Source organism: Oncorhynchus mykiss, chromosome 24 (assembly GCF_013265735.2).
Source record: "Oncorhynchus mykiss isolate Arlee chromosome 24, USDA_OmykA_1.1, whole genome shotgun sequence".
Lineage (NCBI taxonomy): Eukaryota > Metazoa > Chordata > Actinopteri > Salmoniformes > Salmonidae > Oncorhynchus > Oncorhynchus mykiss.
The window spans coordinates 16914964-17196343 of NC_048588.1; the positions used below are offsets into that span (position 1 = coordinate 16914964).

Consider the following 281380-nt stretch of genomic DNA (forward strand, 5'->3'; position numbering starts at 1 on the left):
AACTCGTCATCATGCAAACGGCCAGACAAGTGAAAATTATGGTCAGTAATGAAAACTTTAAGCTCGTCTCCCAATTCAAAAACATGTGTCAGTTCTTTGCCCCTTGATAACCAGCGCACTTCTTTCTGTATGTTGTAAAAGCGTTACATGGTCGATGCCCATATCATTGCATAATAATGCAGAAAATACACGAGAGTTCAGGGGCCTTGCTTTAACAAAGTTAACCATTTTCAGTGTAGTGTCCAAAATGTCTTTCAAGCTGTCAGGAATTCCCTTAGCTGCAAGAGGCTCTCGGTGGATGCTGCAGTGTACCCAAGTGGCATCGGGAGCAACTGCTTGCACGCACGTTACCACTCCACTATGTCTCCCTGTCATGGCTTTTGCGCCATCTGTACAGATACCAACATATCTTGACCACCAAAGCCATTTGATGTCACAAAGCTGTCCAGTACTTTAAAAATATCCTCTCCTGTTGTCCAGTGGTTTGCAGAAGAGGATGTCTTCCTTAATTGAGCCCCATAAACGTAATAGACATATACCACCAGGAGCTGTGCCAGGCCCGCCATGTCTGTTGTCTCATTCCGTTGTAACGCATAGAATTCACTGGCTTGTATGCGAAGCAGTAATAGTTTCAAAACATCTCCTGCCATGTCACTGATTGCATCGTGAAACAGTGTTGTTTGATGGAGACATTGTCTGTATAGTTTTTGGGCCTTTCCCCCAGCATTGTCCCAGCCATATCCACAGCAGCAGGAAGAATAAAGTCCTCCACAATAGTATGGAGCTTGCCTGTCCTAGCCACTCAGTAGCTCACCATATAAGACACTTCTAGTCCCTTCTTATTAATGGTATCTGTTGCTTTAATACATGTCTAACTCCTCAAGTAGTTTTAAATCTCGCTCAAAAAACTCATGTGGCTTATTTTTTGTTTCTAAATGTGCGCAAGACTGAAGGTTTCATTGAGTTGTGAGATAGTACTTTTGCACATATAACACACTGTGGCTGAGGAGAGGCACTACTACCAATATAAGGGAACCCCAAATCAATGTAGTTCTCATCATATTTGCGCCTCTTTGATGGTCCAACATCCCTGTCTGTTGTTCAGTGCTTTCCCGGCTGCATCAGATTCACAACTGTCAGTGTCCATGCTAGCTGGGCTAACAACAAATGTAGAATTACTGATGCTAGCATTGGATGTGCTTGTGGAAGCAGAACAACTTGTGTCGTCGACAGGTGCAGGTGTAGTACTGCTGGTAGTAAGAGTACTACCAGTAGAGCTGGTATATGTCTCTATGGGCCTTACTTTTTTTTAACCATTTATCCATTTTGGAGCAAATGGAATGAGCAGCAGCTATGTTTGGCTACATACGGACCGTGCAATTCCCGCGAGAGAGTAACGGTTAATGTGATTGGATGTTAATTATTTGACTAGGCTACCTGTATTTAACATTGTGTTGTTATTTTGCTGAACACCAGATGGTTTCATTTTATTTTTGGCATTGAAACAAAGCTACTCAGGCGAGAGAAAAAAACTCACCCAAATGTATAGCCCCGTTTGAAAATGTGAAGAAACAAAATAATAATACATATATATATATATATATATATATATATACACACAGTTGAAGTCGGAAGTTTACATATACCTTAGACAAATACATTTAAACTCAGTTTTTCACAATTCCTGATATTTAATCCTAGTAAAAATTCATTGTCTTAGGTCAGTTAGGATCACTACTTTATTTTAAGAATGTGAAATGTCAGAATAATAGTAGAGAGAATGATTTATTTCAGCTTTATATCTTTCATCACATTCCCAGTGGGTCAGAAGTTTATATAATTAGTATTTGGTAGCATTGCCATTAAATTTTTTAATTTGGGTCAAATGTTTCGGGTGGTCTTCCACAAGCTTCCCACAATAAGTTGGGTAAATATTGGGCCATTCCTCCTGATTGAGATGGTGTAACTGAGTCAGGTTTGTAGGCCTTCTTGCTTGCGCACACACCTTTTCAGTTCTGCCCACACATTTGCTATAGGAAAGGAGGTCAGGGCTTTGGTGAAGGCCACTCCAACACCTTGACTTTGTTGTCCTTAAGCCATTTTGCCACAACTTTGGAAGTATGCTTGGGGTCATTGTCAATTTGGAATACCCATTTGCAACCAAGCTTTAACTTCCTGACTGATGTCTTGAGATGTTGCTTCAATATATCCACATAATTGTCCTACGTCATGTGCCATCTATTTTGTGAAGTGCACCAGTCCCTCCTGCAGCAAAGCACCCCCACAACATGATGCTGCCACCCCCGTGCTTCACGGTTGGGATGGTGTTCTTCAGCTTGCAAGCCTCCCCCTTTTTCCTCCAAACATAACAATGGTCATTATGGCCAAACAGTTCTATTTTTGTTTCATCAGACCAGAGGCCATTTATCCAAAAGCACAATCTTTTTTTATGGCGGTTTAGGACTAGTGGCTTCTTCCTTGCTGAGGGGCCTTTCAGGTTACGTCGATATAGGACTTGTTTTACTGTGGATATAGATACTTTTGTACCTGTTTCCTCCAGCATCCTCACAAGGTCCTTTGCTGTTGTTCTGGGATTGATTAGCACTTTTCGCACCAAGTATGTTCATCTCTAGGAGACAGAACGCATCTCCTTCCTGAGCGGTGTGACTGCTGCGTGGTCCCATGGTGTTTATACTTGCGTACTGTTGTTTGTACAGATGAACGTGGCACTTTCAGGTGTTTGGAAATTGCTACCAAGGATGAACCCAACTTGTGGAGGTCTACAATTACATTTTTGAGGTCTTGGCTGATTTCTTTTTATTTTCCCCATAAAGTCAAGCAAAGAGACACTGAGTTTGAAGGTTGGCCTTGAAATACATCCACAGGCACCTCCAAATGACTCAAATGATGTCAATTAGCCTATCAGAAGCTTCTAAAGCCATGACATAATTTTATGGAATTGTCCGAGCTGTTTAAAGGCACAGTAAACTGTGTATGTAAACTTGACTCACTGGAATTGTCTGTAAACAAATGTCTGTAAACAATTGTTGGAAAAATTACTTGTGTCATGCACAAAGTCGATGTCCTAACCGACTTGCCAAAACTAGTTTGTTAAAAAGAAATTTATGGAGTGGTTGAAAAACAAGTTTTAATGACTCCAGCCTAAGTGTATGTAAACTTCCGACTTCAACTCAGCAAAAAAAGAAACGTCCCTTTTTCAGCACACTGTCTTTCAAAGATAATTCGTTAAAATCCAAATAACTTCACAGATCTTCATTGTAAAGTTTAAACAGTTTCCCATGCTTGTTCAATGAACCTTAAACAATTAATGAACATGCACCTGTGGAACGGTCGTTAAGACACTAACAGCTTACAGACGGTAGGCAATTAAGGTCACAGTTATGAAAACTTAAGACACTAAAGAGGCCTTTCTACTGACTCTGAAGAACACCAAAAGAAAGATGCCCAGGGTCCCTGCTCATCTGTGTGAACGTGCCTTAGGCATGCTGCAAGGAGGCATGAGGACTGCAGATGTGGCCAGGGCGATAAATTGCCATGTCCGTACTGTGAGACGCCTAAGACAGCACTACAGGGAGACGGGACGGACAGCTGATTGTCGTTGCAGTGGCAGACCACGTGTAACAACACCTGCACAGGATCGGTACATCCAAACATCACACCTGCGGGACAGGTACAGGATGGCAACAATTGCCCGATTTACACCAGGAACGCACAATCCCTCCATCAGTGCTCAAACTGTCCGCAATAGGCTGAGAGAGGCTGGACTGAGGGCTTGTAGGCCTGTTGTAAGGCAGGTCCTCACCAGACATCACCGGCAACAACGTTGCCTATGGGCACAAACCCACCATCGCTGGACCAGACAGGACTGGCAAAAGTGCTCTTCACTGACAAGTCCTGGGTTTGTCTCACCAGGGGTGATGGTCGGATTCAAGTTTATCGTCGAAGGAATGAGCATTACACTGAGGCCTGTACTCTGGAGCAGGATCGATTTGGAGGTGGAGGGTCCATCATGGGCTGGGGCAGTGTGTCACAGCATCATCGGACTGAGCTTGTTGTCATTGCAGGCAATCTCAACGCTGTGTGTTACAGGGAACACATCCTCCTCCCCCATGTGGTACCCTTCCTGCAGGCTCATCCTGACATGACCCTCCAGCATGACAATAACACCAGCCATACTGCTCTTTCTGTGCCTGATTTCCTGTAAGACAGGAATGTCAGTGTTCTGCCATGGCCAGCGAAGAGCCCGGATCTCAATCCCATCGAGCACGTCTGGGTCATGTTAGATCAGAGGGTGAGGGCTAGGGCCATTCCCCCCAGAAATGTCCAGGAACTTGCAGGTATCTTGGTGGAAGAGTGGGGTAACATCTCACAGCAAGAACTGGCAAATTTGGTGCAGTCATGAGGAGATGAGATGTGCTGCAGTACTTAATGCAGCTGGTGGCCACACCAGATACTGACTGTTGCTTTTGATTTTGACCCCCCCTTTGTTCAGGGACAAATTATTCAATTTCTGCTAGTCACATGTCTGTGGAACTTATTCAGTTTATGTCTCAGTTGTTGAATCTTATGTTCATACAAATATTGTATTTATTTGCTGAAAATAAACACAGTTGACAGTAAGGATGTTTCTTTTTTTGCTGAGTTTATATTATGTTAATCACATTTTTATTTGCCATACCCCTGACGGCATTGCACGTATGTACCCCCAGGTGGGGAATACCTGGTCTAGTTGTGTTGACATATTATAATGACTGCTTCTTTATAATTTTGTACTTATTTAACCTTTATTTAACTAGGCAAGTCAGTTAAGAACAAATTCTTATTTACAACGATGGCCTACCCCAGCCAAACCCTAACCCGGACAACACTGGACTCCCAATCACGGCCGGTTGTGATACAGCCTGGAATCGAACCAGGGTCTGTAGTGACACCTCTAGCACTGCGATGTAGTGCCTTAGACCAGTGTGCCATTCGAGAGCCCCATTTCCTTTAATGAATATTAAATCACTTAATTTATCCGTACTTGATTAGTTATCCCATTAATAAATCAATCTTGTTCAGCTACAGTAATCAGGTCTTGAATCTAATCAAGACCTGATTACTGTAGCTGAATAGGATCTGTTAGAGCAGGACTGGAACAAAAGCCAGCACAAACAGTGGCTTTCCAGGAAGAGGCTTGGCCACCTCTACTGTGTAGGAAAATATAACTTGTTGGTTGAAGAGAAAACAATGTTTTTTCAGCTATTCAGTTAATTTGAAATGAGTTAATTCTTGAGAGCAAAAGCTAAATTCATTCATCACAATGCTGAAGTCAGTAGCCTACTTAACTTCAGTGAGAAAGTTAAAGGATTTCACTGAGGAGGTGACGACTGCTTTAGTTGTAGCATCGTCACAGGCCGGCTCATAGCCTGTGGCAAAAATGAGGGGACACGAACAACAGGTATAGGCCAATCAAAAAGGTTCTTTATTATAAACCAAACTATTAACTTCAAACAAAGAAAAAGGAATGAGGTGTGAAAGTATCATAATGTAAGGTGCATGTAAAGTGCAGGGATGCGTGAATCTGTGTGTGAATGACTGAAAACTATGCAAAACTACAAAGGAACAAACAAAACCAGATCATACCTGGAGGAGCAGAGAGAGAGATTAGTGAAGCAGCAGTTTAAATACCCTGAGCCCAGGTGACTCCAATCACTAACGACCCTCCTCTGCCTGCAGGAGGAACCGCCCCCTGCACTGCAGAGGAGGAGCCGTGACATCATAATCATCTGGGGTTGGTCAAATCAAATCAAATGTGTTATTGCGGGTGTAGCGAAATGCTTGTGTTTCTAGCTCCAACAGTGCAGTAATATGACAAATATTATCTAACAACAGATACAATCTAAAGTAAAGGAATTAAGAATATAACAAATATTTGGACGAGCAATGTCATAGCGGTATAGACTAAGATACAGTAGAATAAGACAGAATACAGAAGGGTTGAAAGGTGGGTCCTCCAGAGCTGCCTGTCCTCCATTGTAGACACAATCTCCTCCTACTCCAGTAGTACTCTTTTATATAGTAGTCATATCAAATGTAAAGGATATAAATAACCATACAATAAATGACACACAGGCCTCTAATTTCATTAAAAGAGCAACACATTTATTCCAGCTGTGATGAAATAGTGGTCTCCTAGGGTTCTCAATGTTCACGTTCAGGATTAAAGTGCAGAATAGTTCACAGCTTGTGTACATTTAAAAAATATATATAAAGTAAATCAAATAAACCACAATCCCTAAGATATCAAAAATGATGGAGAAGTATGGAAAATATAAATATGATACAGAACAAGCGGAACGTCTCATCAAAATAAAACAAAATGTCAGCAACGATGTTAAATCCATTCATTATCATCAGGCTTGCACTTGAATTTTATACAAAAAAATCTGTTCAAACAAACGTGTTGAGTCTAGTTGTTGGCAAGGCTAGCTTTAAACAAAGGCACAGCATATTGTTCAGCAGTAAGGATTCTTTGCAAAGAAGTGGTGCGGAAAACATTCTCATCCATGTGGCTTTGACAGACATGGTGATACATACGCACAAACATGGCAAAGTCCTATACATACTTAAATTAAATTCCCATTATGCCCATTGATTAACACATTAGCAGAAGATGTACATAAGAAAGATATATTTTTCGGTACTTATTTTATACTTTGACAGGTAGGTAGAGGACTTCATGCTCATTGGAGGCTTATTGTACTACTGCGATTGTGGAGATTGAATAGGCCAGTAAGTATAACCTTTTCACATTACTGAGCCATGACAAGCCAAATGGATTTGGTCTTGTTTCGCTTCCACCCTAGTTTCTGGAATCGTTCTGGAAAGGAAAATATCTAGCCAGCGCTATACGGTTCAGCACAATAGTGTAAAAAGGGCTTTCTTTTGATGACAGACTAACAATGCTTTAAACCTCTCTGGACATCACAGTAAGGTGGAGCAGTCAAGAAGACACAGAACTTCATTCACAAAGGATCGGTCTATAGGCAGCAGGCAGACCATGGTTATTTCATCCTCTCTGTAGCAAACTAGAATCATTTTTAATAACAAGGCTGAATAGTTCGGACATTTAAAAGGTAGGCCTGCGAGGCATCTCTTTCGTACCCCTCAAAGTTGCATGTTCCATGTTTTTAAAGTTGAGCATATGTCTGAAATGTGAACCAGTTTAGACACAGACATGCTATGACATTAGAGTTATCTAATAATCAATACCTGCAGTCATCAGAATGGCCACCTAACTCTGGTTTGCTACGAAGAAGGAAGAATTTCCCAGGACACATGTTTACAACTGAATTGAAAGGCGCCATCAGTGACTTGCATTCATATTATCAGCCAACGTCATTTTATTTCTTTATCACAAGTAATCCAACATTGAAAGTGCAAATCAAAGTACTCAAATCTATACAAAAAGATTTCAGTCGTTATATATCAAAAGAGATGCTGTGTTTTTTCTTTATTTCATCTTTTCCTTCTCCTTTGTACACTCTTTCCTTACTCTTTCTTTCTTTCCTTTCAATAACAATTTCTGTTATAAAGTGAAAATAATAGCTTGGTTTTACAGCAGAAGTGACCGCAGTAGAAAGTACACCATGCAGCTCATCTTCTAGTGCAAAGAGGAATAGAAAAAATGTTTGATGGAAAAAGAACACGAGTGAGAGAATGAGTGACAATGTGTTCAAGAGAAGAATTGACATACAGTAAAAGAGATTATTTTCAAGAGTGTAGTATGCGATGCACAACGACAGACAGACATATAATATAGATCATATTTACAGCCAGCAGTTTGTGTGTAAACAGAGGGCCTCCCATAGGGAGCTCCATGTTAGAGGAGACTAGGGTTGTGACTAGGTTTTTCTCCAGGACAGAGAGGATTGTGGTCAGACAGGCACTATGACATGTCTGTCTGTCTGTCTGTCTGTCTCCAACACTTCCCACAACATCTGTCCTGCTATGGATGACTAAAGAGCTCTATAATAACAACTAACAAATCATCCTCAATTTCTTTTGAGAGGAATAAAGCGTAAATGTGGTTTGGTATATAATGCCAAATTACATAACCTTATTTTTATGTGACTGAGTTGATTCTCTTGTTATGATTACATTCAATTGAGGCGATACCTACGGAGTAGTTATAGCCGAGGTCATTGTCAGGGCACTCTCTGGAGTCTAGACCAGATCAAAGGCTGCTGTAGACAAAATCGTTTGATATGCAGAGAGACGACGATGGGAGTAAATGGGACACATCATGTGAGAGTGCTTACACTTACAGTGAGGGTAGTTAGGGGTGAGCTAGGACCCTAAGATGCTCTATTATGTCGTATTAACTTCCTAAAATACCCTTATCTCTGTCTGTCACCATGGCATCCCGAGACAGGAAGTCATCATCACTGTTGAAAGGAATCTGCTCCATATCAGCTACTACTGACTAACTTTTTATGTTTTTCTTCTTCTCCTTAATTTCAACAGGTAGCCCAATAAAAATATAACAATGTAGCATACATTATAAGTATACAAAATATGTCTGTACATTTACAATATTTAAAACATTTACAATATTATAATATCACTGGCTACATACAGTACCAATCAAAAGTTTGGACACACCTACACATTCAAGAGTTTTTTTTCTTTATTATTTTGTACTATTTTCTACATTGTAGAATAATAGTGACGACATCAAAACTATTAAATAACACATATGGAATCATGTAATAACCAAAAAAGTGTTTTATATATACAAAATATATTTTATATTCCTCAAAGTAGCCTTTGCCTTGATTACAGCTTTGCACACTCTTGGTATTTTCTTAACCAGCTTCACCTGGAATGCCAGCTTCACAAATAGCCCTTACACAGCCTGGAGGTGTGTTGGGTCATTGTCATAATGAAAAACAAATGATAGTCCCACTAAGCGCAAACCAGATGGGATCACTGCAAAATGCTGTGGTAGCCATGCTGGTTAAGTGTGCCTGGAATTCTAAATAAATCACTGACAGTGTCACCAGCAAAGTACCCCCACACCATCACACCTCCTCCTCCATGCTTCACGGTGGGAACCACACATGCGGAGATCATCCGTTCACCTACTCTGCGTCTCACAAAGACATGGCGGTTGGAACCAAAAATCTCAAATTTGGACTCATCAGACCAAAGGACAGATTTCCACTGTTCTAATGTCCATTGCTCGTGTTTCTTGGCCCAAGCAAGTCCCTTCTTCTTATTGGTGTCCTTTAGTAGTTGTTTCTGTGCAGCAATTTGACCATGAAGGCCTGATTCACAGTCTCTTCTTAAAAATGTTCGGTATTGACTGACCTTCATGTCTTAAAGTAATGATGGAATGTTGTTTCTCTTTGCTTATTTGAGCTGTTCTTGCCATAATATGGACTTGGTCTTTTACCAAATAGGGATATCTTCTGTATACCACCCCTTCTTGTCACAACACAACTGATTGGCTCAAACGCATTAAGAAGGAAAGAAAGACACACCTGTTAATTGAAATGATTTCCTGGTGACTACCTCATGAAGCTGGTTGAGAGAATGCCAAGAGTGTGCAAAGCTGTCGTCAAGGCAAAGGGTGGCTACTTTGAAGAACCTCAAATATAAAATATATTTTGATTTGTTTAACACTTTTTTGGTTACTACATGATTCCATATGTGTCATTTCATAGTTTTGATGTCTTCACTAGTATTCTACAATTTAGAATAGTAAAAATAAATTAAGAAAAACCCTGGAATGAGTAGGTGTGTCCAAACGTTTGTTTGAATACACAAGATTTCACCTCGACGTGAATGAAATAAGGAGAAAGAGAGTAATAAACTCAAATGAAATAGAAAAATGTACAAAAGGTATGAAAGAAGTCTACCTCAAAGTGAAGTCAGTGCTGCACAGTGAGAGAAGGAACACAGTCATTCATGGACCATGTATTCTACACTACCAGGGATATCACTTTAAGAATACGTCCCAAATGGCACCCTATAATGCACTACTTTGGTAATACCCTTTGGGACCTGGTCTTAAGCAGTGCACTATAAAGGGAATAGGATGCCATTTGGGACACACATGTCATCAGTAGAGGGGGAGAGGAGGAGACAACAGACAAGGCTTACTGGACACAGACTGGGCTATTTACAGTCATGCAATGTTTAAAAAGCTTTTTGTTTATGCTCAAAAGCTTTTGCTCGATTATATTCTACATCCGGACTGTGTGTGTGCGTCTCAACTTATGTGTTTTATCCACATAAAAGGCCCCTTTCTTTAGCATTTCAAAAAGCGGTTTTGATATCGTAAAATCAAACCAAAGTCACACAGAGGAACACTTTTCAAACACGTTGTTGCACAAATACTCTGGAGGAAGGAGCCTTACCAATGAGGCTGAAGCATCCTTTCTTCTTTTCTGTTTTAGAGACGTCTGAATATGATTTAACACCATAAGATAAAGATTACATGAGTGTTAAGATGGATGATTTCACAGCTGGGATTGACTGATACTGCTAGCTAGCAGTTACCAACCTGTCATTCAGCTAAGGTACAGCAATCATCAGACTGAAGCTATGATAGTGGTAATGTTAGTCTGAGTGAGTCTCTCTTGGTTGGAGTTGAATGGGTGAGTGCCTTTAGGCAAGGCTGGCTTTTCCCATTCTCGTTTCCCCTGAGTCTATACAGCCCATCGGCAGCCCACTGTCAGCCTACATGACCACTGTGACTGCTGTGGCATGAGGAGGTACGTACAGAGCTCCTGCCCCAGCCCTCCCTGGACAGTGCAATGCAACTACTCCATTGCCACCACCATAACCCCCTCTCTCTGCCCACTCTCATGGGCTGAGACAAGCAGCATTCCGCTCTGTTCCGGATCCCTTCTACTCCGGAGTCTCGGGGTGCGGGGGTAGGCCGTTTTCAGACCGCAAGGCTGTGCAAGCCATGGTGGGGGCAGTGTGGTTTCCCCAGAATGCTTTGTGTAGCGCGTCGAGCTCGGACACCATCGGCAGGCGGATCTCGAGGTGCATCTTCAGGTTCTCCAGCCACTCCTCCAGCTTGGTGAAGGCGGGGCTATAGACAGAAGAGCCAATCAGTCTTAGGTTAGTGATGTCAACCTAGATCACATTTTATTTAACTAGGCAAGTCAGTTAAGAACAAATTCTTATTTACAATGACGGCCTAGCCCGGCCAAACCCCTAACCGGACGACGCTGGGCCAATTGTGAGCCGCCCTATGGGACTCCCAATCACGGCCAGCTGTGATACAGCCTTGAATTGAACCAGGGTCTGTAGTGATGCCTTAAACTGCTGCGCCACTCGGGAGCCCATAAATCAGTTACCATGGAAGTTATGGGACACGAGACTTATAATAAACCAAGACTCAACATATATAGTATTATCAAACAATAGTTTCCACTCATAAGTAACTTTATAGACAAATACCTGGAAAAGTGTTCCTGTATGCATCATCCATGTACAGAAGGTAAAAATCTATACCCAAAATCTCACACAGCATGGTGATACATGACTTAGGTCAGTGTCAGACACTACACACTCACCGTTTCTCAGCATCCAGGTCACAGCAGAGGACAGCCATAGGGAAGAAGGCAGGGGGGCAGTCTGGAGGACAGAAGTGCTCTAAGAAGCCTGTCACATTCAGCCCAAAGTCATGGGCCCTGGGCAAGTAGTCTGGGTCTGCATTCACCCTACCGATGATCTGGAGGGGGAGAGAGAGAGGTTCACAGTAAGGAAAGGGCAAAAGACGCTGCTGTTATAAGTTATAATACCAGTTATGAAGCTGGAACATTAGTCAAAAACTGATCAGATATCACGACTGCTTGCCAGATTCTTATTTAAACCTACAGATGTAGGATCTTAATTTGATCACTATTTTCTTTCATGCACCGTAGGAAATGCAATTGAGCTTTGTGATTTACATAAGTTCAATGAAAACCAACGATAACAGAAGGTTATATTAACAGTATTGCACTTTCCATATAGCCTGCTTTTGGCCAGCTAATGGCCTAACCACCAATCAAGCGACATTATGGACTAAACGTTCAAATCCTGTTCCTGCAGGATTATTTTGCTGTGACAATAGGTCAAATTAAGATCCTACATATGTACATCTGACTTATTGTTCTGAGACTCCAGGCCCAGGGGAAAGGCAGTCCCCAATAACAGGGTATACCAAGCATAGAGGGACTGAGGTTATGCCCAATGGGACCCAAGGGACCACCAAACGAAGCCAGATCAGCTATCTAGACCACAGGCAGCCCCTGTCCCTGTCAGTCACCCACCACATAAAGAGATCTTCCCCTCTGTAATCCTGCCTCTGTAGAGTCCCTGGCTAATGGCGTCCATGTGGAGATAGACCCACTGCATCTCTCACTGCAGATTTATTTTAATGTTTTAACAGAGCAGTTCAGCCCATTGCTGCTGTAACCAACCCTAATGGTTACCATGCTGCTTGGTTGGTCTCTCACTCTCCTTCTCTAGTTTAAGATAACTCAAAAGGATTTAATGAGGAACACATATGTTTGACTATTGTTTCCATTTTGTTTCCATATTCTGCTGTCATGGGCACTCACTTCACAAAGCATGATCCCGAAGGAAAAGATGTCCACCTTTTCATCATAGCTTTTCCCTGTGAGAGAAGACATTCCAAGTAAAACATGAGGTTATTCGTTTCAGAGTACTGACATAATGTATTACAGTATGTAGTGTTGAAACAACTGAAGAATTCACATTTTTCTGTTTAAAACCCATTTGGTTGAGTCATTCGATTTAAGTGCAATTCAAGCAATGGTGGTTAAAACAGGTCAACCCCACATACCGTGGATCATCTCCGGGGCCATCCAGTAGGGGTTGCCTACTACAGTGTATCTCTTCCTGCGGTCAGGCTTCTTCTGCAGGAGACTCTTGTCCTGGATCTTGTCTTCCACCATCAGCCGAGCCAGCCCAAAGTCTGCCACCACCACACTGTTATTCTACAGGGAGACAGAGAGGGGACAAACAGAGCAGACAGAGTCATTCATACGTGATCAGAGTGAGCAGCTGAACATTGTATGCTAGAAAAACACACAAAACCGCTATTCATTAAATACGAATACCGAACTTTTAACAGCTAGGACCTCTATTTCTTGTCTCGGAATCCTGCTTAACAGACAGGATGAAGCCTGCTTGACTGAGACGCTAAACTGCTAGCCATCAAGCTAACAAAGTTGGTACCAGATGAGTTTTGCAATAGAGCCTCTTTGTCTGGAGAAATAAATGAATGGTTCCAGCGCTGTAGGAGCTGTATCTACTACCCTTGGTTTTGAGACAAACCGGATAACTTGGAGTTCCAATGCGGCAATTGTTTACTTGCCGAGGATTATAGGCTGAGGTGGCTTCCTTGATCACCCAGGTCACTAGCCTACGTAAGATACTGGGGAAAACGCAGAGTGGAATGGTTAAATTTTCTACGCCGGTGGCTGGACAGTGTTTTCTCCGCCTTGTCGTTTGTTGTTATCAGACTGGCCAGTGTTGAACAGAGCTCCCCATCTGATAGCGGAGTCGAAGGAGCACAGCATTAGGAGCAAGGCAATCAATGATGGTCGCATGTCATGAGCCGTGTAAGCCCCAACGAGAGGCCCGGAGTGGATACAAACAACTAATAGTTTCACCGTCCTGGAGCCTGATCTTCCTGCACCTTCGTCGCTCGGGGTGCCTGTGTTTGGGCCGCAGTGCCTACTACTACAAGTTCGAAGTTGACATCGGCGGGGCTTCTCCATCTGTCGGAGGCCGGCAGCAGGCGCCAGGAGCAACGGGCTTAAGTTATCCTGCCTCTCGCTTGTCCATAAAGGGTTCTCCGAATCCTGTGAAGCGTGGGACTTGGGCAGATTTCCTCGTCCTTCTCGCCAGAAGTGATTTTGGGCAGCTCCATGGTAAGAAATATGACCGTTCCTGGTGCAAAAACAATGTCCTATCCCGGAGTTCGAGTAAATGACTTTACTAAGCTTCTCCCGGATGTACTACGTCAGGACATGGAAATCGATTCTATCGTAGGTAATGGGGGTGTTAATGACATTATGAAGAGCTGATTGACTCTCTGCTAGACACTCACAAAATACCCATCATATCTGGCCCTGTGCCCTCTCAGAATCATGGCATGGAACGCTTTAGCAGGGTTTTCTCTTCACAACTGGCTATGTGATTATTGCAGCTAAATGGGTGTAACTTTTGTTGACAATTTCGACATCTTTTGGAAACAAAACAGGTTTTATAAGGAGGATGGGATCCACCCAAATCATTTGTGTTCCTGGATCCTTTCACAGCATTATAAGGCTGTATTGAGACAATGACTTATCAATGACCCAAGCCCAGCTCAGCTAATCCCTACCATTGTGTTGCTCAGCAAATGTACATTACACCAGGGACGTTTGGTAGACACAATGTAAGTAACCTAATTTGTCCCTTTAACTGCCTCTGCTGATCCTACAGCTATTGTATGCAGTAATCATGTGCCTATGAACCAGATTTATACTGTTAGCACTGAGCCAGTGTGCCCTAGGAGGAAGTCCACTGTGTGCAGCTCACCCTGCACTAACATAAATAACATGAGCAAATGTACTTATGCTACGCTTCCCAGTAAAGCAATAAAAACAAGTAAGCATCCCAGAAGAAAGTGCTCAAAATAGACCCACGACAACATGAAATCAATCATTTGCTAGTAACAGATGACATTCATATTTTGACAATCTCTGAAACTCACTTAGGCAAATTTTCTGATGATACAGTGGTGGCAATACAAGGTTATAACATTTAAAAAGATAGAAATGCCAATGGTGGAGGTGTTGCTGTTTATATTCAGAACCACATTCCTGTAAATATTAGAGAGGATCTCATGGTAAATACTGTTGAAGTAATATGGCTACAGGTTCATCTGCCTCACCTAAAGCCCATTCTGGTGGGAAGCTGCTATAGACCACCAAGTGCTAACAGTCAGTATCTGGATATCTGTGTGAAATGCTTGATAATGTATGTGATATCAACAGAGAGGTATATTTTCTGGGTGATTTAAATATTGACTGGATTTCATCAAGCTGCACACTCAAGAAAAAGCTTCAAACTGTAACCAGTGCCTGCAACCTGGTTCAGGTTATCAGTCAACCAACCAGGGTAGTTACAAACACAGGAATGAAATCAACATGTATTGATCACATATTTACTTATGCTGCAGAAATGAGCTTGAAAGCAGTATCCAGAACCATCGGATTTGTAAGGATCGACGTTGGAAACGAGAAGCAGATACAGGGAGTGAACATTTTAATGAAACACGGACATGAAACAGAACAGGAACTACATCTGGACAGGGAGAAAATAATGACATCCATGCTGACACGGGGAACAAAACTGAGGAACAGACAGATATAGAGGGGGCAAACAGACATTGCATTTAACACATTTATGAAATTGCTTATTCAATTTACTAACAAGCATGCACCTATTAAGAAAATGACTGTCAAAACAGTTAAATCCCTGTGAATTGATGAGGAATTGAAAAATTGTATGGTTGAGAGGAATGAGGCAAAAGGAATGGCAAATAAGTCTGGCTGCACAACTGATTAGCAAACATATTGCAAATTGAGAAATCATGTGACAAACTGAATAAAAATAAGAAACTACACTATGAAACAAATATAAATAACAAAGAATAATAGTAAAATGCTTTGGAGCACCTTAAATAACATTTTGGGAAAAAAGGAAAACCAAATGATATTGCCAAATACTTCAATTATTTTTTCATTGGCAAGATTAGCAAATTTAGGCATGAAAAGCTGACACTACACATCCCAAGTATACCTGACCAAATTATGAAAGAAAATAATTCTAATTTTGAATTCTGTAAAGTGAGTGTGGAAGAGGTGAAAAAATGATTGTTGTCTAACAACAATGACAAGCCACCGGGGTCTGACAATTATTGAGGATAATAGCGGATGATATTGGCACTCCTATTTGCCATATTTTCAATTTAAGCCTACTAGAAAGTGTGTGCCCCCAGGCTTGGAGGGAAGCAAAAGTCATTCAGCTACCTGAGACTAGTAAAGCCCCCTTTACTGGCTCAAAATGGCCAACCAATCAAACTCCTGGAAAAAAATGGTGTTTGACTCGATACAATGCTATTTTACAGTAAACAAATTGACAACACATTTTCAGCACGCTTATAGGGAAGGACATTCAACAAGCATAGCACTTACAGAAATTACTGATGATTGGCTGAGAGAAATTGATGATAAAAATATTGTGGGGGCTGCTTTTGACATTATCGATGATAGTCTGTTGCTGGAAAAATGTGTATGTTATGGCTTTCCACCCCCTGCTATGTGGATAAAGAGTTACCTGTCTAACAGAACACAGAGGGTGTTCTTTAATGGAAGCCTCTCCAACATAATCCAGGTACAATCAGGAATTCCCCAGGGCAGCTGTCTAGGCCCATTACTTTTTTCAATATTTACTAATGACATGCTACTGGCTTTGAGTAAAGCCAGTGTGTCTATGTATGCGGATGACTCAACACTATACATGTCAGCTACTACAGCGACTGAAATGACTGCAACGCTTAACAAAGAGTTGCAGTTAGTTTCAGAGTGGGTGGCAAGGAATAAGTTAGTCCTAAATATTTCTAAAACTAAAAGCATTGTATTTGGGACAAATCAATCACTAAACCCTAAATCTCAACTAAATCTTATAATTAATAATGTGGAAATTGAGCAAGTTGAGGTGACTAAACTGATTGGAGTAACCTTGGACTGTAAACTGTCATGGTCAAAACATATTGATACAACAGTAGCTAGGATAGGGAGAAGTACATCCATAATAATGCGCTGCTCTACCTTCTTAACAGCACTATCAACAAGGCAGGTCCTACAGGGCGTAGTTTTGTGGCACCTGGACTACTGTTCAGTCGTGTGGTCGGGTGCCACAAAAACAGACTTTTTGAAATTGGCTCAGAACTGTCGGCACAGCTGGCCCTTGGATGAACACAGAAAGCTAATATGAATAATATGCATGTCAAATCTCTTCTGGCTCAAAGTGGAGGAGAGATTGACTTCATCACTACTTGTATTTATTAGAGGTATTGACATGTTGAATGGACCGAGCACTCTGTTTGAACTACTGGCGCACAGCTCAGACACCCATGCATACCCCACAAGACATTCCATAAGAAGTCTCTTCACAGTCCCCAAGTCCAGAACAGACTATGGGAGGCACACAGTACTACATAGAACCATGACAACATGGAACTCTATTGCACTTCAAGTAACACATGCAAGCAGTAAAATTCGATTTTAAAAACAGATAAAAATACACCTTATCGAACTGTGGGGACTGTGAAGGAACACAAACATAGGCACAGACACATGCATACACGATAACATACAGTGCCTTGCGAAAGTATTCGGCCCCCTTGAACTTTGCGACCTTTTGCCACATTTCAGGCTTCAAACATAAAGATATAAAACTGTATTTTTTTGTGAAGAATCAACAACAAGTGGGACACAATCATGAAGTGGAACGACATTTATTGGATATTTCAAACTTTTTTAACAAATCAAAAACTGAAAAATTGGGCGTGCAAAATTATTCAGCCCCCTTAAGTTAATACTTTGTAGCGCCACCTTTTGCTGCGATTACAGCTGTAAGTCGCTTGGGGTATGTCTCTATCAGTTTTGCACATCGAGAGACTGACATTTTTTCCCATTCCTCCTTGCAAAACAGCTTGAGCTCAGTGAGGTTGGATGGAGAGCATTTGTGAACAGCAGTTTTCAGTTCTTTCCACAGATTCTCGATTGGATTCAGGTCTGGACTTTGACTTGGCCATTCTAACACCTGGATATGTTTATTTTTGAACCATTCCATTGTAGATTTTGCTTTATGTTTTGGATCATTGTCTTGTTGGAAGACAAATCTCCGTCCCAGTCTCAGGTCTTTTGCAGACTCCATCAGGTTTTCCTCCAGAATGGTCCTGTATTTGGCTCCATCCATATTCCCATCAATTTTAACCATCTTCCCTGTCCCTGCTGAAGAAAAGCAGGCCCAAACCATGATGCTGCCACCACCATGTTTGACAGTGGGGATGGTGTGTGTTGCTTTTACGCCAAACATAACGTTTTGCATTGTTGCCAAAAAGTTCAATTTTGGTTTCATCTGACCAGAGCACCTTCTTCCACATGTTTGGTGTGTCTCCCATGTGTCTTGTGGCAAACTTTAAACAACACTTTTTATGGATATCTTTAAGAAATGGCTTTCTTCTTGCCACTCTTCCATAAAGGCCAGATTTGTGCAATATACGACTGATTGTTGTCCTATGGACAGAGTCTCCCACCTCAGCTGTAGATCTCTGCAGTTCATCCAGAGTGATCATGGGCCTCTTGGCTGCATCTCTGATCAGTCTTCTCCTTGTATGAGCTGAAAGTTTAGAGGGACGGCCAGGTCTTGGTAGATTTGCAGTGGTCTGACACTCCTTCCATTTCAATATCATCGTTTGCACAGTGCTCCTTGGGATGTTTAAAGCTTGGGACATCTTTTTGTATCCAAAACTTCTTCACAACAGTATCTCGGACCTGCCTGGTGTGTTCCTTGTTCTTCATGATGCTCTCTGCACCTTTAACGGACCTCTGAGACTATCACAGTGCAGGTGCATTTATACGGAGACTTGATTACACACAGGTGGATTGTATTTATCATCATTAGTCATTTAGGTCAACATTGGATCATTCAGAGATCCTCACTGAACTTCTGGAGAGAGTTTGCTGCACTGAAAGTAAAGGGGCTGAATAATTTTGCACGCCCAATTTTTCAGTTTTTGTTTTATTAAAAAAGTTTTAAATATCCAATAAATGTCGTTCCACTTCATGATTGTGTCCCACTTGTTGTTGATTCTTCACAAAAAAATACAGTTTTATATCTTTATGTTTGAAGCCTGAAATGTGGCAAAAGGTCGCAAAGTTCAAGGGGGCCGAATACTTTCGCAAGGCACTGTACGCACTATAAACACACGTACACATGGATTTTGTACTGCAGATATGTGGTGGTGGTGGAGTAGGGGCCTGAGGGCACACAGTGTGTTGTGAAATCTGTGAATGTATTGTAATGTTTTTGAAATTGTATAATACAATACTATCAACACCAGCCCAAAGTCTGCCACCACCACACTGTTATTCTTAAGGGAGACAGAGGACACACACACACACACACAGAGTCACATCTGCTGCATCACAATACTTAAAATACCATACACACTGCAAACCTACCTACAAGACTATTCATCTTACCACAGACATAAAGACACATGCCAGATAGAGAGAGGTGGAGAGAGAGAGCACACTCAACAACATAGAGAAATAAAGAGAAGAGTGTGAATACTATGACTGTTGACTTTGAGAGGTACAAACACTCTACTGTACAGTACTTTACCCTAACAAAGGTTTCTCTGTGTCTAATGTCAGTACATCGCCATTGTCACATCTCTTTCAATGAGAGACAAACCTGTATGTGATCTAGACATACAGGTGCAAACTCTTAACCCTCAAAGAAAACACGCACCCCTGAGAGAGAACACACCTTACATCTCTGTACTCACCTCTCTGACAAGACAGTTGTATGAGTTCAGGTCGCGGTGGATTATGTTCATGGAATGCAGATATGACTGGAAGACAGAGCGAAAGAGAGGGGGATGGAAAGAGAGTGAAAGAAAGAAAACAAGAGTTAGGTATTAAGTCTAAACCTCAAACCAGTGCCTAGTGGAACAAATGTGCATTGTTCTTCTTTCAGAGTATAGCCTTTGTACATTCACTAATCTACAGTCATGTGCTATATTCATCACTGTAAACCCAAATCAAAGGCAACACACCATGACTACCCATGATGCCCTAATCCAGAAGGAATTCAAGCTATACTTTTCATATAGGGAAAATCTGCTACACGTGTGAACAACACTGCTGCAACACTTCCTCTAGATCTCCACTGGAGGGCAGTGTGAGCATGGTTAGTTTGACTGCACTGTCTGTCATTCTATTCACCACCACTGCACTGCCGTTTCTCTGATTGCAGCAGTGAACCCTGGTGCCCTGGTCCCGACAAGACCCACAGTGCATACTGGCTTCTGATCTGTTTTTGGTTTTATTCTAGAGGCATTCTATACATTCCATTTGGCATGGATCATTCACTCACCATCCCTGCAGCGATGTCTTTAGCAAAGCTCACTCTCTGATTCCAAGGGTAGTTGATATCCTGTTAGTAAGACAAACCGAGGATAGAATCAGACTCTGGATGTTTCACAGAACATAAACACCAGTGATTAAAACTAAAGGGAGGCTCTCTAATCCTAATCCTGTATCCTCTGATGACTCTGAGACACAATGTACAACACGCAACTATGCACTCATGGGGACACACAGCCACCCAACCGCACACACACAATCTGGTGCAGTGGGACACCCATACAGAAGTGCACACAACAAAGTACTAAAATCCCACACAGACACACCACCGTTACCATTTTCTTAATGATCTCCCTCAGGGTTCCTCCTTTGATGTACTCTGCGATGAAATTGAGTCTCTTGTCTTTGTAGAGGACACCTATAAACTTCAGCACGTTGGGGTGCTCCAGACAACGCATCACCTTCACCTGGAGAGGGAGGAGGGTACACATTTTAAGTCTTGGAAGATACTTTAGGTTTAAATGTGGGATTTTTGTTAGTTATTGAACCCATTTTTAGAGCTACAGTCTAGGAGCTGTCCTAGTCCTGACTCCTCATAAAGACCAAACATCTAGGAGCTGGTGGGAGTGGTTGTGTTGTGTGGGTTTAGTGAAAGCAGTAGTTATATGAACTGGGTGGGTAGCTACATAATTAGTGAAAGACCTCCTTGTCTCCCGCCCTGAGGGTCTCTGTGAGATGGACATTCCTCCTTCTAGACTTTGATTTTAGTCTATAACCATTTCCTCCTGGTCTAAACACATAAGATGTCTCCTCTCCTGTCATTAACTTGACATAATTGTAACAAGAAACAGGAATAATACGTGGTTATTACAGCTTCCCAAAGAGAGAAAAACTGATTAGGTCCTAAAGGAGGTAAACATTACATAAGCTACTCTGAAGTCAAGGGAAGGGAGGGAGAAAACTATTTTGAAGGCTTTGATTTAAAATGGGCACCAAGGCTCAAAAGGCCAACGGTTTTAAAAAGGACTACCATGTCTCTAACATAAAGGCAAGACTCCAATCCATCAAACAACTTAAAAAAACATCTTGAACTTAGGAACTCAGGAAACCATTCCCAAGGCGGTGTTTGTGATGTGTGATTAGTTTGCGAGAGAGCTGAGCCCTTCCTTTGTAATTGGAGTGTTATGCAGGCAGGGCACTAATAAAAACAGTTATAAAACAAACCTCAGTCTGCATTCCTCTGTTTGTTGGTGGGCGGTCATGGCCTGTTGTTTTAACTGCTTACAGAGTTATTAAAGGACTACGGGTGTTAACCTGCACACCTCAGTGTTCACACATTGTTTCCTGAAGAGGAGAGTAGAATGCAGGGTAGAATAGTGTATTTGTATGTGTGCACATGTGTGGCGAGTGTGCATTTGATTGTCGATGTGAGTGTCTGTGTATCTGGGTGGGATGTGGCAAAGGGTATATACCTGTGTATTCCTCTAATGACTGTCTGTCCACCCCTCACAGCCTAATTAGGGTGGGGTACTTTTTACGAGGTGTAGTGGTGTGTATTACTGTCATCTAAACATGACATTCCGAGCTTGATAAACTACACTCTATGGTAAACCTAGACTAGCAGTGTTAACAATAGAGGCCAGGGTTGGAAACATGGTCTGTGATCTCTGTCACTGAACTATGCCCAAGCATTGTTCTTGACGATACATGTTCTGTAGTACGTAGCACACGATTGTACTGTCCTTAGAAGAAGTGGGAGCTCTTTGGGACAAGCACAGAGATTGTCATTGTGTGTGGTGTTTCAAATCATTGGAATAAAGGAAAGAGATGGATGGTGTACCTTCATAAACCTTTAATATATAAGGCTTATCTAAAATCATTTATAAGCAAATTGAATTTAGAATTTCAATGTATCTCCTGATTTGACCTTGTTGAACCATGATGGTGACACATCAACAAAGGCAAAATAAGTCAAGTTTGAAAGAGTGGTCACCCACTTCTTTTAGGAATGACCTCTGCGTCTCGTCATCGAAACGAATCAGCTCCTTCATCACCATCACCTCCCCTGTCTCTCTGTGGGTCACCTGCAGAAACACACACACCGTGATTTCATCAGTCTGCGCCACGGGGAATGGGGGTACTTTCCGTTCAAAGCTAATTTCACCCCAACAGGTAAACTCTGGGAATCTGGGAATAAAAACCCTGGATATATGTGGTCTCCCTCTCAAAGCAGATATTTACTCCCTGCTTGAGTGCATCTTCCAAGCAGCAAATGCACATATAGGCTACTGTACTTTCTGGTTTCATCTGAGGCCATTCTGTAAAGCATCTCAATGCTGCCATCTTCTGGAACTTTTGAACACAGACTATACTGCTCCTACGCAGTAACATTTGACACATTCACGCGTGTGAAGTGGGATTTTTAAAACCTTTTTGGGATAGGGGGCAGCATTTTCACTTTTGGATGAATAACGTGCCCAGACTGAACTGCCTCCTACTCTGTCCCAGATGCTAATATATGCATATTATTATTAGTATTGGATAGAAAACACTCTGAAGTTTCTAAAACTGTTTGAATGATGTCTGTGAGTATAACAGAACTCCTATGGCAGGCAAAAACCTGAGAAGAAATCCAAACAGAAAGTGAGAAATCAATTTTCAAAACAGTGCCTATTGAAATCCCAGTGAGATATGAATGAGGATGCACTTCCTAGGGCTTCCACTAGATGTCACCGTCTTTAGAAACTGGTTTGAGGATTCTACTATAAAGGAGGGGCTCATAATAGCTCTGAGTGAGTGGTCTGGCAGAGAGACTCGGTCTTGCTTCTGTTGACGCCAAAATGGCGGATATTCCTCTGGCTGTTTTGGGTTCTGAGCGCCGTTCTCAGATTATGCTTTTTCCGTAAAGTTTTTTTGAAATCTGACACAGTGGTTGCATAGAGGATACGTCCATCTTTAATTCTGTGAAAAACACTCACCGGATGTTTTGGAATTAAAACATTACTGCACGTAACGTGCCAATGTAAACTGAGATTTTTGGATATAAATATGCACATTATCGAACAAAACATACATGTATTGTGTAACATGATGTCCTATGAGTGTCATCTGATGAAGATCATCTAAGGTTAGTGATTAATTTGAACTATATTTCTGCTTTTTGTGACTCCTATCTTTGGCTGGAAAATGGCTGTGTATGTTTTTGTGACTTGACTCTGACCTAACATAATCATAAGTTGTGCTTTTGCTGTAAAGCATTTTTTAAATCGGACACGATGGGTAGATTAACAAGATGTTTATCTTTCATTTGCTGTATTGGACTTGTTAATGTGTGAAAGTTACATATTTCAAAAAAATTGCGCGCTGCCTTTTCAGTGGAATGTTGTCGAGCCTGCCCTAGAAAGGTTAAGGTGTTGGAATTGTCCCCCAAAATTAAATGGTTTTCCATGGTCATCTTTAACAGAGAGGACAGTTGAACAGACAATGTCCACATCATACCCAAGTCATCATGTTGGTGTGTTTACCTTGATGGCCTGTCCAAAGCAGCCTTTTCCCAGCACCTCTCCATGGATGAGGTCTGAGGGCCGGAAGATCCGGTGCATTCGACTGTTGGAGACGACTCGCAGTGACTCAGAGCGGTTAATGTCCTTCCTCTGAGAGAGAGGGGACGCTGCGTTACTGGAGCACGGAGACTTATCAATACTGTAGCTCCGTCTGGAGAGAGAGGGGGAGAGAGGGAGAGAGAGATAAAAGAAGGGAGTGAGAGGTGGAGAGAAGGAAAAAGAGAAAGATGGAACAGACGAAGAAAAATAAATCATCAGTCTCACAGGATCACTGATGTGCATCCATACTGCCCTTCACAGTGTTAAACGACGTTGCCAACCCTGTCATAAGGCATCAGTCTAGCATCTACTACCGTTATATACTAATTATGAAATTGGAGCGACAGCGTAACTGCAGTTAGACATTGCTCATCCATTTCACTGAAGAGCTGAAATAATGTAATGTGTGTCAGCCCACACATTTGCACCAATAAAATGTAATTCATGTAAGCTAATTATGTCTAAAATGTGTTTAGTACACATTGAATGCTTTTATTTATGCATACATTCATTTGGCTGAAGATTTGATATAAATCTGTATTTTGTCACGTATTTCTTTCATTTTCTATCCTATTCATACTGTACTTGAAATAAACCAAAACACCATGTCTAAAACAGCATGTATTTGTGCGTCTGTAAATAGCACTGAGATTAGTCCTTACGTGATCATGCGTGAGCGTAGGTTATTGATGTCTGGGTGTGGGGGTTGGGTGATGGGGAGGATGGGGCTGGGACCGCCAGACAGAGGAGTGATCAGGGGTCCGTCCACCGTCTCCCCCTCTGAACCCCCCTGGTCGTGGGGGTCGTGCTCTATGGTCAGCTGGAGCAGACGACTGGTCTCCTGGATGAGCAGGTCAATCTGGTGGAGCGGAGGAAAAAGATGATCAGTTTAGCATTAGAATGTAACATAACATGTAGAATCTAGCATAGCATGTAGCATGGCTAAGAGTGTTCATGTTTTGGTGGAGTGAATGAGATTGCCTTCTAGTGTCTGTCAACTCCATTTCTGTAGATTAAACATGAGTGAGGACTTAAACTTAGATCTTCTAACATCAAGCCTTGAATTTCATTTAACATCTCACTAATATCAATGTCATTGATGTCTAACAGCAACACAGGTAGAAGAGATGTCAGTTGGTTACCTCATCGAGAGGAACGTTCCTGATGGGTGTTCCGTTGATCTCCAGGATCCGGTCTCCGACATGTATGGAGTTCTTCACATCTGGACTGATCAACTCAGAGTCCACCCTGGAGAAGGAATGAGAGAACAGCGATAAGCAGTTGGACACACATTTAACCTCGATATCCATCTTTCTGCCATTACATTAGCCGAGTGGTTACATCATAAGTCTAGGAAGTATGACAGAGTGAGACTTTAGAAAATCTACCATGTACAGAATGATATACTGGTCAACTGGAAAGATAAAAGACCGGACTGCTTATATACTGCTTGATCCTATCCATCCCTTTTGTTGTACAAGGACATGGGTATAGTATTTAATCTACACTGGATTTAAATAACAATGTCCTCACCTTCCCTAACTTCCAGTCTGTGATTTTCTTTGACTTCCATGTCTTCTGTTCATTCATCTCCAATCCTTCTGTTAGCCTCCCCATCCATTCCCTTCTCCCCATCCATCCCCCCTCCCTTCTCCCCTCCCTCCCCCAATCCATCCCTCCCTTGGTGTATTTATTACAATTCTATTCCATTTTTAATTCAACTAGGAAATCCCACTAACATAAGGAATCATCTTTCCCTCTTTCGCTCCCCCCCCTCTCTTTCCCAATCCCTCCTTATCTCCACCCTCCCATTGCCTACCTACCCCCCTCTCTCACCTTCCATCCCTCCTACCCCCCTCATCCTTCCTCTATACTCACTGTGACACCCTGACCGTGTGTTCAGGGCCGTAGCCGTTGGGACTGAGAGGGCTGAGAGGCTGGTCGATGGCGACTGAGATCCCTCTCCGCCCGTCTGTGGAGGCTGGGATGGACACCAGGGTCACCGTGTGGGGGATCCTGGAGCATGGTGAGTCTGACAGGGACACAGGCGTCACAATGGTCTGGTAGTAACAGTGGCCACTGTGGAGGGAGAAGGGGCAGAGACGCAGGGGGAGGTCAGCATAGATAGAATAGACAAGTGTATGAATATCCGTAATGCTATATTAATACAGAAAATACAGAAAAATAAGAATGCAAATGCAATTTGTTCTTATACACAATGGCATTTTTACTCCATTAAAATAACATAAAATTGGTCAGAAATACAGGGTAGACATTGTTAATGTTGTAAATGACTATTGTAGCTGGAAACGGCAGATTTTTAACGAGGACAAGTACATTAATGTCTAGTTTGAGAAACAGACGCCTCAACTGGCAGCTTCTTTAAATCGTACCCTCAAAACACCAGTCTCAACGTCAACAGTGAAGAGGCAACTCCGGGATGCTGGCCTTCTAGACAGAGTTGCAAAGAAAAAGCCATATCTCAGACTGGCCAATACAAATTAAAATATTAAGATGGGCAAAAGAACACAGACACTGGACAGAGGAACTCTGCCTGGAAGGCCAGCATCCCGAAGTTGCCTCTTCACTGTAGACATTGAGACGGGGGTTTTGCGAGTACTATTTAATGAAGCTGCCAGTTGAGGACTTGTGAGGCGTCTGTTTCTCAAACTAGACACTAATGTACTTGTCCTCTTGCTCAGTTGTGCACCGGGGCCTCCCACTCCTCTTTCTATTCTGGTTAGGGCCAGTTTGCGCTGTTCTGTGAAGGGAGTAGTACACAGCGTTGTACGAGATCTTCAGTTTCTTGGCAATTTCTCACATGGAATAGCCTTAATTTCTCAGAACAAGAATAAACTGACGAGTTTCAGAAGAAAGGTCTTTGTTTCTGGCCATTTTGAGCCTGTAATCATACCCACAAATGCTGATGCTCCAGATACTCAACTAGTCTAAAAAAGGCCAATTTTATTGCTTCTTTAATCAGAATAGTTTTCAGCTGTGCTAACATAATTGCAAAAGGGTTTTCTAATAATAAACTTGCATTAGCTAACACAGCGTGCCATTGGAACACAGGAGTGATGGTTGCTGATAATGGGCCTCTGTATTATTACATAAAAAATCAGCCGTTTCAGGGGCCTCACGGGTGGCGCAGTGGTCTAAGGCACTGCATCGCACCAGAGACTCTGGGTTCGAGCCCAGGCTCTGTCGCAGCCGGCCGCGACCGGGAGGTCGCACAAGGGAGGGTTTGGCCAGTGTCTCATCGCGCACTAGCGACTCCTGTGGTTGGCCGGGCGCAGTGCACACTGACTAGGTCGCTAGGTGTACTGTGTTTCCTCCGACACCTTGGTGTGGCTGGCTTCCGGGTTGGATGCGCACTGTGTTAAGAAGCACCTTGCTCGACCTTGGTCTCTCCCGAGCCTGTACGGGAGTTGTAGCGATGAGACAAGACAGTAACTACTAATAATTGGATACCACGAAATCGGGGAGAAAAATAGGGTTAAAAAAATAAAAAATAAAACAAAATTACAAAAAAATCAGCTGTTTCCAGCTACAATAGTAATTTACAACATTAACACTGTATTTCTGACCAATTTGATTATTTTAAATGGACAAATGTGCTTTTCTTTCAAAAACAAGGACATTTCTAAGTGACCCCAAATGGTAATTGAATGGTAATGTAAGTGATCATTTACATTTCTGTGAGCATCACCTGATAGAATGAAATGATATTCTAACATCGTGCCAGAATGTCAGACGGCAGAATAATGATCTAGTCAACCTCCCATCACACACACTGACACTTCCATTCAGAGCTCACAGGACAATGACTGCTTGCATTTCAACATCCCTTCCTCCCTCCTCGTGTCAGGGTGTGTGTGTGTGTGCGTGTCATACAGTACCCCCTTCCTTGCTTCATGTCCGTTGCTTCTCTATCCACCACTACCGTTATTTCCACATTTCTATTTCTGTTTGGGCTACAGTGGCCAGGCTGCACAGCACTGGTATTACTGTAATAACGTTATGAACAAATTATAACCTCTCGTCTCCAAGACAAATAATGACCTTCCCTTTAGTCTGCTGAATCTCTACACCCTACTCCCTATTAGCACTGACTAAAATATATGAGGATCATTTTATAAATAAAGTTGTATGATCACTACAATGTACCAGTATAGTTTGGACCTCTCCACCAGTGCGTAGGTGTCTCCATCTCCGATGAAGGCTCTGCAGTTCAGACAGGTGAAGCATTCTGGGTGGTACTTCTGTTCCCCTGCGACCTGGAAGACACACGCAGAGGGAGGGTCAGGGAGGGAGGGTCAGAGTAGGATTACTAGGTAGGGTTAAGAGTCAGCTAAACAACTTATTTTCATCTTTTTATTCAACCTTTATTTCAGCAGGCCGGTCAACTGCAAACCAAATTATTCTCTTGCAATGACCACCTGTCTGACCAAGACGGAAAAGCAAGGCAAAGAGAAATCTACAAAACAACACAATGACAGGTCAAACATTAAACAAAGCAAAGAGAATGTACTACAAGTCTACTATATGTTCACTATTTGTTCAGGTCAGTAGATGCATCACATCGCAATAACAGCAACAAATGGAGAAACAAACTAGGGCAGATGCAGGTTAACCAGTGCAAGGAGGGCTAGATTGCTGTGGCTGATATCAGCGTTGTTAGCTTCAGGCTGGTTTCTATCTAGCTCAATCCAATCACTGGCAGAAGCAGGTAGCTGAGAATTGAATTGCGGCTCAAAACAGCAGAACCAGTTAAATTACCGACCACGACTAGATTTGTAAACAAACAGATACTACAATCACACAGGCTCAACATAGTAACCAGGCAAATTGGTCTAAATGGTGCCACTTAAGAAAGCTTTTGGCAAAAGGTTTCCTTATAGCTTATATGTATGGTAATTTACTGAAGGATGTAAAACCACTAGGGCTTGACTTACACATGGAATGCTAATCTATACATAGAACCCACACAGGTAGAATTACCTTAAATGCAAATGGAAAACATTCCTGGTTGGATAGGGCTAATCAGGGCTTTACTTAAACAAGAACCTGGTGACCTTGTAGCTCCTCAAAGACAGGTTGAAGATCTGATTAGACCTCCCCCCTCTCTAGATCCCTCCCTCTTCTCTCTCTCTTACCCATTTCCTTCTCTCTCCCGCTTTCTTTCTCTCTCATTTTCTGCACTGATCAGCAGAGGGTTGGGCTTGAGGTGGGTGTGGTAAGCACTCTAGAGCTGCAATGATCTGCAATTCAAATTTCACTGAGGGGGAGTTTTCAGGGATGTGAGAGATGGGGGGAATACTGAACAAAGAAGAGTAATCTATGAAATATGAGAATAAAGAGAAAAAAATGACTGTTCTTATGACTCCCCCCCCCCATCTCGAGGCTTCCACTGCTGCAAGCCTCATAAAAAAAGTGTGGCACTAGCAACTTCCTTTAAGAGTGGCACAGTGCTTTTAAATGGTCGATAATATAGATACCAACAACAACAAAACAGCCCTGTCTGCTGCCCCCCCCCCCCCCAGGGAGCATTCCCATGGAAACCAGAGAACCCACACTGAGAGAGTACCCTCGGGCTGCTTGGAGGAAGTCAATGGAACACATTAAGGAATTAATCAATAATAAGTCATTAACATGAGCGGCTCATCCCAGCCACAGGAAAAGCTATGTCTGATTTCGAGCATCTACTGATGCAGAAAGGAATGGAGAGAGAGTGAGAATAAAAAAGAAAGGGAGAAATGGGTTGACTCCATGATCTATGTTTGTACCTTTTTAACCTTGATTGTTCATGTTAACAACAGAGCAGAGGGACTCAGAGAGCGAATGAGAAGAGAGAGAGGAGAGAAGGTAATGACTGTGTAATTGGCTTCCATTTGAGCTCTGGAGCAGAACATGAAATGAGTTGGTCAAGAAAAGCAGCCTCAATGGCTTGGTGAGTCACAGTCATTGTGTTTTGGAGTGGAGTAGGGAGGGTAAAACAATGATAAGTGGCTGACATCTTTATGTCAGTTATGATCACAGTACGTGTAAACACCACATCACAGAGACTCAGAGGGAGGGAGATGAGATTATAATTATAGATACATTAGAGCGTGTGCCGCATTGAGAATGAAGTACAAAAAATTAGGAAAGATAGGGGTCAAAATGTCTTCTATAGAATAAAGTCAGATAGTAGAATATGCATGTGAGCGTGAGTGAGTGAGTGTGTGTGCGCCTGTACAGCAAATTGGCCAGTGTTACCTAGTGTTGATTATTGGGGCGGCAGGGTAGCCTAGTGGTTAGAGCGTTGGACTAGTAACCGAAAGGTTGCAAGTTCAAAATCCCCGAGCTGACAAGGTACAAATCTGTCGTTCTGCCCCTGAACAGGCAGTTAACCCACTGTTCCTAGGCCGTCATTGAAAATAAGAATTTGTTCTTAACTGACTTGCCTAGTTAAATAAAGGTAAAACATTTTTTTTTTTTTTATCAATAAATAAAAATTCTGTGTAATATTTCTAGTGGGGATTCAGGTGTTAAATGAACTCTGTAAGTGAACCCCAGTGTTGGTCTTAATAACCCATGTTAAACCAAAACCACACCCATCATTATAATATTTCCCAGCATGCTCTATTGCAGGTTGATTTTTAGAATTGTTTGTTTCAATATCTATGTTTTTGCATGTTCACTGATTGATTAATTAATCTTATGCTACTCAAATATAAATAACATACATTTTTCTAAACTAATCCAATCTGTTACTTTGTTGCACCAGTTATTGAAATGGTTGATCCAGTTTAGATGGTTTAGGTAGTCCATATCTTAGTCTTCCCAACCCGGCAGTCAGTCTGAATACAGGTTGCGACTGAATAAAAATGTCAAATGTTGGATAACCCCACTCTGGTTAGATTCCAGTAGGAATTACACATCACTTTGCTAGCCAAAACAATGTGACTTGAAGGCCTGAAAACCAAGAGTTTCAGGCCACTCACTGTATAGGGTAAAACTAGGCCTTCAAAATAAGGCCTTATTAAATACTTGTTGTATTGTGTTAAATAATACATTTTTAATGATAAAATATTTGCTTAAGATCTCACTTGATGAAGGTTTCAGGACTGAAAATGGATGATATCAACAACCATGTCTTTGTCATTAACAAATACAGTCATGGGTGTTAACGCTACAATTCACTTGAAATGCATTCTGGGTAATACGCAAATAAGGCTTTACACTAAGCAGTGTGTTAATTTAACACTGAAAAGTGTGGACCTGTATAGACACTTGACCAGTGTTAAATTTAACACTGTCAGTGTTGATTTAACACTGTAGATTTTGCTGTGTGTGTGTGTGTGTGTGTGGGTGTGTGTGCGTGTGTGTGGCAGGCAGTGGCCAGTCTCAGGTGTGAGCCCCCGTGGGGAGGAGAAGAAGGACAGCTGGATGGAGAGGAAGAGACAGTGTGATGCCTGTCACACTGACACTGTGGCTGCTGCCATTTGTCGACCTCCGCCCCCTCCTTTCCTACACACTCCACCCCACACACTCTTCTCTCCAACCACATCTGACAACTGACAGCTGCTGCTGCACACGCACAAAGAAAAGACTCCTACATCAAAAGCCTGAGGGACAGAGCAGAGCAAGTGAGAGAGAGAGGAAAAGGGAGAGGAAGAAAGAAAAGTTAGAGAAGCTAACAATAACCCTGTACATCTCTCATAGGTGGAACGTACCTTTGTACCTTTGTCTCACTGATAATTGTGTTAGTTCACAATAACTCAGAATGAAACTATGTAGCATGAGAAACCTGCCAAAAAGTTGGTTAAAAAGCTTCAATTTACAATGAGTGGGGATAACTTTCAGAATATACTGTAACTACCCACAGCTGGTCTCTCTCTCCCCCTACCTCTCGCTCTCTTTCCCTCTCTCTCTGTATGTAAGAGAGCAGTGTGGCTTGGTCATGTGGCGCACACAGGACCACTGTCCACAACAATCCAAATCATCAGCACGTTTCCTTTGGGAAGAGTGAGGTCGCCATGGAGAAGCATCTGGAAACAGTGTGTTACCATGGTGAGCTGGAGGGAGGCGGTCACATATTAAGCATGATCCTATAATGAACAATGACTGCACCAGCTGGGGACTTGTGATGAAGATAAAAAGGTGAGAAATGCAATTCATCTGGAAATAGAAAGCAGGAAGTTGCCTGGAACTACTCATGTATGCAACCAGACAAATCTTTAAAATTGGCTTTGTCCAATAACTCATCTCCTCTTCCTAAACTCTAAACCAAATCATTGCAAATATATTGAATTTCTTTGAGGGCTTTCCCAAAGCACAAGTGATAATGCAAATGAGTTCACAAGAATGAGGAAATATCCCTGGTGATATTATGATGACACAGCCATTCAAAGGCTGTCATTTCAGTACTTAAATGTGTCAAAGTTTCAACTTTAAGTGTTTGACGACCCAAACATTATGATGATAAGTTGGGAGGCTAATCCATTTAGTGGTGTGTGTGTGTGTGTCTGTTTTTAGAAGGCTGTGGAATGTGTATGGCCCCTGTTGGACCAATCAGAGGTATTTATGACCCTCTGGTTTCACAATGACACTCAGGTTCTCTAGTGTAAACAACAGATGAGGGGGAGGGAGGGAGGGAGGGGTGGGGGGTAGGGAAGTTAGGGAGTCTCCATATTGAGTTTAGGACATTTTCTGTTCACAAAACTATTGCATCACTTTCATTTTTGTTTTAGGATTAATTATAAAAAGTTTAGTCCAACCATGTAAACTAGGTGAATTGGAGCCAATGCTACAGTATATTCTAATATCCATACTAGCATTCCACTTAGAATGCTTGCCCATTGCCCACTACATTGCTTATTAGTGTGGTGGATATTGGAACTTTAGCAGGTTGTTCACTTATGTTTCCTGTATGGACTTCCAGTTATACTGATGCATTGTGGGCCTGTGGAGGGTCTTGCCGATATAGTGATATGGATAATGTGTGGAGAGTAATGGGGACTATAAAACACTAGCAACATAAGGTATGACCCCTTACGTCAGTTAGCCTGATGTAAACACTACACCATGCATGCACACAGTCACACGCATGCACACGTTGTCATTTAAACTGATATTAGCACACACTGCCATGACTTCACTAACCCATCCCAGGCAGGATAAATCTATTACAATGACCTAATCCTAACACACCATGATGTGATGCAGAGCTGGTACAGAGGGGATCCGGTTGGTGTAACTAACCACATTATGACCTGGAGATGATTAGTTATTCCAGTGACCTATTGAGGTTCAATGGAACTGCTGCAGTAGTAAAGCTCAGGGCTTCTCAACCTTTTCTGTTTTTGAGGCCTTCTGAGACTGACAAGTACACATAAAACCAATAAACCACCAGCAAGAATTCACACAAGAACTATGACAGAAACCAAGTACTTTCATGCTACACAAGCTGATGTCGACATCAGGAATTGGTTACATCAGCAGCACATTCAGCAGGTAACAGATACTCCCGATACCCCCATGAGAGTGAATTCTAGGTCAAATTCCAAAAAAGCTTAATGGGGGATTCCAAATTCCAAAGCCATTTGGACCATGCATGTTGAGGTGCTGGAGGATCAGGATCAGTCAAATCTCCATATAACAAATGGATAGAATGTCTATAATATAGAATCCTGCATTTAAATCAATTCATCAAGCAATGAAATTTGGCTTTTCAATTTCCAAACCAAAACCCAAACTGTGGAAAGAAGAGAAGTGGAGCATGGCCTGGATCTTGAGTAGAAAAAGGACATCACCTCTATCTTATCCACACTCAGAAAAAAGGGTTCCAAAAGTGTTCTTTGGCTGTCCCCATAGGAGAACCCTTTTAGGTTCCAGGTGAAACCCTTTTTGATTTCAGGTAGAACCCTTTTTGGTTTCATGTAGAACCATGTGTAGAAAAGAAAGGGTTCTACCTGGAACCAAAAAAGGTTCTTCAAATGGTTCGCCTATGGGGACTTAAAGGTTCTAGATGGCACATTTTTACCCCTAAGAGTTCGGCAGCTCCAATCACCAGTTGGCTTCCCTCCTGTTCACTGCCTTCCTTCCTACTTAGATCTCACTTGGCAACACAGGCTTTCATTTTGTTTCTGAGTCCGACTCATTTAGAAAGAATAAACGGGGCAAATATGATTAGACCAGACCAAGTGGCAGAAACAGCACCCAGCAACCCCAAACACGGCTTGGATTCATGCCTGTTCACTGGAAAACCCCTTTTTACCACTTAGCCAACAGCATGTTACGGCCATCCTGTAGCATCAACAGCATGTTACGGCCATCCTGTAGCATCAACAGCATGTTACGGCCATCCTGTAGCATCAACAGCATGTTACGGCCATCCTGTAGCATCTACAGCATGTTACGGCCATCCTGTAGCATCTACAGCATGTTACGGCCATCCTGTAGCATCTACAGCATGTTACGGCCATCCTGTAGCATCAACAGCATGTTACGGCCACCCTGTAGGATCAACAGCATGTTACGGCCATCCTGTAGCACCAACAGCATGTTACGGCCATCCTGTAGCATCAACAGCATGTTAAGGCCATCCTGTAGCACCAACAGCATGTTACGGCCACCCTGTAGCATCAACAGCATCATGATGAGCCACAACTGCTTTAGGGCTGCTGTTAATGAAATCAACATGATACTTCATGGTCAGTCAATGAAGCTTTGAGTTCCATCTGATAGATAGGTGGACATACGGTAGAGGCTCAGAGAAACCACTGTACATGTGTGTGACTGCGTATACATGGGCCTGTGTGTTTATATTGTGCATATGTACAGTGCAGGCTGCAGTCATCTCAGCACTACAATCAATCTTTAACAAGCCTAGCCTACTGTAGCTGGGGCTCAAAGTATGCTTTATCTAGGGCAGGACCTACTCTAAATATAGACCATGTGACCACCTAGGCTTATGTCTATTTCATGAAACAAAAATTCTTAAATAAAAAATGTATATGTCATGGACCCAGTTTCTTAGAGATCATTGCAACCATTTCAACATGAACATAAACATCTCTTAACAAGATCATTTTAGGGACAATACAATATCAATATTGATGTTCTATTTCTACTTAAAACATGCAATAGAGAGAGAGATGGAGACCTAAAACACAAACACAGCAGAATCAGGCCTGCCTACTCAACACAAGCCACTTGAGACAGCCCGACTGCCACCCCGCCAATCAACCGGCTGAAGCTAGCCAAGCCCTTTCACTCCATCACAGTCTACATAGGGAAAGCCATCTTACCTTTCTGTCCCTTTTCCACAGCTTGAGACAGCAAAATCCCCAGAAAAATAAATCTGACACCATGACAGCCTCCCTGCTGCTGCTTTCCTATACAGTCCACTCTACTCCCGGCAAGACTAGTTCATTCTGGTGAGCCCACACTGCTGTCACAACAACACAGAGGCAGAGGCCAAATGAGAGAGAGAGAAAAGGATGAGGCAGAGAGCGAGAGAGAAAGAGAGGAGCTGTCCACGCCTTTGCCACTGAGCTCATCTCTGAAACGATGTCACAGGCTGCTCATTCCCCTCCCTCCCTCGTTGCCCCTCTCTCTCTCTTTCTCTCTCTCTCTCTCTCTCTCTCTCTCTAACAAGCGGCAGCCGCTCTCGCTCTCTGTTTCTATGACCTCATCGTTTCCTGCCTGGTCCAGCCCACCCATGAGCCTGCTGGCTGTGTCTCCTCTCTGATGTCTTCAGAAAATACCCCCCTCTTATATTTCTCCCTCTTTCTTCCCCCATCCCCCTTTCCCTAGTCCCCCCTATTCCAAACCTCCTGTAGCTCAGTCACAGCTGACAGGCGATCATATTTAATACTCTGTCGGAAATGTCAAATAAATAAGTGGGCCAGCCAAAGCCCTCACGCAACACCACCATGTCATCTAACATCACTTGCATTAAAGGGCTTACTGTACTAGTGGGGAGGATGACAGACTGATTATACAAATGTAGGATCTTAATTTGAGCCAGTTTGCTACAGCGGGAAAATAATCCTGCAGCAACAGGAAATGTGAATTATTATGTGGATTATAATTCATGGACATTTTTAGTAGGGGTTGATACATTTTACATAAGGGAAAATTAAGTCTGAAATTTCAGTGGAAATTACAAAATTCCGAAGCCTTTTTAAACCTCAAATAAACTACACGTTTAACATTTCCTGGGCGATCAAATTAAGATCCTACATCTGTAAAAGCACATATTGGAAGATTAGAGTACAAACATACTTTTAAAAAACTAAACACAATCTACTATACAAACCACCTGGAACATCAAACACCTAAGAGGAAGATGACCAAAACTCAACACCATGAGGTAATAAAACCTTATATTTGGGGTAATGATAGGGTAAGACAGTTGTACTAAGCTCATGAGGCTGTTATAATTTTTTTTGCTCTTCAAGAATCAAATGGGTAACTTACAGGTAGGTAACTGCCAACATAAAGGAACTCTGTTGGCAGTTACATGTATATCATTAATTGAAATGGCCATTGGTAATATCCCAGATTGTGCCTTTAAGAACACAGTAATGGTTAATATTCTCTGCTCTTTAAATGTAAAACATGAAGCAGAGGAACACAACGCATCACCGCATCACACCATAACATGATAACGTGATAACTTGCTGAACACAGTGACCATTGTGGAGTGCCAGAAAAGGCCAGGGCGTGGCGGTGGTGTGTTTACATGTTATTTAGGGAACTGTAGCATCAGTGATCCTGTCCAGGTGCTACAGTCACAGACAGACAGCGATCTTGGTTTCAGGCTGGATGACGGTCCCTGCTGTCCCATGTGTTTGCTCACTCTATTATGTCTCTAGCTCTCTCCTTCTCTTACTCACCTTTTCTCTCTGTGTCAGACTTTCCCTCTTTCTCTCACCTCAGTCCATCGCTCGCCCCCCTTCCTCTATCCCCCCGCTCTCTTATACCAGCTGCTGCCTGGGGCCATCTGACTCGGCAGATGTTAATAGAGAAAGGCCGGGGCACCTGCAGTGTCTGATGGACCTCCCATCAAAAACACACACAACCGATTGAGGATGTGTCTGAAATGGCACATATGGGCCCCGGTCAAATGTAGTGCCTCCATTTCAGACTCAGTCTAATGCAGCCTGAGTGCTTCAGAGCATCCCAGCCAACCACCCAAAAGGTGACAGGACAGATAACGGGTCCATTGAACAGTCACATCACCTACATGTAACCAGGCGGTCACAACCAGACAGCCGAATCTAATAAGGCATCTAGGCTAAAACTAACCAGGCGACAAGACTGGCTGACTGTTATGAAGCTTTATTGTCTATATCTGAAAGGCCTGGTAGAGAGGCTAAGTCTTACCATGGAGTAAAAAGGCTACTACCCAACTGATTGACTCATTCAAAGAAGTATCCATACTAACCCAAACCAGGCAGTTTAAATATAAATACCAAATGTATAAAGCAGTCTGAAAACCACTGGTAGTCATGTTTTTTCATTGAATCCGTTCCTTCCTCTCTGCACTGCGACAGCCTAAGGAGTGACAAAAAGTGTTTAAAAAAGGAGTCAAAACTTAAACACTACAGAGAGCCTGTGTCTTCAGGAGGGAAGACAGACAGATGTCGATGGTGGAGGAGACAAGCGCTGGACAATGTTATTGATGCTCTCCTTCAAAATGGAGCTTCGTGGAGGACTAAAATGTAGCTGTTTGAAGCTAACAAAGACAACCCACTGAGACCAGTCACATAACAAACCATGTTTGGGAAATTTCACTAGTAGGGGAAGAAAAAAAACCCATGGAGGTGTTTTTTTAAATGAAGTTGTTTGAAACAGGTTTCTACTGGGGAGGAATGTGAATGTGCCACGACACATAAGATCATTGGAAAACCCCAATAAAAAGCTAAGAATATTGAATCTGAAAAGGTACTCAAATGTCATAAATGACGGCGGTCTCATTGAAGACGCTCATCAGTGTCAGACCAGGTTGAAGTTCATATTGTTATGCGTGGATACGTGTGAATATGCAAAGATCTCTCCATTCTATGGTGTGGGATGGAAAATGTTGACAAAGTCATTGTAGGCAGGCAAACAAGACAAGGCAGGGAGGTCATGGTAAGTCAATTCCATCTCACTATAACCTTACACTTCCTTCCTGCTAAGCCCCCTTTCTGTATTTCACACACACTCCTGCTACCACTGTTGCTCAACCTCTATGTTGACATGCTGAAACCCTTACAGTAACTCTAGCCTACTTTCCAACAAACCCCAGGCATATCTGATCAGACACAAACAAAACAACTTCCACCCAAACTTCAGAATATGACACTTTTGTTCACTGACTATTGCTCAATCACCATGGTCACAAACTGAACATCTTACAGTCTTAATGTCTGAAAGTGAGTGTCTTTCCCAACAGATACTCAAGGCTAATCAGACCATAGAGATGATTATGAGACACTTAGAAAACAACATTACTCCCACCTAAACAATGTGCTGTCACACCAATGGCAGTTGTTATAAGATGTTGCTAAACTGGGATTATCTGTGAAAGGGAGGGACATTTCATGTACTGTAAAGTATCTTGAAAATATGTCTATTTCCCAATATCCATCCACTGATAACAATAGTGAAATTGATCCTGGCCTTCAAATGTATTATTAACCACCAAAGGGAGTTAATTATCTTGGAGTTGTGGTTGTCATGCTTGCCTTGGGGTCATGAATACCCCATTAGAATACCTGCAGGGGCATAGCCTGCCTACTCCCAATGGACACTGCAACACTATACCAGAGCGGAAGGAATTAAACTAAGCTGTTTGAGAAATTGATCATTTCTCAATTATCCATTCTGAGGCTCTAGACTCATCGAAGGCAGAGGCACAGTGACATGGTGAGAAATGTCTCTATTCATGTCGTTCTCTTCTCGTACCCAAACGACCTAATCAATTTAACATTTCAATCAGCAGGCAGACTGAGTCATACCCACATTGCATCACACTATTTTAGAGTGCTTCTATGTCCCGGCTCCAACAACCAAAACACTACCCTCTTTCAGAGGATGCATTTTGTGGGCTGAAGAAAAATGCAGTCTGCCCTGTTTCGCTGGCCGGATGCCAAGGGTGGGCAGTGTGGGATTGGACTGCATCACGCCACACGTCCAGAGTGTAGGGGATGAAAATAAGCAGAGGAAATTGACCTCGTCTGCCATTCAGTTCAGTTGGTCAGTCCGTCCGTCTATAACACCATTGGTCTGACATTTTTGTGTAAACGTGATTGCCTGACCGTCTTGGTTGAACTGAACCGCGGTCAGACGTCAATCAATAGCTGATGTCTTTGCACTGTAATGGGAATGTGACTGATACATCTGGCCCTGTAGAGGACTAGGTAATGGGTAGCAGGGTAGGGTGAGCGCTATCTGCCATCTCTGATTCACTTTGGACTCTGCTGGTCTCCACTGGGTGGGTGGTTCATTACTGACCTTGCACTGCAGAGGGCTGAGTGTAATGACACACATACTTGCACGGACACATAGATACACGGACGCTTCCAACTCATCCATATATTTATATGTACATATTCTCATTCACCCCATTATATTTGTGTGTATTAGGTAGTTATTGGGGAATTGTTAGTTTACTTGTTAGATCTCACTGCAGTGTCAGAACCAAAAGCACAAGCATTGCATTAATTACACTTGCATTAACATCTGCCAACCATGTGTATGTGATAAATAAAATTATGAAATAACACATATGGAATCATGTAGTAACCAAAAAAAGTGTTAAACAAAAAAAAAGTGTTAAACAAATCAAAATAGATTTTATATTTGAGATTCTTCAAAGTAGCCACCCTTTGCCTTGATGACAGCTTTGCACACTCTTGGCATTCTCTCAACCAGCTTGATGAGGTAGTCACCTGGAATGAATTTCAATTAACAGGTGTGCCTTCTTAAAAGCTAATTTGTGGAATTTCTTTCCTTCTTAATGCATTTGAGCCAATCAGTTGTGTTGTGACAAGGTAGGGGGTTATGCAGAAGATAGCCCTATTTGGTAAGAGACCAAGCCACAATGTACAAAATAGTACAAATAAAGAAAAACCCTAGAGTGTGTCCAAACTTTTGACTGGTACTGTATGTATGTGTTGGGTTGAAAACGGAGGTCAAATTTTGGTAGGACCTTGTATGCAATTGACTAATAAAGTGATCTTAGTGAGTTGGGATTGGCCAATAGAAACCCTACATGATAGTGCAGTGTGGTGGGATTGGATCTGTCCAGAAGTCAGGTCAAAGATGCCAGTGAAAAGGCTTATGGGAGATTGAACAAATACAACAATAAAGGACTGAGAAAGGGAAAGAGAGAAAGTAGACTAGACAAATCTATTTCTGGTGAGAGGTTTTTTCAGACCCAGAGATCATGAAACGAGAGGAGGTGACATCATGTAACGGAGAAACTTAGCAGGCTTAATGTGAAATCAACCAGGCTCAAATGTTGTCATCTTTAACATATTTCTCAATATCACCCTTATTTTAACCCAGGGCCCAAACAACTCACTCTTACAGTTTAACAACAAGCACAAGATGTACTCTCCTACCACCACCCTGCTATCAAATATAAAATCAGACAGACATTATATGAAAGAGGATGTCAGATTAGAAAAGTGTAGTGAATTAGAGGTGTCTCAGTAGATCATAAAATAAAGGATATTCTAAGGTGAGAGTTTAGAGGGCTAATTGGTTCAAGAGGCAAAATCCTAGAGGAAACCCTGGTTCAGTCTGCTTTCCACCAGACACTTGGAGATGAATTCACTTTTCAGAAGAACAATAACCTAAAAACACAAGGCCAAATCTACACTGGAGTTACTTACCAAAAATATAGTGAATGTTCCTGAGTGGCTGAGTTCCCATTTTGATTAAAATTTACTCTAAATCTATGGCAAGACCTGAAAATGGTTGTCCAGCAATGATCAACAACCAATTTTGACAGAGCTTGAAAGATTTTGAAAATAATAATGGACAAATGTTGCAGGTCCAGGTGTTGAAAGCTCTTAGAAACGTACCCAGAAAGACTCACAGCTATAATCGCTGCCAAAAGGTGCTTCTACATAGTATTAATACTTATTTAAATGCAATATTTCTGTATATTTCTGCACTAAAATTTCAAAAAATTATGTTTTCACTTTGTCATTTGTGTGTATATTGTTGAGAAATAAAATCGATTTAATCCATTTAGAATTTAGGCTGTCATTTTATTTTATTTTATATTATTAGGAACCCCATTAGCTAACGCCGTTGCGCTAGCTAATCTTCTGGCGTCCAACACCAATTATCGAGACATTACAAACCACAACAAATCAAGACTTCACAATCATTCAACAAGTAGACAATACAGACAATTAAATTACCTGACAGGAAACACATTTAACATTCAGTTGATACTTTCTATTTCCTGTCCAGTCCTTAGATGTTCTTTTATTTTTTTCTTGAACGTTGATTTACTTTTTGCCTGAGAAATATGGATTGGTAAAGAGTACCATTCAGCTACGGCCCTATATAAAACTGTAGATTTAAGGCGATTTGAGCTTGGCATGGGTTGTCTTTGCTGCCCTGAATTTGCCGGTCTGGTTTGGTGGTTATGCATGTTGCTAGTGTGTACTAATTGGCCTGAAAAATATATATATATATTTTTTATATAACATTCCTAAAGAAAATCAGAAGACTGGAGAGTAATTTGTTTTTAAAGTGAAGCCATGAGAGATTCTGATGCATTTGGATAATATTCATACAGATAGAGCAATGAAGAGCTCATCTGGCAGCCCTGTTTAGAGCAATGAAGAGCTAATCTGGCAGCCCTGTTTAGAGCATTGAAGAGCTAATCTGGCAGCCCTGTTTAGAGCATTGCAGAGCTAATCTGGCAGCCCTGTTTAGAGCAATGAAGAGCTAATCTGGCAGCCCTGTTTAGAGCAATGAAGAGCTAATCTGGCAGCCCTGTTTAGAGCAATGAAGAGCTAATCTGGCAGCCCTGTTTAGAGCAATGAAGAGCTAATCTGGCAGCCCTGTTTAGAGTATTGAAGAGCTAATCTGGCAGCCCTGTTTAGAGCATTGAATAGCTAATCTGGCAGCCCTGTTTAGAGCAATGAAGAGCTAATCTGGCAGCCCTGTTTAGAGCAATGAAGAGCTAATCTGGCAGCCCTGTTTAGAGCAATGAAGAGCTAATCTGGCAGCCCTGTTTAGAGCAATGAAGAGCTAATCTGGCAGCCCTGTTTAGAGCAATGAAGAGCTAATCTGGCAGCCCTGTTTAGAGCAATGAAGAGCTAATCTGGCAGCCCTGTTTAGAGCAATGAAGAGCTAATCTGGCAGCTCTGTTTTGAGCCATTTGGAGATTTTTGATATCTGTCTTTGCTGCAGAGTGTGATAGATGTGATAGGACCAGGGATTGAATCACCTGATTCAGTGTGCTAGATGTTACATGCTCTGAACATGTTCTTGTAACAGCAATTCCCTTACCCATCTTAATAAACAATATTATCTATGTGTTCTGTAGTTTATTTTTTTTATTTTTAATTGCTCTAAATGCATTCTATTCATCGACAAATACAATTGGGGATCATCAGCAAGTATACTGTATATCTTGAACCAAATACAATACATTTAGTTTTAGGAATGTTCAATGCCAATTTATTCATATCAACCCACTCAGACACCATTCTTAGTTCACTGCTCAGTAGGGTTGCAAAGGGTCATAAACTTTCCACTAAAATTTCCCAGACATTTTCCATGGGAGGTTAAGCCCGGGAATTTTGCTTAAATTCATCAAAAAAATTTGCTTATAACAGTGAACCTTTTTTTGTGGGATACACATAAGGCAATTCTAGGTCTTGTGGCATATTTTGGTTTAACTATCCCCAATTCAATGGAATTGCAACCCTCTGCATGCACAGTGCACTCTTCCATCACATGTACAGCTGATTCTCAAGATCTTGCACACTAATGAGATGCTATTGAGCCCACACTACTACAATGTCTGAGCCAAGGACTGCATGCTTTCTGGTAAATTTTGATTACAATACTGGGTGTGGTGAATATATTTTATATGACATACATTTGGGTTTGAGCTTGCTTGAACCTGCTAACTGGGGTGTTAATTCACCTGTTTCCATACATGTTTCATTTTAAAACATGTATCTTACAAAAGGAGTTGTTTAAACTAACTGCTTAACTATTTATCTGTACATGGAATTGTATGTTTTTTTTTTAAACTTTTTTTTCTAATCTTTACAGGAAAATGCCACAGGCACTATCTGATGCGTGGAGACATTTCACTGCAGCTAATGTAGAAGGAAAAGCTGTGTACATTTGCAAATACTGTGCCAAATCATATGTGAAGAATGCAACAAAGATGCAGAATCATCTGGCCAAGTTACCTCAGGACTCACAACAACCAACCTCTGACAAAAGTCCCTCTACCTCTATTCAAGGTGAAAATTATGAATCAGACACTTTAATGATAGCAACAGCTCATGGTCCTCCGGGAATCAGAAGTGTTTTTTGACTCAATGGAGGAACGTAGTCAGAGAAATGCTGATGAATGTCATGCTTGAGCTGTGTATGCAACTGGTTCACCCCCGATGCTCACAGGCAATGTGTATTGGAAGAGATTTCTGAATTTCCTTTGCCCAGCATACACTCCTTCAACCAGACATGCTTTATCTACTCATTTGGTGGATTCAGAGTTCAACAGAGTTCAAGTGAAGGTCAAGCAAATCATAGAGAAAGCAGACTGTATTGCAATCATCTCTGATGGGTGGTCAAATGTTCGTGGGCAAGGAATAGTTAACTATCATCTCCACCCCTCAACCAGTATTCTACAAGAGCACAGACACAAGGCACAACAGACACACCGGTCTCTACATTGCAGGTGAGCTGAACGCAATCATCAATGACCTGGACCACAGAAGGTATTTGCACTGGTGACAGACAATGCTGCGAACATGAAGGCTGCTTGGTCTAAACTGGAGGAATCCTGCCTTCTAGGCAGAGTTGCAAAGAAAAAGCCATATCTCGGACAGGCCAATAAAAAGAAAAGATTAAGATGGGCAAAAGAACAGACACTGGACAGAGGAACTCTGCCTTGAAGGCCAGCATCCCGGAGTCACCTCTTCACTGTTGACGTTGAGACTGGTGTTTTGCAGGTACTATTTAATGAAGCTGCCAGTTGAGGACTTGTGAGGCGTCTGTTTCTCAAACTAGACACTAATGTACTTGTCCTCTTGCTCAGTTGTGCACCGGGGCCTAAGACTCTTTTTTCTATTCTGGTTAGAGACAGTTTGCGCTGTTCTGTGAAGGGAGTAGTACACAGCGTTGTACGAGATCTTCAGTTTCTTGGCAATTTGTCACATGGAATTGCCTTCATTTCTCAGAACAAGAATAGACAAGAATAGACTGACAATTTCTTTCTGGCCATTTTGAGCCTGTGATCAAATCCACAAATGCTGATGGTCCAGATACTTAACTACGTAGTCTAAATAAGGCCAGTTTTATTGCTTCTTTAAATCAGCACAACAGTTTTCAGCTATGCCAACACAATTGCAAAAGGGTTTTCTAATGAACCATTAGCCTTTTAAAATTATAAACTTGGATTAGCTAAAACAACGTGCCATTGGAAGGTAGATTACCTTAGGGCCAGCCTTTGGTATTTTAGTTTCCTAGTGAGTGCAACCAAGTTATGATTACTGCAACCCAGTGCCACTGATACAGGTTTAGAACAATGTTCAGCCATGTTAGTAAAATTGTGATCGATACAAGTTGATGATGTGATACCGGACCTATTAGTGAACGTTCTGATTGGTAATGTCACAACTTGGGTCAGGTTACATACATTGGCAACAGAAATACGTTTTTTTCTCATTGGACAGTTGGTGTTCAAAAAAAAAATCTATATTCATATCTCCCCAAAAATATATTTCCCTATTTTCATCAGATACCTTATCCAACATTTCACAAATTACATCGAGATATTTCACATCAGCATTAGGAGGCTAATAGCAGCAACCAACTAGTATAGGTTTCAAATGTGGTCAATGCACCTGTACCCATTGCGCCTCTAATCCAGTCAACATTAAGTCCTTACGTTGTTTTGCTGGAATATGACTCTGGATCTAAACTGCAACCCACACATCTATTTCTGTCCCTCCTGAACAAATTGTGTCCGTGTATAGAGATCTCAGCATCCTCAATAGAAGAGTCAGAGTGAGTCTCTGATATTGCCAATAGATGAATGTTGTTTGATGCGCTAGACAGCATATTTCATGAATTCTGTTCCTTAAACTGCATATATTCAAGTGAGCAATTAACAGACCTTTCTTTGGTAGATTTACAGTATTTAAATGTCCAATCATGAATCAGAAGTTGGAATCTCAGTCAGTCAGTCAATGTTAGCGTCAGTCAGTGTGTGTGTGTGGCTGGAATTACTTGTGTATGTCCCCTTGGGAGGGTGGGTGAACAATCAATTGGTCATACATCAGATATGTCATGTCACCTCGTTCTCTTGCAGCCTTCATAGCTGGTATTAGTTCCTTTCTTCTTTGACGGACTGCATCGGAGATGATGAAGATGAAGGACCATTTAAGGCATTTGGCTTTTTCAAGGACTGCAAGCTTATCCTTGAACCTGAGGAATTTCACTACAGTTGGCCTTAGTCTGGTTCCATTGGTACCACTAGAGACCCCTGGCTTCCCAGACAGGTGAGCACGTTCCAGTTCAACATGTTGATCCGATTGTAGCTCCTCAGAAAACAGCTTTTGAACTTTGTCCTCTGATTCAGCTCATATCTCACTTTGGCTCTCCTGGATACCATCTATTACAAGATTATTTCTCCTCAATTTTCCATCCAGGTAATCAGCATTCCCAGACATGTTCTGGAGGCCCTCCCTGACTGTGGTGATTTCATTCTGCCTTCCCAGACATGTTCTGGAGGCCCTCCCTGACTGTGGTGATTTCATTCCGCATAGAGGAACAGTTTCTGGAAAGTGTATCTTGTGTGGTCTTCAATACATCCACATCCTTCTGTGTGAACTGAAGGCTTGTTTTAATGTCTTGTATATCTTTAGTAAGGTAGTCCAGCCGTTTGTTGGTAGACTCCATTATCATTTGTACGAAGCTTTTAAAGTTATTGTCCTGCTGAAGTATAATTTACTTATAGGAAACTCTTCTCCAAGAGTTAATGTACCTGCCCAGCAGAGATGTGATCCTTCGTCTTTTTTCAGAGGCATGACAGTACTAATTGTATGACGAGTCCACTATTCACTCCGTGAAATGAGAGACGCCGGCAGTAGAAAACTCTGTAAATCAGTACTCCTAAAACCGAGACAAATAGCGCGGCCCTAGCCACAAGGGCTAACCGCTTAGCGTGCTTGGTATCCGTCAATAGTAGACCAGGTTGCCTAGCTTGATAGCTAGCAGCTAGGCTAGCTGCTCCGGCAATGTAGTACCACCTTGTTTGAGCACGGATCCCGGGACATATATCAGCGGTCCCAGCGTTAACGCGAACTGCGTCCCAGGATCCAGATATGAATAGGAAAACTATTGTAAACTTTTATAATCTAACTAGGTAGTTTGTTGTTAAAAAGTGAAACAAACCGAGTCCCTAGTCTTGTACTGCGCAACGTGACATCAACACGTTGTGCTGTCTAGTATACACATACACATGTAATAACACCAACTGTGGAATAAGTCAAGGGCTATGAATACTTTCTGAAGGCACTGTAGCCTATAGTTTAGGCCTACTCTACGTGCTCAGCCATGCATTGAACTGTCTTTTTTGCAAACAGTGATTGAGTTATATTATTAGCCAAAATTATGACTATCCAATCTACTCATCACATTAGGAATAGTAGGCTATCTTACATAAGTCTGCAAAAGTGATGATGAATGGAATGCTTTATTATAAAAGTGTATTTATGGTGAAAATTAGCTTCCCCAAACTTGACACTCATGTGCCGCCTATGCCGCCTGCCTACGGCTGATTTGCAATACAAAATACCTATTTCCATTTCTATCCATCTGCGTGGGCAACCCTTATGGCATACTGAACACAACATAGCTCATAAACATGGATTAAGTCACCACAATATTTCACCCATTTTGATATACTAAAGAGAGAAACCAGGTGAAATCCCACTTCAAATGGCATGATGGTAATATACCACATTTCAAAGTGTGACATGCTACTGCTGGGGAGAATGCAAATGGTTACCGCACAATTAACAATATTTCTCACAGGCTACACTCACGTTTTTATCTGCTCTTTATGCAATGCAGGCGTGTCTTTTTCACAATGTAGACGTTGACATATTTCCAAGTACTCTTGGCAGAAGCTTTAATATTATCTGTCTGGTGGCTGAACCCTGCTCTAGTGACTAGTAAAGTTATTAAACCCATTTCAGAACAACCCAACACCCCTGATCAGAGAAGGGAAAATCATAGAGTATGTCCATCCTCCACATGTCCTTTCACCACCTCTCAGACTGTTCTCTTTACTTAAACAACAGTTAATGACTCTCCCTGGAAAGCTTACAGGGATGTGTAAAGCATATGGTATAATTACAGGTACTGTAAAGTGGAGACCAGTGTCTGTGTGGATGTTGTTGGGGAAACCATATCCGACAGACTGTAACAGGAGTGTCGTATCAAGTCTGTGGCTGATTAGAGAGATTGACTGGTGAAGACAGAGAGGAGAGGGATACCTAGTACTGTAGTCAGGAGGATCTAGTTACTGTGCTGTTTGTGGTGGAAGACTATCTTACCATGATCAGGCCGGTTGTGATGGGGTCGTTGCATCCATGGCACAGCTCTCCGAACTTGGCCCAGTAATCCTTCTTGCAGAAGAGCCGGCCCTCCTTCTGATAGTACCAGTGGGACAGGGAGGCACTGCACTGACAGCATCTGAACAAGGAGAGCGAGAGGAATTATGTGCATGTTTGTAAGTATATTTGGCAGAGCTGACTTCATAAAACTGAAAATGCCAGCTTGAAAATGCCTTTCAAAGTTCTTTCCTCGTTGCATCAATCCTGGCAGTGCTGGATTTGGCCTCCCCCTCTGCACAACATTTAACTTCTCGTTGAAAGTTAGTCTTGAAAATGACGATGCTAACAAATTAGCCACCACATCCTCCTCAATAACATCTGCTACAGTTGCCACCATTGTCACACAGACTACAACAAAAGCATGGGAAAACTAGCCTACTGCTCACCTATTGGCTCATCAGTAGTGACATGCCTAGGCCTTCATGTTTTTTTCCCAAATAGTCCCACCCATTGCACCCAAATGCGATTGGTTCATTCACTTGTCACTCCAAATGTCTGCTCTAATAAAGCTTCTAAAGATGATTTTTCTACCCAGGGAAAGTATTCTCTTTCCAACAAACTGAAGAGATGAAATCAGAAGATCATAAAAATTATTCCAAATATTAAGTTGAAATTAAAGCAACATTTTATTTAAAATAAATTATCTGAAGGCCTAGAAGGCCCTCAGGCTCACCCACTGATTAGAGCCCATCAACGGGCTAAACCACTGACATGTGTCTTACTGAAGGTAATGCATCAGAGATCTGAAAGTGATGAAAGTTACATTTCCTTAACCACTAAGACTAAAGCAACACTCCCACATACATTAAGTGCTAGACCAAAGTGAGATCACAGATAAGACACCTACACATGGCAATGCTGTCCAAACACAACATCCAACTGTAACAACATGGTTGTTTATCCAGTGGCTTTTGATCCACAAAACTAGTTTCACACACACAGACACACACACAGGGGAATGCCAAGGTAAACATTACATCACCATTATAATGTCGACTACGATTGAAAAGTGATTCTATACATTCCAATAACATTTGATTTAGAATAAAACATCTCAGATATATAACCACATGTATAAACCATGTGGTTCAAGCCCTGAATGCTGACTGGCTGACAGCCATAGTATATAAGACTGTATACCACGGGTATGACAAAGCATTTATTTTTACTGTTCTAATTACGTTGGGAACCAATTTATAATATTAATAAGGTACCTCGGGGGTTTGTGGTATATGGCCAATATACTACGGCTAAGGGCTGTATTCCAGGCCCTTAGCCATTGCTTATTGGCCATATACCACACCCCCTCGGGCCTTATTGCTTAATTATATCATAGACATAAGGGGCTATCTGCATGTTGAGATCTTAAGGAATGGACCTACCGCTATCAGTAACAGTACATTAAGAGAACTGATAGTGAGATATCTCTCGCAGGGAGAGAAGAGGAGAGAACAGGACAGAGCTGAATGATTTGGTAGTGATGTCAGGCAGATAGAGATCATTGGCTGATAGACAGGGTTGAGTACTTAGGAGTGAAGGGGAGAGGCGAGGAGATGACAACACAGACGACAACACAGTCACTAATCACAAAGACACACACACCAGAGGAGGCTGATGTTAGGAACTATAGTCGGACGGTATCAAATACATAAAACACTCCGTTCCACTGATTCCATTCAGGTCATTACTAAGAGCCCATTCTCCTATAGCTCCTCCCATCAGACTCCTCTGACAAACAGACACACACTTCCATCAGCCTTCCTGGTCCCTTGTCTCCTCTCTGGCCTTCCTCTGCCAAACAGCCAGTGATCAATAGGAACAGACCTGGGGGAGTCAGGGGGACTGTTGGTCATTAATCCCCATCTGCTGCCTCTCTGCTGGGCTACAGTACATCCAGACCAGAGGCCTAGAAGGGGAAAGGAGATGGGGCAGTGGGGTAAGGGTATGGGGTGGTGTAATGTTAACAAATGAATCTTAGGGGCCTAGGGACTGTGGGGAGGGAAGCCTAGGGAGAGGGAAATGGGAACGGGACCAGAAGGGGAGTGGGGATGAGGGCATTGGGGTACTGTAAAGGATGATGGGGGGGAAAGTGAGTGGAAACTCATTGAGGCACTGGAGGGGACAGATCATTTCCCATGGGTTTCTGCAGTTATCATCAGTCTTCTTTAAGTCTATCCAGGACACACATGCATGCACCCCTGCAGAAACACACACAGACACTAAATTTACAAACACTGACATGTACTCACTGAATTGCACACACAGTGAGTGAACATGTGAGTGTAATGGTCAAAGACAGAGCTCCCACTACTAGACCCTGATCCTGCTGCATGCAGTATGCTGAGCATGTGGTGTGACGATAGGAGGCAGAAATGGGTCAAGGGTAGCCAGAGGACAATCCCAGCCACACTACTCTACCTAGTCAGCAGTCCCGTCTTCCAGCTGCACCTCCCCCTCTCTACTGCAGAGTCCCTGCAGCCTCCTGCAGAGTCAAAGTCATAATTGGGCCTTCTCTACACACACACACAGGCATATCAGTACACAAAGGGCTTCAACGCTATCGAGCTAAATCCAAGCTGGTCACTTTATCAGGGAAGGGCATGTAGCGCTGAACTGTACTGTAGCAGAACACCATATGAATATGTTACCCACAGTAGCAGGCAATAGTAGTAGGATTACATGCGAGTAAAAGTGTGAGTGTATGTGTTTGTGGGATACCCTTTGGATTTGTGCCTGTGTGCACACGTCCATGCCTGTGTGTGTGTGCGCGCATGCGTGCGTGTTTGCATTACAGGGGGCACATAAGAGGATTAACTGTTTGAAAGACCCAGAGAGAGACTCTCTAACCCATTGTACCAAATACCCCGCTGGATGACTAAGAGCTTGCCCTGAGTTCAGTACTACGACTTCTTATACACCAAGGGCGCAACTGTGGGGGGACATACACTACATGACCAAAAGTATGGACATCTCATTCCAAAATCATGGGCATTAATATGGAGTTGGTCCACCATTTGCTGTAACAGTGCTTTCGAAAAAGTATTCAGACTCAGACTTTTTTCACATTTTGTTACATTACAACCTTCTTTTGAAATTCCTTATCAATCAACACACAATACCCCATAATGACAAGTCAAAAACAGTTTTTTTGAAATGTTAGCAAATGTATAATAAATAAATACACTGCTCAAAAAAATAAAGGGAACACTTAAACAACACAATGTAACTCCAAGTCAATCACACTTCTGTGAAATCAAACTGTCCACTTAGGAAGCAACACTGATTGACAATACATTTCACATGCTGTTGTGCAAATGGAATAGACAACAGGTAGAAATTATAGGCAATTCGCAAGACACCCCCAATAAAGGAGTGGTTCTGCTGGTGGTAACCACAGACCACTTCTCAGTTCCTATGCTTCCTGGCTGATGTTTTGGTCACTTTTGAATGCTGGCGGTGCTTTCACTCTAGTGGTAGCATGAGACGGAGTCTACAACCCACACAAGTGGCTCAGGCAGTGCAGCTCATCCAGGATGACACATCAATGCGAGCTGTGGCAAGAAGGTTTGCTGTGTCTGTCAGCGTAGTGTCCAGAGCATGGAGGCGCTACCAGGAGACAGGCCAGTACATCAGGAGACGTGGAGGAGGCCGTAGGAGGGCAACAACCCAGCAGCAGGACCGCTACCTCCGCCTTTGTGCAAGGAGGAGCAGGAGGAGCACTGCCAGAGCCCTGCAAAATGACCTCCAGCAGGCCACAAATGTGCATGTGTCTGCTCAAACGGTCAGAAACAGACTCCATGAGGGTGGTATGAGGGCCCGACGTCCACAGGTGGGGGTTGTGCTTACAGCCCAACACCGTGCAGGACATTTGGCATTTGCCAGAGAACACCAATATTGGCAAATTTGCCACTGGCGCCCTGTGCTCTTCACAGATGAAAGCAGGTTCACACTGAGCACATGACAGACGTGACAGAGTCTGGAGACGCCTGCCTGCAACATTCTGCTGCCTGTAACATCCTCCAGCATGACCGGTTTGGCGGTGGGTCAGTCATGGTGTGGGGTGGCATTTCTTTGGGGGGCTGCACAGCCTTCCATGTGCTCACCAGAGGTAGCCTGACTGCCATTAGGTACCGAGATGAGATCCTCAGACCCCTTGTGAGACCATATGCTGGTGCGGTTGGCCTTGGGTTCCTCCTAATGCAAGACAATGCTAGACCTCATGTGGCTGGAGTGTGTCAGCAGTTCCTGCAAGAGGAAGGCATTGATGCTATGGACTGGCCCGCCCGTTCCCCAGACCTGAATCCAATTGAGCACATCTGGGACATCATGTCTCGCTCCATCCACCAACGCCACGTTGCACCACAGACTGTCCAGGAGTTGGCGGATGCTTTAGTCCAGGTCTGGGAGGAGATACCTCAGGAGGCCACCTCATCAGGAGCATGCCCATGCGTTGTAGGGAGGTCATACAGGCACGTGGAGGCCACACACACTACTGAGCCTCATTTTGACTTGTTTTAAGGACATTACATCAAAGTTGGATCAGCCTGTAGTGTGGTTTTCCACTTCTATTTTGAGTGTGACTCCAAATCCAGACCTCCATGGGTTGATAAATTTGATTTCCATTGATAATTGTGTGTTTTTGTTGTCAGCACATTCACGTATGTAAAGAAAAAAGTATTTAATAAGAATATTTCATTCATTCAGATCTAGGATGTGTTATTTTAGTGTTCCCTTTATTTTTTTGAGCAGTGTACATGAAATATGACATTTATGTAAGTATTCAGACCCTTTAATCAGTACTTTGTTGAAGCACCTTTGGCAGTGATTACAGCCCTGAGTCTTTTTGACGCAAACAAGCTACAGATCCTCTCAAGTTCTGGTTCCAAACTTCTTCATTTAAGAATGATGGAGGCCACTGTGTTCTTGGGGACCTTCAATGCTGCAAACACTTTTTGGTGCCCTTTCCCAGATCTGTGCCTGGCATCCTGTGACCTCAATTCCTTTGACCTCATGGCTTGGTTTTTGCTCTGACATGCACTGTCAACTGTGGGACCTTATATAGACAGGTGTTTTCCTTTCCAAATCACGTCCAATCAATGGAATTTACCACAGGTGGACTCCAATCAAGTTGTAGAAACATTTTAAGGATGATCAATGGAAGCAACTGAGCTCAATTTCAAGTCTTATACCAACGGTTTTGAATACTTATGTAAATAAGGTATTTCTGTTTTTTATTTGTAATACATTTGCAAACATTTCAAAAAACCTGTTTTCGCTTTGTCATTAAGGGGTATTGTGTGTAGATTGCTGAGGAAAATGTTTTATTTAATCAATTTTAGAATAATGCTGTAACATAACTAAATGTAGAAAATGTCAAGGGGTCTGAATACTTCCCGAAGGCAATGTATAACATTCTCCACTCTACTGGTAAGGCTTTCCACTAGATGTTGGAACATTGCTGCGGGGACTTGCTTCCATTCAGCCACAAGAGCATTAGTGAGGTCGGGCACTTATGTTGGCCGATTAGGTCCGGCTTGCAGTTGGCGGTCCAATTCTCTGTGGAGGCCAGTCAAGTTCTTCCATACCGATCTTGACAAACCACTTCTGTATGGACCTCGTTTTGCGCACAGTCATGCTGAAACAGGAAAGGACCTTCCCTAAAATGTGGCCACAAAGTTGGAAGCACAGAATTGTATAGAATTTCATTGTATGCTGTAGTGTCCCTTCAATGGAACTAAGGGGCCTAGCCCGAACCATGAAAAACAGCCCCAGACCATTTTTCCTCATCCACCAAATTGGCACTATGCATTGGGGCAGGTAGCGTTCCCCTGGTATCGGGCAAACACAGATTCGTCCATCGGACTGCCAGATGGTGAAGCGTAATTCATCACTCCAGAGAACGCGTTTCCACTGATCCAGAGTCCAATGGCGTCGAGCTTTACACCATTCCAGCCGATGCTTGGCATTGCACATGGTGATGTTAGGCTTGTGTCCGGCTGCTCGGCCATGGTAACCCATTTCATGAAGCTTCCAACGAACAGTTCTTGTGCTGATGTTGCTTCCAGAGGCCGCATGGAACTCAATAGTGAGTGTTGCAACTGAGGACAGATGATTCTGTGAGCTTGTGTGGCATACCACTTTGTGGCTGAGCCGTTGTTGCTTCTAGACTTTTCCACTTCACAATAACAGCACTTACAGTTAACCGGGAAAGCTCTAGCAGGCCAGAAATTTGACGCACCTACTTGTTCATATGACCGTGCCATGTTGAAAGTCACTGAGCTCTTCAGTAAGGCCATTGTACTGTCAATGTTTGTCTATGGAGATTGCATGGCTGTGTGATCGATTTTAAAACACCTGTCAGCAACGGGCGTGGCTGAAATAGCCAAATACCCTAACTTAAAGGGGTGTTCACATACACTATATATACACAATTATCTACATGTTAAACATGAACAGGCTGAACTGGCCCAGTAGCCCACCATCCACCACACAGAAAACACAATGGTAAATATAGACGTGATAACGTGAGATGAGTAATGGTCTGTGGTGAAGACCAGAATGAGATTAAGGGCTGCGTGTCAGATACACATAACCAAAATATTCGGAGACAAAATGATGATCTGAACCAAAGGAATGGTTCCAGAGAAAGTGTTTACTGGATATGATACTGATATGAACTACAAGGCAGACCTCTTATCTATTCATATCAAATGGTCATGCTTTTGTCTTGCCCACGCAGCACAGGGTTAGCTAAGTGCAGGGTTCGCTGAAAGCATTGAGAGAAAGAAAAGAGATATGAGAAAAAAGAGGAGGGAGGACATGCTGTTGGAAGCGTAAGGGTGGAGTTAAGCAGAGGAGAGAGAAGAGGTTTAGCTCTGCTGAAAGAGATAGAAGGAAAGGATATGTCAGGACAGGGAGAAGAGGCGCAATGCTTAAAGGACAGAGAAAGAGGACGGTAGAGGCAGGGAGATGAGCTATGCCAAAAGGATGGAAGGAAAGGGATAGATGGGTTTTTACTTGATGATTTGAGTGACAGGTCCCCAGGGCTCTGTCATCAGGGTCAGAGGGTAGAGAGAGAGGGTAGGAGAGAGAGGCACTGAAAGGAGGGATGAGCTGAGGGAGAAGTGGAAGGATGGAAAGAGAGATGAACAAGAGGCTGACAAATGACTGTTCCATAAGCAAACAGACAAGCAACGAGGAAAGATCCCAGATTCTGAGATGCCAGACACCCAGCTGCAACCACCTAGGAGAATATAAACATCTAAAGAAGGGGGGAGAGGTGAGTCACAAAATCTGGAGACCCCTCTTTCACCCCTTTATTCCCAAATGGAATCAGCCAAAGTGCCTTGTAATAAAATGTATTAATTAATTAAATTAATTATCCTTGACCCCCCCCCACCCAGCAAAACCCATGTTATATTAAATCACCACTCACATAGAGACAGGGAGACAGACTGATCAAACCACTGTATTCATACAGAGACAACTGTTTGACCAAAACACCGGATTCATAGAAAAAGTGAGAATTAACTAATCCATTCACTTCATATATATTAAAAAAATTATATGTAAACTCTGTGTAATCAACATAGTTTGCCTATTTTTTTTGCATAGCATTGTGATCACAGTTATTATCATAGATTCAGATATTATCGCATTAGACTGATGTTCGTATACTTTAGTTATCTTATTTACAGCCTTTTGGGGACCCTCTGGGAGATTTGTCACCCTGGGGCAAAATATTTTAGTGGCCACTCTCTTGAAGGTGGAGAGAGAAAAAAAAAGTCAATTCTACACATTTTTCCATGGGTTGGAGAGAAAACGTAGCAATTTATGTATAATATTCCAGTTTTACAGCTAATTTCCTGCAATTCTACCCCTTTGGCCATGGGGTGGGGAGAATTTTTATCAGTTTAAAATGCCCACATGAGCTGAAAGACAATGCCCATACTTACCCATGATGTTGCACAACAATTTAAGTCAAAACATCATAGTTTTAGTCAAAGTATGATATATTTGGGGTTGATGTGGAAAATCCGAAGCGGTAACTTCTGATTTTTTTCGTGACAAGGCTATGTGTTTCCTCTGATATGACATGCTAATACTTTTCAGTCTACGTTTATTTTCAGGGCTTGGTTTTATTTGAATGTTACCACCCACCAGCATGTCATTATTTATTAAATCAGAAACACCTGCAAAGTCCTTCTTTCATGAGTCGCGACTGAGCTGAGCAATATAATACCAAACAGCTTTTTGCAGTAGACGCCTGAGCCATGGAGCAAATTAAAATAGAGGGTGCAAACTTATGTTTTTACACCTCTACTTTTTACCAGCAAATTATCATAATCCATTTTAGTCATTCAGCGGACACTCTTATCCAGAGCCACCTACAGCAGTGAGAGCATACATTATCGTACTTTTTTCGCACGGTTAGGCAGTGCAGTTAGGCTATCCATATTACCGGAGCTTCATCTTATTATTTTTATCTAGATGGCGGATTTGTGGTTGCAATTTATGGAACATGCCAAAATTTTGGAGATAACAACAGATGGCAAAGTCAAATATACTGGCTTCCCCTATCCATCCGTGGCAAAGTTTTCCCTAAATACTTATGACAAATCCAGAACCAGCCATAGCCTAGTCAGCTGGCGAATCTTTTCAATACGGTGTAGCAACAACAGATAACATTAGGCAGAGGAGGTTAGCATACTCGGTATCTACACTGACAGCTATGTTGTTATTTATCCACTACACCTGGAAAATGTTCCCACCCCCAATCATGAATATGTATTAGCAGCCTGCGCCATTCTTTGGAGGTGGAACCTGAATGAGAATTTCGGTTATAGGACAGGAATTTCCTTTGAAATATGGGCAGCATTGCCCTTTGGTGGGGGCCTTAAGCTAAATTCCCCAAATTCTACACATTTTTCCATGACTAATGCCATGTTAAGATCATATCTGCGTGAGAATGCCTAACACAATCAATTGGGGCCCACTGGAGGTCAGGGCCCCTGGGCACATGCCCTGTGTGCCATGATCACTACAAGTTTAAATAGCTGGCTAGACTAACTATCAATCAAAAAATATATGGCTAATTTCTAATTTCCTAGTGGACAAGGGGCCCTAAGCGACCAGCTTATGTTGCTTATACCTGGAGCCGGCCCCTCTGCTTTACCATGCAAACCATTTGACCCAGGTCAATATCTGACCCAGATCAACAGCTTCCAATGATTTTAAATGGATATCAAAGCAAAGGATTAATGAATATAATAATTGTGTTTGTTTACATTAATGAAAGTATGCCAATTTGACCTGTCACTACGGTAGGTCGCTCTTTGATTTAGCTAAAGGTAGAGGTATTGATCAGGAGGAGTCACACACACACACACACACACACACACAGCATATTTATTTTACTATCCTTGTGGGGGGCTTAAATTAATTTCCATTCAAAATCATATTTCCCCTAACCTTAACCCTAAACTTAATTCTCACCCTAATAGTAACCCTAACCCTAAACATAACCCCTAAGCTTAAAAGAGAATTTGTCCTCGTGGGAAACGTCCCATAAGGGATCATTTTCAATTTTTTACTTTCCCTGTGGGGAGTTTTGGGGATTTCCAGTAGCCACGAGAATAGTAATACAAGCCCACCCACAAAGGTTTCAGACTGAGTAGACAGCGGTTTCCCCAGTTCTCCAGGGGACAGACACATATAGCTGGAAAGTTTCCCCACATGGTGTAGGAGTTAGAACCACTACCTAACATGCCATAGCTGTGTACTATGATCTATTGGTCACCCTGTAAACCAGTACCATAGTCTCTAACTAAACAATAGCAATACTGTAAACTGTTTTTTCTGTTTCTAGGATTAATGTTACTGCAGCACTCACATCACATACAATGTGTTGATTCCACTGATAACCCCTCACATCACTGAGTTGAATGGAGTATTGCTTGAGATGACATTTCAACACAAAAATTGGCATCACAAGTCAACCGTGCAAACTATAGAATGTTCACGGTAACCTAAAATACATAGTCTATGTAACAATCAGACTCTCTGGTGGGACTCTTCAAAATGTCAGTCTCGTCATCCTTTTTCTCTGTCTGGATGACAGAGGTCATGGTATGACGTGGGCAGAGACACCTCTGAAGGAAGCGGGTCATGTCTACAGGAAGGGCTCTCTGTACTGGGCAGGGGCGGAGAGGACAAGAGGAGAGAACCTCCAACAAGGTGTTGACCGATTTTAAGGTTTAAATATTTTTTAAGATGCAGCATTATGAAAAGCGCAATAAATCATGTGCCACACATGTAGCCTCCCATTTCTCTCTCACACAAACACAGAATAATCTATTTTGCGTGTCCAATGATCCATCCTCTGTCCAATTCCATACATCTAAAAAGATGTCAGACATACAGTAAACCGTGTGGTCAATCAATCAATATTCCACAATCCACAGTTGAACGAGCAATAAATTGCACTAAAGAAATGAGACAACATTATTAATTAGTTAGCATGTCTATTGAATGCTGATGTATTTTAGAAACAAATTACAATTTGTTTTTAATCAGTTGGTTGATCAGTATCTAAAATGTAATTTGTGTCTATATTACATCCAGTGCTTGGTAATTTGTGTCTATATTACATACAGTGCTTGCTGTTGTTGTGAGTGGGTATTGCCAGCAAGACTGCAACCCACGTCCGAGCATGTGACTATGAGGAAATATGACCTAAGTCTTATGAGAGGGGGCCGAGAAAGAGAGGGTGAGAGAAAGAGAAAGAATGAGAGTGAAAGATATACAGAGAGAGCGACAGAGTATGTAATGGAAAACAAGATGAGGAAACGACAGCGTCAGGGAGACCAGGGAGACACCTCTCCTGTTCGCATCTTGTCAACAAGCCAGTAACGTTTCCACTGGAAGGGAATACCAAGACAGGGATAGAGGGGGAATTCCTGGCAGGGGGCCAAGTTCTACCAATCTTCTTCAGTGGAACAAAAAAAAAGTTAGAAAGAGAGAGAGAAACCCACACAAGGGCGACAACCAACAAAATTAGATACATTCATCACAATCCCAACCAACCTCCCCCTCTCTGCACCCCCTTATTGTCATTCCGCTCTTCTTTATCATTCCTTCGTTGCCGTCTCCCCAGACACCCTTCACCCCAGGGCAGAGCAGTTCCCAGACCATGATGTCACACCCCTCACAGAAAAAGCATGACCTAATCCTCTCGGTGGCCCCTCCCCATTGGGTGTTTTCAAATCCTCCCAGGAAATCCCGTAGCCAATCAGACACAGGCCGAAACCCCTCGCCTGCAATTGCAAGCTCAGCAAAGAGCACGCATAAACCCTCTCAGTGCCGGGCTCAGCTATCCCTGGGTCAGCCATCCCCAGCTCTCAAGAACAAAAAGATCAGGGAAAAGATAGTCTGTGCATTTTCATGTGGTGGAAAAAACACAGTGGTTGGCTGGGTTGAGTTCTAAGATGGCTGCTGAACGCCCGGTAGCTTTTGTCAATGGGGAACAGTTTTTGTTGTAGCACCGGCAGTCTATTGGTCTATTAAGCAGGGGCATTGCAGGTAACGGAGCTTTGTTGAGCTGTGTGGTGGCTGTATGCTGGGGGATAAATAGTATGGCGGCTGGGGGTGAATAGTGTAGATGGAGGCAGTTTCCTTTGTGCTCGCTAAACCCTGTGTCTGTCTGGCTTTCAGCAAAGCTATCTATGCACATTCTGTCTGTCTGGGGCAGACTGGACTGGAAAAAGAGAATGGCCGGTCATTCTTCAATGTTCCACGACCATGGGCAAAACAAGACATGAGTGATGGAGACTATCAGGTGCCAACAACATTGGCCTCTGGTCCTGTCCTAGTATCAGTGAGTAGTCACTGTTCAGAGGACCACAATGAATAGAAGTAAAAGTACAACTTTTTGTGTTCAGCATACAAATATGTTGAGTCCTGGATGTTGGGCAATGTTGGACTGATATAACTGGTAAAGTGAATGACAAAGTGTAGAAGTGAAATAGTGAATACATTCTATAACTGTAACACTGGGATAAGGGAGGTCAAATATCATTTCTGGAAGTCTGATAAAAGGCTTGTATTACAAGGCCAAAAGTTTAAAGCTTGGGAGTGGGATTTTAATCAAAAGAAAGAACCTACATGTATAGACAGACTCCCTTTTCCTTTGTAAATATCAGATTAACAATGGAAAGTTAGTCGGTGTGCAAAAAAACTTTATTAAACAGAACTGCATGTTCTTGGTTCTGGAGACAGAACAGAGACACAGTGTCAGTCAGTGATCTGTCTAAATACAGAGTGTGGGGGGGGGGGGGGGAATAAACCTGGCAGCACTTGATGACTTGAGAACAATTTCCTCAATAATCCCTAAATCCACAAACCAGATGAATTCCTGAAGTCGACCATTTTATAAGGAGCTTTCGAGCAAGCTAGCCCTGAGCCATTTTTGTATTTTTTTTTTAACTTAACAAGGCAAGTCAGTTAAGAACAAATTCTTGAACGAGGCAATTCAGTTAAGAACAACGACGGCCTACCAAAAGGCAAAAGACCTCCTGCGGGGACAGAGGCTAGGATTAAAATAAATAAATAACATAAATATAGGACAAAACACACATCACGACAAGAGAGCCAACACTACATAAAGAGAAACCTAAGACAACAACATAGCAAGGAAGCAACACATGGCAACACAGCATGGTAGCAACACAACATGGTAGCAGCACAAAACATGGTACAAACATTATTGGGCACAGACAACAGCACAAAGGGCAAGAAGGTAGAGACGACAATACATCACGCAAAGCAGCCACAACTGCCAGTAAGCGTGTCCATGATTGAGTCTTTGAATGAAGAGATTGAGATAAAACTGTCCAGTTTGAGTGTTTGTTGCAGCTCGTTCCAGTCGCTAGCTGTAGCGAACTGAAAAGACGAGCGACTCAGGGATGTGTGTGCTTTGGGGACCCTTAACAGAATGTGACTGGCAGAACGGGTGGGTGTTGTACGTGTAGGATGAAGGCTGCAGTAGGTATCTCAGATAGGGGGGAGTGAGGCCTAAGAGTGTTTTATAAATAAGCATCAACCAGTGGGTCTTGCGACGGGTATACAGAGATTACCAGTTTACAGAGGTGTATAGAGTGCAGTGATGTGTCCTATAAGGAGCATTGGCGGCAAATCTGATGGCCGAATGGTAAAGAACATCTAGCCGCTGGAGAGCACCCTTACCTGCTGATCTATAAATGATGTCTCCGTAATCTAGCATGGGTAGGATGGTCATCTGAATCAGGATTAGTTTGGCAGCTGGTGTGAAAGAGGTTTGATTACGATAGAGGAAACCAAGTATAGATTTAACTTTAGCCTACAGCTTTGATATGTGCTGAGAGAAGGACAGTGTACTGTCTAGCCATACTCCCAAGTACTTGTATGAGGTGACTACCTCAAACTCTAAACCCTCAGAGGTAGTAATCACACCTGTGGGGAGAGGGGCATTCTTCTTACCAAACCACATGACCTTTGTTTTGGAGGTGTTCAGAACAAGATTAAGGGTAGAGAAAGCTTGTTGGACACTAAGAAAGCTTTGTTGTAGAGCATTTAACACAGAATCCGGAGAGGGGCCAGCTGAGTAGAAGACTATCATCTGCATATAAATGGACAAGAGAGCTTCCTACTGCCTGAGTTATGTGGTTGATGTAAATTGAGACGAGTGTGGGCCTAGGATTGAGCCTTGGGGTACTCCCTTGGTGACAGGCAGTGGCTGAGACAGCAGATTTTCTGACTTTATTACACTGCACTCTTTGAGATAGGTAGTTAGCAAACCAGGCCAAAGACACCTCAGAGACACCAATATAACATTCCACAAGAATGGAATGGTCTACCGTATCAAAAGCGTTGACCAAGTCAATAAAAATAACAGCACAACATTGCTTAGAATCAAGGGCAATGGTGACATCTTGAGGACCTTTAAGCTGAGCAGAAACCAGATTGCATACCAGAGAGAATACTATAGACACCATAGACCATAACCTGAGCAGAAACCAGATTGCATACCAGAGAGAATACTATAGACATCAAGAAAGCCAGTCAATTGATAATTGACAAGTTTTTCCAACACTTTTGATCAACAGGGCAAAATAGAAATAGGCCTATAACAGTTAGGATCAGCTTGATCTCCCCTTTAAATAAAGGACGAACCGTGGCTGCCTTCCAAGCAATGGGAACCTCCCCAGAAAGGAGAAACAGGATAAAAAGTTTTGGCGATAGGCTTGGCTATGATCGGGGCAGCAACCTTAAAGAAGAAATGGTCTAAACCATCTAAACCATTGGGGTCAAGTTTCAGGAGCTCCTCTAGCACCTCGGACGTAGTGACTGCCTGCAGGGAGAAACGTTGTAGCGGGGCAGGGGAAAAAGAGGGAGAAGCATCGGGGATAGTTGCATTAGAAGGGGTGGGAGATGAGGAAATGTTGGACGGGCAAGGAGGCATGGCTGAGTCAAATAGGAATCCTGATTTAATGAAGTGGTGATTAAAGAGCTCAGCCATGTGCTCCTTGTCAGTAACAACCACATCATCAACTTTAAGGGACATGGGCAGCTGTGAGGATGGTTTATTCTCCAGGTCTTTAACCGTTTTCCAGAACTTCTTTGGGTTAGACCCACAGAGAGAGAACTTTAAAGTAACTAACATTGGCCTTCTCGGATAGCCTGAGTGCACTTATTTCTCAGGCTGAGCCAGTCAGTCTGAGTATGCGTGTGCCGAGCCTTTCGCCAAATGCAATTCTTGAGGTGGAGTAACTCTGCAAGATCACGGTCAAACCAGGGGCTGAACCTGTTTTTTTATTCTAATTTTCTTTATGGGGGCGTGTTTGTTAACAATACCACTGAAAATATCAAAAAAGAAGGTCAAAGAGTATTTGACAGAGGGGATCAAGCTGATTCTATACCATTTTACAGAGGCCTGACATGAAGGAAGGCTTGCTCATGAAGGTTTTTTAGCAAGCGTCTATATGACAAATCAGGACAGGTCGTTTCACTGAGCAGCCATAGCCATTACCAGAGCCCTAAGAATAGCCAACTGCAACTGCCAAAGCTAGCCATTGGCCCTCTAGATAAGAACTGTGGGGAAAGCTAGGCCTAGGCTAGGAGATAAGCCAAAAGCTAACAAAGAATTCATTTGAAATTTGCTCTGGACTAATATAATATATTCAGGTGAGAAAAGCCAGAGAAAGGAAACAGACAGTGTCTCTGACCCCTACAAGCTCCTCAAGGACAACTAGATAAAAGGATGACAGAGAGTAATAGCAGAGGAGGAGGAGGAGAGAAAGAGTGATTGAATGATGGAGGAGGAGGTTGAAGAGAGAAAAGAAAATGGTGATAGAGTGATGGAGGATGAAGAGAAGGAGAGGAAAGAGGGGAAGGAGGGAGGAGAAAAGAGAAGCACCCAGTATCCACCCTTTAAGAGTAATTTCCCTTCCTCCTTTATTCAACATCTGTCTAACAAATCTCCACATCCGTCCTCGACAGCCTTTCATTTGTACACAGCCTGTTCCTCCTGCTGCTCTACAGAAATGAAACACAGAGATGAAACACAGAGATGAAACACAGAGATGAAACACAGAGCAGGCCGGTGAGCCGGAGGAGTCAGGCAGATTTAATCCTGTCGGGAGGATGTGATGTTTAATTTCTTCAGCCTCTCTGATGATGACATTGGTCGTCTTAGTATAAACCAGGTTACTGTCTGCCCACACACCTGCTGTATGCGTGATCTCCTCTCCTCTGTTACACTTTCACTTATCCTCTCTTCTCTCACCTCTCCTCACCACTCTTCTCCTCCACTCACTTACCCTCTACCCATCTCATCCCTCTTCTCTTCTCCTCTCCTCCCACAACCATTTTAAGGTGGCTAACAACACATCCATTACTTCCTGCCTGGTGTTAACTATCACTGAAACAATACCACATTCAGTTACATCTAAAGTAGACACCTTACATAAAGTATAGTTTCATAACCTTACAATATCAATGTTACACAGAAATGTATAGAAGGGGATTTATTGTACTGTACATGGAGGTGTACATTTTATGATCTGATCAGGTTTCGGCTCCTATTCGTGTCTACTTCAAAAGGAATGCACCTGTTGTATCAGAGTGTATGATGTGATTTAAATGAGGAAGCTCCTGCAAATGCTCACTATTATGAACATTCCAACCACACCTAATTTAGCCTACCTCAATCACACATTAAAAGAAAACTCCACAAAAAAACAATATTTTGGTATTTGTTTCATTAGCCATTGTTGATATAGTCCCAAATGTTTTGCATGTCAGCAATCAAGTTTAAGATAATTACATTTCAAAATACAGAACTCTGTCCTGCATTATTCACTTTGCATCATATGATTAGAAATGCTAAAGAGTATTTAAACAACAAGTCTGCTTTATGTAAAAAATAACTAATAAGCTACAGTTCACCATAGTATTCTCCAAAAGCCATGGAAGACACCCATTCACAGCTTTGTGATTATAGGACCCGCTATTTATAAATTGTGAACAATTTCCCCTAAGAGGGTCCTGGCTGTCGTTGGATAACATGCTTATCTGACAACTCACACAAGGCAGGCACACACATACACGCAAACATAGAGAGGAAAGCTGGAGTCAGTGAACACAGGCAGAGCACTGTATCACAGCGACACTGAAAGCTTCTCTACATCCCTAATCTAGTTGATTCATACTGTGGCGTACTCTCTGTACACTGCACCCAGGCTACATAGAGCCTGACACACTGCAAACAGAGCAGTCACATAGCAGAGAGGCTGGGAAATCATGCTTAGGGTGGACAGGGAGTTATGATCAAAGTCAGACATGGGGAGTTAGAGAGACACAGGCAGAGTGAGGGAGAGTCAGTACTGTGACAGCCTGAATACAGTCAACGTGTGTACTAGACTAGTGTGTATGTACACTTCTGCACACTGGGTGAGGGGTAGACAAACAAACATAGATTGTATAGAGCACCACACCAGTAAACACATACTGTCACATTAAAGGGACACACAGTAGAGACACGGTCTAAGTTCATAAACACATAGCCTGACAAGCATTGTTCAAATTCATTCTGGACTAAGTCATCTGTAATATTTCTGGTCACGAAAGTGAGAAAAGCAGACATGGTAACGAGGTTTAAAAATCAGGAAGTGATTTCACAGGCCCACCCAAACCACCCTTCTGTCTAGTCTGTGATGCTAACAACATGCTATCTGCTATCACTTTTCCATTAGTAAGCAAATACATCCAACTCTAGTCGAGTGAACGGTATTCATGACTAAACTGCGAATTTTAAGCAAGTTGTTTCAATGAGTAGATGTAGAAATACAGGAACATAGTTCTGGAACTGCAACCAAGAGGAACCAAGTACCCCAACGACTCCACTACAGACCACACAACTGCCCATCCTAGCCTTTACGTACATCCATCCAACAAAAGGACTTACTTCTTGCCCTTGATGTGATTCCTGTATTGCTGGTCCCTTCGTAACATGTTTCCCTTCAGAGACAGGGCCTTGCTATGACAGTCAGGAAACAGGCTCATCTTAACAGCAGCGTATTGAACAGATAATCTATAGAGTAGAGAGGAAACCTGTCGCTACTAAACCACACCACCACACAGCAACACTGTCACAACCATGAATATCTTCCTCTCTTTCTCTCACACTGCAGCTGCATTCTGGGGCCTCTTTTTTTCTTTTTTAGTCATGTGTTTCCTGTCCCTGCCCTCGCTCTCCCAGCTTCCTTTGGGAGTGGTGGTGACCCTGTGACATCATAGCCTTTCCCTTCCCTCCTCCTCTTCTCTCCCTTCATCCCTCTGTCTGCCAGACGGCTGGCCTCTCAGTCAAATACAACTGGCTTCTCACAGCCAGTTAACTACAGCCAGCTTTGCATATTCAACCAAAGTGGGATAAAGGGGCCCCTATCTTCCTAGCCAATACTACTCAATAAAGGGTCCCCCATCTACCTTACTCATTTCCATGTTACGCTATCTGATACCGCACACAAACACATATCCTATTCATCAAAGACAATACAGGCTAGCAGAAAGTACATTTTTTAATCGATTAAAACCCCTTAATAGTTTCTGTTTCAGTTTACCAACCTTTTCCTGCGACTCTGGTTCCATTCCATTTTGGATGGAGGAGGGAGGAGATGGAAGCCCCTCGGCAAATCAGGTGATGGTTTAGAAGGAGATAACATTTCCTTTAGCCAATTAAGACGATCCTTGAAGAGGAGTCTGTTTCCTAATAGGAATCCTAACAATTCAGGTGATCTTTACAAAGGAAATGGTGTCTCTTTGTTAAGAGCCTCTGAGCCTCTGAGCCTCTTGTAGCTACCGCAGCACAGAAAGAAAATGTTTTAGGCAGGACACAGAACAGACCTATGAGGATGAGCATACTAGTCTAGCACTGGTACTTTCAAGTTTCACTTCCTTACAGATCCCCCTACAAAATCCCTACTTTCAAAACACAAGTTTCACATCAGTAGCATGGTCAGGAGGGAAAGGCCACAGAGCCTAACAATTCAAAACAAAGAGAGTGGGTGTCTTAAATAGTTGCCACAGAGCCATACAGTACAGCTATAGTATACGCGATTATATAATACATCATTATGTAGTGTTAAGGATTTAATCTGCTGTGCTATCCATCAGTTACGACAGATCATGTCACATGAGCACCATTATACCACATCAGTAAGATGAAAAATAACACTGATGTCTAAGGCCATGCAACGAACAGCTTGAATCCTCTTTCTAACTCCCTTCTGGCACATCTTTTAAGATAAGTCTAGTGGTTAGAAATATGGTGTATGGCTATTTACAATGAATGCATCAATTTTAAACAGGTCTTTTAAGAGGAGTCCTCATCTTAAAGAGGCAGAGACAAAGAGAGACAGAGAGACAGAGACAGAGACAGAGAGAGAGAGAGAGAGAGAAACAGAAATGAGAGGCAGAGAGAAAGAGAAAGAGAGAAGAATGTGCCTTAAGAATGGAAAGGCTCTGGGGGGTTTCTGTTGCATGTCCTTGAGAAATTGACTTCTTTCAGCCTTGGAGGAGTGTGTGTGCGTACAGGAGTGTGTTAGTGTGTGTGTCTGTGTGCATATACTGTATGAGCATACGTCTGACCAGCCAGGTATTGATTGAACCTGGGTCATCCGTGTGGCAGTACTGTACAGTACAGTACTGTATAGTATTTGTGTGTGTGACCTGCAGGGTTGCCAATGTGCTGACACAACAACAGAGCTTGCTGTATGTTTTTTAGCCATTGGGGGCAGCAGAGCAAGCTGGCAGAAACAGTTACAGGACCTCGCTCTCTCAAGAGAATATCATTTGTCTGACTTTTGATAGACCATGAACTGATAACTCCTATGAATGAGTATGCGAGTAATTTCGTTCTATTAAAAAAAAAAGAAGTTATGACATTAAAAAAAAAGTTAATACTCGCAAAGAAGGTTACTTTCAAAACAGGTAAATGATGATAGCATTGTGTGTATGAAAAGCATATGTTTTTGTTGACCCCTGTAAAGAGACATACCATGTTACCATACCATGTTATTGTTCCTGCTGAGTCAATATATTTCTACTGTACACCTGCGGTGTGCGTTCCCAACTTCCCAAGTGTCAAATGTCAAACACTAAACTCACAACATCTACATTACATTCAACAAAGGGCATCCAATCCACCCAGGAGCAAATTCTCCTCAAAGTCCTTCCACTGAGGGCCATCCAAAGAGTCAAGTAGTAGAGATCCAATTCTTGAGGGAGAACTGAAACATCAGTCAATGCCATGGATGCCTGCCTAACAGACTCAGTACACTACCAGAAGGAAACTTGTAAACTGGACTCTTATCATCGATTGTAACATAAAACGCCTCTCTCGGAGTTCTGGGAGTGGGGTCAAAAGCAAAATCTCCTTACCGGCTTTTAAAAGCATGAATGAAAACTCAATAAAGCTAAACACATGGTTTTGAGCAGTAGGCTTTGTGGTCTCTGGTTTCTCATGGTGAGCCCTGGGACTGCCCCATGCTGAGAGAGTTGGAGGATTGACTAATAGGAACAGGTTGCTCCGTGAGAGCGCCACAGTATTTTCCCATGAAGCTGCTGTTCCTGCTGCCGCTGGCTCTGTGAACAGCGCGCACACACACACACACCACTGGCGTTCTGTGAGGACCATGGAATTTTTCCACCCCTGAGAATCCCAACAGCCTCCAAATAATCCATTCCAGCTATTTTCCCCAATTTAGTTTATTTTTATCTGCCATTCTAGCACTCACTGAGCTTTCAGTTCTACTTGGGGACCAACTAGCTGACGGGATGGTTGGAGTGTGTTTTCGTGATTTTCTTATATTTAGCCCTAACCCTCTTTTTCCTTCTGTGTTGCTTGAGGGGAGTAGGGGGACGCAGGCGGCTTTCCATAGTCTCAGATCAGGAAAGCCATCTTAACCCCCCCTTTTTCCTTTACCATGACAATCCCTTCCTCCCCAAGGGAAGGATCAGAAATCTATTACCTCCATATTCTAGACAGACAGGGAGAATTAGAATGTGACAGCATGCATGTTAGCCCTTAGCTATTTTTATTTGTTGTGTTATTGAACAGATAGGACAGTGAAGGGAAGACAGGAAAGGTAAGAGAAATGCAGTCAGAAAGGCAGTGTGTGGAAGTCGACAAGCCACACGTTACACAGTGGTAGTAGTGGTAAAACGTGTCTGACTTGTTTGTCCCAACAGGGTCGATGACAGCCAGGTCTTCTCAAAGTAACATTCAGTAGAGAAGGAGTTCCTACATTCCACCCACACAGGGCTCAGGTGTGAATTACATTTGTGTGAGAGAAATGTGACCTCTTTTCTGTTCTAGCCTCTTCGCAACATACATATTATGAACACACACACACACACACCCTACCGCCTCCCTTACCCCCCATCGAAAGCCAGCACTGTGGAGTAGCCAGATGTGTCTCTCCCTCTCATCTCTGGCCCATCTGTATACTCTCTGACTGTCACACACACACAAACGCACGCACACACAAAAAACTCCAAAACCCTTTTTCGCCTCTCTCCAGTGACCCAGATGTCCTCATCCTCAGATCTCCCGTTGGGTCATCCAGCAGAGCTGTGAGTCACTAACGCAACACCAAGCACCCAGGCCAATTTTCCACACAGAAAAGAGAAACCCCACTAGCAGACTTAGCAGAATGAGAACAGTGGATAAAGGATCCAGGGGACAGTTTTTACAGAGAGAGCCAGGTTCTGACTAATGGATGACACACTGCTGACTACCAGCAAAGGGATTCAAATGGACACAGATCACATGCACAAGACCTATGTGCATGTATAGCCCATACATATAGCACAACAAAACACAAACAACTACAAGTGCATGGTATAGTTAGCGATATGGGCCAGTTTCCAAGATCCAGTAATAGGTGTCCTGTAAACCGTCCCAAAATGGTCTACTTATGAGGTTAATAAGCGGTGGTAGAACCAGGTAAATAACAGTGCCTGTGTGGGTCATTTTTAATGATTTCTAAATGAGAAACATATCAAAGAGATATCCTCTGAGTGTGACAGGGTGATCTGATCTCCTGCTTCCTGAAACTAGGTTCGTCATCCCAAGAACACAGAGTGTAAAACCGAAAATAAACTAAAGAGACAGGGTGGGAGCAATTATGTAAGCAAGACGACGACAACAACAGGCAGTGTCCTATTAATAACATCCCAATCTCCAGCGGGCACACTACTTTCTGGGAAAAACTGTCTGGTTTTCAAGCAGAGTGAAACAACTTCACCAGCTCCTGGATTAATTAGTTAGTCAGTATAAAGGGGAGTTGCACAACCAGGGAGGGCTGATGTTTGTCATGGTCTGTTGCATCACATACTGTACATACAGAACAGCAGCATCATTGGGCAGAGGGAGGTTCTGTGGCCATGTTAAGTTCAAGTTTAGGTCAGTGATGGGGTGGGGTGTAGATTAACTCATTTACAACTACTCTCGTTACTGTAATTGCGTAGCTTTTCTGAAAACGTGTACTTTTTTTTGTATTTTTCAGCCAGTAATTTGACTTCTACTTTTTACTTCTAAATTTCATTAAAATAACAGTACTTCTACTTGAGTAGGATATTTCAGTACTTTTTACACCACTGGAAGAGGGCGATTGAGAGTGAGGTGAGTGAGTGAGGAAAAGAGGGAGTGAGTGAGAGAAAGAGTGTGAATGGGTGAGTGAGTTAATGTCAGCCAGTCCCATGGACAAGTAACAGAGGGGTGAATGAGGGATTGAATGGGTGAAGAGTCTGAAGTATATTGAAGTCTGGCAGATGTACTGTTTATACACTTCATTTTGTATTGCTTTTTTATTTATCAATACATGTGTATTGCTTTGTATGTTTGACTTATTTTTTAAATGTTAATAATATATTTTTGGCAAATCCTTTTTAACATACAGATGTGCCTTGTTGCAACTCATAAAATAACTGAACTTAGTTTCTGCTGTACATTTATTTCCTCTCTTCCTTTTTCAATACAATGCATGGAAAAGATCATGTGTAACAACGTTCAGGTAACCTTAGAAAAATTAGATAATTATCAAGGTCAATGTTGCTATTTTAAAATTAACTACATTTTTAATTCAATTTTAAAATGTAAAATCAATTTAAATGCACGGTGTTTCCTCCGACACGTTGGTGCGGCTGGCTTCCGGGTTGGATGCGCGCTGTGTTAAGAAGCAGTGCGGCTTGGTTGGGTTGTGTATCGGAGGACGCATGACTTTCAACCTTCGTCTCTCCCGAGCCCGTATGAGAGTTGTAGCAATGAAACAAGATAGTAGCTACTAAACAATTGGATACCACAAAATTGGGGAGAAAACGGGGTAAAAAAAAAAAAAAATATTAAAAAAAATTCCAAAACTGGTCATTATGAATAAGACAAGTAGCATGAACATCAGTTGTCTGTCAAAAGATTGACAGGAGAAGAGACTGACTGATCAGTGAGAGGAGACTGTTTAAGCAGCACTCACCTGAAGCATACAGTGTGCCAGTCATTGTTGAGTGCCTGGAGATACTGTTCATCATAGATCCGTTGTCTGCATCCCGCACACACGGGCAAGCTTCTGCCAGCTGTAATACATGACACACACACAGTTAGTGGACAGATCAAAGGACAACATGTGCGGACAGACCCCTTCCCTTTTTCCACATTTCCATATTCCTAAATATGATTAAATTAATGTTTTTCCTCATCAATCTACACATAATACCCCATAATGACAAAGACAAGCAATGTTTTTAGAAATGTTTGCAAATTTATACAAAATAAAAACAGAAATACCTTATTTACATAAGTATTAAGACCCTTTGCTATGAGACTCAAAATTGAGTTCAGGTGCATCCTGTTTCCATTGATCATCCTTGAGATGTTTCTACAACTTGATTGGAATCCTCCTGTGGTAAATTAAATTGATTGGACATGATTTGAAAAAGGCACACACCTGTCTATATGAGGTCCAACAGTTGACAGTGCATGTCAGAGCAAAAACCAAGCCATGAGGTCGAAGAAATTGTCCATAGACAGGATTGTGTCGAGACACAGATCTGGGGAAGGGTACCAAAACATTTCTGCAGCCTTGAAGGTCCCCAAGAACACAGTGGCCTCCATAATTCTTAAATGGAAGAAGTTTGGAACCACAAAGACTTTTCCTAGAGCTGGCCGCCTGGCCAAACTGAGCAATCGGGGGAGAAGGGCTCCAGAATCTAATGGTAACTCTGACATGGCGCCAGAATTCCTCAGTTAAGATGGGAAAACCTTCCAGAAGGACAACCATCTCTGCAGCACTTCACCAATCAGGCCTTCATGGTAGAGTGCCCAGAAGGAAGTCACTCCCCAGTAAAAGGCACAACAGCCCACTTGGAGCTTGACAAAAGGCACCAAGGAACTCTCAGACCATGAGAAACCAGATTCTTTGGTCTGATAAAACTAAGATTGAACTCTGAATATCTGGAGGACGCCTGGCACCATCCCTACGGTGATGCGCGATGGTGGCAGCATCATGCTGTGAGGATGTTTTTCAGGGGCAGGGACTGTGAGACAAGTCAGGATCGAGGGAAAGATGAACAGAGCAAAGTACAGAGAGATCCTTGATGAAAACCTGCCCCAGAGCACTCAGGACCTCAGACTGGGGCAAAGGTTCACCTTCCAACAGGACAACGACTCTAAGCACATAGCCAAGACAATGCATGGGTTTGCTTCTGGACAAGTCTCAATGTCCTTGAGTGGTCCGGCCAGAGCCCGGACTTGAACCCGAACAAACATCTCTGGAGAGACCTGAAAATAGCTGTGCAGCAACGTAACCCATCCAACCTGACAGAGCTTGAGAGGATCTGCAGAGAAAATGGGAGAACCTCCCCAAATACAGGTGTGCCAAACTTGTAGCGTCATACCCAAGAAAACTCAAGGCTGTAATCACTGCCAAAGGTGCTTCAACAAAGTACTGAGTAAAGGGTCTGAATAGTTATGTAAATGTGATATTTCAGTTTTTATACATTTGCACACAAAAAAAATGTAAACCTGTTTTTTTTGCTTTGTCATTATGGGGTATTGTGTGTAGAATGAGGAGGGGGGGGAAAAAAACATTTGTTCCAGTTTAGAATAAGGCTGTAACATAACAAAATGTGGAAAGAATCGAGGGGTCTGAATACTTATCACTACTGGTGATGGAGTATGCCAATATATTATTGATCAAGGGTTGATAGCTCTGTTTCAGTGGAAAATGCTTTAAAAAGCCTGACAAGTACTCAAAAGCGAGTCTTCAACTATATTTCTGGTTAACTTAATTTTTTTTTCAATGCACATGTCACTGCCAGACAAACGTAATAATGTAAGATTACTGTTGACACTAAATGACACAAATACTTTCTATACAAACTAAACCATAGCACCAGTTAGACAGCTAAAAATAGTTTTCATCAAATGACCCTCAGTAGCTTCAAGGCACAAAATCACCTAATTTCATAATGGAGGGAAATTATCCTCATTTAAGATAAGCTGAGTGTTAGAAATGTGGGATATTTTCAGGGGCTTGCAAATGTGTCTTTTATCTTTTACTACAGTTCTTAGAAGCAGAGCTTTGGAGCGGTGGATTAACACAGAAGAACCACATTAATGTATTCTATGCTGCTTTTACTTGTGGGAGGATGTAGGTGTGTGTGTTTAGAATGACCACAAGAGCATTTATTTTCCCTGTAAATCCAGAATGAGAAAAGTGTGGATATGGTAATCACACAGGAACATGGTGTCAGAAAAAAATGACTATTTATTTGTAGAGGATGAATAAGATGAACCACAACATAAGATTATGTTCATATGTGAGCAATGGAAAGTTTCATCTGAGAGAGAAAGAGGGGAGAAAGCAAAGGAGTGAGAGGGAGTCAGAGAGAAATATTGACAGAGCGAGACGAGAGAGAGAACAGCGAGCAAGAGCCAGAAAGCTGCCACAAAGTGCTCGGATCTTCATAAATCGGTTTCCTCGTTTTACATTTGTCATTGTGACTTGTCACTGCCTTTTAGGGTTCAGTGAGTCCATTCAACCTTATTCCAGAGGTCTTGGCAGCCCTTAAAAAGTTATTGGCTTCATCACAAATGGCACCCTATTACCTATATAATGCACTACATTTGACCAGAGACCTATGGGCCCTATTCCCTATGTCAGTGTTCCCCAACCCTGGTCCTTGGGTACCCCCCAACAGTACACATTTTTATTGTAACCCTGGACAAGCACACCTGATTCAACATGTCAACTAATCATCAGGCCCTCAATGAGCTGAATGAGGTGTGTTTGTCCAGGGCTACAACACTAAGGTGTACTGTTGTGCTCGAGGACCAGGGTTTGGATACATTTCCCTATATAGTGCACTACTTTGACCAGAGTTCTATGGGCCCTGGACAAAACGAGTGCTCTATAAAGGGAATAAGGTGCCATTTGGGACATACACCTAGATACAGTGGGGTCCGAAATGATTGACGCCATTGATAAAGATGACCAATAGTGACTGTATAAAATAAAAAAATACAAATACTGAGCTATATTGTAAAAACAAATAACGTGGGAAATCGTGTTCTTTTATAATAATATAATTGCTCAGAGAAAGAGATTTTGTTTAACAAGTAATAATTCATACCACCATGATATGCTAACCTCTCGTTATTGGCAATGGTGAGAGGTTAGCATCTTGGGGGTAATTTTATTTGTCACATGCTTTGTAAACAACAGGTGTAGAATAACAGTGAAATGATTACTTACAGGTCCTTCCAAAAAATGCAGAGAAAGAAAATGACAAAATAATAGATAAGTAATAATAAATACACAATGAGTAATGACAACTTGGTTATATACACAGTACCAGTTAAGCATTTGGACACACCTACTCATTCAAACGTTTTTCTTTATTTTTACTATTGTCTGCATTGTAGAATAATAGTGAAGACATCAAAACTATAAAATAACACATACGGAATCATGTAGTAACCAATAAAGTGTTAAACAAATCAAAATATATTTTATATTTGAGATTCTTCAAAGTAGCCACCCTTTGCCTTGATGACAGCTTGGCACACTCTTGGCATTCTCTCAACCAGCTTCACCTGGAATGCTTTTCCAATAACCTTGAAGGAGTTCCCACATATGCCGAGCACTTGTTGACTGCTTTTCCTTCCCTCTGCTGTCCAACTCATCCCAAACCATCTCAAGTGGGTTGTCGGGGGATTGTGGAGGCCAGGTCATCTGATGCAGCACTCCATCACTCTCCCTTTTCACCATATAGTCCTCACACAGCCTGGAGGTGTGATGGGTCATTGTCCTGTTGAAAAACAAATTATTGTCCCACTAAGCACAAACCAGATGGGATATCGCTGCAGAATGCTGTGGTAGCCATGCTGGTTAAGTGTGCCTTGAATTATAAATAAGTCACTGATAGTGTCACCAGCAAAGCACCCCCACACCTCCTCCATGCTTCACGGTGGGGAACCACACATGCGGAGATCATCCTTTCACCTACTTCGCGTCTCACAAAGACATGGCGGTTGGAACCAAAAATCAAAAATTTGGACTCATCAGACTGAAGGACAGATTTCCACCTGTCTAATGTCCATTGCTCATGTTTCTTGACCCAAGCAAGTCTCTTCTTCTTATTGGTGTCCTTTAGAAGTGGTTTCTGTGCAGCAATATGACCATGAAGGCCTGATTCACACAGTATCCTCTGAACAGTTGATGTTGAGATGTCTGTTACTTGAACTCTGTGAAGCATTTATTTGTGCTGCAATTTCTGAGGCTGGTAACTCTAATGAACTTAACTCTGGGTCTTCCTTTCCTGTGATGGTGCTCATGAAAGCCAGTTTCATTATAGCGCTTGATGATTTATACGACTGTCCTTAAAGTAACTTACAAAGTTCTTGAAATGTTCCGGATTGACTGACCCCCATGATAGACTGTTGTTTCTCTTTGCTTATTTGAGCTGTTGTTGCCATAATATGGACTTGGTCTTTCACCAAATAGGGCTATCTTCTGTATACTCCCCTGCCTTGTTACAACACAACTGATTTTATAAAATGCAAGAAGGAAAGATTTTACACAAATGACCTTTTAACAAGGCACACCTGTTAATTGAAATGCATTCGAGTGACTACCGTAATTGTACAATCTTCTAAATGGCATTACTTTGGCAGTTAGTGGAAGTGCAGTTCAATGCTCCAGCTGATCTTACAATGGAAACCTGATCTTGCAGCTAAATATCTGGTCGATCTTTTATTTTTCACAAATGTTATAGTGTAGGCTATATAATTTGCCTCCCCTAAGTCATTGACAGTATTATGTGTACTCAACTTCCAAAATATAGTGCACTATAAATGGGATAGGGTGCCATTTGGGACACACACAAGATATTTGCTGGGCAATGGGTCCCTTCCCCTGCAGTGGTTCAATATTAGGAAGTCAGCGCTGGAGTAGTTGTATTGATTGTATTGGCCAACACATCTACTCTGCACTAATGGCCCTCTCCCAGCCTCTCTCTGACTGATCTGCTTTCCCTGACGACCGCTGGTGTTGCGTCTCAAGAGGGCCAGACTCCAGTCCATCACAAACTGATACACAGACACATGGAGTCAGCAGCACTAGTCAGATGCCCTGTCTCTGTCACAACTCACATAGACGCAGGCAGGCAGGCGCGCATGCACACACAAATATTATGCATGTGCATGCACAAACACACAGCGCACACACACACTTGTATGGGCGCACACACATTTACTCAGCTCTGATAAAGGATGACACTCAAGTTCGGGTGCAGTCATTCACGCTGATATGAGCTAAACATTCTGTAATCAAATCAAATTGAATGTTATTGGTCACATACACAGGTTTGGCAGATGTTATTGCGGGTGTAGCAAAATATTTGTGTTTCTAGCTCCAACAGTGCAATAATATCTAACAATTTCACAACAATACACACAAATCTAAAGGAATGGAATTAAGAATATATAAATATATGAATGGGCAATGTCGGAACAGGATTAGAGTAGAATACAGTATATACATATGAGATGAGTAATGCAAAATATGTAAACATTATTAAAGTGACTAGTGTTAGTGTTCCATTATTAAAGTGGCCAGTTATTTCAAGTCTAAGTATATAGGGCAGCAGCCTGGCTGTAACAGTCTGATGGCCTTAAATTGAAGCTGTTTTTTAGTCTCGCAGTCCCGGCTTTGATGCACTTGTACTGACCTCGCCTTCTGGATGATAGTGGGGTGAACAGCCAGTGGCTCGGGTGGTTGTTGTCCTTGATGATCTTTTTGGCCTTCCTGTGACATTCGGTGCTGTAGGTGTCCTGGAGGGCAGGTAGTTTACCCCCGGTGATGCATTGGTCAGACCGTACCACCCTCTGGTGAGCCCTGCAGTTGCGGGTGGTGCAATTGCCATACCGGGCGGTGATACAGCCTGACAGGATGCTCTCAATTGTGCATCTGTAAAAGTTTGTGAGGGTTTTAGGTGCCAAAACTAATTTCTTCAGCCTCCTGATGTTGAAGAGGCACTGTTGTGTCAATGTGGATAGGGGGGTGCTCCCTCTGCTGTTTCCTGAAGTCCACGATCAGCTCCTTTGTTTTGTTGACGTTGAGTGTGAGGTTATTTTTCTGGCAGCACACTCCCAGGGTCATCACCTCCTCCCTGTAGGTTGTCTCATCATTGTTGGTTATCAGGCCTGATGATGTGTGTCAGTGTCACACAATGCAAGGCCCAAGTGCATACCATTTTCATCTCTGAACAAAATCTGATTTCAACAACCTGTTAAGTGAACCTGCATTAGTAGGAATATACTACTAGTAATTGTACACCCTTCTAGTGGCATTACTTTGACAATTAGTGGAAGTGCAGTTTAATGCTCCAGTTGATCTTACTATGGAAACCAGATCTTGCAAAGGAATTTCTGGTCGATTACCCCTCCTGTGAGGACCCAGTAACAACATTGTCCAATTGGATATTTAGGCGCCCTATCCTGTTGATATTACTAGGCTACTTGTCATTGACAAGTTTCCCACCTAATCCTTTTTCATAAATGTTATATTGTAGGCTACATTATTTTGTATATTCAACTTCCACAATATAGGCTAGTGAGCTAGCTAAAGTATCAGTGGAACTAGTTACATTGCAACTAGGCTAAACGAGGTCATGGATTCACAGGAATGGAATGCCAAGAAAGGGTATTGATTATTTAAAATAAAGTCTAACTATCAGTTTTGAAGTTGTGTTGTTGTGGATCAGAGCAGTGCTGTGGTTTCAATGTCCCATGTAATTTGTATTTAATTAGATTGAACTAACCAAAACATTAACAGTTCTAATACCCAAATTATTATACTTCTAAACACCATCCCGGCCGTGTTATCATTATGCAGCGGGCTTGTGTTACTCGGAAATAAAATATAACGACTACCTACTTGTGTTATTGCAGCAAAACAAGGACATTCTTTATTGATCATTCTCAAAGAATACATGTCACCAATCTCACCCTCCAAAAACACCATAAACAATGTATCTATTGTGTTGTTTATTATGAATTCAGTGTAGCATCTCTGTTATCGAGCGATGAAAGGTTCACTACACTAGCTCTAATAACATCTCCCGCCCTGACACGTTTCAAGACACCCGCTATCGTCTTTCCAGAGAAAAACTGCGTATCGAAAACTTGAACTCACCTTCTTCCTCTCCCATACGTTCGTCCTTCCAGTTACAACAGAACAGCATCAACCTCATTCACTCTCCGACTCGGAGCTCTATGAGAGCCTGCCTCTGATGAACAGATAACCGGTCTAGTAGTGTTGTGTGTGTGTGTATGCAGCCCGCTGGACGCCCCTTACAGCTTGACACTACTTCGAAAGATATTCTGCGATTCATTCGAAGAAGAGAGGATGGGCGAATTAAAACATTCCGGCAGAGGACAGGAAGCTATGGGTTGGCCAACCGACAACAATCCCTGGAATTTTTGTCTGCGCAGCAAAAGCACAAGCAACTGAGGGCAGAGAGGAAGGGATGCGCAGTGCACCCATCACAGAAATGAGCTGTATCATCTAGTCTATGAGAACAGGCTGGAATAGGCTAGTTGCATTAATAAAAGACTAGCCTACGTTCAGCCATTTTAAAGTTCGTGAATAACATTTGAGCCATTGATTCATTTTGATATGTTGGTGCAGTTTTGGTGCAGATGGAAAAACGCTGATGCCTGGGCACAAATGTGTATTCATTAAAACAATTTTATTTCTTTTTTTTACTGAAGCAAATAAAAGGTCGGTATTGCTGGGCACAAGTCAAATGTGCTGTGAAAATTAAAAAGTACAAAACCCCATAATTCCTTATTTTTTTCTGTTTAAATCAGATGAATACTATCCCACGGCACAGGGCAGCGGCCCCTGACAGGTGTGGCTCACACATTTCATAAAACCATCACGGAGTAGGCTACAAGAACTGAAGAGAGGGAGAGTCATGATAACCTAGGGCTATTACTACAACATACAGTTAGTTGCCTTATTCTAGATTACACAAATCTGGAGATAGTCTACTTTTCTGACCAGAAACATTTGAAACTTGAATAATGAGAGGCAATTTGCATAAATTAAACTATAACTGCATGTGAAACTAGAATGATTCCAGATATGCATAACATTCTAGGCACTTAATCTTGGACACCAGAAAAATTATACATAATTAAGAAAACAAAATGTTCATGTCATACATACATAATGTACAATACATGCCAGAGCAGTATCGAAAGGATTTGAATTTTACTTTGACATTTTTGTAAAACCTGCATTTCTAAAAACTAAAAACATACAAATCATTTAAGAAACAAAACACACCGCATTTCAAATGATTGGTACAAACCGACACAATGTACGATATGAATATCACTAAAGATCACCTAAAAATCTTTTGAACACCTTTGGATTGATTGTCATCAGCTTTCCCACATTCAGAGCAAAACCTGCTCTTCATACTTCACAAATTTGGCGGAAATCAAGGTAAGAAGGCTGAAGATAGGCTACTTAAACCATGGCACTTAAAATAGTTACTGATGGCAGATGGACTGTGAAACCTGTGCCCACACACACCCGCTATGCCACTGCTATTTCACCCAGGGCTATAAATAGCAGCAGAGATGATAGAAAGCCAGAGGAGGCAGTTCAGCACTTTACCAACCATACCTCTTGAAGCTCAACCCTTAGTTTGACGTGTCAGTATGTGAAGATCTCCAACTTTGGTACACACAGACACTAAGCAATTGGGGATACTGCAGTAGAGGGATGTACTGTCACAGAACTGGCTGAATCTTTCACATTCTCCTATCTACCCAAACACGCACACATCTATGGCAACACGTGCAAGCGCACACGTACACACAGCCACATAGGCAAACATCCACACAAACACGCCCACACACATGCACGCACACACAACTACTGAGTAGAGCTACTAAAAGGGGAGCATCGCAGGCATGTCAGTAAGAGATGATGAGCACCATGACCACTGTAACGATAAAGGCACAATCAATAACACCAAGTCACATCAAATGTGTGCAAAAGTCTGGGTCGGTGGGTTTGTATAAAAAATATCAAATAAAGTACAACATATCTTTACATACTGTAATGGGGGATTTTGTGCATATAAAATGTACATTCTAGATAATGCAGTAGCACCATTGTTTCTTGAAATTCAACTTCTTCTCAAGAACATCCTCTACTTCCGCCTTCCACAGTATTTGCTTTGGCATCCAGCAGCAACTCCTCCTGTTCAGAAACCACATTGGAAAAGAGGATATTTTAAATGCATGCATTTGAAAGATGGTTTGGATTCATGCATTTCTACTTGGTTCGGAACCAGATTTAAGAATTGTTTTGGTCACATGCCAGAGGATGTGTGTGTGTTTTATCGTACCTGGTCTGTAGCCTCCTCCTCCTGCTCCACCAAGGAAGCTCTGGAGTGGGCCATACTTGGCTGCTTTGGCTGCGAAAAAAGTTAGACCACAAAAGCACCTGTGATTAACATTATTTTTTTTTACAGTGTTGGCAAGTAATATCCTGAACAACTCTAATGTGTTTTTCTAACCACACTGCACAGATGGGTAAACTTTATGGACATTTGTTGCTTGACCACTGCAGCCAAGAGCCCCAGCAAGCCTGGTGAGTCAGTTAGCATACGCTAACAGGTTGGCTAACAACAAACACTAACAGGTTGGCTGTCCGCATATGCTAGATACAGAGGGGCTATTGATATTCACTTGTGTTGCGACTGCAACAGATGCTCCAAATCAATAGTGTTAATGAATAATTCTTAGCTATTACAAATGTATTGATTTGAACTGCAGGTATCCTACAGTAGGTTGCAGGCTGTACTCAGAGGTGTGAGCAGTATGTGTGTAATATAATGGGAATACTACTTGATCTATGCACCATAAAGGGGCCTACATTGATAACAAGTAATAATTTATGATACTGTATTAGCACAGATAATTGGCAATAGCACATCATTTGGCATAATGTAGATTAGACATTTAGACCATTCTTGTGATAAGTGAAAACATGTGAAAGATTTAAATAGTTTTAAATAGTTATATAAAAACCCATGTGAGTGTAAGTCTTATCTACTAAAAGTAATAAGAGCTAAGATATAGCTGAAAAAGTGGATTCCAATTAGTCAAGAACATATGCTGGGTAATTTCTCCCCTGGCAGTGCCAGTATACAGTTGTGGGCTCCTAGCAAACATATGCGCTGACAGAGAAGGCTGGTGGGAGGAGCTATAGGAGGATGGGCTCATTGCAAATACTGGAATGGATTAAATGGAATGGTATCAAACACTCCGTTCCATATACGTATATTCCATTCCAGCCATTACAATGAGCCCATCTTCCTATAGCTCTTCCCACCAGCCTCCTCTGGCGCAGCACTACAGAAACAGACTGACAGTGACTGTTGTGAATTTATTTTAGGTTAATATCCCAAAGATTTCCACGCAATATCAGCACAGCACTACTGGAGTAGCACATCAAATCCTCTAAATCCTGACCTGTCATAGGTTTTATTAAACTAGCTGAGAAAAACCTGCCTTGCTTTTTGAAACATAATCCCACCGTCAGTAATCTTCCCTGTGCTCAGGAAAATTCAGATTATCAGACTCCACTAGGCATTGGTTGGTACACCATCTGCACTGACAAGTACTCACTGTTCTATCACCCCCCCCCCCCCCCATCCTCTCATTCTAATCTCATCCAAATAATCTTACGTGATGTCATCCTCCACTAAGAACTGACTGATTATAATAAAATAGGAAATGTACCAGGTGTAAGAGAAAATCTGAAAATTTCAAGCAAATCTTTCCCCCTTGCACTGGCTGTGTGGTGTAACGTTTGGCTGAATAGGACAACAGTTACTTTTCAAGAGGCGAAAGAAGGAAGACACCAGTACCTTGTTGAGGAGTCAGTGGTGCCGTCTGGCCTGCTCCATATGCTCCTAGTAAACAGACAACGTTTAAACTTAAGAAAAAGCATTTGGAGTTTGGAAGGAATGAGATGATTTTTGCTAAGGGCGATTCATGTTTAAAATAGCACAATGTAGTAGAATCTTCAAAAACTTTGATCAGAGAGTTTTTAGATAGAGGGTGAGAGAGCTAAAGACCCTTTCTTCATTGTGCATTGGAACACACAAAGCAACCAAAACACACTTGGTCAGATAGATAACCAATGGAAAGTGCCTGTGTTTTAGTGAGTCATGAACTAGAATGATCAGTATGGGACTTTCTCAGTCAAAACAGGTATAGTCATAAACACACTATCAATCTGATTAGGAAACAGCAGACATCACATAATCACAAGGGGAATTTCCCCATGTAATGATGACGTGCTTTGGAATTTATGTAAGACAAAATGTAGAGACTTTTCAAGAAAGTGCGATTATGTTTGAGCATTATCTGATAGAGTAACAACCACATGCTTTTACTAATACTGCAATAGCAAAATACCATGTTTTGGTCTCATTACTGTCTTTGTAAACAAATAGTAAAAAATAAATAGATATATAGTAAACAAGCACACTGCAAGGGTAAAGCGTTCACTGATGCCAGAAATAACATTCATCACCTGTATCTGTTTTGTCAGTAAACAGTCTGCATTTCAGACTAGACAGGAATATGCAGCAGAGCTCATTAAGTCATCCAAAAACCAATTCATTATTCCCAAGGGAGGTCACACCATTAAGACCTCCTGAATTAAATCATTATTTTTAATCATGTCAAATGTAATTAATTGGAAATGAACGGTATTTATATGTTAAAAGAAAAAAAGCTACCAATAGAGATTTGGTTCATTTCAAATATAATGCTAGACATCATCATCATGTTGCCAGACAAAAGTCATTGACAATTCAAGTTAACTCTATGTCATCAGTAATAATAGGAATTGGGACTTTTACATTTTAAGTTGTAAATTGAGGAGGTTACCAGGAGTGTTTGATGTTTTCTGTGTGTGGCCAATATTTGCACCCTGGTAGTAAAACATTAATACCTGATTTGCATGGTCAGAGTAGCTATCGAATTCACAGAAGCTACAGCAAAAGTGAGAGTAATTAGCAACTAGGGACTACGCTAAGAGAGAGAGAGAGAGAGAGAGAGAGAGAGAGAGAGAGAGAGAGAGACAGAGAGAGACCAACATTTCAAACACCACCACAATCAAAAAACAATGATGATTATTTCCATAACCATTTAAGTGCTCAGAGTACCCAATGTTCCCCCTCAATTAATTTAATTGGGGGAAACTAAAACAGGTATGGGGAAGTTGGCTGTTCCTTTCAATTGTCTCTAGATCAGTTCCCTTCTCTCTTTCTCTGGTTAGCTCTAATAGGAAAGCAACAGGCCTGAGGGTTGTCTGTCTGTCGTTCTGGGTTACTTGTCTGTCGACAATTCGGCTTTAGTCCACTTCCTGATCCAGGCAGAAACAGGGGGTAGTCATGGGCAGTGAAAGATCCACCAGCACTCTGAGTCAGGTTGAATTTTTGCTTTTTGCTTTTATATTTTGTATTTACAGTTCAGCTGGAAATGTAGAGAGGGAGACAGATAGTAGGGGCATAGACAGAGGGTGGCTGAGACAAGGCTCAAACCCCTGTTGCCAGTGGGCATATGTGGTCAGGATAATAGGTTAGGTTTAATTGACAGCTATTCTTTTGATGGTTCTGTTGAGGGGCTAGTCTATTTGACCTTGAAATAACTGTTGGCGACTATTTCTTTGTATTAAACTCAGTTTTGCAAAATTACGTCAAGTCTGTCAGAAGTCTAAACTTACGGCCAATCGACACTTTTCTACATTTACTGTAAGTGAATGATTGGGGCATGCTTACAAAGGGGAACTCAAAGTGAATGCCCTTGCTTCCGCTATCTTTACTGGATAGTAAAGATGAACAAATACAATAAATCGAACACATCTATCAAATTTGGTTCAAACCACAAGCTCTTTTTGTTCTACTTTTATCTTTATAGTTCCTGGGTCACAACATCCCATTCTCTGTAAAAAGCTATAACAGCTAAAAACTGTTTTTCTCCTTTTCCCTTTGTCTCTCTAGATGATAAATGGCTCTGTGCTGTTGTCTCTGTGGTAGTTGTGTCACGCCCTGGTCTTAGTATTTTGTGTTTTCTTATTCATTTGGTCAGGCCAGGGTGTGACATGGGTTTTGTATGTGGTGTGTTTTGTCTTGAGGTTTTTGTTAGTTATTGGGTTTGTATTATAGTAGGGGTATCTAGCATAGTCTATGGCTGTCTGGAGTGGTTCTCAATCAGAGGCAGGTGTTTATCGTTGTCTCTGATTGGGAACCATATTTAGGCAGCCATATTCTTTGAGTGTTTTGTGGGTGATTGTTCCTGTCTCTGTGTTTGTTTGCACCAGATAGGCTGTATAGGTTTTCGTGGTACGTTTGTTGTTTTTTTCATCGTCATTAAACATGTATCAAGAATACCACTCTGTGTTTTGGTCCTCCTCACCTTCACCTCAAGAAAACCGTTACAAGTTGCCACTAATAAATGGCTCTGTGCTGTTGTCTCTGTGGTAGTTGCCACTGATAAATTGCTCTGTGCTGTTGTCTCTGTGGTAGTTGCCACTGATAAATGGCTCTGTGCTGTTGTCTCTGTGGTAGTTGCCACTGATAAATGGCTCTGTGCTGTTGTCTCTGTGTTAGTTGCCACTGATAAATGGCACCGTCAGTGTTCACGATGATCCTTGGGGTTCACAATACAAAACATGCTCCTGAGAGGAAATAACCTTTATGGAAAATGACCCCCCCCCCCCACACACACACTATACATAAGAGATACTGTAACAACAACCCCATGTTTATGTACACATAGTGCATCTGATTATCACATATAGCGGTTATACACGTTACCCGGGTAGGCTTGCTGTGGGTAGCCGCCACCTTGCTGTGGGTAGCCCCGTTGTTGTGGGTAGCCACCTCCGTAATTTGGGACCGCACCAGCACCTGCAAGGGTAACACAGCAAAACTTAACAAAACAACAACACACAACAACACTACTTATACTGTATACATTGTATATACTGGTCTACATTTAGACAGGGTTACATACCCTACTGCAGCTTTGGTCTCAGACTTAACTTAAGCATGGCTTTTTCCTCAACAATCAATGGCCGAGCCCAGAACACAACCAGTCAAATTACAACATACAGCATGAACTGAGAGGTAGCATCAGGTCATTTGCATTGTGTATGCATATTTACCAGGCCAGTGTGTTTATTCAAACTATTTAGCTACAGTATTTATCAAAAGGCTAATGGTGCTGAATTCTCCTTGGGTAACAACATTTGCATACAGTATTAGCAAAGTTGTACCATATGTGATAGCATGTGAAACAGGCAATATGTTGTACTGTGGGGTGCTCTGCTCTCTGTGTCAGGGAATATTTGACCAATGGTTGGTGGATAATAGCCTGCAGGCATTCACTAGTCACTATCCGTGGAGCCTGAGGCAGAGAGCAGTCTCTCCACTGCTGGACCAGCGTGATAACATTCATCCCGAACAGCGAGGGAGAGGAGGAGAGGAGAGGATGCTGAAAGTTCCACAACTTTGGTGATACACTTCCAAGTATAATCCTGAACATAGTCAAAACCCTGCCAATGTGTCAACATAATCCTAACCATATGAAGACGTGATATGTGCCATGCTAGTCTTGCGATGTCTGACTTGTCAGAGAAGTCTTTTCATCACAGTGTTTTGACAGTGAGTCTTAGTGAGGTGACACTGTCCTGCTACTTATGTGTGTGCATTTTTACCAGTTTATGAACATGAGGATGAAACCTCACAGTTAACTACAGTAAACTACAGAAACTACAGCAGGACAGTCAGTCTCACCTGGATTATAACCAGCACCACCAGCACCCAGGTTACCATAACCTATTGAACAGGAGAGAGTGGAGCATTACTGAAGAGTTGAGATATAGTTGAACGATTTTCAAATACTATTTGAACCCAGGTCTGCTGTTGAATATGGCTAAGCTGTAGGCAGGAACATCTTGTATACAATGATGGAATCCTACTTCCCCTGGCAGAGCTCACGCAGTACTGTTATGGGCAGAATAGAACGACTCTCCAGAGGTCTGTGCTGCTAGCTCTAAACCGTCACACTTTGATGTTGCAAAAACCGTTACAAACTAACTCGGCCTCTGACGGTAATCAGTCTCCACTGGGAGTCTCCACTGGTTTCTTCTATGTCTTGCCCTACAGTACTGTACCCTGGGGGATCCAGTGTCTGGAGTTGATATGACTCAATGATCAACATTTCTTACTACTTTTACGATAACTCTACTCCAAAATAAAGATAACATCACTGTGCTATGTTGTTCATATGAGTTAGATTGGATAAGTAAGACTAAAACGTGTAATTAGTACAAAGCTGGGCTTTAAGTGTCAGGGTTTTTACCTGGGGGTTTGGGTGCTTTTTGACCTGCTCCTGCCCCTGTTCCCAGACCAACACCAGCAGGATACCTCGCACCTGAAACATGAGACTGGATTAGTTCTCCAATAGCCTCATGCCATGCCTCTAGTGGGTGAGACTAGTCCTCCACTAAGAACATGGTTGACATTTCACACACTAGGTACAGTTGAAGTCGGAAGTTTAAATACACTTAGATTGGAGTCATTAAAACTCATTTTTCAACCACTCCACAAATGTCGTGTTAACAAACTATAGTTTTGGCAAGTCGGTTAGGATATCGACTTTGTGCATGACACAAGTAATTTTTTCAACAATTGTTTACAGACAGATTATTTCACTTAAAATTCACTGTATCACAATTTCAGTGGGTCAGAAGTTTACATACACTAAGTTGACTGTGCCTTTAAACAGCTTGGAAAATTCCAGAAAATGATGTCATGGCTTTAAAAGCTTCTGATAGGCTAATTGACATCATTTGAGTCAATTGGAGGTGTACCCGTGGATGTATTTCAAGGCCTACCTTCAAACTCAGTGCTTTTTTGCTTGACATTATGGGAAAATCAAAAGAAATCAGCCAAGACCTCAGAAAAAAAAAAGTTAAAATAATCACAAGTCTGGTTCATCCTTGGGAGCAATTTCCAAACGCCCGAAGGTACCACATTCATCTGTACAAACAATAGTACGCAAGTATAAACACCATGGGACCACGGAGCCGTCATACCGCTCAGGAAGGAGACACGTTCTGTATCCTAGAGATGAACGAACTTTGGTGCGAAAAGTGCAAATCAATCCCAAAACAACAGCAAAGGACCTTGTGAAGATGCTGAAGGAAATGGGTACAAAAGTATCTATATCCACAGTAAAACAAGTCCTATATCGACATAACCTGAAAGGCCGCTCAGCAAGGAAGAAGCCACTGCTCCAAAACCAGCATAAAAAAGCCAGACTATGGTTTACAACTGCACATGGGGACAAAGATTGTACTTTTTGGAGAAATGTCCTCTGATGAAACACAAATAGAACTGTTTGGCCATAATGACCATAATGTTTGGAGGAAAAAGGGGGAGGCTTGTAAGCTGAAGAACACCATCCCAACCGTGAAGCATGGGGGTGGCAGCATCATGTTGTGGGGGTGCTTTGCTGCAGGAGGGACTGGTGCACTTCACAAAATAGATGGCGTCCTGAGGATGGAAAATGATGTGGATATATTGAAGCAACATCTCAAGACATCAGTCAGGAAGTTAAAGCTTGGTCCTAAATGGGTCATCCAAATGAACAATGACCCCAAGTATACTTCCAAAGTTGTGGCAAAATGGCTTAAGGACAACAAAGTCATGGTATTGCAGTAGCATTCACAAAGCCCTGACCTCAATCCTATAGAACATTTGTGGGCAGAACTGGAAAAGCATGTGCGAGCAAGGAGGCCTACAAACCTGACTCAGTTACACCAGCTCTGTCAGGAGGAATGGGCCAAAATTCACCCAACTTATTGTGGGAAGCTTGTAGAAAGCTACCCGAAAAGTTTGACCCAACTTAAACAATTTAAAGGCAATGCTACCAAATACTAATTGAGTGTATGTAAACTTCTGACCCACTGGGAATGTGATGAAAGAAATAAAAACTGAAATAAAAAAAGATCTCTACTATTGTTCTGACATTTCACATTCTTAAAATAAAGTGGTGATCCTAACTGACCTAAGACAGGGAATTTTTACTGGTGTTAAATGTCAGGAATTGTGAAAAACTGAGTTTAAATGTATTTGGCTAAGGTGTCTGTAAACTTCCGACTTCAACTGTAGTTATTAGCTACTAGTTATTACAGTATCTGTAGCTTTATATAATCAGCAACTGTTGATGACAGTTGAACCTATCTAGCTACACTAGGCAGTTAAGGACAAGCCATTTCCCCGGCTATGGTCAAGCTTTGTGTTGTTACAAAGCTACAACCGCATAACTTGTAGCTTTGTAACTGTTTGAGGGGAAATGAGAGTTTCAGCGGTTTGGTTTGGAAAGGGTGTTTCTAGCTCAGTTGGCAATGGGGTTTCAGACACACAGTCCCTTTGGCATCTCATTCCTGGCTCTGGTGTCTGTCACAGTCACCGCTCCTATCGCCACATTGGTCACAGGAAGTGCAAGCCAATGACATTTCCTGGACAATGGTCACTCTGAGAGGCCAGAGTGAGGTAAAAGGGAATACAATATTGAGCTGGCCTGCTTCTCCTCTCTCATACGTACCCTGTCCCTGTCCATAACCACCTTGACCATAACCATACGGGTATCCCCCTGAATCATGGTGGAAAGAAAAACAGTTTTATTCCTGACGTGATGACCTCATTGTGTAGGGAATACCAGAGATTTATGTTGCCAGATTTACAGTGCATTTGGAAAGTTTTCAGACCCCTTGACTTTTTCCACATTTTGTTCCAGTATGTTACAGCCTTATTCTAAAATGAATTCAATTGATTTCTCCCCTCATCAATCTACACAAAATACCCCATAATGGCAAAGCAAAAACAGTTTTTTTCAAAATTGTTGCAAACGTATAAAAAAATAAAAAACGGAAATATTACATATTCAGACCCTTTAATCAGTACTTTGTTGAAGCTCCTTTGGCAGCGATTAGAGCCTCAAGTCTTTTTGGGTATGACGCTACAAGCTTGGCACACCTCTACAGTATTTGATGAGTTTCTCCCATTATTCTCTGCAGATCCTCTCAAGCTTTGTCAGGTTTAATGGGGAGTGTACCTGCACAGTTATTTTCAGGTCTTTCCAGAGATGTTCGATCGGGTTCAAGTCCGGGCTCTAGCTGGGCCACTCAAAGACATTCAGAGACTTGTCCCGAAGCCACTCCTACGTTGTCTTGGCTGTGTGCTTAGGGTCGTTGATGCTGCCACCACCATGCTTCACCATAGGGATGGTGCCCGGTTTCCTCCAGAAGTGACGCTTGACATTCAGGCCAAAGTGTTCAATCTTGGTTTCATCATACCAGAGAATCTTGTTTCTCATGGTCTGAGAGTCCTTTAGGTGCTTTTTGGCAAATGTGCCTTTTACTGAGGAGTGGCTTCGGTCTGGCTACTCTACCATAAACACTTGATTGGTGGAGTGCTGCAGAGATGGTAGTCCTTTTGGAAGGTTCTCCCATCTCCACATAGGAACTCTAGAGCTCTCTCAGTGACCATCGGGTTCTTGGTCACCTCCCTTCTCCCCTGATTGCTCAGTTTGGCCGGACGGCCAGCTCTAGAAGAGTCTTGGTGGTTGCAAACTTTTTCCATTTAAGAATGATGGAGGCTACTGTTTTCTGGGGACCTTCAATGCTGCAGAAATGTTTTGGTACCCTTCCCCAGATTTGTGCCCCGACACAAACGAACACGAACTCTATGGACAATTCCCTGGACCTCATGGCTTGGTTTTTGCTCTGACATGCACTGTCAACTGTGGGACCTTATATAGACAGATGTTTGCCTTTCCAAATCATGTCCAATCATTTGAATTTACCACAGATAGACTCCAATCAAGTTGTAGAAACATCTCAAGGATAATCAATGGAAACAGGATGCACCTGGGCTCAATTTCGAATCTCATAGCAAAGGGTCTGAATATGTAAATAAGATATTTACGTATAAAACTAAAAAACGTATAAGGTTTTATAGTTTTAATAAATGTGCAAACATTTCTAAAAACCTGTTTTTGTGTTGTCATTATGGAGCATTGTGTGTAGATTGATGAGGAAATAAAGGTATTTAATACATTGATTTTAAGGCTATAACGTAACAAAATGTGGAAAAGGGGAAGGGGTCTGAATACTTTCCGAATGCCCTGTATGTAACACAATGTTATATAGAGTTGATCTGAGGTTAGGGAGTATGGAGTTACAGTAAGACATTATTGAACTTATGGGATGGGGTTTAACTCAACATGTCTCTTTGTACGGCTCCATTATGGGGACATTGTGGATGTTGACTCAGTTACACAGAAAGCTTGCTTATTTCCTAAGACGCGTACGAAACTGATCCCATACCTACACCACCACCGGCTCCAGTAAGAGGAATACCTGCTCCTCCAGCCACACCGCCTGCTCCTCCCACAACTACAGGAGAGATACAAAACACAGTGAGTGAGATTATATACAGTGATCTCCAAAAGTATTGGGACATTGACACATAGTTTGTCGTTTTGACTCTGTACTCCAGCACTTTGGATTTGAAATGATACAACGACAATGAGGTCAAAGTGCAGACTGTCAGCTTTAATTTGATTTTTTATCCATTAAGGTAAACGGTTCAGAAATTACAGCACTTTTTGTACATAGTCCCCCCATTTTAGAAGACCAAAAGTATTGGGACAAATTCACTTATATGTGTATTAAAGTAGTCAAATGTTTAGTTTTTGGTCCCATACTCCTAGAATACAATGATTACATCAAGCTTGCGACTCTACAAACTGTTGGAAGCATTTTCTGTTTTTTTGGTTGTGTTTCAGATTATTTTGTGTGCAATAGAAATTCATTGTAAATAATGTATTGTGTAATTTTGGAGTCACTTTTATTGAAAATAAGAATACTTTGTAGAGTTTGTAGAGTCACAAGCTTGATGTAATCATTGCATGCTATGAATATGGGACCAAATAGTAAACCTTTGTCTACTTTGAATACACATAAGTGAATTTGTCCCAATACTTTGGTCCCCTAATGTACATACACAAAGTGCTGCCATTTCTAAATGGTTCACCCAATTATGATGAAAATACCCTCAAATTAAAGCTGGCAGTCTGCACTTTGTATCATGTCAAACCCAAAGTGCTGGGGTACAGAGACAAAACAACAAAACATTTGTACTTTTGGAGCTCACTGTACTGTAGCTACATCTTCGATCAACACTTCTTATGACACAGTCATGCACTGACACACACCTGGAGGTTTCAGGGGCTTGGCTCCAGGAAGTTGTCCAGCTCCTGCTCCGTATGGAGCTGAGGAAATACAGAGATCATAAATGTAATCCGCACAGCCTATTTTTACTCTCTACTCCACAGTGACTGTAATGCCACAGTGACTGTATCACCAGGGATACGGAAATGTATTGAGATTAATGGACAAATACCTGAATAAAACAATTACAGTGATGGGGATTTAGTCTGAGTAGAAAGTAACCTAAGGCCACACATGGTCTTTGTGAATTAAGTTTGAGACTCCATTACAATGATGCAGATAGGGAAATTGGCTTACTTCCATAGCCTCCTCCATAGGGATATCCACCTGCACCTGTGGAGCAATATATGCCATTAAAACCCTGTGGACATAACATATGGTCGGGTGTGGGGCTGGAAGGGATGCCACTACTGTAGTGTACCATCAAAGCTGTGGGATGGGACACTGATCTGAGATGGAATTATGAATGATGGTGGAGAGGACTATACAGTACTGCTAACTACAGTACCTCCTGTCTATGCTGAATGTCACACACAAGCTTTATTGTCCTAGCTCTATCAACAATAATCTCTTCAACATGACCTTGTGATTTGATAGTGAAGACCTACAAACTGTGTGAAGCTTTTAAAGTGATGACATAAGAGGTATACTGTGAGGTCAGCCTAGAGGTCAGAGTTCATGATCTAGTACATCTGGTACAGTTCAAACTAGTGTTTGTTGTTTTCTTTCTTTGCCTATAATACTAGTTTTAAGAGGATGTGGTGGAGTGGCCTTCTATCCCCTCCTCCTCTCCCCTCCTCTCACCTCCTCCTCTCCCCTCCTATCCTCTCCTCCTCTCCCCTCCTCTCACCTCCTCCTCTCCCCTCCTATCCTCCCCTCCTCTCCCCTCCTCTCACCTCCTCCTCTCCCCTCCTATCCTCCCCTCCTCTCCCCTCCTCTCACCTCCTCCTCTCCTGTCTCATACATACCCTGTCCATGACCATACGGGAGTCGTCCTGCTGAATCATGATGGAAAGAAAAGCAGCTTTATTCCTGACAAGGGAGCACCAGCGAGTGGCTCCGTCAGGTCATGTAGCTAGCATACTAATTCCAATAAAGTTAGCCGACCCCTGCTTATATAATAAACTTTAATATCCTTTCAACATGTCAAAATATTACACAGCTTATCCCTGGCCTGGCCATACAATCCTAATTTTGATCAGATCTTTGATGCATTAATTTACAGAGGAGGGGCCTGATACTGCTGTCCATTGCATATGAATCAGTCCTATGAGTAATTGATGTGAATAAATCCTATTATTGATTAATGTAAAGAATGAGTCATGTTCCATCATTAAATCAGCATATCATAATGTATGATTAAATCAGCATATCACTCATAATGTGTGTAGTGGATTGATGAATTCTGCCTGTATAAAATACTGAATGGTGCAAGGATCTGTATTATCTGTATTATTTCCTGCAATATATGGATCAAGCCAAGGTCACATCTCAGTGAAGTCATACAGTAGTTTGAAATAAAAACAGAGATGTGTGTGTGTTTGTGTGTGTGTGTTTAAGCAGAGTGTGTCTGCTGCTAGTGCAGTGATAAGGTTGTGGTTTGCTCTTCTCCTCTCTCATACATACCCTGTCCATAACCACCATACGGGTATCCCCCTATCATGACGACAAAGAAAAGCAGCTTATTTCCTGACATGATGACCTCATCACCAGGGGACGCCAATGAATGGCTCAGTCAAAGAATGTTAGTTAAGACAATAAATGAGAACATCCTAATGCAGATTCAGTCATGCAAGGCCTTTCAGGTTTAAGACTTCAGACATTCATTTTGCGCTCTCATCTAGTTTAAGATTTGTTGGCCAATAATCATACATGGGCCTTCATTTTATGTTGTAGTCCAAATATGTATTTAAATGCTCAACAGAAATGGTTCACAAAAAATATGTACATGTAGGCCTGAATTGTTTTCTTTTTGCCTCTAGTGAAGGAGATACCCAGCTAGCTGAGACAGAGAGAACATATTCAACACATTCACAGGAGTTCAGGCAGGTTCACCCTAAAGCTTTACCTCATAAGGCAGGGGTTTCAAAAAATGCACATAACAAACATGTGAATGTATAAGGATGACTGCATCCACATGTCTAGATTCGGTCTATTCTTTTATATTACACGTCCCAACAGCACCTTATACGGCGTAGTACATCACTGGTGCAAAGCTACCTGCCATCTAGGACCTCTATATCAGGCGGTGTCAGAGGAAAGCCCAAATAATTGCCAAAAACTCCAGCCACCCTAGTCATAGACTGTTCTCTCTGCTACTGCACGGCAAGCAATACCAGAGCGCCAAGTCTAGGTCCAAAACAGCTTCTTAACAGCTTCTATCCCCAATCAAATGGCTACCCGGACTATTTGCATTGTCCCCACCCCCATTTTTACACTGCTGCTACTCTCTGTTTATTATCCATGTATAATCACTTTACCTCTACCTACATGTACTTTTACCTCAATTACCTCGACTAACCTGTGTATATACTCGCTACTGTTATTTTATTGTTGATCCTTAATTATTTGTTATTTTTCTATTTCTCTTATTTTTTATTTGTATTTTTATTTTACTTTTTGTATTTTATTGTATTGTACTTTATTTTTTACTTCAGTTTATTTGAGTAAATAGATTCTTAGCACTTACTGTATTTTTCTTACTGCATTGTTGGTTAAGGGCTTGTAAGTAAACACTTCACTGTAAGGTCTACCTGTTGTATTCGGCGCATGTGACAATTAACATTTGATTTGATTTCTAAAGGTCCAAGACTACTAGCAAATATATCTGCACCTTTTACCTTTTACAATATGCTGTTGACTTGTACTTATCTCTGTATATCTTTAATCAATATGACTGTCTTGCAATGGCTAACACATTTTAGGTATGTCAACAAAAATTGTGGCCTGGGTCAGCATTATTCATATATGATATATTACCATGGAATCATAATTCCTTTTAGTAGCAGTCTAGTCTTAATTGGATGTTTTGGTGCATTAGACCAGTGAAAAGGGCTGATGCTGCTGTTCATTGTGTGTAAACAACTCCTGCTACTGACTTACTGTACGTAAAGAAGGTAATAACATCCTTACCTGACCAATAACTAAGCATATTATTCCGAATCGTGTGTATGAGGGTTGGTACATCACTACTACATGAATGTGCATAGGGGTTAATACATCTTATATAGGCATGTAAAAGTGTTCAATCACATTATTGGATGGGTTATGGATCTGAGTTGATGGTATCAATTTGAAGTAAACAACCAGTGCTGTAATACTACTGCAATAATATAGTGTTAGTAGGGTTTCAGAATGCTTACCTGCACCAGGCGGTTTAGGAGCTTTGCCACCTGCTCCGACACCCACACCTGTAAATAATATAAAGTCGAGCGGTTAGAGCTTTGGGGCAGAAACCGAAAGGTCGCTAGTTTGAATCCCCGAGGCGACAATGTAAAATATCTGCCAATGTGCCCTCCAGCCCTAATTGCTCCAGTGTCGCCGTTGATAATGGCTGACCATGGCATTGACCCCACTCTCCAAGGGTGTCTCAGGGGGAGTTGGGATATGCAAAAAACACATTTCCAATTCACACGTGTCTATAATGCACATGTGAAATAGGACAAATATAAACACCCACCAAATTATTATTATTATTGCAATTTCCGTTTGCAACTGGAAACAAACTATTTAACAGCATTGCCTGCAGGAGTTTGTCGCCACCATGTGGCCAAACAATGTCACATACTCTGCTCCTTATAGTCCCCACTATTGAGACACCTAACCTCCAGGCTGCTGTACTCCAGTAGCAACTACATGAGAAGTATTTGAAAGAAAAACAATACATTTGAACCCAGGTCTGCTATGGTGGACACAACACTCACCAGGCTGAGCTGGGCCTGTACCAGCTGGAAACAAAGTGACACGTCTTTAACACACAGTTACAGAGGCATATATGTTCTAAGTAATGATACATCAAAACCCCTACTAATGTTTGACTGTACAGTGAATGCAAAAATAATCACAGGTCATGAACAATGAAGGTGAGCTGACAGTAAAGCCATCTAATATTGCTCTTCAAAGATAAGATAAGAAGAAAATATAAGAAAGTACAGAAAGTTTGATAGGTACAAGTAGGACACCATTTTTATGCAGAAGGAATTTTACGCTGTCAAGAGTATCTTTTTCAATGACTTACCACTAGGTTGAAGAACCCCAGCACCAACTGTGAAGGCAATCAGGTAAATTATTACCAGTTGGGTCATAATTATGACAGTTATAAAAGTTACTCCAAAATAGAATAACTTACCACTCAAAAAAATAAAATAAAATGTTCAGTGATTCTAATGACATATGTTGCAAAACTATTGAATATAAAGTATAATTGATGTTGGCTTCCTAAAAAAAATACAACAACTGTTCTGCAGTGGTAATGGTCTAATACATACCTCCTGGTAATCCTGTGGCACCTGCAGCAAACCAACAGAAAGTTAATCAATGACGTGGTATACTTATACTATGCATTTCCATGGAAATGAACAATAAAGTACTGTATCAAAGTACTCTATCCGAGATGCAACCAGACAGAGAGAAAATCAAACAGAATGAAATACCGTAAAGCTACACAAATGTTAGTTTCCCTACTGTGAAGAACACATCTAAAGCAGGGGCTCCAAACATATGTGCTGAAAGAATGACACAGTAATATGTACTTTTGTGTCCAATGTTCTCATATATATTTTTTCGAACAATGTGGTATTTAGAATACAGTACTGTAAGTAAACATCAGGTAATAGCAAGGATATGATCCCCTGCTGTAGAAGATAGAGGGAGATAGGACTTTAACTATCAAGGAGAAAGGGTGAGTGCATACAGTACGTATCTACAGGGATATCAGGCACAATCTTCATCGGAGCAATCTTTATTGTGGAGGAGAAGCTTGTCACAATACAGTCTCATACCAGTAACATTCAAGTATAAGTCAATCATGTATTGACAAGTGTCAGATTCATTTTATTTGTTAAAAAGCAAGGGAGGGAAGAGAGAGCAGAAATAGGAGACATTTCAAGCGTAGCGAGCTGCAAAGTTAGTTGGGGGACAGAGAGGCGGAGCGTTTTAAGAGGACAAACTACGTCTAGAAAATACATTGGCATCACATTATTTTGTCAACATCCACATGAGCATTACTTTACATTCCTCTACATTTTTTTTTTTAGCAGGAGGCCAAAACACTACAATGTTTTCACAAAGGAATCTAACAGAATCAACCGCTAACAACTGTCATATGGATTGAATGTTTATCAAAAGCCAATAAGTAATCGCATCAAATGTTATGAAATGCTTATGTAAGGAATTGTAAAGAACACATGTGTATACTACACTCTTCAAATGAAGTGTAACTATGTCCTTAGTCAGAAATGGTTTTATCATGCAAACACAGACAGCAGCAAGTCTTACTGGGCTCTGGCTTTGGGGCCTCTGTGGCCTGTGTGCCAATAGGTGTGGGATCTGCCAAAAGACAACAGGTTCCAGTTTCATCCATTGCAGTTGAAAACTAGCATAGAGCAGAAGCCATTATGGGGATCCTTGGCACTGCCATGGCAGGAGGGGATGGGGTAAGCTCCAGCTCCAGGTGGTGAATAGCTATTGGATCATACAATGACACTAAAGGGGACAGCACTAGCAGAACAGATATTAAGCTGTCTCTTGTTTGAGGGTCTTGGGAGAAGAGAGGGGGGCAAAGAGGTTTGGGGTTTGGGAGAAGAGAGGGGGGCAAAGAGGTTTGGGGTTTGGGAGGAGATAGGGGGGCAAAGAGGTTTGGGGTTTGGGAGGAGAGAGGGGGGCAAATAGGTTTGGGGTTTGGGAGGAGATAGGGCAGGGGACTGGCTTGCGTGATACTGCCATTGCTGTTTGATACACCTGCAGTGGAGCGCAGTTAGCCAGACAGCAGTGGTAGTGGTAGAGGAGGGGGGAGTTAGATAGGATGCTAAGCCTGTGTCTGTAGGCCGTTGATGTCCTGCTGAGGCCTGCTGGAAAAGTCTGATGGGGTTTTGTCAGGTTATACAGTACATTAAACAAAAAGGAAAACTTGCATTATAATCAGTCTCTATTATTGAATAAAAAATATATTTGTATGGCATTCTGTGGCACAGTAATTACTGCTTTTTTAACAGCTCTGTAAAATACAGTGTATATTTAAAATACAGTAACTCAGGGGTTCTCAAAAGGGGGTTTGAGGTACTGCAGGGGTCCACGGACAGATTATAATTATGATTTTTTTTTTACACATATTTTTTATTAATATTATTAACAACAACATATTAAACTAATTTTGGCCAAGGGATCCGTGGAATAAGTTTAGAAGGTGTCATACAATACAATACAATGTAATATTATTAATCTACAATGTATGTTCTTAACCTGGCGCAACATGGGCCTGTCAGGCTCACATGGATATTGGTATCCACAGTTCTCTGCCAATTACCAATCTTTTTACATGATACTTTTTGTATTCCCCCCAAATTGTTTTAACATAACTGCACTGTAATTTAAGCTTTAAAACTGTAAAGTTTTCTCTCTGCCCCATGACAAAATGTGTAGAATTGCAGGAAAATGTTCCTTCCCAGGGTCCGAGACTTGGTTCATCCGGCCATGCACTGCCAACGTCTTAGTTTACTACACTCCTTGGATGCTATTTTAACTCACTCGAGCTTTGTTATTATGATGAGGGGGTCTCTGATGAGTTTTCTGTCACAAAAAGGGTCCCTGAAAAGTTTGAGAACCGCTGCAGTAAATAACACTTACTCTGTAGCTTTTGATATACAGTATTTGCACTGATCAATGAGAAAACAGTTTAATTAAATCCAAAGTCTTGTTGAGTGCAAAACACCTGTTATGGGTCATAGTGTCACATTAGGAACTTTGTGGATTTTCTTTCAACCCTTCATTTTGGACCTAGTTGTGTAGTACTAGGAATGATCCTGAAGGAACTATCTAGGCTAGGAAAAATAAACCTAGCAAGAATCAAAGGTGAAACTAGTATCCATTTACCTGGTTTGCCTGCGATAGGTATCCCTGTGCCCACTGGTAAGTCAGTGCGCTCAATGGCAGTTCCTCCAACACCACCACCCACGCCCACACCTGGACTTGGAGTCGCTGCTGGCGCTGGCACACCTTCTCCACCGATGCCCACCCCGTTTGGCTTACCTGTGGGCAGGTTGGAACATAATCTCTTGAGCTATGGTGAAAATCTTGATTCAGCTAACAAGAGATATTAGGTACTGTACAGAGACCGCACAGAACAGACAAACAATATTGTTCTTCCACTGGTCTGCATTACCTAGACTAAAAGTTATGACAGAACAAGAGAGGCTCTTACCATATTTAGCAGCTTTGGCCGCGGGATCATATCCTGCAATCACAAGCATCACATCATTTATATTTTCACTGTATTCTGAATCACCTTGATATCTCACAGAAAGACAGACCAGACCGTGATGCTGTTGGAGCTCTTTCTGATGTCTTTACTATTCACACACATCCTCTGACGTACCTCCAGCTCCTACTCCACCCTGTACTCCTCCTGCTCCTAAGCCTGTTCCTACACCTCCTGAGACTCCTGCGTAGAGGTTCACAAGGAAATTATATGATTTCAAAACCAGAGATGTGAGCATGAATTCAACTGATGTACAAATTCTGATGTTGCTGTTTTGAGTGATCTTACCATATTTAGCAGCTTTGGCTGCAGCGGGATTATATCCACCAGCCCCAGTTACAGCCCCTCCTCCTCCTCCTAGTAATCCTCCTCCTGGTAATCCTCCTGCTCCTCCAGCTCCTATTCCTGCTCCTGCACCTCCGGGGACTCCTGTGGTAGAGGGCCACAAGAAAACAATTGGATTTTTAATGAATGTCCAGCTTCAGAACTGCCAAAGATACAGTAGACTTGTCACACCACGACTTAAGATAGACGTAAATTCAACCAATGTACCAATAATGAATGAGATTGATTGTTTTGAGTGATCTTACCATATTTAGCAGCTTTGGCCGCAGCAGGGTTATATCCTCCAGCCCCTGGTACCCCTCCTCCTGCTCCTCCAAGTCCTCCAGCCCCTGGTAACCCTCCTCCTGCTCCTCCAAGTCCTCCAGCTCCTAGGCCTGCTCCTGCACCTCCTGGAACTCCTGTGGTGGAGGGTCACAAGAAAATTATAGTTAGTTAAAAGTAGACAGAAGTTTAACTCTGTTGCTGTTTTGAGTGTTTTTTCTTACCATATTTAGCAGCTTTGGCCGCAGCAGGATTATGTCCTGACATGCAAAAAGTTAATAAATGAAAGACATCATCCCTGATTTATGAACTCACTAAAACAATTGGGGGGCGGTTAGGAGAATGCCCAATGAAAATGTTTTCTATTCCAGGATAAGTCTTCATCTCTGTCTAGGAAGCTACCCTTTACAGAGATCAACATAATGTGTAGCATATAGTACAGTACATTTACAGGGCAAAGCCAAAACGGACTCACCTCCATATCCAGCCCCGGGTACCCCTCCTGCTCTCCCGGCCACGCCAGCTCCTCCTGGAACTCCTACAGATCAGGCTCGGGATGTTATTATTTGGTGGTTTAAACAACATGTCATATCTAATGGTTGCTTCTTTGAAACCCAGTGGGAAAAAATGTCATTTATTTAGGGGGTTTGGCACCACCAATGGTGTATCAATACAGTATATTAATACAACGGTTAGGCAGTACATTTTTCAAAATCATGGAGAGGATAAAATACCATATTTAGCAGCTTTGGCAGCAGCGGCAGCCCCTCCTGCTGGTACCCCTCCATATCCTCCATAGCCTGCAATACAAAACAAATAGCAACGTTTATAAATGACCTCATAAATGGTTTGATAAGACAGACCAAAGCTCCCCAATCATAACCAACAGTATTAACTCTTCCAGATTACATTAGATTTCAACTTCTGTGCAAACCTCCATATCCTGGTCCAGCCCCAGTCCCTGGCCCTCCTCCTGCTCCTCCTAGGCCGGCTACTCCAGCTCCTAGGCCGGCTACTCCAGCTCCTGGGACCACAAGAACAAATTGTTATTATTTTGAAATAATGTCTCCATTCAGAACTGCCTAAGATACAGTATACTCTTCTTCTTCTTACCATATTTAGCAGCTTTGGCCGCAGCAGGATTATATCCTGAAATGTAAAAAAAGAATAAATTAAAAACATCACTCTTGCATCCCAAGCCTCATGATACAGTAGTATTACTAACACTAGTTTATGCTATCAATTCATGATATTACAGTATATCGAGTTGGCATCATTAGAAACGTACCTCCAGCTCCTGCCCCTCCTGCTGCCCCTCCATATCCCCCATAGCCTGTCAGTCAAAACATAGAACATCATCAACCAAGTGGCACTATAAGGCAATGTACCCCACTTTACCTTAAAACCAAACCCTCTGATCAAACACACTAACTCCACAGCTTAAACCTATATATAAAGCCAACTCTACCCCTATGCAAAGTTTACAAACTACATATAGATGTATTGTACATAGGAACAAATACATATTGTATGTGTGAACACTGCCTTTACTTCCACTCCTCCCCTTCCTTTGGTATACGTACTCCCAGGCCTGGGATATCCTCCAGCAGGCACACCCCCATATCCACCCCCTGGCCCACCAGCAGCCCCCTGACCTATAACACAGGAGACACGTCATGAGCAGACACACAGTAGTACTGTAAAACATTGACAGAAATGTGAATTTTTCTTACCATATTTAGCAGCTTTGGCTGCAGCAGGATTATATCCTCCAGCCCCAGGGACAACCCCTGCTCCTCCTCCAGGTACTCCCTGTATTCCTCCTGCTCCTCCAAGTCCTCCTGCTCCCAGGCCTGTTCCTACACCTCCTTGAACTCCTATGTGTTCACATGGAAATTATCTGATTTTAAAACCTGAAATGTCAGCATGAATTCAACCAATGTACCAACTCTGATGTTGCTGTTTTGAGTGATTTTTCTACCATATTTAGCAGCTTTGGCTGCAGCGGGATTATATCCTCCAGCCCAAGGTACACCCCCCCCTCCTCCAAGTCCTCCAGCTCCTAGACCTGCTCCTGCACCTCCTGGAACTCCTGTTGTAGAGAAAAATGATTGTATTTAAAAGTCATGTATACCATAAACCAACACTGAATGAGACTGGCCTTGTGTTTTTAGTAATATTACCATATTTAGCAGCTTTGGCTGCAGCGGGATTATATCCTAAAGCCCCAGGTACACCCCCTGCTCCTCCTCCAGGTACTCCTCCTGCTCCTGCACCTCCGGGGACTCCTGAGGTAGAAAACATCAAGATTTTGTTGTTAAGTCATGGCTAACTTAACAATTGAAAAGATACAGTAGACTTGTCACTTTTCTTCTTTGCCATATTTAGCAGCTTTGGCAGCAGCAGGATTATACCCTACAAATAAATTAATTAATAGATTTAAAAAAAGATTTTCAAAGTCACACTTTCCAAGCCACATAATGCAGAAGCATACAAAACAGTGTGAATGGATTGGAGAAGTCAAGCATCATGACTGACCTCCAGCCCCAGCTCCTCCTGCTGGTACCCCTCCTGTTCCTCCAAGACCTCCAGCTCCTAGGCCTGCCCCTGCACCTCCTGGGACCCCTATGGTCGAGGGAAAAAAACAAACATTGGATTTCAAATTCAACTATTGCATCAACACTGAATGAGTCTGGCCTGATATGGAGTGATTTTCTTACCGTATTTAGCAGCTTTGGCAGCGGCAGCAGGATTGTATCCTGAAATACAAAACAATGACAATAATTCAAAACATCACTCCTGACTTGGATAATATAACAAAACTGCATTTCCAGCTCCATATCCTGAAATGTAATAAGATCATGAGATATAAATATCACTTTAGATAATCCTGTTGCCAAGCACTGGTTTATACTATCGATTCATTAAAATTGTTATAAGCCTTAGACCATGATGAGATACCTCCACCTCCAGCCCCTGGTACCCCTCCTCCTGCTCCTCCAAGTCCTCCAGCTCCTAGGCCTGCTCCTGCACCTCCTGGTATTCCTATGGTGGAGGGTCACAAGAAAAATATCAGCATAAATTAAGCAATGCACCAACACTGAATGAGCCTGAAGTTGTTTCAAATGTGGTTTTCTTACCATATTTAGCGGCTTTGGTGGCAGGGTTGTATCCTAAAATAAAAAATAATTAAATTAACTTACATCATCCTTCCTGGCTTGAATAGCAACATTCAACTGCATTTCTAGCCCCATAAAGTAGCAGCAGACAGCACAGAGTGTCTGGAGGGTAGAAATGACTGTACATCTTAATGATTCAAATGAACTTGATCATGAACATTTGTCTTACCATGAATTTCTGAGTCTCCTCAAGCAGTAGTTTATGCTATGAATGAATTCATGAAATTGCTACAAGCGTAAGATACTTTAGTGCAATAATTAGATAAGGTACCTCCAGCCCCTGGAAAAGTCCCTGCTCCCCCAAATCCAGCACTCCCTGGAACACCTATAGGGAGGGTAACATCCATACAGTATATTACGCTATACAACATGATAATTTCTATTATTAAAAAAGACTAGTGTGAGTTGGAGCTAACTAAGCCAAAGAATGAAGCCCTTCGGTGATGGTGTGTTAACAGCATTGTAAAGTCTGTGGCCTGGGCAGCTTTGGGATGTTTTGGTTAGTTATCCTCACCATAATAGGGAGGCCTGGCTCCCGCTCCATAGCCTGTTCAGAGATGATGAAAATGGTAATGGTGTTAAGATATCTGCTACATGGAGTTTAAAGCTGCAGTGCCAATCCAGGTTAGTGCACTTGATAGAAGTCAAGACAATACAGAATTCTAATGCATATACAATGATGTCTACACGCAAAATGCACTGATTACCAACTCTCAGGTTGGGGTCTGCTTGAGCAAGGCACATCACCTTCATGCAGAGCCCAGTAGCTGGGATAATGTACAGTGGGGTACATAATTGTTGGCACTCTTGATAAAGATGAGCAAAAAAGACTATTAAATAAATAACACAAATACTGAGCTATATTGTATGCTCCAAAAAATTGTGGAATTATATTGATATTAATACAATTGACAATTGACCACCAGTGGTGGGCTTGGCATCGAAAAATGGAACTTAAGCTTGGCCGTAAGTGGATCTTCCATCAAGACAATAATCCTAAACAGACATCAACATCAACAAAGAAATGGTTAATTGTCCCCAAAATCAATATTTTGCCCTGGCCATCTCAGTCTCCGGACTGGTGGAATGGAATAAGATCCCTCCCAATGTCCAATCTCAGAAAATATTTCAGACAAAGGCTCAGTGTCGTTATCCTCGCAAGAACACTCTGAGCAATTGTATTAATATAAAATAATATAATTGCCCCATTGTTTTGAGAGCATAGGTCAATAATTGCATTGTTTATTCAGTTTTTTTTGCTCATCTTTATCAAGGGTGCCAATAATTTTGGACATGACTGTACTTTAGTTTAAGCTATAGCTAGGAAAACATACTGTAGTAGAGGTGTGTAGTATGTTCCTCCATTCAGAGGTGTTTAACCTACCTCCAGCTCCCCCTAACCCTGCGCCTGCTCCTCCTGGAACTGCTGTGGGGGAGGGTGACATGAAAACAAGGGTTGGTTAAAAGTGGACAGACATTTCAGCATGAGCTAAAACCAATGTACCAACTCTGATGTTGCTGTTACGGGTGATGTTTCTTACCATATTTAGCGGCTTTGGCCGCAGCAGGATTATATCCTGAAATGTAAAAAGTGAATTCATTAAAAAGGAAATTCCGCCAAGCCATTACAGTAGACATAGAGTAGAGTCACTACATGACATCCTGCACCCCAATGGTGCTCCTTACTGTACCTCCAGCCCCAGCTCCTGGTACTCCTCCTACTCCTCCTGCAACTGATCCAGCACCTGGAAGACCGCCTGCACCTCCTCCAGGGAGTCCTGTGTAGAGAGACACAAGAAAACCATTGGATTTCAGAAGCATGTCTAAATTCAGATATTTAACAGTGGAACTAAATTAGTTAACAGTATGAATTCAATCAATGTACCAATTCTGATGTTGCTGTTTTGAGTGATTATTTACCATATTTAGCTGCTTTGGCCGCTGCGGGATTATATCCTAAAATGCAAAAAGTTAATCACTCGTGATTTTTATAGTCTAAAAATGATTAAAGATTTTTTGTTTACAAAAAAAAATTACTAGTTTACAATATCATACCTGAATAAAGTCCTTAATCTACACAGTAAAGAGCAGCACCACTGAGATGAGATTAGTGATAAATGTGTAGTATACTTTTAGGCTCACCTGCAGCCCCAGGTACACCTCCCCCTCCTAGTACCCCTCCTGGTACTCCTCCAAGTCCTCCAGCTCCTAGGCCTGCTCCTGCACCCCCTGGAACTCCTGTGTGGCAAGACAAGACAAGACAAGACAAGACAAGACAAGAACAGTTAGTTAAAGGGATGATCTGCAGTTCAAACAATAACAAAGCAATCTAAAATGTATAGACAGCGCTACGGATGCAAGACTGACCATCCATGATATCAACATTATAGTTTTAACACTGTTTTGAGGCTATGCAGTATTTGTTTACAATAAAAAGGTTTACAAACAAAGGAGTAAAACACGTTTATTTTGGATTCTGATGGTACGACAGTTCAGCTGAACTAAGGAAGCATCTATATGTTATATTCTTCAGGAATATGTGGGTATAAACAGTATCATTAATTGATTAAAAAAAAATATGTAGCAACTGCTGTTTACCCCTTTAAATGTGAAAATAAAACATTTATGTACCACCACTTGTTTTGAGAGCTTTTTCATACCATATTTAGCAGCTTTGGCCGCAGCAGGGTTATATCCTGAAATGCAAAAGTTTATGCATTAGAAACCCAGATTTTTATAGTCAAACTGCAATCACAAAAAAATGTGGCAGAATTATGAACTAACTAAACTCACTGTAAGAGGTCTATCAGATTTTTAAATTGTACAGTTTCTTTCATATGTACCTCCAGTTCCTCCGGGTACCCCTCCAGGTACTCCTCCTGCTCCTCCTGCTACTGATCCAAGACCTGGGACGCCCCCTGCACCTCCTGGGACTCCTATGGTGGAGGGTCACAAGAAAACGACTCACATTCAGTCAAGTCTTACTATCTAAAACTCTGATATAGCTGTTCTGAGTGATCTTACCATATTTAGCAGCTTTGGCTGCAGCAGGATTATATCCTGAAACGTAAAAAAAATAAAAATAATCTGAACAGCTTTAGATAAACACTGTCAGTATAGACCACAAAAAGAGTGAAAAAGCTATATGTTTCATTTGTATCCTCTGAATATCTAGTGGTAGTAATGTTGCTGTCCTGCAGTAACTGTAGCTGTCCTGTCTAGTAGTTTTGTTTGGTGGTACTGTACACTGTCAGGTACAGTAGTAGGTCAGAGATCTCTTTCTCACACTCTCTTTCTCTCTCTCTCACCTCCAGGGTAAGCTCCTCCTACTCCAGGGTAGGCTCCACCTGCACCAGGCACACCACCCAAACCAGCACCTAGGGCTGGGTGAAGAGAGAGAGAGAGAGAGAGAGAGAGAGAGAGAGAGAGAGAGAGAGAGAGGGAGAGAGAGAGAGAGAGAGAGAGAGAGAGAGAGAGAGAGAGAGAGAGTAAACCCCTCAAGAGTTAGTAGTTGAAGTAAAGACATTTCAGTAGCCCTGTGATAGCGATCATTACCATATTTAGCAGCTTTAGCTTGAGCCTGGGCCGGGTTAAGACCTCCTGTCCCCACACCTGCAGAGAGTGGGGGAACATAGACAGAGTTACAGGTCTCATTTCAAATTCATTTAAGTAATAGAAAGCTTTTAAAATATATTTTCACATATATTTGTGTAAGTGTTCTCCAAATCCCTACCAGTTCCAATGGGGTATCCAGGCTTGGATCCAGGACCTCCTTTTCCCCCAGGAAGGCCTGCTCCACCACCACCACCACCACCAAAGCCCCCGTATCCTGAAACAAGTGGAGAGAAACATCTACCATCTACACACATACAATTACACATACATGCAGACACAATACTTAAAACATTTACATATGAAAAACTTTCTGTACCAAATGGAAGTTTGCCTCCAGCTCCTCCAGCTTTCGCTCCATAGCCACCTGTGGAAACCATGGTGACATATAAACGGAATAGAGTAAAGGTTTTGAATATCCGCTAGCACACTGTCAGAAAATCAATTACTTACTTCAATGTTTTTGAACTGTCTTTTTTTTAAGGTATTGATTTATTGCTGATTTATTCATTTCAGATCCATCCAAATACATAAAACCACACAATTACACTCAAGTATATTCAGCAGTAAACGTTAATGCGTCTAATGTAGAGGGTTAGTAGTTCTACATCATTGTTAAGGTTTGAGCCCAGTAGGTCATAGCTGAAGCAGTTTGGGTTTTTGCATGTGTAAACACAGCTACATTTGTTTCTCATCAAACCGGTGTTGATTTGATTCAGAGATATGACCTAGCCCGCTACAAACATCGAGAAACATTCTGAAAACGAAGCTACGGAACAGACAAGGAGGATTTGTCAGTCCACTCAGATCTTACTATTGCCCCTGAGTGACTACAGATCTGAGAGGAGGCTAAAGGAGAGCTCTAACCTACTGTATGCTTTTGGCTGCATGACACTCTTCCCTGTGAGGGACCACATTCGTTAAATAGATAACTAAGACCATGTTGTCTTAACACACATAATATTAACTGACATTGATTGAAGTGGTGGTCCCTTATAGGGAATGGGTGTGAAGCAGCTAACTTACATACAATACATGACAGGAGCAATCACAGTTTTAGTGGGTTACGGTTCGGAGGTATTGCACTTTTCAGATTCTCGAAGCGTCTTAGAGGGGAAGGTGGTAGATGTATTGTTCTGATTTTGAGGTCTTCCTAGAACGTGATGATGTGACTGCAACAACACATGGAGAAAAGGGTCTCATTTTTGAAAACAACTCAGTTTTGAAGAGGAAAGAAAACACCCTTGTCCCAAAGCCAGGACCTAGGCCTCAAAAAGAGAACGATTCTCAGCAGCCAATTCACAATGATAAACCCACCATACATGACCTGATGCCATAGAGGGGGGTAGCCATAGAACCGCCCGTGCATGTGGCCGTTCATGTGACCGTGGCCGTGCATGGGGCTGTGCATGTGGCCATAATGGGGGTGATGGGGATAAGACACTCTGTGCACTGGAGGGAAAGGAACTGCAACGCACGGTCAACAGTGTGTCAACTTAATTTATAGTGACTGCAAACATCTGACATTTAACATCCATTAAACACTGGGATGATTGTCGTTTAAGGACAATAGTCATAGTTGTTTTTAAATAACTAATGGAGGATTGCCACCTCCAGTTTACCTGCACACGCCAAATGACTATACACTTGTTTTAACACTAGCTACAGTGCCTTGCGAAAGTATTCGGCCCCCTTGAACTTTGCGACCTTTTGCCACATTTCAGGCTTCAAACATAAAGATATAAAACTGTATTTTTTTGTGAAGAATCAACAACAAGTGGGACACAATCATGAAGTGGAACGACATTTATTGGATATTTCAAAAAATTTTAACAAATCAAAAACTGAAAAATTGGGCGTGCAAAATTATTCAGCCCCTTTACTTTCAGTGCAGCAAACTCTCTCCAGAAGTTCAGTGAGGATCTCTGAATGATCCAATGTTGACCTAAATGACTAATGATGATAAATACAATCAACCTGTGTGTAATCAAGTCTCCGTATAAATGCACCTGCACTGTGATAGACTCAGAGGTCCGTTAAAAGCGCAGAGAGCATCATGAAGAACAAGGAACACACCAGGCAGGTCCGAGATACTGTTGTGAAGAAGTTTAAAGCCGGATTTGGATACAAAAAGATTTCCCAAGCTTTAAACATCCCAAGGAGCACTGTGCAAGCGATAATATTGAAATTGAAGGAGTATCAGACCACTGCAAATCTACCAAGACCTGGCCGTCCCTCTAAACTTTCAGCTCATACAAGGAGAAGACTGATCAGAGATGCAGCCAAGAGGCCCATGATCACTCTGGATGAACTGCAGAGATCTACAGCTGAGGTGGGAGACTCTGTCCATAGGACAACAATCAGTCGTATATTGCACAAATCTGGCCTTTATGGAAGAGTGGCAAGAAGAAAGCCATTTCTTAAAGATATCCATAAAAAGTGTTGTTTAAAGTTTGCCACAAGCCACCTGGGAGACACACCAAACATGTAGAAGAAGGTGCTCTGGTCAGATGAAACCAAAATGGAACTTTTTGGCAACAATGCAAAACGTTATGTTTGGCGTAAAAGCAACACAGCTGAACACACCATCCCCACTGTCAAACATGGTGGTGGCAGCATCATGGTTTGGGCCTACTTTTCTTCAGCAGGGACAGGGAAGATGGTTAAAATTGATGGGAAGATGGATGGAGCCAAATACAGGACCATTCTGGAAGAAAACCTGATGCAGTCTGCAAAAGACCTGAGACTGGGACGGAGATTTGTCTTCCAACAAGACAATGATCCAAAACATAAAGCAAAATCTACAATGGAATGGTTCAAAAATAAACATATCCAGGTGTTAGAATGGCCAAGTCAAAGTCCAGACCTGAATCCAATCGAGAATCTGTGGAAAGAACTGAAAACTGCTGTTCACAAATGCTCTCCATCCAACCTCACTGAGCTCGAGCTGTTTTGCAAGGAGGAATGGGAAAAAATGTCAGTCTCTCGATGTGCAAAACTGATAGAGACATACCCCAAGCGACTTACAGCTGTAATCACAGCAAAAGGTGGCGCTACAAAGTATTAACTTAAGGGGGCTGAATAATTTTGCACGCCCAATTTTTCAGTTTTTGATTTGTTAAAAAAGTTTGAAATATCCAATAAATGTCGTTCCACTTCATGATTGTGTCCCACTTGTTGTTGATTCTTCACAAAAAATACAGTTTTATATCTTTATGTTTGAAGCCTGAAATGTGGCAAAAGGTCGCAAAGTTCAAGGGGGCCGAATACTTTCGCAAGGCACTGTATGTGTCCATTTCTATAGATTCCAAGATGTCAATGCAATGACTGGAAAATTTAGCTTCATTATCAACATTTTACCTGTGAATTGATAGTAGAAAATATATCATTAGCAGTCATTAAATTGTCCGGTGACATACCTTGTGTTTTGGGAGTTTTGAGTGGGTATCCATGGAATACTCCTGGCTGCATTGGTCCTCCGTAACCAACACGACCTGAGCCTCCTGGTCCCTGTTGTCCTCCACCTGGCACTGTAGAGGACAAATCATATCAGGCAGACAGACGGACAGGCAAACACATGCAGGCAGGCAGATAGAGAAACAGACTAGACATGAAAACAATGTGATCTGTAGATGCATGCTACAGGTATCCCAATCAAATGTTACATGATTTGGGATTGAGTCCGTTCCCAGTGGCCACACCAGGCAGCACTCCACGACCACCAAACCCTGCAGACATGAAGAGGAGGGGATCAGAGATTTAGCTAGTAAATGGATTAAGGTTGAATGGCGGGATTTACCGAGATTTACCGGGATTGACCGCCTAAAACCACTCCCTTAAATTATAATAAATGATTTATATGAACAGCATGGCGTGAAATGGCGTTAAATGATATGTGATGTCTAAATCTGGCTTCCCTGCGGGCTCTGCATGATGAACACTCAGGGTGGGGACAGACAGCCCATCTCCGTATGGAGCGCAGTTCACAATGCATGTAGACCTACTTATGATCTCATCATGGCAACTTTTTTTCTTGTGACAGGTAGGCCCACATTTGGTACAGCATAGACTATGCTACAGTAACATAAATACCAAATGCGCATCTAACTTACACATCTCCATCTGGCTTTCAGGGATCCCCTTGTTTTTTAATTGTAAAGATTATTATTATCATTTTAGTTGCAGATGCAGAGTTTTACAACAGAATATCACTTGAATATCGTTGCTTTAAATCAGGGCACGTGCCAGCGCTCACTCACAGTTGTTCTCTCTCTCTTGCCATCAACTCCATTCAAAGCGCATCCAAAATAAACTATCCTGTTCTAGATTGATATATAGCCCTATATAAAGATCTCATAGCCTACCTCTTTCAGGTAATACATTCAATGCAATATTAGCCTTATATTTAGCTAATTAATTATGGGTTATGCATAATAAGCTTCTAATTTATAGCATCCGTCTCTTGCGCAATACGCACGCAGCTTTGCTCCGCTGGCCTCTCTCCTTAAAAAACGCTCCCTAGCTCTTGGAGTCTCATGCAGGATAAACTAGACTACAATAGCTTGCTGGACATAATTAAAACAATTGTTTTATACCACTAGACTATTTGAAGAGGGACACAAGCTCTTTTTAGCTGAATGTTAAATACAGCAGCCAATAGAACTCACAGGTAGTTTGAAAGGAGAGCAAATGCGCGATGGCGGTAGCCTTTAGCAGTTACTTTTTCAGACCCATAACCATTCAATCTGAAGCGAATTGAAAGCCTTCTGCATCTAATTATAGTCCTATATTACTCAAGGATGTCAATAGAATGATGAAGATAAGGAAAACAAAACTTATTTAATTAACTGTTGAAAACGAGGAAGGAATGACACAACAACAGAGAGAGAAAGTGGAGGGAGGCTAATGACATTAAGGGAAATATGAAAGGTATATATATGCATCAGCCTACTAATTATACAAATAGGCCCTATTAAATTTCAATGTTAAAATCAAATTCTCTAGCCTATTCTTGTAACTTTGTAGGCTACATGTGCTGCACCAGAATCACATGTTCTCTTCTGCTTTATCATGGTTTATATAATACAATAGAGTACAGTAATACAGTTCACACTAAAAAAGATTAGTCTACTGGAGCTAGCTGCATTTATTTACTCAAGAGAGCATATACAGTGCATTTGGAAAGTATTCAGACCCCTTCACTTTTCCCCCGACATTTTGTTCCATTACAGCCTTATTCTAAAATGTATTAAATAGTTTTTTAAATTCATCAATCGACACACAATACCCCATAATAACAAAGCAAAAACAGTTTTTTAGAAATAAAAAAACAAACAGAAATATCGTTCAGACCCTTTACTCAGTCAGTACTTTGTTAAAGTACCTTTGGCAGCGATTACAGCCATGAGTCTTCTTGGGTACGACGCTACAAGCTTGGCACACGTGTATTTGGGGAGTTTCTCCCATTCCTCTCTGCAGACCCTGTCAAGCGCTGTCAGGTTGAATGGGGAGCATCACTGCACAGCTATTTTCAGGTCTCTCCAGAGATGTTCAATCAGGTTCAAGTCCGGGCTCTGGCTGGGCCACACAAGGACATTCAGAGACTTGTCCCGAAGCCACTCCTGCGTTGTCTTGGCTGTATGATTAGAGCCGTTGTCCTGTTGGAAAGTGAACCTACGGCCACAGTTTTAGGTCCTGAGCACTCTGCAGCAGGTTTTCATCAAGGATCTGTACTTTTCTCTGTTCATCTTTGCCTCGATCCTGACAAGTCATCCCGGTCCCTGAAAAACATCCCCACAGCATGATGCTGCCACCACCATGCTTCACCGTAGGGATGGTGCAAGGATTCCTCCAGACATGAAACTTCTCATTCAGGCCAAAGAGTTCTTGGTTTCATCCAACCAGAGAATCTTGTTTCTCATGGTCTGAGAGTTCTTTAGGTGCCTTTTGGCAAACGCCAAGCGGGCTGTCATGTGCCTTTTACTGTGGAGTGGCTTCGTCTGGTCACTCTACCATAAATGCCTGATTGGTGGAGTGGTGCAGAGATTGGTTGTCCTTCGTGAAAATTATCCCATCTCCACAGAAGAACTCTGGAGCTCTGTCAGGGGGACAATCGGGTTCTTGGTCACCTCCCTGACCAAGGCTCTTCTCCCCTGACTGCTCAGTTTGGCCGGGCGGCCAGCTATAGGAAGATTCTTGGTGGTTCCAAACTTCTTCCATTTAAGAATGATGGAGGCCCCTGTGTTCTTGGGACCTTCAATGCTGCAGAATTGTTTTGGTACTCTTCCCCAGATCTGTGCCTTGATACAATCCTGTCTCGGAGGTCTACGGACAATTCCTTCGACCTCATGGCTTGGGTTTTGCTCTGACAAGCACTGTCAACCGTTGGACGTTATATAGACCCGGTGTGTGCCTTTCCAAATCATGTCCAATCATTTGAATTTTCCACAGATAGACTCCAATCAAGTTGTAGAAACATCTCAAGGATGATCAACGGAAACAGGATGCACCTGAGCTCAATTTTGAGTCTCATAGCAAAGGGCCTGTATACTTATGTAAATAAAAAAATATATTGTTTTCACTTTGTCATTATGGGGTATTGATTAAATAAATGTTTTTCCTAGTCAATGTTAGAATAAGGTTGTAATGTAACAAAATGTAGAAAAAGTCAAGGAGTCTGAATACTTTCCGAATGCACTGTAGCTAGCTACATCTATGGGATTTTGGGTGCTTGGGCTCATTTAATGTATTTAATATATGGCTCATCAGGCTAGAATTTTTTTGTAAAATATTTAACCCTAGAATGGATATCACAGCATGCAGATCCCTGAGTTACATCAACCTATATTAATCCCCAGATGGGAGGGTATGGTGAAACACTCTGTTTGATATATATTGTGATTCATGTGGGTTTGATCTGTGGACTTTCAGAAGAATAGAAGATACACACCTTGTCCTGGCACCTGGCCACCTTGGTAAAGTCCAGGCACCCCCACACCTGCAAAGACCAATAAAATCAATGATTTTATACTGGATCCAATGGCCTTCATCGGATATTGTACACATGCATAGTCACATAAACCCACGCTCACCTGGCACTCCTCCTTTTGGAGCCTTTCCTTTTCCGGTACCAAGTCCCAGCCCACCTCCAGGTAGTCCAGTCTGAGGAATAACAGGTGCTGAAAGCGATACATGGGAGAGACATTACATACTGTAGTTACAACTACTCATATACCAGTTAGTCCCCAGTCAGTATTGTGAATCGGCATAGGTACATTAAACATCTAGAGGATAATGATTAAACATTGAAAATTGTCAAGATAAAAAAGTAGGACTGGATGGCATGATTTGAGCTTTGTGTGTGTGTGTCTTACCTCCTGCAGGCACCGCAGCTCCTGTTCCTGCACCTCCAGGTCCCCCTGAGTTGGTCATCATCATCATCATCATTAACACCACAGTGATCAAAGAATATGGACAATGCTAATCTTTATCCAGAGTTGTATTGAAAGGCAGAGGTTCTATGGTACTCTAATCTGTATAAAGTGTATGTTGGGAATAGGGTGCCATTTGGGACACAGAACACAATAATGCATGGCATTCATCTTGCCTCATCAAATGCTTTATATCTTTGGCTCTTTGTTTATCCCCTACGCAGGAAATGAGCTGTCAGCTCTGGCTCTTGGGGGCTTGGCAGTCGGATGAAAAGTTTTCATTTATTTATTTAACCTTCTCTTTCTATCTTAAAATCCACCAATCCTTCTCTCTAAGGAACAGACATTACGCAGTGCCTTTAGTATGTGGTGAACAAATGAGGAGATTCAGAGAAACAAGGGAAGGCTGGCAACAAAGAGAATGGAGAGGAATGCTGCTGTTCTGTTCTATCTGAAAGGGGTTTGGATGAAATGGGATCATTTTGTTGGAATACCATGAAAAGAGTCAAGATAGGGTTGAGGAGCATTGCACAAGCGCTGTATCGGGCCTGTGACTGAGGGCCTTGTCGACTGCCAACCAATATTTAAGCACAGGCTCTTTTCCATAATGCTAAGCCATGACACCCTTCATTGAACATGTACACACATACTCCAGAACAATGTAGTTCAGGCAATATTGTTGCTTAAACTATCTAGACTATGTATGCCAACTTATAAATCATGTCAAAAGTTTGGATGCAATTGATGTGAAACATTTTCTCATAGCATGTGAGCACACAAATATATGTGTTATTTAAGGTTTTTTACAGTTAGTGAGTGCTTTTTTAGATCAGATAACCTCTGCTTTCTTATGTCTCTAGTCTATTGGGAATATCATTTAACCTCCGTTGGGTGGTTTGGGACCCTTTCCTGCAGCTCCAGTGAACAAGAGATACAGAAGGTACAGTACAGTGCCTTGCGAAAGTATTCGGCCCCCTTGAACTTTGCGACCTTTTGCCACATTTCAGGCTTCAAACATAAAGATATAAAACTGTATTTTTTTGTGAAGAATCAACAACAAGTGGGACACAATCATGAAGTGGAACGACATTTATTGGATATTTCAAACTTTTTTAACAAATAAAAAACTGAAAAATTGGGCGTACAAAATTATTCAGCCCCCTTAAGTTAATACTTTGTAGCGCCACCTTTTGCTGCGATTACAGCTGTAAGTCACTTGGGGTATGTCTCTATCAGTTTTGCACATTGAGAGACTGACATTTTTTCCCATTCCTCCTTGCAAAACAGCTCGAGCTCAGTGAGGTTGGATGGAGAGCATTTGTGAACAGCAGTTTTCAGTTCTTTCCACAGATTCTCGATTGGATTCAGGTCTGGACTTTGACTTGGCCATTCTAACACCTGGATATGTTTATTTTTGAACCATTCCATTGTAGATTTTGCTTTATGTTTTGGATCATTGTCTTGTTGGAAGACAAATCTCCATCCCAGTCTCAGGTCTTTTGCAGACTCCATCAGGTTTTCTTCCAGAATGGTCCTGTATTTGGCTCCATCCATCTTCCCATCAATTTTAACCATCTTCCCTGTCCCTGCTGAAGAAAAGCAGGCCCAAACCATGATGCTGCCACCACCATGTTTGACAGTGGGGATGGTGTGTTCAGCTGTGTTGCTTTTACGCCAAACATAACGTTTTGCATTGTTGCCAAAAAGTTCAATTTTGGTTTCATCTGACCAGAGCTTCTTCCACATGTTTGGTGTGTCTCCCAGGTGGCTTGTGGCAAACTGTAAATGACACTTTTTATGGATATCTTTAAGAAATGGCTTTCTTCTTGCCACTCTTCCATAAATGCCAGATTTGTGCAATATACGACTGATTGTTGTCCTATGGACAGAGTCTCCCACCTCAGCTGTAGATCTCTGCAGTTCATCCAGAGTGATCATGGGCCTCTTGGCTGCATCTCTGATCAGTCATCTCCTTGTATGAGCTGAAAGTTTAGAGGGACGGCCAGGCCTTGGTAGATTTGCAGTGGTCTGATACTCCTTCCATTTCAATATTATCTTTTGCACAGTGCTCCTTGGGATGTTTAAAGCTTGGGAAATCTTTTTGTATCCAAATCCGGCTTTAAACTTCTTCACAACAGTATCTCGGACCTGCCTGGTGTGTTCCTTGTTCTTCATGATGCTCTCTGCGCTTTTAACGGACCTTTGCTGCACTGAAAGTAAAGGGGCTGAATAATTTTGCACGCCCAATTTTTCAGTTTTTGATTTGTTAAAAAAGTTTAAAATATCCAATAAATGTCGTTCCACTTCATGATTGTGTCCCACTTGTTGTTGATTCTTCACAAAAAAATACAGTTTTATATCTTTATGTTTGAAGCCTGAAATGTGGCAAAAGGTCGCAAAGTTCAAGGGGGCCGAATACTTTCGCAAGGCACTGTACATATACAGAAAGTAGTTCACTAGTTCTAAAATGGCCGCTGCGACTGTAGGATTTCAATAGGTCATGGGACCTTGGGTGCCAACATGGCACTCACCTAAACCTGGCTGTAATCCACCACCGCCATAGCCTGTAGAGAAACACAGACACAATATGGTTGGATTATAGTTTGATGTGATATATGTGTATTTGGTTATTTTAAAGCTTTCCACAACATAGAGAAATCCATAGCAACATTATTAAATGGCATTAAAGTGTTCTTTGATATAGACTCTACCCACACAACTCTATAGTCTAGGGCCTGTGTTTCTCAAACATGTTGGCACCAGGGACTGGCAAGCCATGGTTCTCCTCTTTGGAGTACAGCTTTGGTTAAAAATATGACTTGAAAATGTGAGGACTTGTAAGTTATAGTATCGATCACATGGACCGCTGCATGGATTGCCCACGGAATGAGGGTTGAGAAACAGAGCTCTAAGGATCTGTCCTGTCTTGTGTAGTGTGTACTGTACCTGGCTGTAGTCCACCTGCACCATAGCCTGAAAGAAACAAAGATTTATAGCTCTGACATATTGCTCAATGTATATTGAAAAACATCTCACCTAGCTATCTTAAGATGAATGCACTATTTGTAAGTCGGTCTGGATAAGAGCATCTGCTAAATTACTCCAATGTACATGTAAACTGCAATACTATCACGGAAACCAGTGGTTCCCAAACTTTTTATAGTCCCGTACCCCTTCAAGCATTCAACCTCCAGCTGCATACCCCCTCTAAGCACCAGGGTCAGCGTACTCTCAAATGTTGTTTTTTGCCACCATTGGAAGCCTGCCACACACACTATACGATACATTTATTAAACATAAGAATGAGTGTGAGTTTTTGTCACAACCCGGCTCGTGGGAAGTGACAAAGAGCTCTCATAGGACGAGGGCACAAATAATAATATAATAATAATCAATAATTTTGCTCTTTATTTAGCCATCTTACATATAAAACCTTACTTGTTCATCAAAAATGGTGATTAACTCACCACAGGTTAATGAGAAGGTTGTGCTTGAAAGGATGCACATAACTCTGCAATGTTAGGTTGTAATGTAGAGAGTCTCAGTCTTAAATAATTTTCCACACACAGTCTGTGCCTGTATTTAGTTTGCATGCTAGTGAGGGCCGAGAATCCACTCACATAGGTACATGGTTGCAAAGGGCATCAGTGTCTTAGCTCAATTTGCCAAGGCAGGATACTCTGAGCGCAGCCCAATCCAAGAAATCTGGCAGTGGCTTTTGATTAAATTCAATTTTCACAGAACCGCTTGTTGCAATTTCGATGAGGCTCTCTTGTTCAGATATTGGTAAGTGGACTGGATGCAGGGCATGAAAGGGATAACGAATTCAGGTGTTTGTGTCGTCCGTTTCGGGAAAGTACCTGCGTAATTGCGCACCCAACTCACTCAGGTGCTTCGCTATATCACATTTGACATTGTCCGTAAGCTTGAGTTCATTTGCACACAAACAAATCATACAATGATGGAAAGACCTGTGTGTTGTCCTTGTTAATGCAGACAGAAAAGAGCTCCAACTTCTTAATCATAGCCTCAATTTTGTCCCTCACATTGAATATAGTTGCAAAGAGTCCCTGTAAACCTAGATTCAGATCATTCAGGCGAGAAAAAACATCACCCAGATAGGCCAGTCGTGTGAGAAACCTGTCATCTTGCAAGCGGTCAGACAAGTGAAAATTATGGTCAGTAAAGAAAATTTTAAGCTCTTCACTCAATAAAAAAAAACGTGTCAATGCCCATATCATTGCATAATGCAGAAAATACACGAGAGTTCATGGGCCTTGCTTTAACAAAGTTAACTATTTTCACTGTAATGTTCAAAATGTCTTTCAAGCTGTCAGGAATTCCCTTGTTAGCAAGAGCCTCTCGGTGGATGCAGCAGTGTACCCAAGTAGCGTCAGGAGCAACTGCTTGCACATGGTTTACCACTCCACTATGTCTCCCTGTCATGGTTTTTGCGCCATCAGTACAGATACCAACACATCTTGACCACCAACGTCCATTTGATGTCAGAAAGCTGTCCAGGACTTTAAAAATATCCTCTCCTGTTGTCCTGGTTTCCAGTGGTTTGCAGAAGAGGATGTCTTCCTTAATTGACCTCCCATGAACGAAACGTACATATACCAGGAGCTGTGCCAGGCCCGCCACATCTGTTGATTCATCCAGCTGTAACGCATAGAATTCACTGGCTTGTATGATGCGTCATGAAAGCGTTGTTTGATGAAGGCATTGTCTGTATAGTTTTTTGGGGCCTTTTCCCCCATCATTGTCCCAGCCATATCCGCAGCAGCAGGAAGAATTACGTCCTCCACAATAGTATAGAGCTTGCCTGTCCTAGCCACTCGGTAGCTCACCATATAAGATACTTCTAGACCCTTTTTATTAATGGTATCTGTTACTTTTATACATGTCTCACTACTCGAAAGTCATCTTTATTCTCGCTCAAAATGGTCCTGTGGCTTATTTTTCAAATGGTCTTGTTTCATTTCTAAATGTCTGCGCAAGAGTGAAGGTTTCTCACGAGAGAGTAACGGTTAACGTGATTGGATGTTAATTATTTGACTAGGCTACCTGTATTTGACATTGTGTTGTTATTTCAGTGGACACTAACTAGATGGTTTACTTTTGTTTTTGGCAGTGAAACAAGGCTACTCAGGTGAGAAAAAAACCTCACTCAAATGTATAGCCCCGTTGGAAAATATAAATGTTCTGTTTGAAAATGTAAAGAATATTGTGAATCACATTTTTATTTGGCGTACCCCTGACGGCATTGCGTTTGGGAATACCTGACGTAGACCAATGCTGGTCCACAGAAGTACAGTAGAGAAACATGGCTTTGAGAATCTATTCTGTCTGTACAGTACCTGGTTGTAGTCCAGCTCCTGCCCCATAGCCTGGTTTGGGTCCTGCCTTCTGTCCCAGACCACCTCCAGGGAAGAAGCTCCCAGCACCACCTCCTCCATAAGTCGAGCCGCCATACGGCGAGCCTCCTCCATAACCAGCTGAGGAGAGTGACGGTGGGGGGTTATTAATCCAACCCTTTTAACACTCTCAGTGTCTCATTGTGTCATATTGTGAAGCGCTCTAATGTGGCCAGGAGTGATGGGTAGCCTAAGTGGTCATTTAGCATAATATTAGCTTGAACAGGGTCAGTACTACGGGTGGGCCAAGAACTTGAAGTCACACTGCGCTACTGTACCTCCAGGCTTAGCGTATCCTCCTCCTCCTCCAAAGCTTCCTGTTCCTAGACCGGTGGCTCCAGGACCAGCTCCATATCCTCCACCACCAAGACCACCACCCCCAACACCACCAGCACCAAGGTTTCCATAACCTCAGAGAGGAGAGGAGAGGGAGGGAGGGAGGGAGGGAGAGAGAGTATGAGGCAGGGTTAAGTGAAGAACATCATTTCAGATCCACATGAAGTGCATAGGTTGTGGATAGAAGATAGAGAATGGACTTGGTTGTATATATAATGTAGTAGTTCTGCAGCAGTGCTGGTGTTGGTAATGCCAGATTGTGACCACTAGAGGGAGTCAAAGGCTGAGAGGAACAGTCTGATGTGGCAACAGTATTTTGGCACACAGCAACAGTCTCTATGGGGAGAAAAAAGTATTCTTCCCACATGGTAATCATACATAAATTAAGTCATATTCCATCTTGGGTTTCTTATTGCTGACAAAACAGCGGGAGGGGGAGGCAGGGGAGAAGAAGGTGGAACAGGGGGAAACTCAGGCAGCGAGAAATGCTCTGTCTTTTCGCCACCTTTAAATATTTCACAATCGTTAATCAGACGTTGACCTGTGGCTAAACCCTCACATTGTAATTCATTCAATTACAGACAGTAAGATTTTTATTTTATTTAACTAGGCAAGTCAGCTAAGAACAAATTCTTATTTACAATGACGGACTACCCAGGCCAAATCCGGACGACACTGGGCCAGTTGTGCGCCGCCCTATGGGACTCCCAATCACGGCTGGTTGTGATACAGCCTGGAAGTGAACCAGGATCTGTAGTGACATCTCAAGCACTGAATTGTGCCTTAGACCCCCCAAAAACCTCATCCTCCACATGACAAGATAACTAAGGAAGACATACGGAGCCAGCCACCCCTGACATTGTTACAATAGCTGTAAGAGTAATTCAGTTAATGGACACTCCTACTGTCGTGAACTTAAGTTTTAATAGGGTGATAAAACATGACCTAAACAGCATTAAATATGGTAACAGTAATCAAGAGTCATGACCTGGATATAGTTAGCATTAGCAGGTCACCCCAGTCTCTGGCCCTGGTAAGGAGGCAGTGCAGTCTAGCTGTAGACAGTAGGTACATTATTCTGCTCAGTTAGTCTCTTGTGACAGAGTTAACACATAACATTTTAAATTGAGGAGCTAGCTGAACAGAGCACACGTGAGTTTTGGGTGTCGAGAGGACTACTCAGTAAACATGACCTACTCCATGACCTCCTCCAGCTCAGAGGGGTCCTGTAGGGGACTGAGTAAGTCACTGGGAGTGTTAGTAAGATTCTTACAGTCTATTAGCAATAGCTGGGCCACTGCGTTTTACAGGGGTCGTGGTGCACTGGGTTGATGAAGTAGAGAGAACCGGCATGAGGTGTAAGCATGTACCCCTGGAGTGGACTACGACCCAATACAGGCCTACAATGTTAATACTGGACATCCCTGTAAAGCTGTGTGGCATACGGTTGGGGAATTATACAAAATCATATAATCTTAATCTATTAAAGACTAAAATTAAATTACTTCTGTGAAAGACCCAGACTAGACCAGAAGAGATCTTGGTTTGGTCTTGGTTTGAGGTGTTGTAGGCTGTGTCAAGAGGGTGAGAAGAATAGCCAACTGTGAGGCGTCTGAGAAACGAGGGAGGAGAGAGGAAAGAGAGGCGGGAGATGATTATGGAGATGGCCCAGCTGTCCGCAGAAAGCAGAGGAAAGAGGGGAGAGAGGAGTGGAAGAACGCAAGGGGAGAGAGCGATGGAACAGGACAGAGGTGTGGGGTTTCATCCTCTAGTCAAAACAATCGTGGGCAACGTCCTGCCAAGGCAGTTGACATCCCCACCACACTAAGCTAGATGTCCTTCTGCTAATCCTACCTCCTCCAGACCTCCTCCTCACCCTCCTCCACCACCCGTTGTACAACCGACAGCTGACAGGCCTCTTAGACCGTGGAGGTGATGAGGAGGAGGAAGAGGCGAGACAGACGCTAAGCTAAACAGCCTCGGACTAATCCACCTCCTTCAAACCTTTTTCTCATTCCATTGTTCAACCAACGACATTCTTTGAAATGAGGAGGTGATGAGGAGGAGGCAGCACAGGGTTGAGGAAGAGGCAAGACAGGGTCGTACATTTGTCTAAATGGTAAAGTACACTCCCTTGGCCTGGGGTTGGAGAGCCAGTCTATCTCAAAGCTTTTGGTTTTTCATAACTTTCAGAAGAGACCAAAGACCAGCACAGGGTTGGAATGTTTCACTGGCAGCTCTCTGTTTGGGAGAGGAGCACGGGTCTGAGGTGTGTGTGTGTGTGTGTATGTATATGTGTGTGAGAGAGAGACACACATACAGTATACGGCCTTGCTTTTTCTCTTTTGGCTGTGTGAGGCAAGCTCAGCACTCAGGGTTGACCGCCACCTGCTACGCTGCTCTGAACCCTCTGATCGCAGACCAGGAGACGAAAGGCAGACACCACCAACTCTTCCTGAGAGGTAACGTGTGTGTGTGTGAGTGAGAGAGAGAAAGAGAGAGAGAGAGAAAGAAAGAGAGAAAGGCAAGGAGAAAGAGAATAAGAAAGAGAGAGAGAGTGTGCAGACTCTCACACCAGGTTCAAAGACAGTAGAGACAGCAAGGCCGTCCCAGTCACCACAGGACTCCATTTTCTCTGGCTCCAACATCACTGGATCTCACTTGTATAAAACAGCTGAAAGGGAAGATACAGTAACCGTAATGCCTACAAAGTCATGTCTCTTTCTCTTTAAGGGTAAGAGAACAGAGCAACATGCTCCGTCCGGACCCTTGCTGATTGGCAACCTTCCACAGATTGTATCACCGAGACACATAAGAGCTCAGTACAAAAGCCCTTTGTTTTAGTCATATTTACTCAGAGCTGTCAGCTCCAACAAGCAGGCCTTTGTCTGAGGCCTATTATTACAGTATGTCAGTTCACACAAACATGTCTGTCTTAGCTCACACATTAACTGGTTGGAAGCGAGTGTACTGCAAGACCCAAGTTTGTTTGTTGTAATGAACCGCACACATGGAAACTCTGTCAACCTGACCTCGACTAGCTGTGAAACACACAGTTTCTTATTTGATGTTTAGACATTCAATTTGCAGATTACTAACAGGTCATTATAGTGTACGTGAGCCAAAATGGCCGTCTGTCTATGTGAGACATGCGAGCCACAGCAGAGACACCATAGGGCTAATGGAAACCAAATTGGCAGCGGACCCGAGACAGAGAGAAGCCGTGTAAAGGTCAACGACTTTAAATACAAGACAGAGAGGATAGAGAATCCTGTACAGGAGAGAGAGAGCTGCAGAGCCAGGAAATTATAAGGTGACTGATAATAATGCAGTTTAATGCATCACACTTTCCCTCTGTTTGAAACGGCACTACGTGTGGTGTGTCAAGATAGGTTGAACGTGTTAGCGTGTTTAGCAGAGAATTTCCATTCAGAAGGGACCTCTTGTTGTTGCAGCTGTGCAGTCAGTTGTACAGTATATGTACCTGGTGAGGTAGAATATGGTGTTTTTCTTGAAGCAAATTAGTATATTAGGCACAGCATACTTTCTTCATAAACTAAAATGTGATGAATGACATATTGGACCAATGTACCTATCACATACTACATCAACATTGGACTGGAGCTGGCTAGACAAACTGGCAAAACAAACGGGTGCCTTCAGGTCATCGTGTATGTTCTCGATCTGATTCTGTAGCTACAGTACGGATAAAAGAGAAGAACTCATGTAACAGAGAACAGTGGGTCTGGTTTCAATAGTGTCTCAAAGACGCCCTCCTATTCTCTCCTCTCTGTTACCACGTACAGTGGCAAGAAAAAGTATGTGAGCTCTTTGGAATTACCTGGATTTCTGAATAAATTGGTCTGAGTCACAACAATAGGCAAACACAGTGTGCTTAAACTAATAACACACACATTTTTGTATTTTTCTTGTCTATATTGAATACATCGTTTAAACATTCACAGTGTAGGTTGGAAAAAGTATGTGAACCCCTAGGCTAATGACTCCTCCAAAATCTAATTGAAGTCAGGAGTCAGCTAACCTGGAGTCCAATCAATGAGATGAGATTGGAGATGTTGGTTAGAGCTGCCCTGCCCTATAAAAAACACTCACAAAATGTGAGTTTGCTATTCACAAGGAGCATTGCCTGATGTGAACCATGCCGCAAACAAAAGAGATCTCAGAAGACCTAAGATTAGGAATGGTTGACTTGTATAAAGCTGGAGTATCTTTAAAAGTATCTCTAAAAGCCTTGATGTTCATCCGTCCACGCTAAGACAAACTGTCTATAAATGGAGAAAATTCACTCTCCATTACTCTCCATAGGAGTGGCCGTCCTGCAAAGATGATTGCAAGAGCACAGCGCAGAATGCTCAGTGAGGTTAAGAAGAATCCTAGAGTGTCAGCTAAAGATTTACAGAAATCTCTGGAACATGCTAACATCTCTGTTGACGAGACTACAATATGTAAAACACTAAACAAGAATGGTGTTCATGGGAGGACACCACGGAAGAAGCCACTGCTGTCTAAAAAAACATTCTGAAGTTCGCAAAAGAGCATCTGGATGCAAAATATTCTGTGGACAGATTAAACTAGAGTTGAGTTGTTTGGAAGGAACACACAACACCGTGTGGAGAAAAAAGGGCACAGCACACCAACATCAAAACCTCATCTCAACTGTAAAGTATGGTGGAGGGAGCATCATGGTTTGGGGCTGCCTCAGGGCCTGGACAGCTTTCTATCATCGACGGAAAAATGAATTCCCAAGTTTATCAAGACATTTTGCGGGAGAATGTAAGGCTATCTGTCCGCGAATTGAAGCTCAACAGAAGTTGGGGGATGCAACAGGACAACAACCCAAAACACAAATCAACATAAATCAACAACAAAATGGCTTCAACTGAAGAAAATACGCCTTCCGGAGTGGCCCAGTCAGAGTCCTGACCTCAACCTGATTGAGATGCTGTGGCGTGACCTCAAGAGAGCGGTTCACACCAGACATCCTATGAATATTGCTGAACTGAAACAGTTTTGTAAAGAGGAATGGTCCAAAATTCCTCTTGACCGTTGTGCAGGTCTGATCCGCAACTACAGAAAATGTTTGGTTGAAGTTACTGCTGCAAAAGTATAGTTAACCAGTTATTGAATCCAAGAGTTCACATACTTTTTGTACCGTGAATGTTTTACACGGTGTGTTCAATGAAGACATGAAGACATATAATTGTTTGTGTGTTATTAGTTTAATCAGACTGTGTTTGTCTACTGATGTGACTTAGATAAGATACAATTTTATGACCAATTTATGCAGATATCCAGGTAATTCCAAAGGGCTCAGATACTTTTTCTTACAGCCGTACATTTTACATAAGGCAATCCAATAATCAAGATTTTCAGATCTCTCTCTCTCTCTCTCTCTCTATCTCTCTCTCTGTCTCTTTCTCCCCCTTCCCCTTCTATCTCCCCTTCTCTATCCATCATCTAGTCTGGTCTGGTGAGGTCAGGTCAGGTCACAGTGGCTCTGCACATCAGGCTTGTTGAGTTAAAAGGAGCAGGCAGAGGGAGCCAAAAGAAAGATGGATCCACTCTCCCCACACTCTCTCTATCAGCCTGTCTTCTCTCTCTCTCTCTCTCTCTCTCTCTCTCTCTCTCTCTCTCTCTCTCTCTCTCTCTCTCTCTCTCTCTCTCTCTCTCTTCCCTCCTGACTTCTCTTCCCCCCCTCTCTCTTCTCTCTCAGGAACCAGCTGGGACTGGTGAAGGGTTTAATTTAAGAGAGTGGAGAATTCCATGGCAGGGTTCCACAGTAACTGACAGCAGGTGGGGTGGTGAGAGCGAGACCTGGGATAGGAGCTTCATAACCAGGACATCTCTGGGCCCTCTTACTCTCTCTCCAGTGGAGTAGAATTACCTCCCAAACATGATAAGTGTGAGACTGCAGTCACGGTAGATTATCGAGGCCAGAGATTATTTGTGTGGAGCCTAACGGAGCTAGCATACAGGACACTATAGGTTTCTACTTTCCCAGCCCTGGGTTTGTGCTCTGTTTGAGCATATTGAGCAGCCCAGTCGTAATAGAATAGATAGAGAATGTGGAAGGATGTGGACAGATGATACGGTAGGATAACCAGGCTCACAGTCAGCCATGATCTAATACCAACACTGATAATGACACAGCCAGTGAGATAGTCTGAGATTGTCCTCTGATGTTCTGACTAGGCGTGAGTCTGAAATCCTGTGGATGTCTATATCATTAAATCTACAATCCGCTCCCAAGTCCTTAGAAAGTCTGTGGTTAGCTGTGACTGGCAGGTGGACTCCAGCCTCCACTTTATAGGCCCAGTGCACATCATAATAGATGTCTTTCACTGTCATTACAGCCAATGGTATCAGTAATCAAATGATCATGATGTAGGATGATATAGTGGCTCATTTGGGTATGGTCCATTCTTGTGTTAGTAGCACACGATGATGTTGGATCAGAACAAGGAGGGGTGACTTTAGGTACTAGCAGTGATTCCAGATCGCGTGAGTGGAATACGCCGTAGCTCCCCCGTCATCTCTCTTCTCTCCTCCTTCATCCCCCTTTCTCTCCCTCTGATAACCTCCCCTGCTCCTTGTCACTTCCAGGTTTTCCAAGCCGTCAGTCATGAAGCAGCTATGCGGAGTGGATTTAAGACGCATGCTGGACTAATTAAACACACATCCTTGCGCGCACAAACACGCACACACACACACACACGGTGACAAAAATCCAGGCTCTGGGTCAGCGATGAGCCCTTTGTTTTTCTCCTTCCTTTCCATGGAGTCATCGTCAGAGAGAGGTCCCAAGTACTCCCTGCCAGAGGACCCCAAGTACTGAACTGTTAGGGAGTTTCGGCTTCTACAAACAGGCCGGGTGGTGGTGGTTTCAGGCCCAGGGCTGTTGGGCTTCTCTCATTCAGTTTGTGTCGATGCCTTCGGGCCAGTGTCCAGGCCCAAACGATTGGAATAAAAGCTGGAGAAATTGGAGTCATTTTTTGGGCCCGCCTAGCCTATTTCCTGGTTTTCCAACGTTGTTGAGGATCATTATTTTCATTTGGTCGTTATAAGAATTGGTCCGGGTTCAGATTTGTTTGTCCTGCGGTTGATGGATACTCTGCCTGGCCTCGATGCACGTTTTTGCACAAACTAGCTAATACACACCCATATACACCAAGACACACATTTACACATACACACACTCTGTGGGGGCGAGCAGCTCTTTCGAATGGCTCCAATTTACAGGCCGTCGTAAAACGATCCATTGGACTTATGTGGATTACAGTGAAACCACCGGGCCAAGCCTAACCTAGCTGAGTCCTGCCTAGCGACGTCCACACACACACACACACACACACACACACACACACAGTATATGCTTACATATGCACTTACATGCCAGTGACAACGTCAGAGCCGTCTTCTTCTAACTAACCCTCCCAACGAACCTCCATCCTCCATCTCAACATGACAACATCTGTCTAATCACATGCCTTGATGTAAAGAAGTTATCACACTTGATTACCGTTCTCATTCACACAGAGCAGTGTGAGTCACGAGTCATGACATATCCACTCATTGAGTTTGCGATGAATGACATAATTGTTTATGCCTCAATTCCTACAGTATGTCACCCGTTGCTCTTTTCCCTTTCAAACAGATCACACAGTCTCCTGCTCTCCCTTTCTATTAGCTCTCAACAGTCTTTCTTAAGGCTCTGTACGAGAGAGAGTAGAGAAAGAGATTCTGACATGCTAATATCCTGGTTCTTTTTCATCCTGGTCCAAAGGAATAGCACAGTTGCTGTGCCAGCGCTGAGCCCTACAATAGGTCAGGAGTATATCCCTAGACCCCATCTCTCATACCAGCCAACACATGTATCTGCAGGCACACACACACACACACACACACACACACACACACACACACTTTAACCACAAATACCTGCTCATTTCTGTCCATGATTTATTATGTCTGAAAAGAGCAATGGATGCAAAAACATGCAGGGAGAGAAAAACAGTGGAGCCAGTGACCATGGTATGTAAAGCTGGATATGCACATAACATCCCCCAGATGGTTCACATATGCATTTCACTGCCTGCCCGCTGAATCCCTTCTTGACAAGTCAGTGTTGAAAAATGATACTAGCATTAAACAGGTCAGTGTGTGTCTTGAACACACACTGTAGCTGTGTCCAACCTCTGCCTTGCCTTCTACTTACTAAAATGACATACTGTGTACTAATCAATCATACTACATACTAATATTTACAGCATAATGTTTAGTAAAAACATATGCAGTAACCAATAAATATCAACATACTTATCGTCCATACTGCGCCTGTTCCCTGCCAGTCCTTTATTTTTGTGGAGTGCGTCCCCTATTCTGTCAAACACAAGTGGGTGTGAAAAGATGATTATCTTCCTCAATAGTGTGCAGCCTAAATAAGTATGACATCCTGGCATTTAAAGCATATTTAAAACATACTTTAAAACGTTCTATTTTTGCATTACCAAAAAGCCTACTATTAAGAACGCAAGTATGGATATTAAGGACACAGCGCGGCTCTCTCTCTCTCTCTCTCTCTCACACACACACACACCTCGTGAGTTCAGGTTCATCATATCATATCATCCTCAAAAGCATTACGACACAATGTGTTCATAGGCCAGCCATATCAACACATGGGATAAACCCTGAGGGATTACACTGAGAGAGAAAGCTCACCTGTCAGTGATGAACAACACACTACACAATAGCACAACTGTCAGACTGTGTGCGCAACTGGTCAACTAGAGTCAGGTGCAGGAGAGCAGAGATGAGTGAACAGGCACACTTTAATTGGCAGATGCAAATCAGTTGGACGCAACAGCGTCACAACACTCCAGCCAAAGGAGAACGAGAATAGCGCCCTAGTCACACAAAATAATGTACAACAATACAATACCACGGGTTCAAAACAATACCCGGAATAAACCAGCCTGATGCATCACACAATAAACGCAACAAACAATTACACACACAGACATGGGGGTGATTAGAGGATAATATACAGGTAGAGTGATGACGGGATGTAAAACAGGTGTGCGGGAAAACAAGACAAAACAAATGGAAAATTAAAGATGGAGCGGCGATGGCTAGAACACCGGTGACCGCTGAGTGCCGCCCGAACAAGGACAGGAGCCCACTTCGGCAGGAGTCGTGCCAACAACAAATCAAGTCATAACATGATACTGTAGCAGCTAAGACACCCACAAAGCATCCTTTACAGTGAGTATAGGATAATAAACCTACCCACATTTCCTACAAGCCCATTAGGCCTATGTGTTAAAGCTTGTAACAGTACGTAGAGTTGGGAGCTGCATAATGTAACCAGCTTTCCCAAATAATAGGGTGATGTTATAGCTATTAGGCGATAAACGATGTCTAGTTAAATTTCTAGTTAAACTGTGATTGATTCATACCATGTTTTTTCCAGGCTTAATTTTCTTTCACTTGGATACTGTGCCAACAGAAGATTCAGGCCTAGGACCTAGGGTTCTGTTAAATCTCAATCGCTGAACCGATTGAGACTAAATATGCAGCATTTACCGTGAATGCAGTCTCCACTAATGCAAGAACATTGACTTTACATTTTGATCACGCTGTAACGCTGTAACGCTGTAACTGAAGTCGGTCCAGTGATGATTTAGCTTTATGGACAGCTGGGGAAATGGGAGCGGAGAGATTTCTCCATCCCTGCATAAACAACACTTAGGCCTCTCTGCCAGATGGATGCGGAGAGAGCTGCTCGCTCCAGACCAGAGCCACTGGCAGACACTGTGCAGGGGAGAGAGCTGCTCGCTCCAGACCAGAGCCACTGGCAGACACTGTGCAGGGGAGCGGCTCGGGCTGCACAGTCAGACACACTGGCAGGGTTAGGAGAGGGGAAAGGAAAGGAGGGAGGGGGTGAGGAAAGGGGAGACCGTACAGGCAGGGGAGAGGCATGCTCGCTCCAGACCCACTGGCAGCAAACCTTAAAGACAGGGGAGAGGTGGAGGCTTCAGTCCAGAACCACTAGCAGCAAACCTTAAAGACAGGGGAGAGGTGGAGGCTTCAGTCCAGACCCACTGGCAGCAAACCTTAAAGACAGGGGAGAGGTGGAAGCTTCAGTCCAGACCCACTGGCAGCAAACCTTAAAGACAGGGGAGAGGTGGAGGCTTCAGTCCAGAACCACTAGCAGCAAACCTTAAAGACAGGGGAGAGGTGGAGGCTTCAGTCCAGAACCACTGGCAGCAAACCTTAAAGACAGGGGAGAGGTGGAGGCTTCAGTCCAGAACCACTGGCAGCAAACCTTAAAGACAGGGGAGAGGTGGATGCTTCAGTCCAGAACCACTGGCAGCAAAACTTAAAGACAGGGGAGAGGTGGAGGCTTCAGTCCAGAACCACTAGCAGCAAACCTTAAAGACAGGGGAGAGGTGGAGGCTTCAGTTCAGAACCACTAGCAGCAAACCTTAAAGACAGGGGAGCGGTGGAGGCTTCAGTCCAGAACCACTAGCAGCAAACCTTAAAGACAGGGGAGAGGTGGAGGCTTCAGTCCAGAACCACTGGCAGCAAACCTTAAAGACAGGGGAGAGGTAGAGGCTTCAGTCCAGAACCACTGGCAGCAAACCTTAAAGACAGGGGAGAGGTGGAGGCTTCAGTCCAGAACCACTAGCAGCAAACCTTAAAGACAGGGGAGAGGTGGAGGCTTCAGTCCAGAACCACTAGCAGCAAACCTTAAAGACAGGGGAGAGGTGGAGGCTTCAGTCCAGAACCACTGGCAGCAAACCTTAAAGACAGGGGAGAGGTGGAGGCTTCAGTCCAGAACCACTGGCAGCAAACCTTAAAGACAGGGGAGAGGTGGATGCTTCAGTCCAGAACCACTAGCAGCAAACCTTAAAGACAGGGGAGAGGTGGATGCTTCAGTCCAGAACCACTAGCAGCAAACCTTAAAGACAGGGGAGAGGTGGAGGCTTCAGTCCAGAACCACTAGCAGCAAACCATAAAGACAGGGGAGAGGTGGAGGCTTCAGTCCAGAACCACTGGCAGCAAACCTTAAAGACAGGGGAGAGGTGGATGCTTCAGTCCAGAACCACTAGCAGCAAACCTTAAAGACAGGGGAGAGGTGGAGGCTTCAGTCCAGAACCACTAGCAGCAAACCTTAAAGACAGGGGAGAGGTGGATGCTTCAGTCCAGAACCACTAGCAGCAAACCTTAAAGACAGGGGAGAGGTGGAGGCTTCAGTCCAGAACCACTAGCAGCAAACCTTAAAGACAGGGGAGAGGTAGAGGCTTCAGTCCAGAACCACTGGCAGCAAACCTTAAAGACAGGGGAGAGGTGGAGGCTTCAGTCCAGAACCACTGGCAGCAAACCTTAAAGACAGGGGAGAGGTAGAGGCTTCAGTCCAGAACCACTGGCAGCAAACCTTAAAGACAGGGGAGAGGTGGAGGCTTCAGTCCAGAACCACTGGCAGCAAACCTTAAAGACAGGGGAGAGGTGGAGGCTTCAGTCCAGAACCACTAGCAGCAAACCTTAAAGACAGGGGAGAGGTGGAGGCTTCAGTTCAGAACCACTAGCAGCAAACCTTAAAGACAGGGGAGAGGTGGAGGCTTCAGTCCAGAACCACTAGCAGCAAACCTTAAAGACAGGGGAGAGGTGGAGGCTTCAGTCCAGAACCACTAGCAGCAAACCTTAAAGACAGGGGAGAGGTGGAGGCTTCAGTCCAGAACCACTAGCAGCAAACCTTAAAGACAGGGGAGAGGTGGAGGCTTCAGTCCAGAACCACTGGCAGCAAACCTTAAAGACAGGGGAGAGGTGGAGGCTTCAGTCCAGAACCACTGGCAGCAAACCTTAAAGACAGGGGAGAGGTAGAGGCTTCAGTCCAGAACCACTGGCAGCAAACCATAAAGACAGGGGAGAGGTGGAGGCTTCAGTCCAGAACCACTGGCAGCAAACCTTAAAGACAGGGGAGAGGTAGAGGCTTCAGTCCAGAACCACTGGCAGCAAACCTTAAAGACAGGGGAGAGGTGGAGGCTTCAGTCCAGAACCACTGGCAGCAAACCTTAAAGACAGGGGAGAGGTAGAGGCTTCAGTCCAGAACCACTGGCAGCAAACCATAAAGACAGGGGAGAGGTGGAGGCTTCAGTCCAGAACCACTGGCAGCAAACCTTAAAGACAGGGGAGAGGTGGAGGCTTCAGTCCAGAACCACTGGCAGCAAACCATAAAGACAGGGGAGAGGTGGAGGCTTCAGTCCAGAACCACTGGCAGATTGTGCATGGAAGAGAGGTTGAGGAGACCAGGCCAGGAGACACATGGAGAGTCTTCCACTGACCACAAACCACTAATAACTGTGAGAACATGGTCAGCAGAACACAGCTGGTACAGCTGGTACTGAATACAGTAACTTGTAGCACAAGGAAGTCAGCTTGTGTCACAATACAGTATTCAGTTTCATCTTTAAGATACAATAAAGCAACAGATAAAATTCCATGAGAAAACTCATCAGAATCGATAGCCCCCTGAGGGCCTGAACAGAGTGGAGTCATTCACAAAGATAACAAACAACCATAACAAACTTGTTTTCTATTTTTCTTATTTTTTCAAAACTATTTTAATAAAATGTACAAACAATATAAACATACACAGACAAAACACAACAGACTGATGCACACAAACATCAACGACATCATCTCTGCCCATCACCCCTGCTCCCAACGCCTCCATCTCCAGCACCACTTCTACATGATTCCAAACTGCATCCCTCTGCCCTTCTCTGTTGCCTACACCCTTTCAATATTCAAATAATAATGCATTTGATTCATTATTCCAAACTCACAACGATGGAGGATCATTTAATTCCAGTTTTTAAGCAATTATTATTATTTTTTACTCACCCTCAGGCCAAGGACCTACGATGTGTCCCCAAACACACACACACACACACACACACACACACACACACACACAGGGCTGTTGTGGTGACCGTATTACCGCCACACCTCCAGTCATGAGTCATGACAGCTTTAAAATTCTACATGACTGTTGAGTCATGGTAATCTCCTCTTATGTGCTCAGGCCATGCGTTGGCAGTATCCAACTCACTAATGGCCTGGTACTCAGGGCTATATTGTCCTTCTAACCACTCTGACGTCAATGCAATCGAAAATCACATCAAACACTCAAACACAGTATTGTGCTTTTAAAACTCAGATCACTGTGATTGATCAATTTGAAGAAAGAAGTTCAACAGGTTGAAACTGAATGGAAAACATGGTCATTGTGGATGTCTAACGAAATGGACAGCGATCCCATATGCATAATTAGAGCTTATACATATGCATAGGCCTATATATATGAGGCCAAGCTTGAAAAAAAAGCATAATTAAAATAATGATTATACAGTACATAGAGCATGCAGAATTTTTTTTTTTTTTTACGGATTTAAAATGTATTTAATCAGTTAGCCTATAAACATATTCTAGTAATCACTTTTGAGTGTGGACTGTATAATTATGCATACTAGATGGACTGGTTACCTTATGCTACACTCCAAAGTTGGTTCAATAGTGCATGCTGCGATGCTGTTAGTTCAATAGTGCATTTCTATCGGTTTTTGAATAGCCTGGTAGTACCCAGGGAATTTGGGGGATTTTCATAATTTCTTATATTTTCAAAATTAATAATAGGCTACAGAATATTTCACCACCGTGCGTTTCCATCTACTTCCCCTCTCTCATTCATAACTTGCTCCAGCACGCAGAGAAGAGCTGTCAACAGTTTAATGAATTATGTTTTGTTGTGAAAACATGTTACTTTCGATGTTCCCGAACAGATGTCACTTGATTAAGCACTTGTTATGTGCAGGAACAGTGTTGGGGACCCCATAGCATACAGAGTTTGGGCGGAATATCACCTGTTGCGCAGGGAGAGACTGCATGCCCCTCAAACAGTGGTTGATGCATGGAGTGAAATAACCAAAGTAGCCTATCTGAACGAACAGGCGGGAAAGCGCCTCCATTCGGTACTCGAGAGCATAGCAGGTGACGTATTTTTTCCCTGCACCTGTTCCTGCACACTTAAAAATGGGCCATTTTGAAACCAATTTAACATGTTAGTAAAGACAATACTAAATTGAGAATAGTCTGATGGGTGATAATATGATCAATTGAGGAGAGAACAGTGTGTGCAGCCTGAGGTAAGGAACAGTGTACAAGCTTTTTTTGCGACTTTCTCAAGTAATCAATAGCCTATAGCTGCATCATGCATCCCATATACAGTATGTTTTGATTTGTAAGATATTCTAAGGTTTGAATTATTAACAATTAAAGTTGCAAAATAACAATAATAATCTAGCACAGCCTATGGTATCTGTTTCAAATTATCACATGCATGCTCAACATAGCTTTCATATGCGCAATGATAAAAATATCCTTTCAATTTTATTCAGCTAAGTTAAATTATATTCTTCTTATTATAAAATCACATAATATAAAATAAGCCTATCACGTCTGCTAAATGAACAAGCCTACAGCCTATGGCATGCCGCATAGCCAGATAACATACAGTAGGCCAACTCATATTCTGTTCATCTGAAAACATTCTCTTCATATCATGTTTCTTTAGGCCTACCTAAAAAAAAGAATGGATTTATTGTTGTGGTGTTTATCAAGTTGATTTATTATACTTATTCAAATGTAGATGTTCCAAAGGCATCCACAAGCAGCTTGTATGTGTGGAGGGGTGGAGATGCTATGCTTGTTTATGTAAATGATTATTTTGCATGACAATAATCGTATGACAAAATTTAACGACTGCCACATCGCACGGACACACACGCAAGCACGCGCACGCACACACGCACGCACACACGCACACACGCACACATGCACGCACACACACACACACACACACACACACACACACACACACACACACACACACACACACACACACACACACACACACACACACGTAGTGCCATCTGGGAATTAACAAAGCCTAGCGTCCCCCAGCTCTTCTTCTGTTGGCTAAGCACTCACATCATATCTTTCACTCACTTTCTTTTTTTCTTACTCCCTCTGTCATTTTCTCACTCTTCTCCAATATTTTTTTGTCATGGTGTTCCAGTCTCTCTCATTGTTCTCTCTCAATCATCCCTCCTTCTTTCTCAACCCCATCTCGCTCAGTTCTATCCATCCTCTCTCATCTCTCTGAGTCACTCCTTCCTAGGTGAATTCAACATCCTTTCTCAAAGGATAACAATAGAGCTTTGGGTCAGCCTTTTTTTTAAATCCCAGGAAGCTCACATACAGAGAAACACCCTCCAATATTTCACTGCTTCATTTTGCAATATGATAATGTGGAGTCTTCTGAGTCGGAAGTTTGACTGGTTCTGTGAGATCATTACAGACAGATACAGACAGTAGGTCAGCCCAGCTGTGTACAGTACAGTCTGACCTGACCTGCAGCCCTGTCCTATGAGGAGTACCTGCAGGCCTGACCTATGAAGAGTGACCTGCAGCCCTGACCTATGAGGAGTGCCTGCAGCCCTGACCTATGAGGAGTGCCTGCAGGCCTGACCTATGAGGAGTGCTTGCAGCCCTGACCTATGAGGAGTGTCTGCAGCCCTGACCTATGAGGAGTGCTTGCAGGCCTGACCTATGAGGAGTGTCTGCAGCCCTGACCTATGAGGAGTGTCTGCAGGCCTGACCTATGAGGAGTGTCTGCAGCCCTGACCTATGAGGAGTGTCTGCAGGCCTGACCTATGAGGAGTGTCTGCAGGCCTGACCTATGAGGAGTGTCTGCAGCCCTGACCTATAAGGAGTGCTTGCAGGCCTGACCTATGAGGAGTGTCTGCAGCCCTGACCTATGAGGAGTGTCTGCAGGCCTGACCTATGAGGAGTGTCTGCAGGCCTGACCTATGAGGAGTGTCTGCAGGCCTGACCTATGAGGAGTGTCTGCAGGCCTGACCTATGAGGAGTGTCTGCATGCCTAACCTATGATGCTTGCCTGCAGCCCTGGCCTACACTCTTAGAAAAAAGGTGCTATCTAAAACCTAAAAGGTTATTTGGCTGTCCCTGTAGGAGAACCCTTTGAATAACCCTTTTTGGTTCCAAGTAGAACCCTTTTTGTATCCACGTAGAACCCACTGTTCCATGTAGAACCCACTGTGGAAAGGGTCCTACATGGAACCCAAGAGGGAACCAAAAATAGTTATCCTATGAAGTGTGCCTGCAGCCCTGACCTATGAAGTGTGTCTGCAGCCCTGACCTATGAAGTGTGTCTGCAGCCCTGTCCTATGAGGAGTGTCTGCAGCCCTGACCTATGAAGTGTGTCTGCAGCCCTGTCCTATGAGGAGTGTCTGCAGCCCTGTCCTATGAGGAGTGTCTGCAGCCCTGACCTATGAAGTGTGTCTGCAGCCCTGACTTATGAAGTGTGTCTGCAGCCCTGACCTATGAGGAGTGTCTGCAGCCCTGTCCTATGAGGAGTGTATGCAGCCCTGTCCTATGAAGTGTGTCTGCAGCCCTGACCTATGAAGTGTGTCTGCAGCCCTGACCTATGAGGAGTGTCTGCAGCCCTGTCCTATGAGGAGTGTCTGCAGCCCTGACCTATGAGGAGTGTCTGCAGCCCTGACCTATGAAGTGTGTCTGCAGGCCTGACCTATGAAGTGTGTCTGCAGCCCTGTCCTATGAGGAGTGTCTGCAGCCCTGACCTATGAGGAGTGTCTGCAGCCCTGACCTATGAAGTGTGTCTGCAGCCCTGACCTATGAGGAGTGTCTGCAGCCCTGACCTATGAGGAGTGTCTGCATCCCTGACCTATGAGGAGAGAGTATAAAGAGAGCCTGCAGCACATCGCTTCCTTCGCGTGTCACTCTTAACCTTGAATAAACAGACGCGGATCCCATACGACCACTGACACACTGGGCCCTGTGTGTGTACAGTATGTGTGTGTACAGTATGTGTGTGTACAGTATGTGTGTGTACAGTATGTGTGTGTACAGTATGTGTGTGTTCCTGAGAGTTTTACTTCTTATCTCTATCCAAAACATATTTTTCCCCGTAATGAAATGACAGAATTAGCAAAAACAGCAATGTTGTCCATGTTTCTTGTTATGCAGTCTCCCTGCTAACTCTTAGTGACAAGACGTTATTTAGAAAATCAAAACATTTGTAATACGTTTTTTCCAGGTTTGGCAAAGAAACAAAGAATGTAGGAGTAATCCACCTTAGCTTTAGGGGGGAATGATGAGACCAGGTCCCTCCCCCGCTCTCTGCCCACCACCTCTCACCCCTCCCCCCTCTCTCTGCCCCCGCTCTCTCTTTCTCTACCTTCTTCTCTGGTCCCGACCGACTCGTCCAAAGCATGAACACATACACGGATGCTGACAGGATTCACAATTCGTTTAGTAGTCTAGCGTTTTACAAGGCTTGGCACGCGTCTGACAATGATTCAGCTGTCACGCCACTTTGATCACCAGCTGCTGTTCTCTGTCAGGGCCAAGGTGTGTGTGGGTTTGTGTGTGTGTGTGCGTGTATATGTGTGTGTGTGTGTGTGTGTGTGTGTGTGTGTGTGTGTGTGTGTGTGTGTGTGTGTGTGTGTGTGTGTGTGTGTGTGTGTGTGTGTGTGTGTGTGTGTGTGTGTCAGGACCAGGGTGTGTGTCTGAGGTATGCAGCTGATGCTCCACTTCAAGCTTCAATCACCAGAGAGGTTATGATGAAAAGTGGGCCTCGGCAGGGGAAAGAATCCACATGAGAATTCTAGAATGCAACTGGTGTCTGGTTTAAAAGCCAATCCTCACATCTGTTTAGCCAGGATAGAATACTCTGTCAACATGTCAATGGACAGAGTAACCCTCCCCTGGCCTGAATACCTGGCGGCGTTTGTTTTCCTTAAACATTGTCCATACCTTCACAATTTCATATTAGCGTGTAGCTACAGTACCTCAGCCAACTATCAGATCACATTACCATCTACACAAATGCTAATTGATCTGTATGGATCCAAACCACCCTTGTTTTGTGAGACAACTTAGGTAAACGTTGCTCTGTGTTTGTAATGGAAACTTAATCTCTGTGTAGAAAGTTAGTTGTTTCCAGCCCAAGTACCCTCGAGTGAAACACCAAATCTGGATAGCTTCAGTCAACACCCCAGCTGTTGGAATGGATACATCTCGAATGTAAAAAAGCATGAAAAACCCTTGCTGAGCAAAAGAAGGAAGAAGGGGCATTACAATGTTGTTGTGACTACTAATATCTTGTTCTCGTTCCATTAAAATGGATTAATTCCCTCAGCTGACCCTAACAGTTCCAGCTCGACCTACCCCATATGTTTTCCCACTTTGCCTGTTTGGAGCGACTGGGAGCAGCCGGTTTCCTTCCTTCTCAATAATCACATTTCAGAGAGAGAGAGAGAGAGAGAGAGAGAGGGAGAGGGAGAGAGAGAGAGAGAGAGAGAGAGAGAGAGAGGGCAAGGGAGAGGGAGAGGGAGAGGGAGAGAGAGGGCAAGGGAGAGGGAGAGGGAGAGAGGGAGAGAGAGAGAGAGAGAGAGGGCAAGGGAGAGGGAGAGGGAGAGAGAGAGAGAGAGAGAGAGAGAGAGAGAGAGAGGGCAAGGGAGAGGGGGAGGGAGAGGGAGAGAGAGAGAGAGAGAGAGAGAGAGAGAGAGAGAGAGAGAGAGAGAGAGAGGGAGAGGGAGAGAGAGAGAGAGAGAGAGAGAGAGAGAGAGAGGGCAAGGGAGAGGGAGAGGGAGAGAGAGAGAGAGAGAGAGAGAGAGAGGGAGAGAGAGAGAGAGAGGGAGAGAGAGAGAGAGAGAGAGGGAGAGAGAGAGAGCGAGAGAGAGAGAGGGAGAGGGAGAGAGAGAGAGAGAGAGAGAGAGAGAGAGAGAGAGAGAGAGAGAGAGAGAGGGAGAGGGAGAGAGAGAGAGAGAGAGAGAGAGAGAGAGAGAGAGAGAGAGAGCTCTAACTCTAACAAAAGCCAAAGTATTATCCTTCACAATCTGAGCTCTGAGGCGCTGGTGACCCAGGCCAAAGTCAACTTCCTCCTAATATCCAATATTAGGATGCTTTTACAAAACAGATTTCTGAAACTCAATTACTTGTTTGGGAGACGGAGGAAAAAACACTTCAAGGAGCCTACAGTAAGCCATTCAAAATCTTATCAGACTTTAAGACGATTACTCCATTCCTTATCTCTCCAAGCACATAGCTGTGGTGGTGGCCTAGATGAAATCACCTCTCCTTTAGGAAATTAAATAATGGCTGAACATTGCTAATGCCCTAATACTGTGTTCCTCAATATTTACACGGCAGTATCAGTGGAAAGGACAGTGGCAAAACTTCAACAAGGAGGTTTCCAGATATTGTGTCGGCCTAACGTTACAAAACATTAATCAGCTCGGCCTAAGGTTACAAAAACAATCAGCGCGTTGGAGGGAGTTCACACTGCCAATCATCACTCAGTCTGGGACGTGTAGGGGTTGAGGAGAGGTGAAGCGATGTTGTGATGCAGGGATGGAATAGTGGCGGAGGGGTTGAGTGAGGGAGGAGACAGGGTCCCCCTGTTCTCATCAATGGATCCCAGACAGGACTTCCCAAATAGCTGCCAAACCCGGGGCGACTCAACCACGATGAAAACATAGGGGTGATAAGGGAGATGTAGCTGACAGTCCATCAAGAGAGGTAACCCCTCATTGAACTACAGAATGCTACACTACAGGTTTCGCCCATCATTGACATGCACTCTAATGCATTCTATACAGATTAGCTAATAGCTACATTACCCACCTCCTGCTCTCAATAAGAACTCTCATTTCCTTCCTCTTTAAAACACTTCAGTAAGGTTTCTTAGACAACAATGTACGAGAGGAATTTTCCTAGTTAAAAGCATAACAGGATACTCTGACTTGATACTATCAGACTAGTCTGGTACAGTACCGGTACCTGTCTTGTTCCTTCTAAAGAACTGTATAAAACAGTATAGAGTGCGAAAGAGTGAGTTGGAGCAGATAGCTTACCAGGTTTGGGGCCCTTTCCACCGACTCCTGTTGAACAAAGCACACAATAATGAATCTACAAATTATAGAAATACACTATAGTTGAATAAACATATTTAGTTCCATCATCGACACTGCACATTCAAAGAGAGTGCTATAGTTGACAGTGTAAGTGCTTTAATATAAATGTTGAAGTCTCAACTTTCAATGTTCTGTAGATAAGTACACACCTCCTCCTCCGAGGCCTCCTGCTCCTATGCCTCCAGCCCCGCCACCAGGGACCAGACCTCCAGCACCAACACCACCCCGTCCTCCATATCCTCCAGCTGGGGGAAACATAAGGTCTGGTTAGACAACAGGTCTTTGTCATTACTGTCACCATCATCTTCTTTATTGTCATTATAATCATTATCACCGTCATTGTCATCATTGTCATCATCAACACTTACTACAGTATGTAAGCCTATAAGATAACACTTCCCTTACTGCATAGCCATTCCCTGACAGCAACACAGAACACACCCACATGGAGGACAGGACAGCACGCTGTGGTTTTATAGGTGTGAGGAGAACACTCTAACTCCCTGTACACCTTGTTAAACCAGAATTAATGACAGTGGTTGTGTCTGAGCACTGTGTTGCCCAACAACAACATGTCATTAGAACCAGCACCATGACTAAACTAGTAGCTTAGCTTGTGGCCATGTGGTTGAGTGGAGGAGAAATCACACCTTGAGCTTTCTGAGATGGAACCAGGCTAAACCGTGCAAAACTATTCCTATTCTCCAGCAGTTTTGTGAAATAGCTACAGACTTAACAAGTGTGGTGGCGTGGTAGTTAACGTGGTGTACTGTAGTGGTCAGGGTGTTCAGTATGCATGCTGCTGGGTGTGTCTCTGCCATGACAGTGTGATAAGACAAAGGCCATATATAATAACCACTCTCCATATCTCTCTATGTGAATTGCTGTGCTGAGGGTGGCCTGGTGCTTGTAACCCAGTTCAGTCCCCTGGCCTACACGCAAGACAGGGAGCTCAAGCTCTGTGACAACGTTGTGGTTTTGAAAACCCTGTATCTGTAGTCATTGTTCACGGAATGACTGTAGGTCTCAACAGCAGCATACTGTAGATGCTGTCTCTATTAGTCCAGCTAAGGGACAATTATTAGAGGAGGGCTTTGCAGTAAGTGTTTTCTACTCACCACCAGTTTTAGCTGGTTTGTAGCCTGCTCCTGCAGGTATCCCACCAGCTCCTGTTGGTAAAACAAGAAAAGCACAAGAAAACAGAAGAGAAGCAGAAAAAAAGAGTTAGATTGAAAGGTTTGACGTTTGTTTTAGCTTTCCCCCTGGCTGCTCCCTCCCTCACTTCGGTCTCTGACCTGACCAGATATCTCCACACAGAGACTAGACCACTGTGGTGGGTAGGAGGCTCTAAATCTCTACATCTTTAAATCTTCTAAGTTTGAGTCCCAAATGGCACCCTATTCCCTATATAGTGTACCACTTTTGACCAGGACCCTAGTCAGAAGCAGTGCACCATGTCTGGAATAGGGTGCAATTTGGGGCACACTCTAAATCTCCAACTGTATCACAGAGACATCTTCCAACCTCAGAGTGAGGAGTGGAATGCAATGGGTCGGTGTGGCAACTCACGCTTCCTCACACTGTATTTCACTGTAATTTATGGCCTCAATGATGTTACAGTGAAAACCTACGGCACAGCTACATTATACTTATCCAGAGGGAAATGGTACAGTACGATGGGAAATAGTAAGGTGCGAGAGAGAGAAAAATTACAAGCAATATTGCGTTTTTGTGTATGACGGTAATGATTAAGAGAGCCACGTATGAGACAGACTCTTCGGACCATTCCAAGTTGCCCGGCTCGGCCTGCCCATCATTTAAGGCTCGTTTTAAGGCTGGAGGTGTGTGGTTCAACTGTCCTGGAGGTTGTTAATATTTTACATGCTGAACACAAGTGAAACCCAACAGCCAAGGTCGGCTCTTAGTGGGTTTGGAGAGGGAGAGCAGTGGTGATCGCTGGTTGGTTTGTGGTTGAGTTGGAGACTTGCAGTACTGTACACTACAGGCACAGGGCTAATGGTTAAACTGTGGGTTGCAATAATAGACTGTGACCCAACATGTGCCTTTATTTCTTCAGCAAGTAATGCTACAGTAATTTAGTCATACAGGTTTTGTGTTGTGTGCTGGGAAACATGAAAGGTGTATGTTGTATGCTGTACAATACGCTGTATGATCTACACTACATGGCCAAAAGTATGTGGTCACCTGCTCGTCGAACATCTTATTCTAAAATCATGGCCATTAATATGGAGTGGGTCCTCCCTTTGCTGTTATAACAGCCTCCGCTCTTCTGGGAAGGCTTTCTACTAGATGTTGGAACATTGCTGCAGGGATTTACTTTCATTCAGCCTCAAAAGCATTAGTGAGGTTGGCCACTGATGTTGGGCGATTAGGCCTGGCTTGCAGTCAGCGTTCCAATTAATCCCAAAGATGTTTGATGAGGTTGAGGTCAGGGCTCTGTGCAGGTCATTCATGTTCTGCCACACCGATCCTGACAAACCATTTGTGACTCGTTTCAGGAAACTAGGCGTATGTCGCGCGTCACTACTTTACAGGAGAGCCATTTGAACGCAATTTTAAAAAATCTAAATGTGTTTTTTTGCAGTAATGCCTTCTGGAACATGTGACCTTTAATGTGTCTTAATAACAAACTTGTATACCATCTGTAAATACGAATACAATTGTTAAATTACGAGCCTAGTTGGTTTAGCCACAGAAAAAGTTAGCAACCTTCCCGCTAGCCATGATTGGCTGAGATAATGACTGGACATGCCGAGAGATTGAGTTTTGAAATCAGTGGAATTAGAGTATTAGAGCACCTCCTCCCAGCTGCCCACTGCACTGAGGCTAGGTAACACGGTCACCACCGATAAATCCATGATAATCGAAAACTTCAACAAGCATTTCTCAACGGCTGGCCATGCCTTCCTCCTGGCTACTCCAACCTCGGCCAACAGCTCCGCCCCCCCCTGCAGCTACTCGCCCAAGCCTCCCCAGCTTCTCCTTTACCCAAATCCAGATAGCAGATGTTCTGAAAGAGCTGCAAAACATGGACCCGTACAAATCAGCTGGGCTTGACAATCTGGACCCTCTATTTCTGAAACTATCCGCCGCCATTGTCGCAACCCCTATTACCAGCCTGTTCAACCTCTCTTTCATATCGTCTGAGATCCCCAAGGACTGGAAAGCTGCCCCGGTCATCCCCCTCTTCAAAGGGGGAGACACCATGGACCCAAACTGTTACGGACCTATATCCATCCTGCCCTGCCTATCTAAGGTCTTCGAAAGCCAAGTAAACAAACAGATCACTGACCATCTCGAATCCCAACGTACCTTCTCCGCTGTGCAATCTGGTTTCCGAGCCGGTCACGGGTGCACCTCAGCCACGCTCAAGGTACTATATTGAAACCTCCATCGATAAAAGACAGTACTGTGCAGCCGTCTTCATCGACCTGGCCAAGGCTTTCGACTCTGTCAATCACCATATTCTTATCGGCAGACTCAGTAGCCTCGGTTTTTCTAATGACTGACTTGCCTGGTTCACCAACTACATTGCAGACAGAGTTCAGTGTGTCAAATCGGAGGGCATGTTGTCCGGTCCTCTGCCAGTCTCTATGGGGGTGCCACAGGGTTCAATTCTCGGGCCGACTCTTTTCTCTGTATATATCAATGATGTTGCTCTTGCTGCGGGCGATTCCCTGATCCACCTCTACGCAGACGACACCATTCTGTATACTTCTGGCCCTTCCTTGGACACTGTGCTATCTTACCTCCAAACGAGCTTCAATGCCATACAACACTCCTTCCGTGGCCTCCAACTGCTCCAACTGAACCTGGATGGTTCCGACCTAGAATATGTGGACATCTATAAGTACCTAGGTGTCTGGCTAGACTGTAAATTCTCCTTCCAGACTCATATCAAACATCTCCAATCCAAAATCAAATCTAGAATAGGCTTTCTATTTTGCAACAAAGCCTCCTTCACTCGCGCCGCAAACTTACCCTAGTAAAACTGACTATCCTACCGATCCTCGACTTCGGCGATGTCATCTACAAAATAGCTTCCAAAACTCTACTCAGCAAACTGTATGCAGTTTATCACAGTGCCATCCGTTTTGTTAGTAAGGCACCTTATACCACCCACCACTGCGACCTGTATGCTCTAGTCGGCTGGACCTCGCTACATATTCGTCGCCAGACCCACTGGCTCCAGGTCATCTACAAGTCCATGCTAGGTAAAGCTCCGCCTTATCTCAGTTCACGATGGCAACACCCACCCGTAGCATGCGCTCCAGCAGGTGTATCTCACTGATCATCCCTAAAGCCAACACCTCATTTGGCCGCCTTTCCTTCCAGTTCTCTGCTGCCTGTGACTGGAACGAATTGCAAAAATCGTTGAAGTTGGAGACTTTTATCTCCTTCACCAACTTTAAACATCTGCTATCTGAGCAGCTAACCGGTCGCTGCAGCTGTACATAGTCCATCGGTAAATAGCCCACCCGATTTACCTACCTCATCCCCATACTGTTTTTATTTATTTACTTTTCTGCTCTTTTGCACATCAGTATCTCTACCTGCACATGACCATCTGAACATGTATCACTCCAGTGTTAATCTGTTAAATTGTAATTATTAGCCTACCTCCTCATGCCTTTTGCACACAATGTATATAGACTCTTTTCCGCTTTTTTTTCTACTGTGTTATTGGCTTGTTTATTGTTTACTCCATGTGTAATTCTGTGTTGTTGTCTGTTCACACTGCTATGCTTTATCTTGGCCAGGTTGCAGTTGTAAATGAGAACTTGTTCTCAACTAGCCGCCTACCTGGTTAAATAAAGGTGAAATAAATAAAATAAAATAAATAGCTAAGGAGATGGAGAAAACACCAGTCTTCGTTACCTGTATACAATACATCTAGCTAGCTACATTTTCAGATATTACACGTTTCTAATATTGTCAGAAAGTCATTTTTATTTCAAGTTAAAATGTAATGTTAGCTAGCTAGCTAATGTTAGCTGGCTGGCTAGCTAGCTAACATTACATGTTTGAGCGCAGAATAACTGACACATTTACGAACACTCAACACCCATTGAATTTGGCCTTTGTCTGTAATCTTGGGCAAAAAAATGTAATTCAATTGTTGCCAGCATTACAGTTGCAGTCACCAACGCTCTGGATAACATAAAAACAGCGTAAATTACCAGCTCTGCTAGGGAGAGTAAAATGTTCAGAGTGAGCGGTTCTCTCATTTGTGCCTGGAAGTAGCTAGCAAGCTAGCCAACGTTAGCCAGGTAGCTTGGGTGCTTGACTGCTGTTGTTAGTTCAGAAAGCTTGGATCAACCTTACTCCTCGGCCAGAGAGTCCAGTGTGAGAATCGAGCCGGTTGGTCACATTTCTGAAACAGGAAAGGGCCTTCCCGAAACTGTTGCCATAAAGTTGGAAGCACAGAATCGTCTAGAATGTCATTGTATGCCGTAGAGTTAAGATTTCCCTTCACTGGAACTAAGGGCCCTGGCCTGAACCATGAAAAACAGCCCCAGACCATTAATCCTCCACTACCAAACATTATAGTTGGCACGATGTATTCGGGCAGGTAGCGTTCTCCTGGCCTCTGCCAAACACAGATTTGTCTGTTGTGCAAAGCTGTCATCAAGGCAAAGGATGGCTACTTTGAATAATCTCAAACATAAAATATATTAGGATTTTTTCAACACTTTTTTGCTTACTACATGTATGTTTTATTTCATAGTTTTGATGTCTGCACTATTATTTTACAATGTAGAAAATAGTCCCATTTTTTTTTTAGCTGTAAGGAGTAGGTGTGTCCAAACTTTTGACTGGTACTGTAAGTTATCCCATACAAGCTTTTGTGCCAAATACATTACCTTGTTACAGGTGTCAAGCCTATGGGCATGTGGTAGCAGTGCATAGGAGAAAAGCGTGAGAAGTGTGCAGAAGGGCATGAGGGAAAGGAATGTGGAGCATTGGGGAAAGTAGTGGTATGTGTTAATTGTACTGGTCCCCATGGGGCTGGGGTTCAGAAATGTCCGGTGCGAGAGAGGCAGGTTGAGGTTTCCAGAGTTAGAATAGTACAGACGTTGTTGTATGCTGAGACAGTGAAGAAGGTAGAGGAAGATGGGTCAAGGGGGAGGCATCCTGAGAGGAGTGGTATGAGTCGTAGAGCTGTACCAGTACAGGGGGATCGGCCAACAAGTCCTACTGTATATTGCATCTGAAATAGTTTTCAAAGTTGGATTTTTTAGCGAAACAAGGGGTGATAAGGGATGGAAGACCCACACCTGACATTAGGGACTTACGTCAAAGACAGAAATAATTTCAATCTGAGTGGTGTCAACGGCAGAGACTGGCTCTGTGGACAACAGTCAACAGCATCAGTTAAGAGAATATTTTCTGCACTGAAACAAATATTGATCAAGGACAACTCTCACCCCTTGTCATCATCTCCATCGTGACCGAGAGATTTTTAAAACTGAGGGTCAACAGTCAACTCCTAAGTCACTGATGTCTTTAACCAGAAGGATAGACGTCAGATGGGCGGGCTTCCGGCCTCAGACCTCACCGGACGTCGCTGTACTTTATAGAAAGAGACATGTTGTGTCATGTGTTGCGCTGTGCAGGCGTAGGTAGCTAATATGTTACCTGGGTAGAGGCCAGCACCTGGTCCAGATCCTCCTGCTCCTGGTCTGACTCCAGCACCAGCCGGCACATACACACCTGGAGAGACAGACAGGTAACATACCTGGTCAGGGACAGCTCTGTATGACTTCACGACACTAATCTAACGGTCCAACATCTAGACTGCAATCCATAGTTTTTAAATGACTATATTTCAAACCTCAGCCATGACCAACACTCTAACTTACGTACCCACAGCCTAACCCTCAACCCATTGTACAGCTAACCACTCACTCCTTATTCAAAGTAATCTTGAATCTAGACAACCAAAAATCTAGTCTCGCTTGCCTGTGGGATGAGTCAAACCCATGATGTAGTGCAAAACAAAACTATGGTACAGTAAGAGGTCAAGGCAAAGTCTCAATATCAAAAATGCCTTTGTTTTAAGCTAGCAGTGAGATGAGGTATTGCAGTTGGAGGAACAGGGAACATTTTGACCAAGTCTTAACATTGCATATTCATGTTCCCCGTCTCTACCGATTTCCTAGCCGAGGTCCAGCCCAGTCCCGAGATAGACGTTCTATAGGTCATAAATGGCTGCCTTATGTGTAGAAGGAACCCAACCGAAACAAGAAGAAACCACTAGTTGTTCTGGGACGACTAACCACACAGCTCTTCTCTGTGAGCGGTGAGCTCAGGCCTCAATTATAACATTATATATTTGAAAGAAAAACCTGGTTTGTATCACCTCAAAATGGTGTAGTGTAGAAGCTGAGGACCTTAAAATGATGTAGATTATATTTAATGACTTTTACATGTGTTGTTGTTGAAGACTAATTCATTTAAGCCACATGTCAAAGGCCCTCATGTTTTTATTTATGCAGAATATGATGTGAATGTAGGCAGTGCATTGGTATGTAGTCCACTAGGTCCAGCTATTAAGTAGTTAAGTAAAATATTACAAGTTATTACAAGGTATTTCTGTCAGTTGAATTTTGGCAGTATAGTGAATACATGAAGACGGACCTTTTCTGGTCATGTTCAGTTGGGCAAATGGGGGAAGCAGGAGGGAAAAAACCTGTGGGTATGCTGTTGCTGCATAGAGGGAGGTTTGGCCATGGTTTTACGTAACATGCTGTGACATTGTAAAAAGTTTACTGCCACCATTGCCACATCAATGTTCTTTCTCTCTCTCAGCCCCTAGGAGGAGTTTAGCATGTGAGACGTCAGTGCTACTCAACAAGGTAATCAGCAAGAACGTTTGTCTGCTACAGGCTACAGGATTCGGAAATATACTGTAAGAACCCCTTAACTGTAAGGTGGGAAGAAGGGAGAGAGAGGGAAGAAGAAAGGGAGAGAGATGTGTGTGTTAGAGAAGGAGAGTGAGGTATGAGAGAGAGAGAGAGAGAGAGAGAGAGAGAGAGAGAGAGAGAGAGAGACAGAGAGAGAGAGAGAGAGAGAGAGAGAGAGAGAGAGAGAGAGACAGACAGAGAGAGAGAGACAGAGAGAGGAATAAAGAGGGGGAAACTTATGGCATCCCCCAGCCAAAGCAAACCATGAAGGAATGGAACAAAGCACGCTAATAAGTCAGCTCATGCAGTCGTGTTTCTGGTGGAAAGTTAACATAAACTGTGAAAATCTACACTGGAGCACAACACCGCGCCTGCTGAAGCCCACACTGAGTCACTCATTTGGAGAGAAAGGTTAGCGAGGACAACAGAGTCAGTCATATTCACATAAATCACCCAAATTGCACACCAAAATCTGATTAGCAGAGAGGGAAAATATTTTGTCTATCTGGTCTGTTTTCATTTAACTGAAAATTTATTCTCAATAAAACTCAGTACATGCCAGCAGGGATTTGAATGGTTGTGCTACGGAGCTAGAATTTTTAACATGGTTTTTATGACGTTGCATGTTGTTTTAAAAACACAATGTTTAAGAGTGTAAATAGGGGTCGGTTTGAGTGAATATTTATTTGAAAGAGAGTGGCAGCCATGTCCTTGGAAAACAAATGAGCTCACAGCTGAATCGGTCCAAGATAGATCAGAGAGAGGATGCTCTCTAGTCTAACTGCTCTTAATTGAGATGGTGAGGGAGTTGGATGATGGGAAGAAGAGGCGATTGGGTTTCCTTACTGTTTGGACTTGTGGTCTTAATGGCTGGCTGAGTTGTAAGAACTTGCTAAACACACAAGGCTCAAGGTTCCAAAGGAAAAAAAAATCACATGGCTGAACATTCAGAGAGGGCTGTCAAGGGTGCCATCTAGAATCCTTTACACAGAGGGTTCTACATGGAACCAAAAAGGGTTCTACCTGGAACCAAAAAAGGTTATCTTATGGGGGTTGCCAAAGAACCCTTTTGGAACCCCTTTTTCTAAGAGTCTACAACATTTAGCAAAATACTCTGAGGATGGTGTACAGCGCCTTCAAAAATTATTCAGACCCCTTGACTTTTTCCACATTTTGTTAGGTTACAGAGTTCATCTAAAATTGATTTTTTTTTAAAAATACACGTCAATGTGCACACAATACCCCATAATGACAAAGCAAAAACAGGTTTTTATAAATGTTTGCTAATTTATAAAAAAAATATATAAAACAGATATATCACATTTACATAAGTATTCAGACCCTTTACTCTGTACTTTGTTGAGGCACCTTTGGCAGCAATTACAGCCTCAAGTCTTCTTGGTTATGACGCTACAAGCTTGGCACACCTGTATTTGGGGAGTTCTCCCATCTTCTTTGCAGATCCTCTCAAACTCTGCTGCACAGCTATTTTCAGGTCTCTCCATGTTCGATCGGGTTCAAGTCCGGGCTCTGGCTGGGCCTCAAGGACATTCAGAGACTTGTCCCGAAGCCACTCCCTCATTGTCTTGGCTGCCCAAGAGGGCTGTCATGAGCCTTTTACTGAGGAGTGGCTTCCGTCTGGCCACTCTACCATAAATGCCTGATTGGTGGAGTGCTGCAGAGATGTTTGTCCTTCTGGAAGGTTCTTCCATCTCCACAGATGAACTCTAGAGCTCTGTCAGAGGGAACATCGGGTTCTTGGTCACCTCCCTGACAAAGGTCTTTCTCCCCTGATTATCCAGTTTGGCCGGGCGGCCAGCTCTAGGAGGAGTCTTGGTGTTTCCAAACTTCTTCCATTCCTTACATAGACAGGTGTGTGCCATTCCAAATCATGTCCAATCGATTGAACTTACCACAGGTAGACTCCAATCAAGTTGTAGAAACATCTCAAGGTTGATCAATGGAAGCAGGATGCACCTGAGCTCAATTTTGAGTCTCATAGCAAAGGATCTGAATAATTATGTAAGTAAGTTATTTCTGTTTTATTTTATTTTTAATAGATTTTTAATTTGAAAAACCTGTTTTCGCTTTGTCATTTTGGGGTATTGTGTGTAGATTGATGAGGATTTTGATTATTATTATTATTAATGATTATTGATTTAATCCAGTTTAGGTTGTAATGTAATAAAATGTGGAAATAGTCAACGGGTCTGTATACTTTCCGAAGGCACTGTACTGTATGTGTGAGTGTGCAATTCAATGGATTGATTTGTGTGTGTGTGCTCTTAAATGTGTGTATGCATGCTTGTGTCTGTCCACTCCAGGCCATTTCACTACATGAGTGTGTGGTTGTGTTCCACCCTCCTCCCTCAGCTCAGTTAATGCCATGCCATGCCAGCTCCATGGCAGAGCCCCCAGGTAGTGTCCTGTACTTTACCCGCAGGGTGGAATGATTGTTCGCCACTTCAACCTGACCTGCCAGACCTGCATTTCACAATCAAAGGGAGGATTTCCTGTCTCAGGGATGAAAGGGAGGGCAGATGGAGTGAATGTAATTTCTGCTCCAATTTTCCGCTGGCCAGAAGCCCGTCCTATCATAACTACTGTACTGTAGCTACCACACCATACTACTGGGCAGAGCAGAACCCAGTAAGGGGCATTGGGTTCACAAGAACCAACCCAATTAGGTACTCATTGACATCAGCTAAGAAATGTGAACTATGCTGACCTACAGTATGAAGTCATTGGTTTCTTATCGCTCATCTTAATGTCTAGCTCAAACTCTAAGTGTTCTCTAAGAATGATTTGGTCATGGGAGTCTTTTGGAATGCATATGATTGGAAGTCATACCGGAGGCAAAGGAGACTGGCAGAATTAACCAATAAATGACCAGTAACCTGATTTAATCCCATATAGGATGTAAAGTAGTTTCTATCTGGTATTCACCGTGAACATAACATGCCATTTCCTGCATTAGCAATCTATATAGTTTATAAGTCAAACATCTGAGAATTTTTGCAAACGATTACATGGTTTCCCATGAAATGGATCTGGCTTACCTCTGAGGCACTGGAACAAACATCTTATTTAGTCTACGATGTTGAACCATGTTTTGGCATCCTCCATTAGACAATAACATTGCTCCGATTGTTTTGAGTTCAAATTGAATGGGCTCGTTTTGTCCACGAGACTTAAGCTAACAGATTTAGCCCCATAGGGCGTATCCGCGCTATGTTTAGTTTATAGTTTGCGTATCAGCCAGAGGAATAAGCACTGACATGTTTACCGACCATTAGCTGGCCATGAATTTTATTAAAGCCAGACCAAACAAATCCAAAACTAGAGAGCCGAATACAAATGAAAACCTATTTTAAAAGCCTCTATGTCTGATGGTCTGTTCATTGAAACCCTATAGAGACCTATAAGGGCCCGAGTTTATTGCAAAGTTGTAGAGCAAAAAGGACTTCTAATGACTGGATGGCAAACAAATTAGTGATTTAATAGAACTTGTTTTACAATCCAGAGCATGCCTAATTTATCCATGGTCATTGATGGTTTTTCCAATAATAACTGTGACGAGAGACATTTTCTTTAAAGGCACAGTAAAGGACATGAGTGTTTACGCCAATTAAGAGAAAGCTGGTGACTAATATAGTCACTTTGAAGACCTTGCGCTTTGGGTGTCTAATAATTGGTCCTTTTTACAGGATAATGAAACGCCTGGAAGTCTATGGAGCACATGTGCACACAGTCGCACGCGTGAACACACTTAGCTAATTGCTAGCATTCTCCACCCCTTGTTAAAAGTTCAGTGAACCATTACTCTCCCGTCTCCATCCACTGGCTCTGAGAGCTTTCACAGATCTTTAGGCTAAGCCTGAACTAGTATCTGGGCAGAGGAGGAGATGAGGAATATGACTAGTCTCCTCTCTAGCCGAGTTATCTTCCATTTATTTTCCCTTTAGACAGCTCTGCAAGCGTTATAATGTCAAAATAAGATTGTTACTTACCAAATATGGAGTTTCGCTGAGCAACTAACATAATTTACTGCCGTCACCCCCGGAATGTAACTTATTTTGTACATAATGTTTCTGCCACCGTCTCTTATGACCAAAAAGAGCTCCTGGATATCAGGACAGCGATTACTCACCTCGTACTGGACAAAGATTTTTTCTTTAATGAGTTGGATGCGAAGGATGTACTTCAGACACCCGTCAAGGCCCAAATCCTGTCATTGTATGAATAAGAGACAGAGATATCGGGGATGTAGGTCGGGGTGCCTTGTAAGAATCTGGTGGCGAGTGAGTAATCTGCCTCTACCATCAGTCCTATTATCCAACATGCAATCAGTGGATAGTAAAATGGATGAGCTCTGATCAAGACTATCCTACCAATGGGACATTAAAAACTGTAATATCTTATGTTTCACTGAGTCGTGGCTGAACAATGACATGGATAACATACAGCTGGCTGGGATTTCGGTGCATCGGCAAGATAGAACAGCTACCTCTGGTAAGACACGGGTGGCGGTCTGTGTCTATTTGTAAATAACAAAATATAATATTAAGGAAGTCTCAAGGTTTGCTCGACTGTGGTAGAGTATCTCATGATAAGCTGTAGACCACACTATTTACCAAGAGCGTTTTCATCTACACTGCTGTTCAAAAGTTTGGGGTCACATAGAAATGTCCTTGTTTTCCATGAAGACATACATGAAAGGAGTTGCAAAATGAATAGGAAATATAGTCAAGATGTTGACAAGGTTATAAATAATGATTTTTAATTGAAATAATAATTGTGTCCTGTTGCTTTTGTCAAAGAATCCTCCATTTGCAGCAATTACAGCCTTGCAGACCTTTGGCATTCTAGTTGTCAATTTGTTTGAAATCTGAAGAGATTTTACCCCATGCTTCCTGAAGCACCTCCCAATAGTTGGATTGGCTTGATGGGCAATACGGTCAATCTGCTCCCACAACATCTCAATAGAGTTGAGATCTGGTGACTGTGGTGACCACTCCATTATAGACAGAATACCAGCTGACTGCTTCTTCCTTAAATAGTTCTTGCATAGTTTGGAGCTGTGCTTTGTGTCGTCCTGTTGTAGGAGGGAATTGGCTCCAATTAAGCACCAGCCACAGGGTATGGCATGGCGTTGCAAAATGGAGTGATAGCCTTCCTTCTTCAAGATCCCTTTTACCCTGTACAAATCTCCCACTTTACCACCACCAAAGCCCCCCCAGGCCATCATATTACCTTCACCATGCTTCACAGATGGCATCAAGCACTCCTCCAGCATCTTTCATTTTTTTCTGCGTCTCACGAATGTTCTTCTTTGTGATCTGAACACCTCAAACTTAGATTTGTCTATCCATAACACTTTTTTCCAAATCTTCTTCTGTCCAATGTCTGTGTTATTTTGCCCATATTAATCTTTTATTTTTATTGGCCAGTCTGAGATATGGCTTTTTCTTTGCAACTCTGCCTAGAAGGCTAGCATCCCGTTGATGTTGAGACTGGTGTTTTGCGGTTACTATTTAATGAAGCTGCCAGTTGAGGACTTGTGAGACGTCTGTTTGTCAAACTAGACCCTCTATTGCACTTGTCCTCTTGCTCAGTTGTGCACCGGAGCCTCCCACTCCTCTTTCTATTCTGGTTAGAGACAGTTTGCGCTGTTCTGTGAAGGGAGTAGTACACAGCGTTGTACGAGATCTTCAGTTTCTTGCTTTCTTCATTTCTCAGAACAAGAAAAGACTGACGAGTTTCAGAAGAAGGTTCTTTGTTTCTGGCCATTTTGAGCCTGTAATCGAACCCACAAAGGCTGATGCTCCAGATACTCAACCAGTCTAAAGGCCAGTTTTATTGTATCTTTAATCAGCACAACAGTTTTCAGCTGCGCTAACATAATTGCAAAAGGGTTTTCTAATGATCAATTAGCCTTTTAAAATGATAAACTTGGATTAGCTAACACAACATGCCATTGGAACACACACGAGTGATAGTTGCTGATAATGGGCCTCTGTACGCCTATGTAGATCTTCCATTAAAAATCATCCGTTTCCTGCTACAATAGCCATTTACACCATTAACAATGTCTACACTGATCAAATGTATGTTATTTTAATGGACAAAAAATTGCTTTTCTTTCAAAAACAAGGGCATTTCTAAGTGACCCCAAATTTAAGAATGGTACGTTAACATTTTTATAGCTGTCTATTTACCACCACAAACCCGAAGCTAGCACTAAGACCGCACTCAACGAGTTCTATAAGGCCATAAGCAGAGGCGACGCTTCTAGGGAAACTTAAATCAGTTTGAAAACATTTCTACCAGGATGTTGCATGTGTAACCAGAGGAAAAAACTCTGGACCACCTTTACTCTACACACAGACACGCGTACAAATCTCTCCCTCGCCATTCATTTGGCTAATCTGACCATAATTCTATCCTCCTGATTCCTGCTTACAAGCAAAAACTAAAGCAGGAAGTACCAGTGCTCGCTCAATACGGAAGTGGTCAGATGATGCAGATGCTAAGCTACAGGAATGTTTTGCTAGCACAGACTGGACTATATTCAGGGATTCTTCGGATGGCATCGAGGAGTACACCACATCAGTCACTGGCTTCATCAAATGTGCATTGATGATATCGTCTCCACAGTGACCGTACGTACCCCAACCAGAAGCCATGGATTACAGGCAACATCCGCACTGAGCTAAAGGGTAGAGCTGCCTCTTTCAAGGAGCAAGACACTAACCCGGATGCTTATAAGAAATCCCGCTATGGTCTCTGACGAACCATCAAACACGCAAAGTGTCAATACAGGATTAAGATTGAATCATACCACACCGACTCTGGCGCTCGTCGGATGTGGCAGGGCTTGCAAACTATTATGTATTACAAAAGGAAGCACAGCCGCGAGCTGCCCAGTGACACGAGCCTACCAGACAAGCTAAAATACTTCTATGCTCAACACTAAAGCATGCATGAGAGCATCAGCTGTTCAGGATGACTGTGTGATCACGGACTTCATGATCATGCCGCACCAAGGTGATAAGGGTAGATAACAACACATCTGCCACGCTGATCTTCAACACAGGGTGTGTGCTCAGTCCCCTCCTGTACTCCCTGTTCACCCATGACTGCTTGGCCAAGCACGACTCCAACACCATCATTAATTTTTCCGACGACACAACAATGGTAGGTCTGATCACCGACAACAATGAGACAGCCTATAGGGAGGAGGTCAGAGACCTGGCATTGTGGCGCCAGGATAACAACCTCTCCCTCAACATGTTCTAGACAAAGGAGATGATTGTGGACTACAGGAAAAGAAAGACAGAGCACAGCCCCATTCTCATCATTGGGTCTGTAGTGAAGCAGGTTGAGAGCTACAAGTTCAAATTATCATGGTCCTAACACACCAAGACAGTCGTAAAGAGGGCACGACAACACCTATTACCCCTCTGGAGACTGAAAAGATTTGGCATGGGTCCTCAGATCCTCAAAAATTTCTACAGCTGCACCATCGAGATCATCCTGACTTGTTCCGTCACCGCCTGGTATGGCAACTGCTTGGCCTTCAACTGCAAGGCACTACAAAGGGTAATGTGTATGGCCCAGTACATCACTCGGGTCAAGCTTCCTGCCATCCAGGACCTCTATACCAGGCTGAGTCAGAGCAAGGACCTAAAAATTGCCAAAGACTCCAGCCAACCTAGTCATAGACTGTTCTCTCTGCTACCGCATGGCAAGCGGTACCGGATCGCCAAGTCTAGGTCAAAAAAGCTTCTTAACAGCTTCTACTCCCAAGCCATAAAACTCCTGAACAGCTTATCAAATGGCTACCTGGACTATTTGCATTTACGCTGCTGTTACTCTCTGTTTACTATCTATGCATAGTCACTTTACTTCTACAGTACCTACATGTACAGATTAGCTCAATTACCTCGACTAACCTGTGCCCCGCACATTGACACTGTACTAAAACTGCATTGTTAGTTAAGGGCTTGTAAGTAAGCATTTCACTGTAAGGTCGACAGCTGTTGTATTCAGTGCATATGACAAATACAATTTTATTTTATTTTATTTTTATTGTCAAAGTATAATTATGTTTTTAGATTTTTTTTTTTTACAAATTAATAAAAACATTTAAGCTGAAATGTCTTGAGTCAATAAGTATTCAACCCCTTTGCTATGGCAAGCCTAAATAAGGTCAGGAGTAAAACTTTACTCAACAAGTCACATAATAATTTGCATGGACTCACTCTGTGTGCAATAATAGTTGTTAAGATGATTTTTGAATGACTACCTCATCTCTCTACCCCACACATACAATTTACTGTAAGGTCCCTCAGTCGAGCAGTGAATTCCAAACACAGATTCAACCACAAAGACCAAGGAGGTTTTCCAATTCCTCACAAGGGAAGAGCACCTGCATCCTGCTTGCAATAAGGCACTAAAGTAAAACTGCATAAAATTGGGCAAAGAAATGAACTTTATGTCCTGAATACAAAGCTTTATGTTTGGCGAAAAATCAAAACAACATATCTCTGAGTACCACTCGTCATTTTTTCAAGCATGGTGGTGTCTGCATCATGTTATGGGTATGCTTGTCATCGGCAATGACTAGGGAGTATTTTGTCGGGATAAAATAAACGGAATAAGCTAAGCACAGTAAAAATACTAGATGAAAACCTGCTTCAGTCTGCTTTTCAACAGACACTGGGAGACAAATTCACCTTTCAGCAGGACAATAACCTAAAACACAAGGCCAAATATACACTGGAGTTGCTTACCAAGATGACATTGAATGTTCCTAAGTGGCCTAGTTACAGTTTTGACTTATATCGTCTTGAAAATATATGGCAAGACCTGAAAATGGTTGTCTAGCAAGGATCAACAACCAACTTGACAGAGGTTGAGGAGTTTTAAGAAGAATAATGTGAAAATATTGTATGATCCAGATGTGCAAAGCTCTTAGAGACTTACTCAGAAAGACTCACAGCTATATTCACTGCCAAAGGAGTTTCTAACATGTATTGACTCAGGTGTGTGAATACTTAAAATAAATAAGATATTTCTGTATTCCATTTTCAATAAATTATGGGGTATTGTATGTAGATGGGTGACACTTTTTTGTATTTAATCCATTTTGAAATCAGGCTGTAACACAGCATATATGGAATAAGTCAAGGGGTATGAATACTTTCTGAAGGCACGGTATATAACCGAAAAAAACAGTTTGTTTGTGAATTAAATCAATGACACAATGAATGATGTAATGATTACCTTAATTCAATCAATCAATCAAATGTATTTATAAAGCCCTTTTTACATCAGCAGATGTCACAAAGTGCTGTACAGAAACACAGCCTACAACCTACAAGTAATGCTGATTTAGTCCATGTGTAATAATTCTTTGAGTATTCCACAGCAATGATCATACTGGCTGGCGTATGTTCTTCTAATCCATTTTCCTTGATCGTAAGACTAATGATGCCAAGCAATTTAAACCAACTTGAACTGAAAAATAAACATATTTGTGCAAGGCTATGATTAGCCTAACCTTGGGCCTTCACTGATGCACATTTTATTTCTTCCCAGACCATATATAGAATAAGCAATTATACAAATCACATGGAGTGCTGGACATGTCACTTTGTTGATTAGCCAGTGGTTAACAATTAGACATAAAATAAGCATGCCATAAAGCATTATTAAAACTATGCAGTTACACATTCTTTCAGATTCCTCAATAAGATTTTATGAGTTATTCCCAAGAGTCTGATCCCCTGCTCCCAAGAGTCTGATCCCCTGCTCCGGTTTCCACACTTCAGTCAATGTATTTATCTAAAATAATTCATGTCCATCATCATTTTTTTGCACTGGTGTTTAACAATAAAATGCTTTCTAATGACCTTCAATAAATGGCTTGGAGCACTGTCTTAGAATCACATTTTAACATCACTTTCCCAGTTTTATGTAAAGAACTCTTCAAAATTGAGACATATTTAGATATTTCTCTGTCAGTGTTAAATATACAAAACAAATTAAATACTTTTATTCAATAACTTTTGGGGGGCCATTTTCTGTTGTTGTTGACTTTGCACATGAGCAGCAAATGCCTCTCATATGGAGGCAGTGTTTGCCACATGCGGTCAGAGCAGAACAGCATGACAATGTCAGAGTCATTCGACAGGGAAAGACTTCCCATAGCATCCATGGAAGACTCTATCGGCCTGGAACTACGTGCTCTGCAAACAAAGACTAACAACCGCAAGAATGTATGAGTACTTTCTGAAGGCAATATACTTACATCAAATATTATTGCATTACTTGCAGTGCTTGTGAAACAAGACGTTGATATGACGTTCATACTGTACACTGCAGTGGGTGATCAAATCAATGATCTTTCCAGACAATACATTTTTTCGGTTGCTTGTTCATGTTTATTTAGACCTTTTTGGAAGTACATACCGGGTGTGACAGTGGTAAATGACAATAGTTGCTCAGAGTAACAAACGTATTTTGACATTATAACGCTTGCAGAAGTGTCTAATGTGGAAATGAATGGTATTTAACTGCACAAAAAAATATGCTATTTAGAACCTAAAAGGGTTATTCGGCTGTCCCAATAGGAGAACCAGTATCACACCATCCATGCCTCATGTAAATGAAAGTGTGTCTGTGTCTGGTAAAGCCTGTGTGGCCAGCAGCAGGTCCAGGTCACCCTCCCTCCCAGAAGGGTCTCTGTAGCTCGACTAACTTAATATCAGCCTTCCTATTCTGATTGCAGTGAAAGGCTCAGTCTTAAAGGAGGCTGACATCCTGAGACCAGGATCTACAGAGCAGTGCAGCAGAGCAGAGCGGAGAAGACTCCCTGGTTCCTGGCACTAAGCAACAACAGCTATCAGACGTGTGGCGTCTGGCCTACTTTTTGTCACAGTTTAGCATTATATTTTCCAGAACACTTAGCGAGAAAAGGGAGGGGGGAGGTGGGTCAAAGAAAGACAAGAGTGAAAATAGTAAATCTTGATAGAAGAACTCTGTGCCTCTCTCCCTCCACCTTTCTTCCCCTTCTCTCCTCTCTCCCTCTGACTGAACTCAAGGCCCCAGCCCCAGCCCCAGCCGCTCTGATACACACATCTGTGGAGCAGAGCATAAATGTAAAGTATGCAAAGTCAAATAAACAAATGACACACAGACGGTACTATTTTAAAAGGAGGTGGAATTCCGATCTCATCATCGCCACTAATCTTCAGCCTTCCGATGTCTCTTGGGTGAGACAGAACCTACCTACTGTACCGGGAGGTTGACATAGTGCATGATCTCTCTCCTTCATAGGTTCAGAGAGACGATGTCTATGAAAAAAACAAGGTTTGCAACAGCTGCAAATTCCTTCCTACTTCGTAAGGTTTGAAGATTTTATAGACGATGTATTGAACATGACAGGAACGTAAGCTATGGAATGACAATCTGAACTTCACAGAGCAAATTGCATCTCGATTCTAAAGAAACTTACTTCATCACATCTTACACAATCTCTTAAAAGGACAGAGCAAAACTAAGTATGTAATTAGTAGTCTGCTCATTGCCTATGATAAGACTAGCATTTTCAAGGATACAGGTTACTTTCAGTAACCATCCAAGGTAACTTACATTTTTATGTTCAGAAAAGGACATGAATAATGAGATACAGTGCCTTGCGAAAGTATTCGGCCCCCTTGAACTTTGCGACCTTTTGCCACATTTCAGGCTTCAAACATAAAGATATAAAACTGTATTTTTTTGTGAAGAATCAACAACAAGTGGGACACAATCATGAAGTGGAACGACATTTATTGGATATTTCAAACTTTTTTAACAAATCAAAAACTGAAAAATTGGGCGTGCAAAATTATTCAGCCCCCTTAAGTTAATACTTTGTAGCGCCACCTTTTGCTGCGATTACAGCTGTAAGTCGCTTGGGGTATGTCTCTATCAGTTTTGCACATCGAGAGACTGACATTTTTTCCCATTCCTCCTTGCAAAACAGCTCGAGCTCAGTGAGGTTGGATGGAGAGCATTTGTGAACAGCAGTTTTCAGTTCTTTCCACAGATTCTCGATTGGATTCAGGTCTGGACTTTGACTTGGCCATTCTAACACCTGGATATGTTTATTTTTGAACCATTCCATTGTAGATTTTGCTTTATGTTTTGGATCATTGTCTTGTTGGAAGACAAATCTCCGTCCCAGTCTCAGGTCTTTTGCAGACTCCATCAGGTTTTCTTCCAGAATGGTCCTGTATTTGGCTCCATCCATCATCCCATCAATTTTAACCATCTTCCCTGTCCCTGCTGAAGAAAAGCAGGCCCAAACCATGATGCTGCCACCACCATGTTTGACAGTGGGGATGGTGTGTTCAGGTGTGTTGCTTTTACGCCAAACATAACGTTTTGCATTGTTGCCAAAAAGTTCAATTTTGGTTTCATCTGACCAGAGCACCTTCTTCCACATGTTTGGTGTGTCTCCCAGGTGGCTTGTGGCAAACTTTAACCAACACTTTTTATGGATATCTTTAAGAAATGGCTTTCTTCTTGCCACTCTTCCATAAAGGCCAGATTTGTGCAATATACGACTGACTGATTGTTGTCCTATGGACAGAGTCTCCCACCTCAGCTGTAGATCTCTGCAGTTCATCCAGAGTGATCATGGGCCTCTTGGCTGCATCTCTGATCAGTCTTCTCCTTGTATGAGCTGAAAGTTTAGAGGGACGGCCAGGTCTTGTTAGATTTGCAGTGGTCTGATACTCCTTCCATTTCAATATTATCGCTTGCACAGTGCTTCTTGGGATGTTTAAAGCTTGGGAAATCTTTTTGTATCCAAATCCGGCTTTAAACTTCTTCACAACAATATCTCGGTCCTGCCTGGTGTGTTCCTTGTTCTTCATGATGCTCTCTGCGCTTTTAACGGACCTCTGAGACTATCACAGTGCAGGTGCATTTATACGGAGACTTGATTACACACAGGTGGATTGTATTTATCATCATTAGTCATTTAAGTCAACATTGGATCATTCAGAGATCCTCACTGAACTTCTGGAGAGAGTTTGCTGCACTGAAAGTAAAGGGGCTGAATAATTTTGCACGCCCAATTTTTCAGTTTTTGATTTGTTAAAAAAGTTTGAAATATCCAATAAATGTCGTTCCACTTCATGATTGTGTCCCACTTGTTGTTGATTCTTCACAAAAAAATACAGTTGTATTTCTTTATGTTTGAAGCCTGAAATGTGGCAAAAGGTCGCAAAGTTCAAGGGGGCCGAATACTTTCGCAAGGCACTGTATTTACCCAAGTTTTACCCTCATTCTGGAAAGCATAAGTACTCTGTAGTTCGTTATTACACACTTACTGGGTATGAAGAAAAGCACAAAATGTGTAACTTCCAGTCTTTTCTGAACCAGAAATGTCAGCTAAGTTCGAACAGACCCCCATTACTACCATTTCATAAACTAGGCAAAAATGTATGTGGGTATGGGACCAGGTCCAAAGATGATGTACTAACTTTGGTGCTAACAAAACAACAAAGATTTATAGAACTCCTAGGTTGACATCACTTAAACCAAGACAATAATCCATGTTACTAAAAAACATCTGTCACATGTTAAGCTTGGAATTTCCTCTTAATCATTGAGTAACATTTGCAAGATTGTCCATCTATATGGTGATAAAGGAACTATTATCATAACATTGCTTTGTATTTTTATCCCTCTTTAACATGAACGAGTAACAGTATATGATTGTTTCTTATGTTACCCTCTTAATTATGCCATATGAACCATTTACCGGTGAATACCTGAGGTATTAGGAAAAATAGAAAATGCCATGAACGGGTCCTCCATAACTGGAAAATATTACATTTATTTTTATGATGCTTTATGATTGTCATAAAACAAACAGTGACATGCCGCTCCAAACATCTGGCAGATGGAACGTTTTATAAGAGCATCAGAGATGGCTGATTTGACTGAATCTTTACAAGACAGGTTCCTTTAGGATCTGCTGCATGGGGTTCATAGTAAACCTGGGAGATCAGATAATGGACAGCGGGGTGGGGGGGGGGGGGGGGGGGGGGGGGTCAAAATGTCCAATAGACTAAGGAACATTCTTGGCAAGGCCCATTTGAGAGTGTTGGCCCAGCGAGACCAACCAACCGACCGCCTCCCTCACAGCTCACAGTTTAAGGCCAGTATACCTGGGTTCAAATGGTATTCGAGGTCTTTCAAATCATTTGAGAATTTGCTTTAGCCTGCTTGGAGTGCAAGATGGATGTGGTTTGCAGCTTTGCAATTATTCTATTTGATAGTAAGAAGAAGCTGTTTTGTTAGACTTCAGTGGAACTTTTGATATAATTGATCATAACCTATTGCAAAGAGGTGTTATGGATTTGCATCCTCTGCCTTATCATGGAGAGTTACCTATCTAATAGAACACAGAGGATTTTCATTAAAGGAAGCCTAATTCAAATTCAGTTGAGTGTGGTGTACCGCAGGGCAGCCGGCTTGGGCTATTATTGTTTTCTGTATTTACTAATGACCTTCCACTGACCTTGAATAAAGCCTGTGTGTCTATGTACGCTGACGACTCAACAGTATACAAATTGGCTACCACAGTAAAATAAATAACTGACACCCAGTTTTAGAATGGACAGTTGTTATGCACATATTGTTGTTTTATTCCTTTTCCAAATGTTCTAATTGAACTGTAACATGTACATATTGTGTTTTTATTGTTCCTGGAAGATGTTTCATCATTTTTGAGACAAATCACTCGCTCAATGCTAAACCTTATTTAGATCTATTATTGAATAATGTGGAATTGTGCAAGTCAAGGAGACTAAACTGCTGTCTGTTTCCCTAGATATCAAACTGTCATGGTCAAAACATATAGACTCAATGGTTGCTAAAATGTGAAGAAGTCTCTCCATGATAAGGCGTTGCTGTGCTTTCTTGACATCTCAGTTGACCAGACAGATCCTACAGGCCCTAGTTTTGTCACACTGGGACTATTATCCAGTTGTGTGGTCATGTGCGGCAAAGACGGGAATATGTTCAATTGCAGTTGGTGCAGAACAGAGCAGCACTTAGATATACACGGAGGGCGAATGTCAGTAACATGCATGTCAATCTCTCCTGGCTCAAAGTTGAGGAAAGATTGACTGCATCACTATCTCTCTTTGTGCAAGGTGTTGATGTGTTGAAGGTACCGAACTGTCTGTTGAAGCTGTTGGCACACAGTTTGGACACTCATCAGTACAACACAAGTGATGCAATCAGAGGTCTCTTTACAGTCTCCAGGTCCAGAACAGAGGCTGAGAAACACACAGTATTAAATAGAGCCATGACTACATGGAACTCTCTGCCACCCCATTTACTCAAGTTAGCAATAAAACCAGATTAAAAAAATGGATAAAAGAACACCTTATGGCAAAATGGGGACTGTGAAGAGACATTTTTATATATTTTGTATTGTAATTTGAACTATATTATCTATGTGGCAGGCCTTGTTGAAGTCTTGACTTGTGCGAGCCGGAACGGTTCATAGGGCAGGGGACATCTCCTGTTTCTGAAGCGCAAGGCAGAGGCAGGACGTTATGTAGAGTTATGTATATTATGCATTTTATTTGTTCTTTTGTTTTCTGTTTGGACCCCAGGAAGAGTAGCCGTTACCTTGGCAGTGACTATTTGGGGATCCCAATAAAATACTAAATACTATTGATTCCATCGCAACAGTCAAGCTCAATCAAGCCCAGCTAAGGTATTGGAAAGGATTTTGAACCCAGGTTTGGGGGCCAGGCCTACTAGTCACAATGCTGTTCAGTATGGTCGGGAATGAATCATCTGGGTTAAGTAAGTGTGCTTCTTTGTTGAGCATTTGGCACCAGTAGCACGCAGACCAAACATCTTTGGGGAGATGCTTGTGTGGTTGACATTAACCCACTACCGAAACCATGAGCATAAACAAACCACAAAACAATACTTGTTCCCTCACCATGGTAAGGGCTTATGGTGATTAGGGCAGTGCTGTGTAATGTTGTACTCTAGTGTTTTTTTCGAGGATTTCATGTCAAGTCTTTACGATCAACCTGTGGCATTACAGTTGTAAGCATGTTATTAAAGCACAAATCCTATAACGTCAGGCGTGCATTTGTAAATGGGTTGCATTAAACAGCCTATCTGTGTTACATAGACTCACATAATAAAAGTGTGTGTTGTGTGCAGAACAGTCATGGAGCTACGGTACACCCTGGACATTTCCAGTGCTCTCCTTTTGAAATACGCATCTATTAAACCAACTCTTCCATCCCAAATCTGGTCTGGTTTGGTTTCTACAACACTCGTACCGGCAAAAATCGTCATGCTCAAAATCTATAACCAGTGTGTCAGTAATGACTCCATACTGCATGTTCTGTAAGCGCTTCAGATGTTTGGATAAGCGATTTCCCAGCCATGCTATCCTGTTCTAAAATGGCTCCGGGAGAGAGAGAGAGAGAGAGAGAGTGCAGCAGTGAGAGAGCATGTTTTAATATAAAACTGCCAAAAACGGATAGAATGTCAGAGCTGTTAACAGTCCTGCCAGTGAGTGTGTGAGAGGAATGAATAAACACGGCAGAATGAGAGTCTTATCTCCAATAGCGGCCTCAGGAGGCTCCTGCCAGCGACCCAGGAGCCCCTGCTCACTCTGGCTCTGAAAGGGGTCACGGAGCAACAATGAAGGCACGGCCTGGTTCTCAGAGTGTAACTCAAGACTAGGGTTGCAAAGCTACCGGTAATCTAGCAAAGGTACCGGAACATTCAATAATTTTGGTAATTAACATACAGTTTGGACACACCTACTCATTCAAGGGTTTTTCTTTATTTTTACTATTTTCTACATTGTAGAATAATAGTGAAGAAATCAAAACTATGAAATAACCCCTCATGTAGTAAGCAAAAGTGTTAAACAAATCAAAATATATTTTATTTTTTAGATTCTTCAAAGTAGCCACCATTTTCCTTGATGACAGCTTTGCACACTCTTGGCATTCTCTCAACAAGCTTCATGAGGTAGTCACCTGGAATACATGTAAATTAAAAGTAGTTTTTATACGTTTGAGCCAATCAGTTGTAGAGGTGGTATACAGAAGATAGCCCTATTTGGTAAAAGATCAAGTCCATATTACGGCAAGAACTGCTCAAATAAGCAAATAGAAATGACAGTCCATCATTACTTTAAGACAAGAAGGTCAGTCAATCTGGAAAATGTCAAGAACTTTGAAAGTTTATTCAAGTGCAGTTGCAAAAACCATCAAGCGCTATGACGAAACTGGCTCTCATGAGTTCCACCACAGGAAAGGAAGACCCAGAGTGTCACGTGTGCTCCCTCTCCGGCCTCTAGGGCACCAGGCTGCTCGTTATAGCGCACACCTGTTACCATCATTACGTGCACATGCGCATCATCAGACTCACCTGGACTCCATCACCTCTCTGAATACCTTCCCTATATACGTCACTCCCTTTGGTTCCATCCCCAGGCGTTATTGTTTATGTTCCAGTGTTAAGTCTGTGCGCTGTTCTTGTTTTGTTTTATGTTGCGTTTATTTATTAAAACACTCACTCCCTGAACTTGCTTCCCGACTCTCAGTGCACATCGTTACAGAGTTACCTCTGCTGCAGAGGATAAGTTCATTAGAGTTGCCAGCCTCAGAAACTGCAGCCCAAATAAATTCTTCACAGAGTTCCGGTAACAGACACATCTCAACATCAACTGTTCAGAGGAGACTGTGTGAATCAGGCCTTCATGGTCAAATTGCTGGAAAGAAATGCCTACTAAAGTACACCAATAAGAAAAAGAGACTTGTTTGGGCCAAGAAACACGAGCAATGGACATTAGACTGGTGGACATTTGTCCTTTGGTCTGGAGTCCAAATTGGATATTTTTGTTTCCAACCGCCATGTCTTTGTGAAATGCGGTGTGGGTGAACGGATGATCTCGGCATGTGTATTTCCCACCGTGAAGCATGGAGAAGAAGGTGTTATGGTATGGGGGGTGCTTTGCTGGTGACACTGTCTGTGATTTATTTGGAATTCAAGGCACACTTTAATAGCATGGCTACCACAGCATTATGTAGCGATACACCATCCCATCTGGTTTGGGCTTAGTGGGACTATCATTTGTTTTTCAACAGGACAGTGACCCAAGGCACTTCCAGGCTGTGTAAGGGCTATTAGACCAAGGAGAGTGATGGAGAGCTGCATCAGATGACCTGGCCTCCACAATTACCCAATCACTTTTGTCTGGTTGTAACGGTTCTCTTGTTGTGAAGTAGAGGCGGACCAAAACGCAGCGTGGTGGTTGTTCATTGTATTTTAATGAAGACACTATACATGAACAAACTAACGAAAACAAGAAACGTGAGAACTCAAAACAGCCCGATCTGGTGCAAACACAAAGACAGGAACAATCACCCACAAACACACAGTGAAACCCAGGCTACCTAAGTATGATTCTACCTAAGTATGATTCTCAGAGAGTGACACCTGCCTCTGATTGAGAACCATACTAGGCCGAAAACATAGAACTGCCCCACAACATAGAAAAACAAACATAGACTGCCCACCCAACTCACGCCCTGACCATACTAAATAAATACAACACAAAGGAAATAGAGGTCAGAACGTGACACTGGTACTGTATAATCTATGGCAATCTATTGTAACATTGGTAATTGAATAACTTAAAAATTTTATATTCATATATATTCATTTTTTTATATTTGTGTCCATATTGTCCATGAGTGGTACCACTTAGCCTAATGAATGAAAAATGCAACTAATCAACAATGGCATTATTTTCAATTAACTCTGCAACTCTTCCAACTATTGACTTTTTTTCACAACTGCCACCAGTTTGGTGCCAAAACATTAACAACAAAGACATATTGACATAGTAAAATAATTAAAAGTGTATTAATATTAAAATAAAAAAGGATATTTATGCTGAAATCCTTATATTAAACACCAATGGTATTCACTAAATTTATGGTTGTCACGAATATTACCGAAGGTGACTCCCCTTCTTGTTCGGGTGGCACTCGGCGGTCGTTGTCGCCGGTCTACTAGCTGCCACCGATCCTTTGTTCTGTGTTCGTTTGGTTTTGTCTAATTGGTTTCACCTGTTCCTTGTTTGGTTGTTAGGGTGGGGTTATTTAAGTTCGTTCAGCCCGCTTCTGTTTGTGCGGGCTTGTTCATCTGTATGTGTTAGAGTGGTTAGTGTTTTCATTTGGGTTTCTCGCTGTCCTTTTATTTTTCACGATAGGGTACTTTTGTTCTGTAGTTATACCTGGTTTGATATACTATTTTTGTTCCTGTGATTATTTCTGGACATTAAAGCGTGTTTTTTCCCGCATCCTTTGCTCTCCACACCTATTCACTCATTGAGTGTTACAATGGTTTATATTTAGAATGTTTTACAGCTTTGTTATTCTATTTTTTATTTTAAAATCATATTTTATTATTTTACACAGTGGGACAGAGATAATTACAGGCACCTGTGATAATCAGAAGTACCCAAAAAGGCCACTAGGTGACTTGTGACAAATTACATAAAATCTTTGAAAGTTACAACATTTCTGGTAGTTTACTGGTAAACTTAGCAAGTTACAAGTAATATACCCTCCCTTAGCATCCTTACTCAAGAACAAATGTATATCCCTTCCTCTAAAGAGACCAAAATGAAGTCTAAAATGCCTATTTTTTCTTTCTTTAAATAGTTTTGAGTGGATTCAGTTTTGAAGAAGATGTGATCAAATCACATTACGTTTAAGTCTTCCCCTAAGTGGATGCCCTGTGGCACTGAACAGTAGCCCCTCTGACAACGAGCCACAAGACGCCAGGGTGTCACTTTAGTCCTGTTATCCCTCCCTGGCAGCCCACCTCATACAAAGGGATTAAGTCCAGAAAGGTGCTTCCCTCACAAACACACGTCCCCAATAAATAACTAGAGAGCTACTGCAAAGCTCAACAGAGAAGATCAGAGTCGAGATAATCAGATTGGGAATCTACCAACCAAACCAGCAGTGAAGCATGGGCAACACAACACAGCAAGCCAGGGCAATTCATCACCAGTCTGCCCAACCGACAGGCGAGGTGTGCCATTCGATCTGCCATGATTTCATTTACCTTCAAGTGCGGCCAGGAGAGTGTCACTGACGGAGAGAACTAACGGATTAGAATCCTCTGAAGTCCTGAAAGCCTGAGCTTTGACGCCAAAAGAGGCAAACTGACTTCCAGGGCTTCCAGGCAGCACTGCATGCAGAGGAAAAACTCACAGACTCGGGCTTCTTAATTCTTATGAGACTGGCTGGAAGGAAATGAACAGAGTTGGTGGAACTTTTGTTATTCTTTATCCTCTGCCGGCATCTGCATGCTTGTCAGGGTTGTGTCATTAACAGTGTTGGTCATAAAACAGAAACTAATGACTCTGACACTGTTTTTGAAACCCGTAATTGACTGGAATTGTCTGGACTAAAGTGACAGAGTACACTGAGGTGTGAACTGAAACATTGATATCTGATACACTTCTTGGAAATGTAGCATGTAAAAGAGTGAACAAACTCTGATTACATGACTTTATGTGACTAAGTACAGAAAAGAGATGGACGGTTGAGAGAAGAGTTTGTCGAATGCCAGAATAGTTATTAATCCCAGAGGGATTGGCAGTAGCATTGGAAGCTGACAGAATGTTTGGTCTTTCCTTCACAAGTCTCATACTATCCAGATCGGATGGGTGTGGATACCACACGAATGACCATTAATGAAAAGGTAATTAGCCAATTTAGGTCAAACGAAAAGTGCTCAGAGCAGACAGTTTTACAGAGAGATCTTGATTGAACTGTAGTCTCTGCATTACATTTAGTCAGACTATGCCCTTTATAGTGTAATACTTTTGATCAGGGCACACAGGGCTCCAGTCAAAAGTAGTGCATTATATAGGAAATAGGGTTTCATTTGGGACTGTGTCTTTGAGGAAGAGGCCACTTAACTCCATCTGTCTCTTCTCTGATTTCTAACATCCCATTCTCACTCTATCCGTCTGAAAGATGGTGTTTGTAGGAATTGTAAAAAAAAATATTGAGGGCTCCCGCGTGGCGCAGCGGTCTAAGGCACTTCATCTCAGTGCTAGAGGCGTCACTACAGACCCTGGTTTGATCCCGGGCTGTATCACAACCGGCTGTGATCGGGAGGCCCATCGGGAGATGCACAATTGGCCCAGTGTCGTCCGGGTTAGGGGAGGATTGGCCATCATTGTAAAATAAGAATGTGTTTATAACTGACTTGCCTAGTTAAATAAAGGTTAAATAAAACATACAAATAGGACAGAGGAACTGATGACACATTTCAGCAGTCTGCCACAGTACATGCTCAGGGACACCAGACAGAGTCATATCACAACTGACAAGCTGCATATTTATTACCCAACTCCTTCCCTGACGTTCCCTCATGCGTCATAACTCATTCACACTCACAAAAAAAATCCTCCTCAATCCCATTCTCATGATTACTGTCCAAAGTATGAGCAAGCAAAGGGTTTTTTTTTTCGGGGGGAAAACCCTCTTAAAAAGGTGATTGGGTGTTAATGGGGTTTGCATTACTTTCAGATAATTGACACTTACTTGGAACGAGCTAGAGGGTTTCTTAACTTTCTGGTCACAGCCGGAGACAGCTGGAGCTGGTTTCAGCACCTCAGAACAGGTTTGATAGGGATGGATTTTACGTTCACTGAAGATCAACCAACGTTTGGCTCCTAAGCCAATATTGATATTCGCTGGCCCCTCCGTCCGTATGCTGTAAATTCTCCCTGAGCTGAGCTGCTGCTCTCAAAAGCTGAACTGAGCTCTGTTTGTTTCAGACGAGGCAATTGGCTCACCAGTTTAGGTCAGTGCAAAGAAGAGTTGGAAGGAAACTGCTGTGACGGCAAAAACGGAAAACACAATATTAGATTAGCAAATATATTACCTAAGAGATCCACAGTCCTCAGATCCACAGGCTCTGGGCAGTTTTCACATACATTCAAACATCACAGTTGCTTAACAGGTGAATGGGGCTTCTATTGACCTGTAAGTTAACGTGCCATCCAATAAAGTCTAATAAAGAGGAGACAGCTTGGAAAAACCACAAAGTCACGTAAAAATTATGATGTATTAAGCATCATAAACGCGTATGTCATGCCAAAATTAGATTAATTTATTATAAGGTGGTTATAACAGGTGTCTGACATGTCACATTGCTGATGCATTACTGTGTGTACAGTTTATGATGAATCGCCTCAGTTAAATTTGACCATTTACTCCTGTCACACTCATCAACATCGCAGATCCGGCCACCGATTTAAGATACAGTTAAACATAAGACTATATAAGGGCAAAATATTCCAGTCAGGGGTTTTACAATGGACTGTAGCAGCTCCACCATCTATAACTCTATCTGACACCGTTAGAGAGAATGATAGCTCAGACTCAGATACTAACAGATGAGGAACAGAAAATACATGCATTCTTTTTGGGCAAATAAATACATTTTGAAAAGATCTGGCTTGGCTTGAAGAGATCAGACTGCAGTGCAGAACTTCAGCATGCTTTCCAACTGGAGGGACTAAACAACTCTGGCTGCTCGCATAAACAAAACAAGAACAATATCAAAGTAGGGAGGGAGGGAAAGAGGAGAAAGTGGAAATTCCTTGCAGCTTGAAGGAAAGAGTGAACGACATACGCAGCTCCGAGAATTCACTGACCATTTCTCTCTCTCTCTCTCCCTCTCTCTGTACAAAACGATAAGCTGTTGTCCGCCCCAAACTTGGTTAGAAATGAATACCTCAGACCACATGCCGTGGAACAGAGGAATCTCACACACACACACACACACACACACACAGACACAGACACAGACACACACACACACACACACACACACACACACACACACACACACACACACACACACACACACACACACACACACACACACACACACACACACACACACACACTGCCGTTCACATGGGAATTCATTATGGGTAATTCTACATGACGTAGCTGACGGGAAAGAGGGACCAGATGGAGTTATGCATTGCACACTAACATGCTGTAGTACTGTATGGGATTCGGCTTTACATTACAATATAGCTACACAGAACTCCCCTCCGGTGCCTGAAGCCAGGGGCGTATTCATTACAGAAACAGTTTACTGTTTAAGAACCAAATGGAAGCAAACAGAGCAAAATGAGAGTTTCTATTGGACAAATTCAGGTAGGTCCCTTTCCATTTTGTTCTGTTTGCTTCCGTTTAATAAATGTTTTGCTACAGAATCGGCGTAATGAATACGGCCCTGATTTCATTCAGACTCAAAAACACTGAAACCTGTTGGAAACAGTCCTCTCTAGAAACCAAACATACTGTATGTCAATTTGCGCTAAGCCAGGCCACTCATATTTCTGTATTACTGTGTTTAGGATATACTGTATATATTTTATTGTTCACTCTTCCTAGTGAGCACTTCCAACATAAGCCAATTGTTGGACAGTTCCTCCAGCTTTCTCTGAAATTGTATAAATTCCAGAAACAATTTTAGAGGTCCTAATAAAATGTGTTTGTTTAGGTTTTATAACCACCACAATCATTTCATTTCACTTTTAAATTTAAGCTATTATGTTGTTGTTTGAGTCAACATATTAAATCAAGTTGAAAATATAGCTGGAGATCCAATTGTTGGATCAATATTACCATGTGTGACACAGATTTTTCGCAAAGACTACCTTTCATATCCTCAATATAAATCCTTTACAATTCTTAAAATACAAATATGTACCTAATAAAGAAATGAGCCAGACTGCATAAAGTACAGTATTTTTTACACTGAATCTGCCTTTAGAAAGACAATCCTCTCTAAAAATACCACAACAACAACTCTAACCCTGCAGGCATAAATACTGTATCTGGTCCAAAACCTGGACAATATTAGCCACAACTACAAGAACACAAAGCACATGCAAATATGGAGCAGATTACCATTGTGTGTTTTAATTATAATCGAGACAGTGAGTGGTAGATCTGCAATGCAATGGAACAGAATGTTGTTATCTTGAACTTCAAGTGCAATGGAAAGTTGGGGCTTTTAAAATCTTTGACACTTGTACAGAGAGTCAGATAGAATCAACATGACTGAATAGTCATAAGTGCTACTTTCAAAATAAATATTCAGTTCGAAGTATGGTTTATATTTTAGATGCAAACATTTTGAGGGTATTTGAGAGAAAAATCAAAAAAAAATATGGAGAAAAGGTTTTGCGTGAATTTTGCACAGAAATAAGTTATCTGAATTGCTTTCTAGACAGGTCCTCTTTAGCAGGGTTTGCAGACAAAATAAACAAGACAAGACTGGATCAGTGGATATCAATGCATGCATGACAAATATACCATACACTTTATGAAATAGGCAGAACTGCACACACAACAAATAGGTTGGAGTGGTTAAAGTCCTCTGTGTAACAACTGAGAAGAGCAAAGAGAAACACAGAGACATAGACCTGCACCTGTTCTAAACTAAGCCTGCTATCTAGGTAGCAGAGGTCATGGCTGAGTTCACCTAGGCACACACCTACCTCCTTGAAGAGAGGGCTGAATCAGAGATAGGTAGAAGAGACCATGAAGGAGTGATAGAACCATTCTGTTAGCCATCTCGCTCCACAATGCACCACCCCTCTCACAATCGGCTGGTTTTATTCTCCTCAAGCTAATTACCAATAACCAGAGGTCTTCAAGTACAGAAGAAAGATTTTTTATTATTTTTTTTAAGTGGAAAAAAAAGAGAAAAGATATGGGCCACTACGTAATTAAGAGAGGGCAAAGACTTTTGGTTCAATGGATCACTTCGCTTTTTTCCCTCCCCTATGTCTGGTGTTGCTGTTTTTATTCTGGTCACTCCTGCCAACAGTGCAGGCTCTGCTGCCAGAGAGAGAGAGAGAGAGAGAGAGAGAGAAGGGGGGAGAGAAAAGAAAGAGAGAGGGACGGAGAGAGAGAGGCAGAAGGAGACACCCCCCTCCTTCCCACCCCCCTCATCCAAAAGGAATTGCACTGTCTGCCAGACATTTGCATGGATTCAGAGAGGACTTATCTTTTAAAGTACACAGTGAGAGAGACAGAGGGGGAGAGAGACAGGGAGAGAGAGAGAGTAAGAGAGAGACTGGGGAAGAGAAAGAGAGGGAGAGTAAACCAGTGAACAAATCTTGGGTAATTACCTGTTTTCCATGACTATTCCTCTTAGTAATAGAGTAGAGGGTTTTCAGCAACACAATATCTTAAGGGTTTTTTCCACAGGTTCAGTGGTGTTCTGATGACCCTAAATCCTTCCAGACAGAGGGAACAACTATCAAAGAGTTTAAAAGAAAAATAAAGTAGACTTCAATTCAGTAACAAACTTTCACCAAATATCAAGGCAGAAACATAACAGAGGCAGCAGATAGTCTGAAGAGGCTAGAAATAGCAATTCAGCCTGCCCAACGGCCCACGTGTGAAGAGCGGTTCTAGCAGGGCAGTGAGAACACTGCCAGCGTCACTGAGAGAGAGATGGCTGTCAGAGAAATGCCTTCTAACAAACATCAGACTGTTGTTCAGCTAGGCCAGCTTGGTCAGCAGGATAAACGTTTAAACACACACATACAGTTACATCTCCAACTGCGACCCCCTATGGAGCAATGGAGCTTGAAGCAGCCCATTTCGATTCACAACCTTGACATAGTTTGACAATCTACTGTCCTGAGTTACCCTGCCAGGATAAGGACAGACCTCTGAGCTATTAATCAGCTTGAGAGGCATTCCGATGACGTTTTAACGACAGACCCTACCTATGGGGTCTCCATCGAAGCTGCTGGGTAGACATCACCTACTCCCCGTGCTGCCCCTGGATCTCAGAGAGCATTCTGCTCATGGCCAGAATTCCTCTTTTATGAGAGTTTCCAAAGTCAGCATATTGTACAGGCATTAGGAGAGAAATGATTCACTGTGCTGCCTCCCTTTCTCTTACAGGTAATACCTGCATTGCTGTAATACAATCTCAGTGTATATCCTAGCACTATTGCACACGTTTATTTTAAGGAAGTGTGGCGGAGCCCTCTCCATTCCATTCAGAACTTAATGGTAAACATTTGCTTTACATTGCATTGGCTTTAAAGTCACCCGCAATACAAAGGAAAAACATATTTAGCGAGCCAGCTCATAAAGTAAAAGCGGAACCGAACTTCCTATTTGCTTGGACTTTCCATCCAAAACTTGGGTTGAAATATCTCACTTTTCAGTCAGCCATGACTGTCAGGTTAGAGCTCTGTGCCATCTCACTAAAACAGTGCTACTAAACCATGATGCTGGCTAGCTCAGCACTGCACCAGATTACCCAAATGATTACCCAATAAGAGTCCCATTTCCAGGGTTCACTGTGGGTTAACATATTCTTCCTACAAGGGGGGGAATCTAAATTCTAATCTAGAGGATAACCAGAACTCAAATCATCGGTTTCAGATCTGTTGTGTCGGTTGGAGGTTTGTGTTGGAGATAGATCACTGGCAGGTGACTCACGGGTCACATCCTCTCCAAACACCTGTGAACAGTTTCAGTTCAGCATAGGAAGTGCAGCCCATTACTTTCCAAACATCTCACCGCTGACAAGGCTGTCATTGTCCATCCTTCATTTGTGTCCCGGGACACATATTTGGATTTTGAGGTGAGAAGGGGGGTCAAACGGGGTTTCTTTCTCTGGCAGGAGTCGGGGCCAACACTGATTATTCTTTCAGACATAAACTTGACACACAGGCTATAGCACACATACAAATAGGCCCTGTTGCCCAAGACAAACAGTCCTCTTCATAGTGGCGACATACTTCATTTACGTCAACATTCCCTGATTTTGATCCCCTCCAATCAGGCTTGCCTCAGGACTCCTACTGTTTTCTAGTTGGAAGGGGCCTTTGGTCATTCACAAACAAACTTGTTTACTACAGTTAAATATCAACCTCAGTGGATTTCCCATGCTTCCAATGTTTTTTTCCAGATTCTTTTTGGAGTGCAGAATCATCTGGACTTTTATTGTATAGAGGTTTCACAATAGAGAACACCAGGTCAACGAGTTGGGTCACTGTGATATCTAAAGAAGTGTACAAATCCAGGGGGGTTCTTTCAGGTCAGCCAGCGGGTATAACTTGAAGAGAACCTATATCAGATAAGACATGTATTTGCTTACAAGCAAGTTCTTATCAGTGTAATAACCTTTTTTCTTTTGACGCAATGTAATTTCTGAAAGCATCAAATCAAAAGGTTTATTAATAACTTTTCAAGTTCATAACTGTGCGCTCTCCTCACACAATAGCATGGTATTCTTGCACTATAATAGCTACTGAAAATTGCACAGTGCAGTTAGATTAACAATAAGTTAAGCTTTCTGCCCATATCAGATATGTCTATGTCCTGGGAAATGTACTTGTTACTTACAACCTCATGCTAATCACATTAACCTAGGTTAGCTCAACCATCCCACAGGGGGGGGGACCGATCCTGTAGAGGTTTTTAACAGTCTGATGGCCTTGAGATATAAGTTGTTTTTCAGTCTCTTGGTCCCAGCTTTGATGCACCTGTACTGACCTTGCCTTCTGGATGATACAGGCAGTGACCTGGGTGGTTAATGTCCTTGATGATCTTTTTGGCCTTCGTGTGATATCTGGTGCTGTAGGTGTCCTGGAGGGCAGGTAGTTTGCCCCCGGTAATGCGTTGGACAGACTTCACCACCCTCTGGAAAGCCTTGTCGTTGTGGGCAGTGCAGTGTTGGTGCCAGGCGGTGATACAGCCCAAGGGGATGCTTTCAATTGTGCATCTGTAGAAGTTTGTGAGGGTTTTAGGTGACAAGACAGATTTCTTTAGCCTCCTGAGGTTGAAAAGGCTCTGTTGCGCCTTCTTCACCACACTGTCTGTGTGGGTGGTCCATTTCAGTTGGTCAGTGATGTGTACGCCAAGGAACTTGAAGCTTTCCACCTTCACAACTGCGGTTGATGTAGATAGGGGGTGCACCTTCTGCTGTTTCCTGAATTCCTGAAGTCCATGATCATCTCCTTTGTTTTGCTGACGTTGAGTGAAAGGTTGTTTTCCAGGCACCACACTCCTAGAGCCTTCACCTCCTCCCTGTAGGCTGTCTCATCATCGTTGGTAATCAACAAGCCTACTACTGTTGTGTCATCTGCAAACTTAATGATTGAGTTGGAGGCGTGTTTGGCCACGCAGTCATGGGTGAACAGGGAGTACAGGAGGGGGCTGAGCACGTACCATTGTGGGGCCCCAGTGTTGAGGGTTACCGTTTATGGGGGTGATGTTTCCTACCTTCACCACCTGTGGGTGGCCCGTCGGGAAGTCCAGGACCTAGTTGCACAGAGCGGGGTTCAGACCCAGGGCCTCGAGCTTAATGATGAGCTTGGAGGGTACAGTGGTATTGAATGCTGAGCTATTAAACAACATTCTTTCATAGCTATTCCTCTTGTCCAGATGGGATAGAGCAGTGTGCAGTGTGATGTTGATTGCATCTTCTGTGGGTCTACTGGGGCGGTAAGCAAATTGAAGTGGGTCTAGGGTGACAGGTAAGGTAGAGGTGGATAGGATCCTTGACTATTCTCTCAAAGCACTTCATGATGACAGAGTTGAGTGCTACCGGGGGATAGTAATTAAGTTCAGTTACCTTTGCCTTCTTGGGCACAGGAACAATGGTGGCCATCTTGAAGGGACAGCAGACTGGGATAGGGAGAGATTGAATATGCCTGTAAACACACCAGCCAGCTGGTCTGCGCATGCTCCGAGGACACGGCTAGGGATGCTGTCTGGGCCAGCAGCCTTGCGAGGGTTAACATGTTTAAATGTTTTACTCATGTTGGCCATGAAGAAGGAGAGCCCACAGTCCTTGGTAGTGGGCCGCGTCAGTGGCACTGTGTTATCTTTTGTAGCTAACAGAATAATCATCTGTTTTCTTTGTTGCCTCAATGTACCCGGTCATACTGAATAAATAATTTAAAACCCTGTGTTACAGCAATCCAAACAAAAAAAACACTTGTACAGTTCCCTTCTCTCATGGTTACAGTAAATCATTAGTTACCACCCAAAGCATTACCAGGACATCTGACCTCATGCTGTATCCTGAAGAACACTATTCTTCCAATGTTTAATTATTTAAGACTAATGGCCCCAGCTGACGAGTCTGTTTGGGAGGTAAAGAATGTGTTCTGGAAAGATGGAGTGTTTTTCCCCAAAAAACTTACAGGTCTAAATCTCTATTTTAGCTGATGTCTGGTGCTCCACCTTTGGGCTCAGTTGCTTGGTGTTTTTGCCAGAAAGACTGAGGTTGTTTGTAGACAAATCCTCCTTGGGGAGGACAACTGGAGGTTAAGTAGACCTGAATCTCAAATAAATTGATGAGTGACATATTTGTCATCATACAGAAATATATATGTATTTTATTTGACTATGATTTTTGAAAGTTAATGTAGTGTAGTTTGGCAATGACACTCGTTTTCAAGGAACAGCAGTGAATTCACATCTTATAGCTAACAATTTCAGACCACTGCATCTTCACTAGCCAAAAACAATACAGAAAATGTTAACAGGTAATAATAATAATAATAATCTATAATTTGGCAATTAGTTTAGGCTTAATCAGCTTTATCAGCAAGCATAGCTGACTTTTTGAATTAATAAATAGTTAGTTTATTCAGAGCACTTATGGCAATGAGTGTAAACATAGTCAATTTATTTATCTTAACCAGCATTTTCTTCAACATGTCACTGATATTTTTAATGATTATGAATTTAGTTATTTTGGACTTGTTAGGCAAAAGTATATGAAGTAAACAAATCAGCTGTTAAACAACTATGAAAAAGATCTGTGAAGAATCTGAAAAAGAAACCCAGATATTGTGGATTTCTGAATCACCTTCATCTTGAGATAATGCTAATTCCATCCATCGTATTAAAAAATGCTCTTTACCAAACACTATGTCCAGAAGCAACAGCAGCTCCATTCGCCCAGGTTCAAAATAATAATACTTTTTTGGGGCCGCCATCTGTTTTCTTCGGGATTTATTTTCATATACAGCATATATATATATATATATATATATATATATATATATATATATATAAATACCCCTTTTCTAGTATCCAATTGGTAGTTACAGTCTTGTCCCATCGCTGCAACTCCCGTACGGACTTGAGAGAGGCGAAGTTCGAGAACAGTGCATCCTCCGAAACACAACCCAGCCAAGCTGCACTGCTTCTTGACAGTTCGCTAAACTTGGAAGCCAGCCACACCAATGTGTTGGAGGGAACACCGTACACCTGGTGACCATGTCAGCGTGCATTGTGCCCAGCCCGCCACAGGAGTTGCTAGTGCGCACTGGGACAAGAACATCCCTGCCGGCAAAACCCAGACAACGCTGGGCCAATTGTGTGCCACCCCATGGGTCTCCCGGTCGCGAACCAGCTGCGACAGAGCCTGGACTCGTACCTGGATCTCTAGTGGTACAGCTAGCACTGCAACGCAGTGCCTTAGACCACTGCTCCACTCGGGAGGCCCTCTTTAGCATTTATTTGTCGGTGTATCTAAAAATATGATTGATTCATTTCTTTATATGAACATTATAGTTTTGTGAGGGCACCCAAACCATAACCATATGAATGGTTTAAAACGCATATTCAAAGGCTTTGATCTCTCTGTTCGCTAGGGTCTGAGTTAACGTGCGAATACATGGTGATGGATTTTCCACATCGACACCCCTGCACCATTCCAACACCACCATCCCAACTCAAAGGTACATGTTCTGGCATCTCAGGATGATAGGCAGACAAAGTAGGCCTCAATATACTCTGTTTCTGCACCGTAACACTGCACAGCAGATTGGGTGTCACAGTAGGTCAGACAGAATGTCTGTAGCCCCAGATTCCCCAAAGTTGAATGCCTCTGGAGTCTGGACAAACTCATATTTTAATGTTACAAGCTTTTTCTTATTAGCTAGATGCTCCCAAAACTAAGGGAGCAATATAGAGCACTTCCATAGAGTGGAATTGAGGATGAATAGTATTGTGGCATTGTCTTTGTGCTAACACAATGAAAGTTCAATGGATGATCTATAACAAATAAAGCTGAAACATTATACAGTAAATCAAAACAAAGTTTATTTGTCACGTGCGCCGAATACAACGGGTTTAGTAGACCTTACAGTGAAATGCTTACTAACAGGCTCTAACCAACAGTGCAAAAAATGTATTAGGTGAACAATAGGTAAGTAAAGAAATAAAACAGAACAAAGACAGTGAAAAATAACAGCGAGGCTATATACAGTAGCGAGGCTATAACAGTAGCGAGGCCACACACAGGCACCGGTTAGTCGGACTGATTGAGGTAGTATGTACATGTAGATATGGTTAAAGTGACTATACATACAGTGGGGCAAAAAAGTATTTAGTCAGCCACCAATTGTGCAAGTTCTCCCACTTAAAAAGATGAGGCCTGTAATTTTCAACAAAATGAGAAAAAAAATCCAGAAAATCACATTGTAGGATTTTAAATGAATTTATTTGCAAATTATGGTGGAAAATAAGTATTTGGTGACCTACAAACAAACAAGATTTCTGGCTCTCACAGACCTGTAACTTCTTCTTTAGGAGGCTCCTCTGTCCTCCACTCGTTATCTGTATTAATGCCACCTGTTTGAACTTGTTATCAGTATAAAAGACACCTTTCCACAACCTCAAGAAGTCATCATCCAAACTCCACTATGGCCAGGACAAAAGACTTGTCATAGGACACCAGAAACAAAATTGTAGACCTGCACCAGGCAGGGAAGACTGAATCTGCAAATAGGTAAGCAGCTTGGTTTGAAGAAATCAACTGTGGGGGCAATTATTAGGAAATGGAAGACATACAAGACCACTGATAATCTCCCTCGATCTGTAGCTCCACGCAAGATCTCACCCCGTGGGGTCAAAATGACCACAATAACTGTGAGCAAAAATCCCAGAACCACACCTAGTGAATGACCTGCAGAGAGCTGGGACCAAAGTAACAAAGCCTACCATCAGTAACACACTACGCCGCCAGGGACTCAAATCCTGCAGTGCTAGACGTGTCCCCCTGCTTAAGCCAGTACATGTCCAGGCCCGTCTGAAGTTTGCTAGAGAGCATTTGGATGATCCAGAAGAAGATTGGGAGAATGTCATATGGTCAGATGAAACCAGAATTGGTTTTGGTAAAAACTCAACTTGTCGTGTTTGGAGGACAAAGAATGCTGAGTTGCATCCAAATAACACCATACTTACTGTGAAGCATGGGGGTAGAAACATCATGCTTTGGGGCTGTGTTTCTGTAAAGGGACCAGGACGACTGATCCGTGCAAAGGAAAGAATGAATGGGGCCATGTATCGTGAGATTGAGTGAAAACCTCCCTCCATCAGCAAGGGCATTGAAGATGAAACGTGGCTGGGTCTTTCAGTATGACAATGATCCCAAACACACCGCCCGGGCAACAAAAGAGTGGCTTCGTAAGAAGCATTTCAAGGTCCTGGAGTGGCCTAGCCAGTCTCCAGATCTCAACCCCATAGTAAATCTTTGGAGGGAGTTGAAAGTCCGTGTTGCCCAGCAACAGCAACAAAACATCACTGCACTAGAGGAGATCTGCATGGAGGAATGGGCCAAAATACCAGCAACAGTGTGTGAAAACCTTGTGAAGACTTACAGAAAATGTTTGACCTCTGTCATTGCCAACAAAGGGTATATAACAAAGTACTGAGATAAACTTTTGTTATTGACCAAATACTTATTTTCCACCATAATTTGCAAATAAATTCATTAAAAATCCTACAATGTGATTTTATGGAGAAAAAAAATCTAATTTTGTCTGTCATCGTTGAAGTGTACCTATGATGAAAATTACAGGCCTCTCTCACGTGTGGGAGAACTTGCACAATTGGTGGCTGACTAAATACTTTTTTGTCCCACTGTATATGATAAACAGAGAGTAGCAGTAGCGTAAAATAGGGGTTGGCGGGTGGCAGGACACAATGCAGATAGCCCGGTTAGCCAATGTGCGGAGGCACTGGTTGGTCGGGACAATTTTTTTATTTCACCTTTATTTAAAGGCTAGTTGAGAACAATTTCTCATTTGCAACTGCGACCTGGCCAAGATAAAGCAAAGCAGTTCGACATACAACAGAGGTACACATGGAATAAACAAACATACAATCAATAATACAGTAGAAGTCTATATACACCATGTGCAAATGAGGTAGGATAAGGGAGGTAAGGCAATGAATAGGCCATGGTGGCAAAGTAAGTACAATATAGCAATTAAACACTGGAATGGTAGAATGTGCAGAAGATGAATGTGCAAGAAGAGATACTGGGGTGCAAAGGAGCAAGATAAATAAATACAGTATGGGGATGGGGTAGATAGGATGGGCTATTTACAGATGGGATATGTACAGGTGCAGTGATCTGTGAGCTGCTCTGACAGCTGGTGCTTAAAGCTAGTGAGGGAAGTAAAAGTCTCCAGCTTTAGTGATTTTTGGCTTGAGGTATTGAGGTAGTATGTACATGAATGTATACTTAAATTGACTATGCATGTATGATAAACAGAGAGTAGCAGCAGCGTAAAAGGGGGGGTTGGGGGGAGGGGGGGCACACAATGTAAATAGTCTGGGTGGCTGTTTGATTACCTGTTCAGGAATCTTATGGCTTGGGGGTAAAAACTGTTGAGAAGCCATTTTGTCCTGTACTTGACACTCCGGGACCACTTGCCATGCGGTAGTAGAGAGAACAATCTATGACTGGGGTGGCTGGGGTCTTTGACAATTTTTTAGGGCATTCCTCTGAGACTGCCTGGTGTAAAGGTCCTGGACGGCAGGCAGCTTAGCCCCAGTGATGTACTGGGCTATACGCACTACCCTCTATAGTGCCTTGTGGTCGGAGGCCAAGCAATTGCTGTACCAGGCAGTGATGCAACCAGTCAGGATGCTCTCGATGTTGCAGCTGTAGAATCTTTTGAGGATCTGCGGACCTATGCCAAATCTTTTTAGTTTTCTGAGGGGGGAATAGGCTTGTCGTGCCCTCTTCACGACTCTCTTGGTGTGTTTGGACCATTCTAATTTGTTGTTGATGTGGACACCAAGGAACTTGATGCTCTCAACTTGCTCCACTACAGCTCGGTCGATGAGAATGGGGGCGTGCTCGGTCCTCCTTTTCCTGTAGTTCACAATCATCTCCTTAGTCTTGGTTACGTTGAGAGATAGGTTGTTATTCTGGCACCACCTGGCCAGGTCTCTGACCTCCTCCCTACAGGCTGTCTCGTCGTTATCGGTGATCAGGCCTACCACTGTTGTGTCGTCTGCAAACTTGGTGTTGGAGTCGTGCCTGGCCATGCAGTCGTGGGTGAACAGGAGGTTCAAGGGGGGTACTGAGCATGCACCCATGGGGGGCTCCAGTGTTGAGGATCAGCATAGCAGATGTGTTGCTACCTACCCTCACCCCCTGGGGGTGGCCCGTCAGGAAGTCCAGGATCCAGTTGCAGAGGGAGGTGTTTAGTCCCAGGATCCTTAGTTTAGTGATGAGCTTGAGGGTACTATGGTGTTGAACGCTGAGCTGCAGTCAGTGAACAGCATTCTCACATAGGTGTTCCTTTTGTCCAGGTGGGAAAGGGCAGTGTGGAGTGCAATAGAGATTGCATCATCTGTAGATCTGTTTGGGCGGAATGCAAATTGGAGTGGATCTAGGGTTTCTGGGATAATGGTGTTGATGTGAGCCCTTACCAGCCTTTCAAAACACTTCATGTCTACGGGCGTGAGTGTTACGGGTCTGTAGTCATTTAGGCAGGTTGCTTTCGTATTCTTGTGCACAGGGACTATAGTGGTCTGCTTGAAACATGTTGGTATTACAGACTCAATCAGGGACATGTTGAAAATGTCAGTGAAGACACCTGCCAGTTGGTCAGCACATGCCCGGAGCAGACGTCTTGGTAATCCTTCTGGCCCCTCAGCCTTGTGAATGTTGACCTGTTTAAAGGTCTTTCTCATGTCGGCTATGGAGAGAATGATCATACAGTCGTCCGGAACAGTGACACCCAAAATATTGTTGTTTCAGCTGTTTGAAACTGGTGTACAAAACTGAAAGTAAAATACGCCAAAACTAAACTTAACATCGGGAAGCATAGAAATAAAGCACATTGTACAATTCTTCCAGGTCTTAGACTACATGTAGCTTTCAAGTAGAAGGATAGATCTATAACCCACATTTCTATGGGAATTTGGTAGGGTCCCCCAAAAAGTTACATATTGCCACTCTAAGTCTAATTAGTATAATAATGCCTGTATTAGACTAGACATGTCCAAACCAAACATACAGAGAAAGTTAAAGACTTTTCTATAATTGCCTGAGAACCTGCAAACTCTCCGATAGTGCCTGATGTACAGCATGGATAAGTTACAAGATTATCTAACTAGATGCACACAATATACTATAGGTACAAGCATTAAAACAAGAACAAAAACACTATATATTAAAGGAAAATTCCACCCAAAAATATTTTAGTATTTGTTTCATTAGTCAATTGTTGATATATACCCAAAATGTTTTGCATGTCAGTAATCAAGTTTTCAAGATCTATAACGTTCAATATACAGAAATACAACCGGTATGATGCATTTTAGAGACCAACGGAGTTACAGCATAGGTCATAACTGCACCTTAAAATGACCCCAACTCAGTGAAGCGTATCTGGCTTATCTTCCTGTGTTGGCTGCTAATGTCCACGTAAGCGCAATCAGGCTTACGTGGACATTAGCAGAGTAATTAAGCTAACAAATGAGTAATTGCAGTCAAATGTTGACACACGCAAACCTGTGAACAATCTATTACAGATCTAGACCTACACAAGAACTCTAACAGGGTGTGTATGAAGCTTCGAGAGGAATAATGTGATATATTACTGTAGATATTATTTTAGTTTTTTTTATACAGTTTAATGTTGTAATCGAGGAATACAGTTAAACATGTTTTTATACATTCAGTGTGAATTAATAAATGTACTGGTCATCGCAGTAAAAGGATTAACACTTCTCAGCCCCCAGAAATAATCATAACAACGGACAGACCAGTTAAAAGCTTAGTATTATTGTACATAAAAGGTGGAGGTAATAAATGTATGTCTGATGAAGGGTATGTTAAATCCACAAAATATTATGTGAAACAACTGGACATCATATGACCTCTGGGGTTGACAGAGAAAAGGACAAGGGACCTAAAACATATGAGATACATTTCTCAAGTTAAAGTCTACTTAAATATTTAAGATATGTACAACCCTTGCATATTATATCCCAAGCAACAATTTAGTCAAATGATCAAGTATGTCCTGAGTTATGATTGCTTTTGTGAGGAATTCCTATGGTCTTGGTCCTACCGAACAATGGAGCTAGTGGTTTTCGTTGGATGGGTTTTCTTTGGCCCCGCCCTAACAGATATTGATTGAATCTATTTAAAGTTCAGTAATTATCTGACACCTAAGCCAGGTGTTGGTTTCATGAAACACAAATTCTGTTTTGTCTGTTTCAGTGTCAGCACCTGGTACACCTAGTCTCAATGAAAACAACCTGGAGCTCGTACTACACACCTTCACGTCTGGAAACTAAGTAGACCTTCCTGTTCTGCGCGGGAGGGGGGTTGCACGTTTGCTAATTTGATCTGGGACCAATGTGTATTCAGTATCCGTTCAGTATGCGTGTAGTCTCAGTATCCATTCTCCTATCAGAAACATATAGGCTTTATCAGTAGCATATAGAGTGAAGTTTTTAAAAAAGCAAGTCCACAAGATGGTGCAGCGCTACTCTTACGTTCTTTGGAGAAAACCCTGCCTACACATTTCCAGAGTTGCAGAGAGTTCCAGAGCTCACGGCCACGGTACAGATGGCTGTTCCCTTCAGTTAGAATGTCAATATAGAGCCCCATTGTCACCGTTGGACGAACACAGCAGAGCAGACCAGAGCTGAACAGAACAGGGTCCACTGGCAACCCTCCAGAACACTCTGCAGACGCCCAGACCACACTCCAGATGTTGTTCATCTGAAATTACATTACTGCATCCACGAGATATGGTACAAAGTGTGTCTCGTCCAACATCCAAGCCCAGGCAACCGCCATGAAGTGGCCGATGAATACTGGTCAGAGTAGAACCAGGTCTAGGCAACAGAACGGGCGAGTCATGTTTGAAATTAAGTTTTGCAAGGATTTTAGGTTTAAGTACATTTCATCATTCTCATTCAATTCAAAGTGCATGTAGCAGCTGACTACATGCTCTTGTTGGAGTTTTTTCCCTCTTATTCTTCAGCCTTTGTGGTTACATTCTTGTCATACTTTCACTGACATGCATGTTTTAGGTCTAACCTCCTAGGGGTAATGTTCTCATTAACCAATGGCAGGTGTTGGCTCGCAAAAACATAGCCTGAAGGCCTGTAGCCTAATCTATTAATGAAAAGGTATTCTTTAGAATATCTGAGTATTTCTGCAGTCAAATTTCAGGTTTAGAATCATCTTTGGATAGTAGCCACAGTACAAGACTACGCTAAACTTTGGGGGTTGGGTGACTGCTATTGTAGGCCACTGTAGATGATGAACCTGCTTTTCCTTTAAAGGAAATTCTGGGTCACGTTCAGGGTATTCAAATGTCATCGGTTTCCCAGGGCTATGGGAACTAAATAATGAGCTTATCAACTTCAGAGTTCAGCATGGCAGACATTTCTGCCCTATGATTTAACACACTAGTTCCCTTTGAAACAGTCTCTATGAGCTGGGCAGTCTTTCTCATTGTTATATAATGAAAAGGTCTCTATGAGCTGGGCAGTCTTTTTCATTGTTATATCCCAGGAAACAAGCTGCCAGACAAGAGAAGTAGACAAGTGCATTATATGTCATGGCATTACAGTACAATCAATCTGCTCACCTCTGACCTAATATACATAATTCCACTTAACGTTTGACATTTTCTATCTACAAAATCCACACTACTTCCATGGTATTCTGCCTACTTCACACCAACCTGCTAAACCCAAACCCTCTCTCTCTCCATCTTGGTATTTGGTATTTTATTAGGATTTCCATGAACTGTTGCAAAAGCAGCAGCTACTCTTCCTGGGTCCATCTAGCCTATACCTCCATCCCTTCCCTTCCCAACAAAAATAACATAATTGGCTAACTTAAGCGAAGAAATTATATCAGATTCATAATACTAATAATGATAATATTAGAATGTTTGGGGAATGTTTGAGCTGGGACTTATCAGCATCTTATCAGCTTTCTCAGGGCTTCTAGAAGACATGGAGGCATGCTGGTCCGGCAGGGTGCCATCCAGAGAGAGGCCGGAAGAGAGAAAGAGAGAGATTGAGAGAGAAAGCAGGCTTCTGGCAGAGTTTATAGGTGATACAAGTCACGGGTGCACCTCAGCCACGCTAAAGTTCAGTGTGTGAAATCAGAGGGCATGTTGTCCAGTCCTCTGCCAGTCTCTATGGGGGTGCCACAGGGTTCAATTCTCGGGCCGACTCTTTTCTCTGTATATATCAATGATGTTGCTCTTGCTGCAGGCGATTCCCCGATCCACCTCTACGCAGACGACACCATTCTGTATACTTTTGGCCCTTCCTTGGACACTGTGCTATCTAACCTCCAAACGAGCTTCAATGCCATACAACACTCCTTCCGTGGCCTCCAACTGCTCTTAAACGCAAGTAAAACCAAATGCATGCTTTTCAACCATTCGCTGCCTGCACCAGCAAACCCGACTAGCATCACCACCCTGGATGGTTCCGACCTAGAATATGTGGACATCTATAAGTACCTAGGTGTCTGGCTAGACTGCAAACTCTCCTTCCAGACTCATATCAAACATCTCCAATCCAAAATCAAATCTAGAATCGGCTTTCTATTCCGCAACAAAGCCTTCTTCACTCACGCCGCCAAACTTACCCTAGTAAAACTGACTATCCTACCGATCCTCGACTTCGGTGATGTCATCTACAAAATACTCTACTCAGCAAACTGGATGCAGTTTATCACAGTGCCATCCGCTTTGTTACGAAAGCACCTTATACCACCCACCACTGCGATCTGTATGCTCTAGTCGGCTGGCCCTCGCTACATATTCGTCGCCAGACCCACTGGCTTTAGGTTATCTACAAGTCCATGCTAGGTATCTCAGTTCACTGGTCACGATGGCAACACCCACCCATAGCATGCGCTCCAGTAGGTGTATCTCACTGATCATCCCTAAAGCCAACACCTCATTTGGCCGCCTTTCCTTCCAGTTCTCTGCTGCCTGTGACTGGAACGAATTGCAAAAATCATTGAAGTTGGAGACTTTTATCTCCCAACTTTAAACATCTGCTATCTGAGCAGCTAACCGATCGCTGCAGCTGTACATAGTCCATCGGTAAATAGCCCACCCAATTTACCTACCTCATCCCCATACTGTTTTTATTTATTTACTTTTCTTCTCTTTTGCACATCAGTATCTCTACCTGCACATGACCATCTGATCATTTATCACTCCAGTGTTAAATTGCAAATTATTCGCCCACCTCCTCATTCCTTTTGCACACAATGTATATAGACTCTTTAAAAAAAAATGTATTTATTTATTTTTCTACTGTGTTATTGAGTTGTTTATTGTTTACTCCATGTGTAACTGTGTTGCTGTCTGTTCACACTGCTATGCTTTATCTTGGCCAGGTCGCAGTTGCAAATGAGAACGTGTTCTCAACTAGCCTACCTGGTTAAATAAAGGTGAAATAAAATAAAAATGAATTTAAAAAAGATGCTGATGAAACTTCCTCTCAGCATCTCACTCGAGTAAGAGCAACAGGCATGCTTCAGATACCACAGACCATTTAGTGAAACGTTAACACATTTATGTGTTTCTATCTGGACACAACATGTGGATGATATGATAACTACAGTAAGATCTAGCTAACAACTTCCTTTTCCCTCATGTTAAAGAAAAAGACAAAAACTGCAAGAACTATAGAGAACATATTCAAAATCATTGCTGTAAAAATTACCTCCTGACCCATTATATCACCAGCCATATGCTTAATCCTTTGGGATTAACCCATGTCTCAGAGCTCCATTAAGAACACTGTCACTTACTGTAGCTTTTCATTTCTGATACATACACACTTCCTAGACATTTTTACCACTTCCTTATGTCCCCCATTACAGTCTGCCCCCAGAGCGAGATACAGTGCCACGAATCGATGGCGATGGCTTATTTTAATTAACACCAATGTGGAACAGCAATTTGAAAACTGAGCCAATCCCCTGATAAACTGGTATGTTCTCACACTAGACCCACTCCAAGAGGAGATACTTGCCAACAATCTGCCTCGCAGAAACAATCGCGAAGGAACTGCCACATCCTCCTTCGGAACCAACTTCAGGCCCTAATCAATCACCATGCAATGGGCTTCCTGACCCATTGGACTCACATGCCAACCACCATCATTCTCTCACCCCCCCTTCTCTTTCTCTCTCTTCTCCCTCCTGAATGCTCGCACCAAGTTGCTACTTCGGGTGAAACTTATAGTACAATAGTCATTCCAGTTTAATAGAATCATAAAAATACTCCACTTATAGTCAGCAGAGGAGGAAAATCGTTGGAGGATTTAAAAAAATGCAACAGTCAGTTTGGACCCATTTGAGAGCTGCATGTCAAATGTTTCAGGATTTTAGAAGTTCTGACTAAAGCTTCAGAACAGCCCCTTTATCTGAGAACTTAAGGGATACTATGCATGTTATTACAACCCATCATTTTAAAGGACAACATCAATCTTTGTGAAGTTAGTAGTTCATTGGATGACTATTGCAGCTTTAGGCCATTGATTTCCAGAATCCATGTTCACTTTCGTTAATGGTCCTATTTTGTGGGACTTTTTATTCTGTCATGAGAAAGAGATTTAACTGCAGGAGAATGAGCTCTAGGTATATTTTAAGCAGAGAATAAAACCCCTGATTTTTGTCATTTTAACAGGGCAAATCGATTTCCTTCTGGCATTGACTTCATCTTTCTATTCTCTCCAGAGAAAATGTCAAATAAAGGTCAAGACATTGACACCATGCCAGTACCAGACCATACGGCCCAAGTCAAGGAACCCATGGCAGCATTTCGTTATATGTCTTTCCAGAATCTCAATATTTTTTTTATCTGAACTGGTACATGAAAGAAAAAAGAAACCTGCATTCTGCTTTCGCTACTATCACTGTTCTTTGTTAAGCTTTATGCATCCGCTTCTTGGCGTTCGTCAGAGATTTTTTTCTGGACTGGCACAACACTGATTCATAGAAACATGAACCTAATCAAGGCATTGTTGTATTTGGCAAACTAATATCAAAACAGACTTTGAATGTCAAATTATGGGGCAGAAAATAAATTGGGAATGGCTGGCTTTAAGAGAATTCCCAGGAGCTATTGAGTGATCTCACCAGAGATTGCCATTGAACTCAAGCCAAGTTAAGTGGCCTTGTGGCATTGTAAACGGTGTTCGCTTAATAATACTGTCTACAGTATTGAGTCATATGTCTTATGGTGACACAAAACCAACACTGTGGTGTACTGAAACAACTCTTGGTTATGCTGATGCGTCCATGATGTCTAATGGCTAGGGCCTTTTAAAGGGTCATCAAAAATACATTTTGATCCCTGGCGCTGAGAGGAAAAGATAACATAAACAAAAGGGCACCTAATTACAGATAACAGGACTCACACCCTGATCTGTTTCACCTGTCTTTGTGCTTGTCTCCACCCCCCTCAAGGTGTCGCCCATCTTCCCCATTATCCACTGTGTATTTATACCTGTGTTCTCTGTCTGTTACCAGTTAGTTTTGTTTGTGAAACCTACCACCATTTGTTCCCCTGCTCCTGTCTGTTTCTTGCTCCTGTTTCCTAGTCCTTTCCGGTGTTGACTCTTCTGTCTGCCCTGACCCTGAGACTGCCTGCCGTTCTGGTCCCTTTGCACCCTCTCTGGATTATTGACCCCTGCCTGCCCTGACCCTGAGACTGCCTGCCGTTCTGGTCCCTTTGCACCCTCTCTGGATTACTGACCCCTGCCTGCTCTGACCCTGAGACTGCCTGCCGTTCTGGTCCCTTTGCACCCTCTCTGGATTACTGACCCCTGCCTGCTCTGACCCTGAGACTGCCTGCCGTTCTGGTCCCTTTGCACCCTCTCTGGATTATTGACCCCTGCCTGCTCTGACCCTGAGACTGCCTGCCGTTCTGGTCCCTTTGCACCCTCTCTGGATTATTGACCCCTGCCTGCCTTTGACCTGTCGTTTGCCTGCCCCTGTATTAGACATACACTTTTGTTTATTCAACACTGTCTGCATCTGGGTCTTACCTGAAACGCGATAGATGGTTATTAATCACAGTTTCTTAAAGATATGGTGATTGACAGAAAGGGTAGATAGTCTCTGTTGTGACAGAAATTACTCGCTATAATGCATTGCTCTTTTTACTTTGAGACATGTTGGCTGCCGCCAACTTACAAACAATAGTTGATGTAGTGTGAAGATAAATAGTTGCAGGTATTGTTCCTTCAGAGTAGTGTTTCCAATATTACAAAATATAGCCGTGTCTCTCAGCCCTGGTCTCTTTATTTTTTACCATGATGCAATCCATTTCTGTCAATCAGTTTATCCTACAGTGCTGAAAGTTTGATGTTGGATAGCATGATGAAATGGTAATCAAACCTTGATTAATAAGATGGATGTTTAACGGATGAATTGCGGGAAGCCAGCGTCTCATCTGGACATATTTATAGAGCCTTTAAATCTTTTGATTCAGGCTCTGACAATAGGCGAAGTGATTCTCACATGAATTCCGTTTACATAAGTTGCAAATACATGATTGCCCAATGATCACACAATGCTGTTTTTTGGCCATCGGAGGCCAAGATTTCCTGACTGGTTTATCCAGCTGTGCACTGGAGTGGAGGCTGGCTAAAGGCTGTGGACCACTTTGGCTGTTTTACCCCCTGTGGACTACAGAGAAAGGGAGTCAAGAATTTGTGTTTCTGTTGCTTCAAGAATTACAAATGAAGGGTCTCATTGCACATAAACTATCTCGAACAGTTGTAAAATTTATGATTTCAGAATATCACACCACAACTCCGACTTCAACTGTACATATGGACGACCGATGTCAGAGCGAAACGGACTAAGATACATAGAGTACAGTATATACATACATATGAGGTGAATAATGCAAGATATGTAAACATTAAGTGAAATGAGACACTGTAGAATAGTATAGAAAACAGTATATACAGTTGAAGTCGGAAGTTTACATACACCTTAGCCAAATATATTTAAACTCAGTTTCTGACATTTCCTGACATTTAATCCTTGTAAAAATTCCTTGTCTTAGGTCAGTTAGGATCACCACTTTATTTTAAGAATGTGAAATGTCAGAATAGTTGCAGGAATGATTTATTTCAGCTTTTATTTCTTTCATCACATTCCCAGTGGGTCAGAAGTTTACATACACTCAATTAGTATTTGGTAGTATTGCCTTTAAATTGTTTAACTTTGGTCTAACGTTTCGGATAGCCTTCCACAAGCTTCCCACAATAAGTTGAGTGTTTATACTTGCATACTATTGTTTGTACAGACGAACGTGGTACCTTCAGGCATTTGGGAATTGCTCCCAAGGATGAACCAGACTTGTGGAGGTCTACACTTTTTTTCTGAGGTCTTGGCTGATTTCTTTTGATTTTCCCATGATGTCAAGCAAAGAGGCACTGAGTTTGAAGGTAGGCCTTGAAGTACATCCACAGGTACACCTCCAATTGACTCACATGATGTCAATTAGCCTATCAGAAGCTTCTAAAGAATTTTCCAAGCCTCATTTTCCAGTCAACTTAATGTAACTTCTGACCCACCGGAATTGTGATACAGTGAATTATAAGTGAATTAATCTGTCTGTAAACAATTATTCTACTTTGTGTCGTGCACAAAGTAGATGTCCTAACCGACTTGCCAAAACTATAGTTTGTTAACAAGACATTTGTGGAGTGGTTGAAAAACTAGTTTTAATGACTTCAACCTAAGTGTATGTAAACTTCCGACTTCAACTGTACCTATGACATGAGTAATACCGGATATGTAAACATTAAGTGACTAAGATACCGTAGAATAGTATAGAATACTGTATATACATATGCGATGAGTAATGCAAGATATGTAAAATAAATGTAAGTGACTAAGATACCGTAGAATTGTATAAATACAGTATTTACATAGGAGATCAGTAATGCCAGATATGTAAACATTATTAAAGTGACTAGTGTTCCATTCCTTAAAGTGGCAGTGATTTCTAGTCTATGCCTAAAGGGAGCAGCATCTATTGTGCTAGTGATGGCTGTTTAAAAGTCTGATGGCCTTGGGATAGAAGCTGTTTTTCAGTCTCTCAGTCACAGTTTTGATGCACCTGTACTGACCTCGCCTTCTGGATTATAACGGGGTGAAGGCAGGCAGTGGCTCGGGTGGTTGATGTCCTTGATCTTTTTGGCCTTCCTGTGACATTGGGCGCTGTAGGTGTCCTGGAGGGCAGGTAGTTTGCCCCCGGTGATGCGTTGGGCAGACCGCACCACCCTCTGGAGAGCTTTGCGGTTGTCGGAGATGCAGGTTGCCATACCAGGTGGTGATACAGCCGAACAGGATGCGTTCAATTGTGCATCTGTTGTTAAAGGAATTTAATTCCATTATGTTCATCAACCAATTCAATATAAAACACTCTGCTCATTTCTAAGAATTTTCTAAGAAACTTATTTGCATAAAATAGACAGAGACCAGTCTCAAAATCAATCAATAGCGTTTATTCTCGAGAGTACTCATCATAGTACAATATACATCAGGTTATATACTAAAAATGACGTCACAGGTTTTAAAATGTCCTTCCTCCACTCCGATACAATGGCAGTATAGTTCACAAGCCTTCCCACATTGTCTACCACCTGTTAAATAATCTACTAGTAGCCCAAGGTCTATCCCCTCCCTGGGTAGAGACAGGATGTCCTGTAAGGAACACAATATTCCAGCCAGTCTGACAATAACTCCATTAGTTTCTAACAAGTCCTTGTTCTAATTCTTGATTATAATTACACACATTATATTCAGTACTATGATTATAATAAGATTCATACATCCATACAGTAACATAGTAGTATTCTGTTTAGTTATAGTTTTAAGCTAAATGTATACATAATTTTGTCATTATTCATAAAAATCCCATAACATCTGTAAAAGTTTGTACGGGTGAAGCCAAATTTCTTTAGCCTCCTGAGGTTGAAGAGGCCCTTCTTTACCACCATTTCAGTTTGTCAGTGATGTTTATGCCAAGGAACGTGAAGCTTTCCACCTTCTCGACTGCAGTCCCATCGATGTAGATAGGGGGTGCACCCTGTGCTGTTTCCTGAAGTCCACGATCATCTCCTTTGTTATTTTGATGTTGAGTGAGAGGTTGTTTTCCAGGCACCACACTCCCCTCACCTCAAGCCTACTACTGTTGTGTCGTTTGCAAACTTGATTATTGAGTTGGAGGCGTGCTTGGCCACGCAGTCATGGGTGAACAGGGAGTACAGGAGGGGGCTGAGCACGCACCCTTGTGGGGCCCCAGTGTTGAGGATCAGTGGAGGTGATGTTTCCTACCTTCACCACCTGGGGGGCGGCCCGTCAGGACACAGTTGCACAGGGCAGGGTTCAACGCCCTGCTCAAGGGCACATTGACAGATCTCCCACAAGGTCAAAAACGGTGACACGAACCAGCGATCCATCAGCCACCGGCCTGAGCTCCGAACCGCCAGGCCACCAGCCCTCCAAGATCCCCCACCCCCCACAGTTCCCCAGGAGCTGCCCCTCAACCAGATAATATTTGTTACATACCAATGCCGTCATCCAACTGTCAATACGAATAGGCCACATTTCAATAACACTTGATTTCAACTTTTTTTGTCTAAACTCAGTGTAAGCCAAGTTAAACAATTCCTTACATAATTGAATGAACACCAGAATATACAACTTAAATATACAATTCATCTTATTGCAATAACGTCATTTTATTGCATAAATATAAGATTTATCTTATTGCAATCGTGAGGAATCTACAAGTTGCCATTCACTCCACATGTTATTGGTCAAAAGCTCAATATTGTGTGTTCATTACACATACTGGGTTCACTAATTACCCAAAGGATTTAATAGAGAGGCGTTTTAATACATTGTGCCATTCTGTCGTAATGTTTATGTTACAGTGGGAAAACATCTGTACAAATTGTTAGGGTTATATATCTATCTTGTCATTATGGACAATTAAGCCACTCCATTAAAACAACTAAGTATGTTTTTAATCAATCAGTTTGGCTTTTAGAAACTGAGAATGTCCTCAAAGACTGTAGATGGAGGTTGTCACACCCTGATCTGTTTCACCTGTCTTTGTGTTCGTCTCCACCCTCGTCCAGGTGTCGCCCATCTGCCCCATTATCCCCATTGTATTTACACTGGCAACACAAAGTATGTGAACCCTTTGGATCTGGATTTCTTCAAAAATTGTTCATAAAATCGGATCTGATCTTATCTAAGTCACAACAACAGACAAACACAGTCTGCTTAAACACACACATTATTGTATTTTTCTTGTCTATTTTGAATAGATGATTTAAACATTCACAGTGTAGGTTGGAAATAGTACGTGAACCTCTAGGCTAATGACTTCTCCAAAAGCTAATCAGAGTCAGGAGTCAGCTAACCTGGAGTCCAATCATTGAGACGAGATTGGAGATGTTGGTTGGAGCTGCCCTGCCCTGCCTCGAACAAAAGAGATCTCAGAAGACGTAAGATTATGAATTGTTGACTTGCATAAAGCTGGAAAGGGTAACAAAGGTACTTATAAAAGCCTTGGTGTTCATCAGTCCACAGTAAGATAAATTGTCTATAAATGGAGAAAGTTCAGCACTGTTGCTACTTTCCCTAGGAGTGGCCGTCCTGCAAAGAGGACTGCAAGAGCACAGCACAGAATGATCATTAAGGTTAAGAAGAATCCTAGAGTGTCAGCTAAAGACTTACAGAAATCTCTGGAACAAGCTAACAAGTAAGGCTATCTGTCCGCGAATTGAAGCTCAACAGAAGTTGGGTGATGCAACAGGACAATGGCCCAAAACACAGAAATACGTCTTCTGGAGTAGCTCAGTCAGAGTCCTGACCCCAACCCGATTGAGATGCTGTGGCATGACCTCAAGAGAGTGGTTCACACCAGACATCCCAAGAATATTGCTGAACTGACACAGTTTTGTAAAGAGGAATGGTCCAAAATTCCTCCTGACCGTTGTGCAGGTCTAATCCGCAACTACAGAAAACGTTTGGTTGAGGTTATTGCTGCCAAAGGAGGGTCAACCAGTTATTAAATCTAAGGTTTCAAATACTATTTCCAGCCTGCACTGTGAAACACGGTGTGTTTACTAAAGACATGAAAACGTATAATTGTTTGTGGATCTACCCTTACCGGATCCGGGAGAATTGTCATCAACTGACACTAAGTAGCATAACGCAACGGACAAAAAAATCTTACTAGAAAATATTAATATTCATGAAATCACAAGTGAAATATATTCAAACACAGCTTAGCCTTTTGTTAATCACCCTGTCATCTTAGATTTTGAAAATATGCTTTACGGCCAAAGCAAGACAAGCATTTGTGTAAGTTTATCGATAGCCTAGCATAGCATTATGCCTAGCTAGCAGCAGGCAATCTGTTCACGAAAATCAGAAAAGCAATCAAATTAAATAGTTTACCTTTGATGAGCTTCGGATGTTTTCACTCACGAGACTCCCAGTTAGATAGCAAATGTCCCTTTTTTCCAGAAAAATTATTTTTGTAGCCAAAAACAGCTCTGTTAGTTCTTCACGTTTGGCTGAGAAAACGACCGGAAATTGCGGTCACAACAACGCCGAATAATATCGACAGAAACATGGCAAACGTTGTTTATAATCAATCCTCAAGGTGTTTTTCAAATATCTGTTAGATAATATATACACCAGGATAGAGCTTTTTTCAGTAAGACCGGGTGGAAAAATGGCTACCTCTGTATTTTGTGCGAGAAATACACAAAGAGCCATCAGGTGGACACTGACGCAATATTGTTGTACACGCTAATTTTTCAAAATAAAAGCCTGAAACTACAGTGCCTTGCGAAAGTATTCGGCCCCCTTGAACTTTGCGACCTTTTGCCACATTTCAGGCTTCAAACATAAAGATATAAAACTGTATTTTTTTGTGAAGAATCAACAACAAGTGGGACACAATCATGAAGTGGAACGACATTTATTGGATATTTCAAACTTTTTTAACAAATCAAAAACTGAAAAATTGGGCGTGCAAAATTATTCAGCCTCTTTACTTTCAGTGCAGCAAACTCTCTCCAGAAGTTCAGTGAGGATCTCTGAATGATCCAATGTTGACCTAAATTACTAATGATGATAAATACAATCCAGCTGTGTGTAATCAAGTCTCCGTATAAATGCACCTGCACTGTGATAGTCTCAGAGGTCCGTTAAAAGCGCAGAGAGCATCATGAAGAACAAGGAACACACCAGGCAGGTCGAGATACTGTTGTGAAGAAGTTTAAAGCCGGATTTGGATACAAAAAGATTTCCCAAGCTTTAAACATCCCAAGGAGCACTGTGCAAGCGATAATATTGAAATGGAAGGAGTATCAGACCACTGCAAATCTACCAAGACCTGGCCATCCCTCTAAACTTTCAGCTCATACAAGGAGAAGACTGATCAGAGATGCAGCCAAGAGGCCCATGATCACTCTGGATGAACTGCAGAGATCTACAGCTGAGGTGGGAGACTCTGTCCATAGGACAACAATCAGTCGTATATTGCTCAAATCTGGCCTTTATGGAAGAGTGGCAAGAAGAAAGCCATTTCTTAAAGATATCCATAAAAAGTGTTGTTTAAAGTTTGCCACAAGCCACCTGGGAGACACACCAAACATGTGGAAGAAGGTGCTTTGGTCAGATGAAACCAAAATTGAACTTTTTGGCAACAATGCAAAACGTTATGTTTGGCGTAAAAGCAACACAGCTGAACACACCATCCCCACTGTCAAACATGGTGGTGGCAGCATCATGGTTTGGGCCTGCTTTTCTTCAGCAGGGACAGGGAAGATGGTTAAAATTGATGGGCAGATGGATGGAGCCAAATACAGGACCATTCTGGAAGAAAACCTGATGGAGTCTGCAAAAGACCTGAGACTGGGACGGAGATTTGTCTTCCAACAAGACAATGATCCAAAACATAAAGCAAAATCTACAATGGAATGGTTCAAAAATAAACATATCCAGGTGTTAGAATGGCCAAGTCAAAGTCCAGACCTGAATCCAATCGAGAATCTGTGGAAAGAACTGAAAACTGCTGTTCACAAATGCTCTCCATCCAACCTCACTGAGCTCGAGCTGTTTTGCAAGGAGGAATGGGAAAAAATGTCAGTCTCTCGATGTGCAAAACTGATAGAGACATACCCCAAGCGACTTACAGCTGTAATCGCAGCAAAAGGTGGCTCTACAAAGTATTAACTTAAGGGGGCTGAATAATTTTGCACGCCCAATTTTTCAGTTTTTGATTTGTTAAAAAAGTTTGAAATATCCAATAAATGTCGTTCCACTTCATGATTGTGTCCCACTTGTTGTTGATTCTTCACAAAAAAAATACAGTTTTATATCTTTATGTTTGAAGCCTGAAATGTGGCAAAAGGTCGCAAAGTTCAAGGGGGCCGAATACTTTCGCAAGGCACTGTATGTCTTCTGATACTAGACACATTAAGGAAGCCATAGAAAAAGGAATCTTGTTGATATCCCATTCACTGCTCAATAGGGAAGCATAGGAAGGGACTCTTATTTAGAAACCGCTGCGTTGCTGATTGGATTTTTCTCATTCTTTTGCCTGCAATATCAGTTCTGTTATACTCACAGACAATATCTTTACAGTTTTGGAAACCTTAGAGTGTTTTCTATCCTAAGCTGTCAATTATATGCATATTCTATTTTCTGGTCCTGAAAAATAGCCCGTTTACTTTGGGAACGTTATTTTTCCAAAAATAAAAAAAATGACCCCTAGATTCAACAAGTTAAGCCGACTATCTGTCTATTGTTGTGACTTAGATGAAGATGAGATCAGATTGTATGACCAATTTATATAGAAGCCCAGGTAATTCCAAAGAGTTCACATACTTTTTCTTGCCACTGTCTTATCAAGCCTACCAGCGCTTTTCCCTCACTCCTGTTTTCTCTCTAGTCCCTGTTTTCCTGGTTTTGACCATTCTGCATGTCCTGCTCTGCTCTGGATTACTGACCTCGGCTTGATCTTTCGTTTGCCTGCCCCCTGTTTTTGTAATAAACTTTTGTTACTTCGAACTGTCTGCATCTGGGTATTACCCTGAGGTCTGATAGAGGTGGCTTTATACTAAAGGTTATACAAACTAAAACCAACTGACCAGCCAGGCCAAAGACAAAAATCAATTATTAAATGCCATGTCAAGGTAAGTAGGTTTTGATATTTTGACCAAAACTAGTTTTAATTACTGGTTGAAGTGACAAATCTATTGCCGCATGTTACCTGATTGTACTGTCACAGTAATACTGACCTATCTTCGGCAGTCTATTTTGGTATGATCAGGAGGTGGTGAGACAGTTTATCTCTACATCACTGTCCACATGTCACAGACATCTCTGCTCCGGTGTTAGCATAACCTCCACACAAAGACCTGCAGAATATATTAGGAAACGCTTTTCTGGCCTTCAAGATGTTTGCTACATATCATGCTACTTTCTTCATAGACCAGAGGGACAGAGCATAGCAGATGCTTGGCAAACCCTTTTTTCCTTTATTTTATCCTCTACTTGCAACAAATCTCGCTGTTGGTTAGACCTATGCTAGAGTTGCATTTCAGAGGTCTTCATTTCATAGTGAAGTTTCAGTACTAAATGACAGAGACACACAATTGTACATTTGGGAAATATAGTATTGATTTAAGGCCCTAGTCAGAAAATAAGTTCCTAGTCTTATCATAGAAAGTGGCTTAACTCACTCAGCAATGCATAATGAGACCGAATAGAGCTGCAAGTCCTCAAAGTTGTTAATAGATTGAAACAAGGCAGCTATAAAACTTGGTTCAAAACACGATTACGGTAAAAATGTGCTATATCACATGTCCTTTTAACAGGCTGCTAGCTATTTCCAGTAACACTGGAGTCCTTGTCTGTTTGGACCACTTATTGCATTCTTTGGCCAGAAACTTTAGTCAGTTGATGGTCAGTTTAAGGTCAGGAAGTAATCAAGACAAACTGTAAATAAGAAACACAGGATGAAAAACACAGCAAGGAAACTAAAACACCACTGACCAGACAACAAATATGCAGAGGACATGAACAAAGAATGGGAGCTGCTATTGTACTCTGCAAGTTCTTGACCACACAGGTGGACAGACAAACTGTTTAGTGTGCTGGACTGTGTATCATTAACATCCTGTTAGCATTCACAAATTAAACGTCTAATTTTAGAGAACATTTGATAAACATTCACTTTTTTCCTATTGAGGGAGAAAAATGTGAAAACAAAAGAAAAAAATCAACAATACTTTACTACCCCCAAGGGAAGTGATCTGTTAGCTTGTTTGACTTATCACCCTGAATTACAGGCCATTCCCTGCATATGCAGTGGCAGAAACTCAAACACACAAACATGTAATGCAATGTAATGCAATGTAACCTCTGGGCTTCTCTGAGTATAAGTTCAAAAGCAATGTGAGGGACAAAAGTGCCTTGGGTGACTGTAGACCAAAACAGGACACTACAAGACTGAAGGAAAGGCTGGTAAAATGGGGGTAAGTGCACTAGGAGGGAGTGCATTAAATCAAATTCAGAAGTGGAAATATGCAAATATGCTTAAGAAATACCTCTGGAGTTTCTTCCTTTTAGTAACTACTAACAGTGTCTGATTTTACTTTTCCTGCTTTCCCATCCTTCTCCTTCCCCACTATTCCATCTCCTGTATTTTGTCCATTTAAAAAGTCAGAAGTGTCTCTGATGGTGAACCCAAACCTGGCCCAGTCCAGTGCCCATTGTGTCTCTGTCTTCCCTCCCTTAGCTCTGCGGGGCAGCAGAACATTCCCTGGGCAGCTGCTAAAAGTCACACACCAGGTCGGATGTTTGCCTAGAGTCTGAGATCACATCAGATAAAACACTTGCCCTCCCTATGCCTCGCTCTTGGGTGTCACAGGCTCACACAGCACAGGACGGTCAGCCGCCATATTTTCTTTGAAGATACACAGCGATAGGCCTTTGAAATGGAGATTTCCCCCTTGTTTGCGTATTAAAATATGGGTCCTACTCCAATAAAAATGCCACAGGCCCCAATCGATGGCGATGAGCTCTTGGTTCAGTGCAGACCCGGGTCTGCTTTGTGTCAGATCCAGATTCGCACAGCTTTCCCTCAACAGACTCACCGCTCCAGCGCATGGCTGTTGGAGCTGGCTGGTGGGATGCCATGCTATGCATTTCCGTGTTCATTCATTCATTCATTCGTTCATGTTCTGGTTCAAACATAACAACAGAGGTATTTTTCCTCCTGTTCTTGAGATGGACTGTGGTCTCTGTCTCTGTGTGTTCTCTGAAGTCTCAGAAGAATAAATAACTACTAAAATTGATAATGATGTGTTAAGCCTATAGCTTAAGCTTTTGTCCAAAAGTAATCAAACCTTCGGTTGCCAAGAGTTTGAACTGAACAAAATCAAGAAGTTTGGATGGGCTTTGCCTTGCCAATCTATTTAATGGCCTGGACACAAACTCAGTGCAGGGCTACAGATAACATGCACAGTGAGTTGGAGTTGGACACTGATCCTCCATAAAGTAGAGCTCGTCTCTAGTGATGCTGATGTGTATTCCAGGCAACATCAGTTCTCTCCACATAATCTTCCCCTGTGTAATTTTCCAGATTGCAGCCAACACAAACATCAAACAAGACAAACTTTGCAAACACACATCACAGACACAATACACTGTAGGCTACAGTATGTACAGGTATTTCTACAGGTCAAGGTCATTGATTTCCAAACTGAATTGTCAATCACTTATGAGGTAAAAACCAATGCTGTCTTCCTACAGTAGGTGTTGAGTTCTAATGGCACATTCAGACACTGGTTACTACAGTTGTGACTCTTGCTTCTCCCGATGCTTGTTGTTCTGGCCACTTGAACACAGTGTAACTAAAGGTGAAGAAAAAACAACACCGTCAGAAAACCAGAGGTTGTCCTCCCAGCCCAGCCCAGGTCTTTAAGTGTCATTACAGACCTTTAGCTATGAGCTTGTCTTATCTACAACAGTAACTGTGAATACTAAATGAACTTGAGACAGACTAGCATGCATTAAAGGTGCATTTGGTTTTTCAACAGGTGGGTCAGCCCCAAGATCCATTCCAGCCACGCTGCTGTAAGCCAAACAACTGCAACGTTCCGGGAAGGAGTCTTCTGTGCCAGCATTCAAACCCCTCCTGACATAATTGCTTCAATCTCCTCACACTCCTGGGTGAAAAACAATCATTTGCTGACTGTAGGTTACCATGACCAGCTGTTTCCGTGGAGATGATGACTGAGTTGGCCAGGAAGTTGTTAACCTGCAGCACTAAATTAATCACTTCTCATGTGGCATCACACACTCAATCAATCAATCAATCAATCAAATGTATTTATAAAACCCTTTTTACATCAGCCGATGTCACAAAGTGCTGTACAGAAACCCAGCCTAAAACCCCAAACAGCAAGCGATGTAGATGTAGAAGCATGGTGGCTCCCTAGAAAGGTCGGAACCTAGGAAGAAACAGTAGGTCTAGGACAAGATAACACGTCCGGTGAACAGGTCAGGGTTCCATAGCCGCAGCTAGAACAGTTGAAACTAAAGCAGCAGCATGACCAGGTGGAATGGGGACAGCAAAGGGTCAAAAGACCAGGTAGTCCTGAGGCATGGTCCTAGGGCTCAGGTCCTCTGAGAGAAAGAGAAAGAGAAAGAGAAAGAGAAAGAGAAAGAGAATTAGAGGGAGCATACTTAAATTCACACAGGACACCGAATAGGACAGGAGAAATACTCCAGATATAACAGACTGACCCTAGCCCCCAGACACATAAACTATTGCACTGTGGCCCCATCCGACAGGGCCAAACAGGCAGCATATAACCACACCAACTTTTCGAAAGCACAGTCCCCACACCACTAGAGGGATATCTTCAAACACCAGCTTACTACCCTGAGAAAAGGCAGAGTATAGCCCACGAAGATCTCCCCCATTGCACGAACCCGAGGGGGGCACCAACCCGGACAGGAAGATCACGTCAGCAACTCAACCCACTCAAGTGACTCACCCCTCCTAGGGACGGCATGAAAGAGCACCAGTAAGCAAGTGACTCAGCCTCTGTAATAGGGTTAGAGGCAGAGAATCCCAGTGGAGAGAGGGGAACCGGCCAGGCAGAGACAGCAAGGGTGGTTGTCGTTCCAGTGCCTTTCCATTCACCTTCACACCCCTGGGCCAGACTACACTCAATCATAGGACCTACTGAAGAGATGAGTCTCAATAAAGACTTAAAGGTCGAGACCGAGTCTGCGTCTCTCACAAGGATAGACAGACCATTCCATAAAAACTGAGCTCTATAGGAGAAAGCCCTGCTTCTAGCTGTTTGTTTAGAAATTCTAGGGACAGTAAGGAGGACTGCGTCTTGTGACCGTAGTGTATGTGTAGGTATGTACGGCAGGACCAAATCGGAAAGATAGGTAGCAGTAAAACCTTGAAATCAGCCCTAGCCTTAACAGGAAGACAGTGTTGAGAGGCTAGCACTGGAGTAATATGATACATTTTTTGGGTTATAGTCATGATTGTAGCAGCTGTGTTTAGCACTAACTGAAGTTTATTTTGTGCTTTATCCGGGTAGCCGGAAAGTAGAGCATTGCAGTAGTCTAATCTAGAAGTGACAAAAGCATGTATGAATTTTTCAGCATCATTTTTGGATAGAAAGTTTCAGATTCTTGCAATGTTACGAAGATGGAAAAAAGCTGTCCTTGAATTATTCTTGAAATGTTCGTCAAAGGGAGATTAGGGTCCAGAGTAACGCCGAGGTCCTTCACAGTTTTATTTGAGACGACTGTACAACCAAGATTAATTGTCAGATCCAACAGACCTACATCATATTTGTAAATGGGCTAATTGGCAACAGCCACAACCCATGTATTACTGTGGCTTATCCAACAGGTATTGAGTCTGGTTCTGTAGATCACATACACATACACAGACACGCACACACAGGAGGACTGGCCTGCCAGCACCACCAGGATTTTCTATTTCATCAGAATGCATTTAATACCCAAGATCCTTGGCTGCTTCTCTGCCTAACTGAATATAAATTATTCAAACACTCCCCCTAAAGAATGTTAGACATTCTCACGGAACACTACAAAAGTGTTCTTGTGCATTCATTTCCAGAACCAGACATAAAGTCTCAAATAATTTTTTAAAAATCATGTGAGCAAAGGATTGTCTACAAAGAAGCAGGAACCATGGTCTAATTCTACATTGTGTACTTTAATTTCAGTCACCATATTGTAGCATGAAAGTCCAAGTGTAAGGCCATGCTCTGTGGAACATATCAAATACCGGAAAATCATTTGACAATAGTCCTAAATTAACAGTGTTTATTGAAGCAAATATGTTGAACAGTATGCTTCACAACATCCTTCATGTGCCTTGGTCAATTCACTTTTTGTGTGTATAATATGTTTGGTCTGAAATATTACCCTAAAGAAATCACACATTCAAGCTCAAAGTCTTTGTGGTCAGAGCATCTATGAGACGGAAGGTTCTGTCCACTGTCCCATGACGAAGCACTAGAGATCATTTACAAATCGTGCAGGAACCACAGCCTTAGAGAGAGTTAAGTACATTTCTGCCTCCTGGTCCTGAGAACACAGCTGGATTATTCCCAGCTGAGCATTCAGTTACATGTAGTTATTACTTAACTTTGGGGGATCAGTTTGCCAGCAAATTAATAAGTCAGTCAGTAAGAAATGGCGAAGATGCAGATTGCCGGCCGGAGTACAATATGACATCAACAATATGGGAGCCACTGTCTGTGCTCATTGCAATCCCATAAAAACATGTAATTATTTTGTAATTATCAGATTTAGTCTTGGAGAACAGAGGGTAGGTACACTGGCAAAACAGTAATCACGTAACAGATTTTTTGCAACCAGCACTACATTTGTTTGATTATTTCTAATCAAAGCTGTGAAAATACCTGTACCACACAGTATGCAAGGTTTTCATGGCATTCAATGTCTCAATGGCTCTCAGCATTCTAGTCAGGCTTTACAGTTTAAAAATCTAACATCCAGGCATTTCAGATGCAGTATGTGTTGATCTATTTTCCAAGCAGTGGTCTGGTGCCTTTATTAACACAATTAAGAGTTTCTGTTAACCAATACCATAATAAAAACATCCCCCAAAGCCAGAGTTAATAGATGCCCAGCTCGGCAGCTCAATTTCAAATCAGCAAGCAAAAGGTCAGAGGGAAAAAAACTTTGTGATTAGACCCATTTCAATTCCAAACACTTGTTCTTCCAAGTTATGGAGTCATGGAGAATGGCCAAATCAGGCTAAAGCGTACGTTTGATCATCATCATTACATCTCAAAGGAGTCACTAATTTCATTTCTGCCTTTTTGCGTTATTTCTTGTATTACCTCCAATTTGCACAACTCAACATTGGGATATGTTTAATACCTGTATTCCAATCCTGGTGTTAATTACAACCCCTGTTTCTACATTTCCCCAAGAGGAGCTGAGACTGATTTACACCATGTTCATGAAGAACAAGTGGTGCGCTGTGCATCATCTACCGTGCTGCTCAGTGTGTCTGAATTAACACCGGCTCTAACCACTACCATCTGTGGGAGGCCAGATTTATCTTTAACAACTTGAACACACTGAGGAGTTGCGGGGAGCGTTTTATACATTAGACCAATCAGATCTTAATTAAAACATCTGACAGGGTTGCTCTGTGTTTCTGCCGGGAGTACTTCCCTGATGCATGGCATTATCATCCAAGTGTGAGCTCTGTACGCTTTCACGGGAACACCTGAAGCCAGATTAATACTCCCAGAATATTTTTACACTAATTATAACCTTGTTTTCACCTATAGTCTCAGTCACAGGCAATTCCTCCTCGTGAATGTTGTGGCTGCAGCAGAGCGGGGTAAAAACACTTGTGCACTGTACAGTAGTATCTCAAAGTATTCAACCCCTTACAAATCACAAGCAAGTGGAATATAAATTAACTCTATGGTGTCCCGCTTTAAATTATGTGCAGTTTATAAAGGTTTCATAACTGTGTGACATCACCCACTAAGTCAAATACGACATAAAGCTGTGCCTCATAAAGGGTGGCATAAGCACAGCTTAATAAAGGCCTTATACATCATATTAAATTGAGGTTTCACAAAGCATGTATAAACCTGTCATACATCTTGGTAGAGCATTGCAACGCCAGGGTAGTGGGTTCGATTCCCGGGACCACCCATACTGTTTGCAAAAATGTATTCACCCATGACTGTAAGTCACTTTGGATAAAAGCATCTGCTAAATTTGATATATTATGTTATATTACTCTAAACATTTCTAGGATGGCCCAACCTCTTTCCCTCTTGGGTGCATAGTTAATATTGGACCTGACCTCAACTTTCCACAAAATTCTGTGCTGCAGGATGACACACGCTCTAAATTGTAGTTATGCACAGCAAAAAACGCTGGTAGGGCCTTTATCTGTTTTTTCCCCCCCAAGTTCTCTCTATTTTCTTTTTCCAGCTTTTGGAATTATATATTTTTCCCCCTGTTTTTCCACAATTTTTAAATAGGAAAACAACAAAATGTGATTTTCTGTGTTCACAACAATACTTAAACCACGTCAGAGGATAACGTTTGAGGTTTGTGAAAAATCTAAATTAATTTGAGAGTAGTTACTGTCACGAGTCCGACCGAGGGTGGCTCCCCTTCCCGGACGGGTGGCGCTCGGCGGTCGTCGTCACCGGCTTATTAGCTGCCACTGATTATCTTTCCTCCTCCCTCCTTGTATGTTTATTGTTAGCACCTGTTAGTGAGTCATTAGTTGGGCTTTATTAGACAGCCGGCCTGCCTGTTTCTTTGTGCGGGATTAATTATTGTGACCTTCGGTTATGTAGTAGAGGAACGTGTTTGTTCCTGGTCGTGTATTCTGCTGTTCTGTTTTCGTCCCCCGTGTTTGGGGCATTTGGTTTTGAGCACCCAGTGTTGCGTGAGTGCATTAAAGAGCACAGTATTGCACTCTCTGTTTCCTGCGTCTGACTCCACACCCACGACACCCGGAGCGTTAGTTACTTTTAATTCAGTGAGCATGCCCTGCACTGTTGTTTTATTTAGCTCAGGAAGCATTTATAAGGATGTTGTATTCCATAAACAGTGATTTGCATTGTGGCCACCAATAGAATGGCTTGAGTAAAAGGCACCATGAAATGACACCATACATTCTACAGACCCTACTAATTATTCCCTACAGTACCTTTACTGCAGCACATAGTTATTTTTTTAAAAGGTTTTATATATTTTTTTATTTAACCTTAATTAACTAGGCAAGTCAGTTAAGAACACATTCTTACTTACAATGACGGCCTACCACGGCCAAACCCTAACCTGGACGACGCTGGACCAATTGTGCACCGCCCTATGGGACTTCCAATCACAGACGGTTGTGATAGAGCCTGGAATCAAACCAGGGTCTGTAGTGATGCCTTTAGCACTGATATGCAGCGTCTTAGACCGCAGCGCCACTCTAAGGCAATATTAATTCCATTGAAAGTGTTCATTTGATCTTGGAACATGTTTTAAAACCCAAATGTAATGCAAATGTTACTTAAATATGAACAAATATGAATCATTATTTTAGCGTTGCTGACAAGACACTGATCATGTGATGAGTTTGCAAATCAAATTGAATGACATTTTCCATCGTCCCACGTAGAGTTTCTGGCACAGCACAGAAATGCCCTTATCCAGATGGTGTGACAAAGGTATTTCCTCACAGATCTGCTAACATTATTTGTTATTACTTTTAAGGTTGGAACCAACATACAGTATATACAGCAGGCAAAGAGGCCAGAACCACTTGTCTGCCAGCTCAGGGACAAGCTACACCAGGTATTACCAAACTTTTTTGGCCCACGACCCCATTTGAAACCAAAACTCCTCGGTAGTGTACATTTCAAAAGTGCTGAACAAATTGTTATATTGACTACGTCCGTCGTCGCTCGCTCATTAATGTTTATATCGAAATTGCGGATTGCCTCTTATCCGTTTCTCATCTCCTTATGCCATAGTTTGTATATCTCAATTTTCAGTAGAAACCACATTTGTTTAAGCAAGTTAGCCATGTCAGCTATGTTTTTTAAAAGGCAGTAAATGAGGCTGAATAAACTGTTTCGCTGCCAGACAACACTCTGCTGAAACCAGGTGTAGCAGTGGTAAGGTGTTGGGAATGCAGTTGGGACTCTGCTGTTGGGACAGCTTTATGTAGGCCCTAACCGTTTGTGGGCACCGTTTGTCACCATTATAGTGCAATTAATGTATTGTTTAGTGTTGTGTTGTGTTCTGTAGTGGCTTTGCTGGCATGCATCCCACATTATTTTGTTTTGCCCCATGAAGATTTACATGCCTCACCAGACATTCTTCTTCTGTTCCCATGCTGGAGATCAGGGCTTGATTACAACCTGTGGCTGATCTTTCAGCGGTGGAGTGGGCGAATGTGTCAAAGACCTGATTGGGACCAGCAGTGCACGGCATGGCTTGTTTTTGTTGTGTGTGTGTGTGTGTGTGTGTTTGTGTACTGAGGCACATGTAACTTGGTTTCAGAAGAAAGACATTTTCAATTTAATTAGGTTGGGGGCTTTCATCAAGGTAAGTGTTTCTTGGTGCAACGTCGTCCCCAGGCTATTGCACACACAGCACATATATGCCTGGGATATCAATCATTCAAAGTTGGCATTAGCGGGAAGTGACCTTAATGAGTAAAGTATTTGTTGTCACTAGTTAACACAGTCAAAAGTCATAATTATGGGTAAACCTTGTCCATTTCCACAATTTATTTTCCAAAAAATAGATTTTAAACCTAACCCTAAGTAATGAAGGCCAAGTTGGGTGGACGTTTTTGGGAAAGAGATTAGGTTTAATGTAACTAATGTTACAGGTCACAGTTTTGGGACTGGTAGATAATAGTTCCTGTAACACAGGATAAATGTTGAAACAGGTGAACGTGGCTTTTATTTCAAAGGTTTTTAATTGTAAAAACACACAGGTGTAGGATTGCACATAGTCCCAGTGCGAAGCGAACACGTCTCACTGCCCCCTACTGGCCAACAGTAGTATAAATGCCTTGCAATGGCGAAACCTTGGAGGACTGACATTTCAGGAAAAGCATTATTCCCCAATACAAAGAAACAACACATAAGCACAAATGTGACCATACGTTTTGTGTGCGTCACTCTAACATGACTTCACTTTAGAGCATATGCCATCCTTCAACACAACATGTCACCCTTTATAAAGCAAATGTTTATATCTTATTTGACACTATGAACCCTTTATAAAGCATGACATAGAGTTATAGATGCTAAGTAACACAGCCTTTATAAGCTGAATGTAATTTAAAGCGGAACCAAATATGGTATATCAAAAGCATTAACATAAAACGGATACCAGGTGGAACCTTGCTAAGGAACACAGTAATCTGAGAAACTTTAAATTAAGTATTCATGTTTTTAGTTTTGCTCTTGGGACCAGCCGAAGGGACTCCACAGTCAAACCTGGCAATTACAGTATCAGCTAGGATTGGAATCATGTTTATCCAATTATCACTTTCTCTTATTACATATTTATGTGAATTCCAGATACATCTTAAATGGTCCCCGATAATTAATATCATTAGTCATTCCTTGATTTCATCCACTTATGAGGTCCTAAACAAGGTTTTTTTTCAGACACCTTTCTGGACCAGCACCCCTACATCCTGCCACATCTGGGTTCTGTTCTTCAGAGCTTGACCTCAAATGAAACAGGAAACAGCGGTTTTAGACTGAACATTTCATCGCAGAACAGATATGGTGTTTAGCGGCATGCTCCCTGAGGATCCCTTCAGCACATTGTTGAGGATTGACCTCACTGCAGAGCCAGCATACATATGGATAGATATAAGACGGGCCTTGTTTTCAGGATCAAGAGATTGTTAATTGTTGGCTGTGGTTCTTGGCGTGAAGCTCTGGGGTTATTTTATGGTGCAAATCCACTGCGTAATGTCTGTAATATGTCCAGTGAACCTGCTAGGCAAGGGCTTGCCATTATTGTTTGGTGTGAGAGCTAATTGATCTAAGCACTGCCAGACTTTGACACTCACGGAGTGGGCGCAAGGAGAAACAAAAACACTTTCTCTCTCTCTTACTCTGTCGCCCCAATCCTCCTGGAGCACCTCCTGTTGCAGCAGCTGTGCTCACTTGGGAAGGAATGACACAGAGACATTTTTAAACAAAGCTGGTGTCCAGGATGTGCCAGCCCTTAATGGTTTTCTTTTTCAAACTTGATCCCTTCGCTTTTCATTGTGCCAAATCCCCCAAAGTGTCCATTGTCATGTACTCTCATTAACATCATCAACTGTTCTGGGAGCTTTGGGAAATTCTATCTCTTTCAGCTGATTGACAATGTAATCACTCAAATCAAAATGCACCATATTTATGTCTCTACCCATGTCATCATAGAAGTCAGCAATTTCATCACTCACCACTGAGAGAAACAAAATATCTTAGATTCTTCAAGGACCATATAAAACCATATGAAGATATTCTCTTGGCAGGGTTCTTAGAATCCTGATCAATGATGCCATTTTGGAAAGCATGATGCTCTATCCTTACATCACCTTTTTCTAGGTTTTCTAAGCTTCCATGCTGGTTCAACAGGTAAGGATTTGAAGGAGGGAGGACCTTAGTGTTCTTAGTATAAAGTCATCACTAGAGTTCATGAAGTCACACTGACACAGAACATCTGCTCTTCCCTCCAGTGAAAACAACCCGCAACAATTACCTGCAGATTTCTGCACTTCAAGGAATGTCTGTAATAGTGGCGATGAAGACTTCCACACTTCAAGGAATGTCTGTAATAGTGGTGATGAAGACTTTCACACTTCAAGAAATGTCTGTAATAGTGGTAACTTTGCACCTCTGCTTATGGGTCTAGGAATCGAGAAAACATCTGCTCGATCCTCACCATGTTTTTCTAATTATGGAGAACGTAAAATGTGACCACACAGTGGCCTGGTCCACACTCATATTCTAAGGAAGCTTCATTAAGAGAAATAGTAAAGCTGTGTGAGCTCAATGGTATGTATCTGTGGCCAAAGCAACTCAAGTAAAGCCATTATCTATGAGCACGGACAACAACAACAACAAATCCTTTGGGGAGATGGAAGCAAAGAGACGGCTGTTATGTGATGAGTGGAAGAGAGACAGACTAATCAGGGGTTTCTTGCTCAATGGAAACCATCTTTAAAAAATATGAATGAATTTGATGTGCACAAGAAACATCAAAAATGACAAATTTGGACCTTTGTCCGAAAGTAATTATGCCATATTTCCAGGATTCTAGTTGACTGATTGCTGGTTCACAAACACACATTTTCAATTTTTCCCATTCTCGGCTCACAGCACATAGCCCAGCACACAAAGTGCCATTGGCACCGTAGATCAACCACCGGGCCAGCAACTGAAAGGAGAGACTGAGTTTTAGGGGGCAGGTGACTTTTCAGCAGACACAGGAAAGCTTACTCGTGTCTATAATCCTGACATTGTTTCCACTCCTGCTCACGCATTTCCTTCTCCATTATGGTCCAAGCCAAAGGATAAAACAGCATTTGTTTCTTGTATTTATTTTTAATCCATCAGTCCTCCTTTTAATAAAGGGTAATTGACTAAAGCGAGGTCAGCCTCTTCTGTGCTTGTTAAAGAACATCTTTAAGGCCTAAATCTTGTTGCTCCTAGCAGACTTGTTAACGGGGAGGCATGCCAGTGGAGCAGTTTGGCTTGTCTGGCAGGTCGTGTTTGGGCACAGGGTTCTACCACTTCACGGGACTCAGAGGCAGAGTTAGCTCCCAGGCCGGAGTGATAAATCCACAATATCTATCGGCTGACGTTCCGACAGGGAACACTTTTAACTATTCCATCTTCATCTGTTTCTCAATAAAGGAGATAAAACCTTCATACAACCCAAGAAGGTGGGTGGGTTTTGAGATGTGGCGCCTATGCTCGTATCCATTTTGCCATCTCCATTGAAAAACAAGTGGTCAAAACAAAGGATGCAAGCTTGTAAAAGATGTTGTGTATTTTACTGGTTCTTTGAACAATGTTTACATTTTGTTATCGTTTACTTGTTTTTCGTTTTCCATTCCATTGATGCATTATTCCAGGTAGATTTAGTCTGAGCCAAGTAAGTACTGTAGGGGAGAGGGGTAAGTTGAGACATTTTTTTACATTCAGCATCAATCCGTCAAGGGAAATATAGTATTCTTTCTAACAAAGAAATTTACATATGCACTACATGACCAAAAGTATGTGGAAACTAGCTTGTCGAACATCTAATTTCAAAATTATGGGCATTAATATGGAGTTGGTACCCCATTTGCTGCCATAACAGCCTCCACTCTTCTGGGAAGGATTTCCACTAGACGATGGAACATCGCTGCAGGGACATGCTTCCATTTAGTGAGGTTGGCATTGATGTTGGGCGATTAAGCCTGGCTCGCAAACGTGTTTGACGAGGTTGAGGTCAGGGCTCTGTGCAGATCAGTCAAGTATCACACTGATCTCGACAAACCATCTATTATGGACCTCACTTTGTGAAAGCTGGCATTGTCATGCTGAAACAGGAAAGGGTCTTCCCCAAACTGTTCCCACAACGTTGGAAGCACAGAATGGTCTAGAATATCATTGTATGCTGTAACGTTAAGATTTCCCTTCACTGGAACTAAGGGGCCTAGCCCAAACCATGAAAAACAGCCCCAGACCATTATTCTTCCTCCACCAAATTTTACAGTTGGCACTATGCATTGGGGCAGGTAGTGTTCTCCTGGCATCCGCCAAACCCAGATTTATCCAATGGACTGAAAGATGGTGAAGCGTAATTCATCACTCTAGAGACGCATTTCCACTGCTCCAGCGTCCAATGGGGGCGAGCTTTACACCACTCCAGCCGACGCTTGGCATTGCGCATGGTGATCTTAGGCATGTGTACGGCTGCTCGGCCATGGAAACTCATTTCATGAAGCTCCTGATGAACAGTTCTTGTCCTGACTTCGCTTCCAGAGGCAACTGAGGAAAGACGATTTGTATGCGTTACGCGCTTCACCCCTCGGCGGTCCCGTTGTGTGAGCTTGCGTGACCTACCACTTTGCGGCTGAACCGTTGTTGCTCCTAGATGTTTCCACTTCACGATAACAGAACTTACAGTTGACCGGGGCAGTTGATCAGGGCAGTTGTTGGAAAGGTGGCATCCTATGATGGTGCGACGTTGAAAGTCACTGAGCTCTTCAGTATGGACCATTCTACTGCCATTCTACTGCCAAACTTCTACAGATGCACAATCGAGAGCATCCTGACGGGCTGTATCACCGCCTGGTACGGCAACTGCTCCGCCCACAACCGTAAGGCTCTCCAGAGGGTAGTGAGGTCTGCACAACGCATCACCGGGGGCAAACTACCTGCCCTCCAGGACACCTACACCACCCGATGTCACAGGAAGGCCATAAAGATCATCAAGGACAACAACCACCCGAGCCACTGCCTGTTCACCCCGCTTTCATCCAGAAGGCGAGGTCAGTACAGGTGCATTAAAGCAGGGACCGAGAGACTGAAAAACAGCCACCACTAACATTGAGTGGCTGCTGCCAACATACCGACTCAACTCCAGCTCACTTTAATAATGGAAATTAATGGAAATTGATGCAAAAAAATGTATCACTAGCCACTTTAAACAATGCTACTTAATATAATGTTTACATACCCTACATTACTCATCTCATATGTATATGTATATACTGTACTCTATATCATCTACTGCATCTTGCCATCTTTATGTAATACATGTATCACTAGACACTTAAAACTATGCCACTTTTATGTTTACATACCCTACATTACTCATCTCATATGTATATACTGTACTCGATATCATCTACTGCATCTTGCCTATGCCGTTCTGTACCATCAGTCATTCATATATCTTTATGTCCATGTTCTTTATCCCTTTACACTTGTGTGTATAAGTAAGTAGTTGTGGAATTGTTAGGTTAGATTACTCGTTGGTTATTACTGCATTGTCGGAACTAGAAGCACAAGCATTTCACTACACTCGCATTAACATCTGCTAACCATGTGTATGTGACAAATTAAATTTGATTTGATTTATATGGACATTGCATGGCTTTGTGCTCTATTTTATACACCTGTCAGCAACGGGTGTGGCTGAAGTAGCTGAAACCACTAACTTAAAGGGGTGTCCACATACTTATGCATATAAAGTGCCTTCCGGAAAGTATTCAGACCCCTTGACTTTTTCCGTCATTTTTTTAGATTACAGCCTAAAATTGATTAAATCCTTTTTTTCCCCTCATCAATCTACACACAGTGCCCCATAATGACAAAGCAAAAACAGGTGTTTAGAAATGTTTGCTAATTTACACTACCGTTCAAAAGTTTGGGGTCACTTACAAATGTCCTTGTTTTTTAAAGAAAAGCTCATTTTTGCCCATTAAAGTGTCATCAAATTGATCATAAATACAATGCAGACATTGTTAATGTTGTGCATAACTATTGTAGCTGGACACGGCATATTTTTTTATGGATTATCTACAGAGGGCCAGTACAGAGGCCCAGCTAATCAAAGTTTATAATTTTAAAAGGATAATTGATTATTAGAATCAAATTTCAATCAAATCTATTTATAAAGCACCATGACTGACCCACCGCCAAACCGGTCATGCTGGAGGATGTTGCAGGCAGCAGAACGTTCTCCACGGTGTCTCCAGACTCTGTCACATGTGCTAATTTGCCAATCTTGGTGTTCTCTGGCAAATGCCCAACGTCCTGCACGGTGTTGGGCTGTAAGCACAACCCCCACCTGTGGACGTCGGGCCCCCATACCACCCTCATGGAGTCTGTTTCTGACCATTTGAGCAGACACATGCACATTTGTGGCCTGCTGGAAGTCATTTTGCAGGGCTCTGGCAGTGCTCCTCCTGCTCCTCCTTGCACAAAGGTGGAGGTAGCGGTCCTGCTGCTGGGTTGTTGCCCTCCTACGGCCTCTTCCACGTCTCCTGATGTACTGGCCTGTCTCCTGGTAGCACCTCCATGCTCTGGACACTACGCTGACAGACACAGCAAATCTTCTTACCACAGCTCGCATTGATGTGCCATCCTGGATGAGCTGCGCTACCTGAGCCACTTGTGTGGGTTGTAGACTCCGTCTCATGCTACCACTAGAGTGAAAGCATTGCCAGCATTCAAAAGTGACCAAAACATCAGCCAGAAAGCATAGGAACTGAGAAGTGGTCTGTGGTTACCACCTGCAGAACCACTCCTTTATTGGGGGTGTCTTGCTAATTGCCTATAATTTCCACCTGTTGTCTATTCCATTTGCACAACAGCATTTATTGTCAATCAGTGTTGCTTCCTAAGTGGACAGTTTGATTTCACAGAAGTGTGATTGACTTGGAGGTACATTGTGTGGTTTAAGTGTTCCCTTTATTTTTTTGAGCAGTGTTAACTTTATATCCCATAAAGTAAGTTTCAATGGCGCGTTTGACTCAGTAATCCACCGGTTCCCTTGTTCAAAATGCATACAAAATGAATCCCGTAGGGCACCAATAAACTTATACTATACAAGTCAAACAACGTTCCTAATCAATCCTCAGGTACCCTATTATGTAAATAAACAATAAAATTTAAGACAGAGAGTACCGGAGACCATTACCAGAGATAAATAATGAAGTACGCGCACTGACCGGAACACGCTACAAACACTACAGCCAAAATGGGAGCCACCTACAACAATACTGAATGAATACTTATTTTAACTTAATATAATACATCAATAAAAATCCATTTAGCCTCAAATAAATAATGAAACATGTTCAATTTGGTTTAAATAATGCAAAAACAAAGTGTTGGAGAAGTAAAAGTGCAACATGTGCCATGTAAAAAAGCTAACGTTTGAGATCCTTGCTCAGAACATGAGAACATATGAAAGTTGGTGGTTCCTTTTAACATGAGACTTCAATATTCCAAGGTAAGAGGTTTTAGATAATATAGTATTTATAGGACTATTTCTCTCTATACCATTTGTATTTCATTAACCTTTGACTATTGGATGTTCTTATAGGCACTATAGTATTGCCAGTGTAACAGTTTAGCTTCCGTCCCTCTCCTCGCCCCTACCTGGGCTCGAACCAGGAACACATCGACAACAGCCACACTCGAAGCAACGTTACCCATCGCTCCACAAAAGCCGCGGCCCTTGCAGAGCAAGGGGAATAACTACTCCAACGCTCAGAGTGAGTGACGTTTGAAACGCTATTAGGGCACACACCACTAACTAGCTAGCCATTTCACATCGGTTCCACCAGCCATTAGGCTGATAGGCTTGAAGTCATAAACAGCACTGTGCTTGCGAAGAGCTGCTGGCAAAACGCACGAAAGTGCTGTTTGAATGAATGCTTACGAGCCTGCTGCTGCCTACCATCGCTCAGTCAGACTGCTCTATCAAATCATAGACTTTATTATAATATAATAACACACAGAAATACGAGCCTTAGGTCATTAATATGGTCGAATCCGGAAACTATCATCTCGAAAATAAGAAGATTATTCTTTCAGTGAAATTCGGAACCGTTCGGTATTTTATCTAACGGGTGGCATCCCTAAGTCTAAATATTCTTGTTACATTGTACAACCTTCAATGTTATGTCATTATTACGTAAAATTCTGGCAAATTAGTTTGCAATGAGCCAGGCGGCCCAAACTGTTGAATATACCGTGCAATGAACGCAAGAGAAGTGACACAATTTCACCTGGTTAATATTGCCCGCTAACCTGGATTTCTTTTAGCTAAATATGCAGGTTTAAAAATATATACTTCTGTGTATTGATTTTAAGAAAGGCATTGGTGTTTATGGTTAGGTACAGTTGTGCAACGATTGTGCTTTTTTCGCAAATGCGCTTTTGTTAAATCATCCCCCAGCATTGCATCGATTATATGCAATACAGGACACGCTAGATAAACTAGTAATATTTTTTTTATATTATTTTACCTTTATTTAATTAGGCAAGTTAAGTTAAGTCAGTTAAGAACAAATTCTTATTTTCTATTTGTACCTTGTCAGCTCGGGGGTTTGAACTTGCAACCTTCCGGCTACTAGTCCAACGCTCTAACCACTAGGCTACTCTGCCACCACAAACCATGTATAGTTAACTAGTGATTATGATTGATTGTTTTTTATAAGATAAGTTTAATGCTAGCTAGCAACTTACCTTGGCTTCTACTGCATTCGCGTAACAGGCATTCTCCTCGTGGAGTGCAATGAGAGGCAGGTGGTTAGAGCGTTGGACTAGTTAACGGTAAGGTTGCAAGATTGAATCCCAGAGCTGACAAGATCTGTCATTCTGCCCCTGAACAAGGCAGTTAACCCACCGTTCCTAGGCCGTCATTGAAAATAAGAATGTGTTCTTAACTGACTTGCCTAGTTAAATAAAGGTGTAATATATATATATATATATATATATATATATATATATATATATATATATATATATATATATATATATATATATATATATATATATATATATATATATAGATTTCCGATTGTTATGAAAACTTGAAATCGGCCCTAATTAATCGGCCATTCCGATTATTCGGTCGACCTCTACCCCTAGCCCGAAGAAGTTCAACTTTAAAGGGAATACAAATAGTTTAATCTTTACTCATTAATTTTATACAATAATTAGACGCATACCTCATAACACAGGCTCCTGTATAAACAGAGTTATGGTAATGTGGCTGTATTGTCTTTCATGAGGTCTCAAACATGAAACAAAATGTTCAGTTCTCAAGTTCTGTGATGTAGAAGTTCCTTTGTTCTCTCTATGTGTCTCTTTCTGCATGGCCAGGAGGAGAGAGTCTCTTCCAGGAATTTACATCCTGAGATAACAGAACCTGGGTGTAGGAGGGAGAGAGGGGAAAGCCACTCGCTATACCCAAAGAGGGCCACGTCATGACACCTATGTAGATACTCCATAAAAGATCGGCAGTTTCCAGCTACAATAGTCATTTACAACATGAACAACGTCTATAATGTATTTCTGATCAATTTGATGTCATTTTAAAGGACAAAAAAAAAGCATTTCTTTCAAAAATATGGACACTTCTAAGTGACCTCAAACTTTTGAACAGTAGTATATACATTTTATTTACGGAAATATAAAATTTTCGTAAGTATTCAGACCCTTTACTCAGTACTTTGTTGAAGCACCTTTGGCAGTGATTACAACCTCGAGTCTTCTTGGGTTTGACGCTACGAGCTTGGCACACCTCTATTTGGAGAGTTTCTCCCATTATTTTCTGAAGATCCTCTCAAGCTCTGTCAGGTTGGATGGGGAGCGTTGCTGCACAGCTATTTTCAGGTCTCTCCAGAGATGATTGACTGGGTTCAAGTCCAGGCTCTGGCTGGGCCATTCAAGGACATTCAGACTTGTCCCGAAGCCACTCCTGCGTTGTCTTGGCTGTGTGCTTAGGGTCGTTGTACTGTTGGAAGGTGAACCCTCACCCCAGTCTGAGGTCCTGATCACTGTGGAGCAGGTTTTCATCAAGGATCTCTCTTTACTTTGCTCCGTTCATCTTTGCCTTGATCCTGACTAGTCTCTCAGTCCCTGCCGCTGAAAAACATCACCACAGCATGATGCTGCCACCACCTTGCTTCACCGTAGGGATGGTGCCATTTTTGACCCTTGGCATTCAGGCCAAAGAGTTTAATCTTGGCTTCATCAGACCAGAGAATCTTGTTTCTCATAGTCTGAGAGTCTTTAGGTGCCTTTTGGAAAACTCCAAGCGGGCGGTCATCTGCCTTTTACTAAGGAGTGACTTCTGTATGGCCACTCTACCATAAAGGCCTGATTGGTGGAGTTCTGCAGAGATGGTTGTCCTTCTGGAAGGTTCTCCACAGAGGAACTCTAGTTCTTTGTCAGAGTGATCATGGGTTCTTGGTCACCTCCCTGACCAAGGCACTTCTCCCCCGATTGCTCAGTTTGGCTGGGCAGTCTTGGTGGTTCCAAACTTATTCCTTTTAATAATTATGGAGGCCACTGTGTTCTTGGGGACCTTCAATGCTGCAAAAATTTTGATATTACCCTTCCCCAGATCTGTGCCCCGACACAATCCTGTCTCGGAGCTCTACGGACAATCATTTCGACCTCATGGCTTGGTTTTTACTCTGACATGCACTGTCAACTATGGGACCTTATGTAGACAGGTGTGTGCCTTTCCAATCAATTGAATAAACCACAGGTGGACTCCAATCAAGTTGTAGAAACATCTCAAGGATGATCAATGGAAAAAGGATGCACCTGAGCACAATTTCGGGTCTCATAGCAAAGGGTCGGAATACTTATGTAAATAAGGTATGTTTTAATACATTTACAAAAATGTCTAAACCTGTTTTTGCTTTGTCATTATGTGGTATTGTGTGTAGATTGCTGAGGATATTTTTTATTTAATCCGTTTTAGATTAAGGCTGTAACGTAACAAAATGTGGAAGAAGTCAAGGGGTCTGAATGCTTTCCGAAGGCACTATATAGTGTATTACAGGATGTTTTGTATCCCTGGAAATAATCAGAATTAATGTAAACATTAGTTTTGAAAACATAGCATGTCAAAAAAAGTTGTATCTTGGCACAACTTACCATTGGCTCTACACCATGGCCATTGGCTCAACTTACCAAGGCAAACATTTTGACAATATTAGCCCACACAGCTACAAGGATGCACTTTCATGCTAGGTTTAGGATGAAGCTTATAGAGACCCCTACTGATGTATAGAACAATCTTAAAATGATCTACTTTTGTTTATATACAAGTTAAAAAAAACTCTAAAGACCATTGCAGTCCGTACATCAGATTCAGTATTTTACAATTCATGTCACACTGTGCAAGGTTACCAAATTACAATCTTGATATCAACCTGGCCAGATTGTACAATTTGCGTCAGTTCTGTCGTCACATTCTGTGATTGGCTTGATAGGCCACGTCAGCCGATGCAGGCCACGTCAACTGCAGCGGTGTTTTTGATCTGCGCATGTGCCAGCACCAGCAGCGTAAGCCTCACTCTATGCTTATGCATGAGTGAAGTGAGTTTGGATAAACTGAAAGTATGCATCTTAGAAATAGTCTTCACATACAAACTTAATATATCCGAACTCAGAATCAAATAGGCTTCCACAAAATAACATGATCGCTCTGGAAGAATGCATATTTTGATTGCTGATGTTGTGCATTTATCAAAATCGCATCTGGTAGACTGGTTTCAAATGTGTCATGTAAACAAGGTTATTATGGAAATCGTTCTTCTTGCACAGCAACGTTTAAATTGAACTGTTATATTAACCTGACTATTCACAATAATCATACTATTGTCTGCATACTCAGTGCTGGCCATCGCCTCGTAACACCAGCCACACACTACACAATAAAGGCAAAACAATTCTAACACTGCTAAAACTTTGTTGGAGCCAACGTCCACACGTAACGGTACTTAATCGTCAGACCTAGGCCCTGTCACACTGAACAAGCCAAGACGTCCGACAATCGTTTACAACCTAAGAATTTCTATGGGATGGCAAAAACATGGCATAAGACGGCTAAAATCATACAGTCTGCAAAGACCTTAAAATAATGAATTCATCTGTTTTTTTTACCCAGCCTGTTTACCACTTATTCCATGTGGTTTCTTCCTTCTTAGATTCCATGAAATGATGACCTCTTCCTAAATATTTTGTCAAATTATTAAGTTTGTGTATGGTTTCCTAGAAACAGGGGTGGTACAACTTACCCCTTTGGCTCAACTTACCCCACTCTCCCCTATGATTATTTTGTAGGCTACACACTATAGAGTGCTTAGCAGGTTAGAGTGAACTGATTGGTCAGATAGACTAGTCTAACAGTTGGCCTTACAAAAAAATGTTAATGGTTAGATGGACAGAAATCAAATCAGAGTCATGGCTATGCATACGGATGACTGAAATTTACTCCTCTGAGATGCATGTAAGATGAATCTATCATTATTACCAGCTTCACCTCATTTTGATCAATGCAGTACATGTGGAATACCAACAGCTCAAAAAAAGTATTTTGGGAAGAGCTGGATGACAAAAGGAGGGATGAGAGAAACCTTTGCTAAATATAGTGGCATCACGCAATCTTAAGTCATTCCTGAATTCATATCCAGAAATGCACATGGATTTGTTTTCGGGGAAGATGTGATCATCAATGTAAAAATCTGTGTCTTCTTTCCAGCTTGATTAAATTTCAGCCTGACATCACTCTTGACATCACTCGCACCCAATCAGGTGCGAGTTCAGCTTTGCATTTCTGGCGGGATGGCTATAGGCATTTGAAATTGCGTTAACACAAACATGTATGTATGTACTGTATAATGAAGATATGCGAGTTAGTATATGGCCTGGCCGCTAACTAACTTGTTTCCTCGCGCCCTCTTGGTCTGGTGTGCACACTACATTACCTCTCCACTGAGAGCTGCTCCTGTTCCCTTTATCTTATCGGCTCGGAGCGCTTTTCGGCCTAGGGGGTTGCTGAGGCCCAGCTTCTGTTACACTGTGCACTCTTAGAAAAAAAGAGTTACGAAAGGCTTCTTAGGCTATCCCCAAAGGAGAACCCTTTTTGGTTTCAGGTAAAACTCTTTTGGTCTCCAAGTAGAACCCTATGGGGAAAGGGTTCTACATAGAACACAATTGGGTTTTACCTGGAACCAAGATGGGTTCCTCAAAGGGTTCTCCTATGGGGACAGCCGGATAAACTTTTTAGGTTCTAGGTAGCAAAGAAAAAAAAAGTTATTGTCACATACAACGGATAAGTGCAGTTTTACAGGGTCACCCATGGTAGTACAACACCCCTGGAGCAAATTATAGGGTTAAGGGCCTTGCTCAAGGGCACATCAACAGAATCTTCACCTTGTCAGCTCAGATATTTGAACCAGCAGCACGTTTAGTTACGGGCCCAACGCTCTAACCGCTAGGCTACCTGCCACCCTGTAATTCAGTAAGAGAATGGGAAAACAAGCAATAACTGTTTATCAGTGGGAAAACATCCCCATTAATTCCTGCTAGTCATTAGCAACTCAATGCATTATATTTGTTAAACATCTAATACAGATCAAGATCAAGATCAAGTTCTGCTCCCCATCTTGTAGAAAAACAATAAAACGACTTTAAAATGGTCTGAACAAAGAAAAAAATCCCAATGAAAGGCAATTCCTCTGACATTAATTATATCTTGCGAAATTTTGATAAAGCATGAGAAATAGCGTTTTTGCTTTCAACATTTCTGTCTAGTAGTTTGCATGTAGCGGTCCTGCTGCTGGGTTGTTGCCCTCCTACGGCCTCTTCCACGTCTCCTGATGTACTGGCCTGTCTCCTGGTAGCACCTCCATGCTCTGGACACTACGCTGACAGACACAGCAAATCTTCTTACCACAGCTCGCATTGATGTGCCATCCTGGATGAGCTGCGCTACCTGAGCCACTTGTGTGGGTTGTAGACTCCGTCTCATGCTACCACTAGAGTGAAAGCATTGCCAGCATTCAAAAGTGACCAAAACATCAGCCAGAAAGCATAGGAACTGAGAAGTGGTCTGTGGTTACCACCTGCAGAACCACTCCTTTATTGGGGGTGTCTTGCTAATTGCCTATAATTTCCACCTGTTGTCTATTCCATTTGCACAACAGCATTTATTGTCAATCAGTGTTGCTTCCTAAGTGGACAGTTTGATTTCACAGAAGTGTGATTGACTTGGAGGTACATTGTGTGGTTTAAGTGTTCCCTTTATTTTTTTGAGCAGTGTTAACTTTATATCCCATAAAGTAAGTTTCAATGGCGCGTTTGACTCAGTAATCCACCGGTTCCCTTGTTCAAAATGCATACAAAATGAATCCCGTAGGGCACCAATAAACTTATACTATACAAGTCAAACAACGTTCCTAATCAATCCTCAGGTACCCTATTATGTAAATAAACAATAAAATTTAAGACAGAGAGTACCGGAGACCATTACCAGAGATAAATAATGAAGTACGCGCACTGACCGGAACACGCTACAAACACTACAGCCAAAATGGGAGCCACCTACAACAATACTGAATGAATACTTATTTTAACTTAATATAATACATCAATAAAAATCCATTTAGCCTCAAATAAATAATGAAACATGTTCAATTTGGTTTAAATAATGCAAAAACAAAGTGTTGGAGAAGTAAAAGTGCAACATGTGCCATGTAAAAAAGCTAACGTTTGAGATCCTTGCTCAGAACATGAGAACATATGAAAGTTGGTGGTTCCTTTTAACATGAGACTTCAATATTCCAAGGTAAGAGGTTTTAGATAATATAGTATTTATAGGACTATTTCTCTCTATACCATTTGTATTTCATTAACCTTTGACTATTGGATGTTCTTATAGGCACTATAGTATTGCCAGTGTAACAGTTTAGCTTCCGTCCCTCTCCTCGCCCCTACCTGGGCTCGAACCAGGAACACATCGACAACAGCCACACTCGAAGCAACGTTACCCATCGCTCCACAAAAGCCGCGGCCCTTGCAGAGCAAGGGGAATAACTACTCCAACGCTCAGAGTGAGTGACGTTTGAAACGCTATTAGGGCACACACCACTAACTAGCTAGCCATTTCACATCGGTTCCACCAGCCATTAGGCTGATAGGCTTGAAGTCATAAACAGCACTGTGCTTGCGAAGAGCTGCTGGCAAAACGCACGAAAGTGCTGTTTGAATGAATGCTTACGAGCCTGCTGCTGCCTACCATCGCTCAGTCAGACTGCTCTATCAAATCATAGACTTTATTATAATATAATAACACACAGAAATACGAGCCTTAGGTCATTAATATGGTCGAATCCGGAAACTATCATCTCGAAAATAAGAAGATTATTCTTTCAGTGAAATTCGGAACCGTTCGGTATTTTATCTAACGGGTGGCATCCCTAAGTCTAAATATTCTTGTTACATTGTACAACCTTCAATGTTATGTCATTATTACGTAAAATTCTGGCAAATTAGTTTGCAATGAGCCAGGCGGCCCAAACTGTTGAATATACCGTGCAATGAACGCAAGAGAAGTGACACAATTTCACCTGGTTAATATTGCCCGCTAACCTGGATTTCTTTTAGCTAAATATGCAGGTTTAAAAATATATACTTCTGTGTATTGATTTTAAGAAAGGCATTGGTGTTTATGGTTAGGTACAGTTGTGCAACGATTGTGCTTTTTTCGCAAATGCGCTTTTGTTAAATCATCCCCCAGCATTGCATCGATTATATGCAATACAGGACACGCTAGATAAACTAGTAATATTTTTTTTATATTATTTTACCTTTATTTAATTAGGCAAGTTAAGTTAAGTCAGTTAAGAACAAATTCTTATTTTCTATTTGTACCTTGTCAGCTCGGGGGTTTGAACTTGCAACCTTCCGGCTACTAGTCCAACGCTCTAACCACTAGGCTACTCTGCCACCACAAACCATGTATAGTTAACTAGTGATTATGATTGATTGTTTTTTATAAGATAAGTTTAATGCTAGCTAGCAACTTACCTTGGCTTCTACTGCATTCGCGTAACAGGCATTCTCCTCGTGGAGTGCAATGAGAGGCAGGTGGTTAGAGCGTTGGACTAGTTAACGGTAAGGTTGCAAGATTGAATCCCAGAGCTGACAAGATCTGTCATTCTGCCCCTGAACAAGGCAGTTAACCCACCGTTCCTAGGCCGTCATTGAAAATAAGAATGTGTTCTTAACTGACTTGCCTAGTTAAATAAAGGTGTAATATATATATATATATATATATATATATATATATATATATATATATATATATATATATATATATATATATATATATATATATATATATATATATATAGATTTCCGATTGTTATGAAAACTTGAAATCGGCCCTAATTAATCGGCCATTCCGATTATTCGGTCGACCTCTACCCCTAGCCCGAAGAAGTTCAACTTTAAAGGGAATACAAATAGTTTAATCTTTACTCATTAATTTTATACAATAATTAGACGCATACCTCATAACACAGGCTCCTGTATAAACAGAGTTATGGTAATGTGGCTGTATTGTCTTTCATGAGGTCTCAAACATGAAACAAAATGTTCAGTTCTCAAGTTCTGTGATGTAGAAGTTCCTTTGTTCTCTCTATGTGTCTCTTTCTGCATGGCCAGGAGGAGAGAGTCTCTTCCAGGAATTTACATCCTGAGATAACAGAACCTGGGTGTAGGAGGGAGAGAGGGGAAAGCCACTCGCTATACCCAAAGAGGGCCACGTCATGACACCTATGTAGATACTCCATAAAAGATCGGCAGTTTCCAGCTACAATAGTCATTTACAACATGAACAACGTCTATAATGTATTTCTGATCAATTTGATGTCATTTTAAAGGACAAAAAAAAAGCATTTCTTTCAAAAATATGGACACTTCTAAGTGACCTCAAACTTTTGAACAGTAGTATATACATTTTATTTACGGAAATATAAAATTTTCGTAAGTATTCAGACCCTTTACTCAGTACTTTGTTGAAGCACCTTTGGCAGTGATTACAACCTCGAGTCTTCTTGGGTTTGACGCTACGAGCTTGGCACACCTCTATTTGGAGAGTTTCTCCCATTATTTTCTGAAGATCCTCTCAAGCTCTGTCAGGTTGGATGGGGAGCGTTGCTGCACAGCTATTTTCAGGTCTCTCCAGAGATGATTGACTGGGTTCAAGTCCAGGCTCTGGCTGGGCCATTCAAGGACATTCAGACTTGTCCCGAAGCCACTCCTGCGTTGTCTTGGCTGTGTGCTTAGGGTCGTTGTACTGTTGGAAGGTGAACCCTCACCCCAGTCTGAGGTCCTGATCACTGTGGAGCAGGTTTTCATCAAGGATCTCTCTTTACTTTGCTCCGTTCATCTTTGCCTTGATCCTGACTAGTCTCTCAGTCCCTGCCGCTGAAAAACATCACCACAGCATGATGCTGCCACCACCTTGCTTCACCGTAGGGATGGTGCCATTTTTGACCCTTGGCATTCAGGCCAAAGAGTTTAATCTTGGCTTCATCAGACCAGAGAATCTTGTTTCTCATAGTCTGAGAGTCTTTAGGTGCCTTTTGGAAAACTCCAAGCGGGCGGTCATCTGCCTTTTACTAAGGAGTGACTTCTGTATGGCCACTCTACCATAAAGGCCTGATTGGTGGAGTTCTGCAGAGATGGTTGTCCTTCTGGAAGGTTCTCCACAGAGGAACTCTAGTTCTTTGTCAGAGTGATCATGGGTTCTTGGTCACCTCCCTGACCAAGGCACTTCTCCCCCGATTGCTCAGTTTGGCTGGGCAGTCTTGGTGGTTCCAAACTTATTCCTTTTAATAATTATGGAGGCCACTGTGTTCTTGGGGACCTTCAATGCTGCAAAAATTTTGATATTACCCTTCCCCAGATCTGTGCCCCGACACAATCCTGTCTCGGAGCTCTACGGACAATCATTTCGACCTCATGGCTTGGTTTTTACTCTGACATGCACTGTCAACTATGGGACCTTATGTAGACAGGTGTGTGCCTTTCCAATCAATTGAATAAACCACAGGTGGACTCCAATCAAGTTGTAGAAACATCTCAAGGATGATCAATGGAAAAAGGATGCACCTGAGCACAATTTCGGGTCTCATAGCAAAGGGTCGGAATACTTATGTAAATAAGGTATGTTTTAATACATTTACAAAAATGTCTAAACCTGTTTTTGCTTTGTCATTATGTGGTATTGTGTGTAGATTGCTGAGGATATTTTTTATTTAATCCGTTTTAGATTAAGGCTGTAACGTAACAAAATGTGGAAGAAGTCAAGGGGTCTGAATGCTTTCCGAAGGCACTATATAGTGTATTACAGGATGTTTTGTATCCCTGGAAATAATCAGAATTAATGTAAACATTAGTTTTGAAAACATAGCATGTCAAAAAAAGTTGTATCTTGGCACAACTTACCATTGGCTCTACACCATGGCCATTGGCTCAACTTACCAAGGCAAACATTTTGACAATATTAGCCCACACAGCTACAAGGATGCACTTTCATGCTAGGTTTAGGATGAAGCTTATAGAGACCCCTACTGATGTATAGAACAATCTTAAAATGATCTACTTTTGTTTATATACAAGTTAAAAAAAACTCTAAAGACCATTGCAGTCCGTACATCAGATTCAGTATTTTACAATTCATGTCACACTGTGCAAGGTTACCAAATTACAATCTTGATATCAACCTGGCCAGATTGTACAATTTGCGTCAGTTCTGTCGTCACATTCTGTGATTGGCTTGATAGGCCACGTCAGCCGATGCAGGCCACGTCAACTGCAGCGGTGTTTTTGATCTGCGCATGTGCCAGCACCAGCAGCGTAAGCCTCACTCTATGCTTATGCATGAGTGAAGTGAGTTTGGATAAACTGAAAGTATGCATCTTAGAAATAGTCTTCACATACAAACTTAATATATCCGAACTCAGAATCAAATAGGCTTCCACAAAATAACATGATCGCTCTGGAAGAATGCATATTTTGATTGCTGATGTTGTGCATTTATCAAAATCGCATCTGGTAGACTGGTTTCAAATGTGTCATGTAAACAAGGTTATTATGGAAATCGTTCTTCTTGCACAGCAACGTTTAAATTGAACTGTTATATTAACCTGACTATTCACAATAATCATACTATTGTCTGCATACTCAGTGCTGGCCATCGCCTCGTAACACCAGCCACACACTACACAATAAAGGCAAAACAATTCTAACACTGCTAAAACTTTGTTGGAGCCAACGTCCACACGTAACGGTACTTAATCGTCAGACCTAGGCCCTGTCACACTGAACAAGCCAAGACGTCCGACAATCGTTTACAACCTAAGAATTTCTATGGGATGGCAAAAACATGGCATAAGACGGCTAAAATCATACAGTCTGCAAAGACCTTAAAATAATGAATTCATCTGTTTTTTTTACCCAGCCTGTTTACCACTTATTCCATGTGGTTTCTTCCTTCTTAGATTCCATGAAATGATGACCTCTTCCTAAATATTTTGTCAAATTATTAAGTTTGTGTATGGTTTCCTAGAAACAGGGGTGGTACAACTTACCCCTTTGGCTCAACTTACCCCACTCTCCCCTATGATTATTTTGTAGGCTACACACTATAGAGTGCTTAGCAGGTTAGAGTGAACTGATTGGTCAGATAGACTAGTCTAACAGTTGGCCTTACAAAAAAATGTTAATGGTTAGATGGACAGAAATCAAATCAGAGTCATGGCTATGCATACGGATGACTGAAATTTACTCCTCTGAGATGCATGTAAGATGAATCTATCATTATTACCAGCTTCACCTCATTTTGATCAATGCAGTACATGTGGAATACCAACAGCTCAAAAAAAGTATTTTGGGAAGAGCTGGATGACAAAAGGAGGGATGAGAGAAACCTTTGCTAAATATAGTGGCATCACGCAATCTTAAGTCATTCCTGAATTCATATCCAGAAATGCACATGGATTTGTTTTCGGGGAAGATGTGATCATCAATGTAAAAATCTGTGTCTTCTTTCCAGCTTGATTAAATTTCAGCCTGACATCACTCTTGACATCACTCGCACCCAATCAGGTGCGAGTTCAGCTTTGCATTTCTGGCGGGATGGCTATAGGCATTTGAAATTGCGTTAACACAAACATGTATGTATGTACTGTATAATGAAGATATGCGAGTTAGTATATGGCCTGGCCGCTAACTAACTTGTTTCCTCGCGCCCTCTTGGTCTGGTGTGCACACTACATTACCTCTCCACTGAGAGCTGCTCCTGTTCCCTTTATCTTATCGGCTCGGAGCGCTTTTCGGCCTAGGGGGTTGCTGAGGCCCAGCTTCTGTTACACTGTGCACTCTTAGAAAAAAAGAGTTACGAAAGGCTTCTTAGGCTATCCCCAAAGGAGAACCCTTTTTGGTTTCAGGTAAAACTCTTTTGGTCTCCAAGTAGAACCCTATGGGGAAAGGGTTCTACATAGAACACAATTGGGTTTTACCTGGAACCAAGATGGGTTCCTCAAAGGGTTCTCCTATGGGGACAGCCGGATAAACTTTTTAGGTTCTAGGTAGCAAAGAAAAAAAAAGTTATTGTCACATACAACGGATAAGTGCAGTTTTACAGGGTCACCCATGGTAGTACAACACCCCTGGAGCAAATTATAGGGTTAAGGGCCTTGCTCAAGGGCACATCAACAGAATCTTCACCTTGTCAGCTCAGATATTTGAACCAGCAGCACGTTTAGTTACGGGCCCAACGCTCTAACCGCTAGGCTACCTGCCACCCTGTAATTCAGTAAGAGAATGGGAAAACAAGCAATAACTGTTTATCAGTGGGAAAACATCCCCATTAATTCCTGCTAGTCATTAGCAACTCAATGCATTATATTTGTTAAACATCTAATACAGATCAAGATCAAGATCAAGTTCTGCTCCCCATCTTGTAGAAAAACAATAAAACGACTTTAAAATGGTCTGAACAAAGAAAAAAATCCCAATGAAAGGCAATTCCTCTGACATTAATTATATCTTGCGAAATTTTGATAAAGCATGAGAAATAGCGTTTTTGCTTTCAACATTTCTGTCTAGTAGTTTGCATTCTCCATCAAACTGATACAGCACACAGCCTATCATAGAGGTATGTTGTGAAGCTAGATGTGGATGTTGAGAACAAGCCACCTGGGTTAATTTTTCAATGCAAGATTCAGCCGAATTGGCCATAGGCTGCGCCAAGTACTCAATTCACTGAGACGCATAGCCATGACAAATGATGCATGAGCAGTTGCATTTTGAGAGCTATGTGGACTGTCTCCATGTTCAATTAATCATTTTACACTCCTGTGTTTTCTTTCGCTCATTTCTGATGATTACTTTAAGCTGTTATTTGAGGATGAACGGTCTATCTCTGAGCATTTGTTTTTCTGTAATGTCATAGAAACTGGTTCATTACCAGCAGAGTCAGACATGTGGGCACTCTTTTAATTCTTCTTTTGCCAGATTAAAAATACACTTTTAAATTGGTAACAAACCAGAATGTCTGTTGACACAGTGTTTGTAGCTAGGAATGGTCCACCCACACAGTCAGTGTGGTGAAGAAGGCGCAACATCCCTTCTTCAAACTCAGGATGGTGAATAAATTCGGCTAGGCCCTTAAGACCCTCAGAAACTTTTACAGATGCACAATTGAGAGCCTCCTGTCGGGCTGCATCACCGCCTGGTATGGCAACTTCACCACCTGCAACCGATGAGCTCTCCAGAGGGTGGTACGATCTGCCCAGCACATCACCGGGGGCACACTGCCTGCCCTCCAGGACACCTACAGCACCCGATGTCACAGGCCAAAAAGATCACCAAGGACATCAACCACCCGAGCCAATGCCTGTTCACCCCGTTATCATCCAGAAGGCAAGGTCAGTACAGGTGCATCAAAGCTGGAACCGAGTGACTGAAAAACAGCTTCTATCTCAAGGCCATCAGATTGTTAAATAGCCATCACTAGCCGGCTACCACCGACCGCTCAACCCTGCACCTCAGAGGCTGCTGCCCTATATACATAGACATGGAATCACTGGCCACTTTAACAATGGAACACCGGTCAGTTTAGTAATGTTTACATACTGCTTTACTCATCTCATACACCACCGGTCAAAAGTTTTATGACACCTACTCATTCAAGGGTTTTTCTTTATTTGTACTATTCTCTACATTGTAGTATAATAGTGAAGTCAACCAAATTGAGATGGTTTGGGATGAGTCGGACCGTAGAGTGAAGGAAAATCAGCCAACAAGTGCTCAACATATATGGGGACTCCTTCAAGACTGTTGGAAATATATTCCAGGTGATGCTGATTGAGAGAATGTCAAGAGTGTGCAGAGCTGTCATCAAGGCAAAGGGTGGCTATTTTTTTGGTTAATACATGATTTCATGTGTGTTGTCTCATTGATGAGGTCGGGGGATTGTGGAGGCCAGGTCATCTGATGCAGCACTCCATCACTCTCCTTTATATTTATATAGCCCTTCTTACATCAGCTGATATATCAAATTGCTGTACAGAAATCCAGCCTTAAACCCCAAACAGCAAGCAATGCAGGTGTAGAAGCACGGTGGCTAGGAAAAACTCCCTAGAAAGGCCAAAACCTAGTAAGAAACCTAAAGAGGAACCAGGCTATGAGGGGTGGCCAGTCCTCTTCTGGCTGTGCCGGGTGGAGATTATAACAGAACATGGCCAAATGTTCATAAATGTTCATAAATTACCAGCATGGTCAAATAATAATAATAATCACAGTAGCTGTCGAGGGTGCAACAAGTCAGCACCTCAGGAGTAAATGTCAGTTGGCTTTTCATAGCCGATCATTGAGAGTATCGCTACCACTCCTGCTGTGTCTAGAGAGTTGAAAACAGCAGGTCTGGGACAGGTAGCACGTCCGGTGAACAGGTCAGGGTTCCATAGCTGCAGGCAGAACAGTTGAAACTGGAGCATTAGCACAGCCAGGTGGACTGGGGACTGCAAGGAGTCATCAGCCAGGTAGTCCTGAGGCATGGTCCTAGGGCTCAGGTCCTCCAAGAGAGAGAAAGAAAGAAAGAAAGCATACTTAAATTCACACAGGACACCGGATAGGACAGGAGAAATACTCCAGATATAACAGACTGACCCTAGCCCCCCGACACATAAACTACTGCAGCATAAATACTGGAGGCTGAGACAGGAGGGTTCAGGAGACACTGTACACCCGGACAGGCCAAACAGGCAGGATATAACCCCACCCACTTTGCCAAGGCACAGCCTCCACACCACTAGAGGGATATCTTCAACCATCAACTTACCATCCTGAGACAAGGCCGAGTATAGCCCACAAAGATCTCCGCCACAGCACAACCCAAGGGTGGGCGCCAACCCAGACAGGAAGGCCAGTGACTCAACCCACTCAAGTGACGCACCCCTCCTAGGGGCGGAATGGAGAGCACCAGAAAGCCAGTGAAAATAGCCCTTACACAGCCTGGAGGTGTGTTGGGTTATTGTCCTGTTGAAAAACAAATCATAGTCTCACTATGCCCAAACCAGATGGGATGGCGTATCGCTGCAGAATGCTGTGGTAGCCACGCTATTTAAGTGTGCCTTGAATTCTAAATAAATCACAGACAGTGTCACCAGCAAAGCACCCCCCATACCATAACAACTCCTCCTCCATGATTTACGGTGGGAAATACACATGCCAAGATCATCCGTTCACCCACACAGCATTTCACAAGGACACTACAGTTGGAACCAAAAATCTCCAATTTGGACTCCAGACCAAAGGACAAATGTCCACCAGTCCATTGCTCATGTTTCTTGGCCCAAACAAGTCTCTTCTTCTTATTGGTGTACTTTAGAAGTCGTTTCTTTCCAGTAATTCGACCACGAAGGCCTGATTCACACAGTCTCACCTGAACAGTTGATGTTGAAATGTGTCTGTTACTTGAACTCTGTGAAGCATTGATTTGGACAGCAATTTCTGAGGCTGGTAACTCTAATGGTAACTCTAATGAACTTATCCTCTGCAGCAGAGGTAACTCTGGATCTTCCATTTCTGTGGCGATGGTTTTTGCGATTAAAGAAACGTTCAAAGTAATGGTGGACTGTCGTTTCTCTTTGCTTATTTGAGCAGTTCTTGCCATAATGTGGTCTTTTACCAAATAGGGCTATCTTCTATATACCTCCCTACCTTGTCACAACACAACTGATTTGCTCAAACGCATTAAGAGGGAAAGAAATTCCACAAATTAACTTTTAAGAAGGCACACCTGTTAATTGAAATGCATTCTAGCTGACTATCTCATGAAGCTGGTTGAGAGAATGACAAGAGTGTGCAAGCTGTCATCAAGGCAAAGGGTGGCTATTTGAAGAATCACAAATATAAAATATATTTTGATTTGTTTAACACTTTTTTGGTTACTACATTATTCCATATGTGTTATTTCATAGTTTTGATGTCTTATTCTACAATGTAGAATATAGTGAAAATAAAGAAATATCTCGAATGAGTAGGTGTTCTATGACTTTTGACCTGGGTGTGTATGTATATACTGTATTCTATTCTACTGTGTTTTAGTCAAAGTCACTCCGACATTGCTCGTCCTAATATTTATATATTTCTTTATTCCATTCTTTAACTTTTAGATGTGTGTATTGTTGTGAATTGTTAGATACTTCTGAACTGTTGGAGCTAGGAACACAAGCATTTCACTACACCCTCAATAATATCTTCTAAATATGTGTATGTGACCAATAACATTTGATTTGATTCGATTTGGAGACAGATCTGATTTCCTTTCCTTTCTACCTTCATCTACCCCTAATTGGTATAGCGCATGACATAATTACTATCAAGGTTGGACAAGGTTATAGTTCAAGCATTTATCAGGCATGATCTGTGTGGTCACTTTGTGGACCTATGAATTTAAAGATGAAAGAATTTGCTTTATAACTCTGCTTTTACTCCCTCAAAAGTAAGGACTACACTGTAACTGGGTAAGGCCTGGAAAACAATAGGTTCACCACCCTTAGATAAAACTACAGACCCAGCTTGTGTAACCTCACTGTGCTTGAACAATATCTACAGTGTCTTGATTCAAGTAATGCATTACCTAGAACAAATTGATTACAGCAGACAAACTTGGCCGGGACAGAAAAAAACATAAAACACTGAGAAAAGGCATCAGATGTTTTCAACAAAACAGGCCATTCCTGCTAGTCAGAAATGCACTGCTCTTCATATTTTAATTGAATTACCTCTCCTGTCATGTTTGGATCCAGGAAAGTGTTAAGTGTCTCATTGTATTCCCCAAGCACTGTGATTCATAAACGGCCGAGTGTGGGCTCGTTTGGATTGACAGCTCTCTGATATTCGAAGGAAAAACATCCTGGCACTTCATCGTCTTACCTCATACAATAAAGATCCCATACAATAAAACAAGATGGAGCTTTTTGATGAATAGAGCAATAGTGATAATAATTGTTTGCAGATGCAATGGAAGTCATTGGGAAAATGCACTCATGTTAAACTGTACTGTAAGAGAGACAGTGGAAGCTATGGACAAACTTCAAAGAGAGAGATGGGAGAATAGAAAGAGAATGTCTTCAACGTTCCTCAGCGTGTGACATTTTTGGCCATCCATAAATTCTGTAGAGTCTGAAATAAGAAGTTATGAATTTGATGTCAACTTTGTACAATACCCAAGAGTCAGTGATGCATTGTAGTTTGTCAGGGTATCACTGTTCACCTAACACAACTGACTCACCTTTTGGCAAGTCTCTCTGTCAGCAATACCATCCAAACAGACATATTAAGGGTAGAATGAATAACGTATGACTAGGCCATTAGTCATCTACCTGGACTTGCCTGAGCTCAATCCACAATGTCTGTCTAATATTTCAAAAGGCTTTGACAGTGTGTAATTCAGGGAAAGTACAATTGGAGAACTACCTAAGTGGAACCCAGTGAACTGGTGCACTGCAAACTACAACAGAGCAACATATTTTGTTGCACATGATTAAACACATGAATATGCAAGAATGAACCACAGTCAGAGGTGTAGAGGCAGACATGTATTTTTTACCAGAATAAAACAGTAATAATACAGTTTGGGCTAAAGAGTTGTTTGGAAAGCCAATCCTTTATCTAAAGAGACTTTGTCAACCCAAAGACCGCCTGCCAACACAGGTGTTAAATGATACCTGACATATACATTCATTGGAATTCACAAACATTCATTACTCATTATATAAGTATATAGAATATAGTGCCTTTTACATTAAAATCTCATAATGCTCTGTCACAATAGTTTGTGATAAGAATGAAAGGTTTATGAGCACTAATGACTGCTGTGATTATGTGAACTGTAAGTACTGTATATCCATCAAAGTAAGGTGTTGGTGACCCTCAACAATATTCCCTCGCAATGAAACTCTATGAAACTCTATGGCTATCCCAAGCCAATCAAATGCCATTATTGTCCTTTAATGTGGTGATTGGCCAATACACTTTAAATCATAACTAAGTTGTACAGGGTGGGGCAAATGGTGATGCAACAAGGCAAGGTGCTGGGGCAGCACTAACACCTCAAGGTCCCTTTAAGACTTAAGGAGTGCACATGCACACCCTTGACAGGTCTTCCTCTTAAAGTGACACCCCCCTTGTACAAGCTGTCCTCCCTCCCTCTCTGATAAGGCCTCCACTTTGTCTTGCTCGTTGACATAATTATTTTGGCTTGGCCCGGCGCTGTGATCTCCATGCCTTCTCCCTTACTCATGCTGTTATCGAGGCGCTTGAGGGCTGCTTTTAGTCTGGCCTAATCAGTGCCTTCAGCCTCTCTGGACTGATCTGCCAAGAGTGCTGAGCTCCGACAGGGAGTGGCGGCCTGATACAAAGAGAAGGGCTGTTGGCTGACAGACGACTGCACACGGCTCAGGGTCAGAGACAAGGCGGCTCAGTGCAGAACATGGCCTGTTAAAGTCTGTCCAAAGCAAACTAACTTTATGCACCGCAGCCGTTTCAGTCTTTCTGTTACATTGCTCTGCTCAAGTTCCTTGGTCACGGCATCTCTGTATTTCAACGGCTACTCTCTGTTTGATGGGCTATGTGAAAGGTAAATAGACATTGGAAATGTAACATACTCAGTCACAATATAAAATATATGTCCCTGAACTTTTGCCCTGACTTATTTATCATTCTTTCTCACCTCAAAGGTTTTCTAAATTAAAATGGCTACACTACACCTATAAAGAGAGGAGAATGTCAACTATAAAACAGTATGGTATATTTTCCTATAAAGCAGACAGACAAGATTGACTTGTGGTGGCTATTTTTTCACTACTCATTCTCGACCACAGGGGGGCTCTACTTCACATCTGCTGTTCCTCACACCTTCTGTCAAACTCAGACCATGTCCATCACCCCATCTTTACAGACTGAGCGACAAAATTGCATGTCTACCATAAATTTGACCAATTGCGTGGAGAGAACCTAAAATGGCAAGTTACAAATCTCTATATAACACAATTCTTTTTGAGTTTTTGGCTAGACAAATGATTGATGTACAGTATGTTGTGGTTCTCTCATCAAGGGGTTTGGGGTGTGCGACTACCTATCAAACTATGTGTTATTGAACTTATTTTTTAAGGAAATAGTAGACATAGAGCCTCCCTCTCAGGAGTGGTTATTCTACAGACCTGGTCGGGAAAACAACATAAAATCATTTCTGTGAAACAATGGCGTGGCGGGCATGTGTGTGTAGCCTTTGTGCTCAGACAGACAGAGATCAAACTGTTGGCGAGGAGGTGAAGGGTTTGATGGGCCTTGGCACGCCCCCATGCCCTGTAGGCTTAGGATACCACGTCTGGGAGACTGCTCTTCCTCATGTGGTTTTGGAGTGTCCTTGTAAAATGTGGAATATTTATAAATACAATCCAAAGACCTAAACCTTAAATATTGTAATTGTCTTGAGATGACGGAAGGGACTGTAAATTCTGAAATGCAGCTCCAGGAGTAAAGACTAATCCATTCTGGTCTATAGTGGGCTGTGTATGGCAGTGGGGGCTGCTGAGGGGAGGATGGCTCATAGTAAAGGCTGGAACGAAGCAAATGGAATGGCATCAAACACGTGGAAACCATGCGTTTGATGTTGTTGTTCCACTTATTCCGCTCCAGCCATTACCACGTGCCCGTCCTCCCCAATTAAGGTGCCACCAACCTCCTGTGGTGTATGGTGATATTCTTCTAATTGTAACATTTACTGTATGGTGACCATCACTTACAGGGCACATTCTGAACGAACCATGGGGGTTAATACACCAGAATCTGTTAATTCGCTGATACAATCCTTGAGCTCAAATGCACCCCCAAAAGTGGACTAAAGGGACCCACTAAATGGATTGACCCACAAATTATCCATAGCATTGGAATTCTTTGTTACCCCCTCTGTCATGTTGCAATACTGTATTTACAGTACTATAACCCCAACTGAACCTTCACATTTAAAATGTGCAATCTAAGTGATAAGACAACATTTGAAAGTGAGATGGATTATAATAGCATTGAAATAATTCAATTAAAGGGAACTAAATGTCTTTTATGAGGACTTAACAATGTCTTACGAATGACAGGCCTAATTGAGCGGTAATTTCAGGGGCCTGATGAAGCTTGGTAATATAACAGTCATCTGGATGTTATCCAGATCCTTAGTGTAAGTCATTGCCATTTTTAATCTTAACCCATAAAGATTTGACTGCGGGGTGAAGGAGAAATATTTGTTTTGGAACAACTTCCGTTTTCCACTTTTTGGAGAAATTAGCCTAGCTAAACCTCTACAGCAGAAAAATACTGCTAATTTTACCATTAAAACAGAATGTTTAAGAACGTTTCTTGTGCTGTAATGAATGTGGCTTGTGACAGCTGCCACACTTTAAATGTTGTTTTAAAAAAAATCAGACTGTAGTTATTGTTATTCTTTACAATGCTACTCCTCTTACACCGTTTAAACTAGAAGTGCCATTTAAACATTAAAACGTGTAGACTGGTCTGAAATAGTGTGCTTACATACAACTTTTTGATCTATTTTATACTTTTTAACTATAAAACTTTTTTGTCAACAGTAACTCTTGAACTGTTACATCTAGAGACACCAAATCAACTTTCACAAATTCAGGGTATCCTAACCGATAAAATGCAATTGTGTTCGTTGTCCATAGCTTATCTCTGCCCATACCATAACCCCACCGCTACCATGGGGCACTCCGTTCTGTTTGTTGACATCAGCAAACTGTTCACCCACACGTCGCCATACACGTGGTCTGCAGTTGTGAGGCCAGTTGGACATGCTAGCAAATTCTCTAAAATTATGTTGAATTAACATAAAATTATCTGACAACTGCTCTGGTGGACATACCTGCAGGCAGCATGCAATTACATGCTCCCTCAAAAGAAAGATCTGTGGCATTGTGTTGTGTGACAAAAGTGCACATTTAGAGTGGCCTTTTGTTGTCCACAGCACAAGGTGCACCTGTCCACTGCCACAAAAATATCTTTAAAGAGCTGAAGTCACGCAATTTTTATTAATGGACAATTACCCTTTAGTTTTGTTTGTTGTGGGTATTGAGTTATTTTTCACGAGGATGTTAATTGGGAAAATCCTCCAGAATAGGCCTTTGCAAGCAGAGAAACTGAAATTGGCCTATTTTCTGCCGTCAGCATTTATTTTCTGTTGATGGGACATTATTAGTGCATATTAACTGACTTATCAACGGTATGATTGTTAGTGTACCAGTAATTCAAAATACTCTATAAAGGGAAGGATCCAAAACCAAGCACTGTTCCCAAAACTCCAACAGCAAAACAGTGACCTAAATGAGGTTACCTAGTCAAATACTGTAATGCAAGGCTATCATAGTTGATGAGATGAAGGGTGAAAGCACTGAAGTTGAACTGACCCCTGATATATAAGCCCTAAAAGGAACGTTTAGGCCATGGGAATGGGTCCATATCAAAAACATGTAAATTACTGTAATAGAAGTGATATACAAATGTGAAAATGCCAGACATAAAGGAAAGTATTTTCCAAGATTTGGGAAACTTCCCCTGGAAGTAGGATTAAAAAAGCTGAGTGGCTATAAGGCAGACTAAGACTGGCATATGGTCTATGCTGCTGGAGTGGGGTAGTCTGGACTTGAAAAAGTGCTCTGTGCTAAGAAGCTGCAGTAAGGTTGTCACGGCTGTCTTCGTCCTCCTCATCTGACGAGGAGAAGCGAGAAGGATCAATACACAGCGTGGTAAGTGTTCATCATTTTAATTGAGAAGGGGGGAAAAAAAAAAAAAAAAAAAAAAAAAAAAAAAAAAAAAAAAAAAAAAAAAACACTACTAAACAATAGTGCTGACACAAACACTACACATAAACAATCACCCACAGCCAACAATGACAAAACAGGCTACCTAAATATGGTTCCCAATCAGAGACAACGACTAACACCTGCCTCTGATTGAGAACCATATCAGGCCAAACACAGAAACAGACAAACTAGACATCCAACATAGAATGCCCACTCAGATCACACTCTGACCAAACAAAACATAGAAACATACAAAGCAAACTATGGTCAGGGCGTGACAAAGGTACTTCATTCTTACCCAGAAATGATTTGATATTGAGATAGAAATGGCTCCATTGGTCTTTGGTAACCAGATGAGAGGCGCTCTTTGGAGATGGGGATGGATACTTGAACAAACGAAATGAAGTATGCAGGTATGTGAATAGTGAAAAATGAAAAAGCACGCGGGCAAAGCACTCTCAGCAGACCTTTATTCATATACTACTTGGAGGATTTTCCTGATTAACATCCTTGTGAAAAATAACTCAATACCAGGATAACTAATGACCAGGATAAAAAGACACACCTATGCGATGCTGCTATACCAGCCTTGATTAAGGAGAGGGTAGGCTATGCTTGGTTTTTAATCATAGGAGATGCACCGGCACAAAAGGCACATCTCTCTTCCTTGGTCACTGTGGGTAATGGCTGGACAGGCTGAGTTTCTGCTCTCAAATTCCATGCCATTATCAAGTGTGTTACCATTAAGACCTGCTTTTTATGGGTATTGAAACTTCCTTTTAGCGCTGCATTAAATTGTCACTTTTGCGCTTGTTTTTAAGGACACACCTCAAATATTGCCACCATTCCCACCTCGGCGGAAGTGAGCTGATGTTTGACAGGTAAATTGCCGAACCTGGCGTTGGGGACGGAAAATGCCAGTGCGTCACTTTTTACATGACGAAATTGCAAACTAATGTGCATTTGACACTTGCACCTCCTTAGTGCCAGCCAAAAATAGAGCCCCAAGACTTAAACACTTGATACCAGGGCCATTGGCCAAGATTGGAATAAATGGCCATCAGATCAGGCTGTGTAGGAGCTAAAGTAGGGATTTAGACATGAGACAAGAATATTTACTACACTAAGCTCTATCATACTAACACAACACTACAAGCGTGATAAAGCTTCAGTTTGTTGAACTGACGCCTCATTAATACAAAGGACGGAGATATCTTCTGAGATCAGAGAAGGAAGCAGAAATCACCCTTGATGCATATTTGGTCTCAAGATGGGATACGGTCATATTATTACTGTCCACTGAGGGAATGTAAGAAGAAATGCCAGAGACCTGATGAAATGTAACATTGTATCAGCGAGTGAAAGCATCATGTGCATTTCTCAGTGATTTTGGTAAGAAAATAACACTAAAGCCGGCGTGTATTTACAATTTGCTTTGCGTTATAAAAGTATGATTTATTATATTAGAAGTGCAGATTGTCACACCAGTCTTATTGGCAGACCAGCGCAGGAATAATGATGTATAACCCTGATATGTTGGTGTTGGTTTCCAATAATAAAACTCTATGGCAACAAACATAAAAATCATAAAAATCTTCTGAAAACATGTTGGAATTGATGTTATGTGACCTACACATGGTGTTTTAAAAGTGTCCAAGCAGAATGCTTGTGGCCACACATTGCAGCTCTTCAGTCTGGAGCAAAGGATTTGAGTGTGTTGGAGTACAGTACAGGGCAGCCGGTGCTCTGTACAGTCAGAAACCAGGGCTGTGTTTGTTAGGATTATGTTTCAGTAACACATTCAGAAGGGGACCTAACCCAAGAGATACCTAAATTAGAATGACTCTTTACTTTGGCACATGAGGGGTCTCCACACTCTAAAATGTAGGGTTTCAACAAGGGTTCTTCTAAGATCCTCAAAGTTCTTTGAAGATCCTTAGGGTACTCGGCACTTGAAATTGCCCACAAAAGGTTTTTCCAAGAACCCTTTAGGAGGTGGGGTTCATGGATGAACCTCCTTAGTTGGTGGGGGTTCTTGCAGGAACATAACATTTGGAATCAAATTTGAAGGACAGCAGGTGCAGGTTCTTAACTGAAAAATTTAATGATCTCCTTAATTTAAGATAAGGGTTGTCCCTTGTATGATCTAAATTGATATTGCTTCATTATAATACAATCTATATTTTCGTATTTGTGCAAATCTTTCTAAAACAGAAAATGGACACAATTCAATGAACATCAATCAACAAAGAGTTAAGAATATTTTGAAAGCTAGCTGTATTGGGTGCAGATGACTGAACGGCTCACTTTTGTGTCTGTGTCTGCAGGTATACAGACAAGGAGGCATACAAAGGTATGTCAATTGGTTTTGGTATGTTATGCAGATCACATTTACCATCCTCCTCCCTTACATCTTCAATGAAAATTCCAGAGGCCTCTAAATTATGGAAGGCATGTGTAAGAAAACCATTATCAAAACAGTTTTTTTCCATTCACATTTACCACAGAAAACAAGGTATGGATACTGTTGTGCATGTTTTGTTAATCATCTGTATAACTACTATTTTTTGAGATTCACAGACTTCCCCCTCCCTACACCTCTGATGAATATAACAGGAAACCTGTTCAATCACCATGCACTGCAAAATCATTCTGGCTATGGATACAGAGAACATCAACACGCCAGAGGATATACCCAATGGACTTGGGGCTCTGCTGGGAGCTTACCTCATATTTGGATTTTTTATTCTGCTTTGCCCAATAAGGTTTTTCAAAAGGTTTTATCTGGTGATCAACCCTTTTCAACCCTTTTAAAGGGTTAGGGTTAGGGTTAGGGTTAGAACCCCTAAAGGATACTCCAGGGAACTTTTCTTTTTAGAGTGTACTATTATTAATTAGGAAATTAAGAGCCAGGCGCTCCAAAGAAAATGAAGAAAGAAGCATTGAAAACAAAGTTTATTAAATTGAATAAAAGTGGAGCACTGTTGTGGCAGTCCATAATCAATCTACAGGAGTCTGGAATGAAATGGGGTTCACCCCTAAATCAACTCTCTAAGGTTGTATCCCAAATGGCACGCTATCCCCTATGTAGTGCACTACTTTTGACCAAGGTCCTATGGGGCCCTGGTCAAAAGTATTGCATTACATAGGGAACAGGGTACAATTTGGCAATGCAACCTAAAGCTTCATGGTCTTGAGAACTGCGAGACAGTGATTTGGATGGTCTTTTGAGCCAAAAAGCCTGAATGATGTGAGACTGTATTACCACATTTCTTTCTTCACTTGAGCAGCTAAATTGAGCTATATGCTACATGGAAAGATAAATTAGTCTGTAAACGTGATTTAAAACATGCCTAAGCTGTTTTTCAGTCTCTTGGTCCCAGCTTTGATGCACCTGAACTGACCTCACCATCGGGATGGTAGCAAGGTGAACAGGCCGTGGCTCAGGTGGTTGATGTCCTTGATGATCTTTTTGGCCTTCCTGTGACATCGGGTGATGTATGTGTCCTGGGGGGTATGCAGTGTGCTCCCGGTGATGTGTTGGGCAGACCGCTTCACCCTCTGGAGAGCCCTGCAGTTGCGGCAGTGCCATTGCCGTACCAGGTGGTGATACAGCCGGCAGGATGCTCTCAATTGTGCATCTGTAAAAGTTTGAGGGTCTTAGGGGCCAAGCCAAATTTCTTCAGCCTCCTGATGTTGAAGAGGCGCTGTTGTGCCTTCTTCCCCACACTGTCTGTGTGGTTGGACCATTTCAGATCGTCAGTGATGTGCAAACCGAGGAACTTGAAGCTTTTCACCTGCTCCACTGTGGTCCCGTCGATGTGGATAGGGGCGTGCTCTCTCTGCTGTTTCCTGAAGTCCACAATCAGCTCCTTTGTTTTGTTGACCATTCCGCCAGAGCCCTCACCTCCTCTCTGTAGGCTCTCGTCATTGTTGGTAATCAGGCCTACAACTGTTGCGTCGTCTGCAAACTTGATGATTGAGTTGGAGGATCAGCGAAGTGGAGGTGTTGTTTCCTATCTTCACGACCTTTGGGCGGCCCATCAGGAAGTCTAGGACCCAGTTGCACATGGCGGGGTTCAGACCCAGGGCCCCGAGCTTAATGATAAGCTTGGAGGGTACTATGGTGTTGAAGGCTCAGCTATAGTCAATAAACAGCATTCTTACATAGGTATTCCTCTTGTCCAGATGGGCTAGGGCAGTGTGCAGTGCGATGGCAAATGCATCGTCTTTGGATCTATTGGGCGGTATGCAAATTGAAGTGGGTCTAGGGTGTCAGATAAGGTAGAGGTGATATGATTCTTAACTAGCCTCTCAAAACACTTCATTATGACAAAAGTTATTGCTATGGATGATGGATAGTCATTTACTTCAGTTACCTTTGCTTTCTTGGGTACAGGAACAATGGTGGACATCTTGAAGCAATTGGGGACAGCAGACTGGGATAGGGAGAGATTGAATATGTCCGTAAACACTCCAACCAGCTGGTTTACGTATGCCTTTAGGACCCGGCTAGGGATGCCGTCTGGGTCGGCAGCCTTGCGAAGGTTAACACATTTAAATGTCTTACTCACGAACGTGCAAAGATGTCATCAAGGCAAAGGGTGGCTATTTGAAGAATCTTCAAACATAAAATTAGTTTTGATTGTTTAACACTATTTTGGTTAATACATGATTCCATTTGTGTTATTTCATAGTTTTGATGTCTTCACTATTATTCTACAATGTATAAAATTGTAAAATAAAGAAAAATGAGTAGGTGTTCTAAAACGTTTGACTGGTAGTATATATATATATATATATATATATCTATAGAGAGAGATATATATTTACACACACACGATAAGGCCACACAGAGGGCCAGAGATAATTAAAGAAAACTGATAAACTAATGTACAGAACCCAAAAAAGACCTCTAGATGTAATCTGATATACATTCCAGATATTTCTTGAAAGTTAGCAAAATGATGGTAGTTCAGTGGTAAACTTAGAAATCCTTGAGTAACATGCAACCCTGCTGTAGCAAAGACACATTAATGAATCGTTTTCATTTCCCTCCTCTGTTTTCCCATGTGTCTCCTGATGGCCAGAGAATTCTTTGGATATTAAAAAATGACTGGGGCAGAAGATGTTTTCCCAAAATTCATTTCTGTAATTGTGAGAGAATTATTTATTTTTGTATCAATTATTTAACCATGGAAGTCATATAGAGATTTACATCACCTTTTCAATTAAGCCCTGGATGCAGTGCATTTGTACTACATCCAACAAGTCATCTAAATTAAAGACAATTATTTAACAAATCATCAAAAGCGCATGGAGAACAACCGTACAGAATTTCTATATTTAAAAACATGTCAAACATGTCACAATGGACTCCCATTAGAGCACTATAACATTCAGGAGAGTAATGTTAAGTGAAAACGGATTGCCAAAACATGCCAAAGTTTTTCTCAGACAAACACGAATAGGCTGAGAATGTGAGGCTGTGCTGACATATTACCGTCGGCTCCGAGCATGAGGCAGCCATAGGGCGGACATGATTTGTTTTCGATGTCATGCTTTCTTAACAACGACTAGACTTTTGATTTCAAGTGAAACTTAATCTTGGCTAAATCAAATCGTTTGGACCTTGACCAATGCCTTTTTACAGGGTGTGTGTGTGTGAATGTGTATGAGAGGTGCGTGAGAGTGTGTGTTGTCATAGAGATAGAGCTAAAAAAAATGAACAGATATGAGAATTGATGTGCACATTGTTCTTCTGATCGGTGGTCCATTATAGTAATGATGACTATGACCTCAGCATCCAACATGAAGTGAAACGAATGCATTTCATTGAAACATCCCTGGCTTCAGCATCTATAATGCCAGTTCTGACATCTTGCCTCTTTCCTTCCAACTTTCAAAAGTGGATGTGGAAATGTTTTTGTGCATTAGACATGCAAATGTATACACATTAGAACTACAGCTTCGTCTTCTGATGGACGGGTGAAGTATGGCCAGGAAAGTCATCATCATGTCTAAGCAGGATGTCATTGATAGATGTAATTGATAAAATTCAAGGTATTCTTCAGTTGTTAATTATACAGTACATTTGGAAAGTATTCAGACCCTTTCACTTTTTCCACATTTTGTAAAGTTACAGTCTTATTCTAAAGTGGATTAAATAGTTTTTTTCCCCTCATCAATCTACACAGAATACCCCAAATCAAATCAAATCAAATGTGTCACTTGCGCCGAATACTACAGGTATAGACGTTACTGTGAAATGCTTACTTACAAGCCCTTAACCTACAATGCTTTAAAATAAAAGTAACAAATAATTTAACAGCAGCAGTAAAATAACAATAGCGAGGCTATATACAGGGGTACCGGTACAGAGTCAATGTCCGGGGGCACCGGTTAGTCGAGGCAATTGAGGTAATATGTACATGTAAGTGGAGTTAAAGTGACTATGCACAGATAATTAACAGAGAGTAGCAACAGCGTAAAAGAGGGGTCTGGGTAGCGCTTTGATTAGCTGTTCAGGAGTATTATGGCTTGTGGGTAGAAGCTGTTTTAGAAGCCTCTTGGACCTAGACTTGGTGCTCTGGTACGGCTTGCTGAAAAAAGCAAAAATAGTTTTTTGACATTTTTGCTAATGCAATTACAGCCTCGATTCTTCTTGGGTGTGACATTACAAGCTTGGCACACCTGTATTTGGGAAGTTTCTCCTATTGTTCTCTGCAGAACCTTTCCAACTGTGTCCGGTTGGATGGGGTGCGTCGCTGCACAGCTATTCTCTGGCCTCTTAATTCAGACCATTCCAACTCCTGCTGTTTTTCTCCCAAACGTGGAGCAAACATTTCCACATTTCCAAGCCAGTTCTTAGAGGGCACTGGCTCGGTCCAGAGAACAATACGAAGGACCTCGTCTCCAGTTGTTTAAACTTCAAACACAATGACCTAATATCTCTGAAGGAGCAAAAACCCTGAGAACATCCAGCATCTGGAACACATATGAGATGTGTCAGTCACATCTACAGAGAAAATGGACTGAAGTAAATTTAAACAAAAATCTGAGAATCAAGTCAAAGTTGGAGGCAGAAAGTTGTGACTGATGTGAGCCAGAATGGGATGCCGAGACTTCATTAAAAGGAATGGATTAGGCTATAAAGATGTAGAAATGCCCCCTGCAACTTTTGTCAACTTTTGTGTCATACTTGGTCAGCTCTGTTACTATCCTAATTTACCAGTGAATTGAACCTGGAGTGGGGTTTTATAGGCTACATCGATTCAAACTAGCCTAAGTGTGATCTAAATATAATTTCACCTGTATGACATAAGACTCAAAGCCACAGCTAGTCAGTGTACAATCATAGCATTCAAGTTACCAACCATAACTTATCATCTCATCTATCACTCATCATAATGTCATCACTATCTCTCAACAACCAGCCTCTGTTCCATCTCATGAGGCTATTCCCACCAGTTCTTTCCAGTCTTCAATTGTTTTTGATCATGAAAGGCCATCCTTACTCCAGATCCTAGGAGCTACTCGGATGCCAGAAACTCAAACACCCTCTGTTCCTCTAACCTAATTAAGGCATTTAACATCTTAAGGAATACAACCTCCCAAGTCCTTACAATAGACATTTGACTATAAATATTTGGCTATAACGTGCTGTTATGCCCTAAAAACACCTGCACTAGGGAACACAACTACACATGTCCACAGATGGAAGTCACAGCTGAGTCTGACGTTACCATGTTATACTTATTTAGGGGGTTTCCTGCTATATCTGTAGTCTGATACCTTTAGACCACAGACTGTACCGAGAGAACCATCTAAATTCCTCCAACATTCTGGAAACTAGCCATGCAGATCTTTGTCCAGATTTCCTTTTAGCTAGCTACGGTGCAGGCAATCTGGTTATTGTGTCTAGCAGGATATTATTTTCAATGTACAGTATCTGATTCTTGTAATGGGTAAATGGGTAAATATTTAAAAACATAATAAATTCATCATTCCCACCTGCAATATCCAATGCAATCTCATTTCTAGCATACCAAATTGTTGGCAAAAGCTGACCAAGTAAGAAGTAAGACAGACTGACAATGCTGTAATGCTGGCCAACACAGTACATTAGAGACAAAGTTGTTTCTAGAGGGAGAAGTCAAGTGCATGTATGTAAAGCAAGTAACTTTATCCATGTTCGGTTCTGTGAAAACCCATGTTTTTTTCTGGATCAATAAGGGGCTTAGGTGGTGGGCGTGGCAGGGGGCTTGTTCAGCTCGCAGCTGAATTCTAGAGAACATTTTAGAGGCCCCCAGTTTGGCGTTGTTTTAGGATTTTTAAATTCTCCCTGACCGTCTAGCCTTTATTTTGGTAATTGTTAGTTCTAATAGGTTATATTATTGAAAAATATAAAAGGTCCATTATCTTTTCTACTACACACAATACAGTATATATGGTTTTAACCATCTAAGTTGACACGGAAAGCGTTTTTCCATCCCAAAAATATATTTAAAAATACAAAATAGAAAAACTGTTTGAACTGTTGAAACCATTTAAAACCATGATACTAAAGCAAGCCTGCTTTCTAAACGTGAACAAATGACATAGGATGTATAACATGACAGCCTGGGTATTTTCACATGACCTCTGGCATACCAGAAAATCTATCAATCCTCTCAAAACTTTCCCATGAAACTCTCAAAGTCAAAGGCAACCAAAAAAGAAGCAGACAGAACAGCACAGCAGCCTACCCAAAATTCAACAGCGCTGGAATGTGTCATGTCTGTCTTGAAATTGGCATTCCGACAGGATCCATCATTGTCTTAATTACGTCGGAGACTAACATTCCCACAGAGGAGCTGTTACTATGACCCTTAAGACATGTTTTGCAGATAAGAACATATGAGTGACATGATGACTCCCAGACTGGGATACAGAGCATCTTAAATGACAGTTCATAGACAGGTATACTGTTTCACTCACTCAGAGAAGGACTGAACGGACTACATGTTGAAGGAGGACAGTATAGTACCTCTGGGAGCAACACACCCACACCGTCAGAACGATGGCCTAATTTAAAAAATATTACAAGTTCACACATTTGACCACAGTAATAACCGGAAGTTCAGTAAGATAGATCCAGAGTGATCCCACGGATATTACTTTGAATTGATAATAAAAACATTACCAGAAGATGAGGGTATTCAGTTGAAACCTAGACTACCCAGACCTCATGTTTCTCAAATATCCTGTCAGACTATGGTGGCCCCAGAAAACCACTGCAGTTCTGATGGGATTCATTAAGACAACAGAGGAAGCATGTTTGTCAAACAGTGATATGTACAGAACATTTACATTTTAGTAATTTAGCAGACGCTTTTATCCAAAGCGACATACAGGAGCAATTATGGTTAGGTGCCTTGCTCAAGGGCACATCGACAGATATTTCTCCTAGTCAGCTCAGGGATTCGAAACCAGTGACTTCTCGATTACTGGCCAACGCTCTTAAGCGCTAAGCTACCTGCCGCCCACAACACAGCCACAATTGTTTATTTAATTACATAGGATCTGTGAACGCAATGTGGCCCGACAGAGGGTAGGTAGAGTACATCAGACTTCAGAGATCAGACCAAATAACATTTCAACAAACAGTAGGGCACATCTTTACCTAATACATTTTCCTTTGTCATGACAGATTTTTTTTGTTTTACATTTATTTAACTAGGCAAGTCAGTTCTTATTTTCAATGACGGCCTAGGAACAGTGGGTTAACTGCCTGTTCAGGGGCAGAACAGATTTGTAACTTGTCAGCTCAGAGATTTGAACTTGCAACCTTTCAGTTTGTAGTCCAACACCCAAAATGAGAGGCTTCATAAGAAATCAAGCATGCTGTTGTAGCTAAGATTAGTGATTTAAAGCACAAAGACTATAAATAGGATGCTACAGAACTGTGACTGTAGACACATTCTTTCATGATTGGCATCAACCCCTTTCTCTACCTCATCTTGACCAGATGTAGCTGATTATCAACATCCAGATGAGTGCAACTAGTTTGAAGCCTTGTGATTTAGACATCCTCTCTGTTTGTCAGTTTTTCAGTTGAATGAGTTCAAGGGAATTGTAAATGGCTTTTGACTCAATCACATTCATAGAAAGTGTTCTCTCTCTGTGCATACATCAACACTGTTATTGTAGACCCATTCATACAACCAGGTACCTTAAAGCAGGGTTTCTCAAACTCGATCCTGGGCCCCCCAGGAGGTCAGACTGCCATAAATTAAGCTCTTATCTAACTTGCAACACATTCTGATAGACATACTGTGCTTAGCAGTCATTGTGTTTCCCCTAAAAGAGTAATGATTCGTCCTTGCTCTGGTGACCTCTGACTGTTGGTTCAGCTGTAGTATTGTAGTGAGAGGCTCTTTAGGGGTGTTGAGCTATGATAAATGACGAATATAAATTTCAATTACAGAGAGCATCAACATGTTATCCATTCCACTCCTTAAATGTAGGCCTAACATTTGTGATTGGAATTTAGGGCTTTGGTGGGTCACACTGTCTGACTCTGACCTGACCTCTCTTTAGACTATTCGTTACGCCATTTGTCACAAGAGGGAAGAATAATCAGTTAATACTTGGTTAAATACATTTGAGAAACAATTTTAGGATGGAATTAAATGTTCCTTTTGGTGTTTAGTAGATACTTCCTTTCATCAAAGTGGTAGGAGTAGTCTCACTCCCCAAAACTTTTTTGTTTGATAGCCTAATAACTGTAAGTTTTTGATCCCTTAATGAGGTAAGAACATGTGTCGGAATGGATCTTTTCTGGTCTGTGCACTGTTCTAATATAAAATAGCTCCTTTCAACATGGCCTCCTCATAAATGTGCTGTTCCATTTCGTCCTTAGGCCCTCGCCTGCGGCTTCTCAGAAGGATCTCCGATCTACATCCCCCTTTCCGGCATCTTTTCTTCATGCACAAGGCGTGGATCTGGGCCTGTTCCAGTGAAAGCAGGATATCCTTCTCGTCGGACTCGTTAAAAAGGAAAATGTTTATTTCAGGCCATGGTGAGTAATTGCTTTTCTGATGTCCAGTAGTTATTTTCGGTCATAAGAGACGGTAGCAGCAAAATTATGTACACAATAAGTTGAAAAATGATTTATTCAAAACGCAAAAAAATAACAATATTTTACAATTGGTTGGGAGAATGTAAAACAACAGCCATGTTCTTCGGCGTCATCTTTATTTAGGTCAGTGGCCTGTTAATAAAAAATGTCCCATGAAATATAATCAATCAACATCTTAAAGAGCTCACAATGACTTTTGTTAAATACTCTACATTTAATGCTATTAACCATTCCCATCTATTATTTTCCAGCTGCCGAAAAGAGAAGCGGACAATTGGAAAGTGACGGCGTAGTGTGTTACTAATGGTTTTCTTTGAGACTGTAGTCCCAGCTCTCTTCAGGTCATTGACCACGTCCTGCCATGTAGTTCTGGGCTGATCCCTCACCTTCCTCATGATCATTGATGCCCCACGAGGTGAGATCTTGCATGGAGCCCCAGACCGAGGGTGATTGACCGTCATCTTGAACTTCTTCCATTTTCGAATAATTGCGCCAACAGTTGATGCCTTCTCACCAAGCTGCTTGCCTATTGTCGTGTAGCCCATCCCAGTCTTGTGCAGGTCTACAATTTTATCCCTGATGTCCTTACACAGCTCCCTGGTCTTGGCCATTGTGGAGAGGTTGGACACTGTTTGATTGAGTGTGTGGACAGGTGACTTTTATACAGGTAACGAGTTCAAACAGGTAATGAGTGGAGAACAGGAGGGCTTCTTAAAGAAAAACTAACAGGTCTGTGAGAGCCGGAATTCTTACTGGTTGGTAGGTGATCAAATACTTATGTCATGCAATAAAATGCAAATGAATTACTTAAAAATCATATAATGTGATTTTCGCAGTTGAAGTGTACCAAATTACAGACCTCTACATGCTGTGTAAGTAGGAAAACCTGCAAAATCGGCAGTGTATCAAATACTTGTTCTCCCCACTGTATATGGGGAGTACTCAGTGACATCACTCCCTGAAATAGGAGGTAAAAATATATAACATTGGTTCACAATATCAACATTCAATGTATTAAAATATATGACCATACAGAAGGAATGTGATCAATATTACAGTACCAGTCAAAAGTTTGGACACACCTACTCATTCAAGGGTTTTTCAATAATTGTTATATTTTCTACATTGTAGAATAATAGTGAATTCATCAAAACTATGAAATAACACATGTGGAATCATGTAGTAACCCCCAAAAAGTGTTTAACAAATGTAAATATATTTGAAATGTGAGATTCTTCAAAGTAGCCACCCTTTGCCTTGATGACAGCTGTGCACACTCTTGGTGTTCTAAAACTTTTGACCGGTAGTGTACGGTACAGGTGAAGTCGGAAGTTTTCATACACTTAGGTTGGAGTCATTAAAACTCGTTTTCAACCACTCCACAAATGTCTTGTTAACAAATTATAGTTTTGGCAAGTCAGTTAGGACATCTACTTTCTGCATGACACAAGTAATTTTTCCAACAATTGTTTCCAGACAGATTATTTAACTTATATCACAATCACTGTATCACAATTCCAGTGGGTCAGAAGTTTACATACACTAAGTCGACTGTGCCTATAAACAACTTGGAAAATTCCAGAAAATTATGTTGATGGTTTAAGAAGCTACGGATAGGCTAATTGAGTCAATTGGAGGTGTACCTGTGGATGTATTTCAAGGCCTACCTTCAAACTCAGTGCCTCTTTGCTTGACATCATGGGAAAATCAAAAGAAATCACCCAAGACCTTCATAGTAGACCTCCACAAGTCTGGTTCATCCTTGGCAGCAATTTCCAAATGCTTGAAGGTACCACATTCATCTGTACAAACAATAATACGCAAGTATAAACACCATGGGACCACGCAGCAGTCATACTGCTCAGGAAGGAGATGCATTCTGTCTCCTAGAGATGAATGTACTGTGGCATGAAAAGTGCAAATCAATCCCAGAACAACAGCAAAGGACCTTGTGAAGATGCTGGAGAAAACAGGTACAAAAGTATCTATATCCACAGTAAAACGAGTCCTATATCGACATAACCTGTAAGGCCGCTCAGCAAGGAAGCAGCCACTTCTCCAAAACCGCCATAAAAAAAGCCAGACAAAGGTTTGCAACTGCACATGGGGACAAAGATCGTACTTTTTGAGAAATGTCCTCTGGTCTGTTGAAACAAAAATATAACTGTTTGGCCATAATGACCATCGTTATGTTTGAAGGAAAAAGGGGGAGTCTTGCAAGCCGAAGAACACCATCCAATCCGTGAAGCACGGGGGTGGCAGCATCATGTTGTGGGGGTGCTTTGTTGCAGGAGGGACTGGTGCACTTCACAAAATAGATGGCATCATGAGGTAGGACAATGATGAGATGTTGCTTCAATATATCCACAAGACATCAGTCAGGAAGTTAAAGCTTGGTCGCAAATGGATCTTCCAAATGGACAATGACCCCAAGCATACTTCCAAAGTTGGACAACAAAGTCAAGGTTTTGGAGAGGCCATCACAAAGCCCTGACCTCAAGCCCATAGAAAATGTGTGGGCAGAACTGAAAAAGCGTGTGCGAGCAAGGAGGCCTACAAACCTGGGTCAGTTACACCAGCTCTGTCAGAAGGAATGGGCCAAAATTAACTTATTTACTTCCCACAAACTTATTGTGGGAAGTTTGCTACCCGAAACATTTGACCTAAGTTAAACAATTTAAAGGCAATGCTACCAAATACAAATTGAGTGTATGTAAACTTCTGACCCACTGGGAATGTGATGAAGGAAACAAAAGCTGAAATAAATTATTCTCTACACTATTATTCTGACATTTCACATTCTTACAATAAAGTGGTGATCCTAACTGACCTAAAACAGATAATTTTTACTAGGATTAAATGTCAGCAATTGTGAAAAACTGAGTTTAAATGTATTTGCCCAAGGTGTATGTAAACTTCCAACTTCAACTGTATATATGTGACACATATCAATGCTAAAATAACATGCAAAACAGGCATATATCTATTTATTATTATTATTTTTATTTTTTAAGCAGGTGGGGCTCTGCTGGGCTAAAGCAGGGAATTAGACATGAGACAAGATCAAGAAGATTTACTACACTAAGATTTATCAAACACACACAACACTACAAGCATGATAAAGCTTCAGTTTGTTTAACTGAGGCCTTGTAAATACAAAAAGAGGGAGGTATCTTCTGAGATAAGAGAAGGAAGCTGAAAACATCTGATGAAATGTAAGATTGTATCAGCGAGTGACTATCATGTGCATTTCTCAGTGATGTTTGTAAGAAAATACCAATTTACAATTTGTTTTGCATTATAAAAGTATGATTTACTACATTAGAAGTGCAGATTGTCACACCACAGTCTTTCCAGTGCTGGAATAATGATTTATAACCCTGATATGTTGGTTTTCAATAATAAAACTAATAAAAAAATTCTCCACATCTTTTTCCCATGAAACCGTGTTGGAATTTACGGGTCTTGGTGTTTTAAAGGTGTCCAAGCAAAATCCTTGTGGGCACAGGTCCCAGCTCTTACTGCAACTTGTCTTTAAGTGAAACATGACTTTTCAACCCTGTTAACAGTGCTGCTATCAACTCTCAAGACAGCAGCTATACCACCCTGCATCTTTCTGTTGACTTTATTCTGAAGCAAAACTGGTTTTGACCTGGTCAATCCCTGGATGGATTGCCTAGGCAAGCCTAAAAAGTTAGTTAATAATTACTTAGTTCTCAGCCTCTTTTTCACAAAGTACAGTAAGATCTTATGCTCATCCTATGTCGTCTAGTTCCAGGCTTTGTAGAGTTTTAACCCAAGCAGCTCTTCAAGTCATAGTAATCCACTCTCTACTGGAAACCCCCAGTCCGTATCAAAGGCCTCCTGGATACGTCTTACTTCCCATGATGAATGAGTTGTTGATAATGCAAGATTAAAGACAAAATATGGGATTTGTGTTTCTGCTCAACGAGAGCCACACCACATAAGGTGAGGGATGGGGCTAGGCTGGAGATCATCCCCAAACATTTTGTTGGGGGGCTGCCTCCCGTGCCTGCTGTGCTGCCTTGCCTCATATCGCCGCCTCTCAGCTTTCGCTGCCTCCAGTTCTTCTTGCGGGCGGCGATATGAGGCAAGGCAGCGCAGCAGGCACGAGAGGCAGCCCCCCAACAAAATGTTTGGGGGGGCACACGGGGATGGTGGAGTCAGGCGATATACCTGAGCCAACTCCCTGTGCTTACCGGAAGCAGCGTGGTACTAGTCAGGCACCATGTTATGCGATGAAGCCCACGGTGTCTCCAATGCGCGCTCATAGCCTGGAGCGCTACATGCCAGCCCCCCGCAAGTGCCATGCGAGAGTGGGCATCCAGCCAGGGTTGATTGTGCTAGCTCAGCGTGTTTGGTCTCCGGTGTGCCGTTTCGGCCCAGGGTACCCTGCGCCGGCTCTGGGTACTGTGACTCCGGGGCCCTATGCCTGCGCTCCCCAGTACCGGGCGAAAGTGGGCATTGACCCTAAGGGAGAGGTGCGAGTGGTAAGCACCAGATCTCCAGTGTTCCCCCACAGCCCGGTTCGACCTGTGTCTGCACTCTGGAGGGGCTAAAGTGGGCATTCAGCCTGGAGGAGTGGTGCCAAGGCTGCGCACCAGAGCTCCAGTGCTCCCCCACAGCCCGGTTCATCCGGTGCCTCTTCCACGCACCAGACCTCCTGTAGGTCTCCCCAGCCTGGTGGGCCCTGTGGCAGCCCCACGCACCAGGTTGTCTCTGTGTCTCCTCCTTGCAGAGTCACCCTCCTTCCAGAGTCGCCCTCCTGTCCGGCGCTGCCAGAGTCGCCCTCCTGTCCGGCGCTGCCAGAGTCGCCCTCCTGTCCGGCGCTGCCAGAGTCGCCCTCCTGTCCGGCGCTGCCAGAGTCGCCCTCCTGTCACGCCCTGACCTTAGATCCTTTTTATGTCTCTATTTTGTTTTTGTCAGGGCGTGAGTTGGGCATTCTATGTTTTCTATTTCTGTGTAATTGGCCGGGTGTGGTTCTCAATCAGAGGCAGCGTCTATCGTTGTCTCTGATTGAGAACCATACTTAGGTAGCCTTTCCCACCTGTGTTTTGTGGGTAGTTTTCTGTTTTTGTTTTCTGCACCAGACAGAACTGTTTCGTTCGTTCTCTTTGTGGTTTTTGTTATTCAGTGTTCCATTTTATTAATAAATCATGAACACTTACCACGCTGCGCTTTGGTCCACTACTTCATGCAACGATGACGTTACAAAAGTTGTCTCCTGTTCTTGTTTATTAGGCTCAAGTTCAGGAAAATGTGTTTCCAAGCGCACCAGGTCGGCCATTACACAGGACTAACAAATATGAGTGCCGATATACATTTCTCGTTAGAACTATGAGCTTGCAGAGGAAGGATGTTCAGGGATCAGGGAGCCAGGCCTAGGGGATCTCAGTCAGACACAATGTGCTTCCAAACAATAACTTACAATAAAACTCAAAACAACAACCGTCCCAATACTAAATCAGAGTGTTGCTCTGGGGACCAATAATACTAAGGCATTGTGCTAGCATGGCTGGAGTCTGAGGCAGACAAGCGTGTGAGAAATGATTCCCGACAAAGGATGATTGGCTAAGTCCAGGTCAAAGACACACTTCAGTCTTTTCAACAGCAGGATACAGTGTACTATGGTCCTGTAGATAAAGGCATTTTAAAAAAACAATGCTGTCTTTTCACTGCAATACATCATTTTGAAATCAACACTATCTCCCTCCAGTCACACACAACCAAATTTGATATATAAGCACCAGGTGTAAAAGGTGTAGAACACTCTGGATTCTTCTGCATAATAGGCTGCCACTGTAATGCTCTCTAGACAGATATTAATTCATTTTTATCAACCTAATTCAGGGCAGATTGCTGAAAATGGTTTGCAGATAGAATATGACTTCATTTGTTAAGCTTTTTGTCTCTTCTGAAACACCAAATCAATAAAAGCCAGGAAAAGATGCTGGCACAACTGCTACCTAACTTTTGTAACTGTTTGACACGGTATCAGGCAGCTAATATATTTCTTTGATTATCTACAACATTTAAGTGATTAAAAGCAGAAAACTCAGAATAATGTTATACCCAGATGAATCGCTGAAATGCCATGCTCTCATCCTTTTGAACTCAAATACACTTACACGGAAAGCTGAATATGTAGTCATCTGAGCCCTCAGCTAAAGTATAAATTCTTCCTATTCCCACTCACAGTACACAGATTCAAAGTGTAAGCTGTGTCCATGTCAACTGTTATTCAGGACAAAAAGGCTATTAAAATGAAAATAATTCAATTTGTGGCTCAACCCCTTTACTTGTTTGATCCAAGTTGCTTTGTTGATCAATTGCTTGTCCAGAAAACATGCACTTATTGAAATCTTGTTATTAACAAAACGGAATAACAATGTCTCCAACCACATAAGATATTATTCTCCGCAGACATTGAGACATTCTGCATTCACAAGCAAAATAACATTTTCGCAAGATGTTTCCCTCATGGCTAAGAGAACTGGGATGGCCTGATTTGGTTCATAACCTGCAACAACAAGTGACATCAGTGTCTGTCTTTTTGCTTAGAGAATGTTGGAGCTAGGGACACGTATGCAGTCATGGCTGAAACCTGACAGGGACAAATTGGAGAGGAAGGCAGAGGGGAACGGGGAGGAGGACATTTCCCCCACATAGAGATATTTTAATGTACCAACACATTACCTCGTCCAAACCACATTAAGTCTCTGGGTGGTACACATTCCTGGGACATGCTTTTCTGGTGACAACACCGGCATCATGACAGCACATCCTGGGACACCCAAGTAGATCAGTAGACCAAGGTTCGCCAGTCTTGTGTCAACTGACTTGATTCAATTTAGCAGTCTATATAACTTTTTGTGCCAGAAAATTATACTAACCTAACCTGATTCAATTGCTCTAGTCTGCAACCCTTACAACCCTCATATTATAACCCAGGCAGTGACACGACATGCAGATGAGGCAATGTGTTTGAGCAATGTGTCACAGAGGAACCGTAAAAACGTATCTGGAGAGGAAAACAGCCTTTTACACGCATCGTTGCAGCCTTCCCCTGGCAAGAATGACTGAAACGATTCCCTAGAATTCCAGAACTCTGACCTCCTTTCTGGAGGCAGATTTATGAGACTTGAGAGGGCATGTTAGGGGATACTGTACCCCGACAGAACATGGAAAAATGAGGTCAAACAAGAATTTTCTCCACCCAAAAGTCAACACTAAGTACAACCTCAGAGTTCCAGGCTGACCGTCAACTGAATGAAAAGTATCAAACCAGAACCTTTATTAAATGCAAAAACAGATCTAAAAAGAATGAGTACCATATAAGAAGTGCAAGCTATCTAATGCAAACCATTTATTGATCAAAGTCATGTCCCACACTGTTATCCTGGAAATGTCACGCCCTGATCTATTTCACCTGTCTTGTGCTTGTCTCCGCCCCCCACCAGGTGTCTCCCATTTGTCTACTACCCCCTGTATATTTATACCAGTGTTTTCTATTTGTCTGTTGCCTGTTCGTCTTGTCCCATCAAGTCTTACCAGCGCAATTTCAGTTTGAGTCTGTCTAGTTGCTGTTTTCTGCCTTCCCTGAGCATTCTGCCTTCCCTGAGCCTTCCCTGAGCCTGCCTTCCGTTCTGTTCCTCATTGACTCTGCCCTGGATTACTGACCTCTGCCTGCCCTCCCCTTGTATAATAAATATTATGAGAACTGTACTATCCTCCTCCCGTGTCTGCATATCCTGAGTCATGATAGGAAATGCAATCTGCTGATAATCAGAGCTTGTTAAGACAATATTGAGCACTCAATACAAAGAGTCTGTATCCAATCCACTACTGAGATGTGCATCTATGGGAAAACATCTGCCCTGAAATGACAGCAAAGTAGTGAGACTAAGAAAAACGAAAGAGATAAACTATGCACCATTCATCTGTCAAACCTCAGCATGTTCCCTGTCAAACCCACCATGTGGAAGACAAGAGCCAGGACGGGCTACACAACGTGTCTGCCATTTAATTGAGGAGTCAAAACACCATAGCCATTTCCTCATCAGCCAGGCCGCCTGTGATGCTTGGCTCACAAGCATTTCACTACACCCACAATAACATCTGCTAAATATGTGTATGTAACCAATAAAATTAGATTTGATTTTGATTTAAAAGAAAAACACACCCCTGCCGATCTGCTGGAAACCTGTCGGTATGCAACGAGACATGATCTACAGGAGAGATTGCTCCCAGGCAAAACAGATCCTGAGCAGGAGCTGGGCGTGAGGCCCTTTTTCATTCCTCCACATAATCTTATTTTTGGCCTTGGGACATCGACCGGTTAATTCTTCATTCACACATCTGACTTGTTGTCTGAGCGTTATGGAAAATGTGTGGAGCGTTTAATAAGCTCAGACAGTGACGGTAGACAGATTTGGACGCCATGAAAATCCTATGCAGTTACAAAGGACCTTTATATCTTTGTATGACTTGTGTCATACTGTCATTCCGCATTCTCTCAAAGGAGAGAGAGATAATGTTCATGAAAAGAAATCAACACTGTTTAAACAAGTTTTATGGAAGCTTTTCACTGAACCTCTTGGTACAATTGCAAACTATGCTGCCTTTGTTTAAGGCTAGGCCCGGATTGATTTATAACTGGTATTATGGCTGATATATTTACTTTTAGGGAGTGGTGCTGAAGATGTAGCCTATTCATTACATTAATAGATCACTACAGACTGTTGCTGATAGCCTGATCCCCCATGACCAGACGTCATCTATGGTAATTACCAAGTTATTTATGCTCCTGTGCTTCTGGAAGGCTTGCCAAGTTGCAATGATGATGATGTCATTAGCTATAGCGCTAAAGAGTTGCAGACGTATCCATGGGTACATTTTCCTGCGAACAGACATAAAAGACCCCAGGAAAATGCTATAAATCTCTCTCTTTAGAAAAAAGTTAAAAGCAACTTGTATACACAATGTTTGGAAATTTGTGAAACAAATAAGACTGCAATTACATTATTTGGTATGTTATCAAAACTGTCCATGGCTAAATTAAATAGAAGCATGGAATCATTACAGCACAATGTAACTCAGAGTGATATATCACAGATATACAGTACAGTATATCAAAGAGACATATTTATGGAGTCTAATTTATTTTTTGGGTTGTGTAAAAACACTAATAGGTCACAGGCCTATGTTCTGAGATTGATATGATCAAATACTTGAACGTGTAGGCTAGGTCTCGCAAAATCTGTTTCTTTGCCAGTTTCACTGACAAAGATAAAGCCTACTCCTGGACTCTGGTTGCTCCTGGACACTATGCTACTTTAAGTATCAGAAAGGGTCCTATGATGGATGTGTATGACCATGTAAACACCACAGGACTGATTTATGTGTTCATAAGTGAAAACATAGTGTGTAGTAAAAAGTTGTGTTATAACTATGCAAATAATATTTTTTACAATATATGATTATTATCATGTAGATCTGACATGTATTGTTAAACTACAGTGAGCAGGCCAGATCAGGCCACCAGAGATACCTTTGAACTCCCTCTGCCAGTTCCACAGCCTTCAATGAGTGGATAGATTTGCCATTAGGTGATAATGTCTGCTTCCAGAGCTCTTTGTTAAAAAGTCAATCAAACTAAAACAGGAAATTCTGAATGTTACTTACTGCCACCAGAGGAGAGAGAAAGAGAGCGAAAAAGAGAGAGAGAGAGCGAGAGAGAGAGAAAGAGAGAGAGAGAGAGAGAGAGAGACAGAGACAGAGACAGAGACAGAGACAGAGACAGAGACAGAGACAGAGACAGAGAGAGCTTCCCACCTCCAATTCCAATAGCTTGAGCACTTCAAAGCAAATCTCCTTCTGAAAAAGTCAGGGTTTTGGAAATACTGAGACTTACACAAACACTCTCCGTGGTAAAACAATAAAATAAAATAAATACAAGTAAAAAACTGAACAGGCCAGAAGAGGAGGCTACAACTGACTGTAGGAGGTTAGGGCATTGTTCTGACCTCACATTCAAAGAAATGCATCAGAAAAGTCAAAGCAGTCGTTTTGGAACAAAGCTCGTCGTCATCTATCTCACTTTGTGGTTACTTTCATAATCATAGTTATTGTTTCTTCCACACACTTGTGCTGTGCATTCTGGAGTTGAAGAAATCTGAATTTGACTGTGCCTATATTAGTATCTGATCAAAAAGCGGGAAGACACTTAAGCATAATGTAATTCAAATGAACCAATTTTTACACTTCAAAACTTGTCCCATGAGGTAAAGCATAGGACTTGTCTCATCTCACTTGACTGGACCCAAACAGCTCAATGTTTCTTTTTCATAACAGGTAATATCAATTTTCCAGGTGACATTCATTGGACAAACGTGAAGTCCAGTCAGTAATGAGGCGTAGAATACTTATTTTTCTGGAAAATTGGGAACTACATGGGGTTTAGCCAATACATACACGAGGGCAGCTGCATGGCAAACCAGCTGCGTTGCATCACCAGACGACCACAGGCTATTGAGCAATTACCTCTCAATAGATGATCCTCACCTGTAATTATGCTCTTAAAACTCCACAGCAGAGATGGGCATTGCCAAGCAGGTTGTGGAGGGATACCTGAATTTTCTTAGCCTTCTAATACATGTAGGAACTGGAAAAAAAAACTTGTTTGGGGATCTTGATGCCAATCTCAACTCGTTTCGATCATGTAATAAAATCTCCAAAAGTACTGTGTGACAATGTCTGCAGTTAGTCGCCCTATCTGATGAAGACAAAAATACAGTTCTGAAAATGTTGTTACCAGCACTCTCGCAACTCTGACAGCCATTTCTTGGGGAGGCGATAACAGTCATCTTGCGAACCATGGCGCAAAGTAAACAGAAGAAAGGATAGGGAAAGTGCAAAGACAGCCAAGAGACATTTGGACTCAGGACATATGTGTGGGGGGGCAAGGGACTTCAGCAATGACCATTTTTCCGAACCTCTTGATAGATAGTAGTCCAGATTTTCCTGTGCTCTTGTTGAGTACTTATTGTATCAGCAATTTTCCCAGCTGTCACTGTTTGTAGGCAAGATGTGGAGACGTCCTTTGAGCGCAAAAACTTAAGATTGGAATGAAACTAATTATATAATTTCATGTAAATCCTGGTGCAGTAAATATTTCTTATTTGAATTAATTCACTCTATACCTCTATACCTCTATACCTCGTCCCCTCAATATATTGCAGGCAAATCCATAGAAATCGGTTTAGAAAATAAGCCAGAGAAAGGCTATTCAGAGGAATACGTCTATAAAATCCAGACAACATCCCTCAGGGAGTAGTCATTAGGCTTCATTAAAATGTTTGTACAAATAAATACTTGAAATGACTCACCCAATGTTACACTAATATATTTTTTCAACAATGGATTGTTTTCTCCATAGCGGCCTCGCCCATAAGCTTACCTCTGCTCCTTGCCTGCTTAGTCATTTCAACCACAAACCACAATCCCCACAAAAGGGAGAGAATGATGCATCTCTTCAGCTGCTTAGCAAACAACAAGAGTGATGGAGAAAACCAAGTTCAGCAAAGGACAGATCCAACTAGCCACCTGAAGTTTGGACACGTGTTATCAGTAGACTACTTAGATTAAACTTAGAAATACACTCAGTGGTTTGTTTATTAGGTAGACCCATCTAGTACCCCCTTTGTTTCCAGAACAGCCAGAATGGATTCTATAAGGTGATGGATTCTATAAGGTGTCGGAAATCTTTATTGCTCAATTGGTATCAAGAGACATAACATGCGCTGGGAAAATATTCACCACACCGGTACACCCCCGCCACCAGCATGTAGCATTAACACCAGGCAGGATGGGTCCATGGACTCAAACAACTTAAGCCAAATCCTGACTGCCATCAGCATGACGCAACAGGAACCGGGATTCGTTGGACCAGGCAATGTTTTTTCCACTCCCCAATTGTCCAGTGTTGGTGATCGCGTGTCCGCTTCCTCTTGTTTTTAGCTGATAGGAGTGGAACCCGGGGTGGTCGTCTGCTGCAATAGCCCATCCGAGACAAGAATCAACAAGTTGTGCGTTCCGAGATGTCGTTCTGCACACCACTGTTGTACTGCACAATTACATGTCTGTTTGTGGCCCGCCTGTTAGCTTGCAAGATTCTTGCCATTCTCCTTCGACCTCTCTCGTCAACGAGCTGTTTTCACCCTCAGGACTGCGGATGGTTTTTTTTCACATCATTCTCGATAAACCCTAGACACTGTCATGTGTGAAAAGCCCAGGAGGGTGGACGTTTCTGAGATACTGGATCCAGCGCCCCTCTTACCAATGCTCATACCACGCTGAAAGTCACTTAGGTCACTTAGTATTTGTTGAATGGCGCCGACAGAGAGGGCTGCCGTGCATCTAGCTCTTAGGAAACTTTGCAGTATTTTGTTTTTTAAGTATTATTTCCTACATTATTAGCCCAGAAAATGTTTTGTGTTATTACATATGGCCGGGAAGAACTATTGGATATCAGAGCGGAGGTAACTCACCAGCATTACCAGCATTACGACCAGGAATATGACTTCCCCGAATCGGATCCTTAGTTCGTACTGCCAGGGCAATTGAACTGATTCCAGAGGCCGACCCAAAACACCGCCGGCAGAGTAGAGGTACTCGGAGTGGTCTTTTAGTCCGACTCAGGAGGAGCGCACACCACCCCTTCCAAATATTACTCACTAATGTTCAGTCTCTGGATAATAAAGTTGACGAGCTCAAGGAGAGGATTTACTTCCAGAGAGACATCAGTAATTGTAACATACTCTGTTTCACAAAAACATGGCTCTATATTGTCTGAGTCCGTACAGCCAGTTGGGTTCTCAGTTCATCACGCAGACAGGAATAAATATCTCTCTGGGAAGAAGAAGGGTGGGGTGTATGTTTCATGATTAACTACTCATGATGTGATTGTGATAACATACACAAACTCAAGTCCTTTTGTTTACCTGACCTAGAATACCTCACAATAAAATGCCAACCGTATTACCTCCCAAGAGAATCAAAGAATTTCATTGGACTTTATGCAAACTGAAAACACATATCCTGAGACCGCATTTATTGTATCCAGGGATTTTAACAAAGCAAATTTGATGAAAATGCAGCCAAAGTTCTATCAATACATTGACTGTAGTCCTCACACTGCTAACACACTCGACCACTGCTACTCCAACTTCCGGGATGCCTACAAGACCATCCCCCGCCCTCCCTTTGGCAAATCTGATCACGACTCCGTTTTGCTCCTCCCTTCCTATAGGCAGAAACTCTAACAGGAAGTAGCTGTGACCAGAACTATTCAATGCTGGTCGTGCCAAGGACTATTCAATGCTGGTCTGACCAATCCAACTCCACGCTTCAAGATTGTTTTGATCACGCGGACTGGGATATGTTCCGCGTAGCCTCTGAGAATAATATTGACAAATACACTGATACGGTGACTGAGTTCATTAGGAAGTGTATAGGAGATGTTGTACCCACAGTGACTATTAAAACCTAACCAAAACAGAAACCGTGGATAGATGGCAGCATTCGTGCAAAACTGAAAGCGTAAAATATTGCATTTAACCATGCCAAGGTAACTGGGAATATGGCCGAACACAAACAGTGTAGTTATTCAGTAAGGCAATCAAACAGGCAAACATCAGTATAGAGAGAAAGTGGAGTCACAATTCAATGGCTCAGACACGAGACGCATGTGGCAGGGTCTACAGGCAATCACGGACTACAAAAGGAAAACCAGCCATGTCGCGGACAAAAAAGTCTTGCTTCCGGACAAGCTAAACACCTTCTTTGCATGCTTTGAGGATAACACAGTGCCACCGACGCGGCCCGCTACCAAGGACTGTGGGCTCTCCTTCTCCGTGGCTGACGTGAGTAAGCGTGTTAACCCTCGCAAGGCTGCTAGCCCAGACAGCATCCTAAAGCTGCATCCTCAGGACATTCCCAGACCAGCTGGCTGGAGTGTTTACCGACATATTAAATCTCTCCCTATCCCAGGCTGCTGTCCCCACTTGCTTCAAGATGTCCACCATTTTTCCTGTAAGAAGAAAGCAAAGATAACTGAACTAATGACTATCGCCCGGTAGCCCTTACTTCTGTCATCATGAAGTGCTTTGAGAGACTAATCAAGGATCCTATCACCTCTACCTTATCTAAAACCCTCAATTTGCTTACCGCCCCAATAGATCAACAGATGATGCAATCGCCATCGCACTGCACACTGCCCTATTGTCAGCATCGTGTGTATAGGTGGCAGGGAAGTCAGGCGCAGGAGAGTCAAAATGAAGTGTAAATGGAGTCTTTTAATAAATGTCAACAGAACATGCTCCATAACACTAATAGGTACAGACATGAAAAAAACATGGGTACGAGGACCCGTCGCGCACCAAAATAACAACACTGACAATAAAACAATCTCTGACAAAGACATGAGGGGAAACAGAGGGTTAAATACACAACAGGTAATGAATGGGATTGAAAACAGGTGTGTGGGAAGACAAGACAAAACCAATGGAAAATGAAAAATGGATCAATGATGGCTAGAAGACCGGTGACGTCGAAAGCCGAGCACCATCCGAACAAGGAGAGGCAACGACTTCGGCAGAAGTCGTGACACCTATCCCATCTGGACAAGGAATACCTATGTAATAATGCTGTTCATTGACTATAGCTCAGCATTCAACATCATAGTACCCTCCAAGCTCATCATTAAGCTCGAGGCCCTGGGTCTGAACCCCGCCCTGTGCAACTGGGTCCTGGACTTCCTGATGGGCCGCCTCCAGCTGGGTGAAGGTTGTAAAAAAACACCTCCACTTCGCTGATCCTCAACACTGGAGTCCCACAAGGATTAGTGCACAGCCCCCTCCTGTACTCCCTGTCCATGACTGCATGGCCACGCATGCCTCCAACTCAATCATCAAGTCAGATGACACAACAGTAGTAGGCCTGATTACCAACAATGATGAGACAGCCTACAGGGAGTGTGAGGGCCCTGGGAGTGTGGTGCCAGGAAAATAACATCTCACCCAATGTCAACAAAACAAAGGAGCCGATCGTGGACTTCACGAAACTGCAGAGGGAGCACACAGACAGTGTGGTGAAGAATGTGCCTAAGGAGGTTGAAGAAATTTGGCTTGTCACCAAAAACCCTAACAAACTTTTACAGATGCACAATTGAGAGCATTCTGTCGGGCTGTATCACCGCCTGGTATGGCAACTGCACCACCCACAATCACAGGGCTCTCCAGGGGGTGATACGGTCTGCACAACGCATCACCGGGGGCAAACTACCTGACCTCCAGGACACCTACAGCACCCGATGTCACAGGAAGTCCAAAAAGATAATCAAGGACAACAACCATCCGAACCACTGCCTCTTCACCCAGCTTCCATCCAGAAGGCGAGGTCTGTACAGGTGCATCAAAGCTGGACCCGAGAGACTGAAAAATATCTCAAGGCCATCAGACTGTTAAACAGCCATCACTAACCCAGAGCGGCTGCTGCCTATATATATACTTGAAATCATTGGCCACTTTAATAATGGATCACTAGTCACTTTATTGATGCCACTTTAATAATGATGTTTACATATCTGCATTACTCATTCCGTATGTACGGTGGGGCAAAAAGTATTTAGTCAGCCACCAATTGTGCAAGTTCTCCCACTTAGAAAGATGAGAGAGGCCTGTAATTTTCATCATAGGTACACTTCAACTATAACAGACAAAATGAGAAAAGAGAGAGAAAAAAATCCAGAAAATCACATTGTAGGATTTTTTATTAATTTATTTTCAAATTATGGTGGAAAATAAGTATTTGGTCACCTACAAACAAGCAAGATTTCTGGCTCTCACAGACCTGTAACTTCTTCTTTAAGAGGCTCCTCTGTCCTCCACTCATTACCTGTATTAATGGCACCTGTTTGAACTTGTTATCAGTATAAAAGACACCTGTCCACAACCTCAAACAGTCACACTCCAAACTCCACTATGGCCAAGACCAAAGAGCTGTCAAAGGACACCAGAAACAAAATTCTAGACCTGCACCAGGCTGGGAAGACTGAATCTGCAATAGGTAATCAGCTTGGTTTGAAGCCTCGACAGTTCCCAGTCCAGAGCTTCCGGCGACAGTTCCCAGTCCAGAGCTTCCAGGGACAGTTCTCAGTCCAAAGCTTCCGGCGACAGTTCCCAGTCCAGAGCTTCTGGCGACAGTTCCCAGTCCAGAGCGTCCGGTGACAGTTCCCAGTCCAGAGCTTCTGGAGACATTTCACAGTCCGGAACCTCCAACGACGGTCCACAGTCCGGAGTCTCCAACGACGGGCCACAGTCCGGAACCGCCACCGACAGTCCACAGTCCGGAACCTCCATCAACGGTCCACAGTCCGGAAACTCCAGCGAAGGTTCCCAGTTCGGGGTCTCCAGCGACGGTCCCCAGTCCGGGATCTCCAGCGACGGTCCCCAATCCGGGGTCTCCAGCAACGGTCCTCAGTCTGTGGTCTCCAGCGACAGTCCCCAGTCCGGGGTCTCCAGCGACAGTTCCCCGTCCGGGGCATCTGGCGATGATCCGGTCCGGTTCTACAAAGGTGGAGGGATCAGCATAAAGAGCGGGGGCTGCGTCCAGAACCGGAGCTGCCACCAAGGGTAGATGCCCACCCGGATCCTCCCCTATAGGTTCAGGTTTGTGGCCGGGACCTCTTGGGGGGTGGTACTGTCACGCCCTGACTTGAGATATCTCTGTTTTCTTTATATTTTGGTTAGGTCAGGGTGTGACTAGGGTGGGTACGCTAGTTTTGTGTTGTCTAGGGTTTTTTGTATGTCTAGGGTTTTTGTAGGTCTAGGTGATTTGTATGTCTATGGTGGCTTGATATCGATCCCAATCAGAGGCAGCTGTTTATCTTTGTCTCTGATTGGGGATCATATTTAGGTAGCCATTTCCCTTTGGTGTTTGTGGGATCTTGTCTATGTTTAGTTGCCTGTCAGCACTAGTTTATATAGCTTCACGTTTCGTTTGTTCTTTATTGTTTTTGTTCAGCGTTCATTTAATAAATAGAGAATGTACGCATACCACGCTGCACCTTGGTCTCATCTTTACGACGAACGTGACATCGGTTCTACCACTGTTGTGTCATCAGCAAACTTAATGATGGTGTTGGAGTTGTGTTTTGCCACGCAGTCGTGGGTGAACAGGGAATACAGGAGGGGACTAAGTACACACCCTTGTGGGGCCCCAGTGTTAAGGACCAGCGTGTTGTTGGCAGCGTGTTGTTGCCTACTCTTACCACCTGGGGGCGGCCCATCAGGAAGTCCAGGATCCAGTTGCAGAGGGAGGTGTTTAGTCCCAGGATCCTTAGCTTAGTGATGAGCTTCGTGGGCACTATGGTGTTGAACGCTGAGCTGCAGTCAATGAACAGCATTCTCACATAGGTGTTCCTTTTGTCCAGGTAAGATGGGTCAGTGTGGAGTGCGATTGAGATTGCATCATCTGTGGATCTGTTGGGGCGGTATGCAAATTGGAGTGGGTTTAGGGTGTCCGGGAGGATGCTGTTGATGTGAGCCATGACCAGCCTTTCAAAACACTTCATGGCTACCGACGTGAGTGCCACGGGCGGAAATCATTTAGGCAGGTCACTTCCTTGGACACAGGGACAATGGTGGCCTGCTTGAAACATTTAGGTATTACAGATTTAGTCAGGGAGAGGTTGAAAATGTCAGTGAAGACACTTGACAGTTGGTCCGCGCATGCTTTGACTACACATCCTGGTGATCCGTCAGGCCCAAAGGCTTTGTGAATGTTGACCTGTCTAAAGGTTTTGTTCACATCGGCTACCAAGAGCGTTATCACACAGTCATCAAGAACAGCTGGTGCTCTTGTGCATACTTCAGTGTTGCTTGCCTCAAAGTGAGCATAAAAGGCATTTAGCTCAAATGGTAGGCTCGAGTCACTGGGCAGCTTGTGTCTGGGTTTCCCTTTGTAGTCCGTAATAGTTTTCAAGCCCTGCTACAACCGACTACCGTCAGAGCCGGTGTCACTTTTCAGCCTTGGGTGAATTTTGACTTGTTCTATTGTCCAGCCTATAGATAGCCAGAGCGAATTTACAGAAGCACCCGAATGTCCATTGAGAAAGCACAACGACTATACCATTTAGCTAAGCTTAGAATGACAAGAATAATCAAGTCAATAAACGTTGGGTAGTTAGATAGCCTTTAGTTAAAATTCTGGCAAGTTTGTTGTATAACTACTAACATTAGGTAGCTAGCTAACATACCAGTACATACTGCTGTAATGATCTGCTATGTGGTTCGTAAGGACAGCGTAGCAAACAAATTGTCAGCCAACATAACGTGTAAGGTAACTTATTTGAAAAGTCATTACTTTGAGTAGCAAGCTACCCCTTGGTCATTAGGAAAAATCTGGTCTGTGATAGGAGTTTAGCTCGGCTATTAGACTATTCTTCAGTAAAGGTTGAATAGTCTATTGTTCAGCTATTAGCCCTCTTCCCCAACTTGCAACAAATTGCTGTTCCCACCTCATTCCTTTCCCTCTTCCACGCGTCATCATTCTGCTCCTGAGTGGCTTGCTTGTGGGTGTGCTGGCAGGATATGGCAGCATCTTCGGTTGTGCGTCAAGAATTCTGCGGACACCTACGAAGATGGCATCTCAGGTAAGCAGCACTGGGCTGTATTGACATGTCCTAAAAATGACATCTGCTGCCTTAGATTGAACGGTCATATCTCAGTTATTGTTTTCATATCTATAAAAAATAATCTGTTTTCTTTACTTTCAGAGAGTGAGCTGACCAAGGGGTTGAAAATGTAGATATTGCCAGATGTTCACTGTCCGAGGAACAGGCCGTGGAAGATTTATTGCCGGCAAAAGTGTCCATAACCAGAGGTAATTAAACTGTTCTGTGTTCTTTTTCTCCATCTCAGGCGTCTTGTTGTACATGGAACCTGTCTCACATGCATTAATTAAAAAAACCTTAAGATGTCAGCTGCTAGTTTTCAGATTTACACCACATAAACACAGCCATTTTCACTGGACTAACTGTTGCTGCCAAGTCATGATTTCCCTGGGGGTTAGTCTTGCAAGAACCAAGTGGTGAGACACATAGCCCTCTATATTTAAATGTTTCAGGTACACTCCGATAGGTGTCAGCGTCACATACAGTATCTTCTATTGACAGTATCTTCTATTGTTTGTCCTTTAGACAGGTCAACATTCACAAAGCCTTTGGGCCTGACGGATCACCAGGATGTGTAGTCAAAGCATGCGCGGACCAACTGTCAAGTGTCTTCACTGACATTTTCAACCTCTCCCTGACTAAATCTGTGTCTGTTTTTCAGCATAAAGTACTATGTAGCCACTTAGTGTGGACATCAGGTGAGACCACACACACACAATAACAGTCTCTCTTCTTCACTTCGTCTCTCCCCCCTTTCTCCCTAAATCCTCTAGGTTATATCAACTGTTTTGGTGAACCCTTCCCACATCTGAACTGGCTGACACAGAGGGCACAGCATGATCATAGGTGAGATGTGACATGGTCGGGTCAACAGTAAGCATTATTAAAGAGATGTAGTAGTCCCAGAGGTAATGATCCAAGGTCAGTTTTGCATTTCACCTCCTGATTTAACTGTGTTAGAATAGAAAAAAAACATGCTTATTCATGCTATCTCTCTATCCATTTGTCACTCGTCTGCAGGTATGCTTTGATGTGAGAGAAGAAGCCAGTCCCGTCATCGCCAACTCACCCGCTCTTAAGATAACCTTCGGGCCAATTGGGGGCCCAAGGCTGGTTAGGAGACACCATTGTGATGAACTGAGAGAATATTAGGGTAGCACTGTAATTCATGAATCATATGCTGTCTGTCGCTGTTTTTACCTCTTTCCTTTTCTGTCTTCTACACCTCTCTCCCCACCTCGTCTTTCTTCCTCGTTTCATAATGCACACCATATGGGCATTGAATTACAGATTGAACTTGTATTTATAATATTAAAATTGTATATAATTATAATGCATTTATGTATCTATAACACCTGGATAATGAACTTCTTTCAATAAAGCTTTTCACATTCTCCACTGGTTGAAATTAAGTATCTAATTTAAATACTATCCTGTGTCCTCAGATTAATGCAGATGAAGGGAGTTAGATATGCATATGTTGTTCTCTGTATATATGAATTACAAATCAATCATGTTTCTAGTCTATTGCATAGTGAAAAATGTGTAATCATTGATGTCCCAGGAGCGGTAAACACAGTTGAAGTGTATATTTGTTATACATACATGCAGACACAGCATCATTCAAATAATGGAGTTTGATATGACTGAAAAATAATGTCTCAGAGATTCATACCTGAACCACACCTTTATTTACCAAGGAAGAGTATATGATCAGTGAATATATTCAATGTACAGGCTACAATGCAGGAATCTCATGCGTGGTAATAACCACAGTACATGTGTATGTAGGACTTGCATCCTTAGCACAATAAAGTCATTATATTCTACTTTATCCATAGGCTTCATTAATGCCATTCAGACTTGAAGTTGATACAACAACTCTGACAGCTGAGGTTCATAGATTTGTATGAATATTAGTTCAGAACCTAATGTTTTAGGGTCCATACACAGATTGGCTACATACTGTAGCTAGCCACACATCCATAGGCATACAGTTATTTTTATCCTCCACTACCCAATAAGCAAGTAAATAGTTAGCAGGCTATGTTACTTCAGGTCAAATCAAATCAAAATCAAATCAAATTTATTTATATAGCCCTTCGTACATCAGCTGATATCTCAAAGTGCTGTACAGAAACCCAGCCTAAAACCCCAAACAGCAAGCAATGCAGGTGTAGAAGCACGGTGGGTAGGAAAAACTCCCTAGAAAGGCCAAAACCTAGGAAGAAACCTAGAGAGGAACCAGGCTATGAGGGGTGGCCAGTCCTCTTCTGGCTGTGCCGGGTGGAGATTATAACAGAACATGGCCAAGATGTTCAAATGTTCATAAATGACCAGCATGGTCGAATAATAAAAAGGCGGAACAGTTGAAACTGGAGCAGCAGCACGGCCAGGTGGACTGGGGACAGCAAGGAGTCATCATGTCAGGTAGTCCTGGGGCATGGTCCTAGGGCTCAGGTCCTCCGAGAGAGAGAAAGAAAGAGAGAAAGAGAGAATTAGAGAGAGCACATGTGGGGTGGCCAGTCCTCTTCTGGCTATGCCGGGTGGAGATTATAACAGAACATGGCCAAGATGTTCAAATGTTCATAAATGACCAGCATGGTCGAATAATAATAAGGCAGAACAGTTGAAACTGGAGGTGCATTGCAAGGCAAGCTTACAAAATTGTACATTCAATTTGCAGTAAATGCTTTAGCTAGCTAGATTCTTTACATCCACTGTTTCACAAGACGGTTTTCTCAGGAGTCCCTAAAACATTAAACAACACAAATTATAAATTCATTATCCTAACACTAGCTAGCTGGCTAATGTCAGCTAGTCAGATAACTTGCTAAATAGCGATTTTTGTAAATTAACTTTGTGACAGAAAAATATGTACAAACGTTTGTCTCTACATTAACTAACATATTCCTCTCAATTGTCAATTTTTAGCTTGACTCGTTATGACGTTATAACAACTTACATCTGGTTCCACCGTAATGTTTTGTCAGCCATCTTTGTTGAAGAACGCCACAAGGCAAGGGTGGTTCGCGTCAAATTTCATGATTGGAACCTCTAAATATGATTGGTCATATAAAAACCTTGGGACCCAAAGGCATAATGAGTGCTCTAACTCCCCCTTGTGGTGGTCTGGAGCAATGAAGCCGTGACGCTGGGTACTTCTAAGTCCCGTGGTGCAAGCTCGCAACTTTTAATGGAGGAACCACTGTAGTAGGATTCAATCTTAATCCTGTATTGACGCTTTGCTTGTTTGATGGTTCGTCTGAGGTCATAGCGGGATTTCTTATAAGCGTCTGGATTAGTCTCCCGTTCCTTGAAAGTGGCAGCTCTAGCCTTTAGCTCGATGTGGATGTTGCCTGTCATCCATGACTTCTGGTTGGGATATGTACGTACAGCCACTTTGGGGACAATGTCATCGATTATTGATGAAGCCGATGACTGAGGTGGTGTATTCCTCAATGTCATTGGATGAATCCCGGAACATATTCCAGTCTGTGCTAGCAAAACAGTCCTGTAGTGTAGCATCCGTGTCATCTGACCACTTCCGTATTGAGCGAGTCATTGGTACTTCCTGCTTTAGTTTTTGCTTGTAAGCAGGAATCAGGAGGATAGAATTATGGTCAGATTTGCCAAATGGAGGGCGGGGGAAAGGTAAAGGTGGTCTAGGATTGTTTTCCCCCGGGTTGTACATGTGACATGCTGGTAAAACTTTGGTAAAACTGATTTAAGTTTGCCTGCATTAAAGTCCCCGGCCACTAGGAGCGCCGCTTCTGGGTGAGCATTCTCTTCTTTGCTTATGACCTTAGAGAGTTGGTTGAGAGCAGTCTTAGTGCCAGCTTCGCTTTGTGGTGGTAAATAGACGACTTACGAATAATACAGATGAGAACTCTCTTGGTAGATAGTGTGGTCGACAGCTTATCATAAGGTATCTCGAGACGTCTTTAATATTAGACATCGCGCACCAGCTGTTATTAACAAAAAGACACACACCCCCACCCCTCGTCTTAACAGATGTAGCGTCTCTGTTCTGCCAGTGCATGGAAAATACCGCCTGTCAGTTTCTTCGTTCAGCCACGTCTCGGTGAAACATAAGATGTTACAATTTGTTATGTCCCGTTGGTAGGATAATCTTAATAGTAGGTTATCAGTTTTATTTTCCAACGATTGCACATTAGCAAGGAGAATGGAAGGCATTGGGAGTTTGCACGCTCGCCTCTGGCTTCTCAGAAGGATCCCCGATCTGCATCCCTTTTTCCGGGCGTCTTTTCTTCACGCAAAAGGCGTGGATCTGTGCCTGTTCCAGTGAAAGCAGGATATCCTTCTCGTCGAACTCGTTAAAGGAAAATGTTTCTTCCAGTCCGCAATGAGTAATCACTTTTCTAATGTCCAGAAGTTATTTTCAGTCATAAGAGACGGTAGCATCAACATTATGTACACAAGTAAAAAAATAAGTTACACAAAACGCAAAAACAAAATAACAAAATTGCACAATTGGTTGGGAGAATGTAAAACCTCAGCCATGTTCTTTGGCGTCATCTTCATGATACGACTCTATGGATGAAAAAAGTTGCTTGAAAGGCATGAACTCTGCTTTGTTTTTTTGCACATTAGTCTCTCATTCACAATTTGATAATGCCTCAAATTTTAAGGTGACATCCCCTTTGAGTGGCAGTAATGCATCCTAAAAAAATCCATGACTTTTGCTGCCAGTGGCCGTTGTGCCCTTGGCCCAGAGTGCTGCATTGTTCCCTTCTCCTTGAGTGCTGCCGGGTCTGAAGCACCTCTCACTCACATGGCTCTCCGTCACTTCATCGGGTATTTCTCACAGGCTAGAAGTGAAGACAGACACATCGGGGATGCAACTGCGGGTGTCCTTATCCAATTCCGAGGTGCGTATTGAAGATATTGAAAGAACTGTCCACATTTATTTTTCATCAAGCAACAAGATGAGTAGGCCTAATGAACAGCTAAAGCACTAGCCTATGTCAATCTACTATCCCACATAGTACAAAAGTTGACCTATTCTATTCTATACGAGAAATTAATATTCCAATATTGGGGATATGATAGATCCCAAATTAATACAACCACTAGCATAAAAAAAAACGTTTTTATTCAATGTGACTGACACAACAGATCACAATGTTTAGTTTAAAATGCCGATAAACTATTAGGCTATTTCTTCACAATACGATTATGCATGTAATACTTTTATTATAAAGGTGCATTTTTATGGTGAAAATGATCTTCCCCAAACTTGAAACTCAAGCGCTGCTTATGTATGCCAGTTAGACTCTACACCCCTTGTAAAGTGAATTAATGTGTTTAAATTTAAGTTATTTAGTTGTGATACAAACCTTATCAAAACATATTGGCCTATGGGCTAGGCTACATGAGGTGTGTGACTATGATTAGAAAATGTCACAAAAAAAGTAATTGTTTCTTGTCTTATGCTGGGCATCATTCACAAGTGATAATATATCATTCACAAGTGATAGGCTAATATTGTCACCCATCAGACTATTCTTGATCTAATCTTGTCTTTACACATACTAAATAATATATGTGTGAGATTTGTTTGGATTTAGAATGGACCATTATCATGCACCTGTCTCGAAACAGGGACAGTGGGAAAAAATACATACACTTAAAATAACAAATGGAGGATGCTCTTCCCGTGGTTCATTTTCATGCTATCCAGGTAGGCTATATTCCTGTTGTAAAGATAAGCAATGTGCTTAATATTAACAAAGTTGAGAAATAAATATATTAGGCCTAGCCTATAAATCAAATCAAGTCACATATTATTTGTCACATACACATGGTTACCAGATGTTAATGCGAGTGTAGCGAAATGCTTGTGCTTCTAGTTCCGACAGTGTAGTAATATCTAACAAGTAATCTAACAATCCCCAACAACTACCTAATACACACAATTCTAAAGGGGTGAATGAGAATATGTACATGTAAGTAAATGGATGAGCGATGGCAGAGCGACATAGGCAAGGTGCAATAGATGATATAAAATACAGCATACACATGTGATATGAGTAATGTAAAATATGTAAACATTATTAAAGTGGCATTATTTAGAGTGGCATTGTATAAAGTGACTAGTGATCCATTTATTAAAGTGGCCAGTAGTTGGGTCTCAATGTAGGCAGCAGCCTCTCTTCCTCTTTTTAATAGAGGCCATCACTCTGTTTTCTTGCGCAATTGCATAGCCTATAGAAATGTTGCGCAACATGAGCTCATCGGCTAGATTATCGATTACATTTGCATTGATGTCAGCGTGATTAGAGGGACAATACAGTTCTGAATACCAGGGAGTTAGGAAGTTGGTAGGCTATTAATGACCATCAACAGCATCAGAGCTTGAAGGAGCCTAATTATCCTGACTAAACAGTCACGTAGAATTTTACTGCATTCATGACTCATGACCTTCCTATCTGGCCAGCCATACCTAGGCCGACCCACTTACAGTAGCTATCTGGCCGGCCAGCCAGCCGGACCTACCTCTCTGGACGGCCGGCCAGCCATAGTTACAGTGCATATAGAAAGTATTTAGACCTTTACTTTTTCCACATTTTCTAAAATGGATTAAATCATTCCCCCCCTCATCAATCTACACACAATACCCCATAATGACACAGCAAAAACAGGTTCTTAGAAATGTTTGCAAATTAATTGAAAACAAAAAAAACTGAGAACCTGCCGAGTGGCTCAGCGGTCTAAGGCACTGCATCGCAGTGTTGCTGCATCACTACAACATAGGGTTCAATCCCACTACAGCCTAGGGTTCAATCCCAGGTTTGGCGGGTCATGTTTCGGAGGACGCATGACTCGACCCTTGCCCCTCCTGAGCCCGTTGGGGAGTTGCAGTGATGATACAAGATCGTAATCACGAAATTGGGGAGAAACAGGGGATAGAAATTGCAACAATTAAAGCCCCCCCTCCTGCCCCAAAAAATTAAATATCGCATTTACATAAGTATTCAGACCCTTTACTAAGTACTTGGTTGAAGCACCTTTGGCAGCGATTACAGCCTCAAGTCTTCTTGGGTATGATGCGACAAGCTTGGCACACCTCTATTTGGGAAGCTTCTCCCATTCTTCTCTGCAGATCCTCTCAAGCACTATCAGGTTTGATGGGGAGCGTCTCTGCACAGCTATTATCAGGTCTCTCCAGATCAGTTTCAGTCTGGGCTCTGGCTGGGCCACTCAAGGACATTCAGAGACTTGTCCCGAAACCACCCCTGCATTGTCTTGGCAGTGTATTTAAGGTTGTAGTCTTGTTGGAAGGTGAACCATCACCCCAGTTTGAGGTCCTGAGCGCTTTGGAGCAGGTTTTCATCAAGGATATCTTTGTACTTTGCTCCTTTAATCTTTCCCTCGATCCTGACTAGTCCCCCAGACCCTGCCGCTAAAAAACATCCCCACAGCATGATGCTGCCACCACAACGCTTCACCGTAGGGATGGTGCCAGGTTTCCTCCAGACGTGACGCTTGGCATTCAGGTCAAAGAGTTCAATCTTGGTTTCATCAGACCAGATAATGTTGTTTCTCATGGTCTGAGAGTCCTTTAGGTGCCTTTTGACAAACTCTAAGCGGACTGTCATGTGCCTTTACTAAGGAGTGGTTTCTGTCTGGCCACTTTACCATAATGGCCTGATTGGTGGAGTGTTGCAGAGATGGTTGTCCTTCTGAAAGGTTCTTCCATCTCCGCAGAGGAAGTCTGGAGCTCTGTCAGAGTGATCATCGGGTTCTTGGTCACCTCCCTGACCAAGGCCCTTCTTCCCCGATTGCTCAGTTTGGCCGGGCAGACAGCTCTAAGAAGAGGGTTGTTGGTTACAAACTTCTTCCATTTAAAATGATGGAGTCCACTGTGTTCTTGGGGACCTTCAATGCTGCAGAATTATTTGGTACCCTTCTGTGCCTCGACACAATCCTGTCTTGGAGCTCTATGGACATATGGCTTGGTTTTTGCTCTGACATGCACTGTCAACTGTGGGACCTTATATAGACAGAGTGTGCCTGGATAAGAACCCTGCGTCAGCTAATGTGCATAGCCAGAATGTACGCAAGCTAGAACAGGCTGGCTACGTGGTGAAGCTGTCACCGGAGGATATGAGAAGTGCCAAGCAGAACTGGTACATCCCCCACCACGTTGTTTACCATGACGGTAAGAGCCGCCTGGTTTTCAATTGCTCAGCAGAGGGGGTAACCTGAATGACCAGCTGCTGCCGTGGCCTAAGCTGGAACCCTACTCCACCGAGTGCAAAACCTCCCTCAGTATCAGCCTCTCCTGTGTTTCAACAGCAGGGCAACGAGGACGTGCTGGATTCATTGGAAAGGGCGTTGTATGTCGACAACTGTCTATAGTCCCTCTCCTCTCCAGAGCAGGCCCGGTAGCTGCTGGACAAAATGAGAGCCCTGCTGGCCAAGGGCGACTTTGAGATCAGGCAGTGGGCTAGCAATGTTCCAAAGGTCGTGGTCCACATGCGCACGGAGGCCAGGTCAAAGAGCTACTTTCCCACCTGATGGATATTACCATGCCACACTGCTACACACCCCTCAGTGTCGACTTGGATATTACACCTGCCAATCTTCTTTTTTGTGATGCTTTCGAGAGGTCCTACGGCTCTGTGGCCTACTTGTGTGGCATGGATGAGCAGGGCCACACACACAGACACACACACACACACACACACAACACTCACCATTCCACGCCCCAAGCTGAATGCAGCTCTCACTGGGGCAGAATGTAAGGAGCTGTCTGTGCCCCTAGGTCAGATCCCTTCATGGTCTGACTGCACTACTGTGCTCACCTGGCTTAGCTCAGAGTCCTGCAGGTATTGCCAGTCATGTGAAACCATAGATTAGGGACTAATTTATATATTTTAAATTGGCTTATTTCCTTATATGAACTGTAACTCAGTAAAATCCATGAAATTGTTGCATGTTGCTGTCAGCATATGCACTACTGGTGTTGAAGTCAGGTGCAGGAGAGCAGAGAGTTGTGATCAGGCGCACACTTTATTTGACAGAAGCAAACAATAGACGGACGCAACAGTGTCCAACAAACCTCCAGCCAAAGGTAAAAGTGCTACCAGCCGGGACAGTGCGTCTGCCTTAACATTTTGGGAACCTGGTCTGTAGGACAGGGTAAACACAAAACGGGTAAAGAACATGGCCCACCTTGCCTGACGAGGATTCAGTCTCCTAGCTGCCCGGATGTACTCCAGGTTGCGGTGGTCAGTCCAAATGAGGAAATGGTGTTTAGCCCCCTCAAGCCAATGTCTCCACGCCTTCAAAGCTTTAACAGCTCTCGGTCCCCCACATCATAGTTCCGCTCCGCTGGGCTGAGCTTCTTCGAGAAGAATGCACACGGGCGTCGCTTCGGTGGCGTGCCCGAGCGCTGAGAGAGCACGGCTCCTATCCCAGGCTCAGACTCGTCCACCTCCACTATGAACGCCAAAGAGGGATCCGGATGGGCCAGCACGGGAGCCGAGGTAAACAGAGCCCTTAGGTGCCCAAAAGCCCTGTCCGCCTCAGCCAACCACGGCAAATGTACAGGCCCCCCTTCAGCAGTGAGGTAATTGGAGCAGCCACTGGCCGAAACCCCGGATCCGGTAGTAATTGGCACACCCTAAAAACCGCTGCACCTCCATTACCGTGGTGGGAGTCGGACAATTACGCATGGCTGAAATGAGGTCACTCTCCATCTCCACCCCTGGAAATGTAGAAAATGCGATACCCTAGGAAGGAGACGGCCTGCTGGAAGAACAGGCATTTCTCAGCCTTGACGTGCAGGTCATGCTCCAACAGTCGTCCAAGCACCCTGCGCACCAAGGACACATGCTCGGCGCGTGTAGCGGAGTATATCAGAATGTCATCGATATTCACCACTACACCCTGCCCGTGCAGGTCCCTGAAAATCTTGTCTACAAAAGATTGGAAGACTGATGGGACATTCATCAACCTATACGGCATGACGAGGTACTCATAATGCCCTGAGGTGGTACTGAACGCCGTCTTCCACTCGTCCCCCTAACGGATACGCACCAGGTTGTAAGCGCTCCTGAGATCCAGTTTAGTGAAGAAGCGCGCCCTGTGCATTGACTCAATCGCCATGGTGATGAGAGGTAGCGGGTAACTGTACCTCACCGCGATTTGATTGAGACCTCGATAGTCAATGCACGGGCGCAGACCTCCCTCCTTATTCTTCACGAAATAGAAACTCGAGGAGGCGGGTGAAATGGAGGGCCGAATGTACCCCTGACGCAGGGATTCAGAGACATATGTCTCCATAGCCGCCGTCTCCTCTTGCGACAGGGGATACACGTGACTCCTGGGAAGTGCAGTGTCTACCAGGAGATTTATCGCACAATCCCCCTGTCGATGGTGTAGTAATTGAGTCGCCTTCTTCTTACAGAAGGCGAGAGCCAAATCGGCATATTCTGGGGGGATGTGCACAGTGGAGACCTGGTCTGGACTTTCCACCATGGTAGCACTAACGGAAAACCCTACACACCTCCCCGAGCACTCTCGCGACCACCCCGTTCGAGCCCTCTGTTGCCATGAAATGGTGGGGTCATGACTAGCCAACCAGGGAAGGCCTAGTACCATGAGAAATGCAGTAGAGTCAACGAGGAAGAGACTGATTCTCTCCTCGTGACTCCCCTGCGTCACCATGGCCAGGGAGATGGTTACTTCCCTAATTAACCCGGACCCTAACGGTCGACTATCCAGAGCGTGTACCGGGAAAAGTCTAACCACAGGAATAATGGGAATCCCTAAACTAAGGGTGAACGCGCTGTCAATGAAATTCCCAGCCGCACCTGAATCGATGATTGCCTTATGCTGGGAATGTGGGGAAAACTCAGGAAAACAAACATGCACAAACAGGTGGTCAGCAGAGGGCTCTGGATGAGAGTGGTGCAGACTCACCCGGGGTGACGCCAGAGAGCCCTGCCTGCTGCCTCGACTCCCAGAGGGACCAACCCGGCACCGACCGGCAGTGTGCCCTCTGTGGCCACAGATGGTGCACATGAAGGCCCCTCCTCCAGCCTCCCTAAGCGTAGCCCCCCCCCCCCCAGCTCCATGGGTGCTGGAAGACGGAACCATTAAAGCCCTCTCTGGACGTCCGCTGGTGACCAACAGGTTATCCAACCGGATGGACAGATTGACCAGTTGGTCAAAGGTATGGTGGCATCCCTGCAGGCCAACTCCCGCCGGACGTCCTCGCGCAGGCTGCATCGGTAGTGGTTGATAAGGGCCCTGTCGTTCCATCCTGCTCCGGCTGCCAAGGTCCTGGGGTCCTTGGGGCAAACTCCTGGGCGCTCCTCGTCCCCTGCCTCAGGTGGAAGAGCCGCTTGCCGAGGGAGCTGGGTGAACGGTGGCCAGGTATAGGTCCAACTTTAATAGGAACCCCTGGCACTGTGCTGCCGTCCCATCATACTCCCTGGGAAGGGAGAGACGCATCCTACTGGGACCGGATACGGGGGGGACGGGTATAGGTACCCCTGGTTGTGCTGGTCGAGACTCCCTGTCTCTCCCAGCGGTTCATGGTCTGGACAACGCGATCCATCGTGGCGCCGAGATGTTGCAGCATTGCTGAGTGTTCTCGGACGCGTTCCTAAACTCCTCTAACCGGGGTTCCTGCTCCTGCTGACTCTATGGGTGGGTGTGGGATTCTGCCAGCGTATGTGCTACTGGTGTTGAAGTCAGGTGCAGGAGAGCAGAGAGTTGTGGTCAGGCGCACACTTTATTCGGCAGAAGCAAACAACAGATGGATGCAACAGTGTCCAACAAACCTCCAGCCCAAGGCAAAAGTGCAAAGCGCGACAAAGTCACAAATAAGCAAAAATGTTTCACAGCGAAAGCAATCCAGTTTATCAATCGCTCGACAAAACATTATGTACACCTAGCATCAAGTAGATTAGTCACAAAAATCAGAAAAGCTATCAAGTTAATTGTTTACCTTTGATGATCTTCAGATGTTTTCACTCACGAGACTCCCAGTTACACAATAAATGTTCCTTTTGTTCGATAAAGATTATTTTTACATCCAAAATACCTCCGTTTGTTTGGCGCGATATGTTCAGAAATCCACAGGAAAGAGCGGTCACGACAACGCAGACAAATTCCAAATAGTATCCGTAATGTCCACAGAAACATGTCAAACGTTTTTTATAATCAATCCTCAGGTTGTTTTTAAAATCTATAATCGATAATATATCAACCGCAACTTGTCCTTTTCAGTAGGAGAGGGAAAGGCAATGGCTGCCCAAACTCTGTTGCGCCAAGCAAAACGCTGCTGGCACCCAGCCATACAATGACGCAATGTTATCTTTCTCGCTCATTTTTCAAATTAAAAATCTGAAACTATGTCTAAAGACTGTTGACACCTAGGCCTGATATCCCTTTAAATGGAGCAAAGGCAGGCTATGGAACATGGAGTTTTCAAAATAGAAGCCACTTCCTGGTTTGATTTTCTTCAGGGTTTCGCCTGCAATATCAGTTCTGTTATACTCACAGACAATATTTGAGTATGAGTGTTTTCTATCATAATCTGTATATCTGTATATATCTGTCAATACTTATTTTCTACCATAATTTGCAAATAAGTTCATTAAAAATCCTACAATGTGATTTTCTGGATTTTTTTTCTCATTTTGTCTGTCATAGTTGAAGTGTACCTATGATGAAAATTACAGGCCTCTCTCATCTTTTTAAGAGGGAGAACTTGCACAATTGGTGGCTGACTAAATACTTTTTTGCCCCACTGTATGTATAGATTTGTAGTAAACCACTCTGGTGCCCTTGTAACATGAAAGCTGCTGCAAGGTCACATATTTCTGTCTGGGTAGTGTCTTCAAGTACAGAACCAGGCAACTGCAATAACATTGTAAATTATTGATCCGACAGACATTTACTGTTTGCAAATGTTTGACTACAAAATGAACGACCACAAGTGCTTAAAAGAACGCCTAAACTTAGGTCCCAGGCAAATGTTAGCAATATGTTAGCCAATCAGCCCAATCTTCTGTTTACGTCCAGACATTTACATATTTTGTCTCAACTGAGGCAGCGCTGGACAAAAAGTCTGCCTTTTGATGCATTCACTTACAATGCATATCTCTGGATTAAAAACAAATCCCTCTAAAGAGTCATGCTGAATTCCAGGAATGATAAGCATTCTTCTAAATCAGAGAACACAAAATCTTCTCCTTCTTCTCCTGGCCCTCCTTTTTCTGTCTTTCTTCATATGATAAATTAATCTGGTTCATCCATCCATACTTTTCCACCACCCATGCCATACCCACTCCAATCTGTCCCCCTCTATTTACCCTTATCTACACAAATTGGAACAAGGCTTTCAACCATCACCTCCAGAAAAATATGTACTGTAGATACCAACCAAACAAAAATATGGTTTCCCAGAATGCAGCATGTCTGACTGAATATACCTCATCTCAGTGTAAGGTTCTCTCTACATCTCCTCACAGAGGAAAGGAAACTCAACAGGAATGTGTATCTACTGCCAGGCCTGGGTTTTTCATTCTGTTATAATCCAATAATGCAGTGGAATGGCCA

The 281380-nt window shown here is 42.4% G+C and overlaps 2 protein-coding genes across 39 annotated transcripts; both read right to left on the reverse strand.

Annotated features, from left to right (window-relative positions):
- Window positions 1–6143: 6143 nt before the first annotated feature.
- Window positions 6144–78330, reverse strand: LOC110503880 (LIM domain kinase 1). 5 transcript variants are annotated; one of them, XR_005039323.1, is made up of 17 exons: window positions 78009–78330; window positions 70788–70887; window positions 47662–47800; window positions 28016–28125; window positions 25727–25927; window positions 24991–25096; window positions 24511–24707; window positions 23771–23960; window positions 22244–22330; window positions 20582–20713; window positions 20257–20316; window positions 19667–19732; window positions 12875–13028; window positions 12630–12685; window positions 11598–11755; window positions 9833–11110; window positions 6144–8667 (listed from the first exon to the last, which is right to left on the reverse strand). XR_005039323.1 is itself a non-coding variant. In XM_021582494.2 (16 exons), the coding sequence occupies exons 1-16, from the start codon at window positions 78064–78066 to the stop codon at window positions 10921–10923; spliced, it is 2004 nt and encodes a 667-aa protein (XP_021438169.1). In that variant the 5' UTR covers window positions 78067–78330; the 3' UTR covers window positions 9699–10920. The 5 variants fall into 5 exon arrangements, 4 of the variants coding, with proteins under 4 accessions (XP_021438169.1, XP_036817176.1, XP_021438170.1 ...); XM_021582494.2 differs by lacking the exon at window positions 6144–8667 and having other exon boundaries at window positions 9699–11110; XM_036961281.1 differs by lacking the exons at window positions 6144–8667; window positions 70788–70887; window positions 78009–78330 and adding an exon at window positions 65881–66131 and having other exon boundaries at window positions 9699–11110.
- A 213-nt stretch (window positions 78331–78543) lies between these two features.
- On the reverse strand, window positions 78544–172296 carry LOC110503876 (elastin). Of its 34 annotated transcripts, none has more exons than XM_021582453.2 (64): window positions 171978–172295; window positions 146037–146111; window positions 140495–140545; window positions 139526–139621; window positions 139317–139343; window positions 119214–119345; window positions 118879–119016; window positions 116465–116491; window positions 116050–116082; window positions 113462–113506; window positions 113180–113266; window positions 113038–113085; window positions 109754–109816; window positions 109508–109618; window positions 106408–106455; window positions 106210–106305; window positions 106032–106088; window positions 105785–105853; window positions 105501–105536; window positions 105320–105412; window positions 105137–105172; window positions 104619–104714; window positions 104397–104432; window positions 104168–104254; window positions 104018–104053; window positions 103861–103902; window positions 102991–103023; window positions 102748–102801; window positions 102438–102470; window positions 102259–102342; window positions 102018–102056; window positions 101836–101922; window positions 101481–101585; window positions 101279–101389; window positions 101031–101174; window positions 100881–100952; window positions 100586–100630; window positions 100411–100446; window positions 100232–100321; window positions 100032–100097; window positions 99773–99835; window positions 99522–99557; window positions 99282–99434; window positions 98980–99120; window positions 98809–98874; window positions 98635–98667; window positions 98307–98462; window positions 96714–96764; window positions 95705–95725; window positions 95455–95481; window positions 95141–95164; window positions 94580–94627; window positions 92844–92873; window positions 92186–92215; window positions 91515–91550; window positions 91202–91258; window positions 90312–90380; window positions 88529–88576; window positions 86279–86350; window positions 85711–85752; window positions 84730–84822; window positions 81769–81813; window positions 80242–80310; window positions 78544–80093 (listed from the first exon to the last, which is right to left on the reverse strand). In XM_021582453.2, exons 1-64 carry the CDS (start codon window positions 172051–172053, stop codon window positions 80044–80046), a joined length of 4200 nt encoding a protein of 1399 aa, XP_021438128.2. In that variant the 5' UTR covers window positions 172054–172295; the 3' UTR covers window positions 78544–80043. The 34 variants fall into 34 exon arrangements, with proteins under 34 accessions (XP_021438128.2, XP_021438127.2, XP_036817165.1 ...); XM_021582452.2 differs by having other exon boundaries at window positions 103861–103899; window positions 105785–105859; XM_036961270.1 differs by having other exon boundaries at window positions 100232–100300; window positions 105785–105859.
- Between the last annotated feature and the right edge of the window lie 109084 nt (window positions 172297–281380).

Coding starts and splice junctions, on each gene's coding strand:
- LOC110503880 (XM_021582494.2), bottom strand. CDS start 78,066: ATGAGGTTGATGCTGTTCTGTTGTAACTGGAAGGACGAACGTATGGGA. Junction 13,029..19,666: donor ACAACTGTCTTGTCAGAGAG/GTGAGTACAGAG, acceptor GTCTCCCTGTAG/AATAACAGTGTGGTGGTGGC. Junction 12,686..12,874: donor GGCCCCGGAGATGATCCACG/GTATGTGGGGTT, acceptor CTTCTCTCACAG/GGAAAAGCTATGATGAAAAG.
- LOC110503876 (XM_021582450.2), bottom strand. CDS start 172,053: ATGGCTAACAGAATGGTTCTATCACTCCTTCATGGTCTCTTCTACCTA. Junction 139,344..139,525: donor AGGAGGCCTCGGAGGAGGAG/GTGTGTACTTAT, acceptor TTTGTTCAACAG/GAGTCGGTGGAAAGGGCCCC. Junction 95,726..96,713: donor GGCCCCAAAGCCAGAGCCCA/GTAAGACTTGCT, acceptor GGTTTGCTGCAG/GTGCCACAGGATTACCAGGA.